General features: G+C 44.7%; 2 protein-coding genes and 3 long non-coding RNA genes across 11 annotated transcripts; 2 read left to right on the forward strand and 3 right to left on the reverse strand.

The window, feature by feature from the left end:
- The first annotated feature begins 20,647 nt into the window (after positions 1-20,647).
- LOC109273382 (uncharacterized) lies at positions 20,648-30,463 on the forward strand. 2 transcript variants are annotated; one of them, XR_002083012.2, is made up of 3 exons: positions 20,648-20,771; positions 21,376-21,570; positions 26,208-30,463. It is a non-coding gene; the product is annotated as an uncharacterized LOC109273382 (long non-coding RNA). The 2 variants fall into 2 exon arrangements; XR_002083011.2 differs by lacking the exon at positions 26,208-30,463 and having other exon boundaries at positions 21,376-21,814.
- A 15,390-nt stretch (positions 30,464-45,853) lies between these two features.
- Positions 45,854-54,989, reverse strand: LOC109273383 (uncharacterized). The gene is made up of 2 exons (XR_002083015.2): positions 54,814-54,989; positions 45,854-46,682 (listed from the first exon to the last, which is right to left on the reverse strand). It is a non-coding gene; the product is annotated as an uncharacterized LOC109273383 (long non-coding RNA).
- Positions 54,990-86,275: 31,286 nt separating this feature from the next.
- On the forward strand, positions 86,276-208,993 carry CHD2 (chromodomain helicase DNA binding protein 2). Of its 6 annotated transcripts, XM_019460161.2 has the most exons (39): positions 86,276-86,852; positions 87,200-87,332; positions 109,239-109,470; positions 113,253-113,339; positions 115,334-115,395; positions 121,520-121,627; positions 124,060-124,200; positions 125,697-125,830; positions 126,922-127,147; positions 128,478-128,578; positions 129,557-129,601; positions 129,771-129,949; positions 132,157-132,281; positions 135,183-135,399; positions 137,617-137,706; positions 138,559-138,749; positions 148,728-148,916; positions 154,740-154,902; positions 155,681-155,833; positions 158,004-158,075; positions 161,755-161,904; positions 162,727-162,875; positions 163,883-163,979; positions 164,409-164,501; positions 167,650-167,820; positions 168,810-168,985; positions 172,561-172,602; positions 173,911-174,050; positions 178,508-178,646; positions 178,826-178,976; positions 180,116-180,238; positions 181,476-181,604; positions 182,542-182,682; positions 184,422-184,556; positions 189,394-189,572; positions 191,505-191,604; positions 193,858-194,071; positions 200,666-200,912; positions 205,436-208,993. In XM_019460161.2, the coding sequence occupies exons 2-39, from the start codon at positions 87,271-87,273 to the stop codon at positions 205,767-205,769; spliced, it is 5,487 nt and encodes a 1,828-aa protein (XP_019315706.1). In that variant the 5' UTR covers positions 86,276-86,852; positions 87,200-87,270; the 3' UTR covers positions 205,770-208,993. The 6 variants fall into 6 exon arrangements, 5 of the variants coding, with proteins under 5 accessions (XP_019315706.1, XP_019315710.1, XP_019315708.1 ...); XR_002083010.2 differs by lacking the exons at positions 86,276-86,852; positions 87,200-87,332; positions 205,436-208,993 and adding exons at positions 90,876-91,096; positions 194,191-194,479 and having other exon boundaries at positions 200,666-200,778; XM_019460160.2 differs by lacking the exons at positions 86,276-86,852; positions 87,200-87,332 and adding an exon at positions 90,878-91,096.
- Positions 208,994-220,787: 11,794 nt separating this feature from the next.
- On the reverse strand, positions 220,788-268,049 carry RGMA (repulsive guidance molecule BMP co-receptor a). Its single transcript, XM_019460159.2, has 4 exons — positions 267,739-268,049; positions 249,927-250,042; positions 231,479-231,993; positions 220,788-223,242 (listed from the first exon to the last, which is right to left on the reverse strand). The coding sequence occupies exons 1-4, from the start codon at positions 267,750-267,752 to the stop codon at positions 222,520-222,522; spliced, it is 1,368 nt and encodes a 455-aa protein (XP_019315704.1). The 5' UTR covers positions 267,753-268,049; the 3' UTR covers positions 220,788-222,519.
- LOC109273380 (uncharacterized) lies at positions 244,241-247,870 on the reverse strand. The gene is made up of 2 exons (XR_002083009.2): positions 245,972-247,870; positions 244,241-244,515 (listed from the first exon to the last, which is right to left on the reverse strand). It is a non-coding gene; the product is annotated as an uncharacterized LOC109273380 (long non-coding RNA).
- Positions 268,050-287,233: the final 19,184 nt, after the last annotated feature.

Consider the following 287,233-nt stretch of genomic DNA (forward strand, 5'->3'; position numbering starts at 1 on the left):
TGGAGACGGATGGCGGTGATGATGGAACAACAGTATGACCACACTTAATGCCACTGAACTGTACGCTGAGAAATGGTTAAGATTGTAAGTTGTATGTTATACGTATTTTACCACAATTTTTAAAAACCCATTTTCTTGGGGCGCCTGGGTGGCTCAGTCAGTTGAGGGTCTGACTCTTGATTTTGGCTCAGGTCATGATCTCACAGTTCGTAGGATCAAGCCCCACATCGGGCTCTGCATTTACAGCGTGGAGCCTGCTTGGAAGCCTCTCTCTCCTTTTGTCTCTGCCCCTGTCCTGCTCATGCTCTCTCTCTCTCAAAATAAACAAATAAACATTTACGGGGGGGGGGGGGTCCATTTTCTGTCCTCTTATGTATTTATTTATTCATTCATGCATTTGTTCAATCGTCCCTTAAACCTATGTATGCCAGGATCAGACAGTTAGGTAGTTTTATCCTCAGGTTGAGGAACACAAAAGGGAATTAAGTAGGCAAAGAAATGCCGCGAGCAGAAAGTTCCGAATGTGAAAAACCAGAATGCCACATTAGAGGAAAAAGGATAGAGAGGTAAGGAGGGGCCAGATATAAAGGCCTCGGGCATCGTACTAAAGGAGAGATTTTATTCTGTGAGAATAAATGATTATCCTGAAAGGTTTGGGGCAACATCAACCACCTGACCTGTGTGTTAGCAGAGCTGTGGCTTCCAGGTGGAGGCTGGACAGAGACTGAAGCTGACGGAGAATCCCTCCGTCCTGTTTTCCTCCATCGGGGGAAGAGGAACAGTGAAGGTTGGTGGATCTTGACCTGCCGGGAAAAGACAGAAAGGAAACAGAACTGCAATAAATTAGGGTAAAATTCACTGCTCAAGTAGTTTTCAAAGTGTGGTCTCTAGACCAACTACATTAGCATCCCCTGGGAGCTGGTTAGAAATGCAAATTCTCTGGCTCTCTCCCAGCCCCACTGAGTCAGACACTCTGGGGGTGGGGCCCCAACAACCTATGCTTTAACAAGCAGAGGTAATTCTGATGCAAGTTCACATTTAAAAATTTTTTTAACGTTTATTTAAAACTTTTGAGAGAGAGAAAGAGAGAGAGCATGCACACAAGTGGGGGAGGGACAGACAGGGAGACACAGAATCCGAAGCAGGCTCCAGGCTCTGAGCTGTCAGCACAGAGCCCGATGTGGGGCTCGAACCCACGAACCATGAGACCATGACCTGAGAAGTCGGACACAACCAACTAAGCCACCCAGGTGCCCTGAAAGGTCACATTTAAAACCATTCTCTACAACAGAATTCACCACAGATCTCTTTTAAATAGTACGCGTCTTACTTCTCCACCCAACTTGCCAGTAAAAGTTAACACTCTGGCTCCCTTTACTTTATTTGACATAGATAACATTATTGGGGCACCTGGGTGGCTCAGAGCTGAAGCGTCTGACTTCAGCTCAGGTCATGATCTCACAGCTCTGCTCGTGAGTTCGAGCCCCACATCAGGCTCCCTGCTGTCTTCGCAGAACCACACTGCATCCTCTCTCTTCCCCACCACCCACCCCCCCCCCCCGCCCCGCCACCACCCTCTCTCTCTGACACTCCTCCACGCTTTCTCTCTCTCAAAAATGAATAAACGTTAAAAATATATACATCAAATTTACCTGCCCATCCAAAATGTACTTGCATGAAGTTTTCAGGAACATAACACAAAGTACAACTGTTTCATACACTTCATATATGTTCTCCCTTGTTTCAAAAACCATTCGAGACAGCTGGTGTACACATAATTAATGTTTACCACAGTTCTCAAGTGTGCTTTCGGCAGATTGTTTCAAAATGTACTCCGTGAAAGATCTGAGGCTTTGTAGAGACTTACCTAAGGCTTTGGAGAGACTTAAAGACCAGAGCTTTCTAGGCCACAAAGTCCAAAAGCCTAGGAAATACAGGCCAAGAAAAAGCATCTGTGAACCCCCCCAGAAAGGCTGCATATCCAATAGTCCAGGGGCCTTCGAAATGAGAGCACTCACAGGTCCCCGGCTGCAGCATAAGCAACCCTCCGGGAATTCAGACGTTTTATTGAAATCTGAAGAGCCCCAGAGTACCCTCTCTAGTTCCAAAATATGTTTCCTGCCATTAAAGAGGGTTTTGTTCAAGCCCTCTGCAACCACTACAACAATCCCAGTTGTCCTATGGGTACAATTCATATGCTAAGTGGCAGAAATGCAGAAGCAGTGAGGCAGAGTTAAAAAACACAGGCTCTGTTTCCTGGTGTTGAATGAAGGGTCTTCCCTCTCTAGCCCCTGACCTTGGACAGACCGCTTTGCTCAGGCATCAAGTAGGCAGTGTTTTCACGTGTCTCCTACAGTACTTGAAGCAAGGCCAGAGCGCAACAAGTATCTATTATTCTTATTCGTGTATTGATTTCCTTCTGTGCCAGGAGCAGTGACAGACCTCCACCGTGAAGGGCAATCATTGACGATGAGCCCAGCGGGATAATAACATGAGTCACCACTAGATGGCAGTAACGGTGCTAAGTAATTAGTTATTAACGTTGGTTCTCCGAACTGAGCGCTATTTGTTGCTCAGTATTAACTCATTCACTCATTCAGGAAGTAATTATTCAATACCTACTATGTGCCTGGCACCACAAGGATCAGCAAAGGAAGACATAGCCTCTGTCCACAGACCTTACGGTTCTAGGTGAGAAAATGGACAAAGAATCACACCAGTAAAATATCACAAGGGTTGTGATACTGCACAAGGGGAGAGCCGGCCCCCTGGGGAGGAGAGCAACCCTGAGAACGAGGTGAGGCCAAGAAGGGGTAGCTGCTAAGGTCTGAAGAACAGGACTTGGTGGGTAAGGGGAGGGAAGGGAGCACTCAGATGGAGAGAAGAGCCTGTCAAAGGCTCCCAAGTGAGAGGGAGGACTGTAGCTGGAACCCACAGGATTGGGCAGTGGGCTGGGAGCTGCCCATCCTGGAGGGGTGAGCAGGAGCCAAGCCATGCAGGGCCTCATAAGCCTTGCTCACTCAGGGGATGTGGGTCTAGATCCAAAAAGCAATAGGTCACTGAAGGGTTCTGCACCCTGGGAAGGGACAGAGCTGGGTGGCTAAACTGGATTTGCCTTTGACAAGGTCAGAACTGCATTCTGACGGGGTCACTTGTCTCTGCTCCAGGGATTCCACTAAGGGCTAGCCAGGTGGATGTAGGGAGACCAGCTAGAGAACCGTCTATGGGGTCCAGGAAGGAAGGAGGAGCCTGGGATCAGGGTAGGGGCAATGGAGATAAAGAGACAGTTTGGTCAATGGCTAGGGGGTGGGCACGGGAAAGTGCCAGAGACGGTTCAGACAGCACAGGAGATGCAAGGGAAGCAGAGGCGGGGGAAGGGTCTTGAATAGTGGTTGGGTAGTGGGGAGTCATGAGCTCAGTGTTAGACGGCGCTATGAGGGGTTTCTGGGACATCTGGCAGAAACATCCAGAAGGGAAAGGAACATCTGAGTCTAGAGTTCAAAGACAGAACCATGTTGAGTCAGGTGGGCAGGGATGACACCACCATGGAGTGAAGACTGGAGAAGCATTGAGGCCATCTGGATGAAGACCAGCAAGTGGTAAAGGAAAGGAAGAGACACTGAAGGCAGCATTAGAAACCTGACTACAAGGGTGGCCTGGCTGGCTCAGTGGATGGGGCATGTGACTCTGGATCTCAGGGTTGTGGGTTTGAGCCCCACCTTGGATGTAGAGATTACTTAAAATTAAAATCTTAAATAAAAAAAAAATCTAACTGCAGGCAGAGGACAAAATACAGATAAGGGAAGGTTTCAAAAGAATCAAAGCCACAAAGAACAAAACGGGGAGAAAAGATTACAACTAGCATGTGGTTCCATTCCAGTCCCAGTAAACTGCTCATTCTACTTATTTACCTCTCTAAACCCTAAGTTCCTGAACTTTAAAATAGGAATGCTCTGCAATTCTCATATAAATAAAAAGAAAGTGAGAAGAGGGGCACCTGGGTTGGCTCAGTCGGTTGAGTGTCTGACTCTTGATTTCTGTTCAGGTCATGCTCCCAGGGTTGTGGGGTCCATGCTGAGCATGGAGCCTTCTTGGAATTCTCTCTTTTCCTCTGCCCCTCCCCCAGCTCGAACACTCTTTTAAAAAAAAGGGGGGGAGGGGAAAAGATAAAGCAAATGTGGCCAAATGTTAATTGGTGAATCTAAGTTAATGCTATGGCCATAGTCCTTTTGCAATATTATCAAATCAACACATTACCTAACTCAAACTTACATAATGTTATATATCAATTATACCTCAATGATAGTGGGAAAAATCGGTTAATCGCTGATACAGATGTTTGTGAGACTATTCTTGTAGTTTTTCAGTACCCCTGAAATTATCTAAATAAAAAGTGTTTAACAACAAAGAAATACCTGGTGGGGACCACGAGTACAGATTAAACAAGGTTGACTACTGGCTAAGAATTGTGGGTTGAGGGAAGCATGGGGGTTCATAACACTATTTTTTGCTTCTTTTTTTAAAGTAGGCTCCATGCCCAGTATGGGGCTCGAACTCACAACCCTGAGATTAAGAGTCTCGTGCTTTACCGACTGAGCCAGCCAGGCACCCCAATTTTCTACTTCTGTAGATTTTTTTTTTCATAACAGTAAGTTTTTTTAAAAAAAACAGTTGCTGGGGTTGGAGAGGGAAGATATGCAAAGTGCCAGCACCTGGTTCTGTTTGTTTAGTGGAGATGTGTTTCTATTTGTTCTTCCCTAGGGTCAAAGCTTATGCTATAATGCCATTTTCTTCTTGGATTTGCTATAAAATATAAGGTTTGGGTTGGAGTGGGGATTTTTTTGTTGTTTTTTGTTTTCGCCTTAAAACAGCTGATGACTGGGGCGCCTGGGTGGCTCAGTCGGTTAAGCGTCTGACTTCGGCTCAGGTCATGATCTCACAGTCTATGGGTTCGAGCCCCAGTCAGGCTCTGTGCTGACAGCTCGGAGCCTGCTTCAGATTCTGTCTCCTCTCTCTGCTCCCCCTCCCCCCAGCTCGTGCTCAGTCTCTCTCTCTCGTAAACATAAATAAACATTTTAAAAAATTAATTAAAAAACCAGCTGATGACTTAAACACTGCTGATGACTAATTGGAAGCTTTAGCCCAATTCCTTGGATTTTAGAGTCCGACAGCTGAGAGGCCTTCCCTTCCGGCAGGCATAGCAACCCTAAGGGGTAGAAAGCCACAGCAATGCTGGGGAGATAAATGTAGGAAGACAGAGGCCCCACTCGCCCTGCACTGCTCTGGTCACGCACCAGGTTCCTGGGCTCCTCCTTCCTGGCTGCTGAAGGGGACCTTACAGCACCAAGGTCCCTGCTCCAGTCTGTGGGCACAAGTGCCCACTTTTCTGCCTCATCTCCTGCCTCACTCCGCCATCACCCCGTGTTCCAGCCACCCTAGATAACAGGCAGTTCCCAGCAGGACTTGGCTCTCTGCCACAGGCATGTTTTTGACCTTGGCTCACACGATGGCTCATGCCTGAAATACCTGTGCCGGCATTTTCCCTGGCAACCCTGCCTGCTTCCCAGCTGGGCAAAAGTGAACTAGTTGCTTAACCTGCTAAAACTGTCTTTTCTTAGGGGATATTAATACCTTCCTCCTGGAATCGTTCTGCAGATCGGGAGAGACGGCATATAGGTGTAGCACTTAGTATGAAGAAACAGCTCAACAAATACTAACGCTTAAAAGACTCTACTAGGATTATCTAATTCCTTGCTGGACTGTAGGCTCCTTGAGAACAGGGAATGTATCTATTTATCTTTGCATCTCTAATGTCTATCATAATACATAGCAGAAGGATGGACTTGCAAATACCCGTGATTCAGAATCACATGTGGGTTTGCTTTCGCTTGCTTGCAAAATATGGATTCCTTGGCTCCAGGCCTATTGGGAACAGGGTTCTGATTAGTGCACCATAGCCACTGAGTCAAGACATCACCCTCTGTGATCCTTATCAGTACCCACCTCTAACATGGACAACCAATATTTGCTAAATCATATGGAAAATGCCACTAAGACACTTCAAAACAAGTTGTGTCCTACCCTGAACTGGTTTCCTAGAGCAGCAGGAAATTCCACAAACTGGATGACTTAGAGCAACAGAAATTTGTTCCCTCCAAGTTCTGAAGGCTAGCAGTCCAAAAAGAAGGTGTTGGTAGGGCTGTGCTCTCTCGGAAGGCTCTAAAGGAAAAGCTGTTCCGCGCCTTTCTCTTTGCCTCTGGTGTTACCAGCACTCTTTGGCATTCCTTACAGTGTAAACATGTCACTCCAATCTCCGCATCTGTAGTCATACGCTCTTCTGTCTCCTGCTTATGGGGATATGTGTGATGACAAGTAGGGTCCACCTTGACGATCCAAAATCTCCCCATCGTGAGATCCTTAACGTAATCACATCTGTAAGGGTTTTTTTGTTTGTTTGTTTTCTTGCTGTTATATTTTATTTTTTTATTTTTTTTGCCAGATGAGATAACATTCACAGGTTCCGGAAATTACGATGTCTTCTGGGAGAGGCCATCATTCAGCGTACCACACACCCAAACCCTGGTAGATTAAACTGAAGTCGATCTGTAAGCTTCTCATGTGATTCCAGCTGTGAAAACTACTGAGCTGAGCACTGACTACAGGTTTGTTGAATGAACGAACAAATGACTTCCTCTACTGTGCCAAATCTCTTTCACTGACTTTAGCTATAGCCCTCACAAGGAGAGAGACCTTTGTAGAATATTCCATACCTTAAAAAGGGGGGGCGTTTTTGCAGTTCCTGACTCCCCAAATACAGTGGGCCACAGACACCTCCCAGCATTTAGCTCTGCCAGCATGACCCCTCTGCTCATTTAGCTCCCTTCCTTTGCAGTGCAAGTTTCTTCCAGGGAGTGCGGGGTGGGCAGACAGCTCCCTGGGCTGCTCAGTTTCCCCCTTGCCCCAGAAATGCTTGTGCAATACAGAACAGACTCACCAGGAAAAACTCGTGACTCACCCCTAGTTTACAACTTAAGAGACTAGGACTGTTGAAACATCTTAGCCCAAGGCCACTATGGGACTCCTGACTCCAGGCACATCATCACAGGAGGCAACCCAAGAGGAGCAACATCCTTCTTGGGGCTTCTCCCAGCGGGGCTTCTGCTGTAGGATAACACACTGTGCTGATAAATGTTTAACAAACAGTTCCCCAGGGGCAAAAGCCTTGGATTTGTAGCTTTACCTATTCCTGACACATAAACAGCCCCATCATGCCAATTACAAGCTGCCAACATGATGTCACCAAGAGACAAGCACCTTCTCACCAGCCAAATCCCAGCCACTGACCTATGGAAAAACCACTCTTCTCTCAGTGAGGATTTGCAGGTCCAGGAACTGGACAGTGAAGCTTTCGGAGAATCACTACAGAGAGTCAATTTCCTACTTTCAGGGACCAAATGCTACCACTAGGAACAAATGTTTAAAATAAACACAAATCTTTACAATCCCTACCCAACAAGAAAGTTCTAGACACAAAACAACACTACCTCTTTATCCTGTCATCAAACTTTATTTCTTCATATTTTATTATGTGTTGTTTTTTTTTTTTAAGAATTCATCTAACATTGGGGCGCCTGGATGGTTCAGTCCGTGGGGTCGAGCATCCAGCTAGGTCATGCTCTCATGGTTAGGGAGTTAGAGCCCAGAGCCCACTTCAGATCTTCTGTCCCCCCCCCTCTTTGCCCCTGCCCGGCTCACTCTCTCTCTCAATCTGAAAAATAAACTTAAAAAAAATTTATCTGGGTCGCCTGGGTGGCTCAGTCGGTTAAGCGTCTGACTTCGGCTCAGGTCACGATCTCACGGTCCGTGAGTTCGAGCCCCACGTCGGGGTCTGTGCTGACAGCTCAGAGCCTGGAGCCTGTTTCAGATTCTGTGTCTCCCTCTCTCTCTGACCCTCCCCCGTTCATGCTCTGTCTCTCTGTGTCTCAAAAATAAATAAACGTTAAAAAAAATTTTTTTTTAATTTATCTAACATTGTGCCACACACTGTTCCAAGTGCAGTATACACCATGACTCAATTTACTCTCACAACAAGCCTGTGAGGCAAGTACTTTAAAGATCTGTTTCAACACACGAGCACACTGAAGCACTGCAAGGTTAAGTAAACACGCATAAAGTCACGCAGCCCTGGGGTGCCTGGGTGGCTTGGTAGGTTAAATGTCAGACTTTAGCTCAGGTCATGATCTCACGGCTTACGGGTTGGAGCCCCACGTTGGGCTCCGCGCTGACAGCTCAGAGCCTGGAGCCTGCTTTGGATCCTGTGTCTCTCCCTCTCCCTCTCTGCCCCTCCTCTGCTTGAGCACTGTCTCTCTCTCAAAAATAAACATTAAAAAAATTAAATTGAAAATTTTAAAAAGTCACACAGCCCTGAACTGTCTTTGCAATTTCCAACAAAGAGGAGAATAAATGACGCTCTCCCAACCCAGGAACTTCTATGTTTTAGATACTGATCTGCGTAAAAATAAGCAGCATTATGTATACATATGTAGTTGTAAAGTGAACCTAATAAACACATAAATACACCAATAAAATTTTTCACAATGATCAGTCTTGGATATAAGAGCACTTTGCCTTTTCGCATTCATCTTCAGTAAAGGGGCTCAAATCTCTTTGCAATTATCAATTAATCCTATATCAATATTCCTCAGAGGCTACACATTACATTTATGGTGTGTTTTATGGTCATTTTACTGCCGTGATTAGTAATGAAAACGAGAACAACGTTACGCAACATATAACGTGTCATGTAGAAAACAATTAGGCACGATCATTGTTTGAAGGTTTAAAACAGAAACTAAGTTTCTAAGAAATTAGTATTTCATTATTAATAACAAGACCTCAAATGTATACAGCATTTTACGTTTAAAAGTTTTTCATGTGTAGTCAATAGGGCACATGGAATATAACCTGCAGCCAGTCAGACCTGAATTCAAATTCTGGTTTCTGCTCTTAATACTATTCTGAGTATAATTCTTAACTGTTGATTTTATTCAGAGTAGGTCTGATTTATATGATTGAAATGCAAAAGCTACAAAGATTTACAGAAAAACGTTCCCAACTCAGTATCCCCGCCCAGCAACCTACCTCCTTTTCTTGGAGGTAAAAAAAAAATAAAATAAAATAAAATAAAATCACTTTTTGATATCCTTCCAGGGATATTTTACGCATATATGTTACAAGCAAACGGTACACATCAATCTTGTGCCGTTTTATACCAATGTTAGCATTCTACACTCATGGAAAGTCTGAGCTAGTTTCCTCTCCCGAAAAAGGGCGGTAGGGAAGATTCTATCAGAGACTTACGAAAATACCTAGCCATCGTGTGGCCTGGAGTCAGCCCTCAACAGTTTTCCTTCCCCTACCCTTAAAATGCCTGGGAGTTCAGGGGTCTTTAGCGTGCCTCACACACGATGCTTGCTAATCACAGACGGTCTCCTGCCTCCCCCACTTTCCAATTTAGGAAGTCTGGCGGAGGCCCCAGCAAGCCCCGTTTCCAATTTAGGAAGTCTGGCGGAGGCCCCGGCAAGTGCATCTCTAACCAACTCCTGATGCTGCAGGAGCTGCTGGTCACAGGGTCCCTTGGGAGCCTCCTGGCGGAGTGGGGACTCAGATGCTTGTGATTACAACTACAGGTTGCGCCACTGGCGCAAGTCATTCTCTGACCTTCTGTGTTTTTCTTGATAAATGGAACACCTCCCATCGCAAAGGCTGCTTGCAGATTACGCCAAGATGCACCACATGCACGGCCTCGATCTTAACACACGCTCATGAAAGGAAGCGCGAGAGACGTGGGGAGGGCAGGGGACCTCCTGGGACCCGGGAGCCGGAGCCCCCACCGCGGGGACAAACAGGGTCTGGAACACACACCTCCGAACACCGGGGTGGGGGCTCCTGCTTCAAAGCCTTCAGGTACACAGAGCACCGCGTACCCCGACCCCTCCATGCAACCGTACAGCGCTTACGGTTCAAACTGCGTGCAAGGATGCAGGTGACCCCGGTTGAACCCAAGCGCAACGTGGCCGCACAGGCGCGGGCGCCGCCGACAGCCCCGCCCACACGCGCCCTGCTGCGCTCGGGACTGGTCGCGCGCGCGGACGTGCGGCCGGCAAGGGAGGCAATGGCGGCGGGGGCGGGCGGGGCCCGGAGCGGCCGCCCGCCAGGGGGCAGTCGCGCGTCTGCGGGCCGCGGCCGGCTGGAACCGGCCTGGCCGGAAGTGGGGCGGCACCTTGGCTTCCGCAGCGACGTGCCACGTGCGCGGCCGGGAGGAACTGGAAAAAACAACAAGATGGCGGCGGCGTGGGGGCGGGGCCCACCGGGCGCCCCTGAGCTGTCGGGTCCCTTAAAGGGCATTGGTGTTCGTGGAACAGAGCAGACGTGTGGAGTAGGGCGCGGAGGAGTGTTTTGTCCCTTTGTCCGGCTGCGTCGGCTGTGTCTGTTCTGCGCTGGGGGACGAGCAGCCGCGCTAGGCTGTCAGGCCCGGCCCTCCCCGCAAGGTCACTGCGGCGCATTCGCTTGCAGTCGCCGACCTGCTTCGCAGTCACAATCCCGGTTGTTTTTTGTGGGTGTTTTGGCTTTTTGCTTTTGGGCTTGTTGGGCTTTTTTTTTTTTTTTCTGGCCTTGCGTTTGCTGCTCTCTACAAACTAGGACAGCAGAAACGCCTTTCTCGGGGCGTTTTCTTCCTGAGGGCGAGGTTAGGGGCGGCAGATCCAGCTGGACGAGTCCTAGTTGGCTCGAAATGCAGTCCCTCCTCTCTTTCCTGCAGTTTTGATTGCCCGTTTCCTGCCTTTGTTCAGAGTTAGAACTGCCTCCCTCCTGTTGGGGGGGGGGGGGACCTTCAGGGCTCTAGGCTTTAAAGTGGCCTCCCCGCCCTGTCCCAGTGTGGTGTGAATGAGTGTGCCCAGTGTGTACGCGGGAGCTGCCCTGCACCCCTAATGTGTGGCAGAAGCCGAAGCCCTGTTGTTCTCTATCATCCACCTTGGTCATGTTTTCAGAAAGAAATGTAGATGTGGGTGGTTGTGTATTACTGCAGGAAATAAAGAAGGCGAAGTCGCTTAGTTCTTGGCTTTTAGAGAAAAGCCTGCAGCTTCCCCTTGTGCGTGGATCTGGAGCTGGAAGACCCAGCCATTCAGCCTCTTTCTGGACAGTTGCCCCGGCTCGATATTCCTTCCTCGTCGTTTTATTTTACATGAGATTGAGACGCAAAAGAGCCAGTGTGGGTAAAAATAGTTAACTCAAGACATGCTGCTTATGATGGTATATTTAGAATAAAGGAGACGTTTGTCCTTAGTTTTATTTATAAATTTATCCCCTTATTTGCGTTTAGATGCTCTCATTCTTGGAAATTTGTGAGATCATTTAGTAAGTCTGTGAAATATTGTGACGGTTTGGCGGGTGCCGGGTTGATAAATTTGTCCTCTTGCTTTGAGATGCTCATTCTTGGTAATTTGTGAGGTCATTTAGCCAGTCTCCGAAATGAGACTGTTTGGGGGAGGAGGGCGGGGTTGTTTGTTTTTAAAACTTGCCTCCCATAGGTTTGGGAGGTTTAATTAGTAAAAATTTCTGAATGTACGAAGGGCCTGAATGAGGGCACGCTACAGTGACAAAGCTCAGGGAAGACATTACTTTGTTTTCGAAGGAGCCCTTATGGTTTTCTCGGTCTGGTGGGGTTTTTAACACTTATGCTGTGGCCAAAACTGCGTCGCTATTAAGTGACAGACTAGAAACGGCATAATGTGGTCAAGAGGGGAAAAAGGGGAAAAAGAAAGCTCGAGGCCTTTATCTTAAGGCTTAAGTGCAGATTTCTGACCCCAGCAAAGGTTTGAAAGAATTTCCCTTCGTCTCCTGCTTTTTGTATCCATGCCTTACAAGGTTTCAATGCAGATGCGGCCATCATTTTGCAAAAAAGGGCTGGACTGTTTCCAAAGGGTTCTTTCACCTGAAGGGGTAAGGACCCTCTCTCCCTTCAGCCTGGGAAAAGAATGCAAGCATGTGGTCAAAAGAGGCCTGCCCCATTTAGTCTTTGTATCTTGCAGTGATTACCCCCATTTTGTCTCCTTTTGTACACAGGATTCAGATCTTGGGCAACTTTTTTTCTGCAAAAAGCACTGAGCACAAGAATTAGTATCCTCAGGCCTTAAGTTGTTTGCCTCAAGAATTTCATTAGCACTGCCCTCCTGTTAAAAGGAGAAAATGGACTTTAAATTTTAGAATGAAATGTTATAGCAAATTTGATTTTTTTTTTTTAACAAAAAAAAATTTAGAAGAAAACTAAAAGAATCTGCACTCCAGTAATTCAGAGACACTTATTCAAGGCATTTTAAGTTTGTTTTGGGGGGATTATGTTGTGTGTACAATTTGGTACCTTTTAAATATATATTGCTTTAGTTTATATTACTAAAATAAATTATGCTCAATAGAAAACAGGAAAAGTACAGAAAAATACAAAGAAAATCACCCAGAATGCCACTATCAAAGTATAACCACTGTTAAACGAATGGTTTGTCTTAAAGTAATCCCATCCCTAGTTTTGCAACTCATGGTTTGTATTTAGCCACGTATAATGTACATTTTCTTAGGTCGAATTAGAATGTTAATGATTTTTAGAGCCCGCGTAATATTCTATCAAATGAATTAACCATTAACTACTTACTATTGAACACCGAATTTGTTTGCCAATTTTTGCTCTTGTAAGTAATATTGACACGAATACTTATGTACAAAAAGCTTTTCAGATTTTGAGAAATAAGGTTTACAATGAATCTGAGCTTTTAAGATTACTTGGTACATATTGCCTCCCCAAACTATGGAGTTAATAGCATTCCATCTTGAGCCTTCTAATTACTGTGCATCAGCCTGCCACCTAAGGTCAAATCCCATCTCTTGTGCTTTCATTGCTCTCTTCTTAATTTATTTGTTTTGATTATAAATCATTTATTCTTGGCACATTGCTTTTGATACGGATGCATGTCAAATATGTACCAGACATGAGTGTTTAGGTTAAACATTTAAAAGGCATCCTTTCACTGTTAAAAATACAGAGACCTCTTTTTCTTGGAACTACTTCATTTCTATGTATAAATGTGACACAAAAAGAAATTAATTGCTGAAGTTTTCTTTCCAGTGTGAGGCAAGTATATCAACTTTGTAGTTCTTGTTATAGAATAAATGAACTAAGGGAATATGAGGTTTTAGTTGAAAGGCCTCTAACCATCATATATCATTTTATTGTTTCCAGTGGTTTTGTTGTGGCTATACTGCTAGACCTTTAACCATGGGGACAGGAAAAACACCTCTGTTGGAAGCAAAATGACCAAGCCCAGTAGTTCTCAGGTTTCTGTAGATCACTGTGATGATACTGGGATACTCCTTACCAGGAAACCATTCTGGGGCTGCTTGGGTGGCTCAGTGGGTTAAGCGTCCAACTCTTGATTCTGGCTCAGGTCATGATCTCACGGTTCCTGAGAGCCCCATGTCGGGCTCTGTGGGCCGAGTGTGGTGCCTACTTGGGATTCTCTCTCTGTCTGTCTCTGCCTCTTCCCCACGTGCATGTGCACACCCTCTCTCTCAAAATAAATAAACTTTATAAAAAAATAAAAGGAAACTATTCTGTGTAGACCATTCTTCCAAAATTAACCTGTTTGCCACATTCTTCTCTCTAAAAATGCTTTAGAGAATACTGAGAAGTAAAAAAGGAGGGGCGCCTGGGTGGCTCAGTCGGTTGAGCGTCCGACTTCAGCTCAGGTCACGGTCTCACGGACCGTGAGTTCGAGCCCCGCGTCAGGCTCTGGGCTGATGGCTCAGAGCCTGGAGCCTGCTTCCAGTTCTGTGTCTCCCTCTCTCTCTGCCCCTCCCCCGTTCATGCTCTGTCTCTCTCTGTCTCAAAAATAAACGTTAAAAAAAAAAATAAAAAAGGAATTAGACAAATGTATGCATAAAGGATACGTATCAATCAGCAGCCATTCTGTGATCATCTCAGAATTATCTCAGAGAATGTGATGCTCTTTCCTGGGGCAATATCGGTTCTATTCATCCCTATACTTTAAACAACCTGTCTCAAAAAATAAATTAAACAACCCTAGTCTCTCTTTAAATGAAATCCTAATTACTAAACTTGAAATAAGATCCATTGCCCTAGAATAAATAACAGTTTAAGAATATTCAAACATTTGAGACTTGAAGAGCTACCATATGTGGCAATCATTATTATTCTAGAAGTCTTCCTTTTGGTGACAGTACCCCAGTGCAGAGGCTTATCTCTACTTAAGGACTATCGTTTTTTGAGACCAGCTACTCAATAGTCTGATTCTGCAGACAAACAGTAATAAACGTGAAGATTTTTTTTTTTTTTTTTTTGGTTCTACCAGTGCTGTGTATCTGAAATTAAAACCTGTTGTAAGAGAATCCTTCACTCCAATCCTTTTAAAAACAGCTCTAGGGGCGCCTGGGTGGCTCGGTCGGTTAAGCGTCCGACTTCAGCTCAGGTCATGATCTCACGGTCCGTGAGTTCGAGCCCCGTGTCGGGCTCTGTGCTGACAGCTCAGAGCCTGGAGCCTGTTTTGGATTCTGTGTCTCCCTCCCTCGTTCATGCTCTGTCTCTCTGTCTCAAAAAAATAAATAAAGGGGCGCCTGGGTGGCTCAGTCAGTTAAGCAGCCGACTTCGGCTCAGGTCATGATCTCCTGGTCCGTGAGTTCCAGCCCGGCGTCGGGCTCTGTGCTGACAGCTCAGAGCCTGGAGCCTGTTTCAGATTCTGTGTCTCCCTCTCTCTCTGCTCCTCCCCTGTTCATGCTCTGTCTCTCTCTGTCTCAAAAATAAATAAACGTTAAAAATAAAAAATAAAAAAATAAAACAGCTCTAGATTTTTTTCATTTTATCATTTGTGTTTCATAGATGATACCCAAGACAGCAAATGGATGAATATTTTACATTTTAGTTCTTTTAAGGGACCATGGACTTTGAGCAGCTTTTGAGAGCTCTATAGCTCTTAGAAACCTGTCTCCTTGGAATTGAAGTTTACACTTGATCTTAGCCAAAAGGCCGAGAACCGATGGAATTGAAGTTTAAAATCTGCTACTGATATAAACGAAGAAGGGGGCTGGGAGTAGGAAGAAGGAGGAGAAGGAGAATAAATATATTTTTGTAATACTTAAAGTTATTTAATATTCTTTAATCTTGAAAACATCCAGATTTCACTCTCAGGTACAGTTAGTGCTCAGCAATGAAAGGCAGAGGTCTGGTAAACTAGCCCCTCAAGTCAGCCCTGCCAGAAATAATAGAGGGAATCTAGGTTGTCTCTTGTCCTAGACTTTAGGCCCTAAAGTCTACACTGCTGTACTGGCAAGCTGTGGGCACGTTCCACCAGAGCCAGGGCTTTGTTAATGCATTATTACCTTCTAGTCTCCCCAAATCTCCTCTCCCCCATATCAGATAGCTCTAAAGTTCTCATTCTTTCAAGGCTCCATGGAGCAGTGGTTAATGGCTTAGCTGGATTTGGGTTCTAGTTCTGTGGAATTTACAAACTGTGACCTTGAGCAGGGTAACATCTCTGAGCCTCAGCTTCCATCCCTGTAAATTGGAGCTCTCTATTTCTTTGTGGTGAGAAGTAAATGATGGGCAGTACATAGCGCTTAGCACAGTGCCTGGCACAAATAAGCTCTTAGCAGAAGGCACTGATTATTAATCCTTCTACTTTAATCCACCTCCTACCTGCACTCTGTTCCTCATTCTCCTTTGACCAATTGCTTCCTAACCAGTCTGCAGCCGTCCTGCCTAGTGCCCTGAGCAGCTTGCTGTCCCTTGTGTCACTCTTTAAATATGCCCTTAGCTCTTTTATCTGCCTGGCAAACTCCTACTCATTCATCAAAACTCAAACCTTAATATCGTGAGGATGAAAGTATAAATCAATGTAACTCCTTAGAAGGGCAATGTTTATAATAACCGTCAACATTTAAATGCATCAACCTGTGGATCCAGGAATTCTATTTCTAGGAATACATCCAAAGGTAGCCTCACACATGTGGAAAAAAAAAAAGAATATATAAAAATACTATTTGTGATAGCAAAACAAAATATTGTAAAATCCTACATGTCCTGTAGACCACTGGTATAAAAATTATGATTTATCCTTATAATGAAATACAGGGCTATAAAAAAGAAGTGAGTAGATCCACAAGTACTGATTTCCAAAATATATTGTTACATTTTTAAAAATCGAGATATAAAAAGCTGAGTAGAAGACACCTCCACTTGTCTAAAAAGAAGAGAGAGGGCTGGTATATTTACATTACATTTATATTAATGTAATAGTGGTTGTTGCCTCTGATGGGCAGTCAAGGGTCTGGGTGAGGAAAGATTTTCTTTTCACTGTATATTTTCTTTTGTTCCATTGGGAAAATGACTATTTCTATAAAATATTACATTTTCTTTAAATTAAAAAAATACCTTAATTCCAAGCATCTGTTCTTTTGGGAAGCCTTGGCTGGCCCACTCCCTCCCTTCCCAGCCAATTTCTCCTTCCTTCCTACTTCCTGATTTGCCCAGGTGTTTTGAATGTAGTTCACCCCATTGTACTGAATGTAACTGCCTAAGAGACTGGATTCCCTAGAAAACCAAGAGCATATAGAAGGTAGGATTGATATTGTATTCATTTTTTTAAGTTTATTTATTTATTTTGAGAGAGAGTGAGAGGGAAAGAGAGAGAATCCCAAGCAGGCTCTGCACTGTCAGCACAGAGCCTGATGTGAGGCTTGAACTCACCAACCGAGAGATCACGACCTAAGCTGAAGTCAGATGCTTAACCAACCGACTGAGCCACCCAGGCACCACAATATTGTATTCGTTTTTAGGTTCCAAAGATCCAGGCCCAGATGATACACATGCACACACACTTTTTTTTTTTTTTTTTTTGGAGTGAATTGAAAAAGTCTAGCAACGGGTCTCTCCCACCACTGTCCTGATCCTATTCTGGTTGTCCAAAGGAGAGTTTGAGCTCTTGTAGACTCACCTTAATAATCTGGCCCCACCCTATATTATCAGATTTTCCCAGCAAACCCTCTCCGTAGCTCCAGCTACACCTGATTCTCATGGTTTTTTCCATTGTTGGTTTGTCCTGTTGTGTTTGATTTTTTTTTTTTTTTTTTAATCCAGTCTCTTCACACTTCTTGCCTTTGCACAAGCAGATTCCTCTACTAATGTCCTTTCCTACTTTCCTGGCTCAGTCTCTTTCAAAGTCCCTTCCTCTTTCGGGTTGGTGATACAGTGGTGAGCCCAGCCGTCTTCCAAAAGAATTTCCCCTTTGAAACCTGGCTGTTTTTCCTCTGCCTTAGTCAGATAAACTTGATGTTCTCATGGCTATCTATCAAACTTGGGATCACTAGTCATTGACTGCAATTATCAGTTCTCACGTTAGTTCACTTGACAAAAATAAGGACTCTTCTAAGACAGGGATTTTTACTTTTGCTTATCTTACTGGTCCTGGAATTTATGCCTGATGCACCGAAGGACTCAAAAAATAATTGTTGCACGAATGGATGAATGAACAAGGTAATAGTAAGTGCTCGTGATATTTTGATGGGCTGCATGTGATAGCCATCTGTTACTTATTTGTGGTAACATAGTTGTATGCTGTGTGTCATATTTCACACCTCAGCCTGGCATTTTGAACCGGGAGCTTTCAGTGGTCGTTACCACTCTAATGCAGATGGAGAAACCTAATTAAATGTGTCCTTTTTAGGTCCCTTAAAGTAGGATTTCCAGGGGCGCCTGGGTGGCTCAGTCAGTTAAGCATCCAACTCTTGCTTTTCGGCTCAGGTTGTCTTCTCACGGTTTAGTAAGTTTGAGCCCCACATCAGGCTCTGTGCTGACAGTGTGGAGCTTGCTTGGGATTCTCTCTTTCTCTGCCTCTCCCCCACTCACGCTCTCTCTCTCAAAATAAATAAATTAATTTTAGGGGCACCTGGGTGGCGCAGTCGGTTAAGCGTCCGACTTCAGCCAGGTCACGATCTCGCGGTCCGTGAGTTCGAGCCCCCCGTCAGGCTCTGGGCTAATGGCTCGGAGCCTGGAGCCTGTTTCCGATTCTGTGTCTCCCTCTCTCTCTGCCCCTGCCCCGTTCATGCTCTGTCTCTCTCTGTCCCAAAAATAAATAAAAAACGTTGAAAAAAAAAAAATTAAAAAAAATAAAAAAATAAATAAATTAATTAATTAATTTTAAAAAAAGTAAGATTGCCAGATTTAACAAATAAAAATGCAAGTTGCCCAGTCAAATTTTAATTTTCAGGAAACAACAATAGTTTTAGCGTAATTATGTCCCCAGTATTACTTCTAAAAAAAAATTATTCATTGTTTATCAGAAATCCAAATGTGACTGGATATTCTGTATTTTATCTGGCAACCCTACCACAAAGGCCGAATTCCCAAACCCTGTCTTCCTGTGTTCAGACCTGGGTGATTCTTCTTTGAGGATTGTGCGAACTATGCAGTCTTACCATCTTTCTTAAATAAACGACCCACATCTCCCAACTTGGCTTACTCATTTTTCTTTTTACATATTTAAAAACTTTGCTTCCTTCCAAAACTCCTTCATTTTAAACCATCAGAGTTAGATTCTAATTTATAGTAATTTAGACTCTTAGCCACTTAATTGCAGAATTGGATCTGAGAGGGAAAATCCATGTGACTCTTTCCATTTGAACTTTCTGTATGTCTTCTTTCCATCTCGAAACGGAGATTATGTCCCAGCACCGTAGGCTGCCCACAGGAGGCATCAGGGCTGCCCTCCGAGGTTAGAAACCTTTATCAACCTCCTCCAAAAGCTGTTCAGGTTGTAAAACGCCACTTCGCTGTGGAGGAAGGGTAGAAGCCACACTACCAAGCACTAGCACCTTCACTGGCCAGCTCAGCAGCCGTGAAGTATTATTGCAGACCAGGCCTTCCACGGCAAGACTCCGTAAAGAATTAGAAAAAGCATCTCATCTGACATGGGCATTTTCAGATTTCAGTCTCTTAGCCCTGGTAAATCTCGTAGGCCAAAAATGTAGACACGAGCAGCGCCTGCACATATTTTTGTTTCAAAGGAACATTTCCCCTGACATTAAAGCACATTCCCCTACAGCTTAGGAGCAACTGACAACTCTACACCACACACCTTTTTGTTACATGTAATTAGCTTTCCCTGTGGTTCTACAAAGTAAGATAATGTCACAAGTGTCCTCTCTTCTTTAACATCCCAACTTGAAACTTACAGGCTAAACGTTGTCCTACGCGTCTAAACTCGCGCAAAAAAAAAAAAAAAAAAAAAAAATCCTTAGTGCTCAAATATCACAGCTGTGAGTTCTGAAAAAAAACATAAACGTCCATCAAATTACTAAGAAGTGGTGACTGGAATGTGACAGAATTTACATTAGGAGGGGAAAAAGGGACATTTTAAAAAGGGCTTGGGGTGGCGACATAATGTGACTTAATAAGGCAAAAAAGCATAAGGAAAATGGCTCAGTCCTGGAGTGGAAAATCCATTTGCCAGGGCCACGACAAGCCTGGAACATCACCTTCACATTTCGCAAGGATCCATTCTGACACAGAGTCTGGGTACAGGAGTGAATGGGTATGCCCGATAGTTTACAAAGGAAAAGACAACTACTACCCAGCAAACCAACAGAGGAGGAACAGAATAAAGGACCATCTTTCATATTTTAAAACGGATTGAACAGAGATTCAATACGTCAAGAGCTTTACTTGGGGAAGGCCAATATTTCTTTTTCACCCTGATGTTTCCAGGATGGCTTCTAGTAAATATAGCTTGGTAAGGGGAATAAATTTAGAGCCACGGAGCGTAGTAGAATATATCCTAGATGTTTACCTTGCAAAAACCAGGAGAATTAGGTTATTTATTTGTTCTTTCAGAGAAGTAAGACAGCAATAAACCTATCCCATAACTTGTACATCATAAGAGTTTCGAACATGAAGAAAGTTCTTTGACGACTAAGAACCAGGAAAAATCTCATAGATTATTTATTCTACCGCAAAAACTGATCTATAAAGAGAGGATAAATTTTTGATGCACGTTGAACCCATCCTGTTGCCTCTTAAACACGTTTATCTTGTTTTTTGTAAGGTTTAGTGTGTTCTAATCTGTCAATCCATCTGTCAAAAATAGGTTTACTTTGCTTCAGAGCCGAATCATTTTTAAACTTGTTGCATAGTCTATGTAACTTTTTCCCTAAAGTTGTTCCTTTCATCCCGTTCTCATGTGTTTAGTGGCTCTCTTTACACCACAGCCGATATTTCAGGTGTTTGGGGTTTTCCCCCCTTTTCCTGGTTATATGGAAGCTTATTCATTTCGATATTATTTGCCTAATTATAGATTTAGTCCTATAGACCGCGAAATGAATTTATTTCCTCTAGGAAGATAAAATGGAGACTCCACATCTTAGCTTACAAGGGCCACTAGCGCAGGGGCTTCAGGTACGAAATGAGCTGGTGCCTTTAAGAGCAGCCGCGGTAATTTTCCACGGCCGGGACAGCCCCGCCCACGCGGCAGGGGGCAGGGTGCGACGGAGTGCGGCTGCGCGGCGCAACGCGCGCCTCCCGTTGCCAGGATACCGCCTCCTCTACCCCTGGCCCCCAAAGCCCTTTTGTTTCCAAGATGGCCTCCGAGTTCTGTTTTAATACGCACGGAACAAAGCCAATTGAACACCCTTAAGCTTAGCGGAAAGCGAGAATTGTACGACTGGCCTTAAGAGTGTCTGTTGTCAGTTTTTATTTACAATTAGAACTTTACAAAAGTCCTCTCTGTTGAGGTTGTCTGGATGGGAGAAAAATCGGGGATCGCCTCAGGGTGTGTGAGCCGTGGTCTCCTAGTCTTTTGGCTTCAAAGTTGGGGATACGTTCGTTTCTTTTGATAAGAATTCTGTTTTTTCCTGTTACGCTAGCTCAGGAAGAAGTGTTTTCAAATTTAAACCGGTCTATGACGCCCCATGTTAAAGACCATATAATTAAGTGGAGCTCAATCAGGGTAATTCCCCCTGGCCGTATCCGCTCTCCTTTAAGAATACCTGTTGATTTTTCTGTTTTTCTTTTTCCTGAAAGGTTAGGTTAAACCCAGATTAATCTCATGGTACCATTATCATTATTTTAAGATGGTAAATACCTCTGGGGATAGGAATTATGTTTTATTCATCTTTACGTCCCAGAGGCGTTTCTGTCTATAACAAATCTTGGAATAATGTTGCTAAATAATCCTAATTAATTTTTGAGGCTTTTTTACTAGCCAAGCACTGTGCTAAGAGGCGGGTACTACGAGATAGCTTTTCTCTCCTGTTTTACAGGTAGGGAAACTAAGGCACCAGGAGGTCGAGTAGTTGCCGGAAGCATCGCAGCTAGTAAATGAGGGAAACGGAGTCCAGCCCAGGCAGTCTAAGGAGAGCCTGCGCCAGGCTGCCGCTGTGCCACATACTGCCTCCGAAAACACAGCAGGGAGTCCATGATGTCTTCTAATTGCAGCACTTTTGGGGGACGAGCGTGTAAGTCTCTTTCCCTGAAATAATGTTCCTCTTTGTTGTGAATAGACTTTTCACACTTGTATCAGGGCATTTAGACGCTTACCAGACCCCGAGCTGGAAGACACAAATTCAACTAACCTTGGTGGCAGGTGTTGGGCAAATAAAATTAAAAACAAAATCTTCTGCCAACACGAAGAAATCTTTGCATAAGTAGAAGAGAAAGACAACAGTTTCATCACTGAATAGAGAAAGCATTAAACCGAAATAGGACGTGCATCACATCAATCCATTGAGAGGTTGGAAGGACAGAAAGAAATTTCACCCTTTTGCACAGCTAAGCAGATACACCCTATCACATACCTGTTCTCAGAATAACTAGTTTTAAGTAAGAGGACTTGGCACCATTTGTCATACAGAGTTCATCTTGAACTCACCTTGGCAATTGGTAGCTGGAAATCGGTATTAGCTAATTCGCATTATCCAAAGGAAAAAGTAAACTTACACCTTTATCACAGGAGGTAGGTTTGTAACTTGGAACGGGGAACCTGAGTTAGACTCCTACCCTCCCACAGAAATAGGGATGCTCTCTTCCTTGCTGATTACATTTCAAAGAGATGGCTCCCAGGTCATTCCCGGGTTGTAAAAAGGGCAAGAGGCTTATTTAGCTTTTAAAAAGGTTTACATGCCTCTCAAAGGGGCAGAGAATTTACAATCACAAATTTTCTAAAGTAAATGTTTGACTTTAGAGACCCCCTTCTGTACTAGGGAAATTTATTTCTTTAGATTTATATTTACCCTGACACGAGATACAGAGACCACTCAGGTCAGCTCTTCCAATCAAGGAATCTACTTGGATTCAAATTTTCACCTCACCAGCCCACCTTTTCACACAGACATAATAATGAGTTAAAAAGTAGGAAGCCAGGAGAAGCATATTACCTAATGCTGAGGGTTAGGTTTTCTATTTTAATTCGAATTCTTACTTCCTGGTTACTTTGAAATTACATCTAATTTCCAGCAGATGCTGAGTGAATTTGCGTGCTGCACTAGACCATGAAAATGTGTCTAAGACCTGCCAAACAGACAACTGGCTTTCATGTACTTTTGAGTTCAGTCTTAACTCTTCTGTCTTCCCTCTTCATTGCACAGCCTTGGACATGTCTGACGGGGAGGACCTCCCCCTCCCCCAACCTCTTAAGCCTCCTCTGCCCGACCTCAGCTTCTTTAACAAAAGGCTCAGGTTGCTTGTGGCCTCCCTGCCTTAGCATAGGGTGATACCTGACACTGGACCTCCTTCCTCTACGTTTCTGCTTGTGTCACTCAACTAGCAAGACAGCTCAGCATACTTACTTTCTGGAATCATTTCCTGACCAGCCTCCCTGCCCACTAACCTGCATCTGACTTGGTCTCCCCTGGGCACACATAGACATGGGTGCCTAGTCATGTTAAATGTATTAGTCCATAAACTTCTTGAGATTGAAGATCTTTCTTTTTTTTTTTTTTAATTAAAAAAAATTTCAAGGTTTATTTCTGAGAGAGAGCAGGGGAGGGGCAGAAAGGGAGACCCAGAATCCTAAGCAGACTCCAGGCTCTGAGCTGTCCGCACAGAACCTGACGCAGGGCTCGAACTCACAAATCATGAGATCATGACGTGAGCTGAAGTCGGATGCTTAACCAACTGAGCCACTGAAGCACCCCAAGATCCAAGATCTTTCTAAAAAAAAAAACAAAAAAAAAAAAAAAAAAGGCTTTGAATTCCCAACACCTCACAGCAGGGTGCCTGACGCTCAAACTGGTGAATCACAGGCTTCATCCAGACCACCAAACTATTTTGTTTAACTCTTTTTAAAATTTGTTTTTTTAAAAATTCCAGATCACATTTTAAAATCTGGATTTACCTACAAACCAGGGTCTTTGACGTCTCTTTAAAATTAAGATGTGGCCATCCTGGGTCTGCTCCACCAGGTACCTGGTAAAGATACTGGCCACTTTATTGATTTATCTTTTGACGTTTATTTATTTTAAGAGACAGAGAGCATGAGTGGGAGAGGGGCAAAGAGAGAGAGAGAGGAGGAGAGAAAGAGAGAGAGAGAGGTACCTGTTTCCACCAGGTACCTGGTAAAAATACTGGCCACTTTATTGATTTATCTTTTGAAGTTTGTTTATTTTAAGAGACAGAGACAGAGAGCGTGAGTAGGAGAGGGGCAGAGAGAGAGAGAGAGAGAGAGAGAGAGAGAGAATCCCAAGCAGGCTCCACACTGTCGACACAGAGACTGACAAAGGACTCTATCTTAGGAACCCTGAGATCATGACCTGAGCTGAAATCAAGAGCCACGGACCCAGAGACCGCCACTTTAGACAGGACAGGAGCTCTCCACTCTGCCTCAGCCTTTGCCACTCCCTATAGTTTTCCCACTGAAGCCAAGTATGAGGTATCATTTATAGTGAGTGTGCACTGATATTTTTCTTAGAGTAAAATACTTCTCAGTACCAAAAGAGAGGCAGCAAGACTAAAGGATCTTCTGAGGATAGTGGGAGAGAGCCCATTTCATGGTGGGAGAGAAGAGTTGTCTCTGTGTTGATTAGACACATAAAATATGTCTGTCTCAATTTTTCTTAAAATCCACCTGCTTTGCTTATTTACATTTGTTCCTGGCCACTACGGATATTTGAGTTTTTGACCCGTACATAGATACTCAAAAGCTATTTGAAGAAGGGAGGGAAGAAAAGAGAAAAGAAAAATAAGTTCAGCAGATGGTTAGGATTCCAAACTTTTTAATTCAGCTACTTAAACAGACTTTCCAATTTACTACCATTATCCAGTCCTTCAGTTTCTCCCTGAGCATCTACCTCTTCTGACATTTGCGGCAGATTGGTCGAGCATGCATGTGATACTCAGATTCTGATAGCAATTTAGCAAAACCCAGTGAGGTAGATTCATACATATGCCCTCTCTTCTTGATGACTCCACAGGCATAGAATGCGCACAACAAAAAAGTTCACTTCATTCAGGTAATTGGTTTTCAGAAGCTTAATCACAGCACTTTAAAATAGATAATGTTTGATGGATAGAACTGATAACTATTCTGTAAAATTTCCTAATAAGAGAAAATTGTTAGTCCTGTTGCAATCTGTGTTTACATATCACAAGGAGCATCTAAATAAATACTAACTTTTCTCTCTAAACACCAGTGAGATAAGAATCACCGATGTGATGTGCGTACAAAGTAGAATATTGATGTTCTGTCTCACGTAAAACTGATCAAGATAACAAAACCTTACTTAAGAAGTTTCAAACATTGCTTAATAGAGCTTTTGTTTTCAAGGGAGGATTTTCAATTATCATTTCCTCCTAAATTGTCATAGCTTAGATTTACATTGTTTGAACGGGCATCCTATCTGGTTTAAAGGGAGTAGGGAATCTTTCTGAACACCTTGAGTGTTTGCTGTCCTTTAATGGCATTATTAAGTTGGAATGATAAAATGGAATGATAAAATGCAAAGTACTCCTTTCTGCCCTGAACGTGCTATGACATCATAAAATGAAGCTCAAGTCACCTGTCTCCTTTTCCTTGCCTGGATTTAAAAGCCATTAAGTTATTGTCTTGCCTGGCCGTACCTGTCCTTTTCAAATGTGTGGAGCTACTGGGCAGTGGTTGGTAGTGGGCTCTGTTAGGAAAAGCCTCACAGTTAATTCTGACATATGCTGTCTTTAAGAACCTCCAGTGTTCCTGTTAGGCCCACTTAAAAACAAGTGAAGGTTATACAGCAATTGGGGAGGGGTGTCTAAAGGAGAAGGGTGCGTTAGAGAATTTTACATTTGTTAACACTCGTTGTGAAAGACTTCTATGCACTTGGAGAAAAAACAATCGGCTATGCAAGTTGCGTTTCTTTTGGACTTGAGAAAACCCAAAAGAACCCACCACCCAATAGAAAGGACCTAAAAGCAAAGTTGGAGTCCTGAGACCTGTGATTTCTTGAAAAGACTCCGTGATTTCTTGAAAAGACACTGTAAGGTTTGGGTGAGGTGGCTCTGCTGCTGAGAAAATGGAAATAAATTGCCTCTTTCCGCACCTAGAAAGCTGCCCAGAAATTCACATTTCGTTCTGTGTTAGAAAATCCAGAGCACGTAGTAGGGTTTGTTTATTCTGCCATCTGATCACAGTCCTCCAGATATTTCAACAGTCATGCTCGATTATGTTGTTGGCACAAGGACCACACAATCTTTAGTAGCTAAGGAAGTTCGTTGGCAAATAGATTCCTTGTATGTGATGTAAAAACAGGCTTATTCAGAGAACTACACGTTTACTTGTGGCTTGATGTGAGAAACTGAAGCTTTGATTATTGCTGTTTCTCTAAGCATGCTGTAATAACTGTGTCCTGTCTACAAAAACGGAGAAATATTGAATCTTTGCAGATTCTCGTTAGCCTCAACAAAGGTAGCAGCACAAGTATTTTGATCCCTCGCTTTATTTTAAGGATACTGCCAATCGGCTGCCTAGGTGGCTCAGTTGGTTAAGCATCTGACTTTGGCTCAGGGCATGATCTTTCGGTGTGTGGGTTTGAGCCTCGCGTTGGGCTCTGTGCTGACAGCTCAGAGCCTGGAGCCTGCTTCAGATTTTGCGTCTCCCTCTCTCTCTGCCCCTCCCCTGTTACAGAGCCAGGCTGGATCACTGACGGAAGAACCAAGCGGCACTCCTGGAGCGGAGATCTTGGAGGATCGGAGATTTATTTACATTGATGGGCTCAGGGGAGACCGTTTCTCCAAAGATCTGAGCCCCGAGCAATTGATAATCTTACAGCTTCCGCATTTGTGCCCATGGCTGAGAGAGACAAACAAGCCAAGGAAGAGGGGGAGGGAGGACTGGCCTTCGGACAAATGGAGAAGGGCTAACCTAAGAATCTCGAGTGTGCCTGCCACATTCCTTTTTCTTTTTAGGTCAGGGTTTTGTTTTTCCCCCCGCATCATTCGCCCACTTTGATGCCTTTAAAAATCTTCCTTTTAGTAGGCGTCATCTTTCTGTCTTATCGATTGATATCCTTGAAGGGCTGAAATACACGCTGCAGTTTGGCATGTGGCAGTCTTTTCAATGAGGCACGCCAGGGTGTTTAGGATGCGTGGGCCAATGGTTACGAGCAAGGTTATGGAAAGGAGTGGTCCTGCCAGGGCAGGGAGCAAGGTGTCCAACTTGCAAAATCCCATCCTTTTCAAAGACTGTTACCCTTTTGTTGTCTGCGTTGAATTCTTTCTGTCAGTTCCCTGACTTTAGTTTTGATTACTCCTAATTGGTTTACAAAATAACAGCATTCCTCTCCTAGAAAGATGCAAGTGCCTATCTTTCCTGCAGTAAGGAGATTGAGGACTCGCCTATTTTGGAGGGCTACTGCTGCCAGGGAGCTTATTTGATTTTGTAAGGTCACCAGGGAGTCAGCGACCCGCTCCACATCCTCATTTAGTTCCTGGGATAGCTTGTGGTATAGTCCTACAGAAGAGTCTATGCCTCGTCTCCGGGTTCCTATCCCTGTAGCAATTCCTATTTGTCTTAGGACAGGTAGCCGGACTCCTGGTTTAGCCTGGGGCTTAGGGCTAAAGGCTGCCAGGAATTGGCCTTCAGTGTATACAGATATCTGGGGTGGGGGTGGGGGGTGTAGGAAGACTAGCGCATCTGAGTCCAGTTGGCCTCTAAGCATTGATAGGCTGAATTGGAGCATAGGCAGAAAACCCCGGGAGGTGAGCATAGGGTTTCATTTTTATCTATGGTTAGGTTTTTCCTGCATAGGGAGGTCCCGTCTGTATCCTCAGGGAGTATCCAAGTTAGATTAACAGCATTTGTGAGAAGAACCCCTGTAGCCAAGGGCCCAATTAAGACAGTAGCATTTGTTGTGAGATTTTCAGGAGCTTCCCAGTCCCAGGGGACAAGAGTGGCTAAGTAAGCCCTTCCAGGGGAGAGGCAAACGCATCCAGCAAATCTGGATGGTGTTTATGCCATGGAGGACCTGGTAGGTGGTGTTGGCCAGCGCCAGAGAGTGGGAAATCAGAAATCATTTGATGAAGGGCCGAGAGGTTTAGGCCCCAGTAGGGTGTTGGAGTGGTCGCCTTTATGGCTGTACCAGCTTGGCCTGTGTATTTTTTATAACCTTTTGAAGGGCCTTATCCTGCATTCCTCCCCCATCTGACATTCCCAACAGGGGAAGGTAAGTAAAGCAGGCTTTCTTCCCTTTTGTAAGGCCCTTGTTTTTGCAGAGTCCATCTGTTTTGATAATCTCTGTGGCCCAAAATTTACGTGACCCAGCGTCCTGTGACTGGCAAACAAAGCCCCGCCCCCCCGCCCAGCCTTGTAACATTTTCTATTGAGGTGAGGGAGCTGAATGCTTTTGTTTTCTCTGACTTTCCTCTTGTTACCATCTTATAACAATCCTCAGGACATTGTGGGTATGCAATAATTGTGAGGGTGAGAGAGGTTAGCATAAGATCTAAGGAATACATAATAGCCCTCCCATCCAGAGGAGGTAGGTGAGACCCAACATAAGCTTTTTGACCCATGTCCAATCTGTTGAGGCAACCTCTGCTAGTCCGATGGCAAGAAGCAAGGCAAGAGGCAGGGGTTGACAGAGTTGCTTGAACAGGGGTGTTAAGGATGGTCCAATTAATCCGTCGAATCCTCAGGCTTCGGCCAGGCTTAGACCAGCCAGCTTCTGGGACATGGCTGGAGCAGGGCTGAAGGTCTCAGGAGTTGGAGTCTTCCAGAGGGTTAGTTTGAGCAGGTCTACTGGGTCTGGGTCAGCTCTCCAGGTCAGAGACTCCTCAGGACTGGCTCTCTTGAGACCCTGGAATGATAAACCCATGGGGTGATGCCTGAAACCTTAAGGGCGGTAAGGGTGGTTAAGATAACAATGTGTGGCCCAGTCCACTGTGGTTTAAGAGGTTTCTTTTTCCAGTCCTTGACCCAGACTGAGCCTCTTAGCAAGAAGGGATGTACTAGGGACCCTAGGAGAATTGGGGCTCTTTCTATAATATATCTTTGTAACTCATTTAAGGTGGTCTCCAGTGCCTGAAGCTGTTCACTTATTCCTTTATCCCCAACCTGATGTAAGTTTCCTGAAAGATTTCCCAGGCATGAGGGAGGCCACCCATATATTAACTCGAAGGGGGAGAAACCTAATGTCCCAGGTGTGCAGCAAGCATGCTAGAGCTAAGGGCAGTAAATCTGGCCACGGGAGGCTAGTCTCTTGACAGGAACTTGCTAAGGTTTCTCTGAGGGTGCAATTCATCTGCTCTACTTTTCCTGAGCTCTGGGGCCAGTAAGCGGTGTGGAGTCCCCAGGTAATGTTGAGAGACTTAGTCAAGGTCTGCATAATATCCGCCACAAATGCGGGCCCATTGTCACTGTGACTTGTTAAGGGCAGGCCCAACCGGGGCACGATTTCCCGCAGGAGGACTTTAGCCAAGTCTTGGCTTCATTCCGTCCTGGTCGGGAAGGCTTCAACCCATCCAGAGTATGTGCACATTATCACCAGGAGGTATCTGAACCCCTTGCTTGGCCGCACATCTGTGAAGTCTATCTCTAGACCTTCAAAGCGGGTTAGCTCCTATTCTTTGGACACCTGGCAGGGGCCATGGTGCAGACTGAGCATTGTTTTTAGCACATATTATGCATTGTTCACTGGTAGCTTTGCATAGCGCTGGCCATTGGCTGATGTAGTAGTGTTATTTGAGGAGGGCCTCTAATGCAGTCTTTCCTAGATGAGCAAGTTGGTGATACTCCTTGACTAGGTGTCCCCCTGTTGCTGATGGAACGAAGACACATCCATCTGGCATAACCATCATACCTCCTCAGTCAGGGTGGCCCCTTCTGCCACGGCCCATTTTCTTTCTTCTCCAATGTAACTGGGTGGACGGGTTTTCACTGGAGACATCAGGGTCCTTGCAGGCCTATCTGTGTCTTTGCCGGCTGTGGCCTTGGTTGCTTCATCTACCAGGCGCTTTCCCCACGCTGTGGGGTAGTCTACCTTCCAGTGTCCCTTAAAGTGGAGGATTGCTGTTTCCTTTGGAAGCCAGATGGCGTCAAGGAGTTTTAGTATTTCTTTCTTGTTTTTGATAGCTTTCCCTGTGGCAGTAAGGAGCGCCCTTTCCTTATAGATGGCCCCATGTACAGGTACAGTAACAAAGGCATATCGAGAGTCAGTGTAAATGTTCGCTCGTTTGCCTTCACTGAGGGTGAGAGCTCGGACTAAGGCATATAGTTCAGCTCGTTGTGCTGACCACCCTTCAGGTAATGTCTTGGCTTCTAAGACTTCAGTAGTTGTGGTCACTACATAACCTGCTTTTTGGGCACCTTCCTGTAAGTAACCCCTACCGTCATTAAACAGGGTGAGCTCCGGATTTTTTATAGCTTGATCCCGTAGATCTGGGCAGCTAGCATAGACCTCATCTGTTACTTTGGAACAGTCATGGTCGGGTTCCCCCTCTTCCGTGGGGAGGAAAGTTGCTGGGTTTAATGTCCTTACTGTTTCGAGGGTGACCCACGGGTTTTCACAGAGGAGCCCTTGGTATCATGTTAGCCAAGAGTTGGAGAGGAAGCAGTGCCCCTGTGTGTTCATGAGGGACATAACTGTGTGTGGGACCTTGACATTAAGTCCTTGCCCCAGGGTAAGTTTGTCTGCTTTCTTAATGAGTAGGACTGTGGCCGCTAGTGCCCTAAGACATAGTGGCCACCCTGCGGCAACAGGATCCAGTTTCTTTGACAGGTATGCACCTGGCTGTGGCCAAGGTCCTACAGTCTGAGTGAGTAGTACCCTGAGTGCTATTTTGTCTTTTTCATGTACAAAGAGATTGAAGGGCTTTTCTGTGTCTGGGAGGCCCAGAGATGGAGCCGGCCTTATAGCTGTCTTTATTTCTGTGAAGGCTGTTCTCGCTTCCACACAGGGGGCTCCAGTCCACACAGGGGGCTTTTGATCTGTTCCCCCTAATAGATCATAGAGGGGTCTTGCCACTGCTGAGAACCCAGGGATCCAGATGTGGCATAATCCTGCAGCCTCCCAGGAATTCCTGCAGGCCCTTCTTTGTTTGGGGCTGTGGCAAAGAGATGATGACCTTCTTCCTTCCCAGCCCTAGTTCTCTCTTTCCCTGGGTGAGGAGGAAACCTCAGTATGGGACCTGCTGCTGGTAGATCTGTGCCTTCTTCCATGAGACTCGGTACTCCGAGTCTGACAGGAGCTGCAGGAGGGCCTTTGTGCCTCCTGTGCAGTTTTCTTGGGTGTCGCTGGCAAGGAGGAGGTCATCTACATACTGGAGGAGGGTGCATCTCGTGGCTTCTCTTGGAAAGTTGGCAAGGTCTGCAGCCAGCGCCTCCCCGAAGAGGGTTGGTGAGGTTTTGAACCCTTGTGGAAGGTGGGTCCAAGTGAGTTGCATTTGATGTCCTGTATTGGGTTCAGTCCATTCAAAAGCAAACAGTGGTTAGCTCTGGGAAACTAGGCTGAGACAGAAGGCATCCTTTTAGATCCAGGCAAGTGAACCATCTGGCTGATCCTGGAATTTGGCTGAGGAGCACGTATGGGTTCGGAACCACTGAATGCAGAGAAATAGTTATGTTGTTGATGGCCCATAGGTCTTGAACCGGTCAGTATCTTCCTCCTGGCTTCTTGACTGGCAAGAATGGGATATTCCGAGCTGAATGGCATTTAACTAGGATACCCGCCTCTTTCAGTTTGACCAGATGCTCTTGGATGACCATCTTAGCTTCTTGTGGAAGTGGGTACTGCCTCTGCCTCTGAGGCTGGGCTTCCGGGACGAGTTCAACAGTGATAGAGGGGCCTGATTTCGGGCTAGTCCAGGTGGGTTACCTTCAGCCCACACAGAAGGGAAGGCAAGCCTAAACTCTGGCGGGCTACAGGGTCGGGTCTGGGCACAGAAGAGTCTCCATTCTTCTCTCGGCATGGTGATTGTTAACATCAGGGTCTCTTCCTGCTTTGGGTTTCATCGGAGGCTGGTGTGTCCCGTGGGCTCAAAAGTTATTCGAGCCCCAGGCTTGGAAAGTAAATCTCAGCTCAGGAGGGGAATAGGGCAATCTGGTAGGTAGAGAAACTCATGTCAGACCTTGTGGCCCCAGAGTTCACATTGTTGAGCCTGACAGAAAGGCTGTTGTACTGCCCACGTCTCAGTAGCCCCAAGGATGGTTGCAGTCTTTGGCTGAAAGAGGCCACTGGGGAAGTGACGACTGAGTGCTCAGCTCCAGTGTTAACCATAAAAGTCACTGTTTGGTCCCCCACTTTCGTTCTGATCGTGGGCTCGTGGGGGCCAAGAGAGAGAGCCCGGTCCCCCTCAGTCTGAGTCTATTTCTGTGAGGCCGATGAGGTCTCCTTCTTGGGGTTCTTCCTTGTATCAGCTAGGCTTTTGGGTCCCCTTATGGTTAGGGCAGTCATTTTTCCAGTGTCCCTTTTCCTTACAATAGGCACATTGATCTTTCACCAAGGGGGCTCTGGGCTTCCCCCCTTTTGGTGGTTGAGGCTTCCCCATCTTTGTATTATCCTTTTCGTTTAGGGTAGCAGTGAGGAGGGTGACCTTTTTTTTTAATTTCTTTTCAGCTTCCCTTTCGACTGTGACCTCCCTGTTTACGTAGACCCTTTTGGCGACCTCTGTTAGCTGAGTGATATTCGTACCAGCAAAGCCTTCTAGTTTCTGAAGCTTCCTCGGGATGTCTGGGGGGGCCTGAGCCACAAAGGAGGGATTTACCATTTGTTGGCTTTCCTGTGCCTCAGGGTCGAATGGAGTGTAGACCCGGTGGGCTTCATAAAGTCTTTCGTAGTAGTCCCCGGGGGACTCCCCTGGTCGTGGGGTGACTGATGATGTCTTGGTCATGTTCATGGGTTTCTTGGCCCCTGCTCGGATTCCCCAGAGGAGGGTTTCCTGGTATCAGCGGATGTGGGCCTGTCCGTCGTCCGTGGTGAAGTCCCATGCTGGGTTTTCTTTGGGAGCGGCCGCCCTAGCCCAGGCAACAGGGTCAATGATTCCCGCGGGGGCATGCTCCTCTAGGTATCGCCGGGCCTCCTTCATCACCATCCTCTCTTCTCTGTTAATCAGGGTACAGAATAGCTGTTGGCAGTCTTCCCAAGTTGGCCGCTGAGTCTGGAAGAGGGACTCCATCAGATCCACCATTGCCTGTGGTTTCTCAGAGTAGGACGGGGTGTCGTGTTTCCGGTTGAGGAGGTCAGTGGTGGAGAAAGGCTGATAACACGTCATGGAACAGCCGGGCTGGATTGCTCCGTCTTCATTTTGCCTCTCGGTTCCCGCATCTCCTGTACCGGCATCTGGAGGGCGCTAGGACCAGGTCGGGGGCGTAGTCTGTCCCCCCCTCGCCCCCCAGGTGCGAGTGAATCCTCAGCACCCAGGGGGCAGAGTGGGGGGAGGAGGAGAGCCGAAAGGTGGATGGGTGTCAGGTCCCTGGGCAGCTACAGGGAGCTGTAGGCCTTGGTGGGTCATAGGGTGGGGGAAGGACAGGATCGTCCTCTGGGTCATCGGCCAACACTAGAGGAGAGCTGAGCCTCTGTTGTGTCTTTGGTTTTTCGGATGAGGTGGCTAGGACCCTTGCCTGGCCCTGTTTGCTATGGGTGAATCGCACCCAAGGGGCGGGGGGGGGGGGTGGGTTTGGGCAATTTCCAGCTAAGAGTAGATGTGTGGGAATTGGTCAGGGTGACCTGGATCCCTGGTGACTACCAGCTAGACTCGTTGGGTTATTTGGACATCTAACGTCCCTTCTAAGGGCCATCCTACACTGAACGTAGGCCATTCTAACTCATGTAGGGTCCTTAACTTTCCTGGCATTATCCTCATTCCATAATCATTTAAGAACCCCTTTTTGAAATTTTTGAGCATAGTCTAGAGGACTGTGGGCTTATTCTGTTTTGATCCCATTTCTGAGTCTCCCTATGTCTGGTGGCGCGAAGACAGACAAAGGGAGGGTGGTCCCTTCAAACGAGGAGACCAGATGCTTGACTGGCCGCGTCCGGAAGGAGCTTTGTTGAGGCTTAGCCGTAGTGGACTCAGCTTTGTGACTTACAGTCGGAGCCTATTTCTCATGCCGCCCTGGACCATATGCCTTTCATCACGACGCAGGAGAGCCCAATCAGACTCTGTAGACTTCTGGAGACCTTAAGGGTGCCCATCTGTGGAGCCATAAAGTCGAACTCGGCAGGCAAGCCAGACCGAGTTGCACACTCACACTCACATACACACCAGAGGTTATTACATTCCCTCCCACAGAATTCCTACTTGTGAGGTCTCTGAGGTCTCCGAGGAGTGATCAGGTCCCCCTTCTACCCCTATGGGCAGGCTTGACTGAATTGGGGCATAGTATCTTACCAGTTCCATCGTCGGGTCCAGGCCCTCACCTGCTAAGTCTCTTCGAGTCCGGTGGAAAGACGGAGCGGGGTCAGACGGAGGCAATAGGGTTTGGAAGCTGCCGAACAACCTGGCAGGAACACCCTTTTCCTCTGAGATTCCCCGTTCCATCACCACCCCACCATTGTCCCAGACCAGTGGCAACAAGGAGCCAGCGGGGTTGGGTTTCCCGGTTGGGGAACCAGGCTAAATCACTGACGGAAGAACCAAGCGGCACTCTTGGAGCGGAGATCTTGGAGGATCGGAGGTTTATTTACATTGATGAGCTCAGGAGAGACAGTTTCTCCAAAGATCTGAGCCCTGAGCAATTGATAATCTTACAGCTTCCGCATTTGTGCCCATGGCTGAGAGAGACAAACAAGCCAAGGAAGAGGGGGAGGGAGGACTGGCCTTCGGACAAATGGAGAAGGGCTAACCTAAGAATCTCGAGTGTGCCTGCCACGTTCCTTTTTCTTTTTAGGTCAGGGTTTGTTTGTTTGTTTTTTTCCCATCTCTTTCTCTCTCTCTCTCTGTCTCAAAAATGAATAAACATTAAAAAAAAATTTTTTTAAAGGATACTGACAATCAAAGAAAGATACTCAATTTGCCAAATTATAGCATTGGTTTGAAAGAGAGGGCAATTATTTTTTGTTATTTTGATTCTTTCCAATGCAGAATCTGCATGAGTTTCCATCCATGGTATGGAGTAGCCCTGTATATATCACAGGAAACCAGCCAAAACCAAACCAGTCTCCTATTGCTGCGGTGATTTGAAGGATATGTAAACTGACTGATGGTGATCACAATGACGGCATCTCTGCCATTTTATTAATCACCCAATTTAATCTTCACATCCCATGCATATTCCCTTTTCTTCAACACCAACTGTTCGTTTCCTTATTCTAAGTCAAACTGACTTGGAATCTATTCAGGGCCGTTACTTAATTTGATGAGGAAAACCCTCTGCTGTGTGCTAACCTCCCAGATTTGACTTGGAGCCTAGAACCTAAATCTGCACAGGACTTTTTTCTTGTCTTTCTATGTCTTCCTTTTGACCATTTTCCTGGAGATACCTAAACTGTAGATAAGGAAATGGAAAGGACCATGGAAACAAGAGTTCAAAATGTGTTGCGTGTGACCCAAATGCAGAAAAGTAGTACAATGTCTGTATAGTCAGGCTCTCAAGTTTTGGGGCTAAATTTATACTTATGGAAAGCAAGAGATCCCACAGTCCAGAAAAATCTACCAATCCAGTTTCCCAAGGAGCATAAAACTCGCTGACATCAAAGAAGGGTGCCATACAGGACAATCCGAGGTGGGGCATTACTATTAACATGCTACTTTAGAAATAGGGGTGCGGAAGACTCATCTGTGGGCTTCCGTGCATGTGCATCTTCAATTTGGCTCTGGGAAATGATCAGTCAAAATTTCCCTTTATACAATGCATGAGTCATACAAATCTAGTACTGAATCCGGTCAGAGCACAGGTTTAGGCAGACTAGAGGTTTAAACCAACTTTGCTTTGTGTTATAGGACCTGTCACACAGCTGTAAATGAAAGGACCCCTGGCTTTAGGCCTCTTTCTGTTTGTAGACCATAAATTTAAATCCTTTGTCCCTGCAGACCAACTCAAAGCAGTAACCTTGGCTACGGTTGCTGCAGAAGAAACACACTCTCCAGATTTCCAGTTCTATATTCAGTTTTAGAAAATTGGTTATGTTGAAAGGGAAGCAACAATTTTACTTTGCCTCGGTTATTGACAACCGAGAAGCACTCCTCAGACTGTTCAGAGGGGAAACAATGAGTCATTCATGCTGTCAGCCCAGGTGGTGCCTGAATTCCAGGCAGAGGCCTCCGAGTTAACCCCTGCAGGCCTCCTCCCTGCCTCCCTGAGCCTGCCTTGTGCTCCCTGCAGCCTCTGGGGGAAGCGGGGCGGCCACAGAGCAGGCCAGCCCGGGAAAGGAAGGTGAAGCCTGTAACCGAGGCCTCACCTCCGCTGTGCCAGTCCCCCGGGGGCCTCTGAGCTGTTTGTCACCGTGTGATTGGCTCCAGGAGAGGGGTGGAGAAATGAAAACATTCTGCCCAGGATATATTTAGTTGAAGTGCAGCTGGGGAGGCTCTTAAACAAGGGAGCTTTGTCCTTATGCTGAAGTGTTTTTCTTAACTCTACAAGGGTGAAAAACTTAAGCCACGCACCGATTTCTCCCACTCCATATTCTCTTGTTTGGTGGGGGTGGGGTGATGGGGGCAATGTTCTTATTCTGAAAGTCGAGAATTTTCTGCAGCTGGTCATATGAGAGGAAATGGGGCGATTCTGATGCCGAGTGGACACAAAAATGTAAAGCTCACGCTCGTGCTGGAAGGACACAGTTAAGAAATTCAGAAATTTTTTAAGGTGTTGTGTACGTTTGCATTCTTGCCATTAATTCTCTGTCGGTTCAAACTGGAAGTTAGGTGTTTTCAAACGTCTTTACTTGGATGAATTTATGGAGTTAGAAACATAATTAAGTTTTATAAGCTGACAGAACCCTGTTTCACTTGAGTTGATTCACATTTTCCAGTAATGAAAGATTTACTTCTGCGCTGATGAGCACAGCTTCTTTGCAACAGATAACTGATGAGCCATGTAATGGCTCCTGTTCCCGTCCTCCTCGCAAAACCGCTGAGAACTGCCACCTTGCTATGAGCTTTACAGCCACTATGTAAATGCTGGGTATTAGGGGTACATTGTCTATTATTAAGAAGTGGCACAGGAAATACGTTAAATGAAAATCCTATTTGTAGTTATGAACCAAGACAAAAACTTCCAAACAAGAAGTCTATGGTTTTGGTGGTATTTACGAAACCAGGTTGTATTAGTCAGGGATCTCTAGATAAACAGAACCTATGGGGAGAGAGAGAGATTTGTTTCAAGAAATTGGTTCCTGTGGTTATAAAGGGTGTCAGATCCAAAATCTGCAGGGTGAACGGACACTCTGGAGACCCAGGAAGAGTCAATATTGTAGTTCAAGTCTGAAAGCTGTCTGCTGGCGGACTTCCCTCTTGCTAGGGGAGGTCGGTCTTTGTTCTATTCAGTTGTTTAACCGGTTGCATGAGTCCTACCCACATTATGAAGGGCAATCTGCTTTACTTCTAGTTCCCTGGCTTAAATGTTAAGCTCATCCAAAAATACCCTCACACAAACATCCTGAATAATGGCCACACATCTGGACACACTGACAAAATTAACCACCACAGAGGTTAACACGCCTGGTTTGAAAAATTCACTCGCTTAATTATGAGGTTACTTACCAGGTTGAAGCCGTTGTGAGAGTTTAAAAATGGGAAAGACGTGATAACTTTTTTTTAATGTTTGTTTATTTTTGAGAAAGAGAGAGCACGAGTGGGGGGGGGGGGCGGCAGAGAGAGAGGGAGATAGAGAATCCCAAGCAGGCTCTGTGCTGTCAGCTCAGAGCATGATGTGAGGCTCAAACTCACAAACCTCAAGATCATGACCCGAGTGGAAATCAAGAGTTGCACACTTAACTGACTGAGCCACCCAATCGCCCCAAGACGTGATAACTCTTCATAACTCTCTTGATAACTCCTTTCAGGTATTCTCTCTCTCTCTCTCTCTACCTCTCTATCTCTTCCCCTTTCTCCCTCTCTCGCTTCCTCTATCTCCTCTCTTGGGAGGCTTGCACTGGGAACCAACCCAGGCACAGCACTGAGAAAGCCCGCGCCAAGCAGAGGAGCCACGTGAGGGGACTCCAGGCAACAGCCCCTGGCCAACGCCAACCTCATCTCTAGACATGTGGGTGGGCCAGCCCTCAGGCGCTCTCATCCCCAGCCTTTAGTTTTCCAGCCATGCCCAGACATGGTGGAGCAGACTGTGCCCTGAGCCAATTTCTGACCCACAGAAACTATGAGAGATTTTTTAAAAAGAAAAAAAAAAAAAAAAAAAAAGATGCACGCTATTTTAAACCACTAAATTTGGGGGCAATTTGCTACACAGCAATAGATAATTAATATAGTAAGATTGTGGGTAACTTTATAAGACACTACCAAACTGGTTTCCAAAGTGGTTTTACCGTTCTGCATTCCTTCCAGCAGTGTGTGTGGGTTCCAGACCATCCTTACGAACAGTGCGTATTTAGCAAGTGTGAGTTTAGCCCTTCTGACGCGTGTGGAGTTGTTTCTCATTGTGGTGTTAATTTGCATTTTCCTGCTGATGCCAGACTTACTTTGGATCAGAAATATCATGACCCAATTTAGAAACCAACCTTATTTACTAGGATATTTCATAGTCCTAATACCAACTCATCCCTACCCCTGATAATAGACAGCTTATTCTCGCATTTCCAATTTGTTTTAAAAGATCATTGCTACCAAATGAGTCTGTATCGTTAATAATTATCCCCACTGGGATTTATCCAGTTAGGTTGCAAGCCCTGGGAAGAGTGAGGAGTAAAAGCCATCTATTCACAGACGTGGGACTCGTGAGCCTCATTACACTAGCACCTGTTGTTAACTGGCATTGATATTATTATCATTTATTAAGAAATGCCCTGTGCCAGGCATTTTACATGTCAAAGCTCACTTGCCACAACACCACTATGAGGCTCATATTTTTATCCTCCTCTTATTCCCAAGGAGGAATAGGTTTAGAGAGGTCAAGAAACTGGGCTGTGGCCACACACTGAATCTGAACCCGATATTGTTTTATTTGATCCAAAACAGGCTTTTCCTCACTTCTTTCTAATTTTATACCAGAACATGAGAAAACATTTTGGCCTAAACAGTGGAAAATATTCTAGACTGGAGGTTGGGAGACTGGGTTATACTCCTGGCTGTGTCACTAATAAACAGTCAACTCTTGGGCAAGTCCCTCTCTGCTCTCTGGACCATAGTTCCTCATTATTAAAAATAAAAGGTTGGGTTAAGACCTTATCCAGCTCAAAAATTGCTATAGACCGGGCGCTATGCTAAGCATTTTATAGGTGGTAAGTTAGGTATATCTCATAAAATCCTTATTGTATAGGTACCATTATTGTGTCCATTTTTCAGGTGAATAAACTGAGTCAAAGACGTTGAATAACTTTTCCAAAGTTATTTAAACCCGGACAGTCTGGCTCCAGAGTCTATGGCCTTGCTAAACTAGGCAGCATTCACTGAAAGCTTAATTTTCACAACCACCCCATGTCATCTTTAGCAGAATTATTCTCTCCCCATCCTTACGTTCCCTCCTACTTTCTGAATGAAAGAATTGAGTGTTAGGGGCTCCTGGGTGGCTTAGTTGGTTAAGCGTCTGACTTGGGCTCAGGTCATGATCTTGAGGTTCGTGGGTTTGGGCCCCATGTCGGACTCTTTGCTGACAGCTCAGAGCCTGGAGCCTGCCTCAGATTCTGTGTCCCCCTCTCTCTCTCTGCCCCTCCCCTGCTCTCACTCTGTCTCTCTTTCTCTGCCTCTCAATAATAAATAAACATTAAAAAAAGGAAAAAGAAGAAAGAATGGAGTCTTAGAAATTTTATTATGTCCCAAGTCCCACAGCCAGTCAAGGGTAGAGCCAGGACAGGGAGGAAGCCCAGACAGCTTGCCATCAAAGGCTAGGGTCTAAGTGTCCCCGGGAGTCAGAATTCGAGACACCACAGCTCCATAACCCCCGGGAAATCTTGGCAGAGGCCCACTTGGAAACACCCACACTGACTGACATGGCCACACATTCCTTTCTAAACTCCAACCTGGGGGTCCCTGGGTGGCTCAGGCTGTTGAGCATTCAACTTTGGCTCAGGTCATCACCTCATGGTCTGTGAGTTCGAGCCCTGCCTCGGGCTCTGTGTTGACAGCTTGGAGCCTAGAGCCTGCTTGGGACTCTGTCTCTCTCTCTCTCTCTCTCTCTCTCCTCTCTCTCTCTCTCTCTCTCTCTCTCTCTCAAAAAATAAATGAATAAACAAACAAAAAAACCAAAACAACTCCAACCTGGCTGCATTTCCCCCTCTCTTTTCCTCCCCTCTAATCAAACCAGCTGCCTGGAAATCAGAAATGAGAGCTGTAAATGGTGCCCTTGGGCGCTGGTGGTAGTGGTGGTAATGCAGCTTCCCAAACAGACCCTGCTTCAGGCTGTGGGGGAGGGGTCTCCCTAGCAGGTCCTCACTATCTGCCATAAGCTGGTCTCTATTCCTCCAGGCCCGAGATTGAATTAATTACTGGGACTCACGTATCTGGGAGAAAAGGGAGCTTGGACACCTTGAATACTACAGTCCCCAGGCTGTTGCTTTGAGAATCTGGTCTCGTTTTTATTTTTTTGACATAAGTATGTCTTTTTAAATAGAAAATACACATATGGGGGCACCTGAGTGGCCCAGTCGGTTAAGTGTCTGACTCTTGATCTCACCTCAGGTCATGATCCCAAGGTCGTGGGATCGAGTCCTGCATCGGGCTTCATGTTGGGTGAGGAGCCTACTTGGGATTTTCTCTCTCCCCTGCTCGAGCACTCTCTCTCTCTCTCAAAAACAAAGTAAAAAATAAAAAAAGAAAAGAAAACATACACCTAATCAAAAGTCAAATAACAGAAAAAGCGTATTGTGTCTAGTGAGTAAGTCTTCATCCTACCCCTGCCCTCCTGCCCTCACCTTCTGAGTCAACCTCTTTCTGGTACATCCAAAGATAGTCTTGCATCTGTAGCCACAGAGGGATGTATTTTAAACCACACAAACGGGCACACACTATACACACTGTTCCCTCTCTCTTCCTTTTTATCTTTATTTAGCGATGCAGCTTGGAAATTCTTCCTTGTCAATACCTAAACACACTCTCCCTTTTTGAAAAAGAGGTTGTAAAGCTGTTGCAGGGCTCTGCCATGATTTGTACAACCAGTCTCCTGTAGTGACTGGTGAGGCCGTTTCTGATCCGGAGCTCCGACAGTCAGCGTACTGAATCTGCTCGTGCCTTTTGTCGCACTGCTGCGCAGGCCCCTCTGAGCTCTCGTATGTCACGTGTGTCAAGGAGGAAGGGAGCAGAGACTCTGGCCTGCCCTCCCCCAGCCAGAGAGGCATTATTACCGCTGGACTGTCCTCCATAGGACTGTAGTCAGAAGACAGTCCGTTCGTGGAGGGGCAGCTCAGAAAAGGCATCCGGACGTCAGCTTGACTGATCACTGAGATCGGGTAGCAGCAGCAATGAAAGGACACTGTGAGCCTCCCCAAATATGCCCTGCCAGATATGCCTCTGTCACCTTTCACAGCAGGACCTTCTGTGCCAGGGACTGGGCTGGTTCCGTGACTCCTGCCGCTGGAGGCACCGCCTGTGATTCTGAGTGATGTGGACCAACACATAAGGAGTGAGCAGGATGATGGCATTCTCTGAAGGCTACCGACCTATGGCTGTTTCTCAGCCATAGGTATGAAGGGACCTGAGCAACTTAAGTCAGCTCAGTTCTCACATTCTCTTCCCTGAGATGAAAGCTTTTGGGGAGGCTCCTTGAAAAGCAGACAGCCCGATGTCTGCCTCTGCCTGGCTTTGTTTGGAGATGGCTCGCTCCACTGTGGGCCCTGGGCGAGCCCCTCAGTGATTTCCCTTCCGAAAGAGGGACGGACACTGGGAAGGCCCGAATGCACTCTGCCTGGACTGATGAGAAACCTTTTTTTATATTGAGGCCATTGTCTCAGCCCTCCTCACAACAAAAATTCATTGAAAGCCTCGGATTCCCCCCCACCCCACCAACATCATGAAAATTCTGAAACACACAGAAAACTTGAGAGAATTTTGCAATGAACACCCATCTATTTACCACTTAGACTCTATCTACGATGAACATTTTGCTAGATTGGCTTTCCTTACAGAATATTCTTCTATTTCTCCAAGCCACTGATGCTTGAGGCTTTTTAAAAGCCTGGCCTAAAAATTCAATTCATCTGCTTTTAAAAACTTCAGAACAGGAAACTTTAACGCCTTGTTTCACGAACACAGAATAATTTAGTTCCATTCCAAATGAGGCTGCCTAGAAGGAAGAGAGAGAGGAGGGAGAGGAAAATGGAGAGGGGAAATACAGCTGTGGGAAGGCAAAGAGGAGGTGAGAGGAGAAAGGGGACGAGGGGGTGCGGGTGGGCAGACACAGGAAAGGTCTCGGGGTGGCAGATGAGCAGGGGCCAGGTCACTGGCATGACTCATGGCGAGCTGGGGTGTGCAGGTTGAGGACCCACTGGGCAGCTGTTTGTGTTAAGGATGCCGCTGGCCTCCCCCTGCCGCAGCGGGGACAGCTGCCTGCAGGCGTCCCAGGACAGTGCGGCTTGCATCATTGTTCCTCGAAGACTTCCTGGCCCGGGGGGCTCCAGCTCCACAGACAGCCGTAAAATGGAGCAGAGCCAGGATCTGGACAACCAGACACCGGCATTGAACCCCAGTTCTGTTGTTACTACCAACACGCAGGCCCTCGGGCAGCTATTGAACCTCTCTTAGCCACTGTGTTCTCATCTGGAAAATGGGCATATTAGGAATAGATGTCTCATGGGGTTGGTGACCAGGTGAACTCAGGTGAATGCATGTGTATAATACTGGCTGAAGCAGACTCAACACCAGCTGTGTGCCAGGCGTCGCGCTCAGTGGCTTGCACGCTTTATCTCTCCCCATCCTTGTGATGGCTCTAGGAGGTGGACATTACTACGGGCCTCATTTTAGAAATGTGGAAACTGAAACTTGGGGATGGTCAAGTCCTTTTAGCAGGCGGTGCCGCTGGTAACGGTGGAGCCGGGCCAGGACCCCCCGGTTGCTGTGCTGCCCTCAGCACTGTGCCTGGTACTAACCCTGTACAATGTGACGAAACAGGCCTGCCACAGAGGGTTCTCACAAGGTCAAAGTGCTAATACCCACCAGGTCCTTAAAAATGTTTGCTAAGGGGCGTCCCACTTTGGCTCAGGTCATTATCTCACGGTTCATGACATGGAGCCCTGTATCGGGCTCACTGCTGTCAGCGCAGAGCCCCCTTCAGATCTTCTGTCCCCGTCTCTTTCTCTGCCCCTCCCCCGCTCACACACACTCTCTCAAAAATAAACATTTAAGAATGTTTGCCGAGTGACTAACATTCGTAGCATCTGTTGGTGAGCGCGACAAATACTTGTCATATTCTTCAGCTGTTTTCTCTAGTCATTCATTCTATAGAAGCTTCCCTCTGATGGGGTAACCATGGTGGGAATCTCCCTAATCCTGTTTTGTACAAATGTCAGATTTAACAAATAAATTACAAGCGAGTTGATTTTCTTTGTGTTCTGACTTCATTTATATTAGAGAAACATTGAACCTATTATATTTTTTGCCTGTGATCAAACACCAGGGAAGTGGATGATAAATATCAGAATCTAGGGCAAGCCTACCCTTCTCCTGCCAGTTCCGACCTGGTATTGGACTTCTCTAGTGTGCCAAAGGCAACCCAACACCCAGGGCCGTCCTGGAGAACAGAACTGGGAGCCTCTTGCCTTGCCTTGCCTTGCCTTTGATAAGGCCTCTCCATGGACTGGTTGCTGTGGCATGCCTTCCCTGGTTGTTTTCCACCTTTTGTGATTGCCTTCACTTTCAAAACTTGTAAAATAATAACCCTATGAATTTATCTCTAAATGCAATGAAGAAGATACGGAGAATAAAGCGAGATCATATATGGAAAAGTGCTTTCAAACTTTTAAGAAAAATTTCTAGGCAAATGCAAGATTTTGAAAACCCGCTTAATAGCCAAAAGGTGGAAGTGACCCCAATGTCCTTCAGCAGATAAGCGGATACACAAAATGTGTGACGTATATACAATGGAATATTATTTGGCCTTGAAAATGAAAGAAATTCTGATACATGCTACAACACAGATGAATTTTGAGGACACTATGCTAAGTGAAGTGAGTCTGAAAAGGACAAATACTATAAGATTCCACTTATATGAGGTACTAGAGTAGTTAAATAATGGATTCAGACTGTAGGATGGTGATTGCCAGGGACTGGAGGGAAAGAGGAATAGGGAGTTACCGTTTCATGAAACAGAGTTTCGGTTTTGCGAGATGTTCTGGAGATGGATGATGGTTGCCCTGAGCTGTACCCTTAAAAATAGTTAAGATGGGGGGTGTGCCTGGGTGGCTCAGTGGGTTGAGTGTCTGACTCTTGATTTTGGCTCAGGTCATGATCGCAGGGTCATGGGATTGAGCCCTGCATTGAGCTCTGTACTGTACATGAAGCCTGCTTAAGATTCTGTCTCTCTCCCTCTGCCCCCCTCCTCCGCTTGTGCGTGCTTTCTCTCTAAAATGAAAATTAAAAAATGGTTAAGTTTTATGCTGCGTATTTTTCCCAAAATAGGAATAATTAACTAATTAAAAACAAGTTCATTTTCTCTACGATGGGGTTTTTTGTCTCATTTTTGCGTTAGCCAGTTAAGAGGACGCTGTATTTTGTACTTTTAATAAGATCCAGGGACCAGAGCTAGGACGGAGGCGCACTGTGACAAGGACAAAGTATAGGGTTTGGAGTCGAACTTAGGGCCCTTGTGCCTTGCTTGGGGTCCAAAGGCGATTCCAGTGCCCCTTGACTGCCCTTCCCTGGAGTAAGAGGTCACAGTAGTTTTGGGGACTAAGTGAATGATGCCTAACTGAGGAGTCTTCAGACTGAAGGGGGTTCAGAATGACAGGGGGCACCCAGGAGGGTTTGGGACCCCAGCGCTCTCCTCTGTGAAACGATGGGCCCGACACCACATGGGAGTCTGCATCTTGTAATTTCTAACCAACTGTCAGCACCAACAAAGAAACAACTCAGCCCATAAACCTCTGCATTGAGACAAGACCACATGAAACCAGTCCCTCAATTCCAAGAGATCCGCAATGTTTTGAGAGAGAGCAGAAAATCCCAAGTTAAGTGTTTATAATTTGCCCCTGTAGTTGTAAACACTCAACTGTGTTACCGTTCCTTCTCTCCCCCCACCTTCTCTCTCTCTCTCTCTCTCTCTCTCTCTCTCTCTCTCTCTCTCTCTCTCTCGTGTGTGTGTGTGTATGTGTGTGTGTGCGTGGTGATGATTTAAATATATCAGTAATTTTTGTATCACAGAACATTACATCTCTTTTCAGCTTTTCATTTCCAGGATAAACTAATCCAGTTTTCTGTTTGTTTGGTTTTTTTTAAAGGCCAAGGCTTTTAGCATGTCATTATGACCAGTTGCAATTTCCATTCCTGTGTGGAAAAGAGTTAAAAGCTTTTCTGTGTCCTTCATTACCTCTTTCCCAGAGGTGAAATGTAACTTAATGTTACAGCAACAATTCTGCAGGTAATGCCCCACGTGCTGACTTCCCCTCTGCACATTTACCGATGAGCCACAGCTGACAGATGACCCTCTTCAGCGCCGACTGCTGATAATGGTCACGTGTGGCATGGAAATGAGGGGAATCGTTGTCATCAGGTCCTATCTGGCTCTATCCCTTCATAGCTATGTGGCCTTGAGCCTCCCTCACCTGTACAATGGGAATAAAAGTGGGCTTCAGAACTGTAGAGAAGAGAAATTGAAATGACATCTTTTTTTTTTTTTTAAGCTTTTAAAATTTATTTTGAGAGAGAGTGAGCAAGCAATCAGGGGAGGGGCAGAGGGAGAGAGAGGGAGAGAGAGAATCCCAAGCAGGATCCACACTGTCAGCACAAAGCCCGATGTGGGGTTCGCACCCACAGACTGTGAGATGGTGACCTGAGCTGAAATCAAGAGTCGGATGCTTAACAGACTGAGCCACCTAGGCACCCCAAAATGACATCTTTAACCGTCGGCTCCCACCTCTCCTTCGTCCTCTTCTCCTTTTCCTTTATTCTCTTTGAAATGAGAATTTCTCTACTATCGGTCTCTTTGCTTTTTTCTTTCTCTTTCTCCTCCCTCTTTCTTTCTTTCTTTCTTACTCTTACCAATGGAAACAATGCAGAGACCACAATAAATACAGCACACTGTTCCTTCCTCCGCAATGACAAGGCATTTGTTTTATTTATTTTTTTTACTGGGCCACCTTTCCTGCCTTCTGGTCACAAGCTGGCAGTTGGCAATTGGTCATTTGTCCGTTGTTGCACAGAGAGCTACATACATGGGCTATTATGACCAGCATCTGAATCTTTATTTTCAAGCTCAATAAAATTTTCCAATTTCCTGCCATCTAGCCTACCGGCATCCCAGCAAACCTGTGGGTTTCCTTCATTAAGGAATTTTGCAGCAAAATCCTTTCAATCCGCTGGGAGAATTTTGCTCACTATGGTTTTCACTGAACCTTGTCCTTTTCATTCTCTCATTAAGAGACCTTATTTCCAGCTCTGCCTCCAATTCTGTTTTCACATTGGACCAGCCTCCTTTTCTGTTAGCTTTTTCACTAGGAGGGCCTAGTACTTCACTCCACATCAAACTGTTTCCTTCATTTCAGAAAGGAAAACAGATCTTTTCTTCAAAAGTTTCTTCAGTCTCTTCCTCAAGCTTTCCCCCTGCTTTGTACTTTGTACCAAATAGCAGCTGCACCTTCTGGAACAGTCCTGAACTGTCTTCTGCTACGCAATGCGGAGAATATACTTTCTCATAATCTGAAGTTGCTGGCAGAGCAGAAAGAAACAAAAAAACAAAAGCTGCATTTCAGGAACTCCATTTAGTGAAATATACTTCCTTTTGGTAGTATGCCAGCTAATTTCTTCAGCAGGCAATGATATTTTGAAAGTAAATGACTATGGGCGAGGGGAGGGAGTCAGTGAAGGGAATCAATATACCAAATCAAGTGATATTGTCCATTCATTCATGAAACTGTAGAAAAGAGATAAATTCACTGGTAAATGCATTGTGTTACTGTAACAATTTTGTTGCATGTTTCTCATGTACAGGAGAATAAAAACAAACAAACAAACAAACAAACAAACATGTGTTTGATGATAAAGGAATTGCTGTAGATTACAAATACCTTACCAAGTGTGTTAAAACAAATCTAATCTCTTACAAATGCACAGAATAGACCTTATATTGAAATTTTTAAAATTTTGTAATAATTAAAACCTTGAGATTATCTCTATGTTTCCATACTTGCTCTGGAAGGGTCTTTAAATCAATTTATTAAGGTTACAAGTAGATGCATATGAATTAAAAGGGCATTTTGCATTTCCCTATATAGTTTCAAGAAAGAATTCCATCAATTATCTTGTTTTTTTCTTCTTTCCAGGTTAGCAATTTATGATATAAACAATAAGTGATATGCTTTAAAACACACAAATCAGCATTAAAGCAATACCCAGAACTATTGATTTTAACTTTTATGTTAACTAACTTCTATCTGAGCACCAAATTACATTATTTTCTATTCAACAAATATTTTTGAACACCCACTATGTGCCAGAATTGTGTATGCGCTATGGGAGAATACAAAGAAATATAAAACAGTCTCTTCCCTTGAAGAGTATTACACATTCAGGAAGACAAGACACCCATGAAATGACTTGACAACAACTAAAGACTTCTTTATAAGAAATAAAATTATTTATGTATCATGTACTTTCAAAACATGACCAAAATCAATGTTCACATTTAAAAAATTCAAGAAGGGGGGCGCCTGGGTGGCTCAGTCGGTTGGGCGGCCGACTTCGGCTCAGGTCACGATCTCGCGGTTCGTGAGTTCGAGCCCCGCGTCGGGCTCTGGGCTGATGGTTCAGAGCCTGGAGCCTGCTTCCGATTCTGTGTCTCCCTCTCTCTCTGCCCCTCCCCCGTTCATGCTCTGTCTCTCTCTGTCTCAAAAATAAATAAACAAATAAAAAATTCAAGAAGGTACAAGAGTGTAGTGAAAAGTAATTTTCCCTTCTCCCCCTCACCCAGATCTTTCCTAAAGACCATCTCTGTTATGAGTTCCTTGTGTATACTTCCAGTGTTGGTATAAGCAGATACAAGCATATGTAAGCTTATGTATAATCACATACATCTATTTACACAGATCTCAGTCCATGTTTTAAAGGAGATTAATCTATGGGATGCCTGCGTGGCTCAGTCAGTTGAACGCCTGACTTCCCCTCAGGTCATGATCTCTCCATTAATGAGTTCAAGCCTCGCATCGGGCTCTGTGCTGACAGCTCAGAGCCTGGAGACTGCTTCAGATTCTGTGACTCCCTCCCTCTCTCTGCCCCTCCCCCACTCGCATTCTGTCAGTTTCTCTCTCTCTCTCAAAAATAAACATTAAAAAAATTTTTTTAAAAAGATTAATCTAGAACAACTAGCCACTGTTTAGCAATCTCAGGAAATGATCACATAGTAGGCACTCAATAATTATTTGGATGGCTAAATGAGAATGGCATTCCTCTTTGGTAGGACATTTCAATTTCTAACTATTTGAAATAATGATGTGTGAAACATTTTTGTGATCCAACCCTTCTTTAGGTAGATTTTCAGAAGGTGAATTACTAGGTCAAGTCTTTTAGGTCTTACCAAATTGTGTTCCAATAGCTGTTTACCCCCATCAGGACCATCATGGTTATTTAATTTTTTTCCATCTTTGTTAATTTGGTAGATGAAAAGTGCAATCTCATCGTTGCTTCAGTTTGCATTTCTTGGAATTAGTGAAGCTGGACATTTTCCCAAATGTTTGCCGGTCATTTCTATTACCTGTTTTTGAGAAATGTCTGGTAGGATCCTTTGCATATTTAACTATCGAGGTTTTTCTTACTGAAGGTTATGAGCTCTTTAAATATTAAAACTATTAATTCTGTTCCTCATTATTAATAAATAGTTCCCCTCATCTAGTGTTTGCCTTTTGAGTTTTGATTTAATTAGCTTATTTTTGGCCCGGAAGATATACATTTTTATCTGTTCACTGCTATCCGTTGAGTCATTCATAATTCATTTCATTACCTTTGAGGCTAGAATAACCTACTTATTGCATCCTTTCAAGAACTGTGTAGAGACAGAAGGAAAGTCCACCTTACAGACAGAAGGAAAGTTCACCTTACAGTAATAATAGCCTGTCAATAGGGCAATTTTCTAAGGATTCATCTGTAGAGGTTAAGTTGAGAATTCATTCTCTTTTTTTGGATCTGATATATGTGGATTTAAGAAAACATCTTAGACATCCTTTTTGGGATGGCACCTTATTGGTGCCATTTCCAGGTGGGAAGCGAATCATTTGAAGTTGTCGACAGCCGTTATCTTTCTTCTCTCTTTCCCTACTACCCAGAGTGAAAAATTGCTAAAGATTGGGTTTCTAACTTCTCAATGTATTCATCTCAAATTCTTTATTCAGACAACTCAACCTGTTCTCTTGGCCACCATTAAGAATAAATCTGAATATATCAGTCAGAGTCCTTCCAAGAAATAGAATCAATAGGAATCATCATCATCATCATCATCATCATCATCATCATCATCATCATCTCTCTATCTAGAGAGGCTTATTTTAAGGAATCGGCTCATGTGATTGGTTGGGGTGGTTAGCAAGTCTAAAATCCGGACAGGATTTCCATGTTACAGTCTTGAGGCAGAATTCCTTCTTTTCTAGGAAACCTCAGTTTTTGCTCTTAAGAGCTTCAACTGATTTGAAGAGGCATTATTGAGAATAGTCTTTATTACTTAAGGTCAGCTCACTGTAAATGCTAATTAAATCTACAAAAAACGTTCACAACAACATCTGGACTAGTGTTTGATCAAACAACTGGGCGCCATAACCTGGCCAAGCTGACACATGAAATTAATCTTCACACCGAATCTTCCCACTGGGTGGATTTCTTTCTCAGATCGTGCTTCTGTGATTCCATAAGCTTGTTTGTGAGTATGTAGTCTCCTAGGTTTTATTAAATATAAGATACTGATAGTTCATTTATGAATACAATGATTGTCAGAATGTTTCTATGGCTGGTTCACTGGCTGTACAAAAGTACTGCTCCAAAATTTGGATTGAAGGGAATCCCATTCTAGAAATTAGGAATACATTATATATAGCTTGGACAACATGGTCATTGAACAGTTTCAGATCTAGTAGGACATGTGATAAGAGGAACTGTTGAGTGCTCAGTTGTGTACCCATTGTCTGGGGTGTTATGGAGGCCTGGGCTAAAACATCAGCTCTGCACCTGCTTAATAGTCGAGAGAACAAGGCAAGACCTGGGAAAGGGAGGCTGGAAGCATTAGTTGGCTGGGATGCCACCAGTTCAGAGGAAGAATATGGAGCCAGATGTGATAGCCTGTGATGGCAACCAGTCAGGTCCTGGGAGGGTGAGCGGCGGGAGCTCCTGCATCCTGGCAATGGGAATGGAATTATGTATGTAGCTGTTGCCGAGCTGGTAATGAAGAGGAGCCTATATATGAGGATCACAATAGAGTGAGACAAAGGACTCTCTACCACCAGCACTGGTGCTGGGGCAAGGGGACAGTCCTGTTCACAGGGACTTGTGTGGACAGAAGAAGCAAAGCTGGGCCTGCTTCTCACTCAAGCTGTTCAATAGGATACGCCAGTCCTCAGTCTCTCGGAGACACACGGTCTTGGGACTAAACGGTCACAAACACCTCCTGAGAAATGAATCTGACGTTCAGAGTGGGTAGGTCTCTCGCACAATGCCATGTAGTTATCTGTTAAGATAAACGTCTTCATATGTGTTATTGGTTGAACTATGTCCATCCCCCCCTAAGTTCATATGTCAAAATCTTAACCTCTGGAATCTTAGAATGAGGCCTTTTCACTGCAGATGTCATTAGTTAAGATGAGGTCCTACTGGAGTAGGGTGGGCCACTAATCCAATATGACTGGTGTCCTTATAAAAAGCAGCTGGGACGCCTGGGTGGCTCAGTCGGTTAAGCATCCCACTCTTGGTTTCGGCTCAGGTCATGATCTCATGGTTCATGAGTTTGGGCCCTGCATCGGGCTCTGTGCTGACAGCGAGGAGCCTGCTTGGGATTCTCTCTCCCTTTCTCCCTCCCCCTCCCCCACTCGTGCTCTCTCAAGGTAAATAAACTTTAAAAAGAAGGGGAGGGGATCTAGGACACAGACATTGCACACAGGGAGAATGCCATGTGAAGGTGATGTAGAGATTGGAGTGATGCTTCCAGAAGCCAAGAAACAGCAAAGATGCCAGCAACCACCAGAGGCTAGTGGAGAGGTGTGGAACAGATTTTTCTAATAATCTTCCAAAGGAACCAACCTCCACCAACACTTTTTCTTTTTTTTTTTAAGTTTACTTATTTTGAGAGAGCGTGGGAGGGGCAGAGAGAGACAGAGAGAGAAAATCCCAAGCAGGTTCCACATAGCACAGAGCCTGATGAGGGGATCGATCCCATGAACTGGGTGTGAGATCATGACCTGAGCCAAAACTGACTAAGCAAGCCACCCAGGTGCCCTGAGAAGTTCTTATAATTTAACAAAAATGGTGGCATGAAAATTCAGACTCTGAATATATATCTATCCTATAAAGAGACCAAAAGATTTCTCAATGAGATAATTTAAAGGTGTACATAGCTTTCCATTTATCCCTTCACCAAGTAAAGATGTTTAAAATGCCCACAAAAACTTTGAGAATCACCGAGTTAGAATCACAATACAGGATTATTCAGAAGTTTCAGAGACTTTCTTTGTAAGGGAAGCAGGAAACCAACATTCAAGTTTCTGAACAACCCACCCTAAGACTAAATTATATTTGTTTGGTCTTTATTTTCATGAGCATTTTTTCAATAACAGCTATTTTAAAAAATTATTTTTTATGTTCTATTTTTATTTTTGAGAGACAGAGTGCGGGGCGGGGGGGAGGGGTAGAGAGAGAGGGAGACACAGAAACCGAAGCGGCTCCAGGCTCTGAGCTGTCAGCACACAGCCCCATGAGGGGCTCGAACTCCCAAACCATGACATCATGACTTGAGCCGAAGTTGGACCATCAACTGACTAAGCCACCCATGTGCCCTGCAATAATAGCTATTTTAAAACTTACACTGAAATTTCATTTGAATGAGCTGAGATTTTTTTTTATTGAAGTGTAGTTGACATATTTTATTATATTGGTTTCAGATGAACAACATGGTGATTCAAGATTTATATACATTACGAAGTGATCACTGCAATAAATCTAGCTACCATCTGTTATCATACTAAGTTGTTACGTATTATTGACTATATTCCTCTATGCTGTACATTATATCCCGGTATCTTATTTATTTTATAACTGGAAGTCTATACCTTTTGATCCCCTGCCCTTATTTTGCCCATCCCCCAATTCCCTCTCACCTCTGGCAACCACCACATTGTTTTCTGCATCCATGAGCCTATCTCTGTTTTGTTTCATGTATAAGTAAATCAGATGGTATTTGTCTTTCTCTGACTTTTTTCACTTTAGATCCATCCAAATTGTCACAAATAGCAAAATCATTCTTTTTTTCGACTAATATTCCATTGTGTATACATACACACACACACACACACACACACACACACACACACACACATATACACACCATATTTTCATTCATTGATGGACACTTAGTTTGTTTCCGTATCTTAACTATTGTAAATAATGTTGCAATGAACATGGGTATGTACACATCTTTTCAAAGTGATATTTTCATTTACTTAGGGTAAATACCCAGAAGTAGGATTGCTAGGTCATATTGTAGTCCTATTTTTCAGTTTTTGAGGAACTTCCATACTGTTTTCCACAGTGGCTGCAGTGTTTTACATTCCCAACTGTGCACAAAGATTCACTTTTCTACACATACCCACCAACACTTGTAATTTTTTGTCTTTTTGATAATAGCCATTCTAAGATGTGTGAGGTGATACCACTTTGTGGTTTTGATTTGTGGAGAAGTTCATTTTAGTTAAGCTTATTTTTTTTTAACACGCTGGAATTTGTTTTTACAGATTGAAGGAATAAGTGTCTTTCCATATGTTCATCAACAGCAATTACCCAAGAAGAGCTTTGTTCCCTAGATCTCTGGATAGAGAGACATTTAATGTTTTCTATCACCCCACAGAATACTATGAAAGACACAACACTGATGCAAATACAAACACAAAATTAAAGGGAAGAGTTTCTTGGTGAAATCTATTGATGGAAAAGTTAAAGTTTCAAAGTAAAATTTGAAGTTATGTTTTTTTCTGCGTTTTTTTTTGTTTTTTTTTTTTTTTGCTTTTGCTTTTGTTTTGTTTTTGTCTTTGTCTTTGAAACAGCACATGGTCATAAGTAGTCAATCACAGTCATAATGCTCAAGCCAAAGGTAATTTGAACCATTCAAGGCTACCTTGGAAGTTTTGGCCTATTCTGTCGTCCTGTAAAATCCAAGGAAGGACTTTTGGTTTGAGCACTGTTTAGGGACCAGAAATGAGAAGTCACTTCAGTCTGGTTATTTACTTTTCCATCTGAAAATGGAATACATTACTGACAATCTGACAGAAAGAAAAGGGGGGGAAATATTTGTAGAGTATTTCAAAGTTAATGCATACCTTTTAAATTTAATATATTTTTTAAGTAATTCTTTTTTTAAATGTTTATTTATTTTAGAGAGAGAGAGAGAGAAAGAGAGAAAGCATGAGTGGGAGAGGAGCAGAGAGAGAGGGAGACACAGAATCCAAAGCAGGCTCCAGGCTCCGAGCTGTCAGCATAGAGCCCCATGCTGGACTCTAAAAGTCACGGACCACGAGATCATGACCTGAGCAGAAGTTGGACGCTTAACTGACTGAGCCACCCAGGGGCCCCTAAACTTATTATCTAATTAGATAAGCTACATGTTGTTTTAGTGTACTTTTCATAAAAATAATTCTATTGCAAATATTTTCTTCATAGACTAATTGCATTTTGAGCTCAAGATAATCTTAGTTGCAGTCACTAAAGATGATGGCTAACATGAAAATATTTAGATGATGAGACAAACTCCACCAAATTTATTTATGTTACATGCCTGAAAAGGAATGGCCATTGAATAATATGTTTTGATATTCAAAAGCATCCAAATTGCCTAGAAAGTTAGGAAACTGAGAAAATAAAAGGAAATTATGTAAAAGATGGTAGCAGGCAACATTCAGGAGACTGACCAGGTTTTTCACCAATCATCCTAGTACTGTGCCCAGAAAAAAGTCAGCCTACAAAGTTACTAAAGCAGCATGATCTTAAGATTTCCTTGTCTTGTGGGTCCCCAAGACCTTTCTCAACTTCAATAACTTGCTGGGAGGACTCGTAGAACCCCAGTATAAATGGTACCAAACAAAATCAGCAAAGAGAAAAGCCTCTCAAGTTGGCTCAGACCCCACTTCACCAACAGTGCCTCTATCATAGATAGAAATCATTTCTGCTGGGGTTTGTTTTGTTTTGTTTCCACCCTCTTGTGTTGACTTGGCCCCATCTCTTTCAAAGCTAAACGCAGAAACATCACCTCTGTTCCACCACCCACGTCTCTCCTTCCCTCTCTCTCCTCCCCCAGTAACATTAGCTGAGTCTCAGGGCATGTAAGACACAGCAGGCACTGTTCTAAGGACTTTATGTATTTACTCTACTAATCCTCACAGCCGCCCGATAAGTTGGGTGTTATTACCTCCATTTTACACAAGAGAAAATGGAGGCACAGAAGGTTAAGCAACCTCTCAAGGTCTTGAAGCCTCCATTCAAAGGCGCACAGTCTGGCTCCAGATCCAAGTTCTCAGCTCCTGTATTGACACTGCCTCTCAGAATAACTTACCCTGGGGCACAAGGCAGGCCCCCGTGGCCCTACCGGACCCACAGAAACACGGGAACACTAGAGAATCAAAGCCAATCCTCTGCTAACTGAAACCCTCTCCTTACAGGCTTTTCCAAATCTCCTGAATAGCCTTGATTCATGTTCTCAACAGTGACTAAACGAACCACAAAATCCTGTGCCTCATGAACTCTTAAAAAGCAGAGACAACAATGTGAATGTATGTTTTAAAATGATTAAAGGTGGTAAATCTTACCTTATATGTAGCTTACCACAATTTGTACAAAGCAGATATAAATTCGGGCAAAGGACTTCTGTGTATGTGCATTTTAGTGTGTCACAGATACCCCTTCTTCGTGCATCTAAGTAATCTTTGGGGGAAAGATGTTCTACTTTTGTTTGCTTGACTCTCTGGGCTGATCCTGCGAGCTCCCAGATCAAGCTGTGTTTGCTAATCCCTGCTCAAAGTGCAAGCTTGAAGATAAGCCAGTGCTAATTATTATCCCTTTCTGTGTATGTAACACAATGCTGCTTTAAAAGTGTTCTTTTCCTACATTAACTCATCAGACTTTCATAGTTAACTGTCCTGCAAAGAAACTGCAGCAGATATAATCATCTATATTGTATGGCAGAGGAAGTTGTGAGGGCGATGCCCCGGGAAACCCAGGTCTTGAAGCTTGTAAATGGCAGAGGTGAGGTCAGAGCCTGGAGCCAGCTTCGGATTCTGTGTCTGCCTCTCTCTCTGCCCCTCCCCCACTCACACTCTGTTTCTCTCTTTCTCTCTCTCAAAAATAAATCAACATTAAAACAAATTTAAGAAAAAGAAAAAGAGAAAGAAGCAAAGACTTTTCAGTAACCAGAGTCCCTTTTCTCAAATTCTAGAATTCCAAGAGGGCTGAGATTAGGGTGACACAAGTGAGGCACTTGCCTTGGGCACAAAATGTAAGAGGCACTAAATTAAGACAAAGAATGTTTTAAGGTAGTATCTTTAAAAGTTTAAAATTAATATTCAAATATCCCTGCTGAACAAAATATCAAAATTTTAAATGAAGGCCAGCTGCTTGCTTATTTCACAACCCTGCATTTTTGGGCAACGGGAATGGTTGTTTCCTATTAGCTTCAGGTTCCCAGACACCTGGGGCCGTCTCCTCCTTGTCCGGTGTATTTGTGAGGGTTGCCAAGGGTGTACAGACAGACTGAGTGATGCAGGATTCTCTATGGAGTCATGATTTTTTTTTTTTTTTTTTTTTTTTAATTGTAGAGGAAGTTCAGAACTGGGCTGGGGTCAGATGACCAGAGAATGGCTAAGTTCAGGTTGGATCCCAAAGTTCATGGTGCCATGGCCCCTGTGCTTTGCTTGCTGTTATGTTGCCTCTATCCACTCTGTCTGCCTAGTGCCTATACCTAGCAAGGAGAAAACACAGGTGAAGGAATCACTCTCCTACACACTGGAAATTAAAAGAGCCTGAATAAAGTCCAAAGGAGTGCTCAGGATGGAGATATTTCTGGTTGGCCAGTCATGGACTATTGCATAACATGACAGCAATTCCAGCGATTGTATCAGAGAGCTGGGGGCAAGATCTATTTTTCACTACCCACACACAGGGTGTGTCCTACTTTTAAGGAGCTCTGATAAGTGGAAACCTATATTTACATTAAAAGTACATTAAGTTGTGATGATTTACTTTGGCTAAATCACGATGAAGCCCATCCGATATCAAGTTCTCCAAATCTATTAAATGGAATTTGATCTATGGTTGGTGGGTATTTTGATGACCCGTTGGGTAATTTTATTGTAGCAAATCTTCAATCAGCTGTTATTTGAGCATCTACAGTTGTGCAGTGGTAAACAAAATAAAGTCTAAGTCAAGGTCTCTACCTCCGGTAAAGCCACGTGGAGTCTACTTAGGGAGATATGAGCCGTATACCCAAATAGACAAATATTAACTTATGATAAGGGCTACCTGAATACTGAATAGCATAGCCATTAACTCATAGAAATTCCAAGGAGGAAAAGCAATCACTTTGGAAGAGAGAAAACAGAACGGTTTGGCATGAACTGATTCTGTAGGATGGGTACCTAGTTGGAAATGTGAGCAGTGCATATTTGAGGTCTATGGGGAGGGCTGTGCAAAGGTAAGGGGCCATCAGGTGCCAGACAGGATCACGTGAGAGTGATACCATCAGTCCTGCTGAATAGCAGCTGTATCAAGCTGGCAGAACACCAATCTTAGACCTGAAAGTGGTCTCCTCTCTCACAGGACAGCTGTAAATGGATGAGATGTTCCAGGGAACTGATCAAGACCAGCTCCTGGGGGCTGTCTTCATGAGAAGAGCCAGGGGAGAGCAGGAAGGCAACCGAGAAGGTGATTGAGAAGAAATGGTAGAGCAGTCAGAAGAAAGCAAAGAGTGTGCAAAGTCAGAAAGGGCCAGGCCCCAAGAACTATAGGAGGTGAGTGGTCAGTGTGAGGTGCAGGGGAAAGGCCGAGAAACGTTTGAGACTGTGAGTCATAGTTTTATGGAAGGGGTTTCCTGGTGGCATGGCTTCCCGAGGACTGTACTGGTCTGTGTGACGTGAACATGCCCTTGATCCTGCAACCTTTTTGTTTGTTTGTGCCTTCGGCTAAGGGAGAAGAGATTGGCTTATTGTGCACATGTAACATTCAGCCACAACTGAGAACAGGATGTTCTCAGGTCCAAGGCAAAGGACCAAAAAGGACTGTTTAGGTATGAACAAGGAGAGTCTCTCAAAGATGGTTACTGTGATCAGATGGCAATGGATGTTCTAGATCCATTAGACAGGTTCTAGACAGTAGGCATGGAGTCCAACAATTGGCATCAGCGTCCCTAACCTATGGCTTTCTTTGTTTCTGCTCCTGGAGTTTCCACGGGTGCACAAGCTAGTGGCTTACTTGGACCTCTGCTTCATCTCTCTTCTTTTTCACTTTAGGCTGCACATTGGCTCTCATGGTGTGGAGGTTTCTAAGAAGATGGCCTTAAGGCCAAGAGCTTCAAGCCAACTGTGTTAGTCTAATTCATTTTAGTGGTGTGTTCCTTACAATAAAATGTGGAATATCTTTGGAAGGACACTAAAATCTGGGATGTCTTTAGAAGGAGTTAGGAAAATAGTTACATAAACTGCTTTCCCAGAGGGGTACTGGGTAAATGGGAACAGAGATGCGGAGTTTTCATTGTGTACCCTTTTGTACTCTTTGAATTTTGAACCAGGTGTTAACTGTTAAAAAAACTTAGGGGCACCTGGGTGGCTCAGTCGGTTGAGCATCCGACTTCAGCTCAGGTCATGATCTCACTGCTTGGCGGGTGAGTTCGAACTCCGCATCTGGCTTGCTGCTGTCAAGGCAGAGCCTGTTTTGGATCCTCTGTCCCTCTCTCTCTCTCTCTCTCTCTCTCTCTGCCCCTCCCCCATGCATGTTCTCTTGCTCTCTCTCTCTCAGTCTCTCTCTCTCAAAAATGAATAAACATTAAAAAACCTAAAAATTAAAAAAATCAAAGACTAGAACATGTGTGCCAGGAAAAAAAAAAGAATAAAATAAGAACAAACGTTTTAAGATTAAAATCTTCACAGGATGCTCCATCAAAAATAAGCAAACAGGCAAACTCTTCTGCCATTTAAAGAAGTGGCCTTGTTAAGGTATAGCTGACACATGGTAGCTTGCACATGTTGAAAGTGTACAATTTGGGGGGCGCCTGGGTGGCTCAGTCGGTTGAGCGTCCGACTTCGGCTCAGGTCACGATCTCGCGGTCTGTGAGTTCGAGCCCCGCGTCAGGCTCTGGGCTGATGGCTCGGAGCCTGAAGCCTGTTTCCGATTCTGTGTCTCCCTCTCTGTGACCCTCCCCCGTTCATGCTCTGTCTCTCTCTGTCTCAAAAATAAATAAATGTTAAAAAAAAAAAAATTAAAAAAAAATAAAAAATAATAAAAAATAAAAAAAAGAAAGTGTACAATTTGGTAAGTTTCGACACACATTTCCTTCTGTGAAACAATCAGCATAATAAAGATAATGAACCTATTCACTACCTTTGGAAGTTTTCTCATATCCTTTGGAATCCCTGCCTCCTACCTTTTCCCACCTTGTCTCCCATCCCCAGGCCACCAAAGCACTGATCTGCTTGCTATTGGTTTGAATTTTCTCAAGGTTTATATAAATGGAATTATATAGTATGTACTTTTGTGTCAGGCTTCTTTTACTCAAGCAAAGTTATTATTATTTTAGAGATTTTATTTTTAAGTAATCTCTGCACTCGATGTGGAGGTTGAACCCACAATCCCAAGATCAAGAGTCGCGCGCTCTACCCACTGAGCCAGTCAGGCGCCCCAGTCAAACTAACTTAGGTTTGAGATTCATCCATGTTGCATGTATCAGTAGTTCATTCATTAAAAGTCATTGAGTAGTATTTCATTTCACAGATACACCATTTGGGCAAATAAGAGTAGGGGTCATATGCTAAGTATGTTTAACTGTAAAAGAAACCTTTTTTGAAGTGCTGGTACCATTTTGCATTTTCGCCAACAAAATGGGAAGGAGAGTTCCACTTGCCCCACATCCTCACCCCCTGACAGGACTTCTCAGCTTTCTACTACGTGCATAGTAGTATCTCATTTTTAAAAATTTTTAAAAATTAATTATTGTTTTTTGGTTTTTTTTTGAGAGAGAGAGAGAGAGTGAGCAGGGGAAGGGCAGACAGAGAAGGAGACACAGAATCTGAAGCAGGCTCCAGGCTCTGAGCTGTCAGCACAGAGCCCAATGTGGGGCTCGAACCCACGAACAGTGAGATCGTGGCCTGAGCCAAAGTTGGACGCTTAGCTGACTGAGCCACCCAGGCGCCCCATCTCATTTTGGTTTTAATTAGGATTTCCTTAATAACTAAGGATACTGAAGATCTTTTCATGTGTTGTTTTTAAATGTTTATTTATTTTTGAGAGAGAGACAGAGAGAGAGAGAGAGAGAGAGAGAGAGGAAGAGAGTGGGGGAGGGGCAGAGACAGAGGGGGACAGAAGATCTGAATTTTCATGAACTGGGAGATCATGACTTACGCTGAAGTCAGACACTCAGGTGACTGAGCCACCCAGGGGCCCCAGATCTTTTCAATTGCTTATTAAACCATCTGTATATCCTCCTTGGTGAATGGTCTCTTCAAATATTTTGCCCAGGGTGCCTGGGTGGCTCAGTTGGTTAAGTGTTGGACTTTGACTCAGGTCATGATCTCACAGTTCATAGGTTTGAGCCCCACCTCAGGCTCTGTGCTGACAGCTTGGAGCCTGGAGCCTGCTTCAGATTCTGTGTCTCCCCCTCTCTCTGCCACTTCCCTGCTTACACTGTCTCTCTCTCTCTCTCAAAAATGAATAAATATTAAAAAAACAAATATTTTGCCCATTTACAAATATTTGTTTGTGATTACTGAATATTGAGAGTCCTTTATTCTGAATAAAAGACTTATTGCATATATATTGGCAAATATTTTGTCCCCATCTGTTGCATGTCTTTTCATTTTCTTAGTATTTTGAAAGAAATTCAAGACTTTTTAATGTTTATGAAGTCAAGCTGGTGTGGTAGCCAGCCTTCAAGATGGCCCCAGTGATACTCCCCCAGTCTGGTATTCCAGCTCTCCTCTGGTCCCCGTCATACGGAACACGGCTGATCTGTGTAATCAGGATGTGTGGCATCTGAGGCTAGATCATAACAGACATTACAAGTGCTGCCTTCTACCTCTGCTCTCTCTTGAATGGCTCACTCTGAGGGAAGCTAGCTACCCTATTGTGAAGACACTCAGACAGCCCTATGCGAGATCCATCTGGCAAGGAACTGAGGCCTCCTGCAAACAGCTTTGTGAGTGAACCACCTTGGAAGAGGATCCACCAGCTCCGGTCAAGCCTTCAGCTGACATCATGACTACAACCTCACGGGAGACCCGGAGACAGAATCACAAAGCTAGGCTGCTCTGATTACTGACCTACAGAAACCGTGTGAGATAATACGTGTACGTTATTGTTTCAGCCACAAAGTTTTGTGGAGATTTTTTAACATACTATAGATAACAGTGGGGTTTCTATCTTTTGTAATAGAAAAACTGATGATTAATACCCGTTTTGTGTTTTTTAATGACGAGTCTCTGGGGATGGGATGAGACCTTGGGATGATCTTTCACTTGGTGATAACTACCATGAAAACTTCCTACAAATAGGCTGAGTCCTTTATTTCTTATGATGTTCTCTCCTCCTTGGTCCCCAACCCATTCCTGTGACTTCTCTCCTTAACAGTCTATAGCCAACTGATTTGGGCAAATGTGATGGTGGCAGAAGACGTTGGACAGAAAGTCAGCTTGGGCAAAATCAGGGGTTTTGACACTTGCAATAATTCCTAGCTCACCCATCTCACAAGGCTAGCCTTCCTCAAACACTATCGATTTCAGTATAAAACAAGTTTCTTCTTGCCTTAGGTCTTTTTCAGTGGCTTTTCTCTCCTGGTTGGATCATTATTTTAAAAATTATCACTAACATAATTGAATTATAACAAAATTATCATATGAGGGTTTAAGAAACACAACAGACGAACGCAGGGGAAGGGAAGGAAAAATAAGCTACAAGCAGAGAAGGAGGCAAACCATGACAGACTTAAATACAGAGAACAAACTGAGAGTTGCTGGAGGGGAGGTGGGTGGGGGGATGGGCTAAATGGGCGACTGGCATTAAGGAGGGCTTGTTGGGATGAGTCCTGGTTGTTGTATGTAAGTGATGAATCACTAAATTCTACTCCTGAAACCTACATACTACACTCTATGTTAACTAACTTGAATTTAAATAAATAAATAAATAAATAAATAAAATTACCATCTGGAATGTTCTTACATACTGAAGAGTATATAAAGAGTATATTACCTACAGGTAAATAATAATACCCAAAGGCACACCCTGTCCCCACAGCCCAGCTTAAGAAATAAACTGTTAACAGTACACTTGCAGCCTCCTGGGTTCCCCTTCGTGACTGTGCCCCTCCCCCACCAGAGGTTACCCATTCCCCTGAGTTTTGAGTTAGGGTTAGTTGTTCTCTTGCTTTTATTTATAGTTCGAAAAAAAAAAATCAGCCACACAGGTCTCCCTGAATAGTTATGATTTAGTTTTGAAAAGCCGAGTAGCAAGCACACACCTTGCTGTAATAATAACGCCAGCGTCAGATGAAGGCGCCTCCAAGACAAAGGGAATGATCCCTAGGTTAGAGTCTGAATTCAGCTTCTCTGGGAATTTACCAGAACTTCTTCTAGGCAATGTCATGAGTGAATCCTGGGGAAAACAGAGTGCAGCACAGTTAGGGCACGGGTAGGGCAATAGTAGGAAGCAGGTGTTAGACGTGTGGCTGTTATGTGGTCGGGGGAGTGTGCCACTCTTGTTTTTATCTGCTTCTAAGCTCACCATAGCCTAGAAGTATGTCAAAGCAGATTGCTTCTGTGGGGGAAGACATGAGTCCTCCGGTGATCTAGGTGGCACTTTTCTCGATACATGGTCCAAGACAGGTCGAGGAACAGTAGAATCTGGGTCAGGTGCACCTGTGGATTTAGTCCTCAGTGAAAAGGAAGGAAGGATGGGTGGGAGCCCGTGGATGAAGCCATCCTCAACATGTCTGTCTCTTGGGTTATACTGTTCCAGCTCTGACTGGTGGCCATCTGGAGCACAGTTGACATCCTGGAATCTCTCTGTACCATCCACCTGGGGACTGTTTGCTTGCTTTCTGCAATGGATCTCCTCTGTCCTTGATCCTATTGCTTCCTCTTTCTTGGTTTAGTGCCCTGTGGACTCCATTCTCTAGCAGCTCCTTGAAAAAGCATGCCTGGCAGGTAAAATTTTTTGAGATTTTACATGAAAATCACCTTAATTCTATTCTCATAGTTACTAAATGATTTGGATAGGTAAAGAATTTTAAGTTGAAAATCATTTCCCCTTAGCATTTTTTAAATGTTTGTTTATTTTTGAGAGAGAGAGAGAGAGAGAGAGAACGCATGAATGGAGGAGGGGCAGAGAGAGAGGGAGACACAGAACCTGAAGCAGGCTCCAGGCTCTGAGCTGTCAGCACAGACACCAACACGTAGGGTTCAAACTCACAACTGGGAGATCATGACCTGAGCCAAAGTTGGATGCTTAACTGACTGAGCCACACAGTCAGGTACCCTCCCTTAGCAGTTTGAAGATGTTACTTGAATATCTTCTTGACTCCAGTGATGCTAGTGAGAACTCCAGGGGCACCTAGGTGGCTCAGTCCATTAAGTGTCTGACTTTGGCTCAGGTCATGACCTCACAGTTCCCGAGTTCAAGCCCCACATCCAGCTTGCTGCTGTCAGCACAGAGCCTACTTCAGATCCCCCACCTCCCAAAAATAAATAAAATATTAAAAAAAAAAAAAAAAGAACTCCAAAACTGTTAGATTTCTGGTCCTTCGTATGTGACTTTTTTTTTCTCTTGAAGCTGGTAGAATCTTTTCTTCATCCCCTGTATTTTATAGTTTCACAATGATGGGCCTTGGTGTGTGTTTGCATTCATCTGTTGGTCTTTTTCTTGATAAACATTTTCTGTCTGGAACTTGTATCCTTCACTTGTAGGAAATTTTCTTGAATTATTTAATTGATGATTCTTTGGGTTCATTATCTTTTTTCTTTTTCTTTTTCTGGAGTTTCTATTATTCAGATGTTGAACCTACATGACTTGGCCTCTAATTTTCTCTCCTATTTCCATCTCTACCTTTTTGTTTTACTTTCTGTGAATTTTCTCCAATCTTATCATTCTTTCTATTGAGTTTGCTGTTTCTGACATACCATTTTTTATTTCCGAGAATTCTTTTTGTTTCTTTGATTTTTTTTTTTTTTTTTTGAGAGAGAGAGATGGTGGGGAGGGGCAGAGGGAGAGGAAGAGAGAAAATCTCAAGCAGACTTGATGCCCAGTGCAGAACCCGGCCTGGGGCTTCATCTTGTGACTGAGTGATTATGGCCTGAGCTGAAATCAAGAGTCGGACACTTAACTGACCGAGCCACCTGGCCACCCGTGAATAATTTCTTTATATGGCCTCCTTTCCTATTTTCATGAATGCAATATTATTTTTTTTCCTTTTGAAAATACTAATGATAATTTTCTAAATTCATTTTTTGATGTCTTTTCCCTGCATGGTCTGTTTTTCCTTCAAGTTACTTTTTTTTTTTTTTTTTTCTGCTGGTTTTGGTCCTTATCCTTCACTGAGAAGCTTTCTTTAGCTGTTTGTCATTAGCCGTGTGCTCATGAATAAGAGTACAGTCTAAAGGCTCAAGACTTACATGGAGGTAGTGCATTTGGTGAGCGATCCAAAGAAGCAGGAATAAGGGATAGGGGGAGTGAAAAAAGACAGAAATTTATCCAGCTGGCCATTGATGTAGTGACTGGTGCTCCATTCCACGGGATGTTCTGGGTCTTAAGGAGAGTGTCTCAGAACTGTCCACCCAGGGGCTGAAAGAGGGAAAGAAACATTTATCCTCGAAGGTAGCTCCACAGACCTTATCATCCCTGAATTTCTGGGCTGCACATGCCTGAATGCTGATGCCGAGTGCTTTTGCACACCCACATGGGTATCAGAGAAGCTTTGGGATGGAAAGCAAGATTCAGGGCTGAGGTGAAACTCTGTTTGCTACATTAGCTAAGGTTCTCCAGAAAAACATAAACAACAGTAGATAGATATAGATATAAGGCATTGGCTCATGTGATTATGCTGAGAAGTCCCATGATCTCCCATGATTCTGCAAACTGGAGACCCTGAGAGCCAATGGTATAGTTCCAGTCCCTGTGCCTGGGATCCAAGACAGCCAATGGCATAAGTTCTCATCTCAGTGCAGGAGACCAATGCCTCATCTCAAAAATAATAAGGCAGAGAGAGAGGAAGAGAGTGCAACTTTTCCCTTCCTTCACCTTTTTGTTCTATTTAAGCTCTCAACAGTTTGGGCGAGGCCCACCCATATAGGGGAGGGCAATCTGCTTTACTCAGTCTACCAATTCAAGTGCTAATCTAATCAGAGATACCCTCAAAGACTCACCTACAAATAATGATTACTATCTAGGCATTTTGTGGCCTGGTCAGGTTGACACATAATATTAACCATCACACTTGCTCTGGGAAGATGCAAGGAACTTGATGGGGCAGTGCCTGCAACTGTGGGCAGAGTAAGAGGTGAGACCAAGAGGATGAGAAGTGGTGCACACGAGGTGTCTGGCACACTGACCCTGAGCTTCACTGAACGGTGACCTGATCGGATCAGTTGGGAGATGCCCCAGTGTCAGACTCTGTGGATCTTTCCTCAGAGGCTGATTAGATTCCTCTGGAAGAGGTTTCCAGTCTCTTATCTGGAAGGTGAAGATCGTATTGCCAGCATTCTGAGAGCCAAAATGGCACAAGATGGTTGGAGTTGCTGCATTTGCTATATATCTGGCCTCTGGATCCCCCAACCCCCCCATTTCTGCCATGGTTCTTATGTCCTCTGTGTGCCTGGCGTCCTCTAGATCAGAGATTCTCACTGCAGGATGAACCTCCAACCTTCTGCTGGGATCAGGGATGGGATGGGGGATCCAACTGCTTTTCAAATTGCTCTCACTCACTTAGCCTTCTCTTCTACCCTCAGTCCCAGTGATCCCTGGTTCTGGCAGTTTCTGAGCCTTTTGAGGTATTTACAGTAGAAGCTGGGATGCAGCTCAGCTTTCTCTGATCTGCTAAACCAGTTACCACCGGTTAGCCATCTATTTTCCAGTTTCTGAAATTGTGTTGCTCTTTTCTCCTGTTCTCCTTTCCTTCTGAGTTTATGACTTAAAAATAAAAAAATAAAATAAAAAAAAGAAGAAGAAAGAGAGAAAGAAAGAAAAGATTTGAAAAAAAAAGAAAAGAAAAGAAAATCTGTTTAGAGCAGTTTTGGGTTGGAGCAAAATTAGTTGCATGAATACCATCTGCCATCTTAGCCTGAAACTCACACACAGTTATACAGCTAGCTGTCTCCTTGGTGCGCTTCCTGCTTCAATTTAAACATCACCTCTTCAGAGAGGCCTTCCTTGACCACTCAGCTGAAATCAGGCCCCCGTCATTATGGCGCTTACCTGGTATTTTCTTACTTATGGACTCCTACCCCATTAGAATGTAAGCTCCATGAGAACAGGTACCTCGGCCCCCCCTCCCACCCCCCCCACCCCCCCCCCACCCCCCCCCCCCCGCTTGTAAAACAGTACTTCAAACATGGAAGAAGCTCATTATTGAGCACATTGTTATAACTGTGTTTGGAAATGATATTTGGAGTTTCAAATGAATGTCAATCCCGGGAGCAATGTACCCTGGGAAGAAGGAAGACTGTCACAAGGGAAGAAGGAGAGGGGTGGGTACAGAAGTAAGAGTCTGCATATAATCATGCAGAATAGAAGCGGCAAAACAAACAGCAGAGAGCAGGAGCAGAACTGTAGGAATCTGGAAAGGCCTATACTTGAAAACCGTGTCTCTGACTTGAGGCAAAGACATTCTGGGTTCTGTTGAGCCTCCATCATGAGCGGGGCTGATCACATAAGGGACACACCCCAGACCAAGGTAGACACAAAGGACAGAAAACGAAGAAAAGCAGACCCTGCTGGCGTCTCTGCCTCTTTTTTAATTGCCACAGGGAGCCAGGAGGGCAGAAACAGGGAAACAGATCTGGAGAGCTCCCAGGAAGCAGGGGCACAGTGGGAAGGACGGTTCTGCAGCGTATGAGACCATGTTACCTTGGGAATGAAAGCTGCTGACTCCATTTCATGTTCCAGGAATCCTTATCATCAAGCAGCGACTCCTTATTTTTTTAATTTATTTTTTTATTTTTAAAACTTTTTTTAATCTTTATTTATTTTTGAGACAGACTGAGCGGGGGAGGGGCAGAGAGCGAGGGAGACACAATCTGAAGCAGACTCCAGGCTCTGAGCGTGCAGCAAAGAGCTCATCGTGGGACTCGAAGTCATAAACTGGTAAGATCATGATCTGAGCCTGAGTTGGCCACTTAACTGACTGAGCCACCCAGGCGCCCCAACCAGGGACATTTTAAATGCTATTCACATCCCTGGAGGTACCAACCATTGCGTGACCTTTATTTCATTTTTTTTTTTAAAGTGTTTATTATAACAAATGCAGATGTCACAATTAAATAGTTAAAAGAAAAAGTTACCTTCCTGTCTGACAGTGTCAGCTTTTAGCTCAGCAGATTATTTGGATTTCAGGTTTTTCTTTTCTTTCTTTATTTAAAAAGGTATTACATTCACATGGTTCAAATTTCAAAAATCACCAGTGGGTATAAAGTGGAAAGTGACATTCCCAGTTCCTACTTCATTCTCTACCTTCGAGATCTCCGTGGAGGCAACCAGTGTAAACAAATCTTTGTATCCTTACAGAATATTCTCGGCCCATCCGTATTTTCATTCGGTCACAATTAAATAGGACCACAACTACTCAGAGCACACACAGAGGTCTTTCCTTCACGTGAGCCAAGGCTAAGGGCTCTTCATTTTCCCCTGTAAAGAAACAGCAGTAATAGAAGCCATTGTGGGGGAGGGAGGGATCTCTTCTCCATTCATTGGCAGATCACTTAGCCCGAAAAAGAACAGTGGAGGGGATAGGACGGGGTCCTCCAGGTGTCAGGTGCCTTTAATTTAGGGCAGAGCTAGTCTAACTTTAATGAAGGATGGCTAAAGACACGCTAAAGATATGTCAAAGGAAATTATGGCTGTCACGTGTGGCGGGGAATAAAGTTTCAACGTGGCCGATAAGGGCTTTCTCTGAAGAGGATGTTGTGTGGGATAGAAGCTTGGGAGAAGAAAGCTACTTTATGTAAGCTGCCTAAGGGAGTCACCCCACGGTTGAGCTGTGTGGGTCCACGCTCAAAGATAAAACAAAACAAGACCTAGATGTTTCCCACATGGCGTGCAAGGAGTTTGACAGTAACAGGGTGGGGCCTGCATCTGGGAACTCACCTAGGATAGACCAGATATTTCCCAACTGGAGGGAGGCCCAATTCTGAAGGTGGAACATTTCAATGAAGTCGAGGATGGGGCAGCTGGCAAATTAGACAGCCCCACATGACAGGGATCCAACTGAACTTCTCTGGCAAGGTGCAGTCTTCAAAAAGAAACTGGGAGAGGCTGAAGGGAATGGGTCCAGGGCCAGACCACCTGGGCTCGATCCTGGTTCTGGTAAGTCTTGTTGGTGCGAGCCTAGGCAAACTAAACTCCTTGCACCTCAGTTTCCTAATAAAGATAATGCAGAGGGATAATAATAGTCTCTCATAGGGGTGCTCAATTAATCTACAATGAGGGGTGAGAACAATGCCTGGCACATAGCTAACTCAAGGCTTTTCAGCTATTACTATTTTTTTCCCCCAATGTTTATTTATTTTTGAGAGAGAGAGAGAGAGAGAAAGGGAGAGAGCAGGGGAGGGGCAGACACGGAGGGAGACACAGAATCTGAAGCAGGCTCCAAGGCTCTGAGCTTTCAGCCCAGAGCCTGATGTGGGGCTCAAACTCATGGATGGTGATATCATGATCTGAGCTGAAGTCGGACACTTAACCATCTGAGCCACCCAAGGCGCCCCCAGACATTACTATTTTTAATAAAGGCCTGTTCAGGTCTGTTTTGCTGGCACAGAATACTTGGTGAAGCATATGGAAAAGTAGAATCACAGATGGATTTAAGGTAGTGGTAGGAAGGGGAAAAGGGGAGTGAACAATAGCATAGCAAGAACACACAGGGAAGAATGAAGAAAAAGGGTTCAGAGTGGCGCTAATTCAGAGAAAGAAGTCTTGTTGCGGGTGTACGGTGTTCAAAGCTAGACTGTATATGGGGACGTCTGTTGGAAATTAAATGGAGAAAATTTAATTAAAGAAGCACTCTGTTTGTGTGCCCACTTAGAACTAAACTTATATTGCTAGGGTGGATGGCCAGGTTGCATAGAAGGAATCCACAATCTATAAGTCAGGAGACTTAGGTTCTAGTCTTAGCTCTGCCCTAAGTAATTGATGCCAATTTGAGCCAAGGCAATTAACAACTATGGTATTTTTTTTTATTAAAAAATTGTTTTTAAATGTTTATTTTTGAGAGAGAGAGAGAGAGAGAGAGAGTGAGGGAGGGACAGAAAGAGAGAGGGAGACATAGAATCAGAAGCAGGGGGCTGTCGGACATGGGGCTCAAACCCGTAAAGGGTGAGATCATGACTTGAGCTGAAGTCAGGCACTCAACTGACTGAGCCACCCAGGTACCCTTCAACTGTGCTCTTTTTAAAAGAAGGACCAGAGCTAGTTCCTGGGCCTGATGAGTATTTAACATTCTAACCCAGGGGCAGGGTCTCTAGAGAATTTAATAGTTGCCCCAAGAATCAGCCTTGCAAATAAATCTGTTAAAACTAAGAGCCTCTGGTGTTCTCTTTCATTTCCCTAGATTCCCTGCCAAAAGAAGCAAGATTTCTATAGTGGTGGCAGTGGGAGAGAGCCACTTTTTCCTTTCTCATCCATTTCAGGGAAGTTTAGATTTTCAGTTATTCCTGTTGAATGCCTAGAATAGCTTCCAGATCAAAGTAGGAAGACATAGTGAAAAATAGTGAGATTTTCTTAAAGTAAATTAAGTTTATTTTGCCTGGTTTCTCAGGGAGAAGGTTGGACAGGTAGACTGTGACTGTTCAAGTTAAAATTACCCCTTTAAACAAATACTGCCCTAAAGGGTGGAATCAAGTCCAACCAAGATTATGAAATACTGATTCAGTAAGTTCTAAGGACACTGTACATTATGAATAGGCTGCCTCGCATAAATGGGCAACCGGAAGCTTACCAACCCTCAAGTAGATGGCAACTCAATTTGATTATTGGGCTTGGGGATATGTGCTTGGTTGTAAAAACCACTGGTCCTGACTTTGTGACCCTTAGGGAAAGACTGGTTGGTTAGATCTTGAGTTCTACAGCTGAGGAGACATGGCTGCTTGCCGAAGGGCTATGAACCTGCATCTTGTTTGCTTATCAACCTGTCAGTCATTTTCCTTTTTCTAAAAAAAGAAGACAAAAATCTGAGCTCAGAGGCACTGCATTCCGAGCTTTTTCCAGAAGTGAAGCTATTAAGCAGAAGTGAAGGTCTCTGTACTAAATCCTACCTGGCCTAGCCTGCGCCAGGAAACACCACCCGCACCCCTCCCCTCCCCAGCCAGCCTGGAGGGGTCCGCACTGCGGGGCGAAAAGCAACAGCTCAGCTCCAAACCCAAAGGTTCCATCACCAGCCAATCGCGGGCTGGTGCCCCTCAAGAAAACCAGAAACACCTAAGGGAGGTGAATGGCACTAAGGTCAGCCTATCCGCGTGGAGGCAGCCGAAGGGGTGGGATCAAAATTAGCCAATAGCACCGAAGTAGTTGTTGTTAGGAGGGAGGAAGACGCCTGCGAGCGTGCGTGAGGCCGCTCCCGGGAAGGGGTGGCAGGAAGCTCGCGGAGCCAATGGGCGAGGCGGGCGGGCGGCAGCGCGCGTGCGCGCTGGGACCAGGGGCTGCGGGCGGGAGGCGGGGAGAGTGGGGGAGGGGAGCGGGCAGGAGCGCGGTGGAGCTGCTGCTGCCGCCGCAGCCGCCGCCGCAGCGAAGAGGCCATGTTGTGTGGTGTGTGGGGCGGGGGGAGGAGGAGGAGGGAGTAAAGCCGAGAGAGGAGACGGGAGAGAGACACCACACACACACGGCACAAGATGGCCGGAGAGGCAGCAGCACCCCGAGCTGTCAGGCGCTCCGCCGCGGCCGCGGGGCCCGCCGGCCGGCGGGAAGCTGCGCCTGGGCGACCCTCAGGCCCGCGGGAGCGAAGCGGCCGCGGCCGAGGCGAGGCGGGCCGCGCGCCGGTATCGGAGCCCGCGGCAGAGGCGCCCGGGGCGGCCGGGCCCACGACGCCGAAAGCGCCGCTGCGGCAGCGGCCGCGGAGGCTCCCCGGGGCCCCGGCGACTCGACCCGGCGCGGGCGGGAGGCTCGGGCGGGCGGCACGGCGCGGAACGCGGGTGCGGGCGACCTGGAGGTGCCGACAGCCGCGCTCGGACCCGGTGAGTGGCTCCCCGGCTCCTTTTATTGTCCTTTGTCCTTGGGAGGAAAAGCAAAATGTCCTTGAGCGCGCGAGCAGGAGGGGGCGGCGGGCCGGGCCTCGCTGGCCGGCTCTCCCCAGGCGGCCCCGCCGGCGGCGCCCGCTGGCTCTCCGGGCGGGAAGCGCCGGGCGCCGCGGGGCCGGGGGGCGCGCGGGGCCCCGCGGCAGACCCCACGGGGGGCGGCCTCGCTGCCCGCAGCGGCCCGGCCGGGAAAGGGGCGGCGGCGGGGGACCGCAGGCGGGAGCCCGAAGGGGACCGCGCGAGGAGAGCCCCTTTCTGCCCGGGTGAGTTATTTTGATATTTAGGGTAAGGGGGAAAAAAAATCCTTTTCAGGTTCTCCAACGGGGGAGCTTTTTGACCTCTTTCCGGCGAGGTGGGAGCTCTCCTTCATGGTGGAATTTAAAAAGAACAATGGAACCCTGACTACGTTTAAACAAAAATAAAACTTGTGTGTTTTTTTTTTTTTCTTCTTTTGGGTGTTGGCTTTTAACTCTTTCAAAGCCGATTTTGAAAACGGCTGCAGTGTTACAGACAAGAAGGTACTTGCTGCTTATTAAAACCTTGATGACGTTAAGGTTGTCTTTTAAAAATGCAAGTTGGAGAAGTGCCGCTGGTATTTCAAAAATTACGAAGATAAGTTTACTATGCTGTCGTCTCGGCTGTTTAATGGAAATAAATAGGTTTTAATTACGAGAGTAGACGATGACGTTTGATCAAGATAGTTTATTTTGCGGACTAGTTACGCCAAGATTAGTTGACATTCTGATGTTTGAATAATGATTAAATATACTGTGGGGTACTTTTTAAAAGGTCATAAGGAGCCGTTATCTGTAACTTACCACACCTGAATGTTAGAACGTACTTGGATCAGTTCCTGGACTTCTAAAAGTTGAAGTTCATCATTTTATTATTTTTAAAAATAATGTATGTTAGCACAAGCCGTGGTCGACGAAACTTTTACAAAGGAATATTCTGACGCCAAATCTCTTTGTGAAGTTACTTTCTCTTAGTGTAAATATTAAAGTAGGACTGTTCTCGGTAATGGGCGATGAAGAGGAGCCATATTTGTTGCATTTGTTGCATGCATAAAAATCTAGATCTGCTGAAAACGGAAGAGTATTTTCATAATAAATACTGCTTTCTCAAGAATTTGCGGAGTCCTCTATAGTTTTGAGTTTAAAAAACTGAGAGGGAATTTAAGTTTAATGGTTTGAGGAGCAAACCACAAATGCACAAACCTTTGTGTATGTTATAACATATTTGTCTCCATTCTGCGGTAGCTCTCGTGTTGTAAAGGTGCAGATCTACGTAAAAACAGTGTTGGGCAGATTTACGTAGTACTTAGAAAATCAGAGTTACTGGTGTAATCGACCGTATTTCTGATGGTATTTTTTTTTGTCAGTGAAATTGCTTTATTTCTGAAAGGCATTCATATAGTGCTACATGTTACATCAGTTGCGCATATCTTGATTTACAGAATCTTAAGTATCAATTCTGGTTTTTCAAAACCGCATTTTTTATATTCGAACACTGAAAGAGAAGTTTTAAATGTATATTCTGAATCTGTTTTTTCAGGCTCCTTTTTTGAATAGTGAAATGCAAAATAATTGCTAGCAATTTAACCTCGTAGGATCTTTTTATGGGAGAAATGGGGGAAGGGAGAGACAAAATTTCCAAGACCCTGGTTTGAAATTGAATAAAGGTCATAGACACTACATGTTTTAGACTTGCTTAAAAGACAAAGCTAATATCTCACTTGGTGAGATCAAATAACTTGTGGTTTAAAAATTTAAAGTAACCAGTAGCCATTTTAACTTCACTAATTTCTCCTGGAGGAGTTAATTTTTAATTGTTTGTAATTGTAAAAGGTATTTCTAGATGGTTAATTTTTAAGATGATTTCAGTGTTTAAGCAGGGTAAACTTTTCCTTTGTTTTTGTGTATTGCCTGGCATCAAAAGAAAAATAAAAATGAGGTTATAATCTTAAATCTGTCTGGAGATATGAATTTTCTGTAGTTTATTTAATCTCCGTGCCTTAATCTCTAGTGTTTATTCATGCCACCAAAAGATGAGGAAAACAAAGACTGATAGATTATTAAGATAAGAAATAACTGCATCCTTAACTGTAAAGGTGGTGTGTCCATGAGCCGTCCCTAAATTTGTCCATAGATCATGTATTTGGAATATTTTCTTATTGTTTCATCACACTGAAACTTTGGCCAAGAAATGTTTAAAAATCAAAACATTGATACATCTTTTTTTTTTTTTTTTTTAAGGTAACTTACCAGATTAAATATGGTTGATGATGGTTCTGAACAAATACAGCTTTTATGAGGTAAGGCTGGGTAAATTTTAATTACTTTAACATAAAAAGCCTATTTGGTTTTTATTTTGCTCTTTGATAAATTTGTATTTCCAATGAGTAGTGATTATGAGTATGAATAACTGAATATCTGAAATAATTTGACAAAGCCTTTAAACCTTTCCGTTAAATGAAAAGTGTATGTGCTTAGCCATTGTAACTTAATGTGCCTTTTGAATAGTTTAAAATACTGAAGGTCCCTTAAGCCTTTGTTTAATTTGGGGAACAAGAAAAGACTGATTATATTTTGAGAAAAACCGTGAACCAAAGATACATTTTTTTCTTTGTAATTCTCTAATATACTGTGCAAATTAATTTTTTAAGTATTTAAAGAAATGAATTTATTGGAAAATTTGAGCTAGTTAGTATTCGTAGTAAGTAGATTTTAGGGAAGAACATTTTAAAAAATCAAGTTTTATGAGCATGGATTTTGTTTTTGTTTTCTTTACACAATAAAAGTTTTAAAACATTTCTACTTGCTATTTGTTGTTCCATCAATAAATTGTTTAGAATATTGGTGTATTTCCCCCTCCCCCCCAAAAGGTATGCCATTTTGAAGACTGAGACCGTGGAGTTTTATCCTTGAGGATAAAGGAAATATTTGCAAAAGTCTATTTTATATAGCAAGTAAGTAAATGTTTTATTCAACATCTGAAATTTAATAGCTACCAACATTTGAGTAGGAAAATATCACTAAGTTGGTCAATGAAACAAAATGTAGACTGTTCATCTCGAAAAAGAGACGAGAAAAAAGCCCATCAAATTCCTTTATCTCACATCAAAGCACTTTTGTATTATAAGAAAATAGTTGATACACATAATTTATATCAGAGCAGTAAGATGGTCATTACTTTCCAATAATCTGCTGCTTCAGGATTATGGTTAAATCAGTAGTTATCAGAGTTGTATGTCTTTATAATCTGAAATTCTTCAGCCATTTTTTGGATGATGAAGGTCACATTTTGGAAATGGCTTAGAATTTTGTATTTGCTGATCTTAACATTTCTTAAAAGAACTGTATTTTAAAAACTGAAGACACTTTCGTATTTTAGTTCTTATTAATGGAATTAATACGTTCATTTTAACTGTTGTTATGAGTTTGTTTTCAAACTCGTACTAAAGTGAGTTATCTTACAGGAAATTAGAATAACGCATCTAAAGAGACCTAATCTATAACTTTGTAATTGTTCTTAAAGCATAAAAGGAACAAATAATTTTCAACATGTATATAATACTTTCACATCTTAAAACTACATATGTGAATGAAAAAATACGTCTGCGGGTAATTTTCAAGAAAGGTGTTTTATAAGTTAACACTGAACATGGAAATTACTGTCAAGCTGATGTTGGGGATTTAGCAGAGGAAATATGTATATATAGTACCTTCGGAAATTTTAAGAATAGCCAAATTAGCCAAATAAGTAATATAAAGGCAAGTTTACCTTTGTCCTTGAAATGTGGAAATTCTTTTATCTGTTGATGTTGGCTAATTATATCATTGAGATAGGTGATAAAGGTAATATTTTTATTGCCTTTGTTTTAGCTTAATTTTTCCTTTTCAGTCATTTTGCAGTTTGATCAAATTTGTGTTTTAGTGTGCAAAAGAAAACTAAATGTTAGACCTGTAACTATAGTGTTTTTAAAGATCTTATATATATATAAAAAATCAAAATCTATTTCATCTTAACCTTTGACACAAATGCCAAGGTTACGGTTTCCTGTATGTAAATGATAACGATATTAGATTAGCATTCACATGTGGTTGGTCACTGTCATAAAAATTGAGAATTGGGCCTTTTGGACACAAATATATGTGAAGTGTAATGTAATTTTAAGTACAAATCAGCAGTAAATTTGTAATGGCCTATCAAAGGTGCAGTTTGACCCATTAAAATAAAAAGTGAATGGTTGAAGGTTAGAAATGTTAAATGATTTGGTTTTTATCTTTTTTACTCCAGTATCAAGAATTAAAAAAATATTTAAATGATACAGTAATTTCTACATTAATCCTCAATATAATGGATTGCAGCTTCTCTTTTATCACCAACAAGATAAACGATTATAGCAAGTCACATTTTAAAAAGGTCTTACATGTACTTGAACTTTAATGCTGATGCTGCTTATATTTAGTGTTTTGATATTTGCTGTAAAATATTGCTTGTAAGATAGGCAGTAGTTACCAGATTTCATATAAAAAGTAACTTTCTGGTTTACTGCTATATTCTGCTTAAGAACCAAGTGATGCTTAAATACTCGTTTTTATTTTGGCATTTTGAACTAATTTTTGGATCCTAAAAATCATTACTAGGTTGAACTGGCGATAGGTTTTATTGCATTTGTTATTATGGTACTATTTAAAAAATTACCTGAAATCCCACAGAAAGGAAAGCAGCCATGTTCTGCCCGTAGTTAATCACAAGATTTTCACGAACTATGGTATGACACTTAGAGGCTAGATTATGCGATAGAGGTATGTATGTTGAATATAAATTTTCTTTCAAGTTGAATTTACTGTTATTCTTAGTTTTTTGATTATTTAAAAATTTGGACTGTGGACAACCAATTAATTTACTTATTTGCTCCGGGTTTTTTCTTTGTTGAGAGGCTTAAGGGGAAACAGACTATGAGGACATCTCCATCTTCTTCATTCATGAGAGGTGTGTGTGATAAGAGTGGAAATCAGGAAATCGGCAATCAGGAAACCGAGCTTCTAAATGTAGATTAGCCCTGTAATCTTGATATTTCACTGCAGACCTTGTCTTCTAATCTCTAGAAAGTATTTGGAGTTTCTAATCTCTTAAAATATCTTTTAGCCTTTAATTGTGTGATAAAAATAATAGTAAGGAGTATCTTATACAAACTGGAGAATAGTTTTTATAATTTTGCATAATAAATATATGTGCTGTTTCTGTGAAGAAATGATTTGAATAACATGACCCCTGGGTGATAGTGTACCCGACTTTTTGATTGTAGGCATTCCAAAATATTAACAATCTAAATGCAGATGTTGGAAAATTGATCTTGAAAACCAGTTAAGGTGTGAAATTGTATTTAAACAAGTGAGATTTAGAATGCTGCAATAAAAAATTGCTGGGTTAAATAAATGTACTTAAAATCTAGTGTATTCAATGTAACACTTATAGCTGGCTATCACAACTATAAATAAGGATTTGTAGTTTACATGCTTGACATAATCTATTTAATTTCCTTTCAGAAATTTTTATATTTCAAAGACAGGAGCTATCTTCCCCTACTAGATTGAGTGGCTCAGTACAAACTTAATTTTCACATTTGGCTGTTATTTCTGAATGTAGTTAACCATTACAGTTTAAATTTGATGATGTTCTGAAGCTTATAAATAAAAACTGTAGGACTTGATTTTTTTCATAACATTCAAGTGGCATATTTCTTACAACAATTGGGTAAAGTTTTGATTTGTACAATATACAAAGTTAGATAGTTTTGTGTTTTGGAAAACAATCCTTTGCTTTTTGAAATAAGCTATTTATTTGATAAGGAATATTTCCCAAATAAGCAATATGCCCTTGATGTGTACTATATCGTGATCATAATCATTTTAATTCAGATTATCAAGGTAGTTTGCTTAACTTGAATGGTTTCTGAATTTTTTTACAAGTGGTAATGACTTTACTGCTACCTTATTTTTGTGGAAGATTTCATATATTCATTTCAAAAGTGCTGTCAGGTTTTATTCTTATATGTAAGAATTGCGTTAAGGACTTAAAAAGGTAACAAAGTCAATATTTTAAGAAAAGCCCAGATGGGCTAATAAAGATAACAGTCTTTGCCTTTTAATATATAAGTCAAAATGTACGTTACACTTAGAGCTTTATATTGAGAATCTATGGTATGGCAAAATATTACAGATAGGTAGGAATATGAGCAAAAGTACCTACTTTTGTAGTGTGCTGAAGCCAAACTTGGCTTCTCCCCACCATTTTTAAAGGAAGGCGGAATACTGCTTTCTCAATTTTGGGAAAGGAGATGATATGGCAGATTACATTGGTGTCAGTAATTTTTGAAGTGGTGCAAAGTGAACTCCCAAGTGAAACCCACAGGCGACAAACTTGTACTGGTAGGTAGCTTTTTAATCACATCACCAGCCCAGTGTGAAGGATTCCCTCAGACCTTTTTTTTCCACAAATAAAAGTCAATTCCACCATTCTCTTAAGAGTTAAATCAGTTTAGTTCACTTACTTGATTTAAGACTTGTCTTTGTTCACAATCTCTATTCTTATTAAGGTCAAATTAAATATGGAAGCTTAAAAGTAAATAATCCTTTTTCTTACAAATTGCTTCATTTGTTAACTTGCTAGGAGGATATTTTAGCATCTTAACTCTTAGAGATAATTTTGAAGCAGGTCTTTCCTGCATTTTTTGATTATGATTAGTCAAAATGACTAAACCGATTAAGATTTGGTAATATAATCAAGAACTTGATTTATAATTTGAAAAATTGAAATCTTAGTTATGGAACAACATTTGAATAGGTTAGTTTTAACTTAAATCCTAAACTATTGTGCTTTCTAAAAATCCTTAAATTACTACACTTTAATATTGAACTTAGAGCTTTTATGATAGCTCTACATAGTATGGTTATTATACTTCAGAGCAGGAGTGACTGAAAAAATACCTGTAGTCAGAGGGCATTTGAAATGTGAAATGGGGCATTTCAGTCTAATTAGTGGAAAGTATGGATATGGTATTTTTGTTAATGTATTTTAAAAAGGGTTAGAGTTAACTTGAGTAGGTCAATGCAGTTGGTGACAAAAGTCGTTTGAAATTTTGTCTAAAGGTTTCTATCACTTTATCTTAAAATAATTTGATTAAATATTGAACTAATAATAATAATAATAGAGAAACATGGCCTGCAGGTGGGTAATGGAAGTTTTCCTTTACGAGTCTTGAAAGTAGATTAGATGAAAGATCAGAAAATAATTCTGTACTGTTAAGAGGTGATGTTGGACTCTGAAACAACTAGTTCTCTACCATATAGGGAGGCCAGATTTTATCTGCTCTGTTGGGAGTTCTTGAGGGCTGAGACTTATGAATGGTTTTTGTAGTAACTTACTCTGTAGGTAAGTCTCCAAATAGCCAGATTGAAAATCCTTGGGGCTAGAGGAGCACCTGGGTGGCTCATTTGGTTGAGTGTCCACCTTCAGCTCAGGCCATGATCTTGTCGTTTGTGAGTTCAAGCCCCATGTTGGGCTCCGTGCTGACAGCTCAGAGCCTGGAGCCTGCTTCAGGTTCTGTGTCTCCCCCTCTCTCTGTCCCTCCCCTGTTTGTACTCTGTCTCTCTCACTTTCAAAAATAAATACTAAAATTAAGAGATAAAAATAAAAAATCCTTGGGGTTAGAACTTCTGCTTGGACTGTGTTGTTCATAAATAAGTGTATGTCTTGGTCTTCTGGTGGATCGTCATGTTGAAGTTTTCAAATAAAGGCATTTTAGTAGTCTAGTTTTATCTTTTTCTGTGCATAAAATTATATTCTTTTTGTTTCTTGCAGAAATGTGAATCCTGAGACTGAATTCTCTAAAGGGCCTGTACAACGTAATAGATGTTGGTGGAACCATTTAGTAAGTTTTGTTTAATTTTCATGTTTGATCGGTTTTTAAATTTTCATATGACTTTGGAAATTTGAATAATTGAATTACTTGTAAAAATATAGAGAGATTTGGTGAAGCTCAAAGCAGTACAAAAATAAAAAACATGATTAGATGTGTGTGAAGTTTATTAAAATTTTGCTTGTTTATTTACTCCAAGTTGTTATTTTCTTTCTTCACTTAAACTCCCTTACAGAATTCAAAGTAACTCACATTTGAACATACTTCTGACATTTCACCTTAGAGCTGGGTGTTGGTAACCTACCCCTAAAAATAAAGTTTTATTGGAACACAGCTCTGCTCTTTTATTTACACATTGTCTGTGTCAACTTTCCCACTATAGCTGCAGAGTTGAGAATAGTTGGTAGCTAATGGTCACAAACCCTGAAATATTTATTATCTTTTTCTGTAAAGAAAGCTTACCTGTCCTTGTCCTAGATCCATCCCTTGTGTCAACTTAATTCTTCCTAGAACTCAGAAGCCCTTGGGTTTTCTTTTGGTAATAGAACATACTTTTTAATGGATTTCAGCGTAATAATGTTAGTAAATTAAATAATTCTGAACTTTCCTTAAACTTGAAAGCCCAATACAAAATTCTTTTCACACTGGGATTATGCTTTGATGTTAGAAGACTTGGTTACTACTACTATGGAAGAGTTTATTCTAACTCCCAGCATGAGAAAGAATGGGGAAAGACTGTAGAAGTGAATTTGGATGAATTCTCTAAAGGTTTTATTATTGAGAGAACTTTTTGGTACTTTACATACTAGCTGTTTCATAAATTTGAATCCCATTTGGGAATCTACATTATAGATGATAATTTTGCTCTAATTAGTACTTCAATTTCTGTATAAATGTCTACTATTTCTTGGTTATGTTTCGATGGTGATGGTGAGGGCAGAGATGAAAACTTTTCTAATGTACAACCATTGATCTGCTGTCTTATGTTTTAAAGACATTAATTACCTGGCACATAGTGGATCCTCAATAAATACTTGTTGATTTATGGTATATAATTTCTGCCAAACATTATTTATCAACTAGTACTTTAGATTTAATTGAAAAAGAAGGTCAAATTCATTATGAAAATATACATTTTAATGCGGTATTTATTTTTACTGTCTAAAAACTAAAATTTTTGACTCAGTAAAAATTGAAAGTGATACAAACTACAACTTTGAGCCTCTTAACATGCATATATAGTCAGATTTTAAACTAATATATGGAAAATAAAGAAGATTTGATTTGATTGTAAAACTTTGAAGTACCATGATTCTTTTTCTTAGTTACCATAATCTTATTCTCTTAAGAGATCAGTAGCTGGCTGGTGTTTTTCAAATAATTTTGTAGTTAAGTTTTATCCCCATTGTATTTAGGACGCAGGCATATATTGTGATCCTATTGAGGATTGAAGTTACTTTTGGTAATAAAACTGTATATGTGAATTCACTATTAAATGTTTTCAAGTTTATTTTTTTTAATGTTCATTTATTTTTGAGAGGGAGTGGAGGAGGGGCAGAGAGAGAAAGAGACTGAGAATCCTAAGTAGGCTCCAGTGCTGTCAGCCTGGAGCCCGACAGGGGTCTCGAACTCATGAACCCAGAGATAATGACCTGAGCTGAAATCAAGAGTCAGACCTTTAACCGACTGAGCCATCCAGGAGCCCCAAATGGTTTCAAATTTAAAGATCAGAGCAAAGAAGATTGAAGTCGTCATAAGCACCAAGAATTTAAATTACATGATGGGAAGATTCGATTTTTGCTCCTCGTTTATACCCTTATGTCCCTTTGGTTTTGCAATAAGCATTTAAGTTTTAAAGTAATAAAAATTAACATTAATTTATTGTGGCATTATTAGAACCACCGACTTTAAAAATTAAGAGTCGTTCATCTTTTCTTTTTCCTTGTACTCTTCCCTGTCGCTCACATTTTTTGTTGCTAATAAAAGTGGGAGTTTGCTGGGAAGTAGAAGTAAGGCGATTACTTATCCTTAATTTAGGGGAGGCCCTCGTAAGCCTAGTTCAGTCAGGAGTTGCATTTCAACAGACAACTTCACTTGTATTTCAGCTAACTTACTTGATTTTACAATACCAGTGATTTTGGAACACATTTACTAAATTAGAATTTAAAGAGAAGATCTCCTTAATTTCATATTCTTAAATTTATGAATGTACAATATTTTGGGATTTTAAGGGGTAGCTTTATTTAGTGCCTCTTACCATAGAAGTCTTTGCTTTGGCTTTTGGGAATTTTTTTTAGAACAATTTCCTTAAAAAGGAGATATAAACTATGAACGTCATTGTGGAAAAATTCTACCTGTTCATGGAATGACCTTGGAGCCTGTATGTGAAGTAAACAAAAGATGAAGGTCTCATTGAGGATGGAATTCTATATCAAACCATCATCCTTTCAGTATGTCCGTAGGAATTCACAAGTTACTGGAGAGATGTAGAGTTAGTAGGGTTTTGATATCTGAACACTACTCAGATTTCTATACTGATCTTATTTTAATGCAAGATTAAATTATCTATTTATTTATTTTTTAAAAAGTTTGTTTGAGAGAGAGAGCACATAAGTGGGGGAGAGGGAGAGGGAGAATCCTAAGCAGGATCTGAACCACCAGTGTAGAGCTTGGTGCCAGGCTCAAACTCACACACCACAAGATCATGACCTGAGCCAAAGTTGGATGCTTAACTGAGCCACCAAAGTGCCCCTAAATTATCTTTTTAAAGCAGAAAGTGTTTGTCTTTAAACAGTTGATCCCATATGGGGTCAATCCATATCGTATGGATTTTTCACATTGTTGTTATTGGAATATAAATTATTTTGCTTCTGTAAGGTTAGTTTGTAGATCTCCATGTACGTTGGTTATTGTGGTATATGGGAATAATAGCTAAATAACATTTATTGAGGTCTTTCTATATGCCAGGTAATGTGAAAGCTCTAAATGTACTGACTCATTTAATTCTCACTATTGCCACATGAGGTAGGTACAATTTCCGTTTTACACATGAAGAACTGGATTTTGTTACCAAGAAAATTTCCAGGCTCACAGAAAGAACTCATGCCCACTTTATTTTTTAACATAATTTTGCTTATTTATAAATTCAGTTTTTGCAAGAATTTGGAATTCCATGAAGATAAATGGCTTACTCATAAACCCTCATTGCTCTTTTAGGTATTTTGATGCTTGACTGTGCACTTTTGCTTATTAACAAAATTCTCACTGTTGGCTTTTGATAGGCTTTGTAGGAGTGCAGACTGATCATGGCCTTACAATGTTATCAGAGTCTGCTTTCTCTTCAGCATTGGCTTTCCTCATTCCTCTTTGTTTAGCTGTCTTAAAACATAACAGTATATGTGATAGAATGATCAGTGTGCTAGTATTTTGTAATCTCTATTGTCACACAAACTAGTACATTTTATTAAGTAATTTTAGAATGATTTTAGTATCATTAGGTTTCTTTTGAATTTTTTTTTTAAATAATGATTTTTAAAATGAAATTTCATATAATGTCCTGGATGAATTTTACCTTTTGTCCTGTGGCAGAAGAATATAAAGCATTGAGTTTATCATTTAATTGTACTAAATTGAATATATTGCACCTATAGCCATTGAAATGATCATAACTTGTTCTCTGTACATTAGTGTCTTTTTCATCATAATTGTGTTTACATCCCCAATGTCATTTAGAGCTTGAACTGCCATTGTACCAGTAGAGATTGGGGACAAATTAGTTAATGGTGCAAGAGAACTGATGGTATTTTTATTTTTATACTTAAACATAGGAAGGATATGTTCCTTAATTTTGGAGTGAATAATTCAAATGGAAGGTATTTTATTGACAATAGTAATGAATGAGTTATGTAGTTCTTATTGTAGAGTGGAGAGAAATAAGGAAAGTATGTGAAGGAGAAAGATCTTACATCTGATGTTGTTACTGATGCTGTGACACTTACCCCATTTCTAACATGAGTGCCAGTGTCTCTTGGTTACCCAGTAGTTTACTGAGTAGACTTTTGTATTCTATACGTAGATAACAAATCCTAATGATAGTTTAAGAGGTAAGGATTGACTACCAGAAGATCAAAAGTATTTTTCACTTAATAATCTTCTAGTCACCCAGACTTGACTTCTGTAGATTTAGTTTGAGCTGCAAAACTGATTGAGAAGACTGGGGTTAAAACTCACTTTTATAGTTATGTTTGATCTTGATGGATCAGGATTATTTATTTAATAATACAGTATCCTGATTGCCCACCTAATAACTTTAGTTCAAATTATTTAAGTAATGGATTTGTTTTTTGTTGAGGAACATTTGGTATTTTGTCAATAGGAGTATTTTACTTGTGCTTAATTTGAAAACTGATAGCATTTTATGGCAGATACCAAAAAGTCAGTTTGCATTTTTGATCTCTTTGCTTCCTAGTTGCTACATATTTTCTGTATTCTCAAATAAGTAGCCGATGATGGTGACATCTCTGTTGGCCATTTGTGTTATCTAAACAAAATTAATTAACATCTGTTGGGCTGGAAAACTATGCTTTACCCACTGCCTTGGTTTCTTTTCTTTCCTTTTTTTTTTTTCTTAGGATTCTTTTCCATAACTAGTTTTATTTGAAGAAGCTTGGAAACTTTTCTGTCTTGAGATTTAGAATCCATAGTGTTGTTGTAATTTAGTTTTCCAGGATTTTGAATTTGAATTTTTATTTCATATTGACCATATAATAACATTACACATGTAAAAATTTGACTATTCACTACCACTTTTTTATAGTTACATATGTATCTGTGACAGTAGAACTTTGTTACTCGTTTGCAGTCTTTCCATGATTCCCTTCATTGAGAAGTGTGTGCAGTGCATACAACTTTAATATAGTACAGTTTCATAGTTGAAAGCTGTTACAAAATTAAAGCTTTGTGTATGTAAGAGTATCTTCAAGGTGGGTGGATGTTCTCTGTTTGAAGGAATAAGATGATTGGTATTCCAACAGCATTTTTTTCTTTTAATGTTTTCATCAAGCACCCAGTCAGCTTGAAGAGTCTCAAATGGACCCTACCACTGAGAAAACAAGATGGCAGTCCACTATGGGGAATTGAGGAAAATGGATTAATACAAGAGTGCTGTGATAATACACAACCAAGACAGGGTTCTTTTAACATGGATTTCATGAAATGAATGAAGACATAGGTTTCTTACCCAGCACAAATGGACTTTCTAAAGACTTTTTGTATCATTAAAACAAGCACATTTTTGACATTTGGAGAAGAAAGATGGCACATTAACACAAATGATAGTTTGTATGCCTGGAACTTTTTGCAGTTTGATTTGTATGAGTATGACCTTGTGAAATGTTAACTTTAATAAAATTTCTAACACTTTAAAATTTCTCAGTTTGGGCTTTTTTTTTTTTTTTAAAGCTGACGTTTCATTAAATGTTCAGTTACTGCCTGAAATAACACTTTGACCTTTACAGTTGCCCAGCAGGAAAGTGTACTGAATAAAGCTGGTAAAATGGAAATGGTGTGCTGGAAAATGTTTTACTTGGTTGATTAAGATTGGTCTTTTTTCACAAAGTTGTGGAAATTTATTTGTGCATTAAGAGATGGTCATTTGGTTGAAATGCTATTTTGTGCTTTTTTGAAATATCTTGGGGAAAAAACTTAACAAGGGGTAATAATAGGTCTTTAATTTGCCATGAGAGTGTAATGAGCTTATAAAATAAAACGCCTTTTGCCTCAGAATTCAGGATGAGCGATAAAGTATTTTTATAAGTTCTTTTGTGTTGATGGACAAGGTCTTTTTTACCTATGCTTTTTAATATTATAAGTGTCTTGCAGTTGAATATTCATCTAAAGATTTATATCAAACTGATGCTTTCTGTTGTTTTAATAGTTAATATTAGGGGAAGAAGTGTTGGATTTATATGGAAGTGTCCTTAGGGTATTCACAAAAGAACTTAAAATTTTGGTGGTGGTGATGTCTATAATACATTTTATATAAATGTGAAATAGGGCTTTTATCTTGTATTTTTATTCTGTACATTTAGGAATTTAGAATAAATGAATCGTACCGTGTAATTACTGTTTTTGGATTCTAGGTGAATACTGCTGTTCCATTTATTGATAAATGACTAATACCAGTTTTAGTAACTTATAAAAGTGGAGTAGGCTTTATTTTGATAGACCAAATGACTTGTTGATTATATTTTTCCCATTATACAGACAATAAAGAGTAGTTCAGCTTCAGTTTTTTGCTTTTGAGAAATCATTCTGCGATTTGTGATTGTCAAATATCATAGGGCAGATATCTCTGATCAGTACATGTGCAATATTCTCACTGACTGACTGGAGGTGGTTGGTCTGTATAAATCAGAAGTGGAATGTTGGATTTTGATTTTGGTAGAAAATCTTTTGTAGAAAGTACAGAATTGAAACTAGGTTTTGCTTATGGATTTTACTACCTTAGATGCAACATTGTTGCTTTTGTTAGGTATAAACCTAAAATGGATTTCTTCAGTGAGGGGAGGACATCGTCTTGGCATACTGTAATGTCAAGTGAGGAAAGTTGATTTTTTTGGATGTGTGAATGTTTTCTTGGGGTGCTTGTTGAAAGAAAAAGTGTTGAATAATTTGTTTTTGGCATTAGTACTCATTTTCTCATTTTGTTTCCGTATATCTCATGGTTTTGATATTTAGGAGAATTTGCCCTGTGACATTGCTCTGATAACTTTGCCATCAGATAGGACCGGTTGTTAATAACTTGCCTTGTTGAAATGTGTATGTATACTTAGAATTTGATTTGAAATACAAGGGAATGGTTGCGATATATCTGTTGTATTGGTTTGGAGGTGGAGTTTGTTGGGTTTGTTACTTAAGGGTGCCCATGGTAATTTCATGCTCTTAAATTTAAGAACTTTGTTTTGCCTGGCTCTGTGTGAAGTAAATATATTGTGGTCTTGAGAATTTTTTGGTGAAGTTTTCAAGGTTATATATAATGGGTTAAAGAATTTTGTGAAAGTTGAAAGAAAAATGGAGATTCTTGGATATAAACTAGTTGCATTAATTTTTGCCCTAATGCAACTGAACACTAGGGAGGCGCTGTTGAGTTGTACCCCCTTTTTCCAGTTGGGATGGAAAATCCCCCCTTACAATTTGTCTTTAGATAATTTTTAGACTTCATAAAGAAGGCAAGAGTTGAATTTAATTTATGAAATTGAGGTTTTGCTTTTATTTAGACAGCCATTTTACCCATGGGGGGGTTAATTTTTTAAAAGATTAGTACTTAAGCTTAGCTTTATATTCTCTAAGAATTATCCCTCTTTCAAAATGGCTTGATAAAACACCACTTCCTGTCCAGAGAGGAAGTTATTTTAGCTCAAGGACTGAAATATTTAGCAGATCTTTAGACAAAAGGAACAAATTACATTTCTCTCTGGCTTAAAAAGGGTGCTTGAGCCAGAGGGGGTTAAGAAACCCTCCCTCCTCCCCTTGATGGGGTGGTCTGGTGGGGCAGGGAGGTGTGGGGGTAGGGGTCTTCAGGCTCCCTGGGATGGAGGATCTTTTTTTTTTCTTTCTTTTTTTTTTTTTTTTTTTTTTTTTTTTTTTGGTGGAGATGAAGGGGTGGGTCTATGGTACATCACCTGAGTTGTGGGGTAAATGTAGAGAGTGTCAATCAAAGGCAGAGCTCTCAGAGCTGGGAAGGAGGCTCTAGATGGCGGCTGTGCCTTAGAGAGAGCGCGCTCTGCTCCCTGCCTTCGCCTCACTTTACGCAACTTTCCCTAACTTTCGGGCAGCCTCAGGGGGCCCCCGCAGCCCCCTGCCTCTCCTAGTGACTTACTGGGGTCGATTCGAACCTTTTTAAGGGAGAAAAGCAGCTTTTGGGAGCTTTCTTTTCGTGCCTTGTTGGAAAGAAGCAGCCGTACTGAGAGCCCAGGTCGTTGTTTTTTCCAGCTTAGAAGCCATGGCGCACCTCCATTTTTGTGCGCTCTCCTAATGAGGTTTTTTTTCTTCCGGACCCGTTTTAGTATTAATTGTTGCTCTATTTTTTTGACCAGTTAACATATTTGAGGATTATTGTATTTATTTTTCGTTTTTGTAACGGAGAATTTTGTTTTTATTTTTAATTATTTGGGATCTGATATTTTTCTACTACTAGATAGGACTCTTGCTTTGGACCTACTACATGGATCAGGTAAGTCCATGATCATTAGTGATAATTTTAAAGATTTAGATGTTTAAGTTTGCTTTATTTTCTGTAAATATGAGAAATTCCTGGATGACGCAATAAGATACAGAGATTGTTATTTGTATCCAGTGTGTTACTTTGAGAAACTTTCCTTATTGATAGTGATGATTCCTTCTGTTCGGTTTATCCGTTTTTGTGTTTTTTTTTTTTTAAAGAAAAAATAGAAATATTTTGTTTTTTGGTGCTTACCGCTGTTGTATTATAACAATATCGCTACATCGTCAGGACTTTGTTCCTGATAATAAAAACATCGATAGAAGCTGGGACCTTACCTTTCTTTCAACTTTTGACAGTAAATACCTGGGCACAGGACTTCAAAGCAAACACAGATTCCCCCTCCCCCTTAATATTTAAGAATTAAAAGATGATGAGAAATAAGGACAAAAGCCAAGAGGAGGACAGTTCGCTACACAGCAATGCATCGAGGTATGAGCTATCAACTTTCTTCCTTTTTTCTCTCTCTTTTTTGGGGGAAACCTCAGCTTACATTGTTTACCTTGACAGACAGGGATAGCTGTCTGTTTTATTTTAGGTATTTTACTAATTTGGATTCGTTTTTTAAAGCGTGACCTTGAGATTGCTAATATGCCACACCCTAATTTTTTGGTAGCAATTTATGAAAGTTGAGTTGTGACTTAAGGCCTCTTACAGCAGTCAAAAGGTAAGGTACCTTTATTCAAGGGGGCCTTTCCTGTAAACTCCAGTTTTTCTGTCAATAAATTTCAGTTTTTAGGTTTTTGTGCTGTAGAAAAATGACCTTGTCGGTTTAGCCATTGCTGCATTGCACCATTTTACATACAAGGCAAATTTTTTCTTTGAAGAATCTAGGATACCCAAACTTGTAACTGAAGGCCATAGAGGAGCCTTGTGGTAGTAAATTATAGTAAATAGATGTTTGAGAAAGTTATATGAATGAAAAAATGTACATTTTAAAACGAAATTGCAAAAAGGACCCTTTGACTGATGCCTCTCAGTTTGTATTTTTATTTGACTCTGTATTTCTTTTGATACTCTTGACATTTTAGGAAATTTTGATAAGATTTATCAAAACCTTTACTCGATGGGTACAGTTCCTGCATTTATGAAATCAAACCTGTGATCACAGAAATCCTGGAATACTCTTAATATACTTCTCTTTTGTGTTTGTTACTGTGATTCTATTTGTATATTTTACATTTAAAATATTTTAAGGTTTGCATTTATATGCTCATATTAAGACAGTACTTTCTGGTTGGTAGACCTGTATCTTTTGCATTTTAGTTGTAGCTGCTTTTAAATTTATTGATTTATTTTGACAGAGTCACCTGGAATGCTTTATCTTCTGAAGCTTACAAATACAGTTTGTTCAAATCACGATTTGTTTCATATTTGTTGGAGTACATTATTAGTGACTAAGTAATAAAGCCTCTGAGACATTTTGTTGTATGAACTGTATATTAATTTTTAAAAGTGCTTATGAATACATTTCTTGATGTGTGTTCTTATAAATTGTCATGAATTTTAAATCATGCAGTTAAGGATGTGATTGGTTATATGATTTTTTATCCAATTTTGTTTTTACTTCTATAATTTTATAGAAATAATATACTTTATTATTAGGCTAGTGAATTCAAAAGTTTTGAGATGGTTTATTGCAAGGTTGAAGTTTATTTATGTTTTATTATACTTAACAATATTTTGACCCTTTAAAAATACTTTCTAAATTCTTTTGCAAATTGAGTTGTCACACAGTTTGGACTGTCTTTTGAACTGAACTGCCCATGTAATTACCCAGGTTTGATTTAGGACAGGAAACTTATCTAACTGATCCTAAACTGCTTTTTCTGAGAAGTTAACACCAATTTTAAGAAACAGGAATCCCCAGGTGGATTTGACAAATTACTAAAGATCCAGTATCTAAAATTGTTACTCCCTTGAGTATTTATGATTTGCATAGTCTCACATAGGTTTTGGCTCTCTTATGCAAGGTTTGTGGTTAACATCATTGATGAGACTGCCTTCTAATTTAAAAAATTAAGCAGTGTTGCTATTCTTTCTTTTAATAATTTACTTACCTAGAAAACGACTTGGAAGTTATCATGACTTGGCCTGTTGGCAGTGGGGTTACAGCTTAACTGGAAGCGTGCACTGTACTTTCAAATGCATTTTGTCAAGTGTTTTGATTCACAAACCTGATGAATGTCCAAAAATATCTGATAGACTCCCTGAAGATGGGAGTTTTAAATTAGTTACCCGAAATTGCATATCTGAATACATGTACATAATTATGACATCACTTCCTTTTAAAATTATAAAGCTTAACAGGATGCTAGTGGTGTTTTATTGTAGTAGATTAATGTTACTTTTAGGAAGCTACAATTAAGGAGACTGTTTAGGTACTAGTACTTGGTCCCTTAATCCATTAGAATTTCCTCGCTAGGACCTAGTTTCTGTGGCACAAAGTCTAGTGTGCAGGGAATACTACAAAAATTTTGTATCCTGAGCCACAAGAGGGGAAGGGAGGAGTTTGCAGGTCAAGTAAACTTAGAATTACTTTAGATAGATATGAAAGGATTGAGTGCAAGTTTAGGTAAACCTGATACTTCCCTGTTTTGGAAATAATGCAGTCACTTAATAGTTATTACATAAAGTTGTATGTTACTCCTGTATTTTGTTAATGCTTTTAAGTATGTTACACGTTGCACATCGTGATTTCTGAAGATTAAAAAGTTCATTTTCAAAAAATACGAATTTAAAAATACCTTGATAGATTTGTCAAGTTTCTAAATATTTAAAACAAAGTTTTAGTGATGGACATACATGGAAATGTATACCACACACTTCTTACCCAAATAATTGGCAGTTTGGGATAACTCCAATAATATTAAAGAATGGAGATAGGAGAGAAGGGAATGTGATTGGAACTGTGTGTGCACACAAAGAGTTCTGTTTGTTCTAGGACGCTGCGTTTGCAATTTTATCTAAAAACACAGTTTATTAAATTTATCTCTAAATCGTCTGCCTTTGAACCAGATTTATTTTGTCAACCTCCGATGTGGGCAAATTTTAATCAGCCTTTTAGCAGTTATTCTAAAAGCCTGGGGCTAATTAGAAATGGCATAATGCAGTTGCTTGTGGACTGAACAGGCAGTTTTTTAAGTGGCAGCCATTTTATGATGCTGATAATTCTTAAGAATCGGGATTTTTGCGAAGACAAAATCGAACTGAAACTTGAAATATCAAAACTCCTTCCCACCCCCAGCCTCCCCTTTCTTGGTTCTCTGGTGCGAAAATAAGGGGCAGCTTGGTAGGTAGCGCGGGCAGCAGCTCCGTGAGCCCCTGGCATCTTGGTGCAGGTCCAGCTCAGTCACAAAATGGCTGTTCCTTTGTGCCGCAGCGCTGACAGACATACTGCATTGCACTGTGTACTCGCCAAACAGCAGGAAGTTGCCGTGCCGAGTTCAAAGGCCGGCCGGCGCCGGCGCCGGCGCATGCTGCTGATTGGCTGTGCGCACGCCTGGTAACAGCGGGTCAACAGCGGCGGCCTTCGGCAGGCCCCGCCCCGTGACGTCAGGCGCGTCCCCTCGCTCCTAGGAGGAGCGAACGCAGTGACGTAGGGCTGCGTGCGCAGCCGGGGTGCTGCCTCTTCGTCTGGGGAGCCGGCAGCTTTGGGGGCGCGGGGTAGGAAAGGGAAGGGGAAGCGACCCGGACTGGGGCTTTCCGGTGGGTGGTCACCCGGCCGATTTCGCCTCTGGCAGTCCTCTGCGCCCTTCCTCTTAGTCCACACCCTGCAGCGTGTATTTTCTTTGCCCTTCCCTCGGAAGGGTTGGCTTCTCAGAAAGCGGCTTCTACTTTTGGAGAAAGTAGAAGGCACTATTCGGAAGCCTTCAAATCGAAAACCTACCAGTTTTTACATTTTTCGCTTTCCTTTATCATATTCTATCGGGTCTTTTTTTTTTCCTTTTTTTACCTTTTTTGTTCAGCGTGAAGAGATTAGTAAACTCTGTCTTGTGTCACCATTGACCAAAACCTTTTCACTGTCAAGAGGAGATATTTTTGTTTACAGTGAAAGGTCTTAACGGGTGTTATAGCTGTTGGGTGATCATGGCTCATAAAAAAAGGGAGGATTATTTGAACTTGTCCCCGTCCCCGTGCATTTTTACTTGGTACCGTACATATTCTCAGTTGGCATTTGATGGAGGAAAACTCAGGTCAGTATGTGCAAAGTGGTTTATGATTAACGTTAACTCTGGAATAAGAAAGCAGCTTAGGAGTTTTCACAAAGTAACTATAAATATTAAGTTAGCTTTAAAAAATAAGACAGCATGAGGCATCCATTACTATGCAAACAAGTGTTAAAAAACAACTTTTAAGTGTTAGCAGCACTTTGCTAGAGAACGGTGACTCCCAAAACTTGGTTGATAGTGGAATGGATCACCCGGAAGAACCTCGGGAAACCTCTCAAATCTCCCATTCTGGAGATTTTACTTTGGTCCTGGTAAACTGATTACAGTGCTGTGGTTATGCTCATGGTCTGTCTCGTTTGGAAACCCTTTGCAGGGATTTCTGTTTGAAAAAAAAAAAAAAAATTAGAGGTTAGCGATGATGACTTCATTATTCAGTTACACGTAATGAATTTCAGCCTGAAGGAAAGGCTGTATTGTTTTCCTTCTGCACCTTAACAAAAAAAAAAAAAAAAAAAATTTTTTTCTGTGCTTTTGGAGTCCTTTTAGCACCGACAGGAGTGAGTTGTCACTTAGTTGGCCATATGTCAGAAGTTTCTTACCGAGTAAGATCTGTCACTTGCAGAGAGATGTGGACCATAGATAGAGGTTTACCTAGGCATACCTTAAGTTTCTGGAGAAGTTTATAAAGGGTAAAATTCACTGTACTAGTGGGTTTTATAGGTTCCCACAGTCTCGATTCTTCAGGAAGAATTCTTTGGATAGTTTATGGAAACATTAGGTGAAACAGGATTTTCGGTTTTATAGACTTGTTCATCAAAGATTTGATAATGGATTTTTAAATTGTATGCTCAATTATAAGTTATATATAAACGAATTAGCTTTAGATAGAGGTAAATTCTCATGGAACTTGATCACTAACTGGTGTTTGGAACTTCTGAAGTGCATCCAAAGCAACAAGAATGAAGGTTCTTTCTGTGTATTATTGAGATTGACTTCTTGTTAGTTGGATTAAATTTTTGTTATTCGCTAACTGTCCTTAAGTTTCTAAAAAACTGTGATAGAATTCAGTAGCATTGCAGTCATGTTCCAGGATATAAACTACTCTGTTGAAGGTGTTTAGTCCAAAATAGATACTGTGTGTGTTAAAATGCATATTTGAATAATAGCAATTTATCTATGAGCTGTTGGCATGCCACGTGGAACCAGTGAACTTTTTCAGGAGCCAGAGTGATTAGGTTTGTCCATTAAGACTTTTGTGCCTTTTTCTTCTGTCTTTAATCTCTTTGACTTCTCGGTTTTAAAACCTACAATTTCCAATTGATATTTGGCACCTTAGGAATTAGCATCTTCTGTAAAGATTAAGTCATCGCGGGAACGTCATCAGACAATATTTGATAAGGAGTGCTGTGCAAAGTTTACCAAGTTATTGCTTGAGAGGTGAATCTGGAAGGTCAGTTGAATTTTACCTGACAATTATCTGAAACTCACAGATTTTATAATCAGTTTATTCCTCTCCCCTCCCTCGTATAGCAAATCCCTAACAGTTGTGAAAGATGCTTCCTGAGGTCACTGAGCTTTCCAGACTCCTATCCTTTCTCCTGTAAGATGGGGTACTACTGTAAACTTGCTCCTAACACAAATTGTGAGTGACTGCTCTGTCACCTAGTAAGTTTTTTCTGCTTATGAGTTGTTTTTGTTTTCGCTTTTTTTAAAAAGGTGTTTTAGGTCCTTTGTAAAAAACCTTAGATTTCAATTGGCTTTCTTGAGGAACGGGGGGCACGTGAGCCAAGAAACTTTTTTTAATCGCCTAAGAATTAGTATACAAATAAACTCTACTGGGTGCTTGTCATAGCTGAGCAATTCCCTCCTGCTTTCCAGCCTGCCTGGGCACTGAATTGAAATTCATACCTTGGTAAAATTGGTTAAATTGCTGTTGCTTTGGAACTTCAGTGTTAATTAGTGTAAAGCCAGAACAACAAAATTTGACTCCATCATCAAATGCCCATCAAATACCAAATACCATCAAATATATCTATGCTTAAAGTCTGTTGTATGTTTACGTTGTGATCAGTAACTAAGCACAGTGTTGGAACACATTTTTTTTTTTTTAATGTCTGTTATGACCTTGTCTCCTACATAGTTTAATTAACAGGACAAGTCTGGGGAGAGGGACTTTTTTAAAAAAGCTCGAATGCAATTTATGAGGTGGGTAATAATGAGCCTTTTGTGAAATAAATCCCGGAGAACCTAGGTATATGGAAGGAAGCCTTTCATGCTACATTTTGAAACACTTGCGATTTAGTATTTTATTGTTACGATATTTGGTTAGGGTCACCTTTCTCCGTTATTTCAGTGACATCGTCTGGATTATGTTTCATACTGAAAAGTACTTTAAATTCCCTTTACAGGAAAGTCTCCATAGTTTCGGGGAAACGCTGGAGCTTTGGCGAAAGCATCATTTTAAGGATGGTTCTGATTTTATACTTTGAATTCAATCTAGGAAGTTATTTTGTTATTTGTGGTGTGTTTAACTGTTAACCTCAATGCCTGACAAGAGCTGTGTACCTAATACCCACCAGTGCAATGTTTCCTTGAGTACTGAAAACTTTCTCCAATTTAGGCCAGTGAAGTACTACTTGTTGGATTTTTAGGTTCCTGACTTTAAAAATGTGGATAATGATACTCTTCATTGGGTAATGAAGTTAAGTAATATAATGCCTATATAGTGATTCGCAAGGAGGCGGTTACGTTGAAAGTGCTTATTAAATGTAAGCTGTGAGTAATATTTTACTTCTAATGCTTTACTTTCTTCCCTCTCCTGTGCTTCATTAAGAGCCAAATGGTTCCTGAGAGTTGAAGTTGGCGTCCTGGCCTCCCACAAGAGGTCTTTTAGGCCACTTAGGAGAGAGGGTTGTTAAAATGATTTTAGAAGGCAAGTCTGGGGTGAGTTCGAGTCCCCACTTCAGTCTCTGTGCTGACAGCTCAGACCCTGCTTCTTCAGGTTCTGTGTCTCCCTCTTGCTCTCTGTCCCTCCCCTGCTCATGCTCTGTCTCAAACATAAACATGAAAAAAAAAAAAGGCAAGTCCGTTTTTGTTAGTTGAAACCTTGGGTATGTTTTGCAGTTAATCTTCTCCTAGAATTTCTTTCTGAGAAAGCCAGCCTTTTGAAGGGAGAGTATGATTCTTCCTGGACCAGAACAACTTCTTGTGTGAGTCACAGCCCTACCCGTGGCACTTAACTCTGACTAGATCCCTTTTACCCCTCTTCTGGAGCTAGTGGTTATTGCCCTGGTTTACCCTCTGCCTCATTTCCCCTCTCAAGCTGTGCAAGAGTGAATAATGAATACCAAGTAGCAGTGCTCTTTGGATGTAGATGTAATTGCAATATTTCCAACCAATGTCTACTTGGCTGTGGCTTGCTCTTAGTAATCCATTCTCAGCATATCATCATATATTGGACTCAGCATAACGTCCAGAGTTCAGTCTTATTCTGCTAGGACTGTAGTCTAGGCTTAAGATTTCTGTGTTGTTGGTTCCCCAACTTTCTTCATTTCCTTTCCTTTTGGTTTGTGAGGGAGTTGAATTCTGTTTTTTTGTTTCTGTATCAGGCTCTGGAGAGCATCTTAAAGTTCTTCAGCCCAGCTCCCCAGGATTGAGTTAATTTTCCAAAGCCCTCCATGTGTTTTACAGTTGCGTGTTTCCGTATGTTTGCATGTGTTTCGCCTCTTTTGACAGAGCACCTCTTGTATTCTCTTCTTCTTTTTTTTTTTTAACGTTTATTTATTTTTGAGACAGAGAGAGACAGAGCATGAATGGGGGAGGGGCAGAGAGAGGGAGACACAGAATCCGAAACAGGCTCTGGGCTCTGAGCTGTCAGCACAGAGCCCTACGCGGGGGTCGAACTCACGGACCGTGAGATCATGACCTGAGCCGAAGTCGGCCGCTCAACCGAGCCACCCAGGCGCCCCTCTTGTATTCTCTTCTAACTGTTGGTGTTCCCGTTGCCTCATTTTCTCTGTGCCCCTTTTGGGCAGTTTTACCAAAAACTTAGGTTTAGAGATCTGGAAGCAAAAGTGGGTGGGGCTCTCCTAAGGGTTGTTGTATGCTTGATGGAAGATGGACAGTTTCCGCATTAAATGTCATGCTGGATCCAGCAGTCGCATACCTTTAACAGTGAATGCTGATGGAGTTTTGACTCCAAGATTTTTGAATTCTTGTCCTAATTGCTTTAAATTCTAGTGCATCTCTTCTTTACTAGAATTCTCTACTTAAGCCCTTTTTAGATCCCTCTAAAAGTTTGGATTCCAGAGTTGACTTTTGAATGCAGGAATGCATTCCATTCAGAATCCCCTTTCCTTAACAGCTAATTCAGGTGACTGTTGAAAGCAGTGGACGTGGGCTCTGCTGTGAAGCAATTATTTACAGTGGTGGGTTGTGAATTGTCCCCAGCATTAAAAAAAATAAAAGAGAATACAATAGGATAATAAACCTCAGGAATGGCATTTGTATGGTTTATTTCTAAGTCAAGCAGTGCCTGTAATGCTGGTAATCTTTCATTTTGGATTGTATCATAAAGGAAAGCAGCATGTGGTAAGCATTTTGTGGGAAAATACTGGAATAGATTTATGCTTTTTGGAGTGGTTACTCTGTCAGGCACTGAGAGTGGGTTTTGTTTTTTTCTTTTTCATTGTGTATTTAATGTGATGGTTAGTGTAGCAGAAATGCTAGTGACCTTCTGGTTAGCCAGCTCCCCAGGTTAACTGTCACAGAACTCTCTTCCTTTGAAGGCCTGTGGGGGGTCCTACACCCTGCTGAGCTCTTTTATACCCATCCCATTGTGTTCCTTCACTTGCGTTGTATACATAACAAGGATTTGCAGATACTTCTCAGATTTATTTATGCTGGTTTCCCTTGTAATTTTGCATTTCAGTAACATACCAAACCAACAAATGAGATGATTGTGAGAGGTATTTCAATGGAAACTATGTTGTATGCTTTGGAAAGACACAATACCTATCATTTATAGTACCTACTGTGAGCTTGGAACTTGTTAGAACCAGTCCTCTGTATGTGTTAATTTGGGTAGTCTTCACAAGTCTGAGACAGGTGTGATTATCATTACCCTATTTTGCCGATAGAAAACAGGCATTAGGGGAAGCAGATGGTGGCATTGGATTTAAACACTGGCAGTTTGGTTTCAGGGTCACTTAAGCATCTTGTCAAAAATTGCCATCAAGGGGCACCTGGGTGGCTCAGTCGGTGAAGCGTCCTATTGTTGATCTTGGCTCAGGTCATTATCTCACACTTTGTGAGATGGAGCCCGAGTTGAGCTCTGCGCTCACAGCTGGGAGCCTACTTGGGATTTTCTCTGTCCTTTTCTCTCTCTGCCCCTCCCTCGCTTGTCCCACACTCTGTCTCTCAAACGTTAAAAAAAAAAAAAAAGTTGCCATCAAAAAAAAAAAAGAAAATTGTCATTTGATTAAATGGTTGCGAGGAAACTATAGTAGGGGAAAATAGTAAAAATCTAGAATAATCCTGTACTCTGTTTCTCTTAAAAAACTTAAACCGAAAACTCAAAATACATTTTAGGCTTGATTGATACTGGAAACAAAGTTCAAGAAGTCATTTTGCATAAAGAATTTCTAGTGAAGATGTTGCTGGTGAAGTAATTCCCACGGGGGTAGTTGGGGAAACGAGGAAAGACAGGTGTCTGGGAGGGGGAGGTACTGGGAATTGCAGAGGAACCCCATCCTTTTGCAGTCTGACTCCCATTGCTCCCCCACACACTTTGGGTTTGGCAGTGATTTATTTATGAAGACCAGGTTTCTAATTTGTTGTTTTGTTCTAAATTTAGTTCCCTTACTTACTTCCCAGATAGCATTTGCATCAGAATCACTTGAGAACTTTTAAAAGGCCCCTTACCTGATGGGATTTTAGGGGTCAAGTAGTAGTAGGGCAGGGGAGATAGCATTCCAGGTGGGTCTGTTGGCATAAATAGCCAGGGTTGGAAACAGTGTTCTAGAGACGTGCCCTGAAGGGAAATAGTTCTTGAATGTGGTGGGTGTGGAAAATCTTGAGTGTCTTCAGTTCCTGTATAAGGTTATTTGACATTCAAATAGAGCAGCATATGGCTGGGAAGTTGTGACTTTGAGGGCAGAGGGTGATGGGTCAGATTCTCCATTTCCCTTGCTTGATTTACCAAAACATAAAAAATAAAAAAAAAAATAAAAGTTCCTACTGAACTTAGCTTTACAGAGGCATTTAAGCCCCCAGATTTACTTGCTAAGAGCCACTTTGGGTGCTTGTTCAACGTACTCCCAGCCTTCTTGCCTGGATATTTGAGTTCAGTCAGGTCTGGGAGGACTTGTTCCAGGAATCTATCTTGAACAAAAACTATGGTGGTTTCTAGTGCTGATGCAGGTTTGGGAAATAAGAGCTAATTGGGACAAGAATTTTCATCTCTCTTCTGCTTTTTAGCTGTGTATGATCTTGGGCAAGAACCTCTGAGCTTGTTTCTTTATCTTTTAATAAAGGAAGAGTATGTGTCTCAGGGAAGTTAGAATTAAATAAAATAATACGTCTGAAAGCAGTGGTTTTCCACTAGGGACAACCCCTCCCTGACTTGGCAGTGTCTGGAGATCTTTTTGCTTGGAGCTACGGTACATCTGGTGTGTGCTAGGTAGAGGCTAGGGATGCTGCTAAACCTCTCGCAATGTGTAAGGACAGCCTCCCATAACAAAGAATGAATTAATCGGGCCCAAAGTGTCAGTAATGGCACACTTAAGAAACTGGTCTATAACATTTAGGAAAGTGCCTGCCACAGTGAGTATTGCCACCGTGAGTACTGAGAAAGTTGTGAGTTCGCACCGTTCTGATTGATTTCTGTGGCTTGATCCAAGGACCGTACTTCCGTCCTCTGACTCTGTGGGGGCAGAAGTTGCACTTACTATTGAGGTTAGCATTCAGGACTTTTAAATCTCCTTTGAACTGTTGGAGTTGTTATCTTTCGAAAGTCTAAATATCATAGCCTAAAGGTTAGTAAGGAAAGATAAGACTTTAAATATTCTGAAAGGAATTCAGACTAGTCCCATCTGTCCTCAGGGTTCTAGATGGTACCCACCTGAGATGATAGGTTTATAGGAACAGCTTTCCCCCTGGTACCTGTTTTCATTACTTGGTGGGTTAGAAAGTCTTCATGTTCTTTCCTGCAGAGAGCTTGTCCTATCCTTGTCTAGTCTTCGTGTCTTGCCAGATCTGAATTGGGTAGCTCTTTGTGAAACGATTATCTAGGTTTGTACCTCATCTAGGCTTCTTGCTATAGTTCACTTTTTTCCTAATGGTTTGTGTGCCTGAGTGCCATTTGTTTGATGCTTCCTAAGCTATTTAGGACTACTCAGTGTTATTTGGTTAGTGGAGGAGCAGAAGTAGCGTGATCAAGACAAGGTTTCTTCTGGCACCGGTTGAAAATGTTAGGAACATGCTTATCAAAGGTAGGTGTTTTTTCCACATTAGCACTGAGTTTCTTAATTTGGGAGGTACTGCAGGAAGGTCTGCTTCTGAATACTGATCAATTCTGCAATCTTAGAAACATAGCTCTTTTTTGAGAAATTCAGAAAAACTCAGAAAAATTGAAAGACTACAATTAAAGCTTTAAACAAGTTAGATACGGCTAAAATCCTATTTGCCCCTTCTCCTTAGTCACTTTCATGAACGTGGCATCTAAAAACCTTGGTATTTTAAAAATGTACATGGTTCATGTAATGTGCTTTTGTTTTAAAAATTGAATAGTTTTTGAAATTGTCATGGTGACATTTATAAATATAATCCCTACTAGGTCTAACTTGTATTTAATTGCACAGTATGAATCTAAATTTAGATTATTTCCTCCCCCCCCCCCTTTTTTTTATGAGCAAAGCCGTGAACATTTTTATACTTCCCACCTCCTGCACAAGTTCAATAATTTGCCAGGTTATATACTCACAGATTTAATTGCATGATTCATATGCATATTTTGAGGTTTACTGGAAAATGCCACGTTGCTTTGCAAAGCATCTGCTGATTGCTTTTTCAGTAATGGTGTATGAATACTGTCTCCCCTGTTTTCTCCCCATCACTTAATACTATCATACATTTTAATTTCTACAAAGCAGGTGAATGTGAACTAATCTGTTGTGATAATACATTTTCAAATTACCCCTGATGTTTAATTTCTTTTTATAAGTTTCTTGGCCATCTCAGTTTTTCTTCTGTAGTTGCATGTCCCTTTCCTTTCCCTAGTTTTCTACTGGATTTTTCTTTGATCTGTGGTTATTTTTATGTTCTCTGTAGAAATCCTTTGTTGTGCATACATTGAAATTTCTCAGTCTGTTACTTGTCTTTTAACCTTGTTTATAATGTAGCTTATTCTTCAGAATAGTAGGACTTGAACGAGAGGTGGAGGAGGTCTTAAAGGTCTTAAATGCAGTTCCATTTATTTAAGGAACTACACCCAGTATTTTTTTTATCAATAAGAAACTCATGGTTTAATGATCTTTGCCTTTTTGTACTCTTCAAACACATAGAAGTGATTGAGAAGGAATCATTCTGCATCAACCTTGGGTGGTTTAAGGATCTGTTTAACTGAAGAACGTATGTATGTGTGGCGGGGATAGCAATACCAGTTAGAGTTGAAGAGTGTAGATTCCATAATTCATACTGTGGGGCTGATGGATAACATATGTGTACACACTTGGGCTAAGACTTTCTATAAATGAGGATAATTTGTCTTAGAGGGTTTTTGTAGGGATTTAGAGGGCAATTTTTGCCCATGCCTGATGCGTAAGTGCTCCATAAATATCAGCTTTTATATCATTGGTAGAATGTAGTCTGGAAATAAGTTTTAAGGAGTTCCAGTGTAGATTGCTTTGTTTTTACCAGATTTTTCTATCATCAACACAAAAAAACCATCCTCTGCCAAGCAGTTCAGCCATTTTGTTAAGTGTTTAGGAAAGTAAACACTACCCAAAGCCTGAAATGGCAGCTCTCGGGCAGAGAACCCACAGGCTTTCTAACTGACATGTTGCTGTGCTGCCCTCTTGTGGCCATGTGGGAAACGGTAATAAATTAAAACTGGAACAAGAGCTATTCCAGTGCTGCTTGCTCTCAAAGTCCAGTTGTGAAATACACTTCACACTACATTTCTGCCACCTTCAAAAAGGATTTTGAAGAGCTACCAAATCCACTTCTATCTACAAGTGAGAAGTGTTAAGCTTTTTTTCATAAACATTTATTTCCTATTAGAATCTAAAATCACAGTTTTTTTTTTTTTTTTTTGTTTTTTTTAATTAACGTTTATTTATTTTTGAGACAGAGAGAGACAGAGCATGAACGGGGGAGGGGCAGAGAGAGAGGGAGACACAGAATCGGAAGCAGGCTCCAGGCTCTGAGCCATCAGCCCAGGGATCGACGCGGGGCTCGAACTTACGGATCGCGAGATCGTGACCTGAGCTGAAGTCGGAGGGCGCCCCTAAAATCACAGTTTTAACGAAAGTCCCTTTCATTATTTTTGCACTGATTTTCCCGTGTCGTGATTGTTCCATGAAAAATTACAAGACTTGTTTGCAAATTAGGTTTGGAGTAACTTTAAGATACACTTACTTTTCATGAGGATTTTGTATATGTGGTAGATTCTTGAGTACTCCTTTTTTTTATTTTAGGGCACGAGTGGGAAAGGGGAAGAGGGGGAGAGGTAGAGAATCTTAAGCAGGCTTCATGCTCAGCCTGGAGACTGATGTGGGTTTGGACCCTGTGACCCTGGGATCATGACCTGAGCTGAGGTCAACAGTCGGATGCTCAATTGACTGAGCCACCCAGGAACCCCCAGAATATTCCATTTTTAATTGCTTTATCCCTATTAATGCCTTTGAAATCTGTTCATTTTATTACTTTATTTGTTTAGGTGAAAGCCTGATTAAAGGTCTCCTCTCCTACTAACTCAGTTGGACCCCGGTACATCAGCATCATAAGCTACAATTTAGTATTGACAGTTATTTTGTATTATAGTTCGGCATTAATAGCAAGTCTGCGTAATATTTAATCTTGCCTTTGGAGGGAATAACTAGACTGTCAGTGTTTATAATTTTTGTTTCTTAAATATTCTTTTTTTAAAAAATACTCCTTTTTCAACATTTAGGAGCTTATGCTCCTAGGAAAGAAGTATGCAAATTAATTGAGTTGTACCTTTATTAAGACTCTTTTTCTTGTAAAGGTAATATCATTTTTTTTCCAGTTTTATTGAGAAACAGTTGGTATATGTCACTGTGTAAGTTTAAGGCATACAGCATGGTGTTTTAATTCACATATACTGTAAAATGATTATCACAGTGGGTTTGGCTAACATCCCATCTTCTTATACCGGTATAGTAAAAAAAAAAAAAAAAAAAAATTCTTGTAGTGAGAACTTGTAGGATTTACTCGCAACAACTTTCAGATAAATCCTACAGCAGTGTTAGCTATAGTCATCTGGTATATTATGTCCCTATTACTTACCTATCTCATAACTAGAAATTTGCACCTTTTTGGAAAGACCTTCCTCCAGTTCTCCCTCCTCTCAGTGCATCCAGCAACTATGAGTCTAATCTCTTTTTTCCTATGAGATTTTTTTTTTTTAACGTTTGTTTATTTTTGAGAGAGAACGTGAGTGGGGGAGGTGCAGTGAGAGAAGGGGATGGAGGACCCAAAGCGGGCTCTGCACTGACAGCAGAGCGCCTGAAGTGGGGCTGGTACCCATGAGCCATGAGATCGTGACCTGAGCCGAAGTCAGGTGTTTAATTGACTGAGCCACCCAGTCAGGCACCCCCTATGAGTTTATTTTATTTACTTTTTAGTTACTTTAGATTCCACGTGTGAGACTACACGGTATTTCTTTTTCTTAGATTGTTTCCATGTTTTGGTTATTGTAAATGCTGTCATGAACATGGAGGTGCAGGTATATCTTTTTGAGTTAGTGTTTTGGTTTCCTTTGGATATATTCCCAGAAGTGGGATTACTGGGTCATATGGTAGTTCTATTTTTAATTTTTTTGAGTATCCTCTGTGCTGTTTTCCATAGGGACTGTACCAATTTACAATTTCACCAGCAGTGGACAAGGATTCCCTTTTCTCAGTGTCCTCGTCAACACTTGTTACCTCTTTTTGTTGATGGCCATTCTGAACTCGTGTGAGGTGACGTCTCATTGTGGCTCTTAACATGCATTTCCCTACTGAGTAGTGATGTTGAGCACCTTTTCATGTACCTGTTGGGTTTTTGTATATCTTTGGAGAGATGTCTGTTGAGGTCCTTTACTCATTTTTAATTTCTTAAATAGTTTCTTTTTTTGCTATTGAGTTAGAGGAGTTCTTTGTATATTTTGGATGTTAACTCCTTATCAGATATATTATTTGCAAATATTTTTTTCCCATTCGGTAGGTTGTCTTTCACTTTGTTGATGGTTTCTTTTGCTGTGCAGAAGATAATTTATTTAGTTTTAAATGTTTGAGAGTGCGTGTGAGCGCATACACAAAGGGGAGGGTCAGAGAGAGAGGGAGAGAGAGAATCTCAGGCATTGTGGGGCTCCATCTCATGACCCTGGGATCATGACCTGAGCCAAAAGCAAGAATTGGATGCTTAATAGACTGTGAATCACCCAGGTGCCACCCAGTCACTTGTATATTTTTTATTTTGTTGCTTGTGCTTTAGGTGTCATATCCAAAAAATTATTACCAACATTACTGTCAAGCAGCTTTATTTCTGTTTTCTTCTGGGAGTTTCATGGTTTTAGGTCTTAAATTTATGGTTTTAGTTTATGTTTTGTATTAATTTTTGTTGAGTCGTGTAGCATATGGGTCCAATTTGATTCTTTTACATATGAATATCTAGTTATCCCAGTACCATTTATTGAAGAGAGGGTCTGTTCTCCCTTCATTTTTTTTTTGCTTTTTTTTTTTTTTGGCTTTCTTGTCAAATATTAGTTGATTGTGTATGCTTGGGTTTATTTCTGGGCTCTCACATTCTGTTCCGTTGGTCTGTTTGTCTGTTTAATGCCAGTATCCTGTTTTGATGCCTATAGCTTTATAATTTGAAATCAGGAAGTGTGATGCCTCCAACTTTATTCTTCTTTCTCAAGATTTTTAAAAAATTTTGTATTTATTTTTGGCTCTTTGGGGTCTTTTGTGGTTTCATATAAATTTTACAATTGCTTTTTCTCTTTCTGTAAAAAATGCCATGGGAATCTCGATAGGGATTGTATTGACTCTGTAGATGGTTTTTGATAATACTGACATTTTAACAGTATTCTTCCAAGTTATGAATACCAAATATTTTTCTTTTTTTTTTTAAAGATTTTATTTTTAAGTAATTTCTACATCCAATGTGGGGCTCGAATATATAACCTCAAGATCAAGGGTCACATGCTCCACTGGCTAAGCCAGCCAGGTGCCCACCATTTGTGTAGTCTTTTATTCTTTTCATTAATGTCTTGCAGTTTTCAGAATAGAGATCTTTAACCTACACAGTTAAATGTGTTCCTAAGTACTTTATTGTTGGTGATGCTATTGTAAGTGGGATCGATTTTCTTTTTTCAGAAAATTCATTTTTAGTGTATAAAAATAGGACTTATTTTTGTAGGTTAATTTTGTATCCTGCAACTTTAATGAATTCATTGATTAGACCCAACAACCTTTTGGTTGAGACTTTAGGATTTTCTCCATGTAAAATCATGCCATCTGCAAATAGAAGCAATTTCACTTCTTTTTCAGTTACTTTATATTTCCTTTTGTTGCCTGATTGTTCTAGGTAGGACTTAAAGTACTGTGTTGAGGAGGAGCAGTGAGAGTGGGCACACTTGACTTGTGCCTGATCTTTTAGGAAAAGCTTTCTGCCTTTTCAGTGACATTGAATATGATGTTAGCCTTTTTTTTTAAAAAAACACCTTTTTTCCCTAAATATTATTTTAAGTCTGCTAAATATGACTTTCTGGTTTCAAAAATAATTTAAAAAACACTTAGTCTTTCTTTCAAATCTGTAGCTCATTTTGTGTAGGATTGGGGTACTAGTATCTCTTGCCTTGCATTTGATTCTTTTGTCTGGATATATTATGAGACATTTAAGTGTTAAAAAGACTGATACTTATATAATGAGCAACTATGAACTCACCACTCAGCTTCAGTCATGTAACATCACCAATATTATTCTGTGATCACATCTGTCTCCCTCAGCCCCCAGAGGTAAGTGCAATTGTGAATTTGGTGTTTGTTTCTTTGGAGGTTTGGTTTTTCATGCTTACTTGATTTTTTTTTTTTTTTGAAATTACACAAGTAGTTGATGGTTTCCATTAATATACTTGAAATAACTCATCCAACAGAGTAAACCGCTCTTTAAATTTTTTTTTTTAACGTTTATTTGTTTTTGAGACAGAGAGAGACAGAGCATGAACGGGGGAGGGTCAGAGAGAGGGAGACACAGAATCTGAAACAGGCTCCAGGCTTTGAGCTGTCAGCACAGAGCCCGACGCGGGGCTCGAATTCACGGACCGCGAGATCATGACCTGAGCCGAAGTCGGCCGCTTAACCGACTGAGCCACCCAGGCGCCCCAACGTTTATTTATTTTTGAGACAGAGACCGAGCATGAGTGGGGGAGGGTCAGAGAGAGAGAGGGAGACACAGAATCTGAAACAGGCCCCAGGCTCTGCACTGTCAGCTCAGAGCTCTACAAGGGGCTCGAACTCATGGAGCATGAGATCATGACCTGAGCCAAAGTTGGACACTTAACCGGCTGAGCCACCCAGGCGCCCCCATGAATAAACCACTCTTAACAACATAGGTGGTGGTTTTTTCTTTCTTAAAAGGTATTGTGTGCACTGTTACATTTCTAGAGGTCGCTTCCCTCCACAAACACAAATGTACAGCTGCAGAAGGCATATACTAGGATAGGTATATTTTATTAGTTACGGTGAACATTTTGGAAATGTAAATATTCTACTCAGAAATATAGAAATATGGAAGTATATCAAGGATATCTGTGGCTTGTTGGTTAAGAGAACAATTTAAAAATAGTCTAAATGTCCCACTAATTGGGGACAGATTAAATAAAAGTAGAGTTTTCATAGTAACTGGGGCAATTTAAAGGGAGTGATGTAGCGTACATATACACATACCCCGTTGTGGGTGTTGGTTTGGGACGTTTCCATCACATCTGCAGTGATTCTTGCTTTTCAGCACAAAATGCTAACTGGACTATTAGCATTGGACTATTCTAGTTATCTTCAGCAGATGAATGCTATTTGTGACTTCCTGTGTCTTTAAAATTGGGAGTTGAATATTTTCTGTCTGGTTGTTGTTGGAATGTTTTGTGTTTCATGGCACTATATGGATCATACTAAGGTCTTGTGACAATTTTAGTTGGTGGTGATTGCCAAAATGAGATTTCAGCCTTAATCCCTTGTCTGGAGATACTATGCATTACAGTAATTAAAAAAACTATTCATTTCAAGTGTTTCAAAACGGTTGCATATTCTAGCAAAGTCAGTAAGTCCGCCTTTCCATTCTGTTCTCTAGCATGCATACTAGGCACAGCAAACGTCAAAGAAGACAGTTTAGCTCTCACATCTGTTAGGAAGGTCAACAAGTGACCAAATTACTTGCATAGGATGGGACAAATGGGGAGGCAAAGAGGCACGGATGTTAACAACTGGGGCTTTGGAGTCTATCCCCTAGGCTGGGATGTGTCATTGCTAAAAGTAACGAGAGCCGGGGTGCCTGGGTGGCTCAGTCTGTTGAGTGACCGACTTCAGCTCAGGTCATGATCTCACGGTTTGTGAGTTCGAGCCCCGCGTCGGGCTCTGTGCTGACAGCTCGGAGCCTGGAGCCTGCTTCCGATTCTGGGTCTCCCACTCTCTCTGCCCCTCCCACTCTCATGCTCTGTCTCTGTCTCAGAAGTAAATAAACATTAAAAAAAAAATAATAAAAGTAACGAGAGCCAGTGGTTGACGCGCAGACTGAAATGAGGCTGCCTCCTTGAGTGGCCTATGGGAGTAACTGCTCTGGCACAGTTGCTGTGGCAGAGTATTATGGAAGACTTAAAAGGTGCTGAGTTTAGGAATGGCGAGGGCACAAAGGATGTTTTCCTAGAGAAGGTAATACCTGAGGCTTTAAGAATTGGAGTGGTGTTTGTCACAAGCAGAGATTGGAGGTGAGCGATCCTAGGGCTCATTCTGTACTCAGTGGTTCAGTAAGGCTGGGGCAGTGGGGGGGAGGGGGAGGGGGAGGAATGGTTAGGCATTGAGTCCTGAGAACTTGACAGGTGGAGGCCAGGTTTCATCCGGCATGCTGAGACGTGATGGTTCCAGCATCAGGCCCAGGGTGGGTGAGGGGAGGTGGCCAGCTGACTCCTCACCCTCCAGGCCTCTCTAAGCACTCAGGGCTTTGGCTGTGTAAGTGCAACCTCCAGGTATGTTCCTAATTCCCCTTCTAAGTGAAAAGTGATTTCTTTATAAACTCCTTGTAAGGAAATTCTGGAGCTGCCTCTGGACGTTTAAAACTGTGAGCAGATGGTGGAGGCAAAAGTAATAACGTTTCCAGCTACTGCCATGGATTGTATGGTTCTGACTCACTAATAATGAGCACTAGCTGGGAAGAACTTTGTGTTAGAAGGGAAATGTGAAATTGTGAAATTCTGAAAAGTCTAATGTTTGGATAAGGCCCCGACATTTATAGAGTGCTGCTGTCATAGGTGCCATTTGTCATAGCTGTCTCATGACCTTACAGAGGATGGCACAGGTTAAAAAGTGGCATAGGCTGAGATAGGCTCGAGGACTGAGACCCGAGCTGTGGATGCTGCAGCCTGCACTTTTTAACTATACTGTCCAGCCTTCCTCTTTGTTTTCTTTGCCTGGTGGACTGCCTTATGCTTGGTCACAGGTGGAGGATAAGTGACTTCAGATGCTTTAGTCAGCTGGATCAGTCCGCCTTTACTGTTCAAAGGGCCAAGGAGTTAGTATGATGAGGCCTTGGAAGTGTGAATCACCTGTTAACAGGGATGCCTAGCTAGTTTTGGACATTGTATAACATGGAAAGGGTTTACTTTTTGAGTCTCTTAACGTTTTGAACCCTTGTGGTCAAATAGAATATGGACATTAGAGCCAGACTTGGGGGTTGGGATCCTTGCCCATCTCAGTTTTCTCATCCCTCACGTGGGGATAAAAATTCCCAATAGGGTGTTCTGGGAAATAAGCAAAATAATACATGTAAAGTACTTAGAGTAAGGCCAGGCACCTATTAGATGATTAGGTAATTAATACATGGTTTTTCCTTTCTTTTCCCCTCCCCAGGCTAGGACACCTCCCCCCCTCACTGACTGCATCATCTTAACTCAAAGGCGCCTTTGCTGTAATGCACTTACTGTGGATCATGTGGGATTTTGGAGGGTCAATCCCAGTTCCCAGTGTACTGCCCTGGTCATTGTGTGGACACGTTTGTCAATTGATAGGCCCTAATTTCTAGTTGGGAAGATACAGTGGGTGTAAATACGAAGCCTCTCTTCTTTAACCTTTTGGGCTTCATGCCGCGTGCCCTTTATCTCCTGGTTGCTGAACTCAAGGCCCTTTGGGTTAAGTTACAGTTACTCTAGCTTCTGGGTTGCTGCTAGCCTCCCCTCCTATGCTTTAGCTCTAAGCAGAAGAGTTGAACTGGCCACCTTTTTCTGGAGTCCATCCAGTTGAGGGCTTTTCCTTTATTTATTTATTTTTATTTTTTAAAATATAATTTATTGTCAAATTGGATAACATGCAGTGTTTACAATGTGCTCTTGGTTTTGGGGGTAGATTCCTGTGGTTCATTGCTTGTATACAACACCCAGTGCTCATTCCAACAGGTGCCCTCCTCAATGCCCATTACTCATTTTTCCCTCTTTCCCACCCCCCATCAACCCTCAGTTTTTTCTCTGCATTTAAGAGTCTCTTATGGTTTGCCTCCCTCCCTCTCTGTAACTATTTTTTCCCCCTTCCCTTCCCCCATGGTCTTCTGTTAAGTTTCTCAAGATCCACATGAGTGAAACATATGATATCTGACTTTCTCTACCTGACTTATTTCACTTAGCGTAATACCCTCCAGTTCCATCCACGTTGCTGCAAATGGCCAGATTTCATTCCTTCTCATTGTAGGGCTTTCCCTTTAAAGTGGCTTCACTGCTACCAGTGTGCCCCTGAATTGCTTTTTTACTGTTCGAAAATGGGCAGGGTATGTAGCCTCCTCGGCTTCCAGGATTGATACTCAGTCTTCCACAGCCTCTGGTGTTTGTGTTTTGTAGCTTCTGCTGTCATCTGCCTACTTAGGTCCCTCCCTCCTGAGGGGTGTTTGGAATGAGGAAGGGGTGGCATGTGTGGTAGCCCATAGCAGTCTTTATTTGTTTACGCTTTCACATCAGACTCAGAGTGCTCTTTTTGTTTATTTTTTTTCTGCTATCAGCTCTGGAACTCACTGCTGGAGATTCCCAGGCAGGACCTCTGGTTGGGGTTAGTGGGTGTGTTTTCAATACAACTCCCCAAATTTGCACCTATTGTTGATAACCAGTGATTAGATAATTGCATCCAGATTGCATTCTTACTCTTTGGGGAACTTCGCTTTGGTTTTGTTTTGTTCTGTGTTGATTTTTTCTTTGAGTGTGGGGAATATTTGTCTTGAGGACGGAAAGACTGATACTGAACAAATAAGACTTAGTGGATCCTGACAGATTGACCTGGTTTCAAATTCTGCTTGTGTCATCTTGGGATACTTGCTTAATTATTTCTGAGTTTTAGTTTTTCCTTACCTGTCATTAAGGTTTCATTTTTCAGTTTTTCCTCATATGAGTGAAGGAGAAAATAACATGCCCTTTTTGAGTTTAGTAAAAGAGCTAATTTATATAAATTAAGTGGTATATGGCATCATCTAAGCACTCAGGAAATGGTCGCTGCTAGGAATGTTTGGAACGATAATGACATTATTGGCAATATAAGAATGTAAAAGTGAATTTGAAGATTTTGATTGTGTATTACTAGAATTACTCTCAGCTGTCATTTTACCCCTTTTTAAAAAAGATTTATGTGGAATTTTTAAAAAACAGATTTATGTGGCAGTTCTTATATCTTGTACTTTTTTTTTTTTTTTAATTAAGTCACTCAGCATCTGAAGAGGCTTCGGGTTCAGACTCAGGCAGCCAGTCGGAGAGTGAGCAGGGCAGCGATCCAGGAAGTGGACATGGCAGTGAGTCAAATAGCAGTTCTGAATCTTCAGAGAGCCAGTCGGAATCTGAAAGTGAGTCGGCGGGTTCCAAATCCCAGCCAGTCCTTCCAGAAGCCAAAGAGAAGCCAGCCTCTAAGAAGGAACGGATAGCTGATGTGAAGAAGGTATCTACTTTGCTATACAGTGAAAATGTGCTGCTGGCTAGGACCAGCAAGCAGAACTTTATTTCACATGGAAAACTCACTAGTGTATTCGGATAATGAAAACTACCACCACCTTTTGTAATATACTGTCTGTGGATATAAAGATTGCTTTCTGTTCTACTCTTTGAATATAGTAGACACAGGGCCATAAGGGAAATAATTACACGAACCATCAAATTACAGGGCAAAAAGACAAATTTTTATAGTTTCGGTTTTTAACATTTAAAAAAGGTAATAGTACCGAACACTACAGAGTGAATTACTGACAGATTATGGAATGTAGTTGTGGAGCTTAGTTATGGATAATAACAGTTCAAGAATAAGGGCAATTTTTCTTCTCTGAAGGATGGAAGGAAGATACTTCTCACAGGAAAAAAAGTTACTTGCATCTAGGCAATATAGATTTTGTTTGCTTAACGGAGGAGTCTTGTAGCAAAGAATGCAAAAAGGCAAAAATTGAAGTGCATAGTGTCTTCTCATTGATGCACAAACTGGGATGCGTTCCTTTTGGGGAAAAATTAATGACTTGGCCTAATTAGTCACAAGAGCACAGCTTATCTTTTAAAATTCCATTTTGAGACAGTTAGGTGTAAATCACTGAAAATGCAAAAGAATATTCTTTTAGAAACTTAAAAGATGTCCTAATGAAAGTTTTATGCTAAATCAGTTTTTATTACTCTTAAGACAGAAATCTTCGTCTGAGCACTCAGATTTTGGTAGTAGTACGAATAACTTTAAATTACCTGCAGGTTCTACAGAATAGCTTTGATAGATGCTTCAACAGATGAAGCATCTGAAGCCGTTAGGGATAAGAAAATGAAAGCTGTCCTTGCTAATTCAGTCATCACCAGTGACTTAGACACTCAAGTATTGCACCTTGTCTACCTGCTCAGTGTGTCAGTGAACCTTTGACAAGTGGAAATGCAAAAACACCCTGCATGTAGATTACCACTGAAAGATTTTGCTCTGAGTATCACTAAACTCAGAAACTTACTCTCCAGGCTTGTAGCAGAAGGCTTTGCTTGGCAATCTTCAGAGGATAATGTCTGAGCCTGGTTTCCTCTACATCTAGACTGGGTATTTTTTTCAGAACACCACAACACACTTTTGAAGAAAGTATAATGGATAGAAAACATCTGAATATAACTTTCTTCTGTGCAGTGAGGAATTCTTTACTTGAAAAGGTAAAAGGAAACCATGGAAACTGTGACTTACATAGTGTTTAAAACTTCACTGAAATCTAGTTGACCGGGATTCTCAGCTGTTAACTATAAGACCGTGTGTATGAGTGTGTGTGTGTGTGTGTGTGTGTGTGTGTGTATATATATAATTTTTTTTAACCTTATATAAGTAGATAAAAGGGAATTAAGAAAGGAGAAATTATTACTAAGACTGAATTTCAAAATACAAGTAAAGTTTCAGACAGAAATATTAAAATACATTTTAGTTTAAAACTTTTTGAGGGAGAGTGTGTGTGCACGTGCGAGTTGGGTAGTGGGTAGAGGGAGGGGGGAAGGTCTTGAGCAGGTTCTGTGTTCTGCTCAGAGCCTGACGCTGGGTTGCATTTCAGGATCTTGAGATCATGAGCTGAGTCAAAATCAAGAGTTGGACACTTCCTGAGTCACCCAGGTGCTCCTAAAATACACTTTCAAAGTTAAGGCAATAAATTCCAAAAACTTAATAAGGTTAACAGGTAGATGGATGTACTAACTAGGTAGAATGATTGGATCGTGACTTTTTTTTTTTCAGTTTACTTACTTAGTTTTGAGAGAGGGAATAAGCAGGAGAGGGAGAGAGAGAGAGAATCCCAAGCAGGCTCTGCACTCTCAGTGCCGACCCTGATGCAGGACTCACCTCCAAACCATGAGCTCATGACCTAAGGTGAAATCAAGAGTCGGACGCTTAGCTGACCAGGCCACCCAGGCATCCTGATCAGATTGTGACTTTAATGATGCTATTCTAAAATGAGAACTTCTGAGGAAGGTTCTTTGTTTTCTGTATACGTCGCAGTTGTTTTTTTTTTATTTTTTTTTATTGAAGACTTGAATTAGATATCATAGCCTTCAAAAGGACAAAGATGAGCTCAGGATGATTTTAGTATGTGTGCATTACAGTATATCCTGTAATATAGTCTCAGCAGTTGAGCCTGAATGCCTAATATTTTAAAATGATAAAACTAACTGGTACAGTGACACTTAAATGATTTAGCTACCCCAGTTAATAAAAGCTCCTTAAATACCTGTGTTGAGTAATTTTGTACCTTTAGCAGAAGTCCAAAAAGGGGTAAGAGTTGGGGTTGGGGTCAGGGTCAGGGTCAGCAGGGCTAGAGTAAACTTTTTTGTCTCCTTCCTTTCTCTGCCAGATTTGTTTAGTGTCCTGCTGCCTGTCACCCAGATCCTGCCAGTTGGTTATTCCTAACTCCTCCTGGTTGGACCTTTGTCCTCCTGACTCTGAGATTATTCTAAGGCCATTATGGATTTGTCACCTTTATAAACTGGGAACACTGGGTTTCATGATTATGTTGGATTCTTGTTCTAAAGTGCCTTTTCCTGGAACATCTTGCTTGTTTTCTTTGGAGGCTTTGGTTTTATTCAGCCTACTTGGCACTTTGTTTTTTAAGGCACTGTTGATAATATCCTCCCTTGCCTTAGTGACATTCTGTCTTTTTGAATTGTCTTTCATCAGTTTTGTCTTTTTTGGGGTCCACTTTCTACACACTTCACGAGTCTCAGCCAGTGGCTTCTCCTGTGGCTTCACTTTCTAAATATTTTCATGACATTTGCTGTCACCTGTGTTTTGACAACAAGCCCACATTTCTAATCTTGGCTGTCCGGCATCTTTTCTACATGTTTAACTCCTATTAAACATCTTCATCTCAGTGTTCCACAATCCATCCAAATTCATTTTGCCGCTGTGTGACTGATTTCATTAGAAAAACACATGGTATGCTTGGTGTGAATTATCTTTGGGAAGGAGAGTGAGATTGGGGGATTAGACTGTTATCGTTAGAGGTTGGAAGGGTCTTTTACATTTTTTCTATACATCTGTTGATTTGCATCTTTTAAATAAGATGGTGTTGATATATTGAGAAAAAAAATTTCTCTTCAACGAATCTCTCCTTTCAACTTCATTTATGTATTTCTATTACCAGCGAGGATTGTAACTAAAAGTCAAGTCCTAAAGGTTAAGGGTAATTACTGCTGGAGAATACAGTGTACAGAGACAGGGTTCAGTGTACAGATGAGACAGTGGTTCTCATCTGAGAGCTTCTAGCTAAGTGTTGGAAGTGCCTAATTTGCGTACATCTGGCACGTTACACATTCCGAGGCAGTAGAGGAAATGTACAAATAGATGGTTGGAGCCCTGCTTGGTTTCTGATTTCCCAGATGGGTCAGTGTGTGGACATAGCTGATACTGGAAAGCATTAGGGACTTCAAATTCATCAGTAAAGATTTTGTCTTTAGCAGGAGCCTTGCCATATTATTCAATTGTAAGTTTATGTTTTAATGACGAGTATGTAGTGTGCTATGTAGTTGAAGAGCCATTCAGTAAAGAAGAGGCGTTGTTAAGCTTCAGTGTGTTTCGGAATAATAAAGATGGTACTTTATTGTCTCATAAACAAAACTGACACAAAACACCCTTTAGACATTTAGTTACTTGAATTTTCTTAAATTGAAATACGTGTTCCAGTAATGAAAATAGTAAATCAAAAAGGATTCACTCATGGTCTATTAATTTTACAGATGTGGGAAGAATATCCTGATGTTTATGGGGTTAGGCGGTCAAACCGAAGCAGACAAGAACCATCACGATTTAATATTAAGGAGGAGGTAAGAAAAAGACACGTTTTAAGGGGATACATTTAAACTCCTTATCTTACCTCATCCTTTTTGACTCTGGTATATGCTACCATTGACATGACTGAACTTGTTGCCTTGGAGTTAAGTGACTCTAATGTGAGCTTTCTCACCTTAATATGGCAAGGAAAACCACAGGTGGCTTTTAAAGGAAGAAACTTACCAGGAAGATTGTGTCATAATGAATGTCTTAGTAGAGTATTGTACAGATTGGCTTCAAATTTTTGTTTTTATTCTTTTTTAAGGTTTCCAAGTTTCAAGTGAAATTGATTATTATAAGAAGTTTACCTTTTAAAATACCTAGTTTCTAAATCTACATTTTGTAAAATGAGTCATTGCTTGGTAAACAAATGTAATAGTGGAAGTTGTTTCAGATTTATTTCTGAGAAAGGAAGGAAAATTTGCTTAAATACAGCGTTTTAACTAATTCAAATTTGCTTTCTGTTTTTAGTGTGCAGTATAAAATAATTCACACACATTTAGTCTGATCTAATTGTGAGAGATTGAGTAGTTTGTTTTTTAAAATTGGTAATTACTGGGTTCTATTGTTTCTATAGAATAGACTTTTCTCACCTTTCTCAGTTCATGTGGTAGTCTTGTCAATTCTTACCTCTGTAGTAGGTGTATAGACCACATTCTGAAGAGGTGCTCTTCTGTGCTTCAGTGAGATGTCCCCTTTCTGTATTCTTTTTTTTTTTTTTTTTAATTTTTTTTAACGTTTATTTATTTTTGAGAGAGAGACAGAGCATGAATGGGGGAGGGTCAGAGAGAGGGAGACACAGAATCCGAAACAGGCTCCAGGCTCCGAGCTGTCAGCACAGAGCCCGACGCGGGGCTCGAACTCACGGACCGCGAGATCATGACCTGAGCCGAAGTCGGCCGCTCAACCGACTGAGCCACCCAGGCACCCCCCCTTTCTGTATTCTTAAGAGGACTTTGCTTAACCAGCTGAACCACCCAGGCACTCCCCCTCCCCCCTTTAAAACAAATTTTTTTTTAATGCTTATTTTTGAGAGAGAGAGAAGGACTTTGCTATTCTTAAGTATGTAGCATTCTTCTGATGAAAGTTAATAGAGGTTAGTGAGTTGGAGGTGGGTTTTGGTAAGCATATTTTAAAAATCTAATTGACTGTTAACATCCATATTGCCTTTATGGTGTTTTATTTTGAATGACCTCTGAGCTGGTTTGCCCGAGTTTTCTTTTTCCACAGTGTCTAGGACAAGGTTGCTGAACCATGTTTGTTACAACCGGTCACGTAGTTGTGTCCGTAATTTCCTCTTTTATACGTCCATTAACACATTCTCTATAGGGCACAAGACAGCAATAGAAATAGTTTCCCTAATTTGGGGGGAAAAGAGACACTTAAATGTTTCTGACTATAAACCTTCCTTGGTCTAGTGCTGTCAGCAGGGCACTGTTGGCTCATGATTGAACATGCTCTGTAATGAGTCTAAAATGGGACAAATCAGCAGTCACCACCTTTAATGACACACTAAATGTTGTGGCATTTCACATGATGTTCTAGATCTGCAGTATCACGTTTGGTTGCCTCTAACATGTAGCTTTTAAAGTTTTTAATTAAAGTAAAATAAAATGAAAGATTCTGTTCCTTAGCCGCACTAGCCATGTTTCAGAGGCTCAGTAGTCACATGTGGCTCCTGGCCACTAGATTGTTCCCTGCAGATACAGAATATTTCCATCATCACAGAGAATTTTATTGGACTGAGCCCTTGTAGAAGTCAAGCTGAGGGAGGGTTTCCCGGTGTTAGAGGTAACTCTGTCATTACAGACAAATTAATTTTCAAAGGAAAAGAAGAGTGAGCACGATCAAACACAGGTTTCTTTTGTCTGAAAGCTCACATTGGATAATGTTATTATTGAGTAGATTGTGGAAGCAGGGGATCGTGTTGTCCCTATGAACTGTGAATTAAAGTCTGTAATCATTTTTCCCCTCTCACACACTGAAGGCAAGTAGCGGGTCTGAGAGTGGGAGCCCAAAAAGAAGAGGCCAGAGGCAGCTGAAGAAACAGTAAGTCTTTCATGGGGCAGTTACTTCCCCCAGGGGTTTTGAACATGTCAGCTTCTCTGGGGCTCCCTTCTCTGTGTGGTCGTCCGTCCCGGGTCCCGGAGTCTGCTTCTTCTCTTGCTGTCTTGGGTTGCAGTCCGTCACGACCCACTGCTGCCGCAGCCCTCAAAGCTCAGGGTTGCATGTGTTTCCATGTGCTTGGACTACTTCTTAGGGCAAACCCCAGCTTGTTCCATTTGGTTAGCCTGATTAGCACAATTGTTATTTTTCTTAAAAATGTGCACCAGTTCTATTCTGGTTGAGCAAGGAACAAATTTAGATTTGCTCTTTTTTCTTTTAATTTGTTCTTTGTGTGGGTGTGGCAACATTATATTTGTTGGACTGACACCCAATTTAGTATTAAATTTCAAAGTGTTATTACTGTATAATTTTAATACTGCAGTTTACAAACCAGAAAATTTTAATTCTTGGGCTTAACATGACATTCCTTTAGAACGTAGATTATATATTCATTATTTTAAAAATTCACAAATTATACTTAATTAAGGTGAAAAAAATTTGTTTTTGTTTTTGGGTTTTTTTTGGAATTAAAAAAATTACTTTTGGAGAGTGTCTGGATCTTTTTGACAGTCTAAATTCTATAGCCCACCTCTTGAGGAGCTTCATTTGAAAATGTAGCTATTGAAAACTTGGCAGACAAATTCAGGGGTTTCTCATGGTAAACGATTGTCCATGGTACCTATTAAAATAGAGCCCCAGTTATATGTATTTTCTGTTCTCAAATACTAATTTTAGAATTAGTAATTAGAATTAGTAATTAGTAATAGAATTACTAATTAGTAATCTTTCATAAGTATTTGGCCTAAGGCAAAGGAGCTTGAATTTTTTAAACCCATGTACTCATCTTCAAAATAGAGTAATACTCATTCTGCCAACCTAACAGGGTTATTGGGAACTGTGTTAGGAAAAGTTGAGTATTTAGTATGTCCTCTCCAGAGCACATACACTTTTCATTTGTGTTTGAAATACTTGTTAGAGTTGGAGGAAAAACTGTAGGCCAGCCTGTACTTCTTGGCATCTTAGAAGGCTTTTTTCTACCCCATTCCTTGGCCTGCGTGGGAAATTATTCTGATCTGATGGCCTTTTGGGGGCTTTTGGGAAGTCTGTGCATGTGTTCTTTCCTCTACCATCTGGCTATGTTCTTCTGGTCTCCTGACTGGGATCTAAATGGTGCTGTGCTTGAAAACCTCCAGTTTCTACTTCAGTGGCGTCTGGGTGTGCAGAAGCGCACTGGCCCCTGTGCTCACTTTCCTTCTGTCAATCCTAGACGTCTCTAAAGTTGACCGTTCTTAGAGGCCTTCTTTCCCTGAGTAGAACCTCTTCGTTCCTTGCAGGGGGTTGTATCTTCTGTAAGTGCCCTTCCTTTCCCCGGCCTCTTCCCTAGGAACTTAGCCAGAGCTGGGGGAGTTCTCTTCCTGTTTATTTGGGCCCTGGGCTGGCCTCGCTTCCTGCTATCCTCTGGGCAGCAGGTGAGTACTGGGGCTTACAGGGAGCTCTTTTCCTGAGTCCATTTAATTATAATTAGTAGGAGGAGGTGCAGTAGGTGCTGGCACTCCCTCTGCAAAGCCTCAGCACTAACGGGGGTCTGTGTGATGTGAGCAAGCATAACAGGACCTAGTGTGTGGGCATGTGGATTTCAGAATTGAGAGACTCAAAGGGGGCAGAGATTTTGAAGTATTAGCACAAGGAAAGGTTTTTCTGAAATGCTGCGCGCTGTACCACAGATTTTGAAGTTTTTAAAAAGCTATTTTGTTAAACTTTTTAAAAATTCAAAGTTTAAAAATGTTGTAAGAATAAAGCAGTAGTACAAAGACTGCCTGTGTATTTTGCCCAGATTTACCATTGGTTACCACTTTTGCCTCATTTGTTTTTATTGTTGTGAGTGCTTTCTTTGTAAATATTTATGTATGCATGCATATAATATTTTTTCTGAACCACTTAAGACTAAGATTGACACACATCATGGCCTTTTACCCCTAAATACTGAAGTGTGGATTTCCTAAGAATAAGGATACCCTGTTTCTTAAGCACAGGATAGTTTTACTACAAATAGATTTAACATTGCTAACATAGTTTTGTCTAATCCATATCCCCATTTGGTTACTTGACCCAGGAATGTCTTTTACAACATTTCCCACCTCCACTGCAGGGTCCCATCTAGGATTAGATACTGTATTAGTGGTCTTTCACAGCCCTTCTGTGCTATTATGACGTTGGCATCTTTGAAGAATACAGTCTTACAAGGGAATAACTCCCCAGAGTCATAATGTAAGTTAGCATTTAAAAAATTTAGAAGCTATAGAGCATAATGTTTCTGCACGATATTGAGAACATTTTTCAAGTTGGCAGTGTTGAAAATTTGAGGGATGATGCTTAAGAATTCAGAGTTTTAGATTTTTTTTTTTGAGAAAATCTGTCAGTACTGGTCCTCATAACAAGTGGTCTTTGTAATCTTCAGATACACTGGGAGTTCTCTGTTTTCACTCCATTTACAGTCCTTACCTGGCCCAAGTGGGTACTGGAGATGGTAACTCCTGACCTAGTCATGCTAACCAATAATTTTTCAAATTTTATTTGACCCACTCATGCTGTTTTGATTATTCAACCCTTTCCCATGCAGTACTTCTTAATATTGTCCAAATTTGTGAAATGTAGAGGACCTATGCTGGCTCATTATGGTACCATCAGTTTTTCAAGCCACTCTAGAATGGTTCCAGAACATCTTCTCCCAACTGGAATGAAAAAAAAAATGTGTTAGCCGTAAATCACTTGGAAGTTTTTCTTCTGGGACCATAGTTATTTTTTTCTTCCCAGTTCTTTGAATTGTAACTGTCAGAAACTTGTGACACAGTGGAGAATTTGCCCCAGAGTTTTCTTTTTCATTGAAACTTGCTCTTGAAAGGCGTTCTCTCTGGGAAAATGTACTGAAAATCAGTGAAGTTTAAGCAGTTATTTCCCTCTTTTCATGATCTGCCTTCTAAAGTGGAGGAGAAAGGAATCCTCTTCTCTGGGCTCTTAGAGATAGTTAGTAGAAAGCCTCAGTGACTCTTGGCCAGAATTTAGGCCCATTTTATTTACAAAGGAATTTTACAGTTATTTAGATTTGATTTCTGTCTTAGGGTTTGTGTTCTGCCAGCCACCTTTTTCCAATAAAGGAAGAAAACCATACTTCGTTAGCTTGCATTCTGACTTTTTCATATCTGTTTACATTGCCATGGGGCCTCAGTGGCCAGACCTTGGTATTTTTATCCCTAGTCCCCAAAATTTTGGTAAAAATTCCATTGATTCTCTCCTAGGGAATCCTGCCGATGCCCTCTTAGAGCTGGATCTGGCAATTCACATCTCCTATAACATATGAAAAAAATTTTTAAACACAACCTTATATTTTAGACAACTCCTCTTTGTAGCCCGACTTATACATATGGCTTAGTCAGGGAGTCGTGCTCATAAAGTTTGCATTATATAGAAGAAGCCAGTGATCTAGGAGAGCCCTCTACATCTACAGAGTTGGGAAGTAATCATTTTATAATGATCACTCTTTTCACCTTCCCTTTATTTTTTTTTTATTTAAAAAAAAATTTTTTTTTTTAACGTTTATTTATTTTTGAGACAGAGAGAGACAGAGCATGAATGGGGGAGGGGCAGAGAGAGAGAGAGAGAGAGAGAGAGAGAGAGAGACAGACACAGAATCGGAAACAGGCTCCAGGCTCTGAGCCGTCAGCACAGAGCCCGACGTGGGGCTCGAACTCACTGACCGTGAGATCATGACCTGAGCCGAAGTCGGCCGCTCAACCGACTGAGCCACCCAGGTGCCCCTCACCTTCCCTTTATACAAAGTGGCTTAGTATTGCTGATCTAACTTTTCCCTCTGTTCTTGAAAGTTAAAACAAAATTTAAAATAATCCAGCCAGTTTCAGATACACATGCATACTAACTCATTTAGGCCTTCTAAGCCTTCTGTTGTTCAGATCCTCCCAGAATGTGTAAGTCTGACTTTTCCTGATTTTGTGGTCTTCAGTGGATTGTCACTGAGAGGAGGAGGTCTGTAGGTTTGACATGTAATGCCAAACACCTTGTTCTCACTGGGTTTTAGTTTCCTGCTTTAGGAGGCGGACTTTGGACCAGTTGATTTGCTCAGTTTTTGTGCATTCTCATACTAGAAGTTTCTGAATCTTCCTGGCTGTCCATAAGTCTGTAGACCTCCAATTTAACTGGAGGACTCTAGCCTCAACACTGATTCTGTCAGTTTACTGCCACCTTAGTTCCATAAAGTCATAGAAGTGGACCTCATTAAGTGCCCTGATTTAGATTCTTAATTCCTGTGGAGTTCCGTAAATTACAACTAATATTTGTGCATCTTTCTCATCTGATCTGCTCTCCCTCACATCTTAATTGTTCATGTTCTTTCAAGCTTGTTAACTGTGAAACCACTTCTCTCCAGTTTGACTATGTGTGTCCCTTCTGAGAGCCAAACTGTTCTCCCAAAGGAGACTGCAGTCTCATGTGCCAATCTTCTAGTGCCTGGAGACATCTTGTTTCTTCCTTCCTGGCCGTCCCCATCTATTCGTTTGGTTCCTTAGCAAACATTTGTTGTGCTAGGTTCTAGGGAGGGGGACTAACATGCCTAGAGTTTAGTTAGATATAAGGAATTCTTTGTTTAAAAAGGGACCTGCAAGGATATTATGCAATATTAATAGGCCTTAGTGTCTCAGCAGTCTGTGTCCAAAAGAAAAGTACCCTACCTGTTTGTTAGGCTGATACGGTTCATTCTTTAATTATTTCTTTCCTCAACAAAGAAGTAGCTCCATTTGCTTGCCTTTGTGCTGAACTCTGGTACAAAGATGAAGACAAGTGGCCCTGCCTCCTGGAAGCAGTCACTTACTCTAAGGGAAACCGATATGAAACCAACAGTGCTAGTAGAACTTGAGTAATGTACATAAAAGTGCTGTACTGCCTTTTCATGCTTCCTGAAGTAGGGTGGTTCCTGGACTTTTTAGGAAGATTCTTAGGAATCTGTAGATAAGCCACCTTCTTGCAGTAAGCTCCTGCTATTCCTTTGACCTATTCTCCCGTGAAGAATATTAACTTGACTTTGATTCTGTGACAGTTGTCTTCAGCATAATCTTATTTCCTATGCATAGACCCAGAGGCACAGTGGTAGTTGTTTTATAAAACCTCAGATACTTGCCTGTGAGTTTTTTTTTTTCCTAGATATTTCATGCTCAGTGACTATTATGTGTTCTGTCCTTCTTCCCTAGAAATGAGCTAAGTCCCACGTTTGGTCTTTAAACCTCAAAAACTCTTTGGGGTGGTAGGAGAGAGCTATAAGGTACGGCCCTTTAAAGCCTTCTAAGATCTCAAGGAGCAAAGGAACACCTACTGTATCTAATAATTATTAAGAACTACATCTTTGGCTGAATAGATTAGCTAGTAAGTGGTAGGTTTATCACTGAAAAATAATTTTAGGGACTTTTATCGAATATATTTTAAAGATGTTAGCATGTCTAGTATTATAGTAGTTTTAAAAGAAGTTTCTAACCAGTATTAGAATTTATTAAGATTCACATCATCTGTGAATTTGTTAAGATAAACATTTTTAGGCTTCGTATTAGACCTGCTAAATCAGAAACTGTGGCACTCGTCCAGAAATTTGTTTTAACAAGTTCTTCAGGTGGTTCTGATCATCTTACATTTGAGAACCACTGGTCTCGTATATATTACGACTTCAATCTGTTCAATGGTAGTGGTAAATAAAAATAGAGTAGAAGAGATTTAACAGCTTTTTTTTTTTTTCCAGAATAGTTTAAAAAATACTTTCTTCATTTCCATTTTCATTTATTTTTGTCACCAGAGAAAAAATAGGCATAGATATTACACAGTCTAGGAAGGAACATAGCCAGAGTTTAAATAGAGCTAGAATAAACCTTTTTTAGCCATAATACCTAAAATATACATGTTCTGCCTTTTGGAGAATCCTATTGAAATTGGTCCTGTCAGATTCTTCAAACTAAACAATCCTGAGGAGTTCATTTAGAAAAAAATCATTTTGCTTTGCTTTTGATCACAGAGAAAAATGGAAACGGGAGCCCTCAGAAGATGAACAGGAACAAGGCACCAGTGCAGAGAGCGAACCAGAGCAGAAAAAAGTGAAAGCCAGAAGACCTGTCCCCAGAAGGTGCAGTGTTTGCTTGAACTCTCTGCTTCTGGTGGAGCTTAGTTTGTGTTAGTTTGAGAAGGATGGTACAGTGGTAGAATGATGGCCTACGGTGTGCTGTGATTCGGGGCTTTGGAAGTCTCGGGCTCACTTCTTGCTAGGCTTCCTCGTTAGCAAGTGATTAGGTGATGAGGATGCTTGCATTTGACTGTGGGTATTTGCATGGTGTGTCGTGTAGAGCGAAGCTTCTGTTTCTTACTCCCTGACTTACTAGTTCCGAGGGGTGAACGTATCTTCTGCTTTTAAAAAAAGCTCCCTGTGTATTGGAGCAGTATGCAGGCTTTTTGGGGGAAGAACTAATTCCTAACTTTAAAATACTGTTTGGTTGAAAGCATGCTTCACTGTTTCTTACCTTGTTCTTAGAATCTGACATTAAGCAGAGAATCTGATTATGCAGGGAAAGAAGTAGGCGAGGTCGCAGGGAACTTTGGTAATTTAAAAAAAAAAAAATGTTTATTTGTTTTGAGAGGTGGGGCGATGGGCAGAGAAGGAGGGAGAGAGAGAATTCCAAGCAGGCTCCGTGCTGTCAGCACAGAGCCTGATGTGGGGCTTGATCTCACAAACCATGAGATCATGACCTGAGACAAAATCAAGAGTTGGATGCTTAAGTGATCCTAGCCACCCAGGTGCCCTGAAACTTTGGTAATTTCATTAGCTGGCTGGCAATGTAAGGTACTCATGTTGGGGAAAGGAGGGCAGGAGGCAGAGATCTCAGGGGAATTTTCCTCCTTGCAGTATTGCTTAGGATGGGGGTTGACAGGCTGTTGCCTTTGGGCCACATCCCACTCAATCACCTATTTCTGGATGGCCTGTGAGCTAAGTATAGCATTTAGAGATAAACATTTATAGTTTGATGATAGGCAACACTAAATTTGAACCTCAGTTCCGTGAAATGTTATCCCTTCAAAAAGAATTCAGTTCTTATCATTAGATGTGTATCCCATAAATCCTGTGATTATTATTTCATTTTGAGTTTTGTCAGTAAAAATTATGTGAAAATTTATTTTTTCTCGTTAAGTAAGTGCCTGCATAGTGGCCTCAATTTTGCGTCTTGTCTGGGAATGCCAACAGTTGTGCTCTGGACTTTTGCAGCCAACATTTGCCTGCCTCTGAGTTAGGACACTACACTGGCCCACCATGCTGGCAGGGAAATTTGTCAACTTAGTTTGGTCACAGGACTGGAAAGCCACTTCAGCTTTTTCTTCTAGAGTTTACCTGTCATTTATTGAATCCCTGATCATCTCTCTGTAGTGTTGCTTATGGAAGGTGTGAGAGAAACAGATAAGATTGTGAGTTTCCATCTGTCTCTTTCTCCTGTTTTCACCTTTTTACCACTGGTAGAGTATTTCGGGATTTCCTTACGGGAGTGCCTAGGCTGTGGTTCTCCGTCCTGGCTGTGTGTGAGTTCCCTTGGGTGGCCATCTCCTTAGTCTGTGTGGCAGGGTGTGGTTTCTCAGGTAGTCTTCCAGATATGTTTTGTACGTGTCACACACACTATTATGCGTGTAGTTATTTTTTGTCTTTTGCTCCTTTTATGCAGATAGCATTTCATGCATCTTCTTCTGCATTTAAAAAAAATATATATATATAGTTTAACATTTATTTATTATTGAGAGACAGAGAGACACAGAATGTGAACAGGGGAGGGGTAGAGAGAGGGGGAGACACAGAATCTGAAGCAAGCTCCAGGGTCTGAGCTGTTAGCACAGAGCCCGATGCGGGGCTCGAACTCACGAACTGTGAGATCATGACCTGAGCCAAAGTTGGATGCTTAACTGACTGAGCCACCCAGGCACCCCTGCGTTTTTCTTTAGTTATCTTGGAAATCTTCTCATATCAGTACATGGAAAAGTTTTTTGTTTTTTGTTTTTTTAATGCCTACCTAGTTATTCTGTTGAGTGAACTGATTCCAAGTTGATGAAGATTTAGAGTTTTCCTAGTCTTTTGTTAATTGCAAATAATACTACAGTGAATACCTTATTGTGCCGGTATCAGTGTATATCTGTAAGATCAACTCCCAGAAATGAAAAATGTTGACATTTCTAAGTTTGATAGATATTTCCAAGTTGTCTGCCAAAGAAGTACCATCAGTAACATGTTGCATGTATATTTTTATGTCAGGTAACCCTGAGGAGTAGTTGAGAACCATTGCCTCAGAATTCACTGAATCTCCTATATGTGTTTGAGGATTATCAGTATTACAATTACTTTTGTGTTGAAAATGCAGATTTCTAGTTGATTAGAATCTTAGCAAATGGGACTCAGGAATATACATTTCTGACATTCCCCAGGTTAATCCTATATATGTATTGTGGCTCTGGGAAATTATAGATTTGAAATAGACACCAAGTGATAGAATAAAAACTTTGCCCTTTTTTCTCTTCTCATTTTAGAACAGTGCCCAAACCTCGTGTTAAAAAGCAACCCAAGACTCAGCGTGGAAAGAGAAAAAGGCAAGATTCTTCTGATGACGATGATGAAGATGATGAAGCTCCTAAAAGGCAGACTCGTCGCAGAGCAGCTAAAAATGTTAGGTAGGTTGTGCCCCAGAAGTGTTTCATTAGTGTGAGGGTGATAGTTGGGTAGAACTTGGTTCAGGTGAGTCCACGATTCTGCATTTTTTTTTTTTTTTAAGTTTATTTTGACACAGAGAGAGAGAGAGAGAGAGTGCTTGTGTGCACACACTTGAGAGCATGAGTTGGTGGTGGCAGGGGAGGGGGCAGAGAGACAGAAGCCCAGGAAGGCCCCGTGCCGTAAGTGTGGAGCCCATTGTGGAGCTCATACCCACAAACTGAGATCATGGCCTGAGCCAAAACCAAGAGTCTGATGCTCAACTGACTGAGCCACCCAGGTGCCACCAGGATTTTGCAAAATTTTGGATTTTGATAGGCAAAAATAATGACCTGTGTCCTGAGGTTGTGTTTAGAAATTTCTTGCAAAAAAGAATGATGTTGGCCAGTGGGAATATGGAAGGAATAGCAGTGGTTCATTTCTGGCCTTCATTCCTGTAAAGAAAAGCACTTAGTGTTGATGTTCTATTGAGGTGGGTTAGTCAGTGATAACTGTCACCCTTTTTAAGGAAAGATGTTTGGATTATATTCTCACTTTTAAATTGCTCTTTCAATCAGACAGATTCTTCTGAGGATCACTTTATGTACTGGTATTTGGGTGTAATTTTATTAAGCTTACTAATAGGATATGGAGTATTACTAGAAAATTAAATAAAGGAATAGAAACATGCAGACATCAGTATTTTACTTTATATGAGTCCAAGGATATTTCATTTTCTTTCAGAGGATACACAGGTTTCTTTTGGTCTACTGAGAGATAGTGAAACTAAGTCCTGGAGATATTAACCTGTCCAGTGTGTCTAGTTAATGATTCAAAGGCTTGGACAATGTGCTGAATATGCCAAAGTGTACGTTTTCCTCCTTCAGCTCTTGTACATCCAGGATTGTGTTTTTCTCGTGTGACTCCCAAACCATTTGTTGTTTATATACGGTGAAAGGTTACATTGTGAAAGGTTACATTTTGATATTTCATTACCAGGAAGTATGTTTGTTGAAGTTTTCAACAGTTTGAGGATACTTAAATTTCATATTCTTATTATCAGACAAAATACAGGGTTGAAACATTTCATCTTAGAAATAGTGTTTCCTTTTTGCTTAATGAAACAGCTGTTTTTTCATTCAGTATATGTTTTCTTTGTAGTTTCCTTGTTTACATAGTAACCTCCTGTTGAAAAACAAAAGCATAGGCATGTCCTTGTAGTTTTCTGTATCTTGCTTACACAAATCACTACAAACAGTAGTGTGTTTTTATTTTGAACTGTAAGCCTTCCTACAGTTCTCCATGAACATGCATTAATACTTAAGTAGGAGGAAACAGGTACTTTGAGCCCACTTTATCTGTGGCTGATCTTAAAACAACATGCCGGAGACAAAAGGATATGGTTCTTGAACGTCGTTGTATTTGGTCTTTAATTCTGGAAAGGTAGTCTCTCATTTATCCAGCACTATTTCTCACGCAGCTATAAGGAAGATGACGACTTTGAGACTGACTCTGACGACCTCATCGAAATGACCGGAGAAGGAGCCGATGACCAGCAGGACAACAGTGAAACTATTGAGAAGGTCTTAGACTCAAGGCTGGGAAAGAAAGGAGGTATGTCTCTGTGGGGAGCAAATTATGTCTTACCTACTCAGGCCCAAATCTTCTGTATTTCAGCTCTCAAATGAAGAATTTCAGTCCATGCTCACAGTGGTCGTGAAAGGTGGAAGTTGTTCTGGCATAATGTCATGTTTCATTGCAGAGGATGTAGGGATGTGTCCCATATGTCTTTGAGACTTGAAACTTAAGATGTGTTTATAGCTTAAAAAGCAGTGATGTCGCAGATATTCTGGTTTATAAACCTGAAACAAATTTACCTTTAATTAGGTGTTTCTGAATCTCCTGGGTGATAGGGAATGAAGATTTTTTTATATCTAACTTGAGGTGTCTTATAACTTAGTTTCTTTAACCTTTCCATATAGAAAATATCAAAATACTGCTTAATTCCTTTTTCTTTTTTGTTTCCATCCAGCCTCACTTTTGGTTAAGAGTTAACACAGAACTTTGGGTGGATGGGTAATTGGTGTGGGGTGGTGGGGGGATCTTTCTTTCTTTCTTTCTTTCTTCTTTTTTTTTTTTTTTTTTTTTTTTATGTTTACTCATTTTTGAGAGACAGAGACAGAATGCAAGCAGGGGAGGAACGGAGAGAGAGAGGGAAACACAGAATCCGATGTAGGCTCCAAGCTCTGAGCTGTCAGCACAGAGCCCGACATGGGGTTTGAACTCATGAGCCATGAGATCATGGCCTGAGTTGAAGTTGGACACTCAACTGACTGAGCCACCCAGGCGCCCCTATTTCTTAGTATTCTTGGAGAGACAGATTTGTTTTCTGAGTTAGTAGGGACCAAACCAGAAGGGTGTTGCTCTTCCATTTCTCTTGTGTTTAGACACAAGGATTTCTTTGATTTCACCAACATATTTTGGAAAACATTTTAAAGTGTAGAAATTGGGTTTGCGTTTTGACAGTATTTGAAATTACGAATCTTGTTCATCCTGTATTGTTTGTGAATTTCTGCTTATTTTTCAGTCAACAGGATTTTGATGCTTCATCCAAAAAGAGATTCTTTAGCTGAATGTGTACTCAGGAAGCCTTTTCAGGGTCTGATTTAATATACTTTTAAATGTTTACCTGAATCCTTTTGCAGCTACGGGAGCTTCTACTACTGTATATGCGATTGAAGCTAATGGAGACCCAAGTGGCGACTTTGACACTGAAAAGGATGAGGGTGAAGTCCAGTACCTCATCAAGTGGAAGGGTTGGTCTTACATCCACAGCACATGGGAGAGTGAAGAATCCTTACAACAGCAGAAAGTGAAGGGTCTAAAAAAATTAGAGAACTTCAAGAAGAAAGAGGATGAAATCAAGCAATGGTACATTTTTCAAGCAATGGTATATTTGCAGCCTTGAGGGAAGGAAGGTTTTTAAAGAATGTGTGGAGCACATAGCTGTCTAGGAACTCAGATTTTGCCTTAATTATCTGAATACAGAGCTGGTCACAATTCCATTTTATAAAATTGTGACCTGAAGACACTATATATATATATGTTTTTGTATACGGCCACCAATTTTGCAGAGTTTGATAATAATAATAAGTAGCTTATGGAGCATTTTGCACACCCAGTGTTTTTTATCCTCATGATAAGCCCATGAGATTTGTACCCATTGTACAAGTGTACACACATTGTACCATTGTACACATTTTGTGGATAGGGAGAGTGAGGCACAAGGCAGCTTTTCCGGGAGGTCCCAGGATTGGAGTTCTGGCAGCCCAAATCCAGAGCTAAGTCTTAGGCACCCTGTCATTTTCCTATGATTACGCTGGGGTGGCTTAGATGTCAGGAGTTAATATTCCAGAACTGTCTGGGTTACAGTACACTTACCACTAATCTCGGTTTTCACAATTTGCAGAAATGATGTGACTGAAACAGATGAACTCCTGAAGCTCTGATAGACCATTGTTTTTAGTTTAATTTACTTACAACTTTGAAGGTGGTTAAGTTGCATATGAGAAATATGTGGGGCCTATAGCACCCACAGACCTAAAGTGACTAATTAGAGGTATCAGGTTCAACCCTGAAGACTGACCTGCCAGTGTAATGTGATCAGGTTATTTTGTGTTAGAAATAGGGCCAGATGGGTTCTAATTCCCAATTTTACTACTGTGCACCATGTGCTCCTTCAGTAAATCACTTATTTTTCCTTTAGGTATCCCTAAGAATGGGGTCGGTTGTAAAGCAATTACAAATTTAAAATCCTCGGAAGTACAGTAATAGTTCATTTCAGCTTGCCAGTATTGTCCTTCTATAGAATTTTAGTCCAAAGAATAACTAGCTTTGTGTAAAAGCTACATTTAATCTCTCCCAAAACACATACCTATATGAAAAAGGCATGTTTCCTTTTAAATCTGGAAGACAGTTTTATGGTCCTATTCTGTTTAGATATTGGAATTTATTACACAAAGTAATTATTTTTAGGTTTCTTTATAAAGAAGGAACAACTGGTATGTTTTATGAGTCTAAGGTTTCCTAAAAGTGTATGTTTTTTTATAAAATCTCTGGCTTAATTACTAGTGAAGGATTGCTAAAGGGACAGATGGAAGTAAAGGCTCAGTTTCCTTTGCTCTTCTTAGACTTTGCTTTGATAGATTTGTATGGATCTCCCAAATCTAATTGGAATGTATTTTTCTTTTCTTCTGTCTAGGTTAGGAAAAGTCTCTCCTGAAGATGTGGAATATTTCAACTGCCAACAAGAGCTGGCCTCAGAGTTGAACAAACAGTATCAGATAGTCGAAAGAATAATCGGTGAGCACATGGAAACTTATTTTAGCAGTGTTTGAGCTCCGCAAATAATGGCTTTTGGTTTTGGGGTATTGTAAATTTAAAAATGCATTTTGTAGACTTACTTGTAGAGAATAGATGTAGGGGAAAAAAGGCAAGAGAATACACGGCTATCTAGATTGATTTTGAAGGAAGAGTTAACAAGATTTGCTGGTAAATTTGGACGTGGGAGATGAGAGAAGGCGGTGTCAAGTACGATGCGAAGACTTATGACCCAGGCAAATAGGAGAACAGAGGTACCATTTACTGAAATGGAAAGGCTAAGGGAAGAACTGGCTTGGAGTGGAAATCAAGAGCTGGGTTTGATATTTGTAAGTTTGCTATTCTTCTTGGTTGACTAATTGGGGAGTATCGTGAAGGTTGTATGTAGCATATGTGAGCTTGGAGTTTAGAACTCTCAGTCTGCGCTGGAGATTTATATTTGGGAATTTATCAGTATGTAGATAGTATTTAAAGCCTAAGATTTACTGAGATTATCAGAAATAGTATACCTCGTGAGACTAGGAAGTTTGAGAGCATTCCAGGTTTTGGAAGTTAGGGAGAAGCCACAGGAGAAGAGAAAGAAAGTCTGGTGAGAGAGGAGGGGGGCTGAGAGCATGATGCTCTGGGGGGAAGGAGGACTGAGACTTGATCCTTGAACTTGGGCTGGTTCAGGATCTGTGGAGTGGTGGGGATGAGGCCTGATTGGGGTGGCTTCAAGAGAGAATGAGGGGGACACCGGGAGTGAAAACAACTCTCCTGGGGAGTTTTGTTGTAAAGGGGAACAGAAATGGGGTTGTAGCTACTCAGGGCTGTGAGAGCAAGACAGGTGTTCCTTTTTTTTTTTTTTTTAAATGATATCAGATTATAGAGTATATTTGTATTCTTATTCATAGGACCTAAAATGTCATTCTTTCCTTGATTATAGTGATAACTTTTCTGTCGTATTTTCCATTTGTGTAGCCGTGAAGACAAGCAAATCTACATTGGGTCAATCAGATTTTCCAGGTAAGCAAAAGATTTGGTTAACAAATGTTAGTGAGCATCTAAGAGCAGTTCAGGTTTTGCAGTGTATTTAGTTTTGCCACTTGGTGTTTCAATGGTCATGTGTAAAACAGTGACACTCCCCTTCTTTGATTGACAGTTGCTAATCTACTAATTTTTGTATACCAAACAGCTCACAGTCGGAAGCCGGCACCTTCAAATGAACCTGAATATCTATGCAAATGGATGGGACTGCCCTATTCAGAGTGCAGCTGGGAAGATGAAGCCTTGATTGGAAAGAAGTTCCAGAGCTGTATTGACAGCTTCCATAGTCGGAACAACTCAAAAACCATCCCAACGAGAGAATGCAAGGTGTGGTGATGGCTGGCTTTTGGTTTTTCGGGGGAAAGATGTGTTGGTGGGAAGGGTTGATCACATAGATATTGGGAAGAGAAAATGTACAAAAGTAAATGATAATTTCCATTTTGACGTGAAAGATGAATTAACCTTGACATCAAAGGAAAATATTAAAACAGAAGAAGATGAATTGTATAATGGCTTCGCTGACCTCTTTAATCTTAAAATTCACGGAACTGGATATGTCTAATTAGAGATATTGTGCAGGATATTTGAAAGAATTTAAGCACTTTAAAGAGACGTGACATTGTATGGTGGGGCGCCTGGGTGGTTCAGTCGGTTGAGTGACTGATGGTTGAGCAACTGGTGGTTCAGTTGGTTGAGCATCTGATTTTAGCTCAGGTCATGATCTCATGGTTTGTGAGTCCAAGCCCTGTGTCAGGCTCTGCGCTGATAGCACGGAGCCTATTTGGGATTTTCTCTCTCTCCCTGTCTCTGCCCCTCAATCACCCCAGCTCATACATTCTCTCTCTCTCTCTCTCAAAATAAATAAACTTAAATAAAATAAAGAAATGTGATGGGAAAGGGGAGAAGCTCTGAATTCTAAGTTAGAAACTAAACATATAGGCTTTTTATTTGCTTGATTGTTTGCATAAATCCTTTCCCTTTTTTGGAATTCATTCCACATGTAAAATGGTGTGCTTGGGTCCTTGGCAGAAGAAGTCTGTGTAAGACATGGGCTCTGTCTCTGAGGAGTTGACGTCCAGTTCATGGCACCAGACCTCCATCTGTGGAATTCAGTGTGTATTTGAGGGGGCAGTGAGTGTAAAAACGAACTGTGGTCAGAGAAATACAGAGGCAGGAGTCACTGAGCTCCAGTAGTCCATGAGGAGGTTTAAAGGGTTAAAGAGATTGCACTACTTGAATTGCCCTGGTTCTTGAAGAATGGGTTGGTGCTGGATAGACAGATGGAAGGGGGCCCAGGTTATTGCCCTCCCCTGAAAGGCATCAGGAGAAAGATGGTCTTGGGGCTGGAAGAGAGGAAGGTGTTATTGGCAAGTGCACTTAGGTCCGAGTGTGCATGTCTTGAATACCTTGGAGGGTAATGCTGGCTTTATCTGGTGGGTATGGACACGCCTACCTCCCTGAGAGAGAGCAGCATGATGGAAACAGTGTTGTATTCGGAAAACTTCGTGTAATGGCAGTGTGTAGTTAGGAAAGCCAGAAGGTCCAGCCAGAAACATGCCCTGGAAGTCCGTGAGGGAACCACAGTGTGCGGACAAGGGAAGTCACTGTGGGATGCAAGGATTGGAGGGGAGGAAGCTCTGGGGGAGCCGTGGCAGAAGTGGACGTGGGGCTCGGTGGCTGGGTGTGAGGAGTCAGGTTCTGTTCACTGCTGGGTGCTCACAGAGGAGAGGTGAGATGGTCGGTAATCACCTTAACCAAATACACTGTTAGGGCGGTACATCATGTAATAGGGTGCTGATGCCATAGAGCCCTAATCTTCAGAGAAATGCTCGCTATGAAAAGACTTTGTGGCCAAAGGACTTTGGGAAGCATTCCTAAATGAAGTTTTTCTGTAAATTCACAATAGGGACAAGCGTTTTAGACTTTGAAAAGTCACAGTAATGAAATTTATGTAACTTGTATTACATTGTTTCCCAAATGGATTTAGTCACAGAATCCACATTTTGTACCGTGCAAAGCATAGAGACATGACCTTACTAGACTGATGTTCTTCACATCCTTTCCTTTAGAAAACCAAACTCACACACTTGGGGGGTTCAAGGTCAGGGGGTTGGCATTTTGGAATTTTTAGATGTTCTCATGGTGACCTTCTGCTGTGTTTGGCATATACAGACTTTCCCAGTGGTCTTGTTTTGTACCGTTTAAATGAGATTATAAAGATGAAAATGGAGCACTCCCTGCCATATGATAGAGATGATGTAAAATTAGTGCTGTGTAAGGATGTTCACAGACTGACTTCAGGACAGGAGCACGTTAACCAAAGACTATTTCAGGATACATCTGGCTTCGGGAGTACAGACTTCAATGAAAGGAGGTGTGGGTGCGGTGGGGTAGGTGAGGTTGGTGATTCAGATGTGAAATGTAAACTTCTGTGCTTTAGTTCAGAGCACATAAATCATAGGTAGCATTTTAACATGGGAATAGGAAGAAAGTCTTTTTCAGACATGGGCTTTGTGAATTTTTTTGTCTTTCAGGCCTTGAAGCAGAGACCACGATTTGTGGCTTTAAAGAAACAGCCAGCATATTTAGGAGGGGAGAATCTGGAGCTTCGTGATTATCAGCTAGAAGGTCTCAACTGGCTTGCTCATTCCTGGTGCAAGTAGGTAGAAAATAGGTTTGAAATTCTCTGTACCGTTTTTGGCTTCTTTATTTTTAAGTGCAAATAATTATTTCTGTTGTGTATTATAGAAACAAAAATATGTGATTGAGAGAAGGCTTTGGTAGGAGTTCATATGTATGTGTAATACCATTTTAATCTGAAGTAAAGAATACTTTGTTAATTAGTTATTTGGGGATAATTTGTCCTAGCCAGAAACCTATGTCATAACATGTTGTTTATGAGTGTGAATATAAGTAGCAAGTTAATTTGCCCACATCTGTGATGTGGAAGTCATTTTTCTCGGGAAGAAAGAAGATGTCTGTTTTCCATTCATTTTCCTTCTAGGCCAGGGAAACCTTTCCCTTCATTTCTTGTGGTAGTGCTGAAGAATAGTGTGAAACACCCCCCCTCCCTCCTAAGGTTGCTGTACATACTATCCCATGTAGAGGAAGGTCTCTGATGGTTGAACCTATAAAATTGTCCTTACTTTTTGTAACAAAACCACCTTAATTTTGAAAAGGAAAGGTGTGACAATGAAAGCATTTGAAGTTTAAAGGTGCTTGGAGGCAGTACTCATGGATGTTGTCCATCAGATCAATTGCAAATCTAAGTAGTCTCTGATTACTATGTGTCAAGCCCCATCTAGGCCTGGACAGTTTTAACAGTGAACCACGACAGACCTAGTTTCCCTGTCCTCCCAGGGCATACAGTGTGGGAAGGATCTTTAATGCTTACCTACAAACTCCTTCCCCCACATGCAATTCTTAAGTGCTTCAGTGTTTTACAGTAAGGCAAAAATTCTTGTTTCCGAATTGAACTGCAGCCTGGAAATAAAACCATGTGAACTGGTTTTCTCAATGCCAAAAAGTGGTTTCTGGTTAGAGGTACATTTAGAATGCCTGCTTCCCAATGAAACTACCTATATTCTTTGTCCTGTAAAATCTAATACAGCATCTAGCATTCAGTTATGAACATTAGAGCCCTTGGTGAGCTTCAGTTTGTGTGACTAAGGATGTAAGTCTGATAGGACTATTCTAAATTGCGTAAAAACTGGTTTTGTTTCAGAGAACAGGGAGATCTCATCTTCCTAGAAGATCGTTCTAAAGCTAGGTGGAACCTCAAGAGGTTGTGTGATCCAGCCCTCTCATTTTGTACTTGAAGGGTCTTAGCCACAAAGATGTCATGTGCAGTCATGTCACGAACATCACTGTCACACTGTGTGCTGAAGAGGACCCAAACAGTTGTTAGGCCCTAGTCACAGGAACCTTACATTAAGTAATATGCTGTTTTGGCCTAGTTTTAGAAAAACAGGGAAATCCATTCAAATCTCTTTCAGCGTATGAACAATGGCAGTTTGTTAGGGAGAGGAAATGTTGGAGAAAATCCTGTTTCCTCCCTACTAGCGTGGAAAGGTGAGAGAAATAGGAGGGAAATTACACAAAGGAACATAACATATCTGAATAGTGCATAAATTATAGAGATTTAGAGATTTAGATTTAGATTCAGATTTATACAGAGGTATGGCCTCTTCCTTCTCCCCTGCCCCAGTATATTTGCCTTTGTCCTTTTCTTTTCCCATAAAACTAGCCATTCTGTGGAACACGGAATGTATTTTTAAAAATTCAGTCTCTTCTTGGTAAATTAAATGTCTTGTATTTCTAATCCGTTCAGTTCTTTGTAATTTGTCCATTATTTTTAGTTCTTTCTGGGTTATTGATTAAACATTTGTTATACATGTATAAACCTTTAATCGCCTGATTTTTCTAGAAACTCTTAATGTTTGCAGCCTTTTGCCATGTATATATTTCTAATTCCCTGCCAAAAGGGCTATTTTCTATTTCCTGAACATACTTTCCTACTCTGGCCATTTCTTCAAGTGTTTTTCTTCTAGCTGAACAATCCTCTCCTGTTAATATCCTGTTAAAATATCCAGACTGTCTCCTAGAGCAGTGTTTCTCAAAGTGTGGTCCAAGGAATACACCTGCATCAGAATATCCAGAAGTGTCTGTTAAAAGTACAGCTCTTTGAGCCCTTTCCCAGGTGTTCTGATTTGGTAGGTGTAGGGTGGATTCAGAAATCTGATTTGCAGCCTGTCTCTGCTGTAGACTGTGCTGTATTTAAAACAAGCTTCTGGGGCGCCTGGGTGGCTCAGTTGGTTAAGCGTCCGACTTCAGCTCAGGTCACGATCTCACGGTCCGTGAGTTCAAGCCCCGCGTCAGGCTCTGGGCTGATGGCTCAGAGCCTGGAGCCTGCTTCCGATTCTGTGTCTCCCTCTCTCTCTGCGCCTCCCCCGTTCATGCTCTGTCTGTCTCTGTCTCAAAAATAAATAAACGTTAAAAAAAAAAAAATTAAAAAAAAAACAACAAACCAAGCTCCAGATCTGCAGCACATAGGCCTGGGGAGGAGTGTATGTAGCATTAAACAACCCAGCGGCATGCAGTGGAGTAGGTGGGTGATCTGAGCAAAGGCACGTGGCCATCAGGCTGTAGGGTTCACCAGCAGTTGGGATAGCCAGTTTGCCCCCCTGCTTTCTGTAAAGGTGGAACCCAAGGTCATGTTCTTGGATACCCCCATAAAACAAAACCTGCCTTCTGTGTTACAAGGGGTAGATGTAAAAGAACAAAATGCAAGGTGAAGAATGTAGTCTGAGTAAGCTCTTAAAGTATTTCCAAAGCTTGACTGTACTTAGATCACTTGTTCTGCTATTTTGTAGTTTCTACTACAAAGGAAATACAGTTGAGGCTGGTAACCAGTGCCTTGCTTGGTGAATTGGGAGTCATTGGTGTCCTTGCTGTTTGTGCACATGCTGGTTTGTGTGTGTGTGTGTGTGTGTATGTGTGTGTGTGTGTACACGTACTAATGGTTTTGTTTTGTTTTGTTTTTATTTTTCTCTTCCTGCAGAAGTAACAGTGTAATCCTTGCTGATGAAATGGGCCTAGGAAAGACCATCCAGACCATATCATTCCTCTCCTACCTGTTCCACCAACACCAGCTGTATGGCCCCTTTCTTATAGTCGTCCCTTTATCCACCCTCACCTCATGGCAGAGGGAGTTTGAAATCTGGGCACCAGAGATTAACGTAGTGGTTTACATAGGTGACCTGATGAGCAGAAATACGGTGTGTAAACAAAAAGAATTGGGATAGAATCTGTGTTATAAATGTATTTTGGAAATTGACCTAAAACCATTATATTAGTAACATTATGATTCCGACACTGTAATGTGCCCCCACTGTTGGGAGATTTATGTATCACAAAAATGCAACTCACATATTCTTTAAAATATGCTTACTATATTAAAGGAAAGCAATAGCAGTATGTGAATGGGAATTTGTTTTAGTTGGATTGCAGTATTTAGTTTTTCTTCTCTTTGTCTCATATTTCTAAGACTATTTTATTTATAATGGATTATAAGATGGAGTTAATACCCTGTGGAATGTTAATATTATTTTTGCTGTTTGAACAGAGAGATACTACTAAAAATGATCAAGTTCTTAGAGTTTGTTTCCCAGCCTTTTAAAATGGTGAGGTTGCATAACTTAGTAAGGTAGGAATAATGAGAAAGGACAATGGACTTTGCTGGGGCTATAGAAATGAGAATTATTTGTCTGTTTTCAACCTTAACTTGAGCATAGGGAACTTAGAACAGAGAGGCTTGAGTTGATCTCTGTTTAGCGGTTCTTTTCTTGATTATGAGTAATTTTTTTAAAAGCACCTGTTGTGTGTGAGGGCTTGTCTGTGCTGGGTGCCTTTTACAGGTATATGACCTGTAATCCTCATGATAGTCCTCATGATAGTCCTCATGATAGTGGATGGTATTCTTTCTAACCGACCGAGGAAGAAAAGGACTCAGAGTTTAACACTTGTCCACAGGCCAGCTACAAAGTGGCAGAGCTGGGGTTGGGACAGAGATGTGTCTGGTCCCAGACCTTTGCTCTTTCATTACTGTGTGTTAGAGAAAACTGTTTCTGGTAGATTGCTTATCCCAAGAGAAAGCCATCAGGAATTCTCAAACTTTTGAGAGATATGTTATATATTATACCGATTGAAACTTACTTTTATTAAATATTTTCATTCAAGTCGTCTAACCTAAACCTGGTAGATTTGCAGATTTCCCTGCTCTAATTTTGAGTTTCTAAGCCGTTCTTAGCTTTGCTAATCTATTTGTTAACCATTACAAAAGAAAACACTTCCTAGATGATGCAAAATGGCTTCAAGCACTGCATTCAAAGGTGAAGACAAAGTGAACTCTGAAAATTGTGGAGTCAGGGAAATTTTCTTTTCTTTTCTTAAATTTTTTTGAAGTTTATTTATTTTTGAGAGAGAGAGAGACCCGAGTGCGAGTGGGGGAAGGGTCAGAGAGAGAGGGAGACACAGGACCTGAAGCAGGCTCCGGGCTTCAAGCTGTCAGCACAGAGCCCAATGCAGGGCTCGAACTCACGAACTGTGAGATCATGACCTGAGCCAGAATCGGATGCTCAACTGACTGAGCCACTCAGGCGCCCCGAGTCAGGGAAATTTTCTATGTGGACTCTCATACTCCTTTTCTTTGCTCTTCCCACTTGGTGGTGATTACCTGCACGTACTCCTTGTCCTGTTTCCCGGTCCCCAACTTGACAGCCAAACTACAGGAGCCTTGTTATGGGCCATCGTGCCTGCTGGGCGGCCGATCACACTGTAGTATGATGGGCCATGTGCCTGCCAGACTCCCGGTCACACTGCAGTATGATGGGCCATTGTGCCTGCTGCGTGTCCGGTCACACTGAAGTATGAATGTGTTAGTTTTTGTGTTCCTTTACATTAACATTATTTTCATGCATTTTACATTTTCATTCTGTAACCTTCCTTTTCCTTTTTCTTGGAGGCCACATCTTTCTGTTCTAGATTAATGAAATTTCTGACCAAGCCAGAGGTTGGGAATTGTTCTGTTTGTTAATAAAAGTATCGCACTACCAAAGAGCAAAGAATAATAAAATATTCCTTAAGAAAATTCACATTCTGGGAGGTTGCTAGATCAGTTCAAGTCACCAGGGTTTAACTGCAGATGGAATGGAATGCATTTTTTTGTCAGTTTTGTCAGATGTATTGGGATGGGGGCAGGGGGAAGTGATAGGTTATTTGAGTTCTGGCAGTAAAGTTTCTGCTGCTCAGTGATCTTTTAATTCTTTTACTGCTCTATAGTTTGGTTGCTTCAGTCAATTTAGAATGTATAAAATATTCATTAAATTCTAATCAGTTTTTTTATTTGGCATGTTTCTATGCATCTGTCACAAGACTGCTGGTGATAAGAAAGGTAAAAGTTGAAATTGTATCTTAATTACTGATTTCTCTTCTAGATACGGGAATATGAATGGATTCATTCTCAGACTAAAAGGCTGAAGTTCAATGCACTTATAACAACATATGAGATTCTCTTAAAAGATAAGGTGTGTAATTTGTAGTGTGACTTGTCCCAATGGTGGGCTCTGTGCTTCCCGCTTGCCATGTTGCTTTTCTTTATTTAGTTAAAAACAGACAAGTAAACAAACAAAAATCCACAAAGAATACTGAGCTTATAAATAAAAATCAGAACCTTACAGTTGAATGGGCCTTTAGATCGCTTAGTCCAATTGAATTAAATAATAGGATGAAAGGGTATTGAAGCCAGTAACTTACTTGAGATTCTAGTCAGCCATTGGAACCTGGGCTTGAGTGCCATCCCAGGCATTTCCCATCGTATCATCGTAAAGGAATTTCTCCACAACAGATGATGTGAATGGTCTCTGTGAGGAGGACGTAAAAATGAAGTTCTTCATATCCTCTCTTTTCTACAATTACTAAGAAATGTATGTGGCAGGTGGTCCCACTGGAGATAAGTGTAAATAAGTTCAATTTGGTGGCTTTTGTTGTTTCTGTGCTTCAGAGTTGGGGTGGAGAATAGGCAGAGGAGAATCTTAATTAAGGAGAGACTGCAAAATCACAGTTTTTGTTTCTGTATCATTTTTGCCCAGCATACCAATTTCTGTGTTCTTGCCGTGGGGCATGCAGCAGTACGTGGCATAAGAGATTCCCCCTCTCCCCCAAAACCTTTTGGATGGTGGTGTGCTCTTTCGAGTAGACACTAGTCTGGCAAAACACAGACTAAACAGAAGAGTCCTAATACAATTTTAAGTCCGTGAAGAACAAATGTTTCTGTGTATTACCTTTGTGATGGCATTTGTACAGAGATAATTAACACTTGAAAGTACTTTGGGTTTCCTTCTGACCTGGTGGCTCGTTCTGTTTTGTTTTTACTTTAGACTGTGCTGGGCAGTATTAACTGGGCCTTTCTGGGAGTGGATGAAGCCCATCGGTTGAAGAATGATGACTCTTTATTGTATAAAACTCTGATTGATTTCAAGTCCCACCATAGGCTCCTGATTACGGGGACCCCTCTGCAGAATTCCCTCAAAGAGCTCTGGTCCTTGCTGCACTTTATTATGCCGGAGAAGTAAGCTCCTTCCTATGTGTTTCGAAAGATGCTAGAATGTCTGAAATGCCAATGCTTTTTAACTTTTTAAAAATAGACCTTAGGGAAAACAGATGGCATGATTTGGGAACAGCAAAACATTAAACTGCTGCAGGAATAAAATTAGTAAAACGTTCCATAATAAATGTTAGGAGGCACAGAATTCAGCATGTCAAGGAGGAAGGCCTGTTATCTACAAGACATTTGAATCTGTTAATGCTTTGGGGAAATAATTGGTAAACAGGAAATGTTAGACCTTCTCACTGTTGTTATAAGGTAATCAAGAATTGAAATGAAGTATACAAGGTACTCAGTCTGACAGGTGTTAATATTTTAAACCCAAACCTGTGATAACAGAAGCAATCAGCATTAGCTATTACTCAGATCTGTAATTTACTAAAGAATCATAGAGGTCTTTATTGAAAAGATTTTTATGGGGGAGGTGGTATACACATTTCATAAAACTTAGTTATCCAGCAGTATTCAGTGATGCTTGAAATGAAACCTAAATTTGTTGCCCTACCTTGGGAGACCCCGCCCAGTGTGGCACCTCGATGGTACTCTTGATTCCTCCCATCCCATCCCAGAATGGCCAGCTGTTCTGCCAGCTTTCCGTACCTTTAACCTGCCAAGCCACTGCCACTCTTTATCTGGGATGGTCTTTCTCCTCATCTTCACATGGCCAGGAACATTTTTGCCTGAGCCTTTATGACCACCTCCTTTCAGATTCTTCTCAGACCACCTAACCTACAAAAGCCTGTCAGACATGCTTATCACCCTACCCAGTTTTTTTTTTTTCTATGTGGTACCTCACTGCTTTCCTTTCTTCCTCATTCATCTCATGTCATTAAATTTATGCATTCAGAAGTACCAAGGATCATGTTTACTTTATTCCTCAATGGTCCACATTGGCTGGAGTAGTATCTGGCATGCAGTAACTAGTCAGGAGTTGTCAGATTGACAGGGAAATGCTCCACAATTTTTTTTTTATAACTCAAAATATTTGAGTGCCTGCTATGTGCCATAAACTAAGCAAGGCATTTTGGATAGCATAATGAAAAACATGAGTGGTCTCTTCCCCCATGTGTTGTTAACTTTTTTGTAAACACTGTTGAGATGTAATTTACATATCATAAAATACATGATTGTAAGTATACAATTCGTTTTTTTTAGTAACTTTGTGTATTGGTGCAACCATCACCATAATCTAGTTCTAGAATAGTTTCTTCACCCAGAAAGTTCCCTCTTGCCTGTAGTTAAATCTGCTTTTGTGTCTAGTCTGAGGCAGTCACTAATCAGCTTTCATCTCTAGATTTAACTTTTTTAGAAATGTCATATAAATGGAATCCTAATAAGTAATCTTTTGTTTTTGGCTTGTTTCATTTGGCATAATATTTTTGAGATGTACCTGTGTCATAGAGATTTATTTATTCTCTTAAAGTGGAGTAATACTCCATTACATGTATCACCAGTTGATGGACATTTGAGTTGCTTCAGTTTTGGGCTATTGTGTCTATGTGTGGACATTTGTTTTTATTTATTTATTATTTTATTTATTTGTTTTTATTTATCTTGGTTGGATACTTAGTGAAATTGCTGGGTTGTTTGGAAAGTAGGTATTTACTTTCCATCTGCCATTCCTACCAGTTCTGTATACCAACACCAATACTTGGTATGTCATCAGTCTAGTCATTCTGGTGGGAGCGTAGTGGTATCTCAGTGTGGATTTTACTTGCGTTTCTTTAATGACTAAAAATGTTGAACATCTTTTCATGTGTTCATTAGCCCTTTGTGGATCTTTGGTGAAATGTCTGCTTAAATCTCTTGCCCAAGTTTTTATTCAGTTTCACCTATTTTCTAATTTCTTTTGTGTTTTTTTCTTTGTTGCATGGTTTTTGTTTGTTTGTTTTTTAAAGTGTGTTGGTTAATTTGAAATATTTAGGTTTTCCCAGATGACTTGTAATTGAATTTTGTTTTAGAGAACATGTTTTAAATGAATTCACTGTTATTTATATATGGTTTAGCATGTTGGGGTGCCTGGGTGGCTCAGTTGGTTGAGCGTCTGACTTCGGCTCAGGTCATGATCTCACAGTGCGTGGGTTCGAGCTCGTGTAGGGCTCTGTGTTGGCAGCTCGGAGCCTGGAGCCTGCTTTGGATACTGTGTCTGCCTCTCTCTCTCTACCCCTCCCCCACTCATGCTCTGTCTCTGTAAAAAATGAATAAATCTTAAAAAAAAACTTTTTTATATGGTTTAGTATGTTTTCTGTTTTGGAGAATGTTCTTTGTGTACTTGAATAATACTCTGCTTTCATAAGGTGGAGTTCTGTAAATGTCCATTAAGTCAACTTAGTTAATAAATAGTCTTATTCAAGTCTTACATACCTTTCCTGACATCATGGCTAGTTTTGTTATTGACAGTGAAATATTTTAATATTTAACTGTAGTTGTTGAGTGATCTGCTACTTTCAGTTCTGTTACTTTTTCCTTTGTGTATGTTGAGGGGTTCAGGTGTTAGGTTTGTGCATGCTTTTAATTGTTCTTTGTTCCTGATGTGTTGATCTTTTTATCATGAAATGTCCCTCTTTATCTCTAGTAATATTTCCTGTTCCTTAAGTCTATTTTGTGTGATGTGACAGCTCTTTAGCTGTCTTTTGGTAACTGTTTGCATGTTATGCTGTTTCTGTCCTTTTACTTCAATTGCTGTTTATGAGTTTAAAAATGTGTCTCTTGTAGACAACATGTAGTTGGATCTTCCCTTTTTAATTGAGTCTCTGCCTTTTGAAGAATTTAATTCATTCACATTTAATGTAATTATTGATATGGTTGGATTTATGTCTACGATTTTACTTTTCTCCCTAATATGTCTTACTCTTTTCTATTTCTCCTTTACTGCCTTTTTTGTCTCAACAAGTATTTTATAGTGTGCCACTTTAACTCTTCTGTTAACTGGTTTTTTTAAAAAGTTATTTTCTTACTGGTTGTTAGGGTTTTTAGTATGCATCTCATCCCAGTCTTCTTTAGATTAATATTAGTTTAATTCTGGTAAAATATAACAACTGTTCTCCAGGATGGCTTCGTTTTTATTTCCTTCCTTGTGTTGTAAACCCAAGAAGACAGTGATAAAAGTATTGCTTTATCCAGGTTTGTCTTTTAAAGTAATAAGAGAAAAACATATAGTCTTTCATATTGACACATTTATATTATCATTTCCAGTTATATTTATTTCTCCCTGTGGACTTTGTCACTGGGTTAAAATCACTTTTTAGCTTACAGGACTTCTTTAGTATTTCTTGTGAGGCAGGACTACTAGCAACAAATTCTCTATTTTCATTTGTTGGTGGCTGTCTTTTTTTGACTTTTGTTTTTCAAGGATAGTTTAAGACTCTTCAGAAGATGAGTAGAGAAGCTTGACCACTCTAACCATGCTGCCCTGACTACTGCGTTAGCAGATTAGGCTGAAACTATTTCTCTTTTTTTCAGGCACCCTCACTACGGTGTGCTTCTGGGAGTGGAGCTCCCTCGGCACCCCTCCTTTCTCTGCCTTCTCTCAGAGCAGAGTTTCTGAGTCTCAGCACTATTAACATTCTGGGCTGGATAATTCTTTTTTGCTGGGAGCTGTCCTTTGCATTATAGGTTATTGAGCAGCATCCCTCGCCACTACCCCAGTAGCTGCCCTCTTTCTCAGTGGTAACAACCAAAAATGTCTCCAGACATTCCCAGTGTCCCCCAGGGATTGGGGGACATTGGGCATCACCACCAGTCGAGAAACACTATGTTAGAGGTTCTTTTCCTGTCACACTGCACCCTGCCTATCCCATCTCCTTGTTGTCCTCTTGCCTGTCCTGTTTCTTCTCACCTGGGTCCTCTGTCCCTTCCACAGAGCTCTGTGAGTCGATAGTAGCCTGAGGATGGAGGCAGTTGCCCTCTTCTCGTCTTGAACAGTCTGTTGTACCTTCTGTAATGAGACCCTGTTCATCACATATTAGCATAAGGCCGAGTTTTTATAAAGCATGCTTTTCAAAGGTACAAGTGCCGTAAAACATAACGTAGAAAAGTTTAGAAATAGTCAAATTGTCAATTATTTATTATTAACCTTTGTTTTCTGAAATAGAGTGTTTTCCTGTGTATTACTTTATAGTTTTCATATTGGGTCTTTTTGATACACTGGAAGTATTTGCTTCAGAATGCTGACTTAGATGATGAAAATGTGTCCCTTATCATTCAATAAGTTGGATGGACTGAGGTCAGTTTCAGGTCTTCTATGACTAAGGTCAATAAATATCCTTTGGTCTTCAAATTCTAAGAGAAGAAGTACATCCTACATAGCACCACTGAGATGAGATGAGATGAGATGAGACTATTCTACATAGTAGGAGTCTTGAGGCACCATGCAACATCTGTGCTTGTCCCCTGAAAAAAGAATGTGGTGCATAGTTTCCACCAATGAATGGTTAGCTAGATTTGCCCTTTTGTACTTGACTACTGGAGTGGATGGTAGGGATTTTGGTTCCTAATTGGTCATAATTACTTTTTTGCTATTTAGCAACTGTGGCGTTCCTAGTAGACATGATTATTCTGATAGTTCATCCAAAGTGTTCTTTTGTGGCCAGTTGAATTACTTTTGGAATGATGGATTGGAGTTAGAGATGTAGTTTTGTGTGTGTGTAAGAGAACTTTTTCTCTTCGAAAGCTTTGTTTTTAAAGCATTGTTTTCGGGGTGCCTGGGTGGCTCCGTTGGGTAAGCATCTGACTTCGGCTCAGGTCATGATCTCACGGTCTCTGAGTTTGAGCCCCGTGTTGGGTTCTGTGTTGACAGAGCCTGGGGCCTGCTTCAAATTCTGTCTCTTCCTCTCTCTGCCCCTTCCCTGCTCGTGCTTTGTCTGTCTGTCTGTCTCTCTCTCTCTCAAAAATAATGAATAAACATGAAAAAAATTTTGTAAAACATTGTTTTCAAGCATATTTTTATTTTTTATTTTTTTTACGTGTTTATTTTTGAGAGGGAGAGAGAGAGTGCAAGCGTGGGATGGGGGAGGGACAGGCAGAGGGGGTGGACAGAGGATCTGAAGCAAGCTCTGTGCTGACAACAGCAAGCCTGATGCGGGACTCGAACTCATAAACCATGAGATCATGACCTGAACTGAAGTCAGGACGGTCAACTGACTGAGCCACCCAGGTGCTCCTCAAACATTTTTTAAAAGATTGTTTTTCCACAAAGATTCATGCAACTCCATTAGTTAAGGAATTAAGATTTACCTTTGTTTCTGCCTGAGCTTGGTATGCAGAGGACTAAAATCCAGTATTTTCCTCATCCTTAGCTGTAGTTCCTTCGATTCCAGATGGTGCTACAGAACCACTTGGTCCTGTCAAAGAAATGATCCACCGAAGAAAAATTATTGTACAGAGCGAAATTAAATTTGGTCAGATAACTTTTTTTTTTTTTTTAAATGTTTATTTAGTTTTTCAGAGAGATAGACAGAGCACGAACAGGGGAGGGGCAGAGAGAGAGGGAGGCACAGAATCTGAAGCAGGCTCTAGGCTCTCAGCTGTCAGCACAGAGCCCAACACAGGGTTTGAACTCACGGACCTATGAGATCATGACCTGAGCCGAAGTCAGACACTTAACTGACTGAGCCACCCAGGTGTCACTGAGCCACCCAGGTGCCCCTGGTCAGATAACTTTTGTACCTTCATCTCCTCAACTGTGACAGGCTATTACTGTGTTAAATTTTTTAAATTAATTAATTAATTTTTAAATTTACATCCAAGTTAGCATATAGTGCAACGGTTTCAGTAGTAGATTCTAGTGATTAATTCCCTGTGTATAACACCCACTGCTCATCCGAACAAGTGTCTTCCTTAATGCCCCTTTCCCATTTAGCCTATCCCTCCTCCCACTACCCTCCAGCAACCATTTGTTCTCTATATTTGAGAGTCTCTTACATTGTCCCCCTCCTTGTTTTTATATTATTTTTGCTTCCCTTCCCTTATGTTCATCTGTTTTGTATCCTAAATTCCTCATATGAGTGAAGCCATATGATACTTGTCTTTCTTTGACTAATTTTGCTTAGCATAATACCCTCTAGTTCGAGCCATGTAGTTGCAAATGGCAAGATTTCATTCTTTTTGATTGCTGGGTAATATTCCATTGTGTGTGTGTATATCACATCTTCTTTATTCATTCATCCGTTGATGGTTATTTGGGCTCTCTCCATATTTTGTCTATTGTTGCTTGTGCTGCTATAAACATTGGGGTGCATGTACCCCTTTGAAACAACACACCTATATCCCTTGGATAAATACCTAGTAGTGCAATTGCTGGATCGTAGGGTAGTTCAATTTTTAGTTTTTTGAGGAACCTCCATACTGTTTTCCAGTGGCTGCACCAGTTTGCATTCCCACCAGCAGTGAAAAAGGTTTCTTCTTTCTCCGCATCCTCGCCAACATCTGCTGTTTCTTGAGTTGTTAATTTTAGCTGTTGTGATAGGTGTGAGGTGGTATCTCATTGTGGTTTTAATTTGTATTTCCCTGATGATGAGTGATGTTGAGCATCTTTTCATGTGTCTGTTAGCCATCTGGATGTCTTCTTTTTTTTTTTTTTTTTTAACGTTTATTCATTTTTGAGAGATGGAGAGAGAGACAGAGCATGAGTGGAGGAGGGGCAAAGAGAGAGGGAAGAGCCCGATGCGAGGCTCAAACCCATGAACTGGAAGATTATGACCTGAGCCGAAGTCAGATACTTAATCGACTGAGCCATCCAGGCGCCCCTGGGTGTCTTCTTTAGAGAAGTGTCCATTCATGTCTTTTGCCCATTTCTTCACTGGAGTATTTGATTTTTGGGTGTTGAGTTTGATAACTTCTTTATAGATTTTGGGTACTAACCCTTTATCTGATATATTATTTGCAAATGTCTTCTCCCATTCTGTCGGTTGCCTTTTAGTTTTGCTGATTGTTTCCTTCGCTGGTCTATTACTGTTTTTTAAATCCGGAAGTTAGTTCTTTTTTTAACCAACTGTAATCTGTTTTCTTAGCACATGGTCTGTCCAGTCAGTTTTCCTGCATGGTGGCTCTGACCAGACTACTACCCTTTTTAGCAATTTGATCACTACCTTTATTAAAATATGTACCAGTCATTTACTTTGTAAGTACTGTTCTGCAAAGCATGGTGCTTGGTATTAAAAATACAAAAAGATAAAGCAAGCCCCAAGAATTGAGTGTATAATCACTTGCAAAATGTACTGCATACCCACTCCACAAAATAACTCAGTAGAGCAGATTTCAGAGATGTAACCTCTTGGTATAAGATTTGTTTTTTGTTCTGTTTTTGCTTCTGCTTCTGCCTCTGCTGTCTAGGCCAGTCTGAATTTGTTTGCATATTTATCACATGAATTCTAGCATACTGTTTTCATTCTTTTAATTTTCTTCTTTGTTATTCCTCAGTAGAGTGAACTTCTATTTTTCTAAAATCCCAAAGTCTGGAATATTTAAGCAATCCAAATTGTTCCTACTTTTGTGAGAGTCATATGTTATGTACACAAGTTGATAATAGGGATATATCTAAAATAACCTCTAGGCTGTGCATGGTGTTATTGTTAAGTTACTTACTGCTATAAGCCTATACCTTTTATGTATGTGGTATTTTAAGTTGACAGTATTCTGCTTTAGAGAACAGCAAACTTTTTCTTAAAGGGACCTGATAAGAAACATTTCCAGCTTATAGGCATTATGGTCTGTTACAGCTACTCATCTCTGCTGTTCAGAGGGAAAGCAACCATAGGCCATTCATAAACCATTCAGTGTATACATAAAGGGATTCTTAATGCTTTTTAGTAAGAATACACTAAATAGGTGAAAATATTTGTTGTCTAGCACAGTAGGGGAAGTAACTTATAAATAAGGTTTATATTTAAGTTTTTAGACTAGTATAGTTTTAATTAATGATAATGAACGTTAAGTAAATTGAAATGTTCTCTTAAATTTGTCTCCCAGCTCTTCAGAAAATAGCTTGATATGGTGATAGTTCCTGATGTCCAGTTGCTTCATACATTTTGTGTGTGATGTGCCATCCCTAGCATTGAGATAGTTCAGTTGGCCTTGTTCATTTTAGTCTTCTTCCTAGTTTTAATTCCTCATTTATTTTTGTTCCTGGAGTATTTTCATAGAAGTGTGACAAAATACAACTTAGGTTTATCAGGCTATAAGCTCTAGTGATGTGTTTAGATTTCTACCCCAAAAGATCTTTTTGCCTGAACTTCCTGAAGATGGCTGTTTTGTTCATTCCTAGGTGTTACCGAGGCAGGTGTTGACCCACCTCGCAGTGCCTGGTGAAATGCGTGGCCGTTTATCAGTTCAGAAATGGCAGCAGGCTCTCTTGATGCCAGTGCACACTAGCGGTGCTGGCATTTTCTCTCTGACTTTCCATTTTAGCAGAGAGTAGTTGCTTTGGAGTCTTACAGAGCTCTAGGAAATGTTGAGCTATTTATTCCGGAACATGACTGGCCTCAACAGAGGAGGGCTGCCTGGTATCAGAGGGCAGACCACGCAGCAGCGATCAACTGAGTGCTAGGCTTGGTCGATGGCATGCTCTCCCCTACTGAGCTTTAGTTTGCACACAGAACCCTGCTAGCTCCTCCAAGTGCATCATTGGCTTTCTAGTGGCAAAACCGTGTACTTCTTTCAATCCTCATGAAATAAATTTCCTTCATTTTTGGGGTTTGTTTTTGAAAGAAATCTGTTCACCGTGTCCTATTCTGGACTTCTGCCACAGGCCCGTTAGTAATCAAAGATGATTGAATTAAGATTGAAATGCAAGGGGGCACCTGGGTGGCTCAGTCAGTTGAGCGTCCGGCTTTGGCTCAGGTCACGATCTCACGGTTCATGGGTTCGAGCCCTGCATCAGGCTCTGTGTTGACAGCTCAGAGCCTGGAGCCTGCTTCAGCTTCTGTGTCTCCCTCTCTCTCTCTCTGCCCCTCCCCTGTTCATGCTCTGTCTCTCAAAAATAAATGAACATTGAAAAAAAGTTAAAAGATGTTGAAATGCAAGGAACTTTCCTCTATAGAGTTGAGGCAGAATTATTATGGTGACAAGTTTTTTAATTCATTAAAATTTTTTTTTAACATTTATTTTTGAGAGATAGAGTGGGAGAGGGGCAGAGAGAGAGGGGGACAGAGGATCCAAAGCAGGCTCTGAGCTGAGAGCAGACAGCTCCATGTGGGACTCAAACTCACAAACTGCAAGATCATGACCAGAGCCAAAGTTGGGCATGTAACTGACTGAGCCACCCAGACGCCCCTAAGTTTTAGAATTTATTGTTAATAAAATTTGTGTCTTCAAGTTCTAATACTATTAAATTGGTGTCACTTGTGTTACTGTTCTTATTTGGGGGCCATAGTTTGGTTACTGTCATCATAAATCCACTAATTTTTTAATCTATGAACAGTGAAGATTATTGATGGAAATTATGTAACTGACTTTACCTTTGAGTGGTGACAGCTGTAATATTGCCACTAATTCTCTTACCTTTGAATTTGTTTCCTAAGAAATTGCAGCTTATTAAAAGATAGCTTATTAGTTTTTCTGAAGAACATTTCATAACAATAACTTATGTATACTTACTCATTGCATGTTATACAGAAGTGTCCTGTGAACTCTAGATCCAGTCTAAGAATTGGAAACCCAGTGTTATCCAGTGTAGACTCATTGGATTGATTCAGTGGGTTTTCTCTGTAGACTCATTGGATTGATTCAGTGGTTTTCTCTTTCCTTACTGTTTTCCCCTCTCTTGTATTCCTGAGCTAGTGACTGATAAAATTTATCTTTCCTTATAGGGAAGAGTCTTATTTTGTTTGTTGTTTGTTTACAGATTATTTTTTCCATTTAGTTAATTGAAATTTTAGCTTGAAAAACTGCTTCTTTTTCTTCTCGGTTGCTTCTGTAATGAACACTGTCCTGTTTTATTTCCAGGTTTGAATTCTGGGAAGATTTTGAAGAGGACCATGGGAAAGGAAGGGAAAACGGCTATCAGAGTCTCCATAAGGTGTTGGAACCCTTCCTTCTCCGTAGGGTCAAAAAGGATGTAGAAAAATCCCTTCCTGCCAAAGTGGAACAGATCCTCAGGGTGGAGATGTCTGCTCTGCAGAAGCAGTATTACAAGTAAGCTGTGGGCCGGGTCAAGCCTCAGTGGGATTAACATCAGTACAGAGAAGCCATAAGATAGACAGTTGACAGACTGCTTTTTTCAGTGATGCCTCAACACAGATTTAAGAAGCAGTATACTCATGGTTAGAAAGAGGAAGTTTTATTCTTGCTTTTTTCTTTGGGTGAGAATTTGCACAGCACTTTTCATTATGTGGGTAGTCCGAAGTACATGTTAAATTTTAATGCTAATCCCCTTCCAATAAACAGGTATATTTCACCCAGTCATGTATTTCTTCTCTGCTACTCAATTCAGTCAGTTACTAAGATTCTACAAAGTGGCAGGCATTGTGCTAAATACTGGGAGTACGAAGATGGGTGGAACATGTTCCTGCCAGAAGTGTTGCTCAGTAGGGAAGACAGAGTAGAGACAAGTGGCTAAAACAGGTTTGTTTACTAACTGAGGCAGATGCAGGGGGCTGTGCGGGTTTAGAAGGAAAAGTGTTCCCCTCTGTGCTGATGGGGGAAGATGCTCTCCTTTCTGGCACCCCAAGTGGCCTGGCCAGGTTATGGACTTGGTTTAGGTTATGATGAGTTTAAGGCAAAATGCTGGATTTGGGACAGGGGGTAGTATATAATATGCTCGTAATGGGCTTTAGTTTTGATTATTTCAAGTTAAATCTGGAGTAATTATAACTACATACCGTGAAAATTATAGTCTAAGGTTAAAAGTTTGGTAATCTCTCTAATAATATGCCTTGCTTTTTTTTTTTTTTAATTCAAAACTTAAAAAATTTTTTAATTTTTTTTTAATTTATTAAAAAAATTTTTTTAATGTTTATTTATTTTTGAGACAGAGAGCGCGTGCATGAGCAGGGGAGGGGCAGAGAGGGGAGACACAGAATCTGAAGCAGGCTCCAGGCTCTGAGCTGTCAGCACAGAGCCCAACGTGGGGCTTGAACCCATGAAACGTGAGATCATAACCTGAGCCAAAGTCGGACGCTTAACCGACTGAGCCACCCAGGTGCCCCAAAAATATTTTTATTTTTGACAGAGAGAGGTGTGTGTGTGTGTGTGTGTGTGTGTGTGTGGTGGGGGCGGGTAACAGAATCTGAAGCAGGCTCCAGGCTCTGAGCTATTAGCACAGAGCCTGACGTGGAGCTCAAACTCATAGACCATGAGATCATGTCCTGAGCCAAAGTTGGATACTTAACTGACCGAGGCACCCAGTCCCTGCTTGTTTTTAATGAAACCAAAAAAACCACAGGATTTTAGTGGTCAAAAATTACTATCTGACCCTTTTGCCTAATACTAGCTTGACTTTTAAAAATCTTTTTATTCTGGGAAATCTCTGCTATGTACCGAAATAGAATAGGAGGTAGTCATGTACCCAGAGTCAACCCAGTTTCAGTTACCCACTCATAGCCAGCCTCAGTTCACCTGTATCTTCATTTGCACCCCCATTTCCACCCCTAGATTGTTTGAAACATGGTTCAGGTACTTATCAAATGTTTCTGTAGGTACCTAAAAGATAAGGACTAAAGTGAGACAAAACAACAGCAACAACAAAACCAAACTTACACATACAGAGAACAGAACAGTGGTTGCCGGGGGAGGGGGTGAGATGGGGGGTGAGAGGAATGGGTGAAGGGGGGGGGGTCAAAACATATAAACAAACTTCTGGTTATAAAATAAGTAAGTCATGAGGATGGAACATGCAGCATGGCAGTTATGATTAATAATACCATATTGTATATTTGAAACTTGTTAAGAGAATAGATCCTAAAAGTCCCCACCACCGAGGAAAAAGGTTTTTGTAACTGTGTAGGGTGATAGATGTTAGACTTACCGTGGTGATCATTTTGCAGTATATACAAGTATCAAATCATGTTGTACACCTGAAGCTAATGCAGTGTTACATGTCAATCATACCTCAATAAAAACATAACTTCAATACTCTTATTATACTTAAAATATCAATAATTCCTTATTTTTATAATACTTAGTGTTAACATTTCCCTGGTTGTCATATACATAATATACACAGGCACATACACACATGCACACAGATGGCTTGTTTGCATTGGGATGTAAGTAAGCTCCATACATTATGACTGGTTGGCATGTCTCTTCAGTTTATTTGAACCCGTTTACCCCGTCCTTGTAAATTTTTTGAGAAGAAACTGAGTCTGTGTTCTCTAGATATTTTTCACAGCCTGGATTTTTCTGATTCTAGCTCCGTGGCATCATTTAATATTTTTATTTGATCCCTTCTCATTTCCAGATAAGTGTAGATGTTTGATTAGACTCAGATTCAGTATGAGTATTTCATAGAATGCAAAGGTACATTCTTTCATAGGAGATTGTCTTCTTGTGATATTAGCAAGTATTTGGTAAGCATTGCCTAGATCCATTACTTCATTAGGGATTACAAAGTGGTGCTATTCAAATTTTAGTACTCCTTTGTTTATTAGCTGGAACACTTCTACAAAAAGAAACTTCCCTGTTTCAACTGAGGAACAGTTCATATAGGAAAAACAGAATAAGTAAATGCATAATTCTTTTTGATTTTTGACATTTAAAAAACACTAATTTTTAAAAAAGTGTTTTTTATTTTAGAGCACAAGTGGGGAAGGGTCAAAGGGGGAGGGAGGGAGGGAGAGAGAGAGAGAGAGAGAGAGAGAGAGTGTGAGAGAGTGTGAGTCAGTGAGTCAGTCCCAAGTAGGCACCATGCTCAGTGCAGAGCTGGACACCAGGCTTGATCCCATGATCCTGGGGATTTCAAGCTGAAATCAAGAGTTGGATGCTCAACCGACTGAGCCACCCAGGCACCCCAACAAAATATAATTTTTTAAATTGAAATATGTTTGGGGTGCCTGGGTGGCTCATTTGGTTAAATGTCCGACCTCTGCTCAGGTCATGATCTCGTGGTTTGTGAGTTCAAGCCCCATGTCAGGCTCTGTGCTGACAGCTCAGAGCCTAGAACCTGCTTCAGAGTCTGTGTCCCCCTCTCTCTCTGTCCCCCCTCTGCTCGCTCTCTGACTCTCTCTCTCAAAAATAAACATTAAAAAATAAGTAAATTGAAACATGTTTGACATATAAAGTACAAATATAAGGTGTATAACATGTTACTTTGACATAGTTACATACTATAATATATTGTCATTGTAGTGTAGTTAGCATCGGTATCACATTACCTAATCCTTTCTTTTTAGTGGTTGGAGTCATTAAGTTCTAGTCTCGTAGTAGAGTGGATGAGTATATGATACTGTTGTCTGTATTCACTATGCCATGCATTAGATCTCTAGGGATCATTTACTACTCATTGCAGTTTGTACTTTTAAACAACATCTGTCCCATCCCCACATTTCCAGGTAACCACTATTTTACTTTGTGTTTTTATGAGTTTGGCTTTTTTAGATTCCACATATAAGTGATACTATATAGTACTTGTCTTTCTCTGTCTGACTTAGCACAGTGTGCTCGAGGTCCATTCATGTTGGATATTTGACATTTTTAAAAGAAACAATAGGTTATCTCCATGTCTTCAGAGGTTTTGACCAATGAGATTTGTTTTGGTATGATTGTGAACTCCTCAATAAGCAAATTTGTGCTTCATTCTGTGACAGGTATTGTTTTACACTCATGGTTAGAATGACTCCCATTTTTAGCTGGGAGGAGCTTATTCAAGTTGGTTCTGAGGCCTTTTGACATAATCCTAGCAGTAGTTGATAGCTTTTTGCTTTCTGAAATAATAAAATGTCCATGTTCATCTTGTACGTTTCCTGCCTCAGAACTAGAGTCAGCCATATATCCAGCATGCTCTGCATACTATTTTGTTGGAAAATGGAATTTGGAGACCACAAATTGGCTACTAGAGCTGTTATTTGCAGCTACATTGGACATCACTCACAGGCTTTTTCTGTGGACAGAATTAGAAAATTTGTTTTTAAACAGAAGAAAAATACATCATGATTTTTTTTTCCAATTAAACAGGACAACATAGAGATTTTATTTGACCTTAATAGTCTTAATACCCCTACCAAAAATTTGACTTCTCAACTGCACCAACCCAATTCATACTACACACACAGCTTTACAATAATTTTAATGCAAGGATTATTGTCAGCATTGTGAATAACAAAAACAGGTTAAGGGTTTTTTTTGTTTGTATTTTGTTTGTGTTCCATTGGAGGGGCACTTGGGTGGCTCAGTTGGTTGAGTGTCCCACTTTGGCTCAGGTCATGATCTCATGGTTCGTGAGTTCAGGTCCCACATCGGGCTCTGTGCTGACAGCTCAGAGCCTGGAGCCTGCTTCAGATTCTGTGTCTCCCTCTCTGTCTCTGCCCCTCCCCCACCCGTGCACACTCGCTCGCTCGCTCTCTGTCTCTCAAAAATAAATAAAATTTAAAGGTATATTCTATTAGAAATGGATAAGAGTCTTAAAAGCACTTGAGATCCTTTGTCTTGTGGATATGCTCCTAACTAGATACAATATTTGATTTCATTTTAGTTTTACTTTTTAAAGATGACTTTGCTTAATTTTTCTTCATAACTATAATATTTGTAGAGTTCCAAGGGCACAACTACAAAAGCTGGCATGTTCAAATATACCTAGCTTCTATCCTTGTCCCCTTCATTCTAGGCCTTTCTTCCCTTAGGTGATACCAAGTAAAATTCTTAATGTTTTTCTTTCTCTAATTTTTAAAATACAACCAAATACATTTTAACCATTTTGCTGTCTCCCTCCTCCTATATAAACAGCATACTGTATACATTTTTCTGTACCTTTTTTCACTCAGTGATGTGTGCTGAAGAACACTCCATAGTAGTTTATAAAGATACTCTCTTCTTTTTGCAACTGCATAATATTCCATTGTTGATTTGTAGCATAGTTTATTCAACCAGCCCTCGTGGAGGACATTTGGATTGTTTCAAATACTTGACTCTTTTTTTCTTTTTTAATCTATTATTTTTGAGAGGGAGGGCAAGTGGGGGAAGGGGCAAAGGGAGAGGGAGGCAGAGAATATTAAGCAGGCTCCACGCTCAGTGCAAAGCCCCATATGGGGCTCGATCTCACAACTGTGAGGTCATGACTTGAGCTGAAATTAGCAGTCTGATGCCCAACTAACTGAGCCACCCAGACAACCCTCAAATACTTTACTCTTACAAACTGTACTACAGTGAAAATCCTTGAACACTCTACTTTGAGATAGATTTCTAAAAGTAGGATTGTTAAAAGTGTAAAGAGGTTTCATTACTCAGAAAAAAAAGCACTTTTAATGTTTTATAGTGTATAGTTAAAGCTTATATATGGATATACATAAATACCTATGTATTTCTCCTTTTCTCTTTTAAAATTTAGATATAAAAGATAGTTACCATGAGCATTTTGTCATATAAAATGTCCTTCTACAACAGTTTGTAAATGGGTACATAGCTTCTGTCTCTTGGTAATCTTTATTTAACTAGTCTCCTACTATTAGGCAACTTATTTCCATTTTTATGTTGTGATAAAGAGTGCTTCGGTGACAGTCCTTGTTTCACATGTGTGTGTATATGTACATATATTTCACTGTTATTTCTTTTTAATATTCCTGTGTTCAGTCAGGTTGAAATGCCCAGTAGAACATGTTTACCCAGTGGTTAACACTCTGAACCAGACTCAAGCTGTGAGCAGTCCTGGTTGGGCGGCAGGAGATGGAAAGTGAAATATCCCTCCATGGTTTTTAACGGTCCTAGGCCTTTTTGGTCTTTATCTTTCCAGTAACTTTGCTCTCTCTTATAATCTGATGCCTCCGATTCTCTCTTTGAATTGAAGGTCATTATTTTAATTTGCAGATGGATTCTGACCAGGAATTACAAGGCTCTTGCCAAGGGAACACGAGGCAGCACGTCTGGTTTCCTGAACATTGTGATGGAATTGAAAAAATGCTGCAACCATTGCTACCTGATCAAACCCCCAGAAGACAGCGAGCGAGAGAACGGGCAGGAGGTTCTCCTGGTGCGTGGTCACCTCGTTTGTAATGAAGTCCTCAAGCACTTCAGTGTCTATAGATGCTTTTTATCAAAGTCTTTTCTTTCCTCCTTTGATGACTCTTCATGGAGCATCAAAAGAAGCTTTAAAAACAGATGAGGAAAGTTAAATAGGAGAAGTATGGAAAGTACAATGTCGCAGATAAACCAGGTGCAGAGCATTTGAGGAATTACTTGTCAGCCAGACTATATGGCGTTTCAGCCTAAAGATGGGTTTAAAATTTATTTTGAGAGAGACAGAGAGCGAAACTTGTACGAGAGGGGCAGGGCAGAGAGAGAGAGAGGCAGAGAGGATGGAAAGCCGGCTCTACACTGTCAGTGTAGAGCCCAGCTCGGAGCTCAATCCCACGAACAGTGAGATCATGTCGTGAGCCGAAATCAAGAGTTGGACACTAAACTGATTGAGCCACCCAGGTGCCCCTAAAGATGATTTTAAAAATAGGAACTCTTCAGGGCGCCTGGGTGGCTCAGTTGGTTAAGTATCTGACTTCGGCTCAGGTAATGAGCTAACGGTTCACGGGTTCGTGTCCCACATCGGGCTCTGTGCTGACAGCTCAGAGCCTGGAGCCTGCTTCAGATTCTGTGTCTCCCTCTCTGTTTGCCCTTCCCTTGCTTGTTCTCTGTCTCTGTCTCTCAAAAATAAATAAGCGTTAACAAAAATTGAAAATAAAGGAACTCTTTGTGATTAAGGGCAAATTGAAATACGGGCTGGTGTGTGATGATTGGAATGTCTTGTTAATCTCCAGTCCCTGATCAGGAGCAGTGGGAAGCTGATTCTATTAGATAAACTGTTGACAAGACTTCGAGAAAGGGGGAATAGAGTCCTTATCTTCTCCCAGATGGTCCGAATGTTGGACATCCTGGCTGAGTACCTGACTATCAAGCACTATCCTTTCCAGGTAAGGATGCTCAGAAATTGGAGTCCCTGCTTGCCTCTCTCCGGCTTATGTGCTTTGCTTGTTAAATTATCCTAAAGTTAGGAAACAAGTTTCCTAGCTGGAAACAAATTGAAATTAAGGTTCCAGGAGGGTCTTTATGTTTATTTCCATACCTTTAAGCTACCCTGTAATGAAAATGGTCATGTGAGGTCATTCTGTTTTGGGGGCGGGCCGGGGGGGCAGTAAAGAGGTGAGTAATAGAGGAAAAGCAGGCAAGAGAAATGTGTCAGATGGTTTCTTATGGCCCCATGTCTGGGGTAATAGTAGAGAGGAAGGAGTGTGGACCTAATTACAGAAGTCCAGTTCCTAGGAAGAAAGAGAGAGGTGATAGTTCTGTGTATTCATCCCAGAGGAAGCTGACCCTGGCTGTGAGGCTGGGACTCACAGGATCAGCACACGTGAAAAGTTTGCTGGGCCCTGAAGCAAGGTGGCCCCTCTCTTCTCTGTGGGATTGTTACCGTGGAGTTTTGTTTTCACTCAGTCATCTCCTACAGTGTAAGGAGAAAAACCAGATAAGAGGGAGAGGAGTTTCCTCAGCACAGTATTTTTTTGGGTATTAGACTGTGTGAAACTTCTCTCCGATTCATTTATGGACGTGTGTGCTGTTTATCTTGACTTTTGGCATAACCTTTAAGTGCTTTGATGTTTAAGATTGCCTGGGAAATATTCTTTCTTTGACTTTGAGTGGATGGACTCTCCAACCAACCTATGTAATTAGACTGGTATTGAAGAAACTTGGAGTTAGTGATTGTTTCTTAAGAAGGCCAAGCTTTAAACTCACTAACAGATTGTCTTTCAAAATGCCCTGAAAGGTGTTGTCATATCCATAATATCTTGTGTGGTCTTTCAGCAGCTGTCTTAGAATATGGTTTAATACTGGGTTATTATTTAAGAAATCAGCACGCTGCATAAAGACAGTTATCTCTCAGTGTGTCTGACGAGCTTTCAGGTCAAGCTCATCATTTAATATCAGGTAGAACAAAAATTCATTTCTATTCTCCGAAGGGAATGTTAGACTGCAGTCCACTTGGGTCTGGCATGTCTGCTGTTTTCTATTAATGGGAATTTTAAAGGAGAGCATTTAGGTTCTCTGATTTCAAATATAGGCTCTGAACCTGCCATTTAAACATATATTTGGGCTAAGGCTTTGAACAGAGTCGGTAAGTAAGAAAGGAGAAAGAGGGTTGCCAGGTGTGATCTGACGTGTGTTTCTGTGGCTCTGGGTCTGGTCAGCAGAGCTCTGAGCTGGGGAGGTGTAGGTCCTTCCATGGACTATGTCCCTGGCCACTCGCCCATCACTGGCCAGCTGACATCATCTCTTGGGTCAGTTTTGCCTTCTGTGAAATGAGATACTTTGTTCATCTCAAGTGGTGATTGTGAGGGGAAGACATGTGAATATGATTTTAAAGAGTAAGAAATGCTTTATGTGTACAGATGACAGGTGACAGTTCTCAAGTATTTTTTTGACATACGGTTTTCTATGGTGACATTAGGATCTAGAACTGACACATACTCTAATAAAAGAACTAGTTAATGCCAGAGGCTCTCTTGAATATGCGTTTTGGCTGCTTAAACATTTTGCTGTGATTTCAGAGTGTAATTTTTGGAAAAGCTGGGATATATGATCAACTTAATTTAAACACTTTTAATGTTATGGCAAAATGTTTCCAGACAAAATTTTTTGGTTTGTGTAGCCCTTAATAACTGTGCACCTTGTAGTCGCATTAGCTAAGAAGGACCATTTTCTGTATGAGCTAGTTATTAGGTGACCAGTGGTACAGTGTCCTGATCTCTTTAGTACCTATAGATGTAGAAGCAAACACAGCTTCTGAGCACAGCTTGAGTATTGCCATCTTTCTCCGTATAGGCCCCAGCAGCCATTCTGATCCTTGGATCAACCTAGATAGCCCTTTGAATCCAGAAGTTTCTGACCTTGAGTCTGTAACTGGAGAGCTTGGGCAAGTAGGATGTGCTGCTTAAGCACAGTCCCCTGACAGCATGTTGCCAGTGCATTCCGGTTATTTTTACTAAGTGGGTGTTGTTGGAATGATAAAGGTTGCAAGTCTGGTGTTTTGTTCAGAGTGTAGCTGATCTTTCTACCTTATGATTTTCTTGTGGTTTATTTTTACAGCGTCTGGATGGTTCCATCAAGGGAGAAATCCGAAAACAGGCCCTGGACCACTTCAATGCAGATGGGTCTGAGGTATACCATGCATGGCTTTGTTATCTGGGCAGCTTGGGTTCTGTGTCCAGGGGAAAGCCTTTCTGGCTTAATATATTTCATTTCAGAAACAGTTCGCTATAAATTTCTCCTGCTTTGAGAATGGAATGAGAAATCACTAATATAAAGGATGCCTCGTAATTTTGTTTATTATTCCAGAAAAGTATATGCATGCTTGTTTATCTCCCCTGGTCCGGATTACTGACAGAGTAGTTCTAATATCAACTGAGTGTTCTGTAGTCACTTCCAGATAGCAAATTTTTGGGCCTGGGAGAGCAGCAAGGCAAGGGTTGGGGATGGCTGGCCTGTAGGATTAATTTTACATGTGTGTTACATCAGAAGGTTCTGATATGTACTTTTTTGGTGACTGAGGCTTAAAAAATACATTTGCCAGGTCTCATACTTGTTGGATTGCTGGTACGAGATGGCTTAAATTATGTTGTCCACCTTAGATTTGCATTCTTAAGTATTTTGGCTTTAAGGCACATATAGAAGGGGTGCTTAGGAAAAGTTAGAAACCATAGTAATATTGTGGTTTGTGCATATCAAACTGTTAGATGCTGTGGGATTTGAGAGAAGCTGGGGAGAAGAGGTTTAGTGGAGAAAACACTGTAGCCCCGTGTGCGGGTAAAGGCATCAGCAGAGACAGCCAGAAGTAGAACTAGAGTTTCAGAGAGAACATGAGCGCTTCTGAAGCCTGGGCCACTACTTTGTATAGGTAGAACGGACTGAACATTCTGCTTTCTTTTGATTTTTTTCAAGTCAAGTTTCTTAAATTGAAGTGTCATGCATATAAAAAAGTACACACATTTTGGGGTGCCTCGATTGTTAAGCGTCTGACTCGAGCTCGGGTCACGATCTCATGGTTCTTGAGTTCGAACCTGCATTGGGCTCCGTGCTATCAGTGCACTCTCGCTCTCTCAAAAATAAAAGTATGCACATTTAAAAAAAAATTTTTTTTTTTAACATTTATTTATTTTTGAGACAGAGACAGAGCATGAACGGGGGAGGGTCAGAGAGAGAGGGAGACACAGAATCCGAAACAGGCTCCAGGCTCTGAGCCATCAGCCCAGAGCCCGACGTGGGGCCTGAACTCACGGACCGCGAGATCATGACCTGAGTCGAAGTCGGACGCTTAACCGACTGAGCCACCCAGGCGCCCCAAAAGTACGCACATTTTAAGTATAGAGTTTGATGAATGTTTACAAAGTGAAAACACCCATATAACTATCACCAAGAACAAAAAAATGAAACATAACGTTTAAAGTTATAAAAAGTTCTCTTACGTCTTTTTTTTTTTTTTCCATTTAAATTTTAGTTAACAATGTTCTGCTTTCTAAAGGGCTAAGTGCTAAATTCTTAGTGTTTATGTCTGTTTCTCCAAAATGGTATGTCTTCTGCCTCTAGAACTGCACATCGTAGTCCTAGTTAGACAAAAAGTATTTTGGCTTCTTTAGCCTAAAATGTTAGTGGATTAAATGCAGTAATCCACACATAGCAATCACTAGGCTCCTTGCCTGACACATAACTAGTACTCAGTAAATGCTAGCTATTTTTATTATTTAGTATTTATTGAAATTGGTTTTGTGTTCCCTACTCTTAGTTTACAAAATAATATGAGGGGTGCCTGTGTGGCTCAGTTGGTTAAGCATCTGACTCTTGATTTCGGCTCAGGTCATGATCTCATTATTCATGAGATGGAAACTGCATCGGGCTGTGTACTTACAACGCGGTGCCTGCTTGGGATTCTCTCTCCCTCTCTCTCTGCCCCTCCCCTGCTTGCACATTCTCAAAATAAATAAATAAACATTAAAAATATTTTGAATGTTTCATATTATCCTCTCTCAGAGAAAAGCTAAAGTTGCCGCCTTTTTTTTTTTTTTTTTTTTAAATCTCAATTCTTCACCCCGTGGCTGTATATAAGATACAGGTTTTCTACCATTTTTTGTTTTTTTGTTTTTGCACATCTGAGCCTTTTTTATTAAGAAAAATACTTTAACATTGGGGGGAAATATGCGATGCACATTTAGAAATTTAGGAGATAGTGAAGAGTACGAAGAAGAAAAATTGTACAAAACCCCCATTCCTGAGACAACTGGCTGCTCACATCATTGGGGTGTGTTTCCATTCATAATGGATGTAACTGTTTATTTCTCTGTATGTTTACCTAATTGGATCCTTTTGCATATAGTTGTCACTTTTCATTTAAAATTCTGTGAGCATTTTCCCATGTCATTAAAGATTAAAAACATTAATTTCTAGTATTTTCTCATGCTCGTGCCTTTATTTAACCTAATGTTTAAACCTGATCACATACTTTGTTGTCTTTGGATGTGTAGTCAAGAGCGTATGAGCATTTAAAAAAGGTTTTTGGTATACTTTGCTACATTTCCCAAAACTGTTTATATTCATACTCCTTGTGCATGAGTATTTCCATTTTTATGTCACCCTTAGCAGCATTGAATTTCATTGAGTTTCTCTCTTCAGTTTGATAGTAGACACAAATAACATCTTATAATTCATATTATCTTTGATAGAGAAAATTGTTTCTATGATTAATTCAGACCCCGTGTTTTATTTGGTGTAGGTATCTCATTCTGAAGTGTCCACTGTTTACCTGTAGGCTTCTGTAAATTAGAGTGTGGCGTGTCGCTTGGTATTTGTACCAAGCATCATGAAGTGTGTGCCTCAGCACACCTGTTGATCAGTCTTTACTGGAATCGTTTAAAGTTCTTCTGAGACCGCTATCTCTATTTTTAAAATTTTTATGGCCAAATGCTGGTGAGGGTGACTTAATTAGACTGTGGAGAGCTTTTCATCGTGTCTTTGTGTATTAAAGACACTCATTTATCAAAATGTAACTCAGAACTACCAATTTTTGAGTGTCACTTGTGTGCCAAAAAGGTGTCAGCCTTTGACATACATGATCAAATGCCCTAAAAATAGAAATCTGTTTGGCTTTCTTTTCTTCTGACTCACATAATTTATTCTCTGCCTCCTGCCCCATATTTTCTGAGCGCTCAGGTGCAGGCAGGTATACGTGGCTGCTTATTCTCTATTATTGGTGTGAAAACGAGTATGTCAGAGCCTGGGTCTTTTCCTGCACGTGACTCTTCAGCCACACACTTTTTTGTGCTCCGCGCATTTTTTTTCAGCTCAGTTTTTTTTGTGCGTGTGCTGTGCTGATCAGGGATCCTGTGCTTCTTGCTGGTCCCAGTGCATGTGATCTGTTGGTGCAGTGTCGCTGTGTTCCTCACCCACTTAACCGACTACCTTATGAGGCATAGTTCACCTTTACCCAGAAAATGAGTGTCTAGGCAACTTGCTGGAATGATCCCCTTGATAATGAAGTATCTCTGGATTTTGTTAACTGCTTGTAACACTAGTTTTAGCCGGGAGAAAACACTAATTCTTTGGTTCTGGTTGCCTTATTAGAATCGACTTTACTCCTTAGTGTACTGCACTGACTCTTTCAGCTTAATGAAACGAAAATTCACTCTACCATCAAGTCCCTGACATTCTTGTAGCCTCCATAAAGTTTGTCCATCATATCTCACTTTTCTTCACACCTGCAGGGGTTTCCAGGTGTAAGGGCTTATTGGACTGTGAAACTGTTTCTGAGAAGGCCACTGCATAAAGTAGTATATTGCATTGTGTACAGGACTTCTGTTTCCTGCTCTCGACAAGGGCTGGTGGCCTGGGAATCAATCTGGCTTCGGCAGACACGGTCGTCATCTTTGACTCTGACTGGAACCCCCAGAACGACTTGCAGGCACAAGCCCGAGCCCACAGAATTGGTCAGAAGAAGCAGGTCAGTGGAGAGAGACATCTGGATGTGGTTTGGGGGAGGCGGAAGAGTGGGGGGGGGGGTGTTATTTAGCCCTTCCAGGATGTTTGTAAAATGCTTTTTTCCTGGTTTGCTTTCATTTCCTTAAGTGTAGATGCCTGCTTGTTAATTAGTACAGAGAAGGCGTCTAAGGTGTTTTGGGGCTAAGATGAACTTCTTAGGAAACTGTTCTCTTTTGGTGTTTGAGAAGTACATCACCAATGACTTTCAGGTTTACCCCAGGAAAGAGATTTGATGAATAGATTTAGAACTGAAATTTTTCTCTATTTTAATGTGGGTAAGTTGTTAAATAATCTAACATTGTTTAAAATGGCCTATTTTTATTATACATGACAGTGTTCGCTCTGAGCTATGTTGGAAAAATACATGCTTTTTTTGTTTTTTTGTTTTTTGCTTTGAGATTCCATGTGAATCTCAAAATCTGCTCTAGTATCGGGTAATGCCTAAGTTTCATATTCGGCCAGAGGTTCAGTTTTGGTGAAGCTTTTCATCAGTGAAACTGATTATTCTTAGCAAGATTTTTATCATTAGAATAGGCTATAATAATAGTTCTTTAGAGGCAGTTTTATTTAAGATTGTAACTGGTTACGGTAAAAATATTGCATCTACTCAAGCCACCTGTTTGGATGGATGGCTTATAGTCATTTCTGGTAGGAGAGAGTAAGTCTTTTTTTATTTCTCTTCTTGGTTTTAGACAGAGGTAACGTGTGTGTGTGTGTGTGTGTGTGTGTGTGTGTGTGTGTGTGTGTGTGATCTGGTATAAACATAACCTTTCTCTTTGTACAGGTAAATATTTACCGGTTGGTTACAAAGGGGACTGTGGAGGAGGAGATCATTGAACGGGCCAAAAAGAAGATGGTATTGGACCATCTGGTGATTCAGCGCATGGATACCACTGGCCGGACAGTTCTAGAAAACAACTCAGGAAGGTCCAAGTAAGTGCCAGAAAGACAGAGGAGGTGGTCAGAGCCAAACTGATTTTACATCAACAGTTGATAGAATTCATCCTTCTAATAGGATTCTCTACAACTGGTGTTATTCATTAATTACCTAGAAAAGGCCAATTGAAGACCACAAGATGTCATTTTCATTTTTTTAATTTCTTTTTTTGCCTCTCAACCCTCTGCTCATGTGCTCTCCCTCTTTCTTGCCCCTCTGCTTGCCTTTTGGTTTTGTCTCCACATATGACATTTGACGCAGCAGCAGTGGCAGCCACATGCCCCTCCATCATACTTTCATCTTTCATCTCAGCACGAAGTCGCCTTAAACATTTCAGTAGTGAGAATCTGCCAGATGGGGTTGGCCGCTGTTTACTATTGGTGAAAAATGTTTGTGTGGAGATTGTTACTTTTCCTACTAAAAACAGAAAGGTCTAGAAGGAAGATAGTCAAGTTTCAGTTGGTTTTATTTAGGAGCACAATTATTTCTCTGATTGAGTTTACGTTTTGACCAAATTGCTGAGTGTCTTCTGAGGCCTCCCTGCAGCCTCTGTCACAAGTAGAAGTCAAATGAGCCCTTCCCTAAAAAGAATATTTTCAGGTCATTTTCCATTCAAGAGGAACCTAAATGGACAAAGCTTGGTTCTTTTGTTTTGGACCAAAGATGAGAGGTTGAAAATTCTTGGTAAACGATAACTTTCTGAGTCAAAGGACAAAGAGAAAAAAGAATTCTCTTCTTTCATGTTGCTAATTATGTTTCTTAACCCTGTAATGGATGAGCCGTCAGGAAAATAATTCATTTCTTAGTCTGCTGCTAGGTTAGCTTTACCAACACAGACTTATCCTGGGGATTAAAAAAAATGAAATCTTTGAGAGATCATTTTTCTTGGGGCAGAATTTACCAGTAATTTGACTCCTTTTTGAAGGGTAGCTATTTTATAGTAGAATTCCATAGAGGTTATTTGACATTCTTGAGAGATTACAACTACATTTTACTTCTACAGCTCAAATCCTTTTAATAAAGAAGAGCTGACAGCTATTTTGAAATTTGGAGCAGAGGATCTCTTCAAAGAACTTGAAGGGGAGGAGTCAGAGCCTCAGGTAATTAACAATGAGGAAAAAACGTTTTTGACAAGCATCCGTGGGAGTCTAAATTTTTCTGGAAGCAGATTTTGAGTCTGTGAGAGGTGTTTATAAAGAATAGTAATTACTTGAAGGGTATAGTTTCTTTTTTATTTTTAATAGAGCTCAAAGCTCTTACTAAATAGAATAGGAAAGAATGAGAAAAGCATTTGAGGATTCTGTCTTTGCTCTTTTTCATTCCAATTTTATTTCCTGTAATTTCCTAAGTTCACCTTGTCATTTGTATAAATAATCGTTTGAGACATTAGAGGTAAAGGAATAAGCTTGAGTACTGTAAAGGTAAATGAAGTATCAGAAAGGAGATTTGGTTTATTTGCACCAAACATCTGCAGTTCATGGTGATAACTGTTGCCCATTTACCATATTGTATTGTTGGTGTCCCTTTAGGAAATGGACATAGATGAAATTTTACGCTTGGCTGAAACTAGAGAGAATGAAGTGTCAACAAGTGCGACAGATGAGCTTCTGTCACAGTTTAAGGTATGAAAATTATTGTGGGAGGAAATCCTCAGCACTGATTTATTAACTACTACTAATTATCTGTGAGTACTTCCTGTGTGCAAGGTGCTCTACGTTTAATTTACCTCAGTTGACTCTTACCTTTCTTCTCCCGAGTTCCAGGTGTGTGTATAGATAGTTATTGTGAGTGTAGACTACAGATAGTCTTCTGTGTGGAGGTAGTCGCTTACGTGGTGTGTCCTGCCCAGTCAGAGTCAGTGGATAGAGAAAAGTTGGTGAAGGGGCTCAGAATATGTGTCAATGAGATATGTGGAGAAGCAGATAGTGTGGAGCTCTGGAAAGTGTGGAAGGGGTTGTGGAGAGACATTAATAGAATCAGATGACAAAAGAGGTCAAAGGTATGAAACAGAAGGTGACAGAAAGCTCTTGATGACTTGGTGGCTTTTTTTTTTTTTCTTAAGAGCAATATGGAGTGGTGTCTGATACAACAAAATTAAATGAGGTCAGATCTAAGTGCAGAAGCTGGGCACCAGATGAATAGGAAGGAGGTGGCAGCATTGAGTATAGACTTAATTTAAAAGCTTATAAAGAGTGTAGTGAAGGTGATTTATGAGGATAGAAGAGTCAAGGAAGGCAAGGGTTTTGAAAGATGTTATGTCTTTAGGTTGAGGAAAGAGCTTGAGAATAGGGAGATATTGGAGGTTCTAAGGAATGAAGGAAAATTTGATAACACATTGCCTTAGAAGAGAGTAGAAGGGATATAATCAAAAACATGGTGGTGGAGTTGGCCTTCAAAAGAAAAAGGAAGGTACGCTTCAGGGTCTAGGAGGGGAGAGAAGATGTGGGATTCCTTCCTTGGTGACTCTAATTACCAGTAAGTGAATAAAGTAGAAATGATTTGAGACAGCCGTAGGTGGGGCCAAGAGTTACGGGAGGAACTGAAGGGAGGAGTGAGCTGAATTTAGAAGATAGGACTTCAAGTTGGAGCCAGTCAGCAGGGTCATATGACTTCCTCCAGTGGTACTTGAGGCCAGAGGGATTGGTTCATTTGGTGGTCCCAAGGTGGGAGATTGGCTTGCGATACTGAGGATTGTCCACGTGGCAAAAGTTTCCTGAATTTGAGTGAGAACATGGTTGAAAGGATTGGCTATGGGCTGCTTCCATACAGGTTAGAGAAGCAGGGGACATCTGAAGGTTCCAGTGATGGTTAAATGCAGTACAACCTTTAGGATTGTGAGAGAGATGGGTGAAGTGTTGGGAAGGGAGCACTAGTATGTGACGAGGTCCAAGTTTGGCCACAGGTAGAAGTTGTCTCAGAGGAAGAACACAGAAGGAATTGAATAAACCAAAGGATCAGAGTAAGTGTGTTTGAGGCTCAAGGTGAATTATTACTATTTGTACTGGACTCCCACTTCTATGAATACTACTCTCTTTTAAAAAGTAATCTTCATGATGATGATTTGGTCAAAATATTATGTGATTATTTAGGTATAACAATTTCTGCATATTAACAGGTTAATCAGAAGTGGTCAGCATATTACTGGTGACCCTTGCCTTTCTAAAGCCTTTTTGGCTGTTACATTTCAGTACCTGATCAAGTGATTTGATTAACAGTAAGAGTCTGTCTACCCTAGAGGGGCTTTTTTATTTCTGGAGTGTTTGAACTGAATTGACTTTGTTTTTCCCACAAATCCTTTTTTATCCTAATTTAATATGTTGGAAAAGATAGTAAGCTTTTTTTGAGATAACTTAAGATTACTATTTTCTTAAGTAATAGTAATTGATATTTGGATACTTCAAGCCCTTTTACAACCCTAGGATGAAATAGATATTATTTTCTTCGTTTTATAGATAAGGCATCTTAGGCACAGAGGGGCTAAGTAGATTTCCTAAGGTGACACATATTAGAGTTATGATTACATCCTAGGCAGGGGGTCTGGCCTGTAGCGTGTGGCCTTTAACCACTTCGCGCTTTAACCACTTCACTTCCCGTCTGCATGAACCACTGACATATATATTTATATCATTTATGTTATTTTTATCTAGCTGTTTTAAAAGTCAGATCTAAAGTAATTACAGACAGTACTTAATTTAAGAGATTGGTCAAATGATTTTATAAAACAAAAATGTTAAATTTTCAGTCTAAGAAATTATACCTCTTGTTTTTGCCTTGGAATTATAAAAATCTTATCCTGAAGACCACAGTATCTTGTGGTGGAAGTTAGAATTAATTGTGGCCAAAAGTCATAAACTTCTGGCTTCACTGTCAGTTCTAAGTGACTTTGAGGAATGGAACCTCCAAAAGCTCTTTTGTACTTAATTTTAGCCTTAAAGACTAGATGGGAAGGTGTAAAAAGGATGTGAAGCCTGTGTCTGGGGCTTGCCCACCACTGCTCAGAGGCTGACCAGAGCTGTAGGATGTGTCTGTGTGTAGCCACAGTCTGAGTCTTTGAAATGCGTACACTTAGATGATTTTTGTTCTGGTGTACGTATATACATATACATAATACGTATACATACGCGTATATGTATGTGTACATATGTACAAATCGATGCCAGATAATAAATATTTGATATGTCACAAATGGAACATTCTTCCAGGTTTGTTTGAATTTTTTGTGTTTTGTATTCTCGTTTTCATTTCTAAGAGTAACGTGCACTTTTGAGTGTATGAAATCATTGCATACCTTTAGTTTCTATACTTCGGATAAAAATGAGTAAGGCAGCTGGTTGGGTATTGATTGCTTCTGCTTTGAGTTATGCATTATTTCCAATGAGCACGACTTAGTAGCAATTTATAATTTAGAATTGTAATTTCATAATGGATTGGTATTTAAGTAACTCTCTAAATTTTCCAGTTAGTATCATATTTAAGTGTGTATGACTTAACAACAAATCTTTGCATAAAACTTCTAAGACAATTTATATCTTTATATCTGTTTCCCTATTTCTCAGTAATATTTCTGATGAGGGTTTGGCAGGATGATTTAGGGAGAATAAGGGAGAGATTAGCAGATAATTGATTATCTGATTATATAATGTCACAGGAGTTCTGATATTACAGTGTCTTATTTGGATTAAAAATGCTGGCTGAGTTGGAGGTTTAGCAGAAGGTGTTTGGGAAATAGGGAAATGTCAGTCAGGCAATGAGTTGTCCATTTGTTTGAAGGTTGCCAACTTTGCAACAATGGAAGATGAAGAAGAGCTAGAAGAGCGGCCTCACAAGGACTGGGATGAGATCATTCCAGAGGAGCAAAGAAAAAAAGTAGAGGAGGAAGAGCGTCAGAAGGAGCTAGAAGAAATTTATATGTTGCCTCGAATTCGGAGTTCCACTAAAAAGGTGATCAAGTGAGATCAAGATAGGAAAGTGCTTCTTACTCTGCAAAGTACTAATTATTAAATTACTATGGAAGTACTGATTATTCAAGAAAGAGGCTTTACATTGTTGCCTTGACATGGGAGGAATATTTTAGAGTAAAATTCTCAGAGAAGGAGCACTCTGCATTGCTCATGAGTGCACCGGTTTGACATTTGATCTTTATAAATTGGTTCTTTGTGAGATGGATGGATGGGATTGGAGTTTGGCAGAAATGTGCATTTTCCTGTTGAGATTAGAACCAGTAATCCTAGCAACTTGGTTCTATTTGACCGTGCCTTTGACTTTTAGAGCCACCCTCCTTTTGCCTTTAAGTGTTTGTTCATGGCACTTGGTATAAATACTTCGTAAGAGATTGTATGACCGCAAACAGAGAACAAACACATACTTCACAGCTTATAAAGCACCATTACAAGCTCCATCTAATTTAATTGTTACAACAACATTGATATAGGTAGAACAAGTTTTATTACCCAGTTTGTTGGACATAACAGATTTGGCCAAGGTCATAGCAAATGAATATTAGTAATAGTAGCTACCGTTGATTGAGCACTAATTGTGTGCCAGGCATAGTCATGTTATTGTGCCTATTGACTCATTTAAATCTTCATGAAAACCCAAATAAGAGGTACTGTTCTCCCCATTTTACAAATGGAAAACGTAAGCACAAAGGGGGTAAAGTAACTTACCCAAGGAAGTAAACATGAACCTACAATTCAGATAGTTTTATTCCACTTCACTTGGCATTACGTTTCAGTATATCTCTGGAAATGTGAATATCCCAAGCAGGTCTACCTTCATGATGTGAAATCTGCCTCCTTATTTTCTTAAAGGAAAATGGACGTGTCCGATAGGATGAAAAGTTCCGGGCACTAAAGAATTAAGATGGGCTGGCTTTGGTCCTTTGGCCTCTTGTGCTTGGCACTAGCTACAGTGTGACTTTGCCCTTTCAGGCTCAGACAAATGACAGTGACTCTGACACTGAGTCCAAGAGGCAAGCCCAGAGATCCTCTGCCTCTGAGAGTGAGACCGATGACTCCGATGATGACAAGAAGCCAAAGCGCAGGGGGCGCCCCCGAAGCGTGCGGAAGGACCTTGTCGAGGGATTTACCGATGCAGAGATCCGAAGGTTGGTGGAGGCTCTGCTGTCTCTCACTCGAGTGTGTTTGGAGGGTATGCTGTGAGCCGTGGGCTGCTGGGATTCCTGGCACTTAAGATAGGGAGGGCAGAGGCTGACAATCTGCAAGGAAGGCAGGAGACGGAATCCTTCCCTGAGTCTCCAAAATGGTTCTTCCCTCTCCAGGGTTTTCCTCGCCTGAGCACTCTCTTGTTGGTTGCTCAGCTCTTTTTGTTTTCTTCTGTTCTCTGGTTAGTCTGAGCATTTTCACAAAGGAAGTCCAGCCAAGAGAAAAGACATAATTGGAGGTAAACTTGGGCTGAGCCTTTCTTTTTTTTTTCTTTATTTAAGAATAGGAATACAGGGACGCCTGGGTGGCTCAGTTGGTTAAGCACCCGCCTCTTGGTTTCAGTTCAGGTCATGATCTCATGGGTTGTAGGATTGAGCCCCTGTGTCAGGCTCTGTGCTGACAACACGGAGCCTGTTTGGGATTCTCTGTCTCTCACTCTCTGCCTCTCCTCAGTTTGAATTCTCTCTCTCAGAAAAAAAAAAAAAAAAAAGATTAGAATGCACACATGCCCAAGTGTCTGTGTATATAAAAGAAATAGTATGAATGTAAAAAATTAAAACAGTATGGATAATGCTACTTTCATACCCTTGGTCTTCCCAGCTCACTTCCCATCAAGCAGATACCCATTTGGTTGTGGTTTGGTTTATTAGTAGTATACCCAACATACTGGTTCTGCATCCTTTTCTCACTTGTAACTGATGCTAGATGTCTGTGTCCATACTTAGTGCACATTTGTTGGTATGTAATTCGTACACATCTGCCCTCCAAAAATGCTTGTAAGCATTTTTTCCCCCACTTTGCATGATGTTTTTTATTTTAGGCTGAAGAAAATAGTATGAAGATACTTCATATCAATTAGTCCTTCCAAGTTAATATAAACTGTGAGGTCTTTATTTTCCCCTGAATTGTTATAACTATCCTTTCCTTCTTTTTTTTATTATGGAACAGTGTAAATATATGCAAACATTGACAGAATAGAGTATATGTCCTCTCATACTTACGATGTTATCATCATAACCATTTTGAATTTGTAGGTAGTCTTATATGTATACCTTACATCCTCTTGCCTCCCTACCCTCAGTATTATTTTGAAAAGAATGTGGGGGCGCCTGGGTGGCTCAGTCGGTTAAGCGTCCAACTTCGGCTCAGGTCATGATCTCGTGGTTCGTGAGTTTGAGCCCCACATGGGGCTGTCTGCTGTCAGCACAGAGCTTGCTTCAGATCCTCTGTCTCCCCCTCTTTCTGTCCCTCCCCTGCTTGTGCGCTCGCTCTCTCTTTCAAAAATAATAAAATTTTTTAAAAAAGAACATATTCGGGGCGCCTGGGTGGCGCAGTCGGTTAAGCGTCCGACTTCAGCCAGGTCACGATCTCGCGGTCCGTGAGTTCGAGCCCCGCATCAGGCTCTGGGCTGATGGCTCGGAGCCTGGAGCCTGTTTCCGATTCTGTGTCTCCCTCTCTCTCTGCCCCTCCCCCGTTCATGCTCTGTCTCTCTCTGTCCCAAAAATAAATAAAAAACGTTGAAAAAAAATTAAAAAAAAAAAAAAAAAAAGAACATATTCTGTGATAGTTGGACACAACGTTCTACAGATGTTTGTTATGCCTGTTTGTTTCCATGTTGTCTGAGTCTTCCATTTCCTTACTGATCTGCATGAATTGGCCCTTTTATCATAAGATGTTCTCTTTTTTTTGTCTCTCATAATGATTTTTGTCCTAAAGTTCATTTTAACATATCTGATACTGGGGGCGACTGGGTGGCTCAGTTGGTTAAGCGTCTGACTCTGGTTTTGGCTCAGGTCATGATCTCGCAGTTTTGTGGGTTTGAGCACTGAGTCAGGCTCTGCACTGGCCGCGTGGAGCTTGCTTAGGATTCTCTCCCGCACTCTTTGCCCCTCCTCAACTTGCACTGTCTCTGTCTCTGTCGAATAAATAAAAAAAAAAAAAAAAATCTGTACCAGTGTTGCCACTTCAGCTCCTTTTGGATATTGTATGCACACTATCTTTTTCTCTTTTTTACTTCAGTATACTATCTTTGAACCTAGGTTGTGTCTCTTACAGACAGTATGTAGTTCTATCATATTTTAAAAATCTATTCTTTCAAGTTTTTCATTTTGGAGTCTTTAATCATATTTGCATTTCATGTAATTACTGAGAAGTTAGAATTTATGTCTGCATTTTGCCATTTGTTTTCTTTATGTCTTATGTTTTGTTTTTTTTTTTTTATTCCTAGGGCTACAAACTTTTGTGTTATGTAGGTGCTTTTTAGTATATCATTTTAATTCCCTTGTTTCTTTGTGTTTCTCATAATTTTCCCATGTAGTTTCGTTTACTGTGTTTTCAGTTATTTTCCTAGTGGTTTTCTTGGAGATTGTAATTAGTACCTTAACTTGAAACAGTTTTGTTTGGAGTATCATCAACTTAATTCCAGTGCTGTCTTAAAGTTTTACTCCAATATAGCTTTAATCCTCAACCCTCTTCTGTGCTATTATTGTTAAGCAAGTTATATTTTTACATGTTATAAACCCATCAACACAGTTTTATAATTACTGCTTTATGCAGTTGTTTTAAAAAATCAGCTGACAGAGCGGGAGGCTGTGCACCTGGGTGGCTCAGTTGGATAAGTGTCCAACTCTTGATTTTGGCTCGGGTCATGATCTCCTGGTTCATGAGATTGAGCCTCGTGTCAGCTTCTGCACATCTCCCACTCATGCTTGCTGTCTCTCTTAAAATAAATAAAACTTAAGAATGAATGAATGAGGGCCTCTGGATGGCTCAGTCGGTTAAACGTCTGATTTTAGTGATGTGGCAGATTACGGTGAGGACTATGATGTATCATGACATCCTGCTTTTTAGCTGTTGGGAGGGAAGCAGATGACACATGAGCCAGCATAGAACACAGTTAAGGGTAGAGATTTGTGGATCGATTGGATTTTTGTTTGCAGATAAGGTCGCACAGGAGGAGTCAGTAGAGTTTCCAAAATAGTTTTGCCTAAGAACTTTTAAATCATGTATTTACTTTGCCTTGTTCCCAGAAGTATTTGAGGCAGTCTTAAAAATCTTACAGTTGTGTTATTGACCAGAAAAGAATAAAAAATATTACCATGTGGAATCGATAGTAACAGTATTGAACTGAATAGAGAGGTTAGCCATATTGGAGTCTTATCCCAAGAGTTGTGGTGGTTGAATCATTTACTCCATATTGAACTCCACAAACTTGTACCTTCTAAAAAGGGTATTTTTAGAGTTAGGTCTCTGTTCTCTATAATGACCCTTTTCAGTTTCTTGCTCAGTCACTGAGAGTAAAATTGATCTTTACTTTGACTACATCTTTAGCACTCATTATTTTCAGTTGACAAGTTTCAGAGTCATTCAGCACTCTTTTAGTTAGTGGCAGTTGCAAGGATTGGGCTCAGTCTGTTTTGACAGTGTGTATGACGTGTTTCATCACAGGATGTGTTGTATTTGCATCAGCAGAGCTAAGAGCCTCTTTTTTAATGTGTTTTATTGATCCTGTTCTCAGGTTCATCAAGGCATATAAGAAGTTTGGTCTCCCTCTTGAACGGTAAGCTCCTTATCCACCTGTTTTTCATTTTTATTATGTAGCAGGGGTTTTTTTTTGGGGGGGGGGGAGGCACTACTTTCCATTTAGTACTAACGCTAAGAACATTTATTTTCCTGGAAACATTTTTTAACAAATATTAGCGTGTTGTGTGATTGTACACAGCCTTTTGGGGAGGGACGACAGAGGTGACCATCTGAAGAGAGATTTTGCTGGAATGGAAGATGTAGCAAGTACATTCAAAACTGTAATGCAAAGAAATAATTTCCAGAAGCGATGCTCACATAATTCCATTTGAAAGAATATATGTAGTAACTATTTGCAGCCTAGTTCTTATTCAGTAATGTACATTTGTGATTTTGTAGTCTTCTTCTTCTTAATAGGGTGTCATGAGGATTAAATGCAAATAGCTTGAGACCTTTCCAGTTGTAACTTACTAAAGGTTGACTGTCATTACTATTTCATTATTTTACGTGCATTCTGAAAATGAACTCAGAAGTTGGATTTCAGCAAGACTCTTTCAACCTAGTTTAGTACTTTGTCCAGAATTAGCAATATATCCTATAAATAATAGTACTGATTTGAAGGGAATACCAGATTCCTTTCTCTTATTCCTGATAAACTTCTGGAGTAGTAGAACATTACAAGCCTGTGTGTTTTTTGTCCTGTTTGGAGAGGAAGCAGTGACGTGTAGCAGTAGCAACAGTGAAACCAAGAAAGTTAGGTGCACCTTCCCAGGATTGTTGCTGATCCTCCAGGTCAGAATGCTTGTCTTTGAGCCTGGTACCATAAAAATCATCAGGGTCTGGGAAAGTGTGTCTAGCTCCTTTGGGCAGACTGATTTTTAGACGTTAACGTATTTGCATGCTTCATGTGAGATCAGTGAAACATACTGTAGCAGTAACTGTACTTTGCTTCTAGGAATATTGTAATGAATGAGAGTAGGGCTGGAGAAAGGATTGTGAGCTTGTCCAAAGCAGCAGAGTAGTGCAGTTTTTGGCACTTGACCTGCTACCATTGTCAGACAGCCCATCTAGTTAGTAAAGGAAGCCGACTCCTTTCCCCTGTGTTTTTTGAAATTACTTTGTTTTGTGAACTACTCCAAGGCACAGTTCTTAATGATGGAATGCGTACATTAGCCCTGCGTCACTGTTGGAAGGCTCTTGGTGGAGCCTTGACACAACCAGTGAGGAAAGGAGAGAAAGATGTCTTTGCAGGAGCAAGCATATAGGGGACCAGGTGGTAGCTCATGTGACATTAGAACAGTGGCCACAGGGCCTTGATGTTGTCCCCATATCTGTCCTTCCTCAGGCTGGAGTGCATAGCCCGCGATGCAGAACTGGTAGATAAGTCCGTAGCGGATCTGAAACGCCTGGGTGAGCTGATTCACAACAGCTGTGTATCAGCAATGCAGGAGTATGAAGAACAGCTGAAAGAAAATGCCAGCGAGGGTAAGTCAGCAAGTCCCTGCCCATGGTTCTCCTGGACCTGGCACTTGGGAATGGGAATTGTGCTAAGGGGCTGGTTTTTGAAGAACAGACTTCTATCCCATGCATCCCTAATCCTTTGAGGTGTGTATTCTGACCTTCCTTTCTGTGAGCTCAGTGTTGTGAGATCCCAGAGCTCAACTCACAAACGAAGTTGATTTGCAGAAGGTGGAGGTAATGAACAGCGTGAGTGCTTTCTTCTGATGTTGCTCCAGAAACCTTAGATTTGTGTTAACGCTCTAAAACCCTGAGTGGGCAGAGCTGACTGTATACATCTGTATTTCAGCTACAAATGAGCACCTTGTTGACAACGATCATCTCTAATTATCTGGGATATACAAACATGAGTTGTGTTGTGGCAGACTTAAAGGGATTAGAGAATTGGAATAAATAAAATAGGAGATGAATATTGTAAACATTTCTGTTACAGCGAGATTTTCGTGGCACTAGAATTTGTTACAGTTATGCGTGACAAGTTATACCCTCTCAATGGTCTCATTTGCTGAGAGTAACAGTGCCAGCCTCAGAGGTTAGAACGATTACTGCGTAATCCCATACCTGAAAAGTGCCTATTAGCATGTTGTCTGGCTTGCAGTGTTAGCTAAGATCAGTGAAGAGGTATTTGTGCTTTAGATTTTTTTAAGGGCATTATCGAAAGTAGTAGAATTTTAAAATATCTTCAGTCAGATGGGGCGCCTGGGTGGCTCAGTCAGTTAAGTGTCCAGTTTCGGCTCAAGTCATGATCTGATGGTTCGTGAGTTTGAGCCCCCTGTCAGGCTCTGTGCTGACAGCTCAGAGCCTGGAGCCTGCTTCAGATTCTGTGTCTCCCTCTCTCTGTGCCCCACCTCCACATGTGTGCATGTGTTCACACATGCTCTCTCTCTCTCTCTCTCTCTCTCAAAAATAAATATTAAAAAAATTAAAATATCTTCAGTAGAGTCAAAAATTTCTTTAGATGTCTTTTCCTTTTTTGTGAAAGAAACTTAAGTGGTTTGGACAGTGATCCCAGTTCGTGTTTTTATAGCACTCAGAATACACCCAAGAATAAACTTTAAGTTTACAGTGTTTTCTTTTTTCATTGTAATTGTTGTGAATAAATTTTACATTCACAGGGTTCAAAATTTAAAAACGGGTACCCTGTTTCTTGTATCTTTCTAGAAATAAGAAAATACATATTACAAAAAATGAATAGATGATATTTTCCCCCTTATTCCCACAAAAATGCAGCACGTGTTCTGTACCTTGCTATTCCTATCTCCCAGTATATTTTGGTGAGATTTCCTTGTAACAGTTCCCTGCCTCCCACATCCCTCTTTTTTGATTCATGTTCTCATTCTGGCTCCGGTTAATTGCTTCCTCCTGCCATTGGGTAACTTGTTCCCCCTATCTGTATTTGCCATGAACTCTGGGTTCAGGATGACCTTTCTCATTCAGATGTAAGATTGTCGATAACTCTTTCCTTAAGCGGGAAATTTTTGTTCCTAAAAAAGCTAACATAATTATGTATTTTTCTTTTCCTACATTGGACACATTTCTGAATATCGATACCAGTCTTACTCCTCAAAGTTTGATTTCTTTGCTTTTTTTCATCCCACTGGCTCTGGGCGGTCAAAATACTGTGTTTTAAAATTATTTGAAATTCTTCTTTTCTCTCTGCTGTTAGCTCACCCACTTAATAGCGCAACCCCTTTAAGTTTCATTTATTTTCAACTTTCAGGGGTTGCTTTTCTCATGTTGACTTAACTCTCATTTACATGGTCCAAAGCTCCAAAACTCTGAAACAAGTTTCATTTAGAGAATCTTACTTTCATCCCAGCCCCCAGTCCTGCTTTCTTCTTCCCCCATAGGTCGGTGTTTCTAATAATACTTTAGGGTTTATCTTTTTACTGTTTCTCTGTAAGAATTTCAGTGTGTGTGTGTGTTTCCCCTGTTGTGTTCCTCGTATTTTCACGTGCGGAGATCACTCCTTCCTTTTGCAATTGCAGTGCTCCGCCATGTAGTAGTAAATGTTAGTTCGGACTTCATTGTTCCCGAGCAACAAATATTTGGGTTGTTTTCAGTCTTTGGCCATTTTAAAGAAAGCCACAGTGAATTTGTAGTCTAATGGATATGCTGTTTCGTATCTCTGCCAGCGTATCTTTTGGATTGGTTTCTGGAAGGGGTTTGCTGGGTCCTGGGGAAGTATGACTTGGTTGGAATTTGCTAAATTCTCCTCCAACCGTCTGGTACCATTTATACTGCCACCAGCAATGGATATTGGTGGTGTTTACAGGCCTCACAAACAGGATATTGTCAAATGGTTGGGTTTTTGCCAAGATGATAGGTGAGAAATGGTGTCTTGTTTTTCTTTTAATGAGTAAGGTTTTTCTAAGAGCCATTTGTGAACCACCCATTTTCTACTTTGTTTTCTTTTGAGCTGTTGGTCTTAATTTTTAGGATCTCTTTTTCTGATGGAAGTTCCTGGTTTTCCCCTATAGTTTGTAATGTGTCTTTTTACTTTGCTTATGGCATTTTAAGAAAACTTAAATTTTTTATATAATCAGATGTATCAGTCTTTTTACCTTACTGTGTTTAGGTTTTGAGTCCGTTAAAAACATTTCCTCTACTCCCAGAATAAAAAGGAATTCACTGTGACTTTTTCTCCTCTTGTATGATTTCATTTACTTTTATATCTCTGACCCACTTGGACTTACCCAATTTTATTTATTTTTTGTATGGTTACTGTATATCTCAATACAATTAAAAATGATTCATCTTTTTCCCACTGCCTGATTTTTATTCTTTTTAAGACTTGCATAATCTGTTACTGATATACCGTATGTTAAGGGACATTCAGCTGTATAATCTTTTGCTTTACAGTGTTGTGGTAGATAATTGTGTATGCTTTCCATTTTGCACCATTCTCTCCCACCAAGCATTGAATGAGGGTGTTGGTCTCTTGGTCTCACCAACATAATTTTCTCAAATTTTTGAATTTTTCAACATGATAGGTCAGAAATGGTGGGGCGCCTGGGTGGCTCAGTCGGTTGAGCGGCCGACTTCGGCTCAGGTCAAGATCTCGCGGTCCGAGAGTTCGAGCTCCGCGTCGGGCTCTGAGCTGTCAGCTCAGAGCCTGGAGCCTGCTTCCGATTCTGTGTCTCCCTCTCTCTCTGACCCTCCCCCGTTCATGCTCTGTCTCTCTCTGTCTTAAAAATAAAAAATAAACGTTAAAAAAAAAAAAATTAAAAAAAAAAAAAAAGAAATGGTATGCATATATATTTAATTTGCATTTTTCTTCTTGTGAGTGAGGTTGAGTATTTTTCAAATGTTTCGGAATCATTTGTATTTGCTTCTCTGTGAGTTGTCTCTGTCCTTTGCCCGTATTTCTGTTGTAATCCTTTTATTTTAAGGTGGGGAAACTGATACTCAGGTTAATAACTAGAAGTGAGAATGAGAAAAGGGAAGGGAGGAAGGGGTACTATGTGCAGATTTGGGAATAAATCCAGATTTCTGAGTTTTAGAGAAGTGCCTTTCCCACTTCCTCACATTCTGTTCCAACTCTCTTCTGTATTGGGAATAGCATTTGCAAGTGAATTCTAGTGGGTTACAGAAGAGTATCTAAATAATGGTTTATAATCATAGCATCATTTCATCAACTTGAATGTTAACAAAAAAGAAATCTTTTTTTCAGGCTCTGAGCCATTTTTTTCTTTCATAGACAAGTGTCATCATCTTGTGCTGGACTATGACTAGATTTGACTGGGTTTCATCTTTAATTCTAGGATTATTTTAATCTGGCACTAGGGCTAAAGAAGTCTTTCCATGACACCTTATGTTCATCATTTCAGTTGGTATTAACTTGATCTACTTTTTTCATGGAGAAGATCATCTTTGTAACACTGGAGTTTCCTTGAGGCTCCTAGGTGGCTCAGTCGGTTAAGTGTCCTACTCTTGATGTGGGCTCAGGTCATGGTCTCTCAGTTTGTGAGCTTGGGATTCTTCCTCTCCTCTTTCTGCCCCTCCCCTGCTTGCACTCTCTTTGTCTGTCTGTCTGTCTCTCTCTCTCTCTCAAAATAAATAAATAAACATAAAAAAAATTTCAAGTTTTCTTGAATTGTTAAGAGGATAGTTAGAAAATGAAAGAAATCAGTATTACTATTCATCCTTCCAAATCTTCTTTTTTACTTTTAATTTTATAACCAAAGTATAAAACAAACAGGAAAGTTAAAAGAGAATTATAAATACCAGTGGATTAAAAAAAAATCCTAAATCTTAAAAATCTGAATTATTTGGAGGCTACTTTATAAACATTAATTGAGAAACTTTTGATTTTAGATTATATCTTTGAACTATAACAATAAGCCACAGATCGATTTCTAGTGAATAAGAGTTGGAACTCCAGCAAATTCTCACTTAACTGATGTCAAATTGGTGTTCTTCAGGGAAAGGACCAGGGAAAAAGAGAGGCCCAACAATCAAAATATCTGGGGTTCAGGTTAATGTGAAATCCATTATACAACATGAGGAAGAGTTTGAGATGCTGCATAAATCTATCCCCGTGGACCCTGAAGAAAAAAAAAAGTGAGTCTATCCTGTGCACACTCATGAGTGGTTGTGTTGTAAGAAAGTGGATTTGGGGTTAAGTCATGGATTGTCAGGTCATGCTTTCACTGTCTTTTGTAAAATGCATCAGGATACTTTGTGTCCCAAATTTGAAAGGGCCCCCCTCTCATGTCCTCCTGTTTTTGAAATCCCTCTAGATACTGCTTAACCTGTCGAGTGAAAGCTGCACATTTCGATGTCGAGTGGGGGGTAGAGGATGATTCACGTTTACTCCTGGGAATTTATGAGCATGGCTATGGAAACTGGGAGTTAATTAAAACGGATCCAGAGCTTAAGTTAACTGACAAAGTAAGTAAATCTGTGATGCTGGAGATTTCCAGATTTGTTGAATAATACATATTTTTTGATAACTTATTTTTAACTATTTTCTGGGGGGTGGGGGATCAAATTCGAAATTAGTACAGTAGTAAATTCCTGGGATTTCTTTGTTTTGGGGAATATTACCATCTTTGGTGGACTGGGGCACTGTTACATAGATGAAGATAATAGCCAGGTGAGATTTTGGGGAAATCACAGGAGAAATCTTAAAATTCTAATTCTTCTTGAAGGTACATCAAATGTCATTGCAACAAATACCAGGGTAAGATTATTAGTAATACAAGGATTCTTCGGCCTTAATTGTTGGCCGCCTGTTTAAAACTGTATTTGAAGCAGTCGTATTTCCATTCTGCACACAGAGTGAGCCACACCTTGGTGTTTTTTGTAATGGGATTAAACCTTGGCTGTATGTCTCCCACAAAATCGAGCCTCCCACCCTACCCGTTGCAGTCAGGCTACCAGACAGTGAGGCCGTGCTCAGAGCTGTAAGCAGGGAAAGCTGACTGGCTCAAACTTTAGTAGGACGCGCTCCACGTTGTGCTCCTGGCAGGGCTTTTCCTGGCACGTCAAACAATGCTCATCCCACGTGTGGTGTTCTGAGAGGGTGACAGCACCCTGCCATAAGCACTGAGACCAAATCCAGTCTGGCCCGAGAGGTCCCACCGTGGTAGCAGGGACGGACCACGTCCTGGCATAGCTCAGTGCTCTCCGGCAATGCTCTAAGAAGCATTTTCAATCTAAAACGAAGCTTTAACCTAGCTCCAGGGATTCCCTGCTCCTGGAAGGAGGAAATCCACGACGGCTGGGATGCTCTAGCAGATGAAGCCAACAAGCCCCTCCTACCTGAGTTGTTCTACCCTGTTAACAGCACAGGTAGGAGCCAGTGGGAGAGCTGGATTTCTCCATCCCATTTTGTAAAACGAGAACGGCTCATGAGGGATTTTCAGTGACCGGGAGCCATGGACGTGAGATAGGATCTGAGGTTTTATCTGTATTTCGGGTGGTTGGGGAGGGAAAGGACTGCTCAGTTCTTTGTTGTTTCTGTGTATCTGGATCCACTAACCGGGACATGGGTGGTGGCGGGTGCTTCTCTTCCTTTCCTGTTGAAGATTCTGCCCGTGGAGACGGATAAAAAGCCGCAGGGGAAGCAGCTGCAGACCCGGGCGGACTACTTGCTGAAGCTGCTCAGGAAGAGTCTGGAGAAGAAGGGGGCTGTGACGGGCGGGGAAGAGGTGAGTGGGGCAGCCGACCGGGCATCCTTCAGCGGGCCGAGGCTCCAACCCTGCAGAATTAGGTAGGAGAAGGGATGCTTGCCCTCTCCAGGAGGCACATTCCATAGTCAGGTGTTGCTTTTGAGGGTGCAATAATGATGTTTTGGTTGGTAATAATAGAAAAGTTCATTCGGTAATTGACCTAAACGTCTTGGCACCTTTCTTACAAGCCCACTGTCCTCCAGTATTGCCTCAAAACAGTCCTCACCTCTCCCAGCCCCACTCCAGACATATGCTTTTACTGTTTCTTTATGCTGCTTCCTCAATTTTGGAACAGGGTGCCGGTTGTTGTATGAGTACCACCAGGTTTACCTGGTGTAGCTAACTCTGGGCTGCTTGAATGATGGGTCCCGTAGGTCTAATGGATGGTTAATGGATTCGGTGGATTCAGAAACTGGCCTTCAGTTAGGACTGCCTTAGCTGCAGAATACCAGGTGAAGAATACCAGCAGAGTTGCCAGTGAACTCATCTAAACCTTAATCTGCTTTTATTTTCCCAATTTTTCATTTCAAATGAGAATCACAGTGAGGAGGAGAGAGGTTACATTTGGTACTAGCAGCCTTTGTAGGTGCTGGTTCCTAGTCCTCTGAGAGCTCTGCCGTTTGCATTCGTTTCCCTGTATTATAAACAAAACAAATTTTATATAAAGTCACATTTCATTTCTGATCATTTTTAATGTTATAGTGTCATAAGTAGTGCCATTCTCCAGATAGCATGTTGAGTATGAAGTGTACATTAGGTTCTGGAGGGACAGATTAAGTCATGTTTATACTTGTAGATTTCTGAACCATGTTGGAGTGGATCCATATTTTAACCTTTTTCCTAATATTTAGATAGAGTGTACTTCTCGATTTTCAAATGTCACTGTTAGGTCTCACATTAAATTTATTGGTATTTTTGTGCATAAAGGTGCTTTTCCTTCTTCTGTATTCTATCTTTAGTGTGAATTCCAAATACTGGAATCCATAGGTTCAAGGATGTGGAGGCTTTTATGTGGCATAGGGACCTGTATAGGGCCTACACGACTGTTCTCCTTTTTTTTCCCCCAGGTGGAATAAGTTGCATGCTTTGAATTGCCTTTGAATCTTCTCGTTTGAATTGTATGACTGCTCCTGCTCCGAAGAGTCCTAATGTTACCTGGTCATGCTTTTTAAGGGACTTGATTTGTGGTTTTAACATCATTTTCTCTCTCTTCCAGGCCAAATTAAAGAAGCGGAAGCCTCGAGTAAAGAAAGAAAACAAAGAGCCCAGGCTGAAAGATGAGCATGGGATTGAGTTTTCATCACCTAGACACTCAGACAATCCATCGGAAGAGGGAGAAGTAAAGGTATGCGGCTGGATTTCAGTTGACAGTTTGCTTGTAGGCTACATTTATTTTGCCAACTGGTATATATAAAACCATTCAAGATGTGTTTGGTTTATATGCAGAGTCAACAAAGTGAAAATAGAATCTGTATGTCTTTGCTTAACCCGTGAGAGGGGAATCGGTTCATTTAAGTCGGCCATTGCAGAGTCCTAGATAGTGGAAGTAAATGAAGGGACCCGTGCAAGGTGAAGTGATAAATGGCACATGACACCAAGCCTTGCGGTGAGAAAGGTTAGGGAGTGGTAGGGACTGTGGCTCACCAGGGGCCTTGTGCCTGATGCTGAGGGGCAGCGGCTCTGCTGTTCAGTGCGTCGTGGGCTAACAGAACGCTTCTGTGGGTCAGGTTTGGCCCGGGGCCTGGCAGCTTGTGAGACCTCTGGCCTGAGCAAACTGAAAAATTGGTAGCATTTGGTGTGTTGTTTCAGGGAGTAACAACTTTATGGGATTTTATGTCGTTTCCCTTTGGGTGTGATGGCACTTTGAGATTAGCTCCAAGAGGATCAGCAGTGAGTGCAGAAAGTGGCATGGGTTTGTCATGCATACGCGAATTCAAAAACTAGCAACCTTGACAGTTACTAGGTGGCGGGTATATAACATCTCTGGGCCTCAGTTTTTTCTGTCTGTAAAATGGGAATGATAATGCCTCTGGTTGAAGGGTTGCTGTGAGAATTAGAGAGATGTGAGTCAAGAGCATCTGCGGCTCCAGGCTTAACTGGTTATTTATCATTGGGGAGTTTAGAGTTGTGTGAGTGCATGCATTAAGGCTGTAAGCGTGAAAACAAGCTTCCAAGTGTAGATGTAGTGATGAACCAATACAGACGGTTGCTCCTCTCTCTAGAAAGTAGGCGAGTAGATACAAAGTTTGTGGCTAAAGCTCATAGCCCTGTTTGTTTTCTAGGATGATGGCTTAGAAAAAAGTCCAATGAAAAAGAAACAGAAGAAGAAAGAGAACAAGGAGAACAAGGAGAAACAAATGAGTTCTAGGAAAGACAAAGAAGGGGACAAGGAGAGGAAGAAGTCAAAAGATAAGAAAGAGAAGGTATCAGTGTCCTTCTACTTACTGAGATACCCACAGCCTCTGAAATTTCTTCTAGGATTTAGAATGGGGTTTGAGGGTCCGGAAATCATCGTCTCTTTATGGGCACATCTAAGAAGGAAGGGTGGGGTTGTCAGGGGGATGCTCGCACCTCCTCTTACAGAGAGGGGAATGTGCAGTTTGGGTTTTTTTTTTTGTTTTGTTTTTTTTTTTAATATAGAAGGCCTTTGATCTCTCATAACATTTCAGAGGGGAAGTTTTGAATGACATAGGACAGGTGAGAGAAATCTGCATTCACAGGTAATGACTTGAAATATGTTCTTACGTTCATGGTAGAAGAATATAATCCATAGATGAATTTGAATATTTGACGGGTTTAGGAGTTGAACCAAATATATCCAATGAAGTGTTTAGAGTAGAAATGGATGAAAAACGCTGCTATTCTAGAACCTTTGCTTTGGGAGTTTTAAGAAGTTAATTCTAAACCACAGACTTCTGGTAGAGTGTTGCTTGTATGCTTGCTGACTTCTGATGAAATTATTTTGTAATTCACTCTTAATCATTAAAACATACAAACAAATATCTACTATAATCCCATCATCCAGTGATCTCTGTAGTAGATTTCTTGATGAGTCCCTTTTGAACTTTTGTTTTATACGGATGAGTATAAAATGAAGATCAACTCAGACTCTTTGGGTAGTCCTTTCTCCCAAATTCAGCAGTACATCAGAAACAACATTCCAAGTGAATAAGTGTTAAAATCACTTTGAATAAAGAAGGTTCTGTTTGGTTATATATCTTGGAAGCAATTTAAGCTTCCCATATTGAAATCACTTTGAAATTTTTTATGTTAGGAAAACCTGTGCCAGATACCTTTGCATCTGTGCTCCCGCAGAAAGATACTCAGTTTTTTTTTTTTAAGTGAAACATTTCCAAAATAAAAGCACGAGGAACAGTGTACCAAACATCCACTCATCCACCACCCATGTATAACTGTTACCAACATTTTTTCATGTTTATTCCAAGTGCCTTTTGTTTGGCTGGTGTATTTTGTGTTTTGTGCACACCTTACCGGCACTGTTGAAGCCCCCTCCATTCCTTCTACCTGATTTCCTGACTCTGCCTTCCTGTTTTTTCCTCTCATGGTTTGAAACCTTCCTATCTGTGTTTTTATACTTTTACCATGTATTAAAGAATCGTAAACAAAGCATACTATTAGGTTTTCAAATGTTCATACGTGAAGTCAGTGTATAAGTATGTATATCCATCCTTCTGCATCCTTTCATGGATAAATGAGATTTATCCATGTGGATTTGTGTGCATTTCAGTCATTTACAGTACTAAAGTTAATACAGATTTCTTGATCAAAGTGTATGTTCATAAGCTCTTAATAAAAGTTGCTACATGATACTTTACAAGAGCTTTGGCAATTTATAATCTTAGCCTGTTGATGACGTTTTTGTGCATTTTATGGTGAGGGGATAGAAGCCAAAATAGCATTGTTCTGAAGCTGAAGTTATAATTGGTTTTTTGGAGAAAGAAATGGAAATGATGTGTGATTAAGCCATTTGTTAATTGTGTAGATTTGATTACATGGTGTTTCTGAAGACTTCATCTTACCCTTTTTATAAACTGAGTCCGTCACATTTCCCCACTGGAGTGATGTGACATAGGTAAGAAGTCCAGCTTACAAGGCAGGATTGCACAAATGACAATGATTCCTTGTAACTCTTTTTTAAAAGCCTAAAGGAGGTGATGCCAAATCTTCAAGTAAATCAAAGCGATCTCAGGGTCCTGTCCATATTACAGCAGGAAGTGAGCCTGTCCCCATTGGAGAGGATGAGGACGATGATCTGGACCAGGAGACATTCAGCATAGTAAGTCTTAAAATTGAGGGGTGCTGGTGTGTTTGGCCACAGTGCTTGCCGTGGCTCCGTCTTTCTCAGGTCAGCCACACAACCGCAGTTGGCCTGAGTGTTTGTATATTACTTTGGAACACATTGCTTCTACTGTCTGAAGACCTTTTGCTCTGGAACAGGCTGGAAGGAAGAGATTTTCTTACTCACTCTCTGGGGAGAGAGTTTGGGGGATCGATTTCATATCTTGTGCTCCCACTCAGAAAGGCTGCAAGCGGCCCTTAGAGGCATTTGGGAAACCCTAGTGTTAACTGAGGTAACATTTCCTAAATACTTTCTGTGTGCCAGCCCCTGGAGTTAACCTACTGTGTTGCAAAGGGGACTGTTTCTGTCACTGCAGACTTTACATTTGAGTGGGGGAGATAGTCAGATAGGCACATGGATTGTGCTTGTGCTACTGTGATGGGGACGTGCGGGAGGGACAGCAGATTCTCTGAAGATCCTGTGAGAAGGGGAGCGGACCCAGGCAGAGGCTATTGGGAAGGCATGTTTAAGGAGGTGATGTTCAAATTGGGTTCTGAAGGAAGAGGAAGAAGTCACAGGAGACGAGGGCAGAGAAGAACGTGCCAGGGCAAGGCAGCAGCATGCACAAAGGCTGTGTGACAGAACTGCCTATGGTGCAGTAAGGGGGTTACAGAAGGCCACTGTGGCTTGTGTGGTGAGAACAAGGGGACAGCATGACATGAGACGCGGCCGGGGTCCTGGCTGAGTGCACTGGAGCAGTGGTGAGCCTGGTGTTACCTTCCATGCTCTGTACTGCGGTGCTAGGGGCTAAGTCACGGCCCAGGTCTCATGTGGGATTGGAAACAGTCCAGTGTGTCCTTAAGGGCGACCGTAGCCCCTCACCGGAGCTGCAGGTTCTTCACTGGACTGTGTGCTCCATGAGTCCCCTCACCTCCTCTGCCCAACCTTGCATAAATCACAGCTCGCTAGAGCAGTTAATTCAGTCTCAAAGAGAACCTGGTCTTCCAAATCTCAAAATACTCCTGCTGTGTGGCAGCAGAGGGTAGGATACTGACCTCATCCTGTAAGGTAGTCTTCTCGTTACTCCTGTCTCTGTGTTCCCCCCAAATCTATACACACATATCTATTTTTTATTCTTCCTTCTCATTTATCTTACTCCTCTGTTACTGTTCTGCCCTGAGCTCTCTGATGGGGACTACTTTCTTATGTCAAGTACACTTAGGTGTAAGAAGTGTATCTGAAGAAGTATCTCTAAAGTAAAAGATACATCAGTATTTGAGTATTTAAGCTATCTGAAAGGGGTAAGTTCACTGTACAGCCAGCCATCTGATCTGTATCCTGGTTTGTCCTTAGCCCAGTATTTCTGAGAGGAAACCCCAGCTAGTGCTTCTGTGTACCATTTTCGTTTTCAGAATGATCTTACATATTGGCTCTTTTAATTGTGCTAAGGATTATGAAATCCTTAAAAAATGTAGAAAAATGTAAAGAATACGAGAGACATTGATACAGGTACCATGAAGCCTTGTCAAATGTGAGTTTTTAAGACTGAGGGTAAAGTTGAAGTCCCTGGTGTTTCTGACTCTAAACCCACACCTCTCCTTTCTTACCTCCCCAGGAATAAGGGTGGTTTTAGGTCCAGTTGTCATTCTTGTGCTTGGTTTGAGAGTTTTAGGACTTTTGTTTGTCTATAAAGACCATAATGGGTCACATAAACAGCCAGGCACTGTTTGTGTGCATTTAGGTCTTTTTCTCCACAACAATCTTATGAGGTAGGTAGTTATCTCCACTCTACTTACTAAAAAATAAGGTAAAGAGAGTCACATAAGTTGTCCAGTGTCACCACAGTTAAGATGTGGCACAGAGGTTTGACCCAGACAGTTGGGCATGAATGCCTGGGTTCTTAACTGTTCTACTGCACAGCCTCCTAAGTTCCATACGCAGCACATTATCTTGCTCTCCGTATTCAAAGACTTGATATAAATGCCACGCTGTGTATGTCATGTAACTTGATTTTCCTCTCTCAGCATCTCTATTTTTTGAGGTTTATCCATGTTAGTAGTTTAAACTTTCGGGGCACCTGGCTGGCTTAGTTGGTGTAGCATGCAACTCTCGATCTCGTGGTCTAGAGTTCAGGTCCCACGTTGGATGTAGAGCTTGCTTAACAAAAAAATTAAAAATTAAAATAATTTTTTTCGTATTATTCTGTATTAAGACTTCTATAATTCATGGTTTCTCCTGTAGATGAACCTTGAGGTTTTCCAAATGTTTACTACTAAAAATAGCAAAATTGTTTTAAATATTTTATTAAAAAATTTTTTTTTAAATGTTTATTTTTGAGAGACACAGAGACAGAATGCGAGTGGGTTAGGGGCAGAGAGGGAGGGAGACACGAATCCGAAGTAGACTCCAGGCTCTGAGCTGTCAGTACAGAGCCTGACGCGGGGCTTGAACTCACGAGCTGCGAGATCATGACCTGAGCCGAAGTTGGATGCTCAACCAACTGAGCCACCCAGGCACCCCAAAAAATGTAAATATTTTCATTTGCACATGTAAACGTTTCTCTAGTTCTGGGTCTTCCTAGGGCTTGCATGCACACCCATCACTTTCCTAGGTACTGTTGAATTAACCTTGAAAGCAATTATGGAGATTTATACACTCCTTTTCACAGTGAACTTGAGTTCCAGTTGCTTCCCAGTCTTAGAAACACTTGGTAATTTCTGACTTCCTAATTTTTGCTTATCTGAGAAGTATGAACTGTTGATCAGTGGCATAGGTGAACACTTGTTTTCGTATCTGTTAGGCATTCATGTTTCTAATGAATTGCCTGTGCATATCCTTTGCCTATTTTAGGGTAATTTGTTTGTTCTTACCTTTTCTATAGTGCCCTTTATACATTCATGATAATTTGTTACTCATAACAGTTGTTCTAGGTATCTTCCAGGTTGTGGTACACTTTTCTATTTTGTGTCCTTTTTCTTAAAATTGAGGTATAACTCTGAAAAGTAAACAGAAGGAATTATCACAGAGTGATAGAAGTTTGTGGGGTTTTCATCATTCTGAAATGTCATGATCTTGTGCCTTAGTAGTTTGTTGTGCCAAGTATCTAAGCCATTGACAACCATTCTCTGTGGGTCCGAAAAAGTTTTCTTGAATTATTTTGTGGTAATTTCTTCCTAATTCTTGGTTTTAACTTTATGGGACTTTCTGTTTTGGATATTGAACTCTTGGGATGGTTCCCAATATTACTACCTTTTTTATTTTCCATTTCTGCTTTTTAGATTCTACTTTCTAGGAGATGCCCTTCACTTTATCTCACATTATGTCTTTTCTACTTCTTTTTTTCTTTTTTTTTTTGAGAGAGAGCACAAGTGGGGGAGAGAGGCAGAGGAAGGGAGAGAAAGAATCTTAAGCAGGCTCCACACCCTGCACGGCTTAATGCGGGGCTCAATCCCATGATCATAAGATCTTGACCTGAGCCGAAATCAAGAGTTGGATACTTAACCGACTGAGCCACCCGGGCATGCCTCACATTATTTCTTTCAGGCTTTTTACTTCTCTTGTCATGTTTTATTTCCCAGATCTCCCCCCCACCCCCACCCCTTCATGGTTCTCTTGAATGTTTTTATATTTCTGTTGAATTTGTTTTCCATCATTCATGTTAGATATTTTTTCAAATGGCTTGGTTATCATTGTCTGCACACATATTTAGGAGTAGGGGCCTAGCCATCTGACGTGGGTGGAGCCTGATCAAGTTTGAGTGCTCACCATGGGTGATGTGGTAGGGCTGCTGCCTTGGGAGGCTTCCAGTGTGTAGTTCCTCCTCTTAGATGGTCAGATTTTGTGGAGAAGAATCCTCCCATCTCCTGAGTGGAGGGCGAAGGCCTGGCTGTCTTCATTCTGGAGTCTGGGAGGCAGAAGGCCAGGTGATGGCTCATCTAGTGTGCATATGTCCATATGCTCCTGTTTCAGTGCGGCAGCCTTGTCTCTTGGCTGTGCCCACGTAGCCCAGTTCAGAGACCTTTCCTTCATACTCTCCAGAGAATAACTTCCACATCTTTTGCTGGGCAGAGTTGGAGATTTGGGCGTCTCTTGTGACTCTGGGTATCAGTTACTTCTAAGCATTGTTGAAAAGACCCAATCCTTAGTTTTCACCCTCTCCTACTTGCAGAGGTGTCTAGAGAGACTCTGGGGGGAATTTTGTAGTATAAACCAGGTTGGTTCGCCTGTTAGGTCTGTTGAGTGATTTCCCTTGCTGCCAATATTTTGTGGCTCTTGTTTTCTCTCTCATTTTCCCTTGTCTTTATGGGCTTATCTCTTTTTAAGACCCTCCCTTTACTGTTGTGTTAGTGGAGTTGGGCAGGAGGAGAAAATCATTCTGGTGTTTAGCCCACCATCTTTATCTGGAAGCTACCCACGTAGTTCCTTATAAGCCTGAAGGACTTGTAAATATTTTATCCTGCAGTTTTAGATAGTTTAGATGGTGGTGAGAAGTTTCTAGGTTAGGTCTGTGATTTCGCTTCTCATCGGATCTTCATAATGGACTTAAGAGGCATTATCATGCCCCTGTTGCAGGTGAGGAAACAGAAGCATTTTGAGCTATAATAAAGGAAAGGTGTAGAGGTCTTCACTCTAAGAGATGCTGTTGGGACCTGCACCTCAGGTTTTCCTGACTTAATACTTACACTTGTTCCCCTGACTCTAACCCATTCCTCCTCTAGGGTAACATGGCGTGAGAGTGGGCCGGGTTTTCTCTGGGAATTTAGGGCACAGGAACCCAAGACAAGGTGTCTTTGCTGCAAGTGTTTTATATCTCTACTCTGTTGGCCTGTTCCAGTGCAAAGAGAGGATGAGGCCCGTGAAAAAGGCACTGAAACAGCTGGACAAACCCGACAAGGGGCTCAATGTGCAGGAACAGCTGGAGCATACCCGAAATTGCCTGCTGAAAATCGGAGACCGGATAGCCGAGTGCCTTAAAGCCTACTCAGACCAGGAGCACATCAAACTGTGGAGGAGGTGAGTGGCCTTGGTCTCAGAATGCCTTGTTTGATTTGACAGTGTATGGGCGGGGGGGAGGGGCGGGGGCGGAATCTGTTCTTGTTTTATAAAGGGTGACATAACCACCTAATGAAAATCTTTCCCCCAATAAAAATCATCTATTGGCAACATACCTGCAGGCTTCAATTTCATTTTCCTGCAGTAGGTCATTCCACTGAGACCAGTCTTTGAAATAGGTAGGATGATGTCATTATTTTACAAGAGAACAGCAGGAGTACCGAATTTGCTGGCCTATTCTCAGAACAAGGACTTGGTCTGTAAGCCTGGAAGGGATAAAAATCATCTGGTCTCACTACTTCACCCACCTCAGGTTGCTAGTCAGATATAAAAACTATTTGATCAGTTCTTTACTAACACACGAGGTGAAGCAAAGGTTAAAATCACCAGAACTGTGATTTCTCTATCCTGATAATTAGAAAGAACGCTAGTAGTCATTTGTATTAATACAGTTTAATACAGAACTTCAGTTTTTAAGGCATATCATGGCTCGTATATATTCATTTATGTATTCACTTAACGATATTTTACAAAAACAACTGGAGTGTCTTCCTCAAAAATCATTGTAACACTGAGTCTCTAAAATCCACAGTCTTTGAACTCCTATACTTCATGGTTAATATAATTATTTAGGTATAATATGCCCAATCTCAGTGGATTGGTTTTGAGTGAAAAATAGATTTAAGAAAACTTCGCCATGATGCTATCTGTAGCATGCTTCACAGCCATTAAAAAGATATTAAGCTTCAAATGTTACTTTTATTCCCCTTTATGCTGTTAACCAGCTTCTTCCTATACCTAGCTAGCCTCTGGGATGTATTTCTACCCAACTTAATCTCTGTTGGAAGATAACAAAAGGTCATCCTAGTACATAGTCTGTGAAGCTAGGATTCCTCCCGTGACCTGGGGCCTGTCTGTGTTTAATTGTGCCAGGTACTGTGGTCCTGGCTAACAGTAGTTCGTAAGAAGGTCTTTGTCCACTCAGAAGAGACGGCCCTTGATGAAGTGGTGATTGTGAGACCATGTGTGTGGTAGGTGTTCGAGAAGGAGGAAGGGCCTGCAAAGAGCAGTCGGAGGAAACTCTCTGAGAGGCAGGCGAGTGGGCATGGGCAGGGTGGACTTGCTCAGATGAGGAGAGTTTTCCGGCTTTGGCGAAGGCTTCAAAGTGAGACAGTGAGAAGGGGGGCTGGGAGGTTTTTAGGGTTTAAAGGCAGTTTGTTAAGACCACTGATGGCTTTGCACCTGATGCAGCAGGTTTACTACTTAGGGAACCCGTGGTTCCTGTGGGTGGCGTGACCTGGTGAAACTCTTCTCTTCAGTGTGTGGAGAGAGGGGAGACTCCTTTTCCAGCTCACTGCCAGTACCCCTGCCTCCTTGTTCTAGACACCTGTTTTGCCCAGCACTCTCCTGTTCACTGTAATGCCTTGCTGGGGTGGATGGGGTGGAATTACAGTGGAGGCGCCCCTTGGGAGCTTTCAGGAAGAAAGGATAGACTTTGTGGTGACAGCTGGGAGGAGAAGGGGCAGGAGCACGGAGATGCCCGAGTGTATGGAGGTCTCCACCTGGAAGATGGTAATGACGGGTTGGGTGGCAGAATCCAGGAAGTGCAGAACGTGGAGGAAGACTCCAGGGCTTTCCTGAGTGCCAGTGAAATAAGGGATTTTAGCTCGGAAACAGAGCCTTCATCTCCAGACTCCTCAGTCAAACTCTGTGGACACGGCATCTGAAGGAGTGTTAATGAAACACAGACCTGAAAGAATGTTTCTGTTATTTAATTTCTACACTTGGAGAGTATCCATTGCAGAATTCAGTAGCTTGCCATCCATAAAGAGAATAAAAAGTTATTTTAAAATTCTGTAATTTACTAGAACTATTATTATTTTTTTTTTTTAGGAACCTATGGATTTTTGTTTCCAAGTTTACAGAATTTGATGCTCGAAAATTGCATAAATTGTACAAGATGGCTCATAAGAAAAGATCTCAAGAAGAGGAGGTAAAATACAAATTTAATCCTAATTCGTACTAACAGATAATAGCCAGTTTTGCACAGAGCCAATTCCTTAGTTACTGTTTTTCCCTGGGGAGATGGTCACGGAATGATACTTTTGGTGCTAGAAGGGTCCCTCGTTCTCCGCCCTCCCCTCACAGACGGATGTTCAGGTCCACCACAGCCCTGCCTCCCTGTACTGTGTGCTCCTATGCCATATTAGCTCTGCGCTTTCTCAGCACACTGCACTGGTAGTGAAAGTGACAGACTCGGTGGCTGAAATAGCCAATCTGTTAGAACCAAAGAGTGTTAAAATTCTGACAAGGTGTTGTTACCTGCATTCTTTTTTTTAATTTTATTTTTGAGAGAGAGCAAGAGAGCGAGAGAGAGAGAGAGTGAGGGAGGGAGGGAGGGTAAGGGGCAGAAAGAGAAGTAGACACAGAGTCTGAAGCAGGCTCCAGGCTCTGAGCTGTCAGCATGGAGACTGACGCAGGGCTCGAACTCATGGACTGTGAGATTATGACCTGAGCCGAAGTCAGACGCTTAACCAACTGAGCCACCCAAGCGCCCCTACCCTGCGTTCTTATGCCCATAATCATTTATTCTCTCGTCTTGTGGTAGTTTATAAACGTGGCTCTTGATAAGTCATGTGGGCGGAAAATACTTGTTTTGTTCTTTTCTGGGTCACGTATACTTGGTGTTCCTTCCCGCGTTTGTATGTAACATCCCAGCTACTCACGTAAAGGAGCCAACATGAGAAGGTGCCCAGAAGTTCCTTCCCTTCTTTGGCATAGGGGGATGGGCACATAAATGCCTTAGCTGATTTTGAAGACATGCCCATTCACAGATCTGCTGACCTGCCACATCAGCCCTTTAGGGCCCCCAAATCAGCCATTTAGAGCCAGTCTCTGGACATTTAATACCTCCTCCACTAACCTGTCAGCTCCTCAAAGGCAGAGATATTATGCTTCTCATCCTCTGCTATATCCTCAGTGCCTGGAAAGGTACTGGGCACAGCGAAGGTGCTTAGAAGTATTTGTTGCATGAACTTAACATGCTTAGTAGTGTGTTGTACTGTAGAATAGTATGCTCAAGTAGCTTATAATTTAGAAGAATATGGTATGGTAGTAATATATAGAGATAATATACTAGTATCATCGAACGTTAATGTAAATTTTAAGCAGTATAAAAGTTTGCAAGGATAGTCAGGAAAAGCCTGAGGAGGGAATGAAATAGTGGGAAAGACCCTGTGGTGGGGAGTGAAAGTTACGATGAGGGTTTATAGCTGAACACACGATGGTAAAGGGGCCACGTTAGTCTAAGTATCAGCAATTAGCATATTGAACAAAAATAGTGGTCCTGCTGCTGGGGTGTGCACTATCACAGCCTTCTGGAGGCACAGTTCAGTCAGATTTGTCAAAAGACAAAAACAGTTCTTCTGAGAATTTAATGAGGTAATTAAGGATTTAAACATGTTTATTGTGGAAATGACTTGAATGCCCAACAATAAAAAATAGATTAACTAGATTATGATATATTCATGCTGGGGAATATTATTCGGCCATAATACAATAGTGTAAGTAAGTGTTTACATGAGAAAATTTTCATAATGTGTTAAGTGAAAGAAGAATACCAAATAATATTTTTGTTGTTAAAAAAAAAAAAAATAACACACACACATATAAACACAAGCTTAGAAAGATATGGACCAAATCGCAGACATTAATTTCTTTGGTAGTGAGATTTTAGGGCACTTTACATTATTTTTTGCTGTTGCTGTTCTTATTATATTTTCTAATATTTTTCTATTACATATTCTTGTGTGGTAAAGAAGTAAATAAACATTGAGATGTTTAGCTTGATGACTTTGGCGTAGGAACTGGTTCCCACTGGGCTAGTCAGAGGTTGTTTGCTCTAGTTAGTCTAGGAAAGTTGTGTTCCTACTTTTACATGGTCCAAGATGAGTCTCTGAGAAGGCTGACAGCCCGGGCATCTGTCCTGGGCGGGCCCTGTGCAGTGGCACCCAGCAGCCCATGCACACGGTCTTACAGTGACTTGCCAGGGGAGCGTGACTTTCTTGTCAGAGCAGCAGGGGGAGTTCAGGGAAACTTATGAACATGGTTTATAAGAATATAGTAGATGGCAGGTTGGAAGCCAGAAGAGGGGCAAGAGGGTAATACTTAGAGGTGGTGACCTCTGTACTATTCTTGGGAATTCAGCCTGGGGTCTTAAGATTCTTTGGTTTCCTTTTATTCTCAGGAGCAAAAGAAGAAAGATGATGTGATTGGTGGTAAGAAGCCATTTCGACCAGAGGCCTCAGGCTCCAGCCGGGACTCCCTGATATCTCAGTCCCACACCCCACACAACCTTCACCCTCAGAAGCCTCACTTGCCTGCCTCCCATGGCCCACAGATGCACGGACACCCAAGAGATAACTATAATCACCCCAACAAAAGACACTTTAGTAATGCAGGTAGGTCATTAAGTGGAGTTTTAAAAAGAGATGCCAAAAGAATCATTGTATTTTCCGAAAATAGCTAGACCTTTGTACTTTATTCTCCTTCAACACTTTACTGTCTTCTTTTGTCTTAGTGACACAGCACATGAAGTAAAGATCCAAAAGGCTCCAGCTCTAAGAAGAACATGGCCACCATCATAAACAAATGACAGACTGAGAGAAACAATTTACATTATATAGGACAGTCACATGGTTAAAACTGCTAATACTGAAAGAGCCTTGTAAATTGGTAACAAAAGAATAACCAAATAGAAAAATGGGCAAAGGTTAGGAGTTGGGAATTCATACAGAAGAGGAAATTCAAATGGCCAATATGACAAGATGGCCAGCATTGCTGTTAGGGAAGTGTAAATTAAAGCAATGGTAAGCTAACCATTTTTTTTTTTTTTTTCGGCCATTCAGATCAACAAAAGTTAAAAGGGTGAAATGCATACAAATTGCTAAGAGTGTGAATTGCTACAATCTTTCCAAGAATTAATCTCAAATATCTTAAATACATAAGCCCCTTTTCTGTATGTATGAGGATGCCATTCAGTCTTAGAATGGCAAAAAGTTGGAAATAACTTGAATATCCATTAATAGGAGAATCATTGGATAAATAGTAGGACATTTGTACTCTAAGTATTATCATCAATTATTAAAAAGAATGAGTTGACTTTATAGATCAGCAACAAAATCTGTATGTCTGTGTTTAAATTTATTGAGGTGACAATCATATAACATAAACTTTACCATTTTATTTTTTATTTCTTTTTAAATGTATTCATTTTTTTTCCTGTTTTTGACATTTAGTTTTAAAATTTATCTACTTGTTTATTTTTAAATTTACATCCAAGTTAGCATATAGTGCAATAATGATTTCAGGAGTAGATTCCAGTGATTCATCCCCTATTTATAACACCCAGTGCTCATCCCAACAAGTGTCTTCCTTAATGCCCCTTACCCATTTATCCCATCCCCCTACCTATAACCCCTCCAGCAACCCTCAATTTGTTCTCTATATTTAGGAATCTCTTATTTTGTCCCCCTCCCTGTTTTTATATTATTTTTGCTTCCCTTCCCTTACATTCATCTGTTTTGTATCTTAAGTTAAACTTTACCATTTTAAATACCCAATTCAATGGCATTTAGTACACTCAGTGTTGTGCAACCACCACTTCTATCTTAGTTGCAAAACATTTCCATCACCTCAAATGGAAATCCCACATCCAGGAGACAGTTTGTCCCCATTCCTTCTTCTCAGCCTCCGCAGTCCCCAGTCTGTATCCTGTCTATCTGGATTCATGTATTTTGGACATTGCATATTAATGGAATCATACTATGTGTGTCTGACTTCTGTTTTCAAGGTTTATGTTTTGTTTGTTTGTTTGTTTTTATAATATAACTTTATTTTTTACTTTTAAAAATTTACATCCAAATTAGTATATAGTGAAGCAACGATTTCAGGAGTAGATTCCTTAATGCCCCTTACCCATTTAGCCCACCCCCCCTTCCCACAACCCCTCCAGCAACCCTCAGTTTGTTCTCCATATTTATGAGTCTCTTTTGTCCCCCTCCCTGTTTCTATATTATTTTTGTTTCCCTTCCCTTATGTTCATCTGTTTTGTCTCTTAAAGTCCTCATATGAGTGAAGTCATATGATTTTTGTCTTTCTCTGACTAATTTCACTTAACATAATACCCTCCAGTTCCATCCACGTAGTTGCAAATGGCAAGATTTCATTCTTTTTGATTGCCGAGTAATACTCCATTGCATATATATACCACATTCATCCATCGATGGACATTTGAGCTCTTTCCATACTTTGGTTATTATGGATAGTGCTGCTATAAACATGGGGGTGCATGTGTCCCTTTGAAACAGCATACCTGTATCCCTTGGATAAATGCCTAGCAGTGCAATTGCTGGGTCGTAGGGTAGTTCTGTTTTTAGTTTTTTGAGAAACCTCCATACTGTTTTCCAGAGTGGCTGCACCAGCTTGCATTCCCACCAACAATGCAAAAGAGATCCTCTTTCTCCACATCCTCACCAACATCTGTGGTTGCCTGAGTTGTTAATGTGAGCCATTCTGACAGGTGTAAGGTGGTATCTCATTGTGGTTTGGATTTGTATTTTCCTGATGATGAGTGATGTGGAGCATTTTTTCATGTGTTGGTTGGCCATCTGGATGTCTTCTTTGGAGAAGTGTCTATTCATGTCTTTGCCCATTTCCTCACTGGATTATTTGTTTTTTTGGCTGTTTTGTATGTTGTTTTTTTTAAATAGTTCATTATTCTTAATGTATGTTTTTAGTTTATTCTCAAGTTAGTTAACACACAGTGTGGTCTTGTCTTCAGGAATAGATTTCTGTGATTCATCTCTTACATATGACACCCAGTGCTCATTCTAACAAGTGCCCTCCTCAATGCCCATCACCCATTTTCCCCATGCCCCCCAACCCCCTACCCCATCAACCCTCAGTTTGTTCTCTGTATTTATATGGTTTGCTTCCCTCTCTGTTCTTATTTCTCTTTCCCTTTCCCTTTCCCTTTCCCTTTCCCTTTCCCTTTCCCTTTCCCTTTCCCTATGGTCATCTGTTAAGTTTCTCAAATTCCATATATGAGTGATATCATATGATATGTATCTTTCTCTGACTGACTTATTTTGCTTAGCATAAAACCCTCCAGTTCCATCCATGTTGTTGCAGATGGCAAGATTTCATTCTTTTTCATCATCGAGTAGTATTCCATTGTGAATGTATGTACCACATCTTCTTTATCCACTCATCAGTCAATGGACATTTGCGCTCTTTCCATAATTGGACTATTGTTGAAAGCGCTGCTATAAACATTGGGGTACATGTGCCCCTTCAAATGACACCTGTATCCTTTGGATAAATTCCTAGTAGTGCAATTGCTGGGTCATAGAGTAGTTCTATTTTTAAGCTTTTGAGGAACCTCCACACTTTTCCAGGGTGGCTGCACCAGTTTGCATTCCCACCAACAGTGCAAGAGGATTCCCCTTACTCCACATCCTCGCCAACATGTGTTGTTTCTTGAGTTGTTAATTTTAGCCATTGTGACAGGCGTGAGGTGGTATCTCAATGTGGTTTTGTAGGTCTGTCTGTGTTGTAATGGGTATCAGTACCTCACTCCTTCCTGTGGCTGAATAACATCGCATTGTGTGGGTACACACCACAGTCTGTTATCCATTCATCTGTTGGGGTTGTTTCTACTTTTTGGCTATTGTGAATAGTACTGCTGTGAAAATCTGTGTGTAAGTTACTTTTGAGTACCTATTTTCAGTTCTTTTGGGTATATACCTAGTAGTGGAATTGCTGGGTTATGTGGTAATTCTAATTTAATTTTTTGAGGAACCATCAAACGTTTTCTGTAGTGTATGTTTGAATGTTGTTTTGAATGCTTATTCAGAACAATACTGTGTTTGAATTAGTATCGAGAAAGTTGTGAAAACACACACTATATATAGCATACATAGAAGTCCTAGTATAGGATTTTGCAAAGAATCAAATATTCCATAATAATCTTAATGAAGTGTACATTTCTTTCTAAACTTCAGTTTTAGGATTTCCATTTGATTTCTTTTGAAAAATACATTTCATTCTTCTGGTAAAATTCTCAGGCTTTTAGAAAACTTGATTTTCTTCATCTTTTCCTCTGTTTTTGAGCATACGAATTAAGTTATTTAAAAATCTTTGCTAAGTCCAGTATCTCAATTCTTGTGAATCATTTTCTGTTGTGTGTTTTATTTTTCTTGGTTTTCATCCATATATTTCTGTCTTTGGCATGCCTAGTTATTTTTGATTAAGTGGGGGAACCTATGTTTTAAAAATTGTGGAAGCTCCAGGAGCACCTGGGTGGCTCAGTCAGTCAAGCATCCAATTCTTGATCTCGGTTCAGGTCTGATCTCAGCGTCGTAAGTTCAAGCCCCATGCCAGGCTCCATGCAGGGTGTGGAGCCTACTTGAAAAAAAAATGAAGCTTCAGATGGTGTTGCTTTCCTAGAGAGGATTCATTCTTTCCTCCCCAAGGGCACATGGAGTGTAAGGCGATCATTCTGGTCTAGTCGTCTGGGCTCCCCTGTTCCTGGGGCTTAGCTCTTGAGAGTGCTCAGCAGAGGGCCTGGAGCATTTTCTGCCCCTCATCTTCTGCAGGCCCTAGACTCGAATCTTGGTTTTCTCAGCACCATGAGACTACCTGGACTGCTCTGCTCTTCTGAGGCTTAGGTCTTCAGCCTTCTGCTCCCTGCAGATTCAGCACTTACCTTAAGGGAAGACTGGATGTGTGTTTGAGCCCTTCAAGTCTGCCATGTCCCTCTAGCCTAGAAAGACCACCGAAGGCTCAGCTTGTGCTGGTAAAAGCTCAGATATTCAGCCCCTTGCCTGTGCTCAGAATCACAGGCCTCCCCAATGACTACAGCGGTCACCTTACCTCTCTAAGGTTTTCTGCTCTTCAGTCTTAATGCCTTCTAGTCTAGTCCTGAATGCCCTGTCTACTCTTTGATGTCCTCAAACAGGTAATTTTTGTTTATCTGGCCTTTCTTACTGTCCTTGGCGGAGCGTAATTCTGCTGTAAGCTACCCTGAATTGCCTGGAAGCACAAGTGCCAGGTCTTCTAATGTTACAAATCTAAGTAGTTCTGAGTTAATTGATCCCCATTTGATTCAGGGGGACAAAAGGTAATTACTCTACAAGAGTAATTCCTCTCGAGAGGAAGAGAGAGGGAGAGAGGGAGAGCGAGCGAGATATATCCATGTTCGTAGATCTGATTGTATTCTCTGTATTGACTTTTTCCTGGGATCAGACTGGTTTTGTGTTATTCGTGTGATGTCACTGATTTTGTATTCTGATCCTTTGAAAGAACTCTTCTTATATCACTGTAGTCTTTTATTTAAGTCTTGGATTCTTCACCCATCTCCTAAATAGCTCAGTACTTCCTAACAGCGACCTACCTCATGATGGGTTCAAGAAGAAAGAAAAGCACTGTTCAGTTCCTCTGGAAATAAATGAGTTGGCTTGATTTGTAAGCCTCTCCATGATACCGCAGACACTGACACCCCATTTGAAATACTACTTTCCATTTGAAGCCATCGCCAAGTGATTGGTTTTCATGTTGTGAAGGTGTCTCTTTTTGTTGTTGTCTGTTAAGTTATTAGGTTGAATAGTTAAAGTTTTTTTACTTCTTGGTCGTCTGGCCTGATCCACAACCAGAGCAGCAGGGAATTTAAGCCACTGGCTGAGTGTGTTATCAGTTCCTAAGCTGTCAGGTTCCTTCATTATTCTTTGGCTCTATAGAAAAGTATTTAGAAGACCGGCAGCATGAGTAGAGGGGTATCTACTTGGTGGCTTATTTTTGGTGTTAATATAGTTGTAGATAGAAGACGAATTTCCCATGAGGCCACGTAGTTCTTCTGGGTAAGCCTGTGTCCCAGTTTCCTAAGGCGCCACAAACTGGGAAATGTATTTTTACACACTTTTGGAGGCCAGAAGTCTGCACTGAGTGTCGGTCGGGTTGTCTCTCTCTGGGGGATGTGGGGGAGGATCTGGTCCCTGCCTCTCTCCTGGCTTGTAGTGGCCACCAGCAGCCCTTGTTGCTGCTTGACTTCTGGTTGCATTCTTCCCGTCTCTGCCTCCATCTCTAGTGTCTCCTTGTCTCAGACCTCCCTCTGCCTTTCTCTTAGAAGAATATCTGTCATTGGGTTTAGGGCCCAACCTACATCTAAGATGATCTCATCTCAGAATCCTTAATTACATATATAAAGACCCAGTTTCCCGGTAAAGTCACTTACAGATTCTGAGTGGACATACATTTTGGGGGTCACACTTAAACCCACTATAGCCTCCATTCCTGGACTTTTATGTGTTTACTGCCTTTCTGATTAAAATAAGTGTGATTCTTCTGAAGGAAAAGGGAGGCTATAGAAGCTGAAACAGATATCAGTTTGGCCCTACCTTTGAGAGTTAGTGTATTGATCCAAATCCAACGTTAGAGGATTCACTTTTTATAGGAGGAGGTTTATCTCCTTGATGTGGGCTGGGAAAGAGTAGTAGTAGAATCAGTATGAATATTTTCAGAGACCAGGAAATATTTTCAGAGACCAGGCACTGGCTGACCATGTTATCTGTAGCAGTGGGTAAATAAAGTTGAGATGTGTAAACAGAAGATACCAGTTTATGGCTATGAAACTCAGCAGTTCTGTTTTCTGAATTAATGTTTAGGTTTTTTTTTGTTTTTTGTTTCTGGGTTTTTTTTGAGTGAAATCTCGTTTTAAGGGTCTGCCCCAGATTGGAGGGTAAAGAGGCAAGGAAAAGAAAAAGCAGTAATTTTTATGATTTCATAAGGAGAAAAGCAGTGAGTTTTCTTTTGCCTTCAAAGTTGAGGGAGAGAAGGTTGGGACTCATTACTGGTATGTTTACCAGCAGCAAAAAGGCTAGGAAGGAGGAAATTTAATGTCTATTTATATAACGTGTCAGCCTTTGAGTTTAAACTTCAGTGGGTGTGAAATTCAGCCATTTTTTGAAGTCACGAAACTGTTCTTTCTTTTCTTGCAGATCGAGGAGACTGGCAGAGGGAAAGAAAGTTCAACTATGGTGGTGGCAACAGCAATCCTCCGTGGGGTAGTGACCGGCACCACCAGTATGAGCAGCACTGGTACAAGGACCACCATTATGGGGACCGGCGACACATGGACGCCCACCGCTCTGGGAGCTACAGACCCAACAATCTGTCCAGAAAAAGACCTTATGACCAGTACAGTAGCGACCGAGACCACAGGGGACACAGAGATTATTATGACAGGTAGGCAGAAGGTCCCGAGACACCAGGCCGACCTCTGCCAGGAGTCTCACTGGTTAAGGGGAAGAGATAAGTGACATACACATTAATGTACTTATTAAATGTTCACTGAACATCTCATCCTGTGCCAGTCATGGTCCCTAGTCTGAACCAATGTTTTTGCCATCAGGACATCCTCAGGGTGTTGGGGAGGAATTACGGTGTAGACAGCTGATATGGTGTGCTAAGTGGATGATTGAAAGTAGAGGTTTTGAGTTTTTCCTGAGGACTGAGGCAGAGAGGAAGTTGCTGATTGTTGATTTGAGCCTTGAAGAGTCTGCTAAACAGAAAGGGGAATGGGTATCACAGGCCCAGGCCAAGGGTGAGCATCCAAAGAGGGAAGTCCAGAAGATGGACACATTGGATAGTATGAAGGCCTTGAATGCCAGATTATAGGTCTTAAGTTGTGTTCTCTGGGTCATAGGGAGCCATTTGCAGTTTTATCCTTCTACTTGTACAGGAAAAGAGTTTTGTGTCTTCTTCTGTGGAAATGTAGGAAAGTGGTAGCTTTGAAACATTAGAGCCCACGACCAAAATTATTGAGCTTGATGTGAGGCTCTCAGATACACTGGGTAGCAGGGATCCTGAGATGGGTCCCAGCCTGTGGACCTTGCCTGGCACCAGTCCACAGTTTAGGGGTGAAAGACTTGTGAAGTTTTACCCTGTCTACAGCTATACACTACCATTAATGAGCCAAGATTGTAACTTGGGAGAGTTACCAAGTATATAGGAAGGGCTAAAGTTTTCTGTATTCTTCCTAGAATAGGACTTGACTATATTTTAACCTCACAGCAACTTTGGCTTTTCTTAGGCTAACGACATGCTTTGCTTGGACTTGAATTTAAATTTGGAAAATTTCCTATTCAGCATCTCCCTTTTTGGAGGATCTGGTAACACATTATATAGCCACGTAGCAGCTGTCTCCTTTAGAGGAGGTTTCAACTGAACCCCTTTGCCCCCACCCTTCTGTCTCATCTTGTGTGGCTCCAGTGGGCATTTGCCCTGCATTTCTTTGTGTAGATCTGTATTTCTATTCAGCATCACTCTTTTTCTGCCCAAAGGACTTTTATTTTAGTATGGGTCCGCTGGGGATAAATTCTTCCAGCATTTGTATGTCTGAGAGAGTCTTTAGTTTGCCTTCATTTGTGAAAGATACTTTGCTGGGTATAAATTCCCAGGTTAACACTTTCCGTACTTTAAAGATGTTCCTCTTCTGTCTGCTTGCTCTGTTTCTGATGGAAAATCTGTCGTCTTTATAAAACATGTCTTTTTTTCCTTCATTACTGGTTTTTAGCCATTTGGTTGTAGTGCTGCATCCTGCTGTATTTTTCCTCATGTTTGTTTTGTTTGGGAAGTGTTGAACTTGGATCTGTGGGTTTGTCTTTCCTATCAAATTAGGAAGATTTTTTTTTTTTTCAACCATTATTTCATCAGTGTTTTCCTGTCCTACCTCCCTCATCTCCTGTGGAGATCCCACTTAAACCTGTATTAAGCTGTTTGCATTGATTGCTGTCACAGCTCACTAATGCTCTGCTTATTTTTTTTTAATTTTGTTTTCTTTCTGTCTCAGTCGGATAGTTTCTGTTGGCTGTGTCTACAAGTTCACTAAGATTTTCTTTTTCAATGTCTAACCTGCCTTGAACCCCATACAATATATTTTGCATTTCATACATTATAGTTGTATTTCTAGAAGTTGTATTTGAGCTTTTTTTTTTTTTTTAACTTAAATCTTTCTAACCTTTTGAAATCTGGAATATAGTTTAAAAATAGTTTTTAGGGCACCTGGGCGACTTGGTTGCGTGTCCGACTCTTGATTCAGCTCAGGTCATGATCCCCAGGTCGTGGGATCAATCCCCTTGTCGGGCTCCATGCTCTGTGTAGAGCCTGCTTAAGATTAAGATTCTCTCTAGGGGTGCCTGGGTGGGTCAGTTGGTTGAGCATCTGACTTTGGCTCAGGTCATGATCTTGCAGTTCGTGGGTTCCAGCGCTGTGTCAGGGGCTCTGTGCTGATAGCTCGGAGCCTGGAGCCTGCTTCGGATTCTGTGTTTCCCTCTCTCTCTGCCCATCTGCTGCTCACTCTCTGTCTCTCAAAAATAAATAAACATTAAAAAAATTAAAAAAACAAACTTCTTTCTCTTTCTGCTCCTCTCCCACCACTCTCTCTAAAACAAATAAATAAAATGAAATAAAAGTAAAAGCAGCAGCTCTCAAAGATGATAGTTCTCCTTTTAAATATAAAAAAAATAGTTTTTATATCATTGTTGTCTGATTCTACCATTTGGATTGGTTGTAGCTGATTAACTTATCTCCTCATTATGGTCCTTCCTCTTTTTTCCATGCCTAGTAATTTTTGATTAGATGCCTCACTGAGTGCTGGATATTTTGTATTCCTATAAATATTCTGGAACTCTGTTCTGAGAAATAGGTTATCTAGAGGCAGTTTGATTCTTTCAGCTCTTGCTGTTAAGATTTGTCAGAATGAGAATAATGCTCTGGCAGTCTAATTGTTCCCCCTCACTAGGGTAAGAACACTTTGTTGTACTCCACTGATGTCCCTTGAAGCTTGAGGCTTTTTGGTGTGGCTGGTGAGAACAGGGCCCTTGTACCTCTAATCTTCTGGGTGGTTCTTTTCCTGGCCTTGGATAGTTTCTTCACATATACACACTTTATAGTGCTCAATTGAATACCCAAGGGGAACCCTTTACAGGTCTTTGAACTTCTTTCTGGGTGCAGAATTCTCTTTTGCATTCCATCCTGTGAGCTCCAGCTGCCTTGGTTCTGCCCCCTGCCTCTCAACTGAGGACGTCTCCCCTTCCCTGTGCTGAGGCCTGGAAACTGTCTCAGGGCAATGAGTGGGGTTGTTATAAGCCTCATCTCACTAGTTTTCCATCCCTCAGGGAATCGCTGGTCTTTGTTAATGGACATCTGGTATCTTTAAAACCATTTTTTGTCCCTTTCTGCTTGTTCCAGGTAGGAGGGTGAGTCTAGTTCCCCGTATTCCACCTTGACTGGAAGTTGAAGTCACCAGCTCTCTCTCTGTTGTTTAATGAGGGGAAATTCACATAAACTGAATTAACTGTTTTAAAGCAAACAATTCAGTGACCTTTAATACATCCACAATGTTGTGCAACCACCGCTGGTGTTAAGTTCCAGACGCTTTCATTGTCCTGAAGAAAACCCCATGGCCCTTAACAGTCACTGCATTCTATCTCTGCAGCTCCAGATAATCACCAATCTGTATTTTGTTTTTATGGATTTACTTGTCTTGGATATTTTGTATAAATGAAATCAAGCAAGATGTGGCCTTTTGTGACTGGCTTCTTTGGACACTTAGCATAATGCTTGAGTCTCATCCACACTGTAGCTTGCATTGTAGTACTTCTTTTTGTGGCTGAGTAATATTCCATTGTATATATATGCCACAGTTTGTTCATCCATTCATTGATGGACATTTGAATTGTTTCCACCTTTGGCCATTGTACATAGTGCTGCTATGAACATGAGCGCAAAATTATTTGTTGGAATATCTGTTTTCAGTTCTTTTGGGTCTATACCTAAGAGGTAATTGTTAGTTGTATGGGAATTCTACATTTGGCTTCTTAGAAACCACCTGTTTTCCACAGTGGCTGAAACATTTTACATTCCTACTAGCATTGTATGAGAGTTGCAATTTTCCCACATCTTTGCCAACACTTACTTTCTGTGTGTGTGTGTGTGTGTGTGTGTGTGTGTGTGTGTGTGTGTGTGTTCAACATGACCATCCTAGTGGGTGTGAATCCGGTAAGTAGCTCCTTGTGGTTTGATTTGCATTTCCCTGATGATCAGTATTCTTTAAAGATGTTGAGCGTCTTTTCATGTGCTTAGTGGCCATTTGTAGATCTTTGGAGAAATGTTTGTTTCAGTCCTTTCCCCATTTTTGAGTTGGGTTGTTTGTCTTTTTGTTGTTGACTTGTACCAATTTTCTTTTAATAAGATAACAAGCAGTTTACTGTGGTGCTAAGTAAAAATTTTACTATTCTTTACATGGAGTCAATTTATTAAATACTTTAACTCTGCATTTATTGTTGAATGTTTGGGTTGATTGTGGCTTTTGCTGTTACTAATAACTTCTCGAATAATTTCTGTGGCTCTTTTTCCCCTCAGGCCAGGTCAAAGAATATGAAAATGTTTGTAGGTCTGGCCAGTTTTCCTGAAGGGAGTGCATCTTTACAGAACCTCCAGTGATTCAAGGGTGTCCTTGTTTCATTGCAGACTTGAGGTGTATGTCATTTTGTAGGGTAGGATTGGCCAATAAGTGTAAAATAGCCCTTTGTTATTACTTTTGGTTTTTTTTGTTTGTTTGTTTTTGATTCCTAGTAATGTGAACATTTGTGAACTCTGAGTCCTTTGGAAGGGTCCTTGGGTATGAGCGTGTGAGGGTGAGCCAGGTGGGCGAGGAGGAGGGGGTGGGCTTGAGCTGTCAGCTAAGCCTTGTGTCTCTGTTTCAGGCACCATCATGACTCCAAGCGGAGGAGAGCCGATGAATTTCGGCCTCAAAATTACCACCAGCAGGATTTCCGACGAATGTCTGATCACCGCCCCCCTGTGGGCTACCATGGCCAGGGACCCTCGGACCATTACCGCTCTTTCCACACAGACAAACTGGGGGAGTATAAACAACCCCTGCCCCCCCTGCACCCCGCCGTCTCAGACCCTCGCTCGCCCCCTTCTCAGAAATCCCCCCACGATTCCAAGTCACCCCTGGATCACAGGTCTCCTTTGGAGAGATCACTAGAACAGAAAAACAACCCAGATTATAACTGGAATGTTCGGAAAACATAAAGGACAGCTGGGAATGAAGGGGAGAGCAAGAGTCATTAAGCACCTGGATATTTTTGGTCTGATCCAGTAGGAGCCAGTTATCTAGACCAGTGAGTGGAGTTTCTGGACATGCTGCTGCTGTCAGCTCGCCGGTGGAAGGAGCACCTCAAGGAGCGGGGGGCCTTTCACTTGGTCCAGCTTGGGTTTGGGTCGCCACTCCTGCACTTTGACACCCCCTCCCATTCCAGCCTGGTCCTGGCCTCCCACTGCGAGGAGTGCTAGGAGGAAGACGTGACTTTTGCGTCCCAGCTTCGTGGGCTGTGTTTCCCCAGTGAAGGAAGAAGGGATCTCAGAGTCACGAGGATTTTGTTGCTGGGTCCGTGTGCTCTGGGCCCATGTGCAGTGGGCTGGGAAGGAGCGTGTATGTGAAGGTTGACGGGACCTGCTGGGCCACGCGTGATCTGCTTCACTGTGATGTGACGGATGCTGCTGACGGGGCGGGGCGTGGGTGTCGCCTCATAAGACTTGAAGGGGAGCAGGTACACTCCTCACATGTGTTCTTGGGAGAACCATACACTTGGGCCTCCTTGTGATGCCTTTGGTGCAGGGGCTGGTGGGGAGCAGCTTCCACAGTGGCCCCTTCCCTACAACACTAACCTTTCCCACACTATCTGGACATTTCAGAGGTTCAGTCTCCTGAGCGGGTCTCCTTTGCCCTGGTCCAGGGGAGAGTCAGGCCCATCTGGCTGACTTGTGCGTACTGTGAGTTTTCGGCAGTGTTGGAGCTGGCGTGGGTCTTCCTTGGCTGGGAGTGGGGGGAGAGGGGTGAGAGAGGGGCTAGAGGGGCGGTGTGGCCAGGGACCCGGAATCCCCGGTGGGGTTCTGATTCCTGGGATGAGCAGTCTGAGGGCAGGGCCTGGAGAGGAGGGGAAGCTTGCTGCAAGCACGCGCCCAGGCAGGGGTGTGGGTGGCAGGCATGCTTCCCGGGGGAGGTGGGGGGGGGGGGGCTTCAGTGTTGCGCCAGGTCAGCGTTTGCAGCCACGCTCGTTACTTCAGTTCCCTTCGCACAGCTTGAAGAAGTAGACTTGCACAGAACGTGCAACTCCTGACGCCACAGGGCGGGTGGACAGATGAAGTCTGGGTCCCTGTTGGGAACAGGCTCCCACTCCCAGTCGGAGATCGTTAGACTTGAACTCCATTGGTTTTAGAATGAGATCAAATAAGGCGTACACCTAAGGTAAAGTTTTTCCAAAATAGGAAGCCTCCAAGGACAGGGGACTGAGCTGCAGACAGTAAGAGTCCTACTCGGGTTGAACAGAGTCAGAAGTGGGAAGGCGAGTCAGTTGTACCAATTAATCATGCTCCTTTCACCTTACATTTTACGGATACTGGGCCTTCCATTTTATTCCCTTTAAATATAGCTTGCCAGTATTGTTTGACTGTCCAAAGGCCTTTCTAGGTGGAATAACTGACTTGAACCTACACTGTGCCTATATGCGTCCAGGCTCAGAGCTGGTGACCACCTTTCCATTGGGTGTGCACAGGGTTAAACTCCCTGAACTGACCTGTGAGGACTTCATAAAACTGTTATCGCTTACTTGCTGGTAACCTGGGCAGCACCATTTTTGCCTTTACTGAGAAATTCCCAAGTCAGCTCGCCCTGGGGAAGCAGATGTGGCTTTGGTGGGTCATCGCTCGTGGGGCTGGCCGGGCGTGAGTTCCACATGAGAGTCTGGGTCCTCACAGCTTATGTTGGGAGCTTAGTAGGTCTGTCCCTTCCTTATTTATCTCCTCTCGGGACTGGGATTGTTCACCGTGGGCTCGTATCCGGTGAACATGCCCTGGACCACGGCCCAAAGAATGCCCGGGAGCCTCTGGCCACAGCCACTCCACTGGGCACATGCTGTGACTGCTTGGGAGAGAAGAGGGTGTCTGCTGTGGCCTCCACCAACTTAACTTCTTGCTGACACTACCCTGTGTCTTTCTTGCCCAGGCCAAAGAGGAGGGCTAGGTTGGCTTGTCCCTTCCTGTGGTGGGAGGAAGGGAGGGAGGGATGAGCCCCAGGATGTCTTCCCCTGTGGGAGGGAAGTCAGGCTGTGTCCCCTGGGAAGCCAGGAAAGTCACTGGAGGCCCTGTGTTTCAATACTCATCAGGGTTTTTTTTCCTCTGAAGTTGATAGGAGATGTTATTCCCAAAGATGTCTCATCATGAAGAAAAAGGAACTTCCTTTTGTTTACATTCAGGACTTACTGTGCCATATGATGTAGCAAAAGGCAATATTAGCCAGATCAGTGTTAAATTGATTATAAAATTACAGTATCCCCATAAAAGCATCTATTTTAGGTGTTGAGGTATGTTTAAAGAGTCAGGAAAAAGGAGGCATTTCCTCACTGACCTAAATCAGTATGAATATTGTATGCTTTTATCAAAAACAGATTTGCACAGATAGGAATTCTCTCCCTTGTGGATAGGATAAAGTACCCCAGGAACCTGTGAGGGCGATATCACAGAGCCTAGCTTTGAAAGATTCAGTAATTGGGTGGAGACTGCAGGGGTTGAGGAAGAGGGGAGTTGGCATCACCTGAAGTCTGAGTGTGGAACAAGGGTTAGCATGGTATCCCACAGCCCTGGGAAGGGGTGCGGTGAGAGCCCCAGGCATCACTGTGGTCTTTCAGAGATGCTGGAGAGAAGCCGCCAGGCCCTCTGCAGAGCCCCATCTTACGGCCCCTGGTCCCCCTCTCTCCTAGTCCTTGCGTTGGCCCTTTCACGGGAAGCCAGAACACTTCTCGCATCGTGCTGCAGGCACTCTAGCCTGATGGCTGAGAGCTATATCAGGATGTGTGGTGCACACGCGATTCGGTTACGAATTCACATGGGGACACTGGAATCCTACAGACCAAAATCCACTCGTCAGCAGGAATGGTGGCCCGGGGCCCAGCACTGGTGGTCTTCCGGGCTCGTCTGAGGGCCACAGTGTCAGGCGGAGAGAGCCAGGCCAAGGGTCCAGGCTGCTTTAGTCCATCTGACCCCACTCGTTTGGGGATAGATGGTTTTTCTTTATTGTAAAATTGTGGACTTTTCAAACCTGTTGACTAAACAGTAATTAATTTATATTTGTGAAAAATGCCACTGTCCTAGTGATTTCTGATGTAAATAATGTTGTTTATATAGTATGTATTAAATTTTCCTACATTGTACAACTGCTGTACTTTTGATTCTTGTATATTAAACAGTGTTACTAAGGATTTTTAGAATTGGGCGGACACGTTGCATCGCGTTGCATCGGCGTGAAACGTGACCAGATACGCGTCCAGCTCTCTTCCCCTGGCTGCCGGGTCATTTGGCCTGTTCGACAGCTTGTGAAATGGAGCCTTTTGAAGTTGCAGTGTTCTTCCTACCAGCACCAGCGTGTTGCTGGGTCTAGGACCCTCACAGGTTCCGGAGGTTTTCCCTGCGTGGCCACTGCCAAGGGTAGTGGTCCCTGGCTGGGCAGCTCCCCGCATCTGACGGGATTACCCGGACCAGTGACAGTCCCTGGTGGAGCAGAGCGGCCCACCCTTTCCCACGTTGGTTGTGCCGGAGAAGGAGCCCTGGAGACCTGGAAGGTGCATTTTGAAGACCTGTGTCATCCAGATAGGGTCCTGTAGCTCCCCTTCCAACCAGAGGAAGTGAAAGCACAGTGTCTGCCAGTCCACAGCAGTGAGGGTGATTTAACAGTTGGGTTATATATTCATGAAGAGGGAAAAAGGCATTTTATAATGGAAACACTGACACGAATGTTAACTCTAGCAATTTGGCACGGGCAGGCCCGGCTCCTACGAGGCCCAGACAGGAGGGGTGGCCCAGCCCTCGGGTGGAGATCCCGTCTGAGTAGGAGCTGGAGAAGGTTGCCAGACCCAAGGGGTTTTGCTAATGCTTGGGGGGATTTCAAAACCAAACTCCTAGTCTTCTCGAACCTCCTTATTCTTGATACCCAATAAACCCATAACGTTCGCTCAGTTAACTCCCCGGTTGGGACTCTCAACCCGGGAGACCCGGCCGCGGGGGCCCTCCCTCAGCCTGTCCTGTGCGGGAGGGAGAGGCTGGGATATTTGGTGCACAAGAGTTCTTGAGTCCAAGACTCAAAAGAAGAGTTGAGGGCTCCTCCTGCCGATAAACAACTCAACAATCGTGTTGCAACTCACAGCTCAGCTGGAACATCTTTGGGAAACTTTTAAGAACAAGCACTGCAATAATCAGCTCAGGATTTACAATAGCAACGCGGCTTCTACACCGACCGCTGCCAAGAAGCCTGCCTTTTACTGGAAGAAGCAGGCGCAAGGCCCCCTCCCTCCTCCCTGGCGGGGCCTCAAGTGTCTGGCATGAAGGCAAGCCCTCCTCAATTAGCACCGACTGAAAGGTCACTTACTGAAACACAAGGCCCCGTGGTTTGCCAGACCAGTCTGGACTCCGGATGCCGACCTGTGGCTCTTTAAAGGAGCAGGACCAGGTTTGCCACCAGAGGATGTGCCTTTGCTGTGTCGGCGTCCCCCCCGACCCCCTGCCGGTCACATTCGAAGGCTGCAATGCCACTCAGCCCGTCGCCTCCCAACCTGCCTCCGCTGTTTGTTCTGCTAGGTGATTTGGGAAAGGGACAGAGCCCGAGTGAATAAAAGCTCTTCATCCCGTAGAAGCCTGGGCCCTCGTGGTGCATGGGGCACCCTGTCCCAGGCTTGACGTCTGGGAGTTTCCCGGTCAGTTCTGTGGCCATGTGATCTGGCTTTGTGTGGGAACATGACACATCTGCCCTACAGGCAGCCTTCTCACCTCAGAAACAGGTAGGGTTATCTACTTCTTGGGGCCAGCTGCCTCATGGAGTGTTCGAACACGGTATCTTCCTAAATTTTGTGTGCATGTGTGACCCCAAAGGGGGCTGTCCTTGCTGAAACTCAGTCCTTGCCGATCACGTGCACCATGGTGGCTTTGGCGGGGGGGAGAGGGGACCTCGATGGTCTAAAGGGGCTGGCAGGAAGGTCAGTGTGTTGTCTCCGTGGGGGCCCCGCCCTGTGTGCAGTTGGGCAGATGGCCTCCACATCCACATCCTCATTTGCACACCAGGAAGGCAGCTTCTAGACGTGAGAAGCTCACACAGTGGAAAAGGGGAAGGTTTGTAAACCCTTAAAGCTGCCCAGAGGGACACAGTGTTCATCAGTCCCTGCTGGGAGGTGGGGGAAGATGGGGACACCGTGGAGGGCACTTGCTGGGCAGGCCCAGCTTAGCGTTCTGCCCCAGCAGCTGTCAGCCCAGGACCAGCTCATCAGAGGGGCCCAGGAAGAGGCCTTGCTCTAGGGGGAGACTGGACCCCAACAGCAAGGCCCTGCAGGGAGCTCACAGTCCGATGGGGACGGGACAGTCACTAGAGAGAAAGTTTGTCCCTCGACCAAGATCTTGAGCATCTCCTGTGGGCCAGGCCCTGTTCTAAAAGGTGGGGACGCATGCAGGGTGAAGCAGGATGAGGGCCCCACCCTCTTCAACGGAGAGGTGGTGAGGCACACCTAGACCAACAATAAGAGGACAAAATGTCACTTCAGTGCCGGGACATGGGAGCGGGAACAGGTGGTGGTAGCGGAGCCCAGAGGAGGCGGGGAAGGCGTGCGTGTAGGAAGTGGGCAGAGCTGGGTCTGAACCAACTGGCATTCTTGGGCTTACTCTCTAGCTCTCTGAGCCTCCCTGTTGGAGAATACCAGCCTGTGGGGGGGTGAGGGAGATGGCTTGGTGGCCATCATCAGTGTCGGAGGGCGGCCTTGGAACATCCTGAGGCTCCTCAGAGACCCCTCATGCCACCAGACCTGGGGCCCGAGTTGTATTTGGAAATTGAGCGGTAGTTCCCCGTTCATTCCCTGACCGAGGGTCCTGAGTGAATGTGGTTCTAGAATCTTCCTGCAGGGGGCAGAAGATTTCCACAAACAGCCTGCCTCACTGCCAACACTTACATTTACAGAACCCCCCCTGGGGAGGCTTACCGTCGTTTCTCCGCCCTGGTGGGGCCGCCTCCCTTGGCTGCGGAACCCACGCTGGAGCCAGAGACGTGGAGCCACCTCATCCCCGCAGGAAGCGTGACAGGGGATGGGGAAGAGGAGAGGCTGCAGGAAGAAGCCAGCCTCACCTGCTCCACGAGCAGGAGGCCCAGGGGGCAGTGCTGGCCAGTGGCGGCCTAGGCCTCTCAGCCAGCACAGGGGGCTCTCTCCCCACCAGCCAGCCCCGAATGTACTGACACGTCCAGCGATTATTCCGGGATACACAGGCTCCTTCCTGCCCCTTCCGGATCCAGCCTCTCCTCCCCCTCCCCTCCGTGCGGCCGCCAGAGGGACGTCCTGAGCCGCAAGGCCCAGGCATCACTCTGCTGCTCCCTGTGTGTAACCTTCACCTTAGCCGCAAGCTCCCTGGCTTGGGTCCGAAGCCCTCTACGACCTGCCCTTGCTGGCCACTCGGAACGTCCCCGTCTCTTGGAGCCCCCTGCCCGCCGCCAGCCAAGCCTTCAGGGAGCTCAATCTTAAAGGGTGATAGCCAGAGCGGGTAGTAAGGAGAGGCAGCTCACCAGCCGCCGTGGTGCTATTTCAGTGGGGCAGGGTCTGGGATGGCTCCGCTGGGGCAGGGGGCTGGCTCCACGGCCCCAGCTGCCTTAGCCCAGGCCCTGGCCGGGGACTCTGTGCAGCAGGCAGAAGGGTGAGGAGGCAGGAAGGTGTGAAGGTGGCGGCAGCAGGCGCAAAGCCGAGTGGGCTCACACAAGAGGGACCTCAGTCCCAGCGAGGAGACCCAGGGCCCCGGCGGCAGCTGAGCTGAGAGCATGGGCTCCGGAGACAGCGTCCACCTTCAAGTCAGGGTTCACCCCCGACTGTCGCGAGCTGGGCCAGGGGTTAACCTTCAGAGGGAATAGTTCCACCCAAACCTGGTGGGGGAGCAGTGCCTGGCACGTGCTAAGGACAGTGCAAGGTGGACCATCATCACTGTGGCCAACTCCTCGAGGCTCGGGGTCCTCGGCGTGGCCCCGCCTAAGCCTGGTAACCTGTCCTGGGGTCAAGCCCACACCCTGCCCCTCCCTGCCCCCGAGAGCCTAGAGATGAAGCCTCTGTGGGCCTCCCTGGCTCCTCTTCCCACATTTCAGGGGGCCCCACCACAGAGCCTGTGGGCCTCCTCTGAGCCCCATCCCACACGTCACTGTGTCCCCACTGCCCCAGAGCGTTCTTTCCTTCCCTGAAATCCTCTCTGAGGCCTGCTCTGCCAGCGGGTACAAATAGTAATCAGATGAGCTAATTCCCTCTGGACTGCACACTGGCTTGGTGTTTCCCAAACTTGGGGCCTACAGACGTATGATGGGGCGGGTCGTTCTTAGAGATACCTGGAAGAATTTAAAATTTTTCTGTTTTCCTTTTGATGAACATTAAAAAAAAATACTTTGAGAGAGAGAGAGAGAGCTCGAACAGGGGGACGGGCCGAGAGAGAGAGAGAGAGAGAGGGCTCAGTGCAGAGCCTGATGTGGGGCTCGATCCCATGACCACGAGATCATGACCTGCTGAAATCAAGAGTCAACACTTAACCAACTGAGCCACCCAGGTGCCCCTTGGAGAACACTTTAAAGAATTAATCTAAGCGAATCCTGGATGATCTGGAAGAATGGGGAGAAGAAAGGAACCCAGGACTCTGGTGTTATATTGGCACAAAGCGGTCAGTGCTACTTACCCAGGTGGACAGAGGGACACAAGGCAACAAGTTCGACGGGGTCTGAAGAGTGAAAAGAAGGCGGGGTCCGGAGTCACTGCCTGGCAGCAATGACAGGGGCCGGACAACCTCACCTTCGTCACACGAAGAGGGCCCACTCGGCGTCCGGAAAACAGTGTCATTCATCACTGCAATTTAATGCGATTTGTTTGCATTTGGTTTCGGCTTGATTGGTAAGTGTGTCTGGATTTATAGTTGAAAGGAGCTATAATTACAATTCATTACAATTAAGAATTTATACCTAGCCTCATGAATTATAAAAACTCCAGCCATGGGGGGACTGGAGAAACACTGGCTCCCGGAAGGGGTCTGCATGCCACGTATGTTTGGGAACCTTGAGCTGTTTGTGACCTGAACTTAAGACTAAATGAAGCAGCCCCATGGGATGTGCTTGTGAGAGCAAAAGCCACCGTCTGCAGATGGCTACTGGGTGTCAGGCTCCAGGCCCTTTGCTTGATTGTATTTTTTTAATGTTTATTTATTTTTGAGAGAGAGAGAGAGAGAGAACATGAACAGGGGAGGGGCAGAGAGAGAGAGGGGGACAGAGGATTCAAAGCCGGCTCTGTGCTGACAGCCACGGGCCCCACGCGGGGCTCAAACTCACAAACCGTGCGATCACAACCTGAGCCGAGAGTCAGATGCTTCACTGAGCCACCCAGCAGCCCCTGCTTTATTGTATTTTTAGAATCACGTCCTCATGAAAATGCTAGGAGGCAGGATTTATCCCCATTTTCCAGTGGAGCATCACGAGGCCCCGAGACTTTAGAAAATGTGCCCAAGGTCACATGTCTAGTGAGGGGTGGAGCTCAGACTCCACGCCAGCTCCCCCCACCTCTCAGGGCCACCTCGTCACTGCCTCCTTCAATGGCTTCCCCTACTGTCACCCAAGTACCATCCCACGGGTGTCATCTTATCCCTGCAGGCCCTGGGACTCAGCCCTAACCTTCCCCCTGTTATCGATGAGCAGGCTCAGAAGCCATGTGTGACTGGCTCGGGGACAGAGGACTAACAAGTGGGGAGAACCGGTGTATCATCCCCGTGGCCATTCTGCACTCCCTTCCCTGCTCTGCTCACAGCAAACTAACTCGTGCACTGTCCGCCTCTCTCTCAAGAAGTCGGTCCCGCTCGGGCAGGCACATTCATCTGCTGGGGTCAACTGCACTGCTCGATCCCCAACACGGAGCCTCGTGCCGACACCCCACAGGGCCTCAGTGATTATTATGTGGAATAAACAAATGGATCCCCCAAGCCCAGACCATGATGGGACACATAAGGGATGCTCCTAAAATGTTTGTGCAAGGAAGGGAGGGAGGGAGAGAAAGGAAGGCAGGAATGCCTTTGTGGCTGTGTTAGACCTACAGAGTGGACACCCCAGAGGGACGAGGCTGGGGCCACTTGCCTTAGGGGTTCATCCCTGATGGTTAACAAAGGAAAAGTTGTGTTAGGTCAACATGCAGTTGTCCTGCAGTGCCCAGGGGAGAGGGGCCCTGGCCCTGTACCTTGGCATTTGGTTTGTGGTGGTCAAGGCTGGGGGCCTGAAGGCCACTCGGGAGCCCTGCTCACCAAGGTTCTAGGATGGAGCCTGGGCTTCAAGCCACCTGAACTCCAGGAGGGAGGTGGCTAGAAGGGGGCTCCCCCATGATAAATCACTACTGGAATCAAACACTTGGCAGGGTGCCTGGCAGGTGGCAGGTGGCCAAAAAATGTAGCTGTCATGCTGGGGTGACTCCAGTCTCCATGCAAATGGGGGCGGGTCCATACCAGCAGCTGGATCATGTCTGGGATTGCTGAGAAGGCTTGTCCCCCACCTGGGGAAGCTGATGACCACCCCTGGACTGTGGTGACTCAGCCAAGAACTCTCTGGAAACCTGGGGCCATCTCCTTCTTGGACTCTAAGCCTCTCAGCCTTCAAATCTGAGGGACCCTCTCTCCCATCCTCCTTCTCTTCAGGGTCCAGGTTTGAAGTCCCTCTACCCACCCAGCCTCCAGGCAGGGGTCTGGCCCCAGTCCCTGCTCACCCAGGACCAGAACCCTGGGTTGACTCCACCGATGTTTGGGGGCTCTCGAACCCCTTCTCTGCCCTCAAGAGAAGAGCAGGTAGGTGGCATGGGTGTGGGTGTTCATCTGGAAACTAGGCAATGGCAACTACCTTCCAGGGTGTCGTGAAAATTGTCAAGGCAATTGCAAGACTCAAGGTCAGGTTCGTACGTAGGTATTTCATCTTTAGGAGGATCTCATGGTTGAGAGGGAGCTGAGGCTGAGAACAATTACATCTCACCCTTGTCACACGGTCAGTAGGTTTGACCACTGCTTTGGACAAAGCAAACTCATCTGGCCTGGGGAAGGTTCTGGCTCCTGCCAGAGGGAGGCATCAGGTGAGTCGGGATGGCTTCAAATGTGGAAGAATCCGTGGGCCATCACAGCACTCCTCTGGGCAAGGATGAAATGAGGCCAGGTCATGTGCCCTCGTTGGCCTCAGGATCTAGGCTGCCTGGGACTCTGTCCCCTGATCCTAGAAACCCCCACACTTCCACCACACCATGCCTTGTATATCCACCACTGCCATCTCTTAATTAAGTCCATTCTGCTGGAACTTTCTGAGAATACTCCTTTCTGTTCCTCTCCTTCAGGGTACTAGGCACTTCCCCATGTCCTAGGCAGGAAATGATTAAATGGTCAAAGGTGCAGAAAGCCCAAAGTTAGCTAAGAGGAAGCTGTTGAAACAGGTGGTGGGGCTTCAGCCTACACATTCAGGAGGTGGCGGTTTCCCAGGGCAACAAGCGCCTCCATGGAATTAGAGGTCCTTGGACTCCTGATTAGGGTGTGCGGGGTTCCCACTGACCCCTGGCCAGAACACCAAGCTTCTCTGGCCCAAGTAGGAGCTGGATAAAGAGCTCTTCAATTCTTTCTTCCTTCTTTTTTTTTTTTTTTTTTTTCTTTCTTTTTTTCTTTCTTTCTTTCTTTCTTTCTTTCTTTCTTTCTTTCTTTCTTTCTTTCTCTTTCAGAGAGAGTGAGCAAGCCAGGGAGGGGCAGAGAGAGAGAGAGAGAGAGAGAGAGAGAGAAAGAATCCCAAGCAGGGTCCACACTGTCAGCACAGAGCCTGATGCGGGGCTTGAGCTCATGAACTGTGAGATCATGACTTAAGCCAAAACCCAGAGTTGGACGCTCAACCGACTGAGTCACCCAGGCGCCCTGCTCTTCAATTATTTCGGGAGTTGGACAGCTAAAGCTAATCAGACCAAAGAGATGTGATTTTAAGACCACACCTAAGAGACGAACACACGGAGCAGAGTAGGGTCCCCACCCACCTTTAGTGTCTGGTGGGAGACACAGAACGTATGAGGCTACAGGCTGGGCCTTTGCTTCAAGTGCCCTCTCTCCAGGTCTCAGTCAGCCTGGGGCAGGCAGGACCAGGGGCTTCCCCCTGGATGCCAGCTCAGGCCATGAACCCATGAAAGCGGTGTGACCCGTGGGATGGGAAGGGGAGGGACTAAATGCTTGTCGGGGTCTATGGCTTGCTTGGGGAGCGCTCCCTATATTCTGTTATTCCTTGTACCGGTCTTCCCAGGTATCCCTGCGGGATGGCCACCACCTTCATAATGCAGACGAGGGGACTGGGGTTCCAGGTCACTCAGCCAGCAAGTGGCAAGGCCAGGAGCAAGTGGCCTCCTTCTAGCCCACGGAGGCTACCAGCCAGGAGCCGCGGGGAGTTGATATCGCCCCTCCCAGGGGTCCTTGCTATTCTCTGAAGTTTCTGTTTTACAGTTTCAACACCGTGCTCCCCACCCGGATCAGAACTTCAGTCCGTGCACAATTGGGTATTTGGGGTAAAGCCCCATCTCGGTCAGCCAGTTGTCCTTTCCCACGCACGTGGCCCAGGGTCACCCGGAGCCACGGGGAGTGTGGCCTTGGGCCTAGCCACCAAGTGACAACCGGTAGACCCCCCCTGCCAGTCTTACCAACCACAGCCCTGCCACCGGCTTGTTCAGCGACGGCATCTTCCCTTAGCTTCGCAAGTTTCTTCTATGAGGGCTGCACCCCTTAAACATTTGCTCCTGGGAAGTGTACGTCATTTAATTGAACAATTAAAGACAGTCCAGCTGCGTGTGGTTTCTGATGTGTCCCAAAGTACGATTTTTGTCCCCAAATAACGTGTCCCAAACCCGCTGCTCCCGTGGCTCAGTAAGCGGCGCCACAGTTTACCCAGGCGCTCAGCGCCCACACCTGGTTTTCCCACTCGGCCAACCGGCCGGCAGCACCTCCATATTCTACCCCAAAGCAGATCATTCCTGGCACCTCCGGCACCACCCCGGCCTTCCCGCTTCCCGCTAGCTTTGCGCTGGTGCCCCCAACCCCCTCTCTCTACCCCACCTCACCATGGCCGAGACGATTCCTTTAAAACCCAAGTCGGACACATGCTGCCCCTGCTCGGAGCTGCAGATGGCTTCCTCGGACCCCTGGCACAAAACATCACGCCCCCTTCTCCGGTCCGCCAGTCTGCAGTGCTCCCTCCCTGGGCCCTGCAGCCTCACCAGGACCCCGGTCCGCCCGCTCACTGCGTCCAGCCCCATTATATTCTGCTGCCCCTGAAACTCTGCCGCTGCCGGGCCAGGCTCCCTGTGCTCCCCGACTTCTCTGCACAGAAGGCTCTCCCCGGATCTTGGCCAGGCTCATTCCCAAAATCCACCCAGGTGATCTGGAAAAAGGTGCCCTCCACCCCCCCCCCCCCCCCCCCCCCCCGCCCCAGATGGAGGCTCCTCCCCGCCTGCCTGCAATCCGGGTGGGCCTCTTGTAGATGAACCTGCTTCCCTTTCCTTTGTGGTGCTTGGTCAGCGCGGGACATTCGACCGTGTCCCTGTGCTGTGTAGTGACTGGTCTCCCCAGCGACAACGTGTGGCCTCTGCCGAATGCCCTCAGTGCCCGCGATCACGAAAGAATTATCCAGTGAAGGGGCGCCTGGGTCGCTCAGTCGGTTAAGCGTCCGACTCTTGGTTTCTGCTCAGGTCATGATCTCCTAGTCCTGTGAGTTTGAGGCCCGCGTCGGGCTCTGCGCTGATAGTGTGGAGCCTGCTTGGGATCCTCTCTCTCTGCCCCTCCCTCACTCGTACTCTCCCTCTCTCAAAATAAATATACTTACAAAGTTTTAAGAATTGTCAAATGGATAAAGGAGCACCTGCCCCTGCAGTGGGAGAGGACCTCCATTTCTGGTGGCCTCTCTGGGCTGCGCTAGGGCCCAGGTGCGAGGCAATTTATGAGCATTAGCTCATTGGATTTCAATAATGACCTTGGGAGGCAGGTACTCCTAATTCTGTTTTACAAATAAGGAATCTGAGGCTCCAAAAATCCGAGGGAGACCACACAGCTAGCGACAGGCAGAGCCAGTTTGGACGCCAAGTGGGCCCGCAGCCCAAGCCCGAGGGCCGCCTCCTGCTCCACGCCGCTGGCCGGCATCGCTCTGACGAGCCCCACTGGTGCCTGGCTCCACTGCTGCCCTGCCCAAGGGTCCCGGGAACTCTCTTCATCCCAGAACCCACCCCCTTCGTTATACAGGACCCTCCTTTCATTTGCTTCCCCCCTTCCTTTCTCCCCTGTCTTCTCTCCTTACAAATTCTAGTCCGCCGCCCAACGTCTCCGAGTTTCTGCCACATGTCGGAACGCCGGGACGCAGCGAGGTATGGCACCTCCATCCGCCAGTGCATTTCCCTCCAGGCCGGCTGGCCTCCGACCCACGGCCACAGAGGACACCGCGCTCCGAACCCAGCCCGCGGTGCAAGACGAAGCCACTTCTTGGGCATCTTTTAGCTGAAGACTGTGTTCCATATTCATGATGAAATGCAAATTTCCATGTTCATGGGCAACTACCAGCATGGTACTGGGAAAGAATTCCAGCTGGTTAAATTTAGGGGCCTGTACAGATTCCAAACCAAGAATACTTTCTGGCGAGGGCCGTCGCATTTTCATCTGATGGCAAACGGGATTTTTTATTTTCAATCTTGTGCGCCCTGGCTTCTCAGTAATCGGTTCTTCTGCGCTGGCCCAGTGCCAGGGGCTCTGTTGGCCCCGTGTCGTTCCCTCCCGGCTGCTACTGACAGAGAGGCCTGTGGGTGCTGACAGTTCGGGCAATGGGGTCAGATGCATAGGTACATTTGGTCTTGTTAGTCTGGTTCTTCCTCCCAAAGCCCAGGAGTCCCGTGTTCCTTCTGGGAGCCTGTGTGAGAGCTGGGTTCTAGAAAGTTTTCCCTTCCTGCCTTTGACCTTCTTCTCCCGTTTGGACGGGTTACATGCTCATTCAGTGGATTCCTTCCCTCGCTAGCTTTTCGGTTTGCTTCTCTCCCAACCTCTCCCAGGTTCCAAGGGCCTGTGTGGCCCTCCCCACTCTCCTCCCATTCAGTGCCTCACGCGACCCCTCCTGCTCTGGGAAAACAGACAGCAGCACTGGACGCCCCCACTGGACGCCCCCACGTACTTTGATAGGAATTAACCCTGTGTGATAGATACTCCCCACTTCACAGAGGCAGAAACAAAGGCTCAGAGAGGTGAAGTGACTTGCTCAAGGTCACAGGGCCAGGAAAGTGGAGAGCCCAGGATGTGGCCTAGCTTAACAGTGCTGCTATCGTACCTCATATTTGGCGTTAAGAGCAGACACAGGGCAAAAGGACCTAGGTGTATACTTGGTGGCCCTGCCCTCGCTAAGGACCCTAGGCAAGTCGATCCATTTCTCTGGAGTCTCTGTTTCTTTGTCTGTAAAATGGGCATGAATTTGTTCCTGATTCATTGGGTAGTTTTAAGAGATGAAAGGTGATGACAGCCAGCGGTGAACCTGGCCCCCCAAGCAAGCCTCGGTCCCCTCTGTGGAGCCATCATTGCGTACCTGGGCTATGTGAGTAGGGGACCTGCAGGGAGGGTGGCGGCCGAGAGGGCGTCACCCTGGATCTGAGGCCAGCCCACCCAACCTCGCGCCCCCCACCCCCTTCATGTTCCTCTGCCACGTGGCCATCTGTCTCCAACACTGTTCCAGCCTTACCAAGGCAAGAAAACTCGGACGCCTCATGCCCCGTAAGAAGAAAAAATAATTTCAGAGAAGTAGGGGCCCTGTGTTAAACTGCTCTCCCCTCCACAAGCATGCACGACTGCCGCGTAAGCGCATGCGCGCACACGCGCTAAGCCCCACCCAAATGTCCGCACGGTGAGGGGACGCCCAGCAGTGTGCCCCACTCTCCACCCCTGCAAAGGATCCAGTCTATTCAGAAAGCAAACTCCAACACGCAGTCCAAAAGGAAGTAACAAAACAAAAAAAACCCAAACTTTACTTGCATTTAGCCGTTAATAAATAATTTACAATATGTACATGCGGTGACACTCTACACAGGTCGCAGACACAAGGACGCAGTGAGGGGTCCCCACTTCCAAGCAGAACGCGATCAAACACAACCAAAATAAAGTGCTTCACTTTTTACTTCCGACATAGGGACCATCTAAAGACCAGCAGGGCGGGCCGGGGCCGTGCCTCCCACCCGCCTGCCCTGCCCGGGGTTGGGCAGAGAGAGGGGACCTCTTGGGGAGGAGGCGGGGAGCCTCCCGGGCCAGTGTATGAGAGGTCCCTGGGGAACAGCAGAGGGGCCGGACAGTGCGGGGCTGCGGGAACCGCCCGCCGCGGGCACCGCACCCTCGGGCGTGGAGCCCAGCCCGGGGTCGGTCCCTGGGTTCTCCGGAACAGCAGCAGAGGCGGGACCGGTTCGGGGCTCCTCGGATCGGCGGCCTGGGCTGACAGGAGGTGGGAGCCGGGGCTCTCGGAGGCAAGCCTCTCCTGGTTTGTGCGGCCATGGGCTTAAGGGAGGGGACTAGAGGGATGAGACCGTCCAGGGACGCTCAGGGCAGGGAGCGTCTGACCCTGACCGGCAGACGCCGCTCCTCTCCCCAGCACGCAGACCTGGGTGGACGGGCGGGGAGCAGGGCTCCGGGGGAGCAGGTGAGGAGGACGAAGAGAATCAGGGCAGGCCAGCTGGCCCCGTCCACTGCGCCTCCTGCCCACGCCCTGCAGCCCACGCTCCCCCACCCAGGAGGCTCTTGCCACCTGCTGGAGAGAAGGGAACAGAAATCGAGGTGGGGGCGCGGCGAGTTCTGTTTAGACATTTAGAAATGAGGACGAGACCTCCTAAGCACGGTGGAGAATGGGGGACGGGGAGGGAAGGAACCAGAGGAGGGCACCTGAGCCCACGAGTGGCGTCAGCCGCAGGCTGTCAGGCAGGGGGCCTGGGAACCAAAGCAGGGGCACAGCGGCCACACTGCACACGGTCTCCTCGGCTCACAGGGAGGCCACGGGCGGGCAGGAAGGCACCAGGCGGGCACAACCTCTCAGTCAAAGGGTCACGATTCCCGGGGGGTCGTCCTAAGGCCCAGGGGGAAAGGAGGCCCTGCCTGGGGAGGGAGTCCAGCCTCTCAGATGCCTCAGCCCCTCAGCTTAGTGTGCGCGAGTGTGCTCGTGTGTGTGTGTGCGTGTGGCGGGCGTGGGCAGCAGTCGGCTGGGCCTGTTTCAGTGCATTGCGGGGTGGGGGGGGCGGAGGAGCTCGACTCTGATCAATCCCAGTGTCTCTGGCGGGGCGGGGCGGGGTGGGGTGGGGGGCTTCGGCCCGAGGGGCTCTGTTTTGCACATTCACACTGCGGGGCGGTGGAGGGGAGCGGCTCCCCCTCTCACACAGCTCTATTGTCACAAACATCACAGCACCGGTCACCACAACCTCTCGCGGCCTCCCCCCGACGACAATGACACGTTGGGGGCAGAGTGGGGGGGGGAGGCCGCCCCCCTGCCCCAGCCCTTGCCGGCAGACGGCCCAGGGCAGCTGTGAGGTAACCGTCCACAGTCCACTGGCCAGCGGCCGCCTCGGCTCCTGACCGCCCCCCCCCCCCCGGGGGAGGATGCCCTCCCTCCCCCCGATGGCCCCGGTCTCCCTGCAGCCGCTCCCCCCACCCCCACCCCCCCGGCTCAGGGACAGGCAGCGCCCGCCTCTCTGCCCTACGCGGCGACAGCCTCCAGGACGGCGGGGAGCAGCGTGAGGAGCAGGAGGCTGCCCAGGAGCGGCCGGGGGGCGGGGGGCATCCCCACCGCGGCGGCCCGGCCCGGCGGCTCCCGAGTCCTCTCGTACAGGTGAAGCCTGTCTTTGTTGGAGTGCAGCATCTTGACGTCCTCCAGGGCGTAGTAGGCGGCCAGCGTGAAGTTCACGTCGCCCGTGGTGAGCAGGTCGAAGACGCAGGCCTGGTAGTAGAGGTCCTCCACGGGCAGCTTCTCCTTGCACTTGGCCACGGCCGTCTCGTACGGGAAGGTGTCGGGGGCCGCGGGCGCGGGGCTGGCGGCGGCCGGCCTGCGGGTGCCGGGGCCCTCGGCGTTGGCGCGGAAGGCCTGGAAGTCGATCTGCTGGTTGAGGGGGCAGCCGCGCAGGCAGAGGTAGAGGCCCTGGCTGTCCCGGTCCTCCACGGCGTTGACCACCTCCTCCGGCATGCGGACGGCGAAAGTCAGGTATCGGCCCACCTGGCGGACCACGATGGTGGTGCCGATGTACTTGGCCTGGATCTCCACGTGCTGGCCCGACACCTTCTCCGTGATCTTCAGGCTGTTGGCTCCGTGCTTGTCCCCACCGTTCTTGGAGCCGTCGGCGAAGGCGGCCGGGAGCTCGTCCATCTCAGCCTGGTACACCTTCTGGTCCACGCACTCCTGGAAGTTCTTGAAGATGATGGTGAGCTGGGGGGGAGGGGGGGCAGGAAAGGGGTGGAGAGAGGGGGTTAGGTGGTGCTGAGATGGTGGCGGCGGGGGGGTCAGAGGGGAAGGCCCAGCCCCATGCTGGCGATGCTGGGGACAGGAGGAGCCCCCAAGATGCCCCGATTCCCCATTTTGGTCACCTTTCGGTGCCACCTGCATTATTATGCACTTAGTACTTTTCCTTAAAACAACTAGTTTTACTGTAAGACAAAGGGGGGACAAAAGGAGAGAGGGAAACCAAGAAACAGAGTCTTACTAGAGAACAAACTGATGGTTACTAGAGGGGAGGTGGGTGGGGGGATGGGGGAAATAGGTGATGGGGATTAAGAGGACACTTAATAGGGCATCTGGGTGGCTTAGTCGGTTAAACGCGCAACTCTTGGTTTTGGCTCAGGTCACAGTCTCATGGTTGGTGGGTTCAAGCCCCACGTTGGGCTCTGTGCTGATGGTGTGGTGCCTGCTTGGGATTCTCTCTCTCTCTCTCTCTCTCTCTCAAAATAAATGAACTTAAAAAATTAAAAAAAAAAACCTTAAAAAGAATATGCTTATCATGATGAGCATTGATTATAGAATTCTTGAATCACTACATTGTACAGCTGAAACGAATATAACACTGTATGTTAACTATACTGGAATAAAACTGAAAAACTTTGGGGTGCCTGGGTGGCTCAGTCGGTTAAGCATCCGACTTCGGCTCAGGTCACGATCTTACAGTTTGTGAGTTTGAGCCCCACATCGGGCTCTGTGCTGACAGCTCGGAGCCTGGAGCCTGCTTCGGATTCTGTGTCTCCCTCTCTCTCTGCCCCCCCGACCCCCGACTCATACTCTGTCCCTCTCTTTCAAAAATAAACATTAAAAAAATTAAAATTAAAAACAAAGTAAAAAAAACCCCACACTTGTTTTACTTTAAAAAAACAAAACAAAACAAAACAAAACAACTGACTTAGAAGGGGAACTTTAGATCACTACCCTAAATAGGACACCAGATCATTTACTACATAGAGAGGTGAACCATAAAAAGAAAAGCATAGCTAATTAAAAATAAAAGTTCATTATCTACTATAGTAGGCTGAGTAATGACCCCCAGGATATCAGGCCCTAATCCCTGCAACTGTGAATGTTACCTTATATGCAAAAGGGACTTTGCAGATGTGATTATGTTAAGGATACTGAGATGGAGAGGTCATCCTGGATTATCTGGGTGGGCCCTAAATATAATCACACGTATCCTCCTAAGAGGGAGGCAGGGGGAGATCTGACCACAGAAAAGGCGAGGGCTCTCTCCATGGAGGCGGAGACGGGAGGGATGTGACCACAGCCCAGGGGTGCCGGCAGCCACCAGAGGCTGGAAGAGGCACTGAACAGATTCTCCTGGGAGCCTCTAGAAGGACTGGCCCTCCTAACACCCTCGTGTTAGCCCTGAAAGACTCATTTCAGGTTTCTCGCCTCCAGAGCTACGAGAGATAAATCTCTGCTTGTTTGAAACACTGAGTTTGTGGTATTCGTTACAGCAGCCGTAGGAAACGAATACGGTCCACAATCATCTAGCACAATCTTTCAAGCCGCCAGCGGACCTGCAGCCAAATTCCTTCGAGAAGACTGTGAGCCACTGGTTGAACATAACAGAGAAAGAATGAGCAGGCAGAGGCCAGCAGAGGCTGCTGTGGTAGGGCCTGCCCTGAGGGCCACCTAGCTGGGCCTTGGAGGTGAGCAGGAGGAAGTGGAGGAAGGAAGACAGGGGTGGGGTTCCATGCTGAGCATGCAGCCCTGGCCAGGGCTGGAGCGGGAAGGCCCATTTCTGCTGGCGCCTGCAGCTGGGGGTGAGGGGCTGGGCTGAGCTGCTGGGGGAGAAGCAGGCGGCTGGGTGGCTGGGTGGCTCCACCAGTAACTGTCCTCCTGGGAACCACAGACATGGGCACTGCCGCTGGCTGCATCTGCCGTGCCGGGCCCTGTGTGTTTTGCTTCTAGCCCTGTGTGTCACTGCCAGGGACAAGGACAGGACCTCCCATTTACGGTGCGGGAAATTCAGGCTCAGAGAGGTACAATGGCTCACACAGGCAGCAAAAAGCAGAGCTGGGTTTAGTCTCTTGGTTTCCAGCCCCTGGGCTCTTTTCAGCCACAAGCCCGCGGGGTGGGAGGCCTGGGAGAAGGAGGAGAGACAAACGGGACGAGGGAGTGAGTGCTTTCCCCGCATTGTCCTGGGTGAGGTGCTCCCTTCCCTGCTCCTTCCTGCATGATCCCAACCGGGAAGACGGCATGGGCTGGAGACATGAGTCAAATCTGGGAGAGCAACCACCACCCCTCCTTCATTCCTGTTCCCAGGTGCCAGCTTTTAACCACTGGTGGCTCCGGGTGCCTCTAAGGCCACTGCCCCCTGAGCCAAGGGCAGCTGGAACCCGGACTCCAGACCAAACCCAGGGAGGCAGGTGGGGTCATGGGGCAAGATGGCACCCAAGGCCTTTTGGGGCTCCCTGCTTACCCCCACCCCTAATCCCTGCCCTACCCCTGGCCACTATTCCTAGAACTTGTCCCTCCCTTCTCCCCGCCCCAGCCACCAAGCCCCAACCTCCTGCCCCCCAGGAGCTGTCCTCCTCGCCAGTTGAGGGGGTAACACACCTCAGAGGGGCCCCAGGTCCAGGGGGCCCTGGTAAGAGGCAGGCCGCTGCTGACAACACGGACACCCTGGCTGTGGCTGAATTCTGTGCCTGGCACCCTGGTCGACGTGGCAGCGGATGACTGCCTGGGGGGTCCTCGGGGTAGAGGGTGGGTGACGCTGTGAAGCCCTATGGGAGTTTCTGGTCAAACAGTGGGTGTATGACAAGGGCGAGGCCCAGGCACGTTAGAAACTGCAAGCAGGTCCTACCGGCAGGGGGAGGCAGGACAGCTGTGAAGGACCTCAGCTCAGGCTGAGGGGCGGGAAAGGCCAGGGCTGAGGGTGGGGTCTGGAGCCGGCCCCAGGCCAGACGGTGCGGCTGCAATTCCGGGGGTGCAGGCGTGGCCCTGGGGCACAGACAGGAGGCTGAGGGGGACGCGGCAGAGAGCCATCAGCTTGGGGCCTCAGGAGCAGAGCTAGGGGAACAGACTAAGGACTGGACGGGGTGGCCCAGGGGGCCACAGAAAGTTCTAGGCCGGGCAAACCAACACGGTAGCCAGGGCCCAGCTGGAGGTGTCCAGGGCTGTCTCATCGCTGCTCCGTGGGCGCCCCCACACTGTAAAGCGTAGGGGTGACCAGGCTGGGAGAGCAGGAGGGCCTGGGCCTTCAGAGAGAAACTCCCCCTTGTCACCCCAGTACTCAGAAAGGTGAGGAGGAGAGATGGACAGTTGCACTTTTGGGGGCTCCAGGCTCTTGGGCCTTTGTGGGCCCCTTCCTCCCTCCAAAATACTAAAACTACATTTTGTGACTGCATTGGGATCCAGGCCAAGACAGTCTCGGTTGGCTTATGCTGATTTTTTCCTTCCAACTTTAAAACAAATGAAAGCTTTCTCGCGGGTCCCCGGCAGTCTTGGGGCCCTCGGTGTTGTACCTGTGGGGCCCGGGGAACGGTCAGGACGGAGGGGGGCACATTCTGCCATCCACACGGGACACAAGGAGGGGCTGGTGCTCCCAGGCTGGAGGCTGGGGACCTGGCCAGAGTCCGTGGAGCGCTGCACCAGAGGCCCGGCTGTGCACAGCCCGTCGGGCACTGGCCCCCAGTTCCCCAACCCTCCCTCTGAGGTCACCGCCTGGTCCCGGGAAGCAGCGCACTCCTGGTTTGCTGTGGGATGTCAAAGGTGGCCATGGCTTCTCCATCCTGCTTTGAGCCCTACTCTCTGAGCCCCGGGGGGGCCTCGGCCACTGCCATCTGCCCATCTGCCGTCGCTGGCCTACCAAAATGGCGACCTCACAGTTCCACCTCCTGCCTCTACCTCCTGCTGTTTCCTTCTCTCCATCCCGCGGCTCCCGCCCTGATGTGGAGGCTGCCTGTGGGGGGCCGGGAGGTGCAGCCAGGGTGGTCTGGACAGTGGGTGGTCCTGCCATTGGGAAGGGGGTGAGGGACGAGGGGCTCTGGTGTCCCTGCCTAGTGTGCTGGGGGGGGGTGTGGGGAGGGGGGTGCTGCTGCTTTCCAAGTGCCATCAGCCTCCTGGAACAGGAAAGGCTGGTTTCCCTCTAACCGTCATCTCTCGTGGAGACAGACTCCTGGAAGGCTGACAGGCTGCTAGACTCTTCTTGGTACCAGTGCCAGGGACTCAACCACAAGTAACAGCATGAAGGGGCCTGTCGAAAGCCGGGCGGCTCGCTGCCAGCATGGCCACGGGTGCGGCTGCCACTCCTGTCTTTGCTGCCCCCCTGCCCAGAGGGGTCTGAGCCCCCCCCGCCCCCCCCCCCCCCAGGCCCGGCACTGGGAGCTGTATCCACATGAGGGGGCCGAAAAGTCCAAGGAGCTGTCCTCAAGGAGCTCACACTCTAGGGGTGACACATCAAATAGATGAGTGGGGCAGTGGGACACATGGTAAGTTTTAGAGGGGAGGGGGAGGGCAGAGCAGAGACCCCAGTTCCTCTCCTCCCTGAGCCTCAGTTTTCACATCTGTGCAATGGGGTGCTACCAGCACAGTGAAGCTGGGGGCTGGGCACAGAAGGAAGCCGGGGGAAGTGGGGGCGGGAAGCTGGCTGAAATATCAGCTTGGCCTAGAAAACCCTACATCTTGATCACCTACGAGAACACGGGGCCGGGCTGGATGATGCCTGTATAACAGGAAACGAGCCAAGGCCCTCTGGGTGAGGGGCGGGCCGAGAACAGCGGGTTCAAGTGGGCAGAAGAGACAGGCAGAAGGCTCTCGTGGGGAGGCACGAAGGCCCCTCAGAGATAACAGCCTCTTGGCTTCCGCTGCCTCCCCCGAGGCTCCAGGCTGCCCTCCCATCTCTCCTCCAGGCTTCTGCTCCCGTCCCTCCATGCCAGGCTCCGCAGAAGGACGTGGAGGAGGCCCCGCCCGGTGCTCTGGGCAGAGCCGGGGGCACCCAAGGGCGTCGGCATCCTGCACCCACCTCAGGCACCCCTCGGCCAGCTTTGTTCTCCATCCTCGGCCTGGGAGGTGCCAGGAGGGGAGGAGGCACCTAGCACCGAGGCTGCCGCAAAAGGGGTGTTTCGTCAACGTTTGCCGAATCAATGAATGAACAAAACCAACACACCTGCGTGGTGCAGACCTAAAAAAACAGGCGCGGGCAGGCCCAGGGCGCTGGAAACCGGCCACCAATGTTTCTCAGCCGGGTACCCTGTCTGCCCCGAGGCCTGAGACAGACTGAGCCCGTCACAGCCGGGTGTCCGGCCGGGCCTCCTGCTGCCTCCTGGCTGATGAGGGCTTAATAGAAGGTGGCTGGGCTCTCAGCCTGCCGGATGACCGAGGTGACCCCAGGTCACAGCAGAAGGGGGCTGGGTCGGTCGAGCTCTGCTGCAGAGCTCCCTACTTTCTAGAACTTCCATGCCCGGACAGGGCGAGAGGTGCTCCCATCCCTGTCCGGGCACCTCTCCCGGCCACAGGGCCCAGCGGGCCTCTGGAGCACGGCGGGCGTCTGAACAGATAGCACACAAGAACGAATGGGCGACTGATCCACTTGGTCTGGGAACAGCATCGCTGGGCTCGGGGTCCCAGCGTGTGCCAGTGAATCACGGGGGGTGGCATCCAGGGGTTCTAAGCCCAGGCACGTCACCCCAGCCTGTACGACCCAACGGGAAGTGGCCTAAAGGCTCTCGCTCCAGCCTGTCACGCCCCCCTCCCCCACCCCCACGGGGCGGTGGGGAGCAGAGGCCCACGATTCCTCCCACGATTCTTCCCACGATTCTTCCCAGGTCTGTGCTTGGCTCTGTTATCACATTTGGTGCTCACACCGCCCTGGGTTAGGAGGGGCGGGGCTTCCAAGGCCCGCGTCGCTCTCACACCCTCAGACTCCCCTGTGTGGCCCTGCCAGGACGCGACAGGGAGGCGAGGTCCCCTCCCGCGGGATGTTTGCTGCTGGATTTAGAAGCTGCAGCCTCAGGCTCCTGGCGTTCATTTATCTTGGCTCTAGGGAAGGAGGGAGGTGGGTAGGTGCAGGGGCCGCAGGGAAGGCGGCTGGGTCCTTGACGCGGGCCCTGCTGTCCGTGGAGGGCTGAGAGGGCGGACGGGGTGGAGAGGGCGCTGGCCACAACCCTGCCGCCCACTAGGCTTCACGGCCTGGTGCCAGGACCCTGCTAGGGCAGCCACGGGGCAAAGACCCACTTGTTGCCGCCCCTGCAGATGGGCCCGGGAAGAGACCCTCTGGAGGCAGCAAGGGCCACCGGAGCAGGGGGAGATGGCGGGAATTTTCCTGGCTGCCAGGTCACCTCACTGTCCTCCTTTTGGGCGTGGAGGGACAGGAAGGAACAGAAACGCCCTTGTGGACCAGCCTGGCATTGCCCAACGTGCCGCCTTGCAACGTGCTCTTCCTAGGAAAACAGACTCACTGCCAACCCGGAAAGGCCTGGGGGCTGCGGTGGGCCAGGCCCTGAGGAGGCACACGTATCCCCATCCCCTGGGCTCCCAGAGCCCACCAGCCTCCTGGCCTTGAGGCTGTGCCCCGTGGCCCAGTCTCAGAAGGAGGCCACAGGAGACTCTCTTGGAAGTGGGGAGGGGAGGGAGGGTCTGTGGAGGATGGGGATGGCCAAAGGCCTGGGCCACAGGCCACATTCGTGGCTGCTTCTGGCTGTGGCCCTGTGAGCAGGACTTGAGTCTTGCCACCCAGATACTGAGGCCTCCTTGGGTCAGAAGACAACCGGCTGTCAGCGGCCTCTGGGGCTCCAGATGGTTCGGAAACGCCTCTGATGGCAACGAGAATGTGGCCGACTTCTAGAGCCACCCGGCCCAGGTCAACGCTAGCTCGCCGTTCCCAGCCGACTGCACTCTGGGTGGAGAGGCACATCCCATTTGGGGGCTGGCCCGAGGGAGGAGAGGAAAGCTGTGTGGGTGGCCCCTGGGGTGCTCTGGGAGCTGCTTCTCTGTCCTCACCTGTTCCACCTCCCCCTGTTCCCAGACACCACCGCCCTCTCTGCTCTGGGGCTGCGGCCTCTCCATATAGGCGTGGGGCAAAGAGAGGGCAGGACGGTACCCCACAGCCCTGCTGACCCCATCAGCGTCCTATAGCCCTGGCCCCCAACCCGGCGTCCCTCACCTGCTCCACGAGCCAACACTGGGGGCTTTAAAAAAAGAACACGTGCCTGACCCAACCCAGAGATCTGGTGTCACACAGGCCTGGAGGGGGTGGGGGTGGGGCCAGAATCACCATCTTCTAAAATCTGTTCACGCTGCAACAGTGCAGCCACGTGAGACGCCCCGGGCAGGACCGTCACCTCCAGGGGCTGGTCGGGGACACTTGTCCAGGGCGACAGGAGTGCGCCCTCCTTGAGAGTGATGATGGAAACATACCTGTAGAGAGGCTCCTCTTTCATTGGGTTTTAATACTGGAATTCTACCACCATACAGTCTGGGGGCAAGAAAGGAATATCCCAAAAGTCCGAAACTGAGTACTCTGGCGAGTGTTTCTAAAATTTGTGGACAAGTGGCAGAGTGGATGGGGGTGCCACCTGCTTCGGCTCAGGTCGTGATCTCATGCTTTGTGGGTTCGAGCCCTGCGTCGGGCTCTGTGCTGACAGCTCGGAGCCCGGGGCCTGCTTCGGATTCTGTCTCTCCCTCTCTCTCTGCCCCTCCCCTGTTCACGCTCTGTCTCTCTCTCTCAAAAATAAATAAACAAATAAATAGAAGTTGTGGACAATAACCCCAGTAAGAAATCCACGTTAACAGCTGGACCCAGCATTTGCACTGATATGCATACATGTGTGCACACATACTGAGCTTCCTGAAACGTGTCCCCTTACCACATACAATGCATTCACAACCTGCCTTTTCTATCGGTGTTGGGTTATGCCATCTTGTTCTACCCTGCCCAATTAAAAAAAAAAAAAAAGGTGACATTTGCATGCTGGTTCCTGACCCCAGAAAACTGATGTCACAAACCCCTGGTGGGCAGTATCCAGCAGTTTGAGAAATACCAGACTCCAGGCAGCATGAAGAGGGGGTTCCTGGTTGGTTTATCTCAGGACAAAGATTCTCTGGACATTCCTAAGTCATCAGCCCATTTACTGAAAATAAGAACACTGGGAGGGTGCAGGAGATGTCTGGTCTGGGCCCTGGTCACAGCAGGGACGCCCACGCCTCAGCCTCAGCTTACCTTGCTGGTGGCGGTGGCGGCCGAGCCGGGCAGCACGGGCGTGTTGGTGACCTGTACGTTCAGGTAATTGTTGTCGATGAGAGGCCAGGCGCCCTGCACCTTGCAGGTCTGGAAGCGGTCAGTGAAAGTCCTGAGGTGCGGGTCCCCGAAGAGGCCGCAGTGCGTGTAGTTGGGGGCCGCCGCATGCTTGTGGAAGCTCTTCTCGTAGTGGCAGATCTCGGGGCTGTCGGAGCGCTCCTGGCTGTCGCCCGGCGGCGGGAGGGTGCGCAGGCGCGGCTGCGACGTGGGGCCATCCTTGGAGCAGTTGTACTGGCTCATGAGGTCCTCTATGCCATGGACGGCCGAGTGGTAGGCCAGGTCGCCCCGGCAGGTGCGGGCCGTGCGCCGCGTGCACAGGGCGTAGGTGCGCAGGGCCGCGCAGAACTCGGGGGCGTCGTCCGAGGTGGGGGAGTGGCTGCCCGCCGTGGCGCTCCAGAACTCAGAGTTGCACTTGAGGATCTTGCACGCGGACGTGGCTGTGGGGAAAGGGAGGGACACGCCGTCAAGATCCCTGGGTGAGCTCCGCCCCCTCACCCCTGGGGGCCAGCGCCGCAGGCGCACGCACAAGGACATCCCTTCCCAGGGGGCGCCACCTGCGCTGCACGTTTGCACGCAGAAGGCAAAGAGTCCCCTCACCCTGCCGCCTTGGACATCTGCTGATGCTTTCACAGTGATCCGCAAGCATTTTGGCAAAAGCAAAAGAAATTTGGCTGGGAATTAAGCCCCACTATTCAGTATGTGGCCTGGCCTCTGCTACTGTGTGACCTTGGACAAATCACTGGATGTCTCTGTGCCTCATTATACTTCTGTAGAAAACGGGATGATGGTAGCATGTACCTTATGAGGCTGCTCAGAGTGTTAGGGCACTAAGGACCGCACTGACGTAGATCAGAAGCTCCATGAATGTTGGCCAGTTGACGGTGAGCTTTGGTCACAGAAGACCCGGTTACCGTCACCCTGTCTGCAAAGCAAGAGTAGCTTCCCTGTTGGTCGCCACAGTTCCATCCCTCCTTTATCCTGCTCGGGAGGGGACGCTGGGAAGCAACCGACAGTAATAACCTTGGATCTGCCTTAAGTTGTGTTTTTAAAAAAGTCACTGACAAGCTTTGAGACCTTAGTGATAATTAGCTACAAAAGACCGCGCCTGAAAAACTGGGGCTTTGACACACCTGCATCTTGTACCTGGACACGTAGAACCTGCCCTTTCCCGGCCTCCCAGATTCTTTTGCACAGTCTGTAGTGACTTCAGTGGCCAGGCATGCAGCCCAGCAGCAGGAGAGAACATTCTACGCAGCCTCTAGCAGTGAAAGGGGCTGGCGGACCAGCGGAGGTGGTGGGGGGGGGGAGGGAGAGGGGGCAGCTGCAGCCCAGGGCTGGAGCGATCAGCAGGAGAACGGGGCTGTTGCTTCAGCCAGTCCTGCCCAGGCCACTAGCCTGGCTCATGAACCCTTGGAAAACTGCTTCTCTGGTGCTGGCTTCTGACCTACAAAATCAAGTTGCAAATAAAACCTGGGACAGAAATACGCGGGGGAGGCACCTGAACAGCTGCCTTGTGCGTGGGCACCTGGATGGCCCATCTCTGGGAGATCTGCCACCTCCATAGGCACCTGCCTGGAGCTGAGGCTGACCTGGCCAGGTCACACACCTGGGTATGGGCAGCCAGCGCTTGTCCCGAAATTCAGGCCCCTCCCCTAACTTCTCCTGTGTTTGTCACACTGCCGGCCAATTCAGCTGTTTCAGGTGGAATCTGGGTGGGCGTTTTTTTTCTTTTGAGAAGTCACATATTTACTTCAACGTGTATGAGGACAGATAAAACCAACAGAATAGAAGAGCCGCGGATTTTCCATTTTAATAGCTTTCAAGTTGAAGAAGTGTGCTGACTTAAGCAGACTTGGCTAATAACAGGGCACCTGGGGGAACACGGGAAAAGCTGTGGGTGAGACAGCCACCCCACCCCCACCCTGCATGGTGGTCTCCCTCCCACAGAAACCTGCTCCTGGGGGTAGGTGTCCTTTGAAAGGCAGCTGGAAGAGTCTCCAGCCATGCTGTCTTCCTATTTCTTTTTTTTCCAAGTTTTTTCTTAATGTGTATGTACTTTTGAGAGAGAGAGAGAGAGAGAGAGAGAGAGACAGAGGACCCGTGGGAGAGGGGCAGAGAGAGAGGGAGACAGAATCCGAAGCGGGCTCCAGGCTCCGAGCTGTCAGCACAGAGCCCCACGTGGGGCTTGAACTCAGGAACAAGGAGATCATGACCTGAGCCGAAGTCGGAGGCTTAACTGACAGAGCCACCCAGGCGCTCCTGCTGTCTTCGTATTTTGCCAACCTACAGAAGACACCCAAGACCCAACCTACCCCAAATGCTAAGGTGGCCTACGTGAGGGAAGGTAGAGGAGCCCCTCGTGGTGGGGGGGGGGGGGAAGAGCGGGGGGCTCTGCAGCGCCCGCTCAGGCAGCCTCACCCATTCCGGGTGTGCTGACCGGAGACGCTGCTTTCTCAGAATCCTGGAGACACGGCATCAAAGACAACTGTCTGAATGGGGCACAGGCTGCTGCTGAGTGGCAGTCGCCTGGGCTATGCCCACCGCTTGCCCACCAGCCTCGGGAGCCCGGCCCGCAGCCGGGTGTGGGTGCCCCTCCGGCCCTCACCGTGCCCAAAGCGGAGAGAGGAGACCCCTAGCCCCTTTATAACCAGACCACTGCACCCCGAGCACGACTTGCACCGGCCTCAGCTCCCGCCGAAGCTGACCCAGGACGGCAGAGAGTGAAGTCACAGCTACTCAGTCTCGGGCCAGGGCCTCACCCCAGCCAGCCCTCCCGGCAGCCCCGAGGCCAAAGCCAGGCTCAGCACGGCTGCTTCTCTGGCCCGAGGCCTCCCTGAAGAAGCTGAAGCAGGACTTGAATCTGGCCTGTTGGGCCTAAGAGCCCATGCAGTGGGCAGTTCCAAAAGTCATCACATAAGTTAGCACGTTCACGACTGCCCCCGCCAGCCGCCGAGTGGGTCGGGGCACGCTTTGCCGCAAAGCGACCCTCAGCCTCTCCCCGAGGACCCCACCAGCTGGCAGGCCCGTGGTCCACAGGCTCTCCGTGGCCTTGCCCCCAGTTCCCAGAGGCCACAGCTCAGGGTCCAGCCCACAGGCTGGGCAGGGGCTGGAAGGCAGGGGTCAGGAATGGGGCCTAGGGCAGGACCAGCCCGCACACAGACAATGTGGGATAGGCAAGGTGTCTCACTCCTGACTGCCACTGGTGGCTCTAACCCCACAAATGGGGGACCCCTGGGGGACCCCCCCACCCCCCCCCCCCCGCCAGGGGTGATGAGAGTCTCGTATCTTCACAGCCTTGAAAATGGCCCCGAGCAGGGTCCCAGCTGCAGAGCTCTCCAGTGTGTCTGGAGTTCATGCCTGAAGTCCTACCGAGGTGCCCCGAAAGGGAGTCCCTTGCATGCTCTGGGGTCACCACAGATGTGGCCCTTACTACTCTGTTCAGAGCAGCGTTCCTGGGATGACGCCTTGCACCCCAACGGCCTGGGCTAGGGCAGCAGGGCCTCCGCGGGCCCGACGTGTCTGTCAGGGGCCCAAGGGAGGCCCGTGCTGCTGGTCCGCAGGCCACTCTTCTTTAGAGTTGGGCCATTTTCTTTTCAAACGGTCACTGAAGGGCCAAGCTGGAACCCCGCTGGAGACCAGGCAGTCTGGAGTGTGTGAATGGGGCATTTCCTTCGGGTGGGAGGGGGGTGCAGAGGGGGGCAAAGAGAAGAGACAGTTCTCCCAAGGAGCAAACCCTAAGCAGCCCTGGACGACCCCAGGCCCCCAGCCCTCGGAGACCAGGCCTTTCACCTCTCAGTTCAAACTCCGCAGGGCTCCTTCACCTGCTCCCCTCCCCCTCCCAGAGCCGCAGGGGAACAGGGCCACCCCGCCTCTGAAGAGCCAGCTCTGCCCACCACCCGCAGGGGGCGACCCTGAGGTCACCCTTGGGCTGCCCTTGCACCCAGGAGCTAGGCCTTCCATCTGAGGCAGGGTCCACACAGAGGTGACCTGGGACTCCTCCAACCCCTCCCTCCCCCTAAGTGCTGCCCATCCCAATTCTCAGCCATCTACAGAATGTTCCCGATGCTATCACCCGGGACTAGGACGGAAATGCAAAGGTGTGAGGGTGACAATGGCCAGATGGGGTGGTGGGCAGTGGGCACTGGAGGGAGAGTGGTTCAAAGTCCCACTCCGTCCCCTGCCAGTAGTTGTGGGAAATCGGCTCTACCTCTGTGTCCTTATCTGTGAATCGGGGCTAGCAACCGCCTTAGAGAGCTGCTGAGGGTTAAACAGGATGCACGGAATCTGCCTGGGACCCAGTGGCCCCGACAAAGGTCCCAGAGGGAGATAAACACTGCCCCCGCCCCACCGTGAGGTAAGAGGTTAGAAGTCACAGGTGGGGACAGGAAAAGGGACAGGAAGGGCGCTGGAGCATCCCTCCCTCTACCCCTCCCTGGCCGCCACACTTCCCAAGGGGGGCACCCAGGATAGCTTCACCGCCACCTTGCTCACCACCTCTCACCAGCGAGGGTGCTGTGGACTGAATGTGTTTTCCCCAAATTCCTTCGCTGAAGCCCCAACCCCAGTGTAACGGCACTTGGATGGGGGGTGATGGGCCTCTGGGGGATGATTAGGGTCAGATGAGGTCGTGAGGTGCAGCCCCCATGATGGGATTAGGGTCCTTCTAGGAAGAGACACAGGGGCACAGGCACACACTGTCACGTGAGGACACGGCGAGAAGGCGGCCGTCTGCAAGCCAGCAAGAGAGCTCTCACCAGAACCCGACCACGCTGGCACCCTGACTTGCAGCCTCCAGAACTGCAAGCCTTGCCCCCCATCTCTCCTCCCCTTCCTGGGCCCTCCGGCATCCCCCCTGCAGAAGCCAGGATCACTGGAGACGTTCGCGTGGCCAGGGGCCAAAAAATCAGGTGGGTTCCACTTCACCTATTCCATTGTCCCTTCTCCTCACAAGGACCTGTGGTCGCAGGGGTGACCCAGGCTGGGACGACTCTCCTGGCTCTTGAAGGCGGAGAGGACATCCAGGAGGAAGAGACGAACCGAGCCCTCATCTCCTGCTGGCGTTCCTCTGTCCTGCTGGCGTCCCTCTGTCCTGCCAGCCTCTGTGACCCAGTCTCCACGTGTGGCCCTTCCTCCTGCCACAGTCCCTTCCCCCCTTGTTGCCAAGGCGCCCACAATCCCTCTTCCACCCATTTCCTGGGAGATGGCGCAATCAGAAACTTTGGGTCCCAAAGCACAATTTCTACAAGTTCGCCTTTACTCTTGTTAATGAACAAACGCACAGACCTCGGGTTCTGTGAGACACAGAAAAACGAAGGCCCTGGCAATTTCGCTATCCAGAGACCAGACCGGGGTCAAGTCAGTGTCAACAAGCTGCCTGTGACAGATTTTGTGTCACTGGGCACTGCCGAGTTGGAAACGGGGGCCCTCGCTTTGGGAGGCAGTAGTGGTGGGGAGGGCTTCAGGGGATGTGCCCTGGGGGCAGATGATCATGCTCGAGTCGTGCAGTTGTGCAGCTCAGTGGCTGTGTGGCCAGGGGCCACACGGCGCTGCTCTCTGTGCTGCCGACATGCATCAGTGCCTCGATCAGTATACACTTCAGGGACCAGCGGAGCTGACGGCAGCAAACCCTGAGAACACTGGAAGGAAGCTTGGTGGAAGGCAGCTTTGTGTTAACTTTGGTTAAATGAGAATTTGTGGGGGAGGCTAAGGTCTCCCTAACAGCTAATGTGTACTGAGCACTTACTAGGTACAACGCATTGTACACGTACCTCCATTCACCTATGACAGCCCTAGGACGATCTGTTATCCCCATTCCACAGACAGGCAAACTGAGTCCTAGAGGCATTAAATAGCCCCCTCCTCCCAGGTGCTCTGATAGAGCCCCCCAGCCGCTTCCCCCTCCTCTTTCACCTTCTGTACCTGCGTGCGCGCACACACACACACACACACACACACACACACACCAGGCTGAGCCCATTTGCTGTGAGGCCACAAAGACAATAAAGAGGAGGTTCTGCCCTTCCGGGGGTTGAGCGCGCAGGGGCGGTGCACCCCTGGGTAGAGCTAGGGGTGGACACACAGGCAGAGCCTCACCTCCAAGAAAGAAATAATGGTAATAACGCCCGGACTTCCTGAACCTGTGCAGACTACAAATTGCTTGAAGGCCAGGCCCTCACTGCTATTCTGAATCAACGGGCAGGAATTTTATCCTCATTTGATAGACGCACATACATGTGGCTCACACCGCCACAGGCTTTGGGGCTCTTTCTATGCCTTTCTTTCTTTCTTAAAATTTGTTTTTAATGTTTATTTACCTGAGAGAGAGAGAGAGAGAGAGAGAGAGAGAGAGAGTATGTGAATAGGCAAGGGGCAGAGAGAGAGGGAGACACAGAATCTGAAGCAGGCTCCAGGCTCTGAGCTGTCAGCACAAAGCTGGATGCGGGGCTTGAACCTACAAACTGTGAGATCATGACCTGAGCCAAAGTTGGATGCTTAAACGACCGAACCACCCAGGCGCCCCTCCTTCTATGCTTTTCAAAGTGCGTTTGCCATACCTTTCTTGGGACACCAGCCAAGAATGATCCAGGTCCTGAAATCCCCAAAAGCAAGATGTGTTTTCTTTGACCACGCCCAGTTCCTGACACACAGTCATCGCTACCTGTCTGTTCCCAGGGCAGTGACCACCCTCCAAGTGGATGGCAACCCTTCCCTGCAGAAAGGCCTGCATGGAGATACCAGGAGCAAGTCCTAATGCAAAATGATCTCCCTGCCAATTGCTGGGTTTCCTTGGCTGCCCCAAACCCTTGGGGGACTCTGAGCCAGCCTTTCACACCTTCCTGATAGTTTAAGGGCAAGTCCAAGTACCTCCCACCATAGATGGAGGAGCTATAGCTCAGGGTTGGGGGGTCAGTGACTGCCTGGGACCAAGGTCGGGGGCTCCCGTGCCCCTCTGCCTTATCTCCAGGCAGTAACCCAGCTCTCCTGGGCCTGTCTGCCTCTAGTGGTCATGCATGAGCTGTCATTTCCTGGGGGTCACAGAAGGGCTTTAGGCATGCCAGAGCTGGACGGTCCCCACGGGTGGCGAGCTGAGGGGCCCTTGACCCCTCGCTGGAGTCATCCTGCCGCCCCGTATCCACTCCACTAAATCACGGGCTGAAGGCCACCCCAGGTCAGAGACCTGGATGTAATCTGGCCCAGCATCAAAAGGAAAAGCTTGTAGCCACAGTGTCACCTGCCAAAGAAACCACAGAGGGACTGATTTTTATGTACCGTATCTTAAAAAAAAAGAAAAGAAAAAAGCAGGAGACTTCGTTCCAGGCAGGAAACCTTGGACTTGTTTCTGCTCTGAACATCCAAGGAAGGAAGCAAGGAGAGGAAAGTGTGTTTGCAACCCACACAGGCAGAAGGGGAGGCCAGCTCTGCAGGGAGAGCCACCCCTTGCCACTTTTGGGGTGACGAGAAGGCCTCGGCTGTCCCCTCCCTGCCTGGTTCCTGCAGGTGGCAGAGCGGACCCTTCTGGTCCTTTTGGCTACCCCTGGGTGGACCCAAGACAGCCAATATGCACAGAGCCAGGGGAGGAAGAACCTGATGGGAAGTAAGAATTTCTCCTGAATTTCATTTCTATCTTAGCCGCTCTAGTCCTCGGGCAAGGCTCCTCTGGGACCTGGGGCTCCACCTCAGACACCCAGGGAAATGCAAAGGTGCCGCACAGAAGAACTTTATGCTCCTTAGAAGCACAATCTGCGTTGTCTGGGTTTGACCCAGGCCTCGGGAGACTGAGAACTTCAGGATGAGCTAGTGGGGGACGAACCGAGGGGAATGCAGAGGCGAAGACAGTGGCTGGCTGGGACTCATGACAGGAAGCCCCTGAACTCCCTCCAGTGCCCCTGAGGTGGGCGTGCTGGCTTTAAGGGTGGGGCGTAGGCAAAGCCTAGAGGGTGGGTGGCCCCTTGGGTCTCAGACGGCCACCCCGGCAAGCATCAGACCCATCTGCCTCCAACTGCAGTTGGGGCTGGAATCCCTTGCCTCTTTGTGCAACCTACTTAATCAAGATCACTTTATCTACTCAACACTTGGTGACCAAACTATGTTGGCTTCTCAAGGTGCCCCACGGAGTTTTAGAGCCCGGGGCCTGAGGCTACCAAGTGTCACTGGTCACTGGTTTCCACCTCCAGGCAGCCTCCACGGCAGAAGCATGGAATCTCCCTCCCTGTAACATCCCTCCCCGGTGGGCATCCGGCCTCCGCCACCACCAGAGATCTGCCAGGGCAGGGCTGGCCCCTCCTGTGCTAGACAGCTCCAGCTGTGGACCCGCATCTGCCTCCAGGGATGGCCGAGGGGCCTCAGCTCTCCTCTAGAGCCACACAGAAAAGCCTCAAATGTTAACCACCCTGCAAATTTTGCAGATGGCCCCTCAGCTCCCCTGGGTGTCCCCTGGCTGCTGTGGGCCTCACTGAACAGTCTGTGTCATCCATGGAGGGCCCAGCTGAGGTGTCCCCCTCCTGCCCGCAGACCCCGCGAGTAGGGGTCCCTCATTTTCCACACCCTACTCTCAAAACATCTTGGGAGATTTGATGCCTTTTTATTTATTTATTTTTTAAGTTTACTCCCTTTTGAAAGAGATGGACAGTGAGTGAGCGAGCAGGGGACGGGCAGACACAGGAGACACAGAATCTGAAGCAGGCTCCAGGCCCCGAGCTGTCAGCACGGAGCTCCATGCGGGGCTCCAGCCTACAAACCCTGAGATCATGACGTGTGTCGAAGTCAGATGCTTAACTGACTGAGCCACCCAGGCGCTCGACTGGATGCCTTTTTAAAGCCCCCAACCCAGTGCTCTGCTAGGTCTGCGGGGGAGGCTGGCGGCTTCCATGTGCCCCGACACCCCACATATGTAACATTTCACTTGTTGGGGAGGTCGGCTCCGGACCTCCTCCTTTGTGCACGGAGACGTGCCAGCGAGAGAAATCACAGCCTCACAGCCTCACAGCCTGCGCGACTGAATTCCTTTCCTTTAACTAGCGGCCCAGTGCCTCTCAGAAACAGACGGGGGCTGGGAGCTCGGAGTATCAGCTGCACTTACCCGGGCGGGAGGGAAATATTTATGCACCAGTGCGGCATTAGCTGCTTTCAGAGACCTCCTTTGAACTGTTAATCAAGCCCAATCTTTCAGAAGAATAGCCTGATTATTACCGCCCTGTTTGCATAACAAAGAAGCCCAATAAAACTTATTTCACTGTGCACCGAGGGGGTGTGAAGGATCGCCCTGAGAAGCGAGTCTCAGGAATGCGGGGAGCTGCTCCGCGGCCCGAACCCAGGAATAAAGACAATGCAATTTGCCACCAAGAAAAGCCCAATAGACCAATAAATTACCCGCGTGCAAAGGGATTAGATCAGGTTTCAGTTGCTGTGCAGGAGGAGGAGCGGGGTGAGCCGGGAAAGGGGGAAACCTGCCTCCTCTTAAAGGGGTAAGGCTCGTTTTGAACACACGCCCCACGGTCAAGTTGGTTCTGTCCCACTCTGTGGCTGGCATGGCACCTGCCTGCCTGGAGTCATTTACTTGCTGGAAGTTCTAGACCCTACCCTGGGCTTCATGCTGTTCCTGCAACAAGCCTCAGGTGGTTTCTCTGCTCAGGTGGAGACAGCTATCAAACTTCTAGAATGCGAAGCCAACACGTTGCATCCGAATACTGAGTCACAAGGAAGATGTAAGGGTGGAGGCACGAGAGGGGACCAGGGGCAGTTCAGCCAGGTCTCGGACGGCCAGTGGGATTTGCCAGCTGAGGCGAGACAGAGATGCGGAAGCACAGGGGCCTCCGAAACAGCTGAGGTTGGCTGGAGGGGACACGCTGCTTGCATGCTGGTAGCCAATGTCGCTCAGCTCCAAAGTGCTTTCCTCTGCTGTGGGGAGGTGGTGGGGGGGGACCGGAGGGACTTCAAACCCCTTTCCTCTCGTCCCCCAGCTCTGTTAGACTCCACCACAAGGGGGCGCTGTCCCCAGGCTGTTTCCATCACTGTACTTTCAAAGTACCCTCCTCTAGAGACCTGGCCCCCAGCTTCTCTCTTCCTTTTGCCTCCCAAGCGAAGCCGCTTCCTACAATGTGTGTGTTCCTCCGTGGTCCCCGGTGGCCTTTCCGGTGCTCCCACAAACGCCCAACAATCCCCTACATTAAGGTCCCTCCATGGAAATACCCCATGCGGTTTTGTTGTCCTGACTGGACCCTGACCTACCAGCCTAAGGATTTCAGACTAGATGCAGTTGATGGTAGGGAGCCCCGCGATAATTTCCAGGAAGTGCATGGCATGATCACAATCCTATTTTAGGAGGTGGTGGCTTTAGTCCGGGTAGAAGCAGGCAGAGCACAGAATGAGCAGAAGCAGAAGCAGAATGAGCAGTCACTGATCAACCTCTGTGCCAAGGTCAGCACTGAAGCCCGACACCTCCTGTTCCTGTCCCTACGGCCTGTCTCACATCCATCCTGGACAGCAGAGGCCCTGGGGCTCCCCTCTCTTGTCATCAAGCTGTGACAGGGGGTCCTGAAGGAGGAGGGGAGGGCAGCACCAAACCAGGAGCGCCAGCCTGCCTGCACTCAGCATGGGGACAGTTGGCCACTCCCCACCCTCTTGGGGGAATCAAGGAGGGGGACGCCATCAGATCTAGTGCCAACATGTGGCAAACTCTGGCCTGGGCGGTATTCTGGAGTCTTCCTGAGTTAAGAGATGCCTAAAGCTGGGCAGCTGGGTGGCTCGGTGGGTCAATCGAGTGTCCGACTTCCGCTCAGGGCATGATCTTGCAGTTTGTGAGTCTGAGTCCTACATCAGCTTTGGTTCCTCTGTCTCCCTCTCTCTGCCCCTCCCCCACAGGCGCTCTCCCAAATATAAATAAGTGTTTTACTTTGTTTTTTTAAAGAGAGAGACGTCTAAAGCTGCCTGTTCATGTCACTCCCGCAGGAACCGCTCCTGGTGCCAGGTGTTTGACATCAGATTCCTACAGGAACACAGCCAGGTGACAGACTGAAGATTTTGTCAGCTACAGCAGAATTCACCTTACTTAACCTGCACGAAGTCGCAAGTGATCATCCTTCCTAAAAAGCATTCCTCCCTATGCAGCCCAAGGCGGTCTGGGGGGAACCGGCCTAGCCTGTGAGTCCCTCAAAGGTGCTGGGACTTTTCCGGAAACCCCGTTGTCCGGGAACTGGCCTACAGGATAAAGAAGCAGGCAAGAGGGAGATTCTCAGAGAGTCTCGACTGCTCTAGGAAGGGGAGGTGGGGAGGCCAGGGAGCTGGGGGTTAACTCACTGTCCAGTGTGGGAAGAGGTGGCTGAATGCCACCTACTGAGCTGAGGCAGGAGGCACTGCCCCTTGTCACACTTGTCACACTCTGCCAGGGCTGCTCTGCCCCAGCCATCACACACGCCAAGTTGCTACAAGAAACCACACCGAGTGCCAAGGAAAAGGGCACACTGCAGCTTTCCAAACTGGGCACCCTCCCCCGACTCCCACTGGGGCCACATGGAACCAGATCAATGGCAGACAGGACATTCAGAAGCACCTGTGTTCACCAAGGCCACAAGCAGGCCTGTCAAATCAGGTGGCTGAGGGCTTCTGGGTAAAAGGGGGCCCTGATGGGGGCGCCTGGGTGGCTCAGTTGGTTAAGTGTCTGACTCTTGATTACGGCTCAGGTTTGTGGGTATCTCATGGTTCCTGGGTTCGAGCCCCACTTGGGGCTTGGCACTGGCATCGTGGAGCCTGCTTGGGATCGTCTGTCTCCTTCTTTCTCTCTCAAAATAAACAACAATGACAACAAAAACTTAAAAGAGGGACCCATAATGACCAAGGGCTGAGCCGGGCGCAAGATTCCAGACCAATACCATCTTGTCTTAGGGCACAGAACGAAGCTACTCCAGGTTCCACAAGCAGAGTGGTTACGGGCAAAGACATCACTTTCCAGATATCAATGAAGCTTTCAGGTGAGCAGTGTGTTCTTCCCGCTTGGAGGCATAACCCCTTTTCCCGAGTCCAGGGCTGGCTCTAGAAATGATAATTTTCCATCCTGGCTCTGCCTCCAGCAACCCTCGGCTCATCTGCTTGGCCGCTCCACATCTAGATTCATTTGAAGTGGCTTTTTCTCTCTCACCGCCATCCGCAGGCGGGCCTCCCTCCTCCACCTTCCTCATGCAGTGGGAGGGCAAATGCATGCCAGCTGGGCACACGCCCGGCTGGCGCACACGTGTGTGAGCCTGTGTTCATGGGACATTCCTTAGCATGCGGACCAATAATGGGCTCCTTTCTGCGGGGACCTGGGTGCAGACGGATCACTTTAATAGGCGTCTCGGTATTTCGACTGCTCGGGTGAAATGGTGCATGAAATGAATAAATAAGCAAAACCCAAAAGACATAAATCTGACTTGGGAAAATTTGCACAATGACAGCCCTTGCCAACTTCTTTGCCTGACCTATGGCTGGGTGGCATCTTCTTTGAAATGTTAAGCCAGGACAGACAGGCAGCAGAGAGGGCCTTTGGGAGGAGGCAAAAAAAAAAAAAAAACCCCAAAAACCGCTAGGTCCACAGAATCCGTGGTCAGCTTTTCACTCTGCTATCTAATACCTCCAAATTTGGGGTCTTATTTCCCCCCGCCACCTTGAAGCCTTATATGCTGCACAGCACAAACTCGAATATGCTCCGAAGCAAATCTAAGGAGTATGTTTATTCACAATATGGGATACGGAAAAGGGTCGGGAGTCTGTGTTCTACTCCCGGCTTGGCCACCGGCTAGCTGTGTAATGTCAGGCAACCTCTGTGACCCTCTGTTTCCTCTTCGGTACTTTCTCTTCCGTGAGGAAGGTGTGGTGATCTCGCGAGGTGTTGTACTCAAAGCGTTTGGCCGAGTGCCCAGGATACTGTGGCCGCTCAATAAACGAGGAGAGCTTTAAAAATGATTGTCCTCCTTCAAACGATCATACTTTGGAGAGAACAGTAGAAGGTATTACGTCTCAAAGGATGTTCATAATCTTAAGTAGTGATGTGATAGGTTGTCTGTGGGAGGTCGGCGTTTGGGTTATTCTCACGTACTTATTTGCCCTTTATGGTTTTTAGCTTTGAAAACGAGTATTGCTTTTATAACCCCGAAAAAATTATTTTAGAAAAAAGGTTGGGGAATCTGGGGGAAAAAAAGCCTGTGGTCTCTGTCTCTTGAGAAAACACGTATAACAGAAATGCAAAAAGACCCAAGGGCCCTCCAATTCCCAGGATGCTGCTGGGTGTGTTCAGTGTGTCCAGAAAGGAGAAGGGGATAAAGGAACAGAAAATGCGGTTCTTCTACCCTTATAGACAGAACTGGTGATTTGGAAGAGAGCAAAACCCCAAGACCTGCAAAGCAGCGAAACTGGGAGGAAGCACAGGTGTCTGCAGCCAAGGGGACAGGTGTCTAGGTCATTGGAGGGATGGCACTGGACCCCAACAGACAGCACTGAACTTGGGCCTCGATTAGGTGGGGAGCAGCATTGGGCAAGGAAGGCCTGGGAAGGCGGGTGGGTGGTGGTGGAGTAGGGGGGCAGGCAGGGGTGACCTGGAGTCTCGGGATGTTCCAGAAGCCATGCAAATGAGGCCCGGGAAAAGTGTGGGGCCAGAAATCAGAGGGTCCTCCCTTTTGGATGCTCTAGAGGGCTACGAGGAGGGATGAGTTCCTGAGCAGGACTTTTGTTCTAAAAGGAGGGTTTGGGGGGGGGGTGCCCAGAGGAAGGTCCTAGGGCTGGTCAGCTGTTTGTAGCAAGGTGACAACGGGAACAGGCAGGAAAAGGTGGAGGAAGGAGGCCCAGCCCCAAGCAACTGCACTGAATGGAGAGGCCCACCGGACATTCAGGGCTTCACCGTTCTGGACAGCGGGCTCCTTAACGGACTCAAACCAGGCACTAGTCTCGGGGGGCAGGTGGGAGAGGAGTGGAGGGTGACCAACCATCTTGGTGTGCCTAGGACTGAGAGGGTGGCTAAGGACTCGGGACTTTCAGCTTTAAACCTCTAAGAGTCCAGGGGAGATACTAGATGAGCTGGTCGCCCTAGAAGAAACAGCGCCTGCAGTTTTAGGCAGGTTGAATTCAGCCAAGCAGGAAAACAGCACGGTAGCTACCACTCAACCAGAGCACAAAGCTGGGGTTCTCAGCCCAGTTCTGTCCAGGGCCTTGCACATTTCACTCAAGAGAGGGTTTGGCACAGGAACCACACGTCGCCCCCAACACATAAACTGGTCCCACCCCATCCTCTTACCTCCACAGGGTCCTGAGGCCCCGTCTTCCCCACCTCCCGGAGCATCCTTATCTGAGCCTGTCCCCACCTGTCCTCTGAGATGGGGGCGATCGCTAGCAATGACTGGAACCCTGCAGGCAGCCTTCCCTTCTTCAACCATAAGACCACCTCCTCACCTCAGGGGTGAGGGGGCAAATGGTCCATAGGACTCTCCGTCTCACTCTGCCTGGAAGCCAACGCTCTTCCCTGCAGACCCCTTAGCTGCTAGCTGGCTCAGCTGTCATCTGGCTCTTGCAACCAGACATCACTTTATTCTCTGCCTTTGGGACACGAAGTCCCACTGGGAAGACAAAAATGTGGTACGCAAATTGACTTGCTTGCACATTTCTGAACAGCAGCTCTGGCGGAACTATTCTCATCTCCATAATGACAGAGATGCACTTGGACATAGCAGAGAGACTTGGTCTCCCCAAGCTGGAGTTTCTCCCCTGAGGATTAACATTTCTGGGACAGGTGCAATTGAAAAGTAAAGGGAAAGCAACGAGGGAAAGAGAAAGGCCGCGGGGCAATAATTCTTAGCAACAGCAGCCCTCACACCTGAGTGTGCATCAGAACCCCCTAGCGGGCCTGGTGAAGTACAGAACCAGGGTCCCACCCCCGGAGCATGGCTTCAGTGAGTCTGGGGAGGAGGAGCCTCCCAGGGGAGGCTGATGCTGCTGGGGGAGGAACCACACTTTAGGAACCACTGTGCTGGGAGTACAGCAGCCACATGAAATTAACGGGAAGCATGCCAGCGTATCTACAACATAGGTCTTTGATGGGTTTCTCTTGGAAATCTGAGGGGCGCCTGGGTGGCTCAGAGGGTTAAGCGTCCGACTGTGGCTCAGGTCATGATCTAGTGTTCCTGGGTTCGAGCCCTGCGTTAGGCTCTGTGCTGACCGCTATGGAGCCTGCTTTGGATTCTATGTCTCCCTCTCTTTCTGCCCCTCCCCTGCTTGTGTGTGCTCTCTCTCTCAAAAATTAACATTCAAAAATTAAAAAAAAAATCTGTTGTATTAAGTCACAAAGCTTTCAAAGTCTAAGAATAAGAAGGATCTATTAATTGGGTCTTGAACAAGCTGTTATTTGTGGAAGATTCCTCCTGAGAAGGCTTTTTTTGGGCCTCCTCCTTCCCGCCCCACTCCTTGCCCCAGCTAGACGAGGCCACCAGTCCATCCACTGTGGGCACGGCATCGTCCAAGCGCACGCCCTTAGCGCCCTAGGGACACTGCAGACCCCTCACCCTTTAGGAGTTGGGGGTTCTGCCGGCCCTGCATGGAGGAGGGCCCCGACTGCCGTCACTGAGTCTGGAACACAGCAGGTATGTCATACCCACTGGGTAAGTCCACGTGAACACTCTCAAAAGACCAAACCCTCTCAGTCCACGGAGGTGAAGGCATCTTTCTCCACATAACTACGTCCAATTTGAGTTGCACTCCTATGGGTTTACTCCTGGCAGTCATTCAAGTTCACCAGCCCTGAACAAGCCTATGCTTTCACGTGGCTGCTCGAGCTGGATTCCACCTGCCTTCAGTGGGCAGCACGCAGGGCCCCTGGGGGTCTCTGTACCTGCACTGGCCAAGGCTTCGTGTTTTCCCCAGCACCCACCAGGCCCTCCCTGCCCTGACCTCTGCCACACCTGCAGTGTCTCTGACTTTCTTCCAAAGCAGTCCCTCTGTCCTTGGGTCAAAGACTAGGACAGTCCATCTCTTCGTTGTGAAAATGACCCATTTGATCTCTTACTTAGGAAACGGTCTTCTGACCCAGGTTTCTTGATCATACGAGTTTTTGGAGCCCCCGGTGCATTTGGTTTGGGGAGGCCTGGAAGCTGTTTTCAGTAAGGTGGGCAATTTTGACTAAAGGCAGCTGTCAAGTCCTCAAATGAGAAGAAACGGGAGCCAGCTGGCATGACAGGGCAACAGCTATCTGTTCTATCTGCCAGGTTTTAGTTACCAGCCTTGAAGCCAAAAAAGAAATGGGCTTCTAGGAAACAAAAGTGATGGAATTCGCATTCTGAATTCTATAACCCACCAGCTTTGCTCTGACTGGGGGCGGCGGGGGGGTGGATGCTTTAAAATAAAGGTTTTGAGCTGGAGATGTGAAAGCAGCAACAAAAACACCACCACTGGGGTGCTGGCAGCCGCCGGACTCCTGAGTACCTCCCACCAGCCCTCCCTTTCCTCTCCCCAATTCAAGAAGTTAACAAGTGCTGCCCCTTTAAGAGCGGGAAGGTGTTGTTTTAAGGGCCTCTAAGCCCCCCTTCTCAATTTCAGCTCGGAGCTGAGATCACATCCCCCAAGGCAGCCAAGGGACAAAAGCTATTTATCAACCCATCTGATAAAACTTCCAACGGGCTGGATCTTTATCTGGACCAAACCGAGATGCACACGCATTGCAAAGTCCTGCTTCTCCAGAAGGTGGATTTCTTTTTAAAGATGATGGTCCTATTTATTTATTTATTTATTTATTTATTTTTTCAGTTTTGGTAAGGGAACCAAATCAGCCTTTCAGCAAAACCTTTCTGTGCATGGGGAAACTGCCTTTTAAAAGGTGTGTGTGTGTGAAGAAGGAGTAGGCCACCTGGCTGCTGGACTCACTACAGAGGTGTTAATATACCGGGGCGGGGGCCCTTTGGGGCAACTGACACCCCCCATCTTGTCCTCAGCCGGGGCCTCCCCGGTGGAATCCACAGCTGGGAGCAGGTTGAGGCTGTCCGGGACGCCCTTGGGGCGCGGGCAGCTGCTGAGTGAGCTGGGCGCGCTGGATTGGGTTGGCGCGGGAGGCCCCGAAGCGGGGCTGGGGCGAGAAGGTAAACTGATCCTTTGGCCCTTACCGCTGCCAGCACGGTCCGCCCGCCCGCCCGCGCGCCCGCAGCCCCAAGTTGCAGCCAGGCCGAGCCCGGACTGCCCAGTTCCGCCAGTTCCTGAAACCCAGTTGGCTGGGAAGCAAAACAAAACAACCCAATCCCAGGCTAACTGAAATCCTTTCTTGCAAAGAGCTCGGTGGTGCGCGGGGCTGCGGATCCGCGTCGGGGCCGAAAAGACACCTCTGCGCCCCGCAACACGATGGACGCGGCCGGCAGATCCCGCCTTGCAAAGGGGGCCATTTGGCCCGTGACACTGGGTTTATTTGTATTTTTAGCAAGAGAAAAGTGGGTATAAAGGGTTTAACTGGCGTTTCCAGGCTGTGAGTAGCATATGGCCAAAATGAAATAAAGTTTTATGAAACATTATAAAGAAAACAGACCGGGGATTTAAGTTTCGTGCCTTCCCCCTCCCCCCGAAAGGGGGGGGAGGGAAAAAAAGTAAAGAAACTGGAGCGTTTGGGAAGGAACAAATGCTTCTCTGTGGAGTTGGTCTCCCTTCCCCCAACAAAAACAAGAGGTCCGGGCTCGGAGGAATTTGAAAGCAGCGATCTGCCAAAAACATTGTGAAAAACTATGGGGGATTCATTGGAAACAGATGGCTTTTTCAGCTTTAATTCTGAAATTCTCTCCCTTTCTGACACAATAAAAACAAACAGGGGGCGACGCGGAATGTTATCAAACAGGAACCCGGGCTCGCGGGAGCCCAGGCCGTGGGCATCCCCGCGTGGGCCGGCGCGTGGGGGCGGGACGGCGTCCCGGAGGAGGGGGCGGCCGGGGACTCGCCTGGGACCTCCGGGGCGGCCCCGGCTCCACCCCTGGGCACACGGCAGGTCTGCACACTGGTGGGCGAGCAGCGGGAGAAAGTGCCCCCTGCTGCGAGTCGGTGCTCCCCAGCCCACCCCACCCCTCCTTCGGGGCCCCTAAGGGGCGCGTCCCCGGCACCCCCTCTCCCGCAAGGAGGGAGACGCCCCCGGCCTCTGCGACCTCCCGGCTCCCTCTCACTGCAGCCGGGGCGGGGGCCTGCCACCTCCTCGGTCCCCTCGGGGGTGCATCGCGCCCTCGGCGGGGCGCGGGGGAAACAAAGACCAGTGGAGACGGGAGGCGGGGGTCCAGGGGGCGCCGGCGGATTTCAGTTCCACTGGCTCCCGGACGCGGGGCCGAGCGCAGCGACGAGGCCCGGGGAGCGGGCCCGGCCGGCCATCCTTGCGCCGGGGGCAGTGCCTTACCTGCGGGGAAGCTGCAGAGAAGGAAGGCGAGGGTCGGCCAGAATCCCAGGGCTGAACGTCCTGCCCCTCTCCCCATACCCATCCATCCAGCTCGGCCTGTTACCACTAGCCTCTCCCTGGAAGAAGAGTTTAGAAGAAAAGAAGAGGAAAATCAATCACGCTGCGGAGAAAGGGCAGCCTCGCTCCGCCGGCGGGAGCAGCGAGCCGGGAGGCTCGGTCCCCCTCGGCCGCGGGCGCCCGGCGCGCCCCCCCCTCCCCGCGCGCCCCTCCCTCGCCCTCCCTTCCCCCGGGTCCCCTCCAATGTCGGCGCGGCCCCGCCGCCCCAGCCGCCGCGCGGCCCGCCCCCTCGAGCTCGGGTTTCAGCGCGGCGCGTGAGGGGTGGGGTGGGGTGGGGGGCAGGCTGGGCGGGGACCGAGGCGGCGGGGCTCCGACGCTGGTCGCGGGGAGCTCGGGAACCCGGGCCCGGGGGCGCAGGGCGCGCCCCGGCTCCCCGACCCCAGCGGCAGCCCAGGCCGAAGAGGCCCAGCCTCCGGACCGCCTGCCGAGAGCCCCCCTCCCCCATCCAACCTGTAAATATCCAACTCGGGTAGACACTGCGCTTGCAGCCAAACCCCAGGACCCCGTTTCCAACCAGACCGCGTCCAGAAGCCGCCACTGACACCCCCTGGTTCATTGTTCTACTCAGATGGGTCCCCCATGCAGGGGGCCGAAAAATCCGAGGGTGTCCGGGATGGCCCGCTGGGTCTCAGCCACTAACGCACCTCGCGGCTCCCTCCCAGATCCCGCCGGGCCACCCACCCGGCCTGGGCTCAGGGCCTCCGGCATCCCCTTCTAGCACCTCGCTGCCTCGCCAGTACTTGCCCTGGCTGCACTCCAGAGTTGGGGGCCTTCGAGCCTGATGGAGGCGGCAGGACGGCTGCCACCCCGGAGGAGGTGTGGATACTGCGGTCCCCGCGGTGCACAGGGCCCAGCCGCCTGGGGTTGCCAGGGCAAGGCCACCAAGGCCGCTCCTGGGAGGGCATCAGGGTGGTGACTTCCCTTAACTCGGCCGCTTATTTTTCCAGGAGAAATATGTCTCCTTCCTCCCCAAGGTTCCCTAGGACCTGAGGCTCTTCTGCCTCTGGTTGGGATATTTAAGCGACTGGCAACCTTCCCTGGGAAACATCTTTTGGACGGAACACAAATAGGCCAGAGCAAGTGTTTTGAGTCGAACCAATTCCCCCCGTGGCCCCCCCTCACCTCTCCTCCAAGCCTACTCATCTGGTTCTTTGAGGGGGAAAAAAAATCTGAATTTTTATCCAATTCTGATGTTTCCCTTAAGCACTATCGCAGTCCTCACTCGCAGACGGCCACACAGGCTGCAGGGCTGCTTGGGGCGCTGCCTGCCAGGAGGGCAGGTCTGGAGGAGCAAGCTTTGGGCAAGGGGAAGAAAGCCCTAAGTCCCTGAGGTCCCACGCCAAGCAGAAGTGCTTCTGAATCTGGGATCTGCAGACCAGGTAAGAAAGGGGACTGAGGTCTCTCAGCCAGGTATGTCATGGGGCAAAAGGAAGCTGTCTTTCCTTGGCATTTCCAAATGCCACGAAGGTACTGCTCACCTTTAACGTTATAGTGCCGCGGCTTTTCCCCCAAATAGTTAGCTCTCAGCCCAACAGGCTCTAATTATCCATCGCTCCCCCAAACTGGGGTCCACTTTAAGCCCTGATTTGCAAAACTAATGCAGTTTTGCCCAGTGAGAGCCCAGCAACCTCACGATCCAGGGCTCTGATGGCATTCCTCTCCAGCGGGGCCTGTCCTTGGGCCAGACCTAAGGATTCAGTCCACAGAATGGTAGGATAACATTGGCACACGGGGGCAGGCACGGAGCCAGACGGCACAGAGGCACCTTTGAGGTCCATCAATGAACACCGTTTGCTGGATTGTGCCTTTCACGGTTAGTTCTAAAGCTTCTCACTAATGAGAGAGAAGGGATCCGTCAGCCATCCCCAGCAGTGAATTCATCGCAGCTGCTGTGGCAACATCTCCAGTGGCAGATAGGCTGTGCAGCCTTCAGAAGACCTCAACGCAGGCCTTTCCAACACGGTCCTGGCCTGAGGGTAGACCTTTGGAAGCAGGACTTGGAGCCTCTACACCTCAATTTCTTTGTCTGTAAGGGGCAGGCTGATAATACTGTCACCCAGCGGCTGCAACTGAATACAGTCTGGGAGAGGCCCTGGGAACTCCCCACAGTTCCTGCTCCAAGACTGGCCGCCATTTTGTGAGGACATCCAATTCTTACGACGTAAGCAAATAATTTGGGAAAGGGACGCAAAGGACTTCTTTTCCTCCTCACGAGGAGAGATGTGTGAGGCTGATTTTGGACATCACCGAAGTGGAGATTTGGCTTTTACATAGTTTAGACTATCAAGAGAAATCCAGCCCCCAGTAGAGCAGTATGGGGTTTTGCTGACCTGGAACAATCTGTCTGTACTGGCCAAACCAGCCAGCTTATTGACAACTCCCCAGGTCTTTGCAATAAGAAATCCCTAAACCACTGGGTTAAGGAACTCAGCACTTCATTCGCCACAGAAATGGACTTAACTCAAAGTGTAGCTGACTTCATACAGACAGTTCCCATTATAGAGTCTGACCACTTATGGGTTCTCCCCTAGGTTGTTCTCTGGGCTTCGGGTTAGAGATTTTCCCTTGCACGGCTCTTGCTCCCTGTTCCCCAGCCCTAGCTGTGGAGGCCCCAGCACTGGGGCCTCATGGCCCCATGGTCCAGGCAGTGGGGCTGTGGGGGGAGGGGCACGGGGCTTCGGAAAAGGCAAGGTTCTGAATAAGGCTAATGCCTCCCAGGAGTGAGGGGTGTCAGGGACTCTAGCTTTCCCTGCCTCTGGGTACGGACAGGGTGTTCCCAAATCCAGGGTCTGAGTCATCAGTCAATAAATATATACTCAGGACTACTGCATGCCAGTCCCTGGGGGCTAAAGAAATAAGACAGCTCCTATCTTTGAATCGCTGGTAGAAACAGACGATAGAGGAAGGTGAGGGGTGATCGGCCAACCGCCCAGGGAAGGCTTTACCAAAAAGATGGTGTGTCCTGTGAGTTGTCTTGAAGGATTCATTTTTAGTAAGAATGACAGCAACTATGGCCAAGGTGTCCCTGTGCTGTCACATTATGTCCAGGGCTGGCTAAGTACTTTACATTTCTAGACACTTAAAGCGAAGGTACGTTCTAGTGTCATCCTCATTTTGCAGATGGGGAAACTGAGGCTGAGTGCAGTTAAGTACTCACCCAATTATTGGCTAATAAACTGTAGAGTGGAACACACCAAGCCCATGCCTGATGTGCTCTATGTGCCATTAATTCCAGTGATGCAAGTCCGCACTGGGCTTAAAGTCAAGGCTAGACAGATAACTTAACAATCACTTTCAATAAAGCATAACACAGACTCTGACAGCAGAGGCACAGAACACAGGCGCCAGGGGCCTCCAGCCCAGACCCAGGTGCAGGGTGGGGAGAGAAGTTTCTCCTAGTGTGGGAGAGTGCCGGGGGAGATGGTGGGCGAAGGAGGGGGGGCAGGGCAAGGATTCCAGGCGGAAGGAACATTCAGTATAACATGTACCAAGGTGTGGCCTGCCTGAGGGGCTGGAAAGCTTGAGGATGGCTGTAGGAGGAGACTAGGCTGCAGAAAGACAGAACAGGAGCCTGAGAAAGCTCGAGAATGGCCAGCACAGGCTCTGAGAGGGTGTCCATGTTTATCGCAGCTGGAAGCCCCACCTGAGGTCTCAAGAAGAGGAGAGACATATTCTTTTGGGAGACCACTGTGGGGGCTAACCAGTACCACTGCCCAGGACCCATTCCAGAGCAGCTGAATCTGCATCCCTGAGTACAGCCTGGGCATCAGCATTTTTAATGAGCTCTCCCAGGTGACTCATGTGTAGGGATTCGCTAGGTCTGTAAGTTGCATCACGCTTCATCAACCCTGGGTGCACATTAATACTCAGGCTGAGTCGATCAGTTTATCCTCTTGGATTTAAAGTCAAGGCAAGGCAGAGAACCTAACAAGTACTTTCAATAAAGTGGTGACTGGCACATGACCCAAGCTGACCAATCAGAATCTGTCCTGAGACTGTTGCTATGGGGGAGCCGCATCCTGGTCTCTGATCCCTACATGATGAGTCTGCGGGTAGCAATCTGATGTGAAGGCCAGTGTTGATGAGTGTTGCAGGTGGAGGATGTGTCTGCAGAGTTAGCGTGCTGTTTTTACTAAAATCGCATTTTATCTGGTGAGCTTTTCTGGGACGGTTGGAGATTTTCAGGGCTCCCCATGCCACTCTCCCTGTAGCTCCTCCTCCCTGGTCCGGCTACGGGAGACGAGAGAGTTCCTCATTTTGCCGAAACTGGTTTGATTTAGGTTTCTCTCACTTGTGTGCACAGACTTGTAACAAGGAGGAAGCTGATGGCCCAGCACTGGTCCCAAGAAGTATTTTCACCAACCTCACAAGCCCAGGGATATGTCGTCAATAGCTCCCAACTCATTCGTTTACTGGAAGAACTTCTTGGGTCTACTCCCATTGCCTCCACCCCCTACCTTTGAACAGATTTTGCTTATACCAAGTCTTGAGGAGCTCGGTTGGTTTTGCCTACAACTGAGGGGGGGACCCACTCCTCTTTAATCGAAATAAAACTTAATCTCAAGTTCCTATTTCAGACTTCAAGGGCTCCCGTGGGTCTGGGGTTTGATGAGCTAGACCTTGTTCACCCTCTCTGTAATGGTGCTGAGCAGCCGGAGCTGGTGTGTTGCATTAAGAATATGCATATTAAAGGGGCGCCTGGGTGGCCCAGTCGGTTATACAGTCAAGTGTCTGGCTTTGGCTCAGGTCATGACCTCACGGTTCATGGGTTCAAGCCCTGCTTCAGGCTCTGTGCTGATAGCTCAGAGCCTGGAGTCTGCTTTGGATTCTGTGTCTCCCTCTCTCTCTGCCTCTCCCCCACTCACGCTCTCTTTCTCTCTCAAAGTAAATAAAAACACTAAAAAAAAAAAAAGAATATGCAGTTTATGATTGGCTGAACGGGGAGGCAAAAGCACCCCCATGGGGTCGGCAGGCAGGAGTTCCCTCAGCACCCAAGCTCCCCGCTTTGGGCAAGTGAAGCCCATAAAGTCATTTTGATGGAAGGTGTAGTTTCAATAATGTACAAAAAGAATTAGAGTCGTGAGATGTATTGCATACAGGCCCCAGAAAGAGTGGGATGGTGGGGTGCACAGTGGGCCAGGCCAGGGGCATTCCCTCATCCCAGATCGTGAACAGGAGACAGACGGTGGGGTGGCAGGCACTTATATATAAGGGGGTGGAGGTGAAGGTCACTAACTCTTCTTTAGGCTCAACTCTAAGGGTTATTTCAAAAGGTACCCTGGCAAAGCAGGAGCTTAAGGCAGGAACCCTAAACTTGAGTCCTTACCTGAATGTCCACAGCAGGGTTCTCATAATGTAAAACGCAGCAACTCAGAAAAACTAAAGTTGGTTTTCTCATCACAGTAACTTCCAAAGTTTTATAGACTTTGACCATATCATCTTTGGGGTTTCATCTTTCCACCCTAAAGCTCTTAAAGAACAAAGCAGCCCAGCTTCTCAAGGAAGTCTTCTACCTGGGTGATTACTTAACCTTTCTACAGTTCTGCGGTATTTTTCTCTAGGGCAAAGTCGTAAAACCGCCAGGTTTGGGTACAGCCCAGGGAGAATCCTATCTTTGGCTTAGCTCCCAATGCCATTTCTGAAAGCATTTTAGCACCTTCTGAACACTGGGTCCTGCACGATCGTTATCCCACAAACATTTTGCAAAGACCCCCAAGATCCCATTTTGGGGCTATCAACAGACTGGACAGAGTCCATTTTGCTATGATTTGGATATGTTCTCCCATATCCAACTGAGGCCTGCCCCGCCCCCCCTCCCTGCCCGAAGTTTAAATATGCATTTGCTTGCTAACTCGTAAGCTTGTCCTCTAGCTTATCCACTATTTGTTTTGCCATTTGTTTCCGGACCCTTCAATTCATCCACAGGCCTGGAAGCATCTGAGCATTCGCTCCTTCAGATGATCCATGGACATTTAAGCTAAGTCTGGGAGCACCAGCGATCCTTGGGGATCCCCACGGTTTATAATTCTTCATCCAGAAAAGTACCTGATTATCCCATCTTTTGTTTCCTGTCTCTGAGGACAGTTCCAATCTGTGGTGATTCCCCCCACCTTCCCCACCCGGCACATTCTGGAGCGACTTAACTATTGCGAATGACCCCCGGGGTGGAACTTAGTCGGAAGGAATTTTGAAAGTCTAAACATAATTCATCCCTGGGTTTCTCCCTCGTCTCCGGGCCTGTTTCTACCTCCTCAAAGAATGCTAATAGATTTCTCCGGTTTCATCTTCTCTTTTCAGGAAGTGTGCTGTGCTCTGTCCAGTTCATTGGGACTTTAAAACGTGCCTGGTGATATTACTTTCTTAGTATATGTTCCACAAAGTGGCTATGAAAAGGGCCCCTTCCTAGATGGGTGGGCTCCCTTTGTGGGCAGGGAGACCAGGGTTGTATGCCCTTGGGCGCAGGCCCGGTGTGGAAGCTCAGTGCGCATTCTGGCCACCAGGACGTGGCTGCCATCTTTAATTACCCCTGCTCCTCTCTGTCCAGATGGTTGGGGGTTGGTGGCCATAGAGTTTCCTTGACCTGTTTCCATGACGATTTAGGAGACGGCCTCTGTTTGCTTCTCTTCTTCCCAAGCATTTGTGAGTCTCAGACTCTGGCAGGGAGGGACCCCTTCCCTGTAGATCTCAGAATGTCTTAGTGTCCTCCTTCTTTGGCCCATCTTGTTTTCTTCGCTTCTGCTGCAGGCTTCCTTTCCTCTCCGTGTGCTTCTGTGCTGCCTCCCTCACCACGAGGGATGCTTATTCTTGGTGAATAAAATGGAGAGATTGTACTCCAATATTTTAGTGGTGTTTTGAAATAGAATTTCCTGACATTCCACCAGCTCTCTTTAGGAACTGAAGAAGTATCTCACTTTTTCTTTGGATTCTTTCTTATGACTTTCATACATGAGCAGATTTTATTTGCTCTTGGACATGGCTTTAAATGTACGTGATCAGATCAGTAACACTGTCTTCCCCCACACAAGGGAGATTCTTTTTATTTATTTATTGTGTTTCTGTTTTACTCACTCAAGGAGCACTCACCAAGTACTTGAACACTCAGCTCTGGGATTGGGGGGGGGCGGTGGTTGGGGATTCTCACACAAGCAACAGACAGTCCTGGCCCCCTCCTGGCAGCCCAGGGGAGCAGTCAGGTGTAGAGACAAATGATTTCCACTACCATGTGCTCAGAACTCTGAGATGGGTGTTGATGCGCTTTCTCCGTGTCTCAGGAGCTGAGAGCCCTGCATCGATTCCCCGTCATCCTTACTGCACATCAACTAGGGCCTTTACAGAACGGGTGAGTGTCTCAGAGTTGGTGTGCGGGGGCGGGGGGAGTCTCTGTCAGGAACTTCCTTAACAAACGGGACCACTGACGGCAAAGATTGGTGACATCCACCATTGCCATCAGCTTCACCCTGTCTGGAACACCTTCTGTCAAACTTCCGCCTGTTAGGAATCTACACAGACTGTCCCATGGGCTGGCATTTCCACTCATGATTCCAATTTCGGGAACAGAGCCTGGAGCACTGGCTGGGCTTGGGACATCGGTATGGAGTGGCCCCCTTAGAACCTCCCAGAAACTCACCCCTGATGGTAGGCATGGGCACAGTCACTGTGCTGGGAAGATATACCAGGAATTTTTTTTTTTTTTTCAAAGAAAATGCTAGAAGGAACAAATTTTCTGGGCTTTCCATTTCCTTCTGTCTAGCATCAAATTTCGTAAAAAAATTCAAACAGCAATATAGGCACATGATCCAAACCAATCAACTTCCTGTCAAATGAAATTAGGTGACTCTCCCTGGAGGCAATAACTATTAACAGTTTCATGTGCATCCTTCTAGATATTTCCATGCGCATGTAAGCACATATAAAATCAATCAGCCTAGCTCATTCGCTATCATTTCGCCAAGAATGATTAGCAACCTTCTGACTGCTCTCTCCCAGTAGGTATTTCCTGTTAAATAGTGCTGTGAACTCCCCCATCATGGTAGGAGCTAAGCAATCAGAGAAGAACTGAGATCACCAGCCAAGGAGGATTGACAGATGTACATACAGACAGATTGTATCCTTTCCTCTTCCTGGACTTCGATTCCCGTTTAAAGATGCTTATTCCGTCCCCTGTCATTTGGAAGTCAGACAACTCACATCTACCCCCACTTACACTGCGGAAGGTCAGTAACCTGTCTGAGGTCACCCAGCTGGCTGGGTGGCAGAGTGGGGTTTGGGTGACTCGCGGCTGTCACACTACCTCTGCTGAGCCCACCAACTCCTTCCCAGGCTCAGCGACGTCACGTCTTCCCTCTGCCTCTCCTAACCCCACTCCACCTTCTGTGTTCATCTTCTCGCTCAGACTCCCTCTGTGTCGTCTCTGCCTAACCCAGGCTGGGTTGGAGCCCTCCTGATCGCCTGCTAACAGTTTCTGGCGGTGCATTTCCATGGTCTTTGGATTTGAGCAGCCCCTCTGCCTTTCCTCGCCTCTCTTTCTTGACTTCTGGGTTTCTCAGGAAACGCTTGGAGAAGCCAACGCGTTTTCTTTTGATCCGTCTCCCACTTCTCCCTGCAGGGATTACAAACCAGTGTATAACTGGAGTGTCACCTACGAAAGTCTCGCTTCCTATTGGGTCTCGGGACTGTGACTCTGGCACACACCCACCATCTGGTCCACAGCTTACAAATTCTTCTGCCCACAAAGCCAGTATGAAAATGATAGCATTTGTGAAGTGCTTAATTGTCAGTGTCGAGATTGAGGCTTTCTAGACATTGCAGTGGATCTGGGGAAAGAGAGAGACGGGGCATTTGGGGTGGCTCCACCTCTAACTTTGTGGCCCCTGAATGTTCTGTCCTGTTTCTGGACCCCCAGACGCCATTGCAATCTGCAGAACTGTGGCCTGGCCGCCCAGGAGGGGTCTCTAGGGATCCGGTCAACTGGTGTTAGCTCTGTAACTAACTGGCTTTGCCTACACCTGACTCCAAGGAGCCATTCTGGGGCCTCCTCTGTCACATTTCTGGGTTCCCCAAGTAAAAACGTGGCTGAGCAAATTCTTCAGCGATAATCCCCAGCAATTCTACCCTACACCTGAAACCATGCCTTCCGAACATGGAATAACCTCTTGTTTTAAAGAAACTTTTGGGTAACCATACCAAGAAACACCAGGTTCCTGTAATGGAGAACAGACCACCCAGTGTTTACTTCTCCCCATTCCAGAAAGTCCTGGGGAGAATAACCAGCTTGGAACCATTTATTCACCAAATGGCAACTGTCTGAACTGACAGGGAGTCTGTCTCTCTCTCTCTCCACCAGCAGAAGGCTGGAGTATTTGGATTAATGAACAATTTGGTGCCAAGCACGAATACCATAGACATTTAGCAATAGGAACAGATAACCAAGTTATTCATCAAATTCAAAATTGTTTAGAATGGCTAATGCAAAGCTGAAATACCGAAGATCCCTGGATGATGGGAGGTGGGGACGAGCGCCAATGCAGAAGCAAGAACAAATGTGTTGCTTTATGTGACAGCCTCCTCCTCCACCGTTGTTTTCTTTTTTGCATTTGTTGGAGGCTTCACTTGGATGTGAGAGAGTCAATACAGCCTTCTGGCTAAGAACATGCCATCTGAACACCGACCCTTTACATCTGTTAAGTGGGGATAGACTTTAGCTCCCACAGAGGGTTCTTGTGAGGACGTAAATGAGTTGACACAATATAGACAGACCACTTAGGACAGATGCCTGGCACAGAGTAAGTGCTGCTAAGTAGCTGACAACATCACAGACAGGAACCATTGTCTGGATTATAACAGAGTGTCTACTGTGCACCCGATTCTGCTAGAGTCTTCGTACATGTGGGAACTGGGGGGAAATCTGCAGAATCCCCCAAGCACTCTTGGATAACCTTGACTCCTGGGTGGGTTCTAAGTGCATTACTAGTTATATGCAAGTTCTGTTGAGCAACCACTAAAACACAAAGTCTCCCACATAACCATTGAGTCATCTCAACCGTGTGGCGGGCACAGTTGTCTCCATTTCACAAACGAGGGCACCGAAACTCTGGGAGATTAAGTGATTTGTCCAAGGTCACTAAGAATAGCGAGGGCAGGGAGAGCCTCAGAACCTGGCCTCGTGATGCCAAGTTCAGTGTTTCCCCACCAAACTACAGCTGCTTCACATCTCTTCTCGTGTTCACCTGGCATTTACTTTTTTCTGTTGGTCAAATAATATGCTCCATTTATAGAATGGTGGGTCATGTGTTAGAAATGAGAGTATGTCTGGAGATATGCTGTCTTCCAGAAACAAAATTTTCAAAACGTTTTCAGAAAAGAACAATTTGCCTGAACAATCTCCCCCTCCCCTTTAAAGATTTAGGAAGTTGAAAGAGTTATAGAATTCCTTTCCTTTCTTTAGGATACTAAATGGTATTTGGGGGGCAAGTTTTCATAAAGTGCTTAATTGGATGTAGCCTCTGAATGACAGGTAAATATTACACAACAGGATATTTCGATAAAACTATCTATAGTCTCAATTCATTGCAGTCCTTTCAGATAACAAGCCATTCAGACCGTGTCTCCAATTCAAAGCCGGGCGGGCTCCTGCCCCTAGAGATTGGTCACTGACCCAGAAAGGCAGGCCTTGGGCGCCATCTTGGCTTGGGTTTGCTTTGTCCTCATTGACTCCTGGCTCAGGCTCAGGGGAGGTAAATATATTTCTAACTAGGCCTGAAGTCTGTAGATTCTGCCAATAGCATCCATTTACACATAAAGAAATCAGACACGTGGACTTTAGGGATCTCCTTTCTTTTTCCTTTTTTTTTTCTTTTTTAACATTTATTTATTTTTGAGAGAGAGAGAGAGAGAGAGCATGAACAAGGGAGGGTCAGAGGAAGAGGGAGACACAGAATCCAAAACAGGCTCCAGGCTCTGAGCTGTCAGCACAGAGCCCGATGCGGGGCTCGAACCCACAGACCGCGAGATCATGACCTGAGCTGAAGTCGGACGCTCAACCGACTGAGCGCCCCAGGCGCCCCTGGGATCTCCTTTCTTAACATGCTCTTAGCAGAGGAAAATAAAAGCAAGCTAAAACCCTCACAGCAGAGAAAAGGGTGGCATTGGCTTTTCCCTACCATATGCTCTTGAGATACGTGAAGATACAAAGCCGAATGTGTGCTTCAGGATAGGAAGGTAAGCGATTTTGAAGTCAGTATTCTGAGTATCAGACTATTTTAGCGGCACAAAAGGACATGAAGCGCCATAAATTAATGTCCCGTGATTCCCTTGTTCTGAGGCAAAATGACCTAGCAAACTTAGCAGTGGGGGGGGTTACTGGTGGGTCCGGACCTGTGAAGAGATGCCATCGTGAACCTCATAATGTCTACAGGTAAGCCTGGCCTCTGCGCTCTATATTTCTTGCTGTTTTGCGTCTCTTGCATAAATGGAAGCCCATCTGGGAAAATGCAATTGCATTTAAAAAGTCTATTTATTATTTATACTCTACCGCTTTCCATAACGGATATTAAATTAAATGTAAATGAAAGTACACACCCAAATTTCCAAACCCACGTTAAATCGTATTGTTTCCAAGCTACCAACTGGGTTGAGGAAACCCTACAGCGTTTATGGCTCTGTGGGGGGGGATACGCATTTCCATGTGCTTTTCTGGTATGAATCTGTCAAATGAACCCTTGTCAAGTGGGGCACGGGAGGTGAGCCACAGTTCAACGACAGACCGCAGGAGAAACTAAAATGGAGACGTTGATTATTCACAGATCTAGACAAAGCATGCCGCATACCTTGAGGGGCCACGTGGGGTGGTCAAGGGAGGGTGCAGGGAGAGAGGCAGGACTGGGGCTCATGCCTTTATTAGGGTCCACGGTAGAGCGTTTGAGGGTTTCTGTGCTGAGGCTAGATCGGTCAATTCAGACCAAAAGAGTGGGCTTCTGGGGAGCCCCGTGGGGGTCTTTTCTAAGGGGTGCATAAAGAGAAAGGCCTGGGAGGTGGGGGAGATGGTTTATCACGGGGGCCGTGGGGGACGTCATCAGGAGTTCCATTTGCTTGGGACTCTGTGGCTGCTATCTAGGGCATGCCCTCGCACGAGGGGGCTCTGGTCAATTTAATATCCCCACAGGCCACGTGGCCAAAGCAAACGGCTGCAGAGACCGTAACACCACGGAGTAGCCTAAAGTCTCCGTATCCAGGGGACATATTCTTATGAGAGCAATCCGTTCTCCAGGATGCCACTGACAGTGTCAGGAGCTGAAAATGGGCACTGGCAGCAAATCTCGAAGTCACTTTCGCCCAGCAGATGTCTTCTGAGCAAGCCTCTTTGAGAGCCAGTGAAACAGCGTCCCGGCAGGGGGGTAACTAGCAACATCTTGGGATCTCACGAGAGGATCAGACTCTGACAGAGGATAAAGCTTTGTGGAAGTGTGTGGAACAATGCGGTATTATGGTTTAAAAAATTGTTTTTCAATGTTTATTTATATTTGAGAGAGAGAGAGAGAACGAGAATGAGTGGGGGAGGGGCAGAGAGAGAGGGGGACGTAGAATCCGAAGCAGGCTCCAGGCCCCGAGGTGTCAGCACAGAGCCCGACGGGGGGGGGGGGGGGGGGGGGGACTCAAACTCACAAGCCATGAGATGATGACCTAAGCGGAAGTGGATGCTTAACCGACTGAGCCACCCATGTGCCCCAAGGTATCATGGTTTTTAAATACCTGACTGGAGGGAAGAGATCCACGTGGTACAGATCAGTGAAACGTATCAAAAACTAGCAGGAGACTGAACTCTGAGGTAGAGCGTCTGCGTTGTGGCCGACAAGGCTCACCACGAACGTTCAGGAGGCCACCGGGGCAAGTCGTTGTACGTTTGTGCGTTTCCACCTAATCTCGTTTCAAAAAGTCATCAGGGAGAGAAGTCCTCACAACTCCAAAAGAGGATGAAAAAAATAGTCTGTGTCCATCTTCAGAGGAACAGCATACTAAGAATAAAATAACCGTACTGAGACTCTTATCGAGGACTTGGCCAGAGTATCTCTGCTCACGAGGGCACAAGAGCTGAGCATTACCAGGAAACGAGCCAAAATGTTGCTGTCAACCAGGCAAAGACCCGGAGTGGGAGAGTTCCCGAAGATGGAAAAATGAAACATACAAAGTGGCAGCCACAAGGGCTGGTAATTACTAAGCAAGGCCTCACAGATGCAAATCAGTAAGTTTTAGGGCATTTTTCACTCCTATCTGCTGATCTCTGCTATGCCCCGTGGAGGACACAGAATCTACAGGAATTGGCCTTGGTCTACCAGACAGATGACAGAAGCTTTTGTTTTCAAGTTTTTGCCAGATTTCCAGACTCTGGCAAATCTAGTGTCTTGATTCTAGAAAGTTCTTCACCTCGTGGTGTTGCTTTTTTTTTTTTTTTTAAATTTTTTTTTTTTCAACGTTTTTTATTTATTTTTGGGACAGAGAGAGACAGAGCATGAACGGGGGAGGGGCAGAGAGAGAGGGAGACACAGAATCAGAAACAGGCTCCAGGCTCCGAGCCATCAGCCCAGAGCCTGACGCGGGGCTCGAACTCACGGACCGCGAGATCATGACCTGGCTGAAGTCGGACGCTTAACCGACTGCGCCACCCAGGCGCCCCTCGTGGTGTTGCTTTAAACAAACAACTGGAGAACACGAAGTAAACTCAAGCAGTAGTTCTGTAATTTTTTTCTGCATAAACAGTGTTTGCTACACTTGAGTTCTTTACTGTAGTAATCTGGATATAATTTTATAGGTCAAGTAAGTACGTAGGGCATTTTTACATCCATCAAGTAGAAGTGCCTTGAAATTTTTTAAATGAGGCTATAAAAGATATTTGCATTTGCTTTGTTAATTTCTGCCCAAGTTTCAAAATTTCTTCTTCTTGCTGCCCTGAGAATTATAAAAGATTTCACATCTCACTCAGTAGGCATTCTTGCCTCGACCCCTAGGCTCTAATATGATACTGCATTTTTTTCCCTGTAAAGTTTATTTATTTTGAGAGAGAGAATGAGAGAGAGAGAGAGAGAGAGAGAGCACGTGAGTGGGGAGGGGCAGAGAGAGAGGGGGACAGAGGATATGAAGCAGGCTCCGGGCTCTGAGATATCAGCACAGAGCCCAACGCGGGGGTCGAACCCATGAACCATGAGATCATGACCTGAGCGGAAGTCGGACACTTAACTGACTGAGCCACCCAGGCATCCTGATGCTGCGTTTTCTACTCATAGGGTCACACCTGGCTAAGAAACCGGGGATCCTTTTAAAAGATGTTTATTTGTCACCAAGGAGATCGACTTCTGCCTGACCATGTATGCACACTCAGGTGAGACAGTCCTTAGTTTTTCCACTGAAAGGAAAAGAGGCTGAAAATGCACTGCCGTTGGGTCAAAATTAGGAAAACAGGAGTCTGTCTTTTGAATAGGGCTGGATACCAGGCAGGTGGGAGAGTCTGGAGCCTTCCTTCTTCGGGTTAAATTTATGTTAAGTCTGTTGAATGAATAAATGATGCATGTTGTTTGAAAACCCAAGCCATCCTCCGAAAGAGCCACAGAAACACCACTGATGCTGAAAAGTTATTTGAACTTACCTTTGGGTTATTATAAGTCAGGTTCTAGAACAATGATCTTTATGGAGTAGTGCCTTTTCATTTCACAGAACTAACAGATTCACGTGAGCCTGCACTGGTTTCTGGTAATCCTAGTTTGTTTATGTTCGGTTTCACTTGGGGATATCCAATCTTCCCTGGATGGCAGACTTCTCAAGAGATCGGTGATCATACCTCCTGAGGCATGACTGAATTTGGGGACCACACGTGGGAAAAGCAAATGCTTGAATTTAATTCATTTGGCAGCAAGGTTGAAGGGAAAAAAGCACTTTAAACCCACAGAACCTGGGCTATACTTCTCTGGACATCCATTTCTCTAGCGAGATCTAGACGCCATCACTGGTCTGGTGAGCATCACTACAACAATGACTGGAAAAAACTTCCTGTCCCAATGTCAGGGATGCTCAGTACCTATCATTTTATTCAGCATCTTCATCTAAGAGTTCCTGTATTTGGCCCCACATGGGATGGCTGGCCGAAGGGCTGGGCCAAGGGTCGTATTAAATAGGAGCCTCTGATGGCTCTACTCTGTATGATCACACACACTGGGGAGGCAGCAGTCACACCTTGTAAGGCGTTTCTTAGCAAAGGTCAGAGAAGCCCGCCTTGAATAAGATGCCGGGTCACTGCAAGACCCTTTCTGTCACAAATCTGGTTATTAAATAAACGCCTGCAAAGGGAGAGACAGCATGGGGGGAGGCAGAAACGCCACCTACCACTCTACATGTCTATTTAGAATGTAAGCACCTGTCTTTCACCTGGAAGGGAAAAGGGAGGGGCAGGGCTCTTGTTAAAAGGAATCTGGGAGGTGCTTGGGTGGCTCCCTCGGTTAAGCTTTCGACTTCGGCTCAGGTCACGATCTCATGGTTTGTGGGTTCGAGCCCTGCATCCAGCTCTGTGCTGACAGCTGGGAGCCTGGAGCCTGCTTCAGATTCTGTGTCTCCCTCTCTCTCTGCCCCTCCCCTGCTCATGCTCTGTCTCTCAAAAATAAATAAATGTTAAAAAAAATTCTATCGGGGTGCCTGGGTGGCTCAGTCGGTTAAGTGTCCGACTTTGGCTCAGGTCATGATCTCGCAGTTTGTGAGTTCGAGCCCTGCGTCGGGCTCTGTGCTGACAACGCGGAGCCTGGAGCCTGCTTCGGGTTCTGTGTCTCCTTCGCTCTCTGCCCCTCCCCCACTTGTCCTCTGTCTCTATCAAAAATAAATAAAATGTAAGAAAAAATTTATTTTTATTAAAAACAAAAGGAATCTGGGACCTTCCTCCCCATCACCACCACGAAGAGGATCTCAAGGGGGCAAGGGTCTTCACCGCAGGGGGACCACCGTGCTGTTCTACAAGGAACCAACCTATCCTTTAGAATAGGGAGAAGCCGGCTGGCGTGGCTAATATCCTCTGGCCTGTAAGGTGGCAGCAAAAACGAGCCACAGAGAACGTGGAGCCCGCCTGGGTGTGTGGGTGCTCCACCCAGAGCCTTTGTCCGCTCTGCTGGTCAGGCAGCAAAGTAATTCCCTGTTGTTCCCAGGAGATCATGTCCCTTGTAAAGGGGGCCTGCTTGTCATCTGCTGCAGCAGTGGAACTTTCAGAAGCCCTTTGTATGTGTAAAAAAAAAAAAAATGCTATTCTGGCCTGGTCTGCAAGAGGCCCTTTCCCACTTCTCCTTCAGCTGTCTTCGGTCAATCTCTTTCCTCGGGGTCATGGCTTGAGATTCGCCTGAAAAATCACTCCTCTGTGACGTCCTGGAGAAGAGCAAAGTGCGCGCATGTTTTTTCCCCCCCCTGCGACTGATGCCCGAACAATGGGTGTCCACCTACCGGAAGGTAACATTTTCTGTTTTTGCTGGAGGACCCTAAAGCCAGATGGAGAAGGTGACAGATCTCCTCGAGGTGCCAGCCTGCCACTCGGCACAACCTGTAATTCTGTCCCTTGAGCTTGGCGCACTGAGCTGGGGGTGTCGGGGCGTTCCCGCTCACGCAGACTGTAGACACACGGATAACTAGGATAACCACCCTTCCTGGGAGGGCTCAGCCCGCTCTCTACCTGGCGCTGGAGTCCCGTACTTTGAAAACACCCAACTTCGCGGCGAAAAGGAAGGCGCGGCTTACCATTTCCGCTAGATGGCGCGATTTCCCCTACTCCGCCCTCGAGACACCCGAATTGTAAAATAAATACAACCCAACGCCTTCCGAAACCACAGACATAATAGCAACTCGCAGGCTCCCATTAAAAATCTCAATTTGGGGGAATTGATTCTGCCCCGGAGCAAATCTAATGCAATTACATTAACAGGATGCAATCAAGAATTGCAACTGAGCGCCCCTCCCCGCCCCCCGCTCCAACACACGTCGGTCCTCCCCCTAAATACACCTGTCCCCCTGTTTCAGCTAGTTCTCCCGCGTGAGCCACGGCTCGAGCCGGGCGCGGAATCGTCTCTGTGCCCCGCCCGTCGGGCCCACCCCTCCACTTAGGAACGCCGGGGCCACTCGGGAGTCCGATCCCTTAGCACTGAACCCAAGTCCCGCACCTTCCTGCATACAGATGCTCCCAGTTCAAAGGACCGCTGGGACCCGAGCCCAGAAGGTGCAGCACCGACGCCCCCCCCCCCCCCCCCCCGGGGGCCGGCGCTTGTCCCGCGGCTCTGCAGCTGGCCTAGGCAGCCAGGCGCGGAGCTGGAGGAGGGGGACCCGGGTGAGTCGGGCCAATGGGGGTTCACGGCGGGACATCCCAGGGTGCGCGGGCCGGGCGGTGACCGCGCCGGAGAAAGGGAGCTCCCAGCCCGCGCACGGTGGAAGAGACGCTCGCCGGGTCTGTCCAAGCACGCGCGCTGCCGGCTGCCCGGGGAGAGCATTTTAGGAAAAAAGAGCAAAGACTAAACCACAAAAACTTTACTGCTGCCAAGAGCTAAAGCGATCGAGGCTCAGCAAAGCTCCAACTGTGGACAAGACGGGAGCAAGAAGAGACGCGGGGCTGGAGAGGACCCGCAAGTGCCGGCGGCGCCTCGGGGATGTCAGGGCCGGGTCCGCCCCGCTCCCGGCCCGCGCTTACCTTGGCGGCTGCATGAGCCCCTGCGGCCCGCGGGGGGTGGGGGGGGTGGCGCTGGCGGGGCTGCGGGCGAAGAGGGGGTGCCGGAGCGCAGCTCGCGGGCCCCGGGGCAAGGTGGGAGGGGCTCGGCAGGCGCTGGTCCCCGCCGCCCCGGCCGGCTCAGCACCGGCCCGGGGCGCGCCGCCTGCTCCCGGGCTGCATGCCTGCGAGCGCCTGGAGGAGCCGGCCCGGGAGCCAACCGCTAGCGCTTCCCCAGCCCAGCGGCTCGGGCGGCGCAGCCCGCGCTCGGGAGACAACTGCGGAGTCGGGGCTGCTCGGGCCCGCCCCCTCCCTCGCCCGGCCCCCGCCCGCCGCCGCCGCGCGCGGCGTCGAGAGGTTCGTTTGCGCGCTAGGGGAGGGGGCGGGCCGGGCGCCCCGGGCGCGGGCGGGGGGCGAGCGCGGGCGGGAGAAGAGGTGGGGGCGCGTGCTCGGCTGGCCCCGCCCCGGCAGCGGCCGCACCCTCCGGCACCAGCACCCGCACCCGCACCCGCACCCGCACCCGCTGGGTGGGTGGGGGGTGCGCACGCGGTAAAGTCAAGGCTTGCGGGAATGCACCGGTAAGGGGGGCGCGGGCGGCAAGTGCGGCGACCCTCGAGGCGCCTCCAACTTTCCAAATTTCCCTCGTGGATGCTGCGGAATGCACGTTTTCCACCCTCAGCTCTGTGCTGGTCAGCGGGGGAGTTGCTCTGAGGTTTCTGGAATAGACCGTCACATCCAGAAGAAACGCTTGTCTCTGCGGAGACGCACCTTTGTTCTATTGAGATGTTAGGTTAAGCTTTTTCTTTTAAAAAATGCATACGTATGCATTAAATGTGCAATACACAAACACGTTCTCGTGTACAGTTTTACACCACTCAGGCATATCTAGAGTGAAAAGCGGGCCGTGTCATATCCCCTCCCCACTGCAGCAGCTCCCCAGGGGTAACCTCGCGTCAGCGTGGGCTCCTCCGTGCTTCCTTCCAGTCCCTGCCCTGCGCTCTTACAGGCAAACGCACAGACTGCACGTGGATTCTCACGGGCTTTTCAAAAGGATGTTTCACCCTGCGGCAACGCAGGCACGCACTGGCGAGAACAGCGGTAAATCTCCGGAGGCTTCCGGAGTCCAGGGAGAGACCCTTGCAGTGCAACGGTAAAGAGCCACCCAATCGCCATGTGCGAATCTGAAACCCCAGCTGGGCCATGAAGTCAGCCTCAACACACAGCTCACGCCCAAATTAGCATTGCACGGTTAGAGAGATTTTTGCCAGTGCGTTTCAGACAGGGTTATGACCTTCCCGTTTGTACAGAAAACAAACTGCCTCGGATTTTGATATGTGAACTTGGATTTGCAAAATGAAAAGGTTCCATCCACGTTAAAACACGATCGTTATTTATGCTTGTGGTCTTGAGGGATGTGGTTTTAACTCAATATTCTGCGTTTTATTGGCCAAAGGTATTGAAATAATCTATGGTTGGGATGTAAATAAAATCCATGTGATTTAGCGGGAAGGGATTAGATATTGGGATCGCCGGTTTCTATAATTAGCTCTGGCTGGGCCCCGTTTCTCCCGCTATAAACAGGGGAGTTGTACTCGATGTGGGTGTGCGTGCGCATTTGTGTGCAAATGCGCGCTCCGGCCCTAATAGCCGTTGAAGAACTAATTTCTCCCCACGTTCATCTTTCAGCTCAGCTCCAATATCTCTCCTTTAGGGAAAGGCTCCCCCAGCACCCCACGCGTTTCCTGCCAAACGCTGATCTCACCTATTCCTTAGGGTGACCTTTCCATGAATGTAGGTGTCTCCCACCATACTGTAGGCACCATGAGGGTAGGTCATGATCGCACCCCCAGTGTCCGGCACTTAAGAGGCATGCCACGAGATTCTCTGAATGACTACCACCCAGATAGTGGATTTCTTACCGCTCTTCCAAATCGCTTGGCATCTGCAAAAGATCTGTAAGTGGAAGCATCTCGTTTTTACAAAGAAACCTTCGGAAAGTACCCAGCAGGGTTTTCCCATCTTGGGGGACAAAGAGTTGCCTGTCTGGATGAGGACAGACAATTCTTAGTTCAACCACAGACTCTGGATACAGCCCACAGATATTTACCTTGATGAGCGTAGGCTCCCATGGAGATGACAACGAATATTAATGCTGCTCATTAAGTACTTGATTAAGTTGGAACCATGCGTAGGTAGTTACAAGACACACATGAGCACTCAGAGTTAAATGAGGCCATGGGGTGTGTTTAGGGTGCAAATTAACAAATGTACATGCTTTCCACCAACACTCTAGAAACATTCCTAATATAAAGCTCCAGGGGATGCTTGTCTTTCTTTACTGCCGAGGGCCTGGATTCCTTACAAATATGAACAGGAAACAGGCTAACCTGGGCTCAAGTGTTAAAAAAAAGAAAAAGAAAAAAAAAAAAAGTAAGGCCGTTAAGAAACAAGGGGTAGGGGAAGTGAGTATAGAATGCAGTGCAAGAGTCATGTCTGTATCAGCTCCTCTCTTGTCCCACACGCAGAGTTGCCAAGGGAGAGGTTAAAATCTGGCCTCACATTTGTTTTTGTTATTTTTTTCATGTTTATGTTTTGAGAGAGAGAGAGAGAGCAGGGAAGAGGCAGAGAAAAACAGAGTTACAGAATCCGAAGCAGGCTCCAGGTTCTGAGCTGTCCGCACAGGTATCCTGACTCAGGGCTTGAACTCATGAGCCCTGGCCTCACATTGTTGTAGGCAAACGGGAGAGCTGTGGCTTCCACCCTTTCTTGGCCTCTCTCTCTCTCTCTCTGTCTCTCTCTCTGTCTCTCTCTCTCTTTCTTTTTTTTTTAGGTTAGGGATATGTGCAGTGGCTGGATGTATCTTCAGGCTGCTTCTGGAAGCCCTTACTCCATGGGGAGAGCGTTAGCCTGCCGAGAAGGGCACAGTGATCAGTCCAGCCCTTGGGGCTCCAGCTGGTGGAACGAGGCACCACACCCACTACCAGGGTGTGGGCTGATCTGCTGTCTCTGGCTGTTTCAAATACAGGGTGGCGCCTGCTGGCCTCAAGCACACCCTCAGAAGGTGGATTCCTGGGGAAAGTGATGAAGGATTTCTTCCCAGCTGACAAAACAACGTGGAGTGCATTGGCGGGACCCTTCACTCGGGGCTGGCATCGGGGGCTGTCTCTTTGGATTGGGGGCCACGCCATTATGTCTTTCTGGGTAAAGGTAGGTTCAAAAGGAAAAGAGCAGCTTCAAGGAGGAGTGGGACACGAGCTCTCACAGAAGCTTGTTAGAGGAAGAGGGACAGACTGTCCCCTGCTTGGCCTCGGTGAGACGCCAGGAGGGACTGGGTGCTGGGGACCTGCTTGTTTTGCACTGAAGAAGCTGCACAGGCTGGACGCGTCCCAGGGGCGTGTCTGCTCTTACGATCCCAACCTGCTTGATGTCAGGATGCTGTTGTTTGTGCTCGACCCTGCAGCAGGTGTCCCCTCAGGGAACACAGCCTCTACCCGTAAGCTGCTTGCAGTCCAGGGGCGCCTGGTGGCTCAGTTGGTTAAGCAGCAGACTCTTGATTTCCGCTCAGGTCATGATATCATGGTTCATGAGTTTGAACCTTGCTTCAGGCTCCACACTGACAGCGCGGAGCCTGCTTGGGATTCTCTCTCTTCCTCTCTCTCTGCCCCTCCCCAGCTTGCATGCACGCTCTCTCTCAAAAGAAATAAACTTAAAAAAAAAAAGGCACTTGCAGACCAGTGGGAGAAAGAAAAGAAGGCCAAGAAGGCTTCAGTAGCTGTGTGGCGTGGCGGGGGACGGGGGAGGGTTGGTTTGTGCCTGAGCCGCTCTGTCTGACCTTCTCCCTTCTCATGTAATTCTAGTAAAACCAGTGCTTTCTCAAGTAGGGGTTTAAGCCCAGTCTCCCGGCCTTCCCTTCCAACCAGACGGTGCTCAGAAGCATTTAGGAGTTGACTGTAAGGTAGAGGGGAACAAGAGACAGAAGAAAAGTGCAAATACAATGTCATGAGATTTAGAAGTTAGGTTGGAAGGATGGAGAAAGTCCTTATGGAAGATGTGTCCTTTGAGATGGTCTCTGATGGATGGCTCTGAGTTCGGGGTGTGAACGAATGTCAAGGAGGCTGAGGACTCCAGGCAGAGGAATCACATGAAAAAGGCATGGAGATAGCAAGAGGTGGGCAAGTTCAATAAGGAGGGAGTGATGAAGTCTGGTTGGAATGTGGGTGCTGGAGGAGAGATGTGATTGAGAAGACAGGTTAGCGCCATATGGTGGAAAATCTTGGTTGCAGAATGAGCAACAGGGAGCCATCGAAGGTTATTGAGCGGGGTGGGGGGAATGACGTAAATGAAGCTGCACTTTCAGTAGGCCAATGGAAGATGGTTTGGAGAAACAGGAGGTGGAGACCAGCTAGAAGACGCTAATAATCTTGGCATGATGTTATCGAGAGCATGACTCAAGGGGCTAAGGACACATATGGAAGCAGTGGCTGATTGAACACCTGGCTGCTTCATCGGGAGATGGAGGGGTATCGAGGTGCTGGGGACGGTGAGGGCTCAGTGCAGAGGCTGGGGAGTCATGAGGAGAAGCTTGGAAGGAGTGGGGGTGATGGCCATCATACCAACCATCATGGTCTCAGCATGGGGGGAGGGGAGCCTCAAAACTGTACGGAGGAAATTACTTGCTTTTCCATATTTGATATTATGTACATCTGTTTAAGCTAAAAACCCAGTACCTGTGCCCATTACAAAAAAGACCGAATTAATCCATTGTCTCTCTTTAGCCTCTTTCCCAGACACCAGCCATTTGTTTTCTAATGGTGAGGACCATAATGAAGGCAAAAGCATGATTTTTGTTTTGTTTTGATTTTGTTTGTGAATGATCAGCTTCAGGAGTAGAAGGCAAACAGGGCTTTCCCTCATTGTTGTTCATGAATTTGGACAACAAAATAAGGTGACTGGAAAGCAGACTTTTCCATGAGGCCTTGACTGTGCTTTGCTGCCTGGTTTAGCCACGAGGATACTTGGAAGGTTTGGGCAGCCACAGCTGCAGGACAACGCTGGGATGTGGTCAGTGAGCATATGTTCCTGCCCCACAACAGCACCCACAGAAGCCCGTCCTTGACAATTTAGAAACCTTGAGGCCAGCTGGCATGCCGTGTTCCTTCATGGCGACTTGGCAAAGGGGCCAGGCTTGCTGAGTTCCTTATCTCGAGGCAGGATGAGCTTGGGTTTTGTTTTGCGGTCATTTCCCGAGGGCCGAGCCTGCCAGAACATTCTATCTGTGTTATGGATGCCTCCTTAGTCCCCATGACACTCTGTGAGGTGGGTATAAGTACTGATGTTTTATAGGGAACCGAGGTTCAAAGAAGTTAAATGAGTTGATGAGCACAGAGTCGAGTCAGGATTGGGATCCATACCCATCCGAGTCCCAAACCGGTACATTTCCCACCAAGCATGTGGCCCCCCTTTTTCTTACTGTCCTTTCCCCATTTGGACCCTTTGGGAAGAAACTCACTGGCTGACATAAATAAATTCTCATCGTGATCAACCAGGGTTTTTGTCTTGCTCGCTGACTAACCCACCACAATTTTGAAAAGTAAAATGATTCATTAACATTTGAAGACCAGATCCCACGTTCCCCCAAGAGCTGGACTCTCTGGAACGAGCCCAATTCAAAACAAAACAAAACAAACAAACAAACAAACAAACAAACAAAATAACTCTCTTTTCTCTAGCAGATTTAATATTAGAATGCATGACTTTTAAAATTTTGCTTTCAATTGTTGAGCATTTATTAAGAAAGAATACAATACTTCAAATATTTGTTTATAAATAATATGTAAAAAATTTGTTTCTCGTGCATGGCGATGGAGGTCTTATTAATTTTGGTTTCCAACTCAAACTGGGTTTGAAAGGTACTCTTCGGAGAGCATGAGGCATTGACTTGAGTGCACAGACTGGAGAAATTCAGCCATGGACAGAAGTGGGGAAACTCAAGGATCTGTGCGTTTTCTAGAAGTATTGATTGAGGGGCTCAATGACTGTTTAACAAGAGAGGTCGCTGGTATTTAAAATATGTAGATCACGTTGAGGTGATGCATCGGTTAAGGTAAGGCAGGACTGCTGTACAAAGAGACCTGACAGTAGGATCACTTAAAGATTAAAGCTTATATGCTTTCTGTCTCACGGAAAGGTCTGGGTGGGCTTTGCAGGCTGGGGGCAGACTCAGCTCGGTGTGGCCATTCAAGGGCTTCAGCTTCCTTCCAAGTCATTGTTCCACAATCCCCCGAAGCCTTATTGTGATCTGCATAATTGAAGCTGGCTTCCCGCCAAGCCTGGCTTGCTGCCTGCAGGGAGGGGAAAGCGGGTGGAGGAAGCCAGGTTTCTGTTTGCATCGTCATTTCTCCTAATATTTCACTGGAGAAAGGAGCACGTCCACACCTAGCTGCAAGGGAGGCCGGGAAATTAATGTCGGCCGGCAGCCATTGTTCTCCTTTGGGGGAACAGAGGAGCTGAGATTTCAGGGCACAGCTAGCGGTATTTGGTAGTCAGCCAGCAACCGGGGTACATCTTGGTCATCCAGCGTGGCACAGAGGAGGATGTGCCGGCCCTGGACCCTGAAGACCTGGGTTTGAATCCTTGCCGGCAGAGGGGCAGGCTGCCTCACCTCTCTGAGCTTTGCTTGTGTCCAGTGCCGCGGACACAAGCAGTGTCCTTGAAGGGCTCTTGGGAGGATTGGAACCCAGCAGGTGTTCGATGGCCTCAGTCAGGGTTGCGAGAAGTGAAGACCGGCCTGAGGTAGGTTGAGGAAAGGGAGATTTCGTTTATGGGGCAAGGAACCCCACAGAAGCCAAAGGCGGGAGGTAACGATGATCCTTGGGAGGACAGGACTGGCCGTAGAGCTGGGAGCATCCGAGGGGGAACAGGAGGAAAGAGGGGGAAGTCCTTGGAGTCATCCATACGCTAGCAAATACAGTTGGTACTCGCTCCAAAATAAATCCTGACTGCGTCCATTTCTCTCCACATCCACCTCCTGCCTTAAGCCTGGCTTGGATGATTGCAGCGGCTCCAGTGACTGGTGTCCCTGCCTCCATTCTTTGTGCTCTTAAATCCATTCTTCTCACACGGTGGCCAGAGTGACGTTTAGTGACATTAATGAGATCATACCTCCCGCTCGAGCCCTACAATGTCTTCCCATAGCACGTAGAATAAAATCCCAGCTCCTCACCCTGGTTTGTCAAACACCACATGATCCAGCCCCTAGCCCCTCTCTGGCCTCGCCTACCACTCTGCCTCTCTTTCACTTTGCTTTAGCCACAGGTCCTGGCTATATCTAAACATGTCATCTAAAGCTCCATCTTGCCTTAAGACCTTTGCACGAGCTATTTTCTATGTCTGGAACACTCTCCTTGCTTCCTCCTTCTCGTTATTCAGATCTCAGTATAAAATTCAGAAAGATCTTGGGGCGCCTGGGTGGCGCAGTCGGTTAAGCGTCCGACTTCAGCCAGGTCACGATCTCGCGGTCCGTGAGTTCGAGCCCCGCGTCAGGCTCTGGGCTGATGGCTCGGAGCCTGGAGCCTGTTTCAGATTCTGTGTCTCCCTCTCTCTCTGCCCCTCCCCCGTTCATGCTCTGTCTCTCTCTGTCCCAAAAATAAATAAAAAACGTTGAAAAAAAAATTAAAAAAAAAAAATTCAGAAAGATCTCTATTATGTCACCTACTTTATTATTATTATTATTATTTATTTTGGAGAGAGTGTGCATGAGCAGGGGAGAGGGGCAGAGGGAGAGAGAGAGAGAGAGAGAGAGAGAGAGAGAGAGAGAGAGAGAGAATCTTAAGCAGGTTCTGAGCTGTGAGCCAGGAGCCCGACTCAGGGCTCAATGTCACAACCACGGGATCATGACCTGAACTGAAATCAAGAGTCAGATGCTCAAACCAACTGAGCCACCCAGGCCCCCTATGTCACCTACTCTAATCTCCTGTATATCAGTTCTCATACTATAATTGTCTCACCGACTTAGTTATTTTTTGTTATCCAACCCGCAGACACCGCCCCCCCTCGCCCTGGTAAACGCAATCTTTAGAACACCAAGGAACTATCTATCTTGATCTTTGATGCATTCTTCTTGCTTAGTAATATTTATTGATTGAAATAATGGGTTAACCAAAAAAAAAAAAAAATGTAAGCTTACTGTTTTTGAAACTCTTTTACAACTTAACAACTTAACTGTTTTCCATTTCAACAAATACACAGCTACCATATCATGTAAGCTTCGTTCCATTACTTAGGTATACCATAGCTGATTTAAACAACTCCCTGTTGTTGGATACTTGGAGAACACCCTTACATAAAGACATCTTGTGTGTTCTTTATTATTTCCTAGAATACATTTGTGCACGTGAAACCATGGAGTCAAAGCAGAGGCATGTTTCTGAGGTTTGCTCTGTAGAGAAAAACTGACTTCCAGAAAGACTGTAATTGTTTCTCTTCCTGCTGTGGGGTCGATTTCCTCCGACCCCAGGAAACAAGATCTATTGTAACATTATTTTGCAGGCAGGATGTACTAAACATGGTAACTCACTGTATCGATTTACATTTTTTAAAAAGTTACCATTGGTAGGGCCCCTGGGTGGCTCGGTTGGTTGGGTGACCGTCCCTTGATTTTGGCTCAGGTCATGTTATGAGTTGGAGCCCCATGTCTGGCTCCATGCTGTCAGCTCAGAGTCTGCTTGGGACCCTCTCTCTTTCTCGGCCCCTCCCCTGTTTGATTTCTCTCCCTGCCCAACCCCCTCAAAAAAAAAAAAAGTCACCAGTGGTGCTAAATATTTTAGATCGGTTTGTCGGCCATTTGCATTTATGTCTTTAGTCTTTTCCTAACGGCCTGTTCATCTCCTTGTTCCCCCTTTTTTTTTTTAATTTTTTTTTTAATGTTTATTTATTTTTTTGAGACAGAGAGAGAGACACAGCATGAACGGGGGAGGGGCAGGGAGAGAGGGAGACACAGAATCGGAAGCAGGCTCCAGGCTCTGAGCCATCAGCCCAGAGCCCGACGCGGGGCTCGAACTCGCAGACCGCGAGATCGTGACCTGAGCTGAAGTCGGACGCTTAACCGACTGAGCCACCCAGGCGCCCCCTTGTTCCCCTTTTAAAAAGAGCTTTGTCTTCATGTATTATTTCCCGGTCGTCAGGTTCCTCCTTCATCCTCAGAAGCACACATTCAGGTGGGCGAATATTTGCAGGGAGAAGGGAAATTGATTCTTGCCACTCACGCCAAGCTCCCAAGGGGCCTTGTCCTTCCTCCCGTTAGAATATAAATTGGACAGTGCCTATGCTCGGAAGGTGCATTTGTGAAAAAAAAGTCAGGTGTGACTAAGAGGCCAGGATTATACAACCCTGGTCACCGGTGCGTCCCCCTTTCAAAGACCTCCAATCCCTTACAAATTGCTTTGGAGTGACGATGGGGCTCCCCGCCTGGTACAAAGCTGGGGTGTCAGCGTCTTTATCAGAACGAAGGCGTCCATTTCTCCATTCTTCAGGTCTGCTGTTGCTCTCCACTGAGCCCCCAAAGTTTTGCAGACCGGTTGGGGGCTAGAGATGCCTTTTGAGGGGGACATTAGGAGTGACTTGGGCCTTACGGTAGGAGGAAAGCAGGTGCACTTCCTTCCATGCTGATGCCGGAGCAGATCACACCACAGTGCTGGCCCCCCTCTCGGGACAGGCCTCTATCTCCACCGAGACGGAATCAGAAGCTTCAGACTTAAGCCGACCTTGGAAACCCACACTGGTGGGCGGTGAGCGGTGGGTAAGGAATGGGCATCACGTTTTGGTCACTAGTCTTTCATGTTTCTGCTCTTTCTCCAGGGAGGGGATGACTTTCGGGGGAGTTGATTCATTCTTATGTACATTTCCTGGAGAAGTTCACAGCAGAACTTCGGGCCCTCAAGCCCACTCATCATCTTTGCTAGACGGAGATGTAGCCTAGGTCCCCACACGTTGCCAAGGGAGGGGGCTGGTACCCCAAATTAGGACTTCTCCAACAGTGGTTGGCTTTTTCAGAAAGCTCCAGGTTCATTGTTAACTCACAGGCTCTTCGTTACTCTGAGAGTTTCTCTTTCTGCACATGTGGGCATGCATGTATGTGCATGAGTTAAAGCATTCCTCCTCCTCCTCCTCCTCCTCCCCTCCCCTCCCCTCCTCCTGCCCCTCCTCCTCCTCCCCCTCCTCCTCTGCCGCCTTCTTCTTCTTCTTTTTCTTCTTCTTCTTCTCCTTTGCCTTCTCCTCCTCCTCCTCCTCCTCCTCCTCCTTCTTCTTCTTCTTCTTCTTCTTCTTCTTCTTCTTCTTCTTCTTCTTCTTCTTCTCCTCCTCCTCCTCCTCCTCCTCCTCCTCCTCCTTCTTCTTCTCCTTCTCCTTCTCCTTCTCCTTCTCCTTCCCCTCCTCCTCCTCCTCCTCCTCCTTCTTCTTCTTCTTCTTCTTCTTCTTCTTCTTCTTCTTCTTCTTCTGTTTATTCAACAAGCATTTATTGTGCACATTAACATGGCAGACACGATTCCAGGCACTAGAACACAAGCTGGAAATAAGCCAAGGTCCCCAGGAGATATGCTAGACAAAAAAGCAAATACTTGGGGCGCCTGGGTGGTGCAGTCGGTTAAGTGTCCGACTTCAGCCAGGTCACGATCTCGCGGTCCGTGAGTTCGAGCCCCGCGTCAGGCTCTGGGCTGATGGCTCGGAGCCTGGAGCCTGTTTCCGATTCTGTGTCTCCCTCTCTCTCTGCCCCTCCCCCGTTCATGCTCTGTCTCTCTCTGTCCCAAAAATAAATAAAAAACGTTGAAAAAAAAATTAAAAAAAAAAAAACAAATACTCTCAGATAGTTTTAATTGCCAGGAAAGTGTTAAAAGACAAAATTCAAGTAAATCTGAAGATCTAATTGGTAAAGCATTCCTTCTGAAAAAGTGCTAGTAGAAAGTGGTTCTTTTAAAAATATCCTTTCTTGGCACAATCAAAAGTTAGCAAATGTGTATATATTTCTTCATGTTTAAAAAAAAAAAATCTGTGAACTCCCCAAATCATTGGATCTACTGATTTCAGTAATGGGATCTCCATGTCATTGTGGCTGTGACATTCTGTTTTGATGGGAAGCCTGGGGGGCCTTTCTGCAGTGAGCCCCCAAATAATGACACCAACTCACGTCAGACGCTAGGAAGGTCTCTTCCTTACCCCCAGTGGGGCATAGGCCTCCCCTGGCATCACTCCAAGGAGGGGGCAGTGCTGCTAAACTCAGGTGGGCCTCCCTAGACCCACAGCTGTGGGAGATGGTACAGGGTGAGGCGGTGGCAATGGGAGGTCCTTTGATCACAGGCCTGAGAAGATTCTGGAAGGAAAATCAAGGATGCAAAATGAGGGCAGTATCTCCTCAATTACCATTTCTCTCTCTTTCCTTTCCTACCTCCCAGCTTCCTCGGATGGCTTCATTTTAGGAATCTCGGGGCCTCCAGGGAAATTATTTAAAGGGCCGTTTTCTGCAGCGGAAGTTAACTTGCCTGTTTTTAAATAGCCAGGGTCTGGACATTGGGTTTTTTAATTTTAGAAAACTCCAAAAATAAGGCAAAAGGATAAATCTAAGGAAAACGAAGCTTCACGATTTTTCCTGTGGTTGGAAAAAGCACGATTGGGCTCTCGGAGCTCAGAGCTGGGAAACATACACAGTCAATTAAGTGATGCAGAGTGATGGCGGGCAGGGGGCCCAGGTCCCTGTGTCCTCATCTTTGCTGATTCTCAGTGCAGGAGACTTGGGGGTATTATTACGAGGTAAGAGGCCAGGCTCATATTCCTGGGAGAACAGTTCCCTCTGGTCTGCAGGAAGGTCCTGGATTTGACCTACGGTTTCTGTGCCACAAAGGAACGGTGACTGCAATTCAGTCATAGAACAGGCCAAGCCTGCTCTTCCTTCCCTCTCTCCCTCCCTCCCAAGAATAACCTCAATTTCCTTGGAATTATATTCAGGGAGCCATCTTGTAAGATACCAGAGGCAAGGCTGGAATCCACATTCATACCCCACTGTGTGCTGTGTTAGATGTTGAAAGGCGTAGCTGGGTGCTTCCCAGTGGCACGGCGTCCTTGGGAGGCCCCGTGGTTTGCATTTCTGCCCATCTTGGGGCTTCGCTTGGTTTCATATTCCAGAGCTGGGGATGGAGGTAGGGTTGGGGTGCGGGTGTTGTACATTTGGAGAGCAGAAGGGCTTAGAAAATGTAATTTTGTAATCTTCGTAAAGGGAGCAAAGGAGATCTCATAGGAGTGCTGACCACACTGGGGTGCACAGTCAGCGCTGTCTGCCCCAGAGGGCCGGGGCCCAGTGATGGATGCCCCGTGGAGGGGGTCCAGGCACAGCTTGGGGGGGTTAGAGGGGATCAGCCCTTGGGCTGGTGGGAAGGAGATTCTCAAATTCAGCGGGAAGAACTGCAGCCACCTGTTACCTGCAGAGGAATTGGTTGGGGGTGGGGGGACCCGGGGGCAGGCGGAAGGCAGGGAATCTCCCAGGAAGACAGCAGGTGGAAGAGTGCCTTCAGTGAAAGAATATCCGGGGGACCCGAGAGCCGGCACTTAAGCCCGACAGACACCCCTCGTCCCTGGGAAGACGAGCTAGCCAGAAGTCAGGGCCACTTCTAGACGGTGAACCATTCTGCACGCTTTTACAGGCATTTGGCTGCTTTTATTATCTGATTGAAAGGTAATCATTATGGGAAAATCTGAAAATCAACACCTTTAAACGGGTTTGGGAAATAATAAGCAAATCTATGCATAACTGCAAAATAGCAGGTAGGTGTGTGAGTGTGTCCCGTGCTTTGGAAAATGCTTGGTGTGCGTGTGGATGGGCGGGTCCTTTGCAGCTGTCTTCAGACTCCGTTTTCGAAAAAAATTGATAACGTTTGAACGTGTACATGTTTTAAAATTTATTTTGGTGTGGTGAAATATACATACCATGAAATTTACCACTGTAACCGTTTTTCAGTGGACAGTTCTGGGGCATTAAGTACGTTCACGTTGTTGTGCACTGTCCCCACTGTCCATCCAGACCTTATGCATCTTCCCCAACTCACTCTGTACCCATTAAATACTAAGCTCCCCTTCTCCCTTCCCCCATCCATTTGAAAAAAACACCGAACCCTCCTGAGCATCGCATCACCCACAGCTCCTCCTCTGTCAGTGTCCCTGAGCTGGCAGGGCCCATGTGCCGCGGTCCTGGGAACCCTGTCGTGGCCTCTCAAGCCCCTGGGGCCTCTGTCGATGTTATCCCCTTGTTGGGATACCCTGCAGATTCTGTTTCAGCGTCCTTCCAAGGACTGGGAGGGGACAAATGTGTTCCCATGGCCATACGTTTTTGCAAATTTGCAAAAATCAAATATTATAGCTGCAATGAGGAGTCACCTCGGGTATTTCCTTCCCTTGTCACCCGCTGCCCCTGCCTAAAGGTGTTGTATCTGTTACAGGTTTTCTTTTCAGGTTGGCCGAGCTTGCATTTTTCTTTCGAGAGTGTGAGTGTGATGAGGATGTCTGTCCAAGGCGAAGCTGTTCGAGTCTTGCAGTGTGGAATGTGTTAAGGCCTCTAGAATATATTTTTGAACACTTGGAAGAGGAGACTGAACATAAACGAGGGGCATAAAGCTTACTTGAAAAGTTGATAAACTTTAAATACGCTTTTTTCTTAGAATTTGGAAAGGTGGTTTGGAACATTTCAATAAAAAGTGAGAGATCACAGACTTCCTAGTTTGGGTGAAAGTGAACCTATTGTGTCATCTTTAAATTTATTTATTAAAGAACCAAGAGCAGCATAACTTCCAGGGAAATGAGATCCCCATGTTGTACGCCCAAAACTAACCTAACGTCGTGTGTCAACTCTGCTCAAATAAACAAAGAAAAATAATGCAAAACCAAACAAAAAAAGGACTGAGAGCAAATTCAGGTAAACTTAATGGATTATATGCAAAATGTGGTAAAAAACAACAACAACAACCCACAATGAAAGCAATAGAAATCATCCTGACGGTAAAAAATTGTAAAACTTAGGGCACATGGGTGGCTCGTCAGTTAAACTTCCACCTGTTGATTTCGGCTCAGGTCATGATCTCACCGCCCGGTGACACGGAGCCCTGAGTTGGGCTCTGCGCTGCCAGTGCGAAGCCTGCTTGGGATTCTCTCTCTCTCCCTCTCTCTCTGCCCCTCTCCTGCTCGTGCATGTGTATTGGCTCTCTAATAAATAAATATTAAAAAAATAAAATAAAAAATTGTAAAGCTTTTTAAAAGATATGTCAAGGCAGAAATACATTAAGAGAGATTCTGTTTCTTTCCTTTCCTTTCCTTTCCTTTCCTTTCCTTTCCTTTCCTTTCCTTTCCTTTCCTTTCCTTTCCTTTCCTTTCTTTCCTCTCCTCTCCTCTTTCTTTCTTTCTTTCTTTCTTTCTTTCTTTCTTTCTTTCTTTCACTGGGTACAGTATACTTTATTGATGGTACATGACAAGGTAGGACTCCCCAAGTCCCTCCCCTTCTTCAAGGGGTCTGGGATGGAAAATGGAGGTCGGCAGGTTCTCAGTGTGTTGGGGGATGAATTGGGTCTAGAATTTCCTCCTCTTCCTCTTGCAGGGGCTCATGGTCCGGGAGGTTCTTACTCCGGAGACCATTCTATTTCTAATGGAAGTCATGACTAAGCCCTCAGATTTTTGGGATAATCCAGCTAATTAAGAGGAGCCAGTCATTTGAATACATTGGGCAAGATTTAAGTTTCTTGCTGATTTGCCCCCAAATACATCAACAACACAATTTAAACGTATTTTTAGAAAAGCAATTAAACTTATTTTTAAAAAATGTTTCTTTATTTTTGAAAGAGAGAGAGCATGAGTGAGGGAGGGGCAGAGAGAGAGGGGAACAGATCCAAAGCGGGCTTTGCCTTGACAACAGAGAGCCCAATGTGGGGCTTGAACTCATGATCCGTGAGATCATGACCTGAGCCGAAGTTGGATGCTTAACCTACTGAGCCGCCCAGGCAACCCCATAATTTGAACTTATGCCTGCTGTAAAGAGGGAATCCACAACAAGCTGGCTAATGAGTTTCACCAATTCATAAAATTTGAGGACCACAAGATGAGTCACTGCATAAGAAAACTTGGAACACCCTGAAATCTCACAGCTCATATAGAAACCTTCAGTGCTTTTCTCAGTTTTGACAACAATCCTGAGATTTACATGACCAAGCCAGAAATTAGTGGGAAGTGCAAAGAATTTGTTCTAAACTGTTAAGAATAAAAATAAAATTTCTACCGACCGTGTCAGAGGAAGGACTCCATTATCCATTTTCACTGTAAAAATTATTGCATTGTCATAGGGGGAGGCAATCAAAGAGTGGGTGGGACAAAAAGTAGTGTAGAAGTGGGTTAGGCAGATCCTGAATAAAAAGATTGTGTTTCTCTCTCTCTCTCTTTTAAGATAGTGTAATGTTTGCAGTCGTTGATCAACTTTTAAAAATTTGTGGTGTGGTGTTTTCTTGTTCTAGTAATATGATTCAGTATTCAAAGTAAGTATTCATTTGGGCACCTAATTTTGTGTTCATAATTTTGTATTTTATTTTTTTTTTATTTTTATTAAAAAAAAATTTTTTTTTAACATTTATTTATTTTTGAGACAGAGAGAGACACAGCATGAACGGGGGAGGGGCAGAGAGAGAGGGAGACACAGAATTGGAAGCAAGCTCCAGGCTCTGAGCCATCAGCCCAGAGCCCGACGCGGGGCTCGAACTCGCGGACCGCGAGATCGTGACCTGAGCTGAAGTCGGATGCTCAACCGACTGAGCCACCCAGGCGCCCCCATAATTTTGTATTTTAAAAGACACCCCCACATTACATTAGCTTCAGGCCCTGTAAACCTGGACCTACCCATGCCCCACTTTTTCGCTCACCTGTCTTAGCTGCATAACTGTCAGGCACGTTCTAAGACTCCTGTCTCATATTGCCCCTCCGGATACATTAAAAAACAAACCCCAAAAGGCCTTTGCATATGCTTTTATTTTCCTTACTATAGACAGTATCATCTGATGGACAAGAGCACATACTCAGGCCCCTGCAGCCTGGGTTTGAATTCCAACTGGCCTGGGAGCTTTGTGACCTCAGGCAAAGCCCTTCTGCTCTACGCCTCAACGTTTTCTTCTGTGAACCAGGGATAACAGTTACATATCTTAAAGTACCATTGTGAAGATAGTGATTTTAAAAAGCCTGGCATGTGTTCCCTGGTACCTGCCAAGGTGTCTGGCAGAAAGCCTGGCACATTCTAGGTGCTTAATAAGGGTTGGATTAAGCTGAGCGTGTGGTCTGGTTGCAGAGCGGCCGAGGTCCGTGGCTTAATAGGGTCTGACCTTCAGGAAATTTCTCTCTCTAGTCCTGGATTTCATTGACAGGAAACAGTGGTCTCCAAATTGAGATCCTAGTTCTAAAATCCTGTGACTTAGTAGACATAAAATAATACGTGACTTTATTACTCGCTGGAGTGAATATTCCATGAAGCTCAATTTTAGTTCTCTTGACAATTTCTGGATTTTTGCTCTTGACTCTGAGTCTTCAAATATGTTCTGTAAGCAAGCAGGGTGTAAATAGAAACAGCATTCCAACTCCAGACTCTGTGATTACAAGTTCATAGTAATATTATTAACAGTTGTCAATCTTCAACATCCTTACATTCCTCCCCTTGAGGGTATCTATAGTAAATTGCATTTTTTATAAATCTCTTAAGATTTGGAAGTGTAGATTTGTGTGTTTGTGATAGTTACTTTTTTGTGTCTCCTTAGCGAGGCTATGCTGTCCAGTTTGGTCAAACACTAGCCTAGATATTGTTGGGAAGTTCTTTTTCAGATATGATTAACATTCCCAGTCAGTTGACTTCATTTTTATTTTTATTTTTTTAAGTTTATTTATTTATTTTTGAGAGAGAGACAGAGAGTGAGAGGGGAGGGACAGAGAGAGAGAGAGAGAGAGAGAGAGAATCTCAAGCAGGCTCTGCACTGTCAGCATGGAACCCGATGTGGGGCTTGAACTCACAAACCATGAGATCGAGACCTGAGCCGAAACAGAGTCGGACGCTTAACTGACTGAGCCACCCAGGCATCCCTCGGTCCGTTGACTTTAAATAACACAGATTATCTTCCATGATGTAGATGGGCCTTATCTAACTAGCTGAAGGCCTTCAGAGGAAAGACGGGTTTGGGAATAAGAAGGGGTTCTGCCCTAACACTGAAAGGCCTAGAAACCTCGCCTGAGTTTCCAGCCTCCTGGCCTGCCCAGCAATTTTTTTTTGCTAGCACCCACAATCCTAGGAGCCAGTTTCTTAAAATTAATATCTGCTTCTATATATAGGATTCTGTGTCTCTGGACAACCTGACTCATACAGCACTCAAATAGGTCAGCTCAAGACATATGAGGAGTATTCATTCATTCATTCGTTCATTCATTCATTCATTCATTCATCTACCGAGATAAACATGTATATGGCATTCCGGAGGGCATCGGACACGATTTGTAAAACACCACAAGAAGCACGTGGTAGTTCATACTATGGTCCCTGAAAACACCCAGTAGAATCTCATTTAAGCAACAAGGGGAGAAGTGTTACAGGAGCTTGTGGACGCACTGCAGGTTTAGTCAGACAAAGCCTTTGTAGGAACTCCAGAGTCTAAATACCTCATGGCTGGAAGATGAGACATTTAGCAGAATGTTCCAAAAACGAGATTCTGACATTTGCTATAACATGGGTGGACCTCGAGGCCATTGTGCTAAGTGAAATAAGCCGGTCACAGAGGGACAGACACTGTACGATTCCACTCGTATGAGGTCCTTGGGGGTCGTCAAATACATAGAGACAGAAAGGAAGGTGGCCGCCGGGGGCTGGGGGAGGGAGAATGGGCACAGTTTGGGATGGCAGAAAAGTTCTGGAGACAGGTGGTGGCGAAGGTAGTACAACAGTGAGAATGCGCTTAATGCCGCTGAACTATACTCCTGGAAATGGTTAAAATGGTAAAGGTGGTAAGTTTTATGTTATATGTATTTTATTACTCTCTTCTTCCCCCCCACCCCCACCCCAGTAAAGTTCATAGGCTTTTCCAATGCAACGAGTAGTCTGGGAACTTAAAATTAAGACTACTTCACTATCCCAAAAGCTTATTTTCTATTCTTTTGCCCCCTAGCTTACCCTGCACCCTTCTCCCCAGCACCACCCTCTCAAGGCATCCATTTTTAATTTATTTTTTATTAAAAATTTTTAAATGTTGGGGCACCTGGGTGGCTCAGTCGGTTGGGTGTCCGACTTCGGCTCAGGTCATGATCTTGCAGTCCGTGAGTTCGAGCCCCGCATTGGGCTCTGTGCTGACAACTCAGAGCCTGGAGCCTGTTTCAGATTCTGTGTCTCCCTCTCTCTCTGACCCTCCCCCATTCATGCTCTGTCTCTCTCTGTCTCAAAAATAAGTAAACGTTAAAAAAATTAAAAAAATTTTTTTAAATGTTTATTTATTTTTGAGAGAGAGAGAGAGAGAGAGAGGGAGCGTGCAAGCTGGGAGGGGCAGAAAGAAAGGGAGACAAAGAATCTGAAGCAAGCTCCAGGCTCTGAGCCATCAGCACAGAGCCCGATGCAGGTTTGAACCCACAAACCCGGAGATCGTGACATGAGCTGAAGTTGGACGCTTAACTGACTGAGCCACCCAGGAACCCCTCAAGGCATCCATTTAGAGAGGAACGTGGCCATAATTAGGGCAAACCCAGCGTGCCGTGGACAAAATGGTGGCAGCACTGGGAGGCAGAAAAGTTCAGCGAGGAGAGCTGGTGGAGGGCCTTCCTTCAAGCCACAACACTCCTGCCTCCCCATCCTCTCTGCCCGTCATCTTGGAAGGTGAGGACAGCACTGCTTGGGGGAAGTGACCACCAGACCCCCTTGTGTTTCCGAGACCACACTCCCCCATCCGTAAGGATGGGGCCCAGCCTTCTCTCCGTCACTGAGCTGCCAGCTCTGCCATTAAGCAGTCGGGACTACCATTTCTGGGGCACCTCACTGTCCCCTCCTTGAAGGGCTGGGGGAAACTGGAGCCTGCAGCCTTCCTCCTGGGAGACAAAATATGGTGGCTGTGGGAGATGGAAGGTCAAGAAGGAAACACAGGGCAGATTCCCAGGGACCTGCAGCTCTCTCAGCAGCCATCTGGTGCTGACTGAAGCCAGAGCTACGTTTTCCCGCAGGCCTCTCACTTCCCCCAACTGGAAATGTTGCCCTTGAATCAAGACAGTGGTTACATACCTCTAAATAATTAACCGTTCTCTTGAACTGGTGTTCTCGGCCTGCTTCTGCTTTTCTGGTTGATTTTGCTTGTCTTTTTCCCTTTTTGATCCAAAGGTGGTATTAATAGTTTATGAGGAAATGTGTGGTCACACACACTCCTGCTCACATGCAGAGGGAGGGGAGGCCCCTCCT

Source organism: Panthera pardus, unplaced genomic scaffold, assembly GCF_024362965.1.
Source record: "Panthera pardus isolate Hobbes unplaced genomic scaffold, ASM2436296v1 HiC_scaffold_24, whole genome shotgun sequence".
NCBI lineage: Eukaryota > Metazoa > Chordata > Mammalia > Carnivora > Felidae > Panthera > Panthera pardus.

What these genes read in the sequence shown, in the direction of transcription:
- CHD2 (XM_019460160.2), top strand. Translation starts at nt 90,990, where the DNA reads ATGGCTCATAAAAAAAGGGAGGATTATTTGAACTTGTCCCCGTCCCCG. An exon ending in GAGGATGAAATCAAGCAATG is followed by an intron (nt 127,148 to 128,477) that starts GTACATTTTTCA and finishes TCTTCTGTCTAG; the next exon opens with GTTAGGAAAAGTCTCTCCTG. An exon ending in TCAATGCAGATGGGTCTGAG is followed by an intron (nt 158,076 to 161,754) that starts GTATACCATGCA and finishes CATTGTGTACAG; the next exon opens with GACTTCTGTTTCCTGCTCTC.
- RGMA (XM_019460159.2), bottom strand. An exon ending in TCTCTGCAGCTTCCCCGCAG is followed by an intron (nt 231,994 to 249,926) that starts GTAAGGCACTGC and finishes CTTTCCCCACAG; the next exon opens with CCACGTCCGCGTGCAAGATC. An exon ending in CCGCCACCGCCACCAGCAAG is followed by an intron (nt 223,243 to 231,478) that starts GTAAGCTGAGGC and finishes CCTCCCCCCCAG; the next exon opens with CTCACCATCATCTTCAAGAA.